This window comes from Phacochoerus africanus, chromosome 7 (genome assembly GCF_016906955.1).
Source record: "Phacochoerus africanus isolate WHEZ1 chromosome 7, ROS_Pafr_v1, whole genome shotgun sequence".
NCBI classification, from domain to species: Eukaryota; Metazoa; Chordata; class Mammalia; order Artiodactyla; family Suidae; genus Phacochoerus; species Phacochoerus africanus.
In genome coordinates, this window is record NC_062550.1 from 77,296,245 (window position 1) to 77,584,602 (window position 288,358).

The 288,358-nt window shown below is 40.4% G+C and overlaps 3 protein-coding genes across 15 annotated transcripts in view; 1 reads left to right on the forward strand and 2 right to left on the reverse strand.

Annotated features, from left to right (window-relative positions):
• Positions 1 to 680: 680 nt before the first annotated feature.
• ZCRB1 (zinc finger CCHC-type and RNA binding motif containing 1) lies at positions 681 to 17,712 on the reverse strand. The gene is made up of 8 exons (XM_047787999.1): positions 17,517 to 17,712; positions 16,190 to 16,275; positions 13,698 to 13,726; positions 6,924 to 7,035; positions 6,461 to 6,568; positions 2,470 to 2,582; positions 2,298 to 2,373; positions 681 to 1,322 (listed from the first exon to the last, which is right to left on the reverse strand). The coding sequence occupies exons 2-8, from the start codon at positions 16,271 to 16,273 to the stop codon at positions 1,191 to 1,193; spliced, it is 654 nt and encodes a 217-aa protein (XP_047643955.1). The 5' UTR covers positions 16,274 to 16,275; positions 17,517 to 17,712; the 3' UTR covers positions 681 to 1,190.
• A 37-nt stretch (positions 17,713 to 17,749) lies between these two features.
• On the forward strand, positions 17,750 to 168,813 carry PPHLN1 (periphilin 1). 10 transcript variants are annotated; one of them, XM_047787989.1, is made up of 11 exons: positions 17,755 to 17,818; positions 18,458 to 18,736; positions 33,800 to 33,891; positions 47,820 to 47,981; positions 51,157 to 51,218; positions 89,676 to 89,887; positions 101,310 to 101,366; positions 104,353 to 104,432; positions 114,371 to 114,490; positions 124,667 to 124,807; positions 166,441 to 168,813. In XM_047787989.1, exons 2-11 carry the CDS (start codon positions 18,697 to 18,699, stop codon positions 166,633 to 166,635), a joined length of 1,161 nt encoding a protein of 386 aa, XP_047643945.1. In that variant the 5' UTR covers positions 17,755 to 17,818; positions 18,458 to 18,696; the 3' UTR covers positions 166,636 to 168,813. The 10 variants fall into 10 exon arrangements, with proteins under 10 accessions (XP_047643954.1, XP_047643945.1, XP_047643948.1 ...); XM_047787988.1 differs by lacking the exon at positions 17,755 to 17,818 and adding an exon at positions 18,220 to 18,295; XM_047787998.1 differs by lacking the exon at positions 18,458 to 18,736 and having other exon boundaries at positions 17,750 to 17,818.
• A 10,963-nt stretch (positions 168,814 to 179,776) lies between these two features.
• PRICKLE1 (prickle planar cell polarity protein 1) overlaps positions 179,777 to 288,358 on the reverse strand; it is a 120,980-nt gene continuing 12,398 nt past the window's right edge. The window contains exons 1-8 of one of the 4 annotated variants that reach the window (XM_047788001.1): positions 202,461 to 202,740; positions 192,181 to 192,362; positions 190,144 to 190,257; positions 189,420 to 189,557; positions 188,658 to 188,861; positions 186,967 to 187,153; positions 184,760 to 185,623; positions 179,777 to 182,100 (exon numbers count right to left, since the gene is read on the reverse strand). In XM_047788001.1, the coding sequence (XP_047643957.1) occupies positions 181,238 to 182,100; positions 184,760 to 185,623; positions 186,967 to 187,153; positions 188,658 to 188,861; positions 189,420 to 189,557; positions 190,144 to 190,257; positions 192,181 to 192,362; positions 202,461 to 202,725 (2,817 nt within the window). In that variant the 5' untranslated portion in view covers positions 202,726 to 202,740 and the 3' untranslated portion in view covers positions 179,777 to 181,237. Of the gene's footprint in view, positions 182,101 to 184,759; positions 185,624 to 186,966; positions 187,154 to 188,657; positions 188,862 to 189,419; positions 189,558 to 190,143; positions 190,258 to 192,180; positions 192,366 to 202,460; positions 202,741 to 288,358 lie in introns of those variants that run through there. The other 3 variants (XM_047788000.1, XM_047788003.1, XM_047788002.1) reach the window with 3 other exon arrangements.

Below are 288,358 nucleotides of genomic sequence, written 5' to 3' on the forward strand. Positions count from 1 at the left end.
AATCGGAGCTATAGCTATAGCCACCGGCCTACCCCAGAGCCACAGCAACGCGGGATCCGAGCCGCGTCTGCAACCTACACTACAGCTCACGGCAACGCCGGATCGTTAACCCACTGAGCAAGGGCAGGGACCGAACCCTCAACCTCATGGTTCCTAGTCGGATTCGTTAACCACTGCGCCACGACGGGAACTCCCAGGTCTTCTTTTAAAAAGCATTCAATAATACAGAAATAGTAGAAAGTCTCCATAATTCCATTCCCATATAAATATAGGAAGATTTAGTCATAAATGTAAAGAAATATAATACATGAAAAAAATGAAGGGAACAGTATTTCAATGGTTATAAAATACAAACAATAAATATAGGTTTCATCAAAAAATTTCACCTGACCTGATTGGAAAGATGGAGGAGGGGGGTAGTATAGGAGACTGAAAGCTCCTCCTTCATCCCTTTATGGGTTAGAGGCAGGAGTCTATTTATTTAGCATTTAGTGTGGACATGTGAAAGAAACAACTAAAGAAGCTAGCTGCTTCTGGGATGTGGAACTTGGTGCCAAGGGAAGAGCAAATAACTGCTGTTTGGTGACAAGCCTTTGAGAGCTCCTTTATGTTTTATGGGTAATTACAATGTATATGAATGAAGATAAAGCTAAAAGAAATAAGATGACAAAACACCTATATTTAAAAATAAAATTCTCTTGAGAAAATTTTATTAACATTTAATGACAAGCCACAACGGGAACTCCACATTTAATAACAAAAAGTCATTCAACTTTTCCCAGCCTTTATGAAGTTTTTGTTTTAAAGATGAAATTTATTTCAAATGTCCTTATGTAAACCAATCAAATCAGATGCAAACTTTTATAATGAACTTCTCAAACAAATCTTTTTAATATCTGTCTTTTTTCTTGGGATGCCAACAGCATTATTATGATAGTTTTATGTTTTCTTTTTTATTCAAATGAACTGTTTTGAAGATTAATGGTTATTAGCAAATCTTGATGCAAGATAGAAACATGATACTTTAAAATTACTTTTCAATTTCCTACAAACTATTTTAAAGTAAAAAAAACTATTTGGTACTAAGTGTTCTGATGTTCAAATTCTAAAAGTAATTCTTTAGTCCCAACCAAACTTGGTATTACAAGCTTTACAATTTTTTAAATGATATTTACATAATAAATATAATTTTAATCACTAAGTTCCTCCTCGTCACTGAAGTATGTGCTTTTCTTTATCCTTGGACGTCTTGAATCATCTGATGTTGAAGGACCCCCTGAACTGGGTTTCCATTTTTTTTGTTCTTCTTCAATTTTGGCTTGCTATAATGCGGTTCAGAAAACAAACAAAAAATAATAAAATCAGGAATCTATTTAATATATTACTTATGGTACATTAATTCAAAACATGGCAAAACACATCACCAGTTCCAGCAACACCCTCTACCCACCTAGCCCAGGCATACAATTCTATACCATCAGGATATTGTTCCCCTGCCCCATTCTTACCAGGTTACTCAAAATTATTCTAGGTATGTTTTCAGTTTTGTTTTAAAATGAAGCTTTTCATTTTTGTCAGATTGTAGCTGTGGCCACCGACCTGTGCACAGCCATAGCAATACGGGATCTGAGCAGTGTCTGCAACCTACATGACAGCTCACAGCAAAGCCAGATCCTTAACCCACTGAGCGAGGCCAGGAATCGAACCTGCAACCTCATGGTTCCTAGTCAGATTCATTTCCGCTGCGCCACGATGGGAACCCCAACGCCGGATCCTTAACCCACTGAGCGAGGCCAGGCATCAAACCTGCATCCTCATGGATACTAGTTAGATTCATTTCAGCTGTGCCACAGTGGGAACTACCTTTTGTCAGGGGGCCATGCTTGTGGCCTGTGGAAGTTCCCAGTCTAAGGATCAAACTGGTACCACAGCAGTGAGAATGCTGAATCTTTAATTACTAGGCCACTAGGGAACGCTAGAATGACGCTTCTTTTAAAATAATTTCTTACATTTAATAAAATCTTTTCCATTGGGCTAATCTTACTTTAATCAAATAGTTCTGTTCAATTCTATAAGGAAAACAGATTAAGCTATTAAATGTGTTGTGGGGCCCTTAAAATCTAGAAAGAACCAATGGGAACTTTTCCACCACAATGTTCTAAAGACCTTAAAGAAAGAGCCTATCTGATAAAGAGATAAGTTGTTTCCATGAGGAGATGATGAATAAAGTAAGCAAGGGACATTATTAACTCAAAGACAGCCATGGCATGGGGTCTTCTAAAAGAACTATTTAGTACCTGGAAAGCTATGGCCTGGCTGAGGCTGTCAAGAGCAGGATCTTCCCCTTCATCATCACTCTCTTCCACTTCTTCACTAAAATGTTAAAGAAAAAAAATCAGAATGTGCTCAAACAACAGTAAAAAGACAGAACAACACAATCATTTATTTGGTAAGAGTGAGTATACATACATTTCTTCCTCTGGTTCAGGAATTTTCTTTTTTTTCTTTTTCTCTTTCTTCTTTGGAGGTTCACGTTCTCCAAGCATGTTTTTAGGACAGGCATAACTTAAGTGTCCACTTTCCTTTTGTTTCCCATTAAAAAGGAAAGGAAGAAATACTATATTTGTTGTGTTATTAAGAGAAACTTGGTGGTTATTACATAAGACTAAAATGTTTTAGAACTTAAGAAGAAGACTGTCAGATTGGGAATATACACAAAGAAATTAAAACATATTATTTTAATATTTAGAAGGAAGAGATTATGATATTATAATTCCCAATAAGGAAGTATTTTAGTAGTTACACTAAGAGTAAAAGAGGTGTTCTTCCTTTAAACACTTTATTTTTAAATTTTTTTATTTTTTGTTTTTAGGGCCATGCCCATGGCATATGGAGGTTCCCAGGCTAGGGGTCAAATGGGAGCAACAGCTGTAAAGCCTATGCCACAGCCACAGCAATGCAGTGTTTAAACTTTAAATGTCAAGATTCAGGATATATGGGAGTTCCCATTGTGGCTCAGCAGAAACGAACCTGACTAGTAACCATGAGGATGCAGGTTCCATCCTTGGCCTCACTCAGTGGGTTAAGGATCCAGCAATGCCGTGAGCTGTGGTGTAGGTCACAGACATGGCTTGGATCTGGTGTTGCTGTGGCTGTGCTGTAGGCCAGCAGCTACAACTCTGACTCGACCCCTAAAAGGGGAAATTCCATATGCCACAGGTGTGGCACAAAAAGACAAAAGGAAAGAAAAAGAAAGATTCAGGATATAAAACAATTCAAAATTTAAATTGGCCTCTGCCTTAAATGTAAACAAAATTTTTTTTTCTTTTTTGGCTGCCCTACAGCACATAAGAGTTCCTGGAACAGGGATCAGAGCCAAGCTGCAGTTGCAACCTATGCCACAGCTGATGCAATGCTGGAAACTTTAACGCACTATGCCAGGTGGAGGATAGAACCTGGCATTGCAGCTATGCTGCTGATCCTGTTGTGCCACAGCGGGAACTCCAAAAGTAAAAATTTTAAGTTATTATGATAAAATGTGGACAAAACTATTCCTAACTTCCAATATGTCACTTAACATTGTTTTAAAAACAAATGGAAAACTTAATGTTTTCCTCTAATTTAATTTCACTTTTGTTCTTTCATATCTAGACTATACCTGCAGTGTCCACTTACGGCAACCACTAGCTATAATCTCCTGGGGTTTATGAGAACCTGTCTGAATTGGTACACACTGGATTGTGAAGATAGTATAAAAAAGAATGTAGGGGGAGTTCCCGTCGTGGTGCAGTGGTTAACGAACCCGACTAGGAACCATGAGGTTGCGGGTTCGATCCCTGGCCTTGCTCAGTGGGTTAAGGACCCGGCGTTGCTGTAAGCTGTGGTGTAGGTTGCAGACGCAGCTCAGATCCCACATTGCTGTGGCTCTGGCGTAGGCCGGTGGCTACAGCTCCGATTAGACCCCTAGCCTGGGAACCTCCATATGTCGCGAGAGCAGCCCTAGAAAAGGCAAAAAGACCAAAAAAAGAATGTAGGGCATTCCCATCGTGGCTCAGCAGAAACGAATCTGACTAAGATCCATGAGGATGCAGGTTCAATCCCTGGCCTCACTCAGTGGGTTAAGGATCTGGCATTGCTGGGAACTGTGGTATAGGGTGCAGACGAGGCTGGGATCTAACACTGCTGTAGGCTGGCAGCTGTAGCTTGATTAGACCCCTAGCCTGGGAATGTCCATATGCCACAGTTGCAGCCCTAAAAAACAAAAAAACAAAAAAACAAAAGAAAGAAAAGAAAAAAAGAAAAAATGTAAAATACTATAATTTAAAAATATTAATTACATAATTTAAATAATAATATTTTGGATTAAATAAAATATATTAATTTTTAACCTTGTTTCTTTCTTTCTTTTTTTTTTTCATCTTTTAGGGCTACACCAGTGGTATATGGAGGTTCCCAGGCTAGGAGTCTAATTGGAGCTGTAGCCACCGGCCTATGCCACAGCCACAGCAACGTGGGATCTGAGTGGCCTCTGTGACCTACACCACAGCTTACAGCAACGCCAGACCCTTAACCCATGGAGCAAGGCCAGGGATCAAACCCGAGTCCTCATGGATGCAAGTCAGGTTAGTTAGCCACTGAGCCACGATGGGAACTCCTGTTTATTTTTTTAATGTGGCTATTAGAAAATTAAAAATTACATTTTTGGCTTACATATATTTGTGATGGACAGTGCTGGACTAACCGTAACATTATAATGAGCCCTAACACTATCTGAGTTGTAAAACAAGACAATGAATCTGTGCATTAACTTACTAAAAATACCTTTAAGAAGTAATATGTGAGAATGAGGGTGTGGGGAGAGACTGAGCCAGAATTAGAACAATAGAAGAGAAAAATAATCATGCCTTTCAAGTATATTTCACAAAGTATCAAGTAGACTGTATACTTTGTATATCTGGGGACCTGACTGAACCCCAGTGTTATTGTTAACACAGTAACAATAACAGGATGTAGAGACCCATTTTCCAAATTGTTTTTGTGATAATGGTATACCAAAAACTGTTAACGTATTCCATACAAAAAAAAGTGGGTGTGGGGGTGGGGTGGGGTGGTGGTTAATAATGAAATAGCTTTAGAAAAACCAGGCTACAATAAATGTAAACAGATCTTTTGGTGAGGGAAAATTTTAAAAAATATAGTGTGCAAAGTATAATGTAAAAAAATCTCTGGCTCCACAGCCTGAAAGACAGATTATCAGCTTCATCCAGAAATTCTTGGATAACTTAATATTTACTGTGAATATGTGGATATATTCTTATCTGACCATAACAACACCTCTCTTTCTTCCTATCTTTTTTTTTTAACAAAACTCAGGACTCTGGAACAGTTTTTAAAACATTAACTTAGATATCAGAATCATCAAATTTGACAAAATGTACCCAAGGCCTTGCTTGTTCTCTTTCTGCCCATCCATCCACCTATATCCATTCACCAAACCCAGTAATCCTCTCTTCAGTAAATACCTCTCCATTAACCTCTGAATTTATATATATATCTTGCTTTTTAGTATCTGTCTATCTGTCTATAGATACAGCTATTTTTGAAATCGACATCAATGAGACCTAGACTAAAATTCTCTTGAGCCCATTATGGGCCTCGTACAAAACTGTTCTATGGCTATACACCTTTCCTAATCACCTAAAGTTTAAATGGATAACAAAATATAATGAGAACTAGATAGAAAACTTGGGTATAGTTCAGTTACTAAATGGTTAGGGGGAAAAAAACTTTTCAAAAAAATAGCCCATTGTGGATAGGTCATAGGATACTGTTTTTACTGATCCATGAACTTTAATCACTGACAAAATATTATAGAAACACAAAAATTTATAGAGCACTAAAATCTTGCAGACAATAATGTAATAATTAGTCTTACTACTTTTTAATCTAATAATTTTCAAAGATTTAGAAACCAGAGAAAATACCACTCTGTATTACCCAATTCAGGTTATCTTTTTTTTTGTCTTTTTTTAAAGGGCCACACCCATGGCATATGGAAGTTCCCAAGCTAGGGGTTGAATTGGACTTAACGGCTGCTGGCCTACACCTACACCACAGCCACAGCAACGTGGGATCCAAGCCGTGTCTATGACCTACACCACAGCTCATGGCAATGGTGGATCCTTAACCCACTGAGCAAGGCCAGGGATTGAACCTGTGTCCTCATGGATCGTAGCAGGGTTTATTACTGCTGAACCACGATGAGAACTCCAGGTTATCTTTATATATTATATTTCAGTTGAGTTTACTTACAAGAGTCTACAGTCCCAAAGTAAAACAACTTTCATCGCCCATTTTTAGCTAGCCAGTCTTTGTGTTCTGGAGAACACAAATAAAACATTTATGTGAAAAATACCTTCAAGTAAACTATGGAAAATTATATTGTTTTAGTTATACTTACCCCACATTCATAACACTTGGATTTATCAAAGTAGTTTCGTCTTCGGATGAACTCAGCTGCTCTTCCATTGTCAATAGCAATGCTTGCTTTTATTACTCTACCAAATAACTAGACCAGAGGAAAATGTAAATGCAGAAGGACACATTTCACTGAAACCTAAAATTACAGTTATTGGATCCCATTTCCTATACCTTCAGTTACCTTTTATTTTTTAGATTATTTTAGCAATTGCCTACTTAGGTATGACAAATTCTATCTTATAAAATAGATTTTTATTCCCTATAATCTACCAATGTTTTGGGAACCCAGTACAGTTTTGACCTATTTTTCTTTTCTGTAAGTTATAATCTTAGAATCTACTGATAGCCATCCAACTCAACCATCCCACTGCATGCCCACATTTTTAGCCTGGATGAGCATAAAGGCTTTTGGTTAAAAACCTTATTGGGAATGAAAGGCTTACCTGTTTGTTGTTTATTGCCCTGGTACAGTTTTGTGCAGAGTCTTTATCCAAAAATAAAATAAATGCAACCCCTTTACTCTTCCTGGTATCTTTATCTTTCATTATAGTAACCCTTAAAGTATAAACAAATAGCCAGTTAAAAATAATGAGGCAGCAATAAATAAAACATATGAATAAATACTTGAAAAACTCAAGTCCAAAAAAGGTTAATATTTACAGAGTAAAAGAAATTAATATATTTAACAAATAGATATTTCTTCAAAGTTATGAGTTATAAAGAAGAGTGGAAATAAGGAAGTGTGATACTGATTTTACACAAATGAACACAGCTACAATTAGGAGTATCTGATAAATCAAACATTAAACAGAGGTTGAAGGATGAAGTAAAGAGATTACAGAGACAATGGAATCTTAAATAAGTATAATTCCTTTTCTCCACTGACTCGCTTACTCCGCAGGAAAAAATTAAACAAAATAAAACTGAGGTATTCTCTTTTGCGCAAAAAGTAAAGGGATTTTTTTCAAATTAATTTTTTCTAGGTTTTTTTTTTTTTTTTTGCCTTTGTCTATTTAGGGCCACACCTGCAGCATATGGAGGTTCCCAGGCTAGGGGTCCAATTGGAGCTGTAGCCGCTGGCCTACACCACAACCACAGTAACACCAAATCCGAGTGGCGTCTGTGACCTACACCATAGCTCACAGCAACACCAGATCCTTAACCCACTGAACAAGGCCAGGGATCGAACCCGCAACCTCATAGTTCCTAATCGGATTCGTTTCTGCTGTGCCACAATGGGAACTCTTCTAACTATATTCTTAATATTCTTTTTTTTTTTAATTGCTATTTCCCCAATACGATTTTTTTTCTACTGTACTGCATGGTGACCCAGTTACACATACATGTATACATTCTTTTTTCTCACATTATCATGCTCCATCATATGTGACTAAACAGAGTTCTCAGTGCGACTCTCTTTTAAAGAATCTCCAGTTCTGTGCTTCTTAGCCAGGGTACTTAAGTAATAGGAATGGTGATTAGAGCACAGAGTCTGCTCCTTCTCTTGACCCCTTACACATCCCTAGTTCTGTGGCCCTTGCTCATCATATGTCATTAAAAACAGTTTAAAAAAACAATACTCAACAGAGCTCTTTGGAGAAATGGCTGATTTCCAAGGCTGGGATAGGGCAGATACAAGATGAACTTTGAACATCTTGTTACGTCAGAAAAGAACTACTTAAAAAAAAGAAAAGAAAAAAAAATTAAAAAAAGAAAAGAAACGATGGGGCATGGCCAAGAACAGAGAAGTTAGAAGAAGTGCCCATTGGTCAAATCTAGGACAATCTGAGCACCAAAATAATAAAATATAGCAATGAATTATAAACCACAGAAAAAAGAATTCATAGGCCATACCAATAATAAATAAATGCATGGGGGAGAGAGGAGAGCTACTGCTTATAGCAGAATGCTAAGGGATGACTATTAACTGTACTAGGACAAGTACGAGAGTTGGGAAATCACCGTTTGCAACAATTCAGGCAAGAATTATTCAACAAATGCTATGTCTAAAGTGAAATTTTTATGTGTAACAGGATACGTGCATTGTCTTAAGAGCGTCTTCCACTGACTGCTTACTAGTTGCAAAGGGGGAAGAAGTGATTATATAGTGGAGAAGTTGGTTAACACCTTGTCTGAGTGATATCCCTATGAGGGGCAAATGGATACTGTATGAATACCCTCACAACATATCACTTACAGAGTATACCAGCCAAGACTACATAACTCCTATAAAATCATGAGGCAACATCGTGTAAAAACAAAAGCTATATTATTTATAAATATTCCAAATTAAAGGAGGCTAAGGGACAGTTAAAACCAACATCTAACTGTAGACTGGATCTTGTTACTAGGGGAAAATATTCCATGTGGGACATTATTAGGTCAGCTGACAATCTGAACATGGACTACCGAGTCAACAATGGTATTGTATCGGTTTAAAATTATGAGTTTTGTACCTATACTGTGGTTATATAATATATAACCTTATTATATTTTTAGGAAGTACGCACTGAAGAATTTAGGTGTAAAGGGGGGATGATTAGTATTTTTATTATTTATCATTTATTTATATTATTTATTTTTATTATTATTAATATTTTTATGTAAAGGGTGATGATTAAGAATTTAGGCGTAAAGGGTAATGAAAATGTGGTTTATAATCATCCTCAAATTACTCACAGAAACAAACTGTATGTGTATACACACATATATAGACACAAGTATATATGTGTGTGTATGTGTGTATATCTGTATACACACACATATATATGCACACCCATACATGTACATATGTATGGGGAGTGAAAATGATAAGAGTAAATGGGGTAAAATGTTAACAATACATGAATCTGGATAAAGGGTATTGTGTGTTCTTTATCCTGTTTTTGTAACATAAAATTGAGATTTTTTCCAAGTAGTAAAAAAGTGACAATATCTAAGACAAAGTTTAATAATTTTCTAAAACCTGAATTAACAGGAAAACAGACAAGAGGACATGAAATAAACAGAACTTTTATTTAACACTGTACTTCACATACTAAAATTTATTTGGATGTGGGTTTAGGCACTTAAAGAGTCATTGCAATGAAACTGGTAAAAAGATACCACTGTATTAGGAAAAGTGATGTTGTGTTTCATTAAAAAAAGAAATATAAGTTAATTCAGAAAAAAATGGGCAAATAAAATGGACAGTTTCTCAAAAGGGTGCATCTGTTTATTCAGAGCTAAGGAGGAAAGAGAAGTACTTGATGAAGCTCAAGTTTAGACTGGCTGTTTTCAAAGCCACACTACTTATTGAGGGTAAACAGGAAAATTTTTAACCAATTTTGAAGGAAGTATGAAATAAGATAGCTGCTTTAACTTTTTTTTATTGTAATTTGTTTTTTTAATGATTTTTATTTTTTCCATTACAGTTGATTTAGTGCTCTGTCAATTTCTACTGTACAGCAAAGTGACCCAGTCATATATTCATATATATATATATATTCTTTTTCTCACATTATCTTCCAGATGCTTTAACTTTTAATGATCTCTCTCATTGGTCCTTTCTTTCTCACTGCTTTTTTTCTTAGTCATTATTTCCACAATCTATTCTTACTGGTTCCTTGATGTTAATTTCTGCTCATATGCTATTGGAAGAGTCTTCTACTTAAGGAATAAATAAAACTGCATCATTCCTTTGCTCAGTGATCTCTGGTTGTTCAAATTGCCTATTCCTTGGTCCAGCAATCAATATCCTTTGTGATTATGGCTCCATTTCCCTCATCTTTCACTGCTCCTTCTCACTCCCAGACTATGAGGTCTAGCCACACCAAGCCACTGAGTGAACGTTCATGGAGCATGGCCTGAACTTCCCCTAAACTGGTGCCTCTGTAAACATGGCTTCTATCTTCTTTCAACTCTCAATCTTTGCCCATTAAAATTTCACTCACTCTTCAGGGTTCAGAATGTATCAGTTCTTTAATTTCTTTAACTGGAAATAATTTCTCTTCCTTTCTGCTAGTCTCTACTAAAATCTATGTGTAAACAATGCCTTTTCTCTCCTATTTAAAATTTTTTTTTTGTAGTAATAACAAATCTTTGTTTTGGACGAATGTGTTGAATTTTCACTCTTACCTGCTAGCTTCCTCTTTAAACTTTACCTATAAAATATATTGCTTTCATTTTACCTGTTTTAACATGAAAATTTCTTTGTGGTTGTCTCTGTAACCCCTATTAATTCTACCTCAATGTGTTAAAAAAAAAAAAAGATGGAAAGCAGTTTCTCAAAAGAGCTCATCCATTTATTTATTCATGAGACCATTCAGACTTTCCATTAGCTTCAATCACAGACACTAAGCACCAGCAGTAGGATAGGGTTTTTACCTTCAGTAAAAGGTTGGAGTATATATAGAGAGATAACTATAAACTAGTTACAATATACTATTTTGATAGAGATACCTTCTATGGTAACAGAAAAAAAATAATTACATCAAGGATTTGAAAGCACAAACCTAGGGTGATTCCCATGTTTCTGGCATGGGAAAAAAGGTAGGTGATGGCACCATTTGCTGATATAAGATATATGATGTACTCATTTAAGCACATAAAGTGAAGCAGACACTATTCTGGAAAACCTGGGTGTCACCCACAAGCCTTCTTGGTCACTGGACTCTTAAATACAAAGTAAGTATATCACTAAGTATTCTCCATTTTCCTGTCTAGTGACCTCTCAAAACTGACCAGTCTCTACCTGTCCACCTGTACCATCTTAAGCCAAACTTCTCCTCTGGGCTGCGATATCTTTTGACTAATCTCCCTGCATCTGCTCTTATTCCCCGCCAATACAATCTCTACACTGAAGCTGGCTGGAATAAGCTTCTAAAAATTCAAATCATGTCATCCCCTCATTTAAAATTATTTAAGGGATTCCTGGTGTTCTTAGGATGAAAATCAAGTATCTTGTAACATGGTCAAGAAGCAAGGTTAGGAAGCTGGTTACATTTCTGGACCTACCTGGTGCTTTCTCCCCCTTACTCACTCAAGTCATATTGGTCTTTCCATTTCTTGATCTCACTTTATTATCTCTTGCCACAAGGCCTTTGCATAAGCAATTCCCTCTAACCTGAAATGTTCCTCCCATTTTTTTAACCTACCTAGCTTTTACTTAGCCTTTAGGTTTTAACTCAAAGGATACTAACTTAGGTAAATCTACCCTGACTCTCTAGACTGTATCAAGACTTCCCTATTTTTTTTTTTTTGTCTTTTAGGGCTGCACTCGCGGCATATGGAGGTTCCCAGGCTGGGGTCCAATCGGAGCTTTAGCTGCCGGTCTATACCAGGGCCACAGCAACGCAGCATCTGAGCCGTGTCTGTGACCTGCACCACAGCTCACAGCAACATGGGATCCTTAACCTGCTGAGTGAGGCCAGGGATCTAACCTGAGTCCTCATGGATGCTAGTCAGGTTCATTAACCAGTGAGCCACAACAGGAACCCCAGTTCTTCCCTACTTTTAGATGTTTATAACTCTAACTTCAAAGCATTCTCATTGCTTACAATTATGTATTTGTTTGGAAATTCATTCAGCAATTCTGAGAGGTAGGAAAAAAAATCAAGAAAAGGTAAAGGTTAAGGGACTATGCTCTGGAATCAAACTGTATCCACCCATAATTAGCAATATGATTTTAGATTTACTGTGCGCCTCAGTTTTGTCTTTTTTTTTGTCTTTTGTCTTTTGTCTTTTGTTGTTGTTGTTGTTGTTGTTGCTATTTCTTGGGCCGTTCCCGCGGCATATGGAGGTTCCCAGGCCAGGGGTTGAATCGGAGCTGTAGCCACCAGCCTACACCAGAGCCACAGCAACGCGGGATCCGAGCCGCGTCTGCAACCTACACCACAGCTCATGGCAATGCCGGATCCTTAACCCACTGAGCAAGGCCAGGGACTGAACCTGCAACCTCATGGTTCCTAGTCGGATTCGTTAACCACTGCGCCACGACGGGAACTCCCAGTTTTGTCATTTTTAATATCAAGAGAGTAACAGGATCTACCTTAAAAGGTGGTTGTGAGAATTTAATGAGATAATTTATATAAAGATACTAGAACAGTACCTAGCATATTTATGTGTTCATTGTTACCTATCATCATTATCAGCATTCTGAGGGATAATGACGACTGAAATTCTGAAGACCCCAAAATTTACCTACTAGCATTTCTGATGATTTTTTAAATAGAGAATTAAGTTTAAAAGAAGTTAATCTCAGAATGTAGATGAACTTCAGCTTTTTTAAACATCCATTTATCAAAAGCTACATAAAAAACAACTAGTCAAGATAAATATGCTCTAAATTCTTGGGATTTTAAATATGATTTTAAATTTATACCAGAACATATATTGCTTATAAGATAGAATGACAATACCTTGCCTTTACTTTATACTCTCATTAACACTGAATTGTTCAAGAGTCAACTGTATTTGTTTTTACATTCTACTTGTTTGACCAGCAATGATCCATTTATAGTATATTTGATAACACACCTTCTAGTATCTAAAATATATATTTAATCAGAGGCTTTAATTTATGTCTCATATTGGAGTTCCTGCTGTGGTGCAATGGGATTGGCAGTGTCTTAGGTGCGCTGGGACCTGGGTTTGATCCCTGGCCACATAGTGGATTAAGGATCCAGTGTTGCTACCTATAGCTGTGGCTTGGGTCCGGACTGTGGCTCGGATCAGATCCCTGGCTCGGGAACCCCATATGCCTCAGGGCATCCAAAAATTAAAAAAAAACACAAACTATGTTTCATATTGGGTAAGAGAATCAATATTAGTTCTTAGTAATATGGTACAAAATCACATTGTTTAATACACATAAAATGTTTACATCAGCATATTTTATCAAAAATAGTAAAATATTCTTCCATTAAGAAAATAATGAAGTAAATTCAGGTGTTCCTGTTGTGGCTCAGTGATTAATGAATCTGACTAGCATCCATGAGGATGCAGGTTCAATCCCTGGCCTTGCTCAGTGGGTTAAGGATCTGGCGTTGCCGTGAGCCGTGGTGTAGGTTGCAGATGTGGCTCAGATCCTGCGTTGCTGTGGCTGTGGCTGTGGTCTAGGCCGGCAGCTATAGCTCTGATTTGACCCCCAGCCTGGGAACCTCCATATGCTGTGAGTGCGGACTTAAAAAGGAAAAAAAAGACAATAATGAAGTTTCAAATCTGATATAAATACTTACTTTACGACTTTGCCATACTTGGAAAATATCTGAAACAAAAGACCACATAATAATTTACAATTTTATTTAAAATCATTAAATAGCCTTAAATTTTCAGGTTGTATATACTGACCACATTCTTTGTTGGAGTCTATGAAAAGTTTTACCTTTGGTTTATAAAGCAGGCCCTAGAAAATATATTTGTATTTTAGAGACTAGAATAATACTCTTTTTTGGTTATTGATGTTACAGATATTTGCCTCAGTTTCTAAATTTCTGACAGAAGAGTACAAAGAAAAAAAAAAAAAAACACTCTTCATGTGTGGTGGATGAAAGGCACACACACTGCACAGCTGCTCTGTTCCTGTGGTATATCCAGGACAACTGTCAACCTCACCACAGCTCAACTGTCAATGCTGAGCCTGCCCTCCACCCCACCAAGCAATCACTATGTCAGAAGACAGATCCTTACTTACACTGCTTGGAAAATAAAAAGCTTTTATCCCCTTAGTCCCCTCCTTCTGTCCACCCTGATACTTAGGTGGCACGTTATAATTGGCTCTTTCTTCCCTTTTACAGCTACACCTTCATTCTAAGTAATCTCATCTATTTCTGCTGTTTCAGCCAGTACCCGTATTACTAATAGTTCCTATCTACTATATAATACTTCGTAGAAGTCTTTCAGAATACATTAGTACATGCGATCAATAATAATACATTATTGAGTTCTATGATTAAGTTATATAACCCTGGAACATAGTATAACTGGACTGCAGCGTTACTAATACTGAATTCTGAAGACCAATAAAGACAGTCTTGTATATAACATTTTCGAATGGCTTCTCATTTCACTTAGAGTCCTCACCATTTTCTATGCAAGCCCTAGAAGGTACCTTTGAATGGGGTTACCTCTGACTGCCCTTCCTCTTCTGATTTACTCTGCCTGAAATGCTTGTCCCCCACCAGACATCTGCATAGCTGCCTTTTACTTCCTTCATGTCTCTATTCAAGTCACTTTCTCAAAGTAAAATTTCACCCCCATTCCCAACCTAACATTTAATAACTCTCCTTTCCTGCTTTATTTTGACTTCCTAGCACCTAATACCTTAGCATTAACTTAGTATTTAACAAATAATATCATTTGAAATTTTTATATTTCAAATTATTTTTCTCTCTTGCTATATTGTATGTGCCAAAAGGGATTTTCATCTTTTTTTTCATTGATGTGTTCCTAGTACCTATAGGAGTGTTCAGCATACAGTAAGTGTTCAATAAAAACAAAATGTCTCTGATACAGGAACGGAAACTAAAGTTCATTTTCTTTGTTCTTTCAGACTTAACCTATCTTTTTTTTTTTTCCTTGTCTTTTTGCCTTTTCTAGGGCCGCTCCTGTGGCATATGGAGGTTCCCAGGCTGGGATTGGAGCTGTAGCCACCGGCCTACGCCACAGCCACAGCAACGCGGGATCCGAGCTGAGTCTGCGACATACACCACAGCTCACGGCTACGCCGGATCCTTAACCCACTGAGCAAGGCCAGGGATCAAACACACAACCTCATGGTTCCTAGTCGGATTTGTTAATTGCTGCGCCACGACGGGAACTCCAAGACTTAACCTATCTTATTTAATAAATCAAGTACTATGTATCATGTATGCAGCATCTCTCTACTATACTTAACATCTACTCAAAATAGCAGGGAGAAGACAGCACATTTGGAAGAAAGGATTCATGTCACTCCTTTCAGTTCCTCTCAATCATTCATCTGCAGGACAGGTACAGCAGGAAATTTTGCTCTCTAAGGTAAAGCAGTAAAAGAAGATGTTGGAAGTGATTTTTTTTTTTCTCTTTCAATGTCTCCAATCCTGAATTGAAAACAAACTTTATACTTGCAGAATTTAAAGGGTTAGTTAAGGGGTCTGTTTTGCTTCCATTTGGAGGTTCTTTCCTCCAAAACCTCTACCCCACTACCAGTTTCTCTCTTTTTATGGTGGCACCTGTGGCATATAGAAGTTCCCAGGCTAAGGGTAGAATTGGAGCTGCCAGCCTGTGCCACAGTCACAGCAATGCCAGATCCAAGCCATGTCTGCGACCTACAGCGAAGCTCATTCACCTCAATGCCTGATCTTTAATCTACTGAGCGGGGCCAGGGATTGAACATGCATCCTCATGGACACTATGTTGAGTTCTTAACCTTCTGAGCCACGATGGGAACCCTACCACTACCAGTTTCGAAAGCCAAGTAAGCAGCTGGAAAAATCAGCTTGATTATGCTAGGGATGTCTTCTGTGTTTATTTAAAAAAAAAACTTGTTATTCTCTATAAATGAATGAGAATTTTCTTTGGAAATCACAAGTATCTAATTTTTTTCACTTACATATTCAACAGAGGTCCTTAGTATTAATGTTTAAGTGACTGTAATGTACTTAAGAATTTTGCTTAAGAGAACTGTTCAACTACATTTCTATCTCAAATAGAGGATTCAGTAGGTAAGAGTACTAATACAAAAACTTACCCGATATAAGTCATTGTTGGTCAGGGAAAAGGGCAAGTTGGATACATACACTGTGCTTTTACTTGGGGCTAATCCACCACTCATTTCTAAAAAAACAAACAAACCCAAAAGCAATCAAAACCAAGTATTCTTCATTCCAAGTAAAATCAATATTATTGGCAAATGTTAAATTTACATACTTTCCTAACTTCTTAGTAATACTCAGGAGCAATGACTCCAGCTGGGTGAATTAAGGAACTCCTTTTCTCCAGACACTACTTAGAGTTTTCTGGTCCTTCTTTTTATTTACTTACTTGTATTTATTTTTTTATGGCCACACCTGTGGCATATGGAAGTTCCCAGGCTGGGGTGGAATTGGAGCTGCAGCTGCTGGCCTACACCACAGCCACAGCATTGCCAGATCCTTAACCCGCTGAGTGAGGCCAGGATCGAACCCACATCCTCATGGACACTAGTTGGGTTTATAACCCCTAAGCCACAAGAAACTCCTGGCCCTTCTTCCTAGTAGATTCATTACACTAATCCTTTCAGTGATGAATATGGTGTGGAGAGGTGAGTTTCTAACAGATGAAGGAAAAACACTGAGGACACTCTTAAACTCCCCTCAGGCTAAAAGCAAGAAAGTGCTTTCAGATATGCTTATTACCTTGCCTAAGCAGTGAGAAAGTGTCTAGGAGCTCAGAAGGAACCTTAGCCATTGATTTTTGCTAATTTGGCTAGGTACCTTTTTGGTTGTCGTAGTATTTTTCTCTGGAGTTGTGTTACCAGGAAATTTTAGCCTCATCTTTCGATGATGTAAAGAAACTTTCAAATCACTAATTTTTCACATTATTGCTAATTTGAAATGATACATTATATGAATAGTTTTCAGTGCCCTGAAGGGTATTGATTTGTATATGTATTTTAAGTGTACAAATATAATCTGTAATACATTTCTATGCTGTATATTACAAAGTCAGTAATAATCTGAGAATTACATCGGACTCAATCAAACTCAAATTTTCGATTTTAAAAACGTGTGTGGTGGGTATTTAAGATCACAAACGACAAAATATTCTAAAATGATGTAATGGGAAAACGCGCTGATGCTCGCTTGGCACGCCGGACTTAGACAACTTCAGGAACTCAGCATCGATAGGTCGCTTTTTAAAAGCTTCCAACTGAAACTCTTCGCACGTTAGCCGTTCTGGTTAGAACGGGGAAGGCAGGCAAAGGTAAAGGTCCTGTAATTAAAAAAAGGTGTAGGGAGAGAGGGACAAGTGATTCTGGCGGCTGGGTCTGGGGAGGAGCCCGCAGGGAGAAAGGCCGCAGCCGGGGAGGAGTTTACCTTCAGGTGGGGCGGGCCCAGGAGACCCGAAAAGCGCGAGCCTCAGCTGGGGCTCAAGCCCGACAGTTCGCTGCCCCTCGCAGCTGCCTTGGCATCACGGGTCCCGGGAGGGGTCAGGTTCCGTAGATGAGAAAGCAGCAGCAGCCGCGCCTCTTCCCGGCTCCCCTTCGACCCACGCTCTGGAGGCGGGCCTAGGGGCGGGTGCTTTTGCTGACGTCTTTATCCGCGCCGGAAGTGCTGCCTGGGAGCGCGGCGACGAGCGGACGATTGTATTTACGGGGTCTCCCGGAGGCTCAGAGTCGGTGAGCGGATTTTATCATTCTGAGAGGTGGGCAGGGACAGGCGCGTGGGCCGGTACAGGGTCGTTGGCCGGTACAACTCTAAGGAGTGAGCGGGCGGGTGGGCGTTTCCGCGGCGGGACCTGGAGTCTCCCGCTGCATTTGAATCGTGCAACAGTTCTGCCCCTGCGGTTGAGGGTGGAGAGACTAGTGGGAGTTTGGAATAAAGAAAGTGTTGAGTCTGTGGTATAGGTTCGCTTCTGTATAGCACCATAATATGTAAAAAGAGGACTGATCTAGGTGAGTTTAATGACTCGAGATCAGTTAGGAAGTCAGTAAATTTACTGAATGTGTTCGATGTACCCAGTTCGGTTGTAGGCACTTAAGGAGCTACAGAAAAGTGTAAAACAGGCCTTTTGCTGCAGGATATCAGTCTTGTTGAGGAGACAAGGTCAACTTGGGGGAGACTCCGATTCACAGAATGACTCATCTTGAGTATTGGTATGGACAAATGTTAAACTTCTTAGCACTTTTTTTCCTCCTGTAAATCTATAATGGGCACACACTGCTTTTTCTCTTAAGTGGCTGTAAACAGGCCCATCTTTCCTACAGAAAAATCAGAAAATAATGCAAGGTAGTTTATACTTAACTTCTACCCACCAGCACACACAGACCAGGCCTCTAACCACTCCCCGGGAGCCTGCGTGCCAGCAGCCTGGAACTCAGAGCCTCTCCTGGAGCCTGCACAGTCAATCCAGACCGAAGCTGATGTCTTCTAGAGAGACGGAAGTGCAATCCAGCCAGGGCGCTGCAGGATTTTGAGAGGCCCGAATGCCTCCGCGTCCACCAGGGGACCGCTGGGACTAATTCTCTTGGCAAACTTGTGGCCCACCAAAACTACTATGCTTCACATCCCTGTTATCCTTGGTTACCGCCCAAGATGTAAGCCCCTTTGGTCTTCTTTGCTACATCCTCATCCCCGTGCTGCTTTGTGCTCCCTCTCCCTTGATTTAGGCTATCACTGCTTCTTTCTCCTTTTCTTCCACATTTCACCCCTCGACAAAACATCTGTGCCCTCTGAAACCTTTCTTCTCTGCTTAACAAACTCTTTTACATGTTACACCTGTTTATGGAATTTTCTTCCTTCTCCTGACACTTATTTTTTCCCTCTAGCCTTTTCAATTGAGCCCATTCTCTGACACCTGCATTTAAGGCTGGGCGAAGGCTCTAGCGGTACTGAACTCATATCACTTTCTCAATACTTTTTTCTTCCCTGAGGGTCTTTGCAAAAGTTCTTTTTTCTCTGTGGCATTTGATTTTTCCGGATCCCTACCCTACCTCTTTCTGGATAATTCGTACACCTGCTAAAGATCTCAGTTTAGTCACTTTCTCTGACTTCTCTTAGAGTTAGGTACTCTTACCAAGTGCTAAGTGCCTTCTGCTTCCCTCATAGTAGCACTTACCAGATATATCTCGATTGCTTATCTCTTTTGCTACTGAGCTAGATTGTTCAGGAGGGACCGTATCTGTCTCGTTTACTTTTGTAATTCCAGGGCCTAACAGGCAGTCCAGTATTTCTTAATTATTACAGTTGCTGCAGGTACAGTCTCAGAAGTTAGGCTGTTGATGTATCATCTCTGGACTTTAAAATGTAAAAATCTTTCAAAAGGCGTCAGCTGCTATTCAGGTACAACTGGTGTGGCTCTGAAATTGATTGTGTGGTCCCATTGTTACTGGAGCATCCAGTTTTTTCAAGGAAAATTGGAAATACAGTTTCTTAAAGTGTTATCTCCCAGTTTTAAAGTATGGTCAATGGAATAAAGTTTTATTAAGAAAAAAACCTTGGGCCAAACACAAGTTGTGACTTCTTATTCACTGGTTTAGAATCTGTTTTAAGTTTCAGAAATGGGCTTTGTGGAGAATAATAGATTTTGAACTGGGCCTAGATGGATGTTCAAAAATTGAGACAATGGAAAGAGGTATTCCAGCTTGGGAAATAAGTCAGACAACTCCAGAGTAGTGTTTGTTACTTTATGGGACAGAGAAGAGACACAGCATGAATGATTCTTTGGGAGAGAACAGGAGGCTAGGTGAGATGATAGAGGGCACATAGGAAGGGCAGAGAAGTTTGGATTTGTTACAGTAATTAATAAGAAACTGTTTGGGTTCTTGATCAGGGAAACCAGATCTGACTGACATATTAGCAAAATTAATTGAGTATCCTTTTTTAAAAAAGGGTGAAACGGAGAGTAAAAGACTAGAAGGTGGCTGACTGGTTGACTGTAACCTCCATCCAGAGGTGAAAAGAGATTTAGATTTGGAAATATTATACATAGTCAACATCCAGTATTTTTGTTTCTTTCAGTAATTTCTGTTACTTGATCACTTATTGAACAATCAAGGGTCTCCTACTCAAGTTCCTGTTGTGGTTCAGTGTGTTAAGAACCCGACATAGTGTCTGTGGGTATGTGGGTTCAATCCCTGGCCTCACTCAGTGGATTGAGGATCTGGTATTGCTGCAAGCTGTGGCGTAGGTTGCAGATGCGGCTCAGGTTCGACCCCTAGCCTGGGAACGCCATATGCCGCAGGTGTGGCTGTAAAAAGGAAATCTACTACTAGGTATTTAATACAGTACAGTGGGGCTTCTAAAAGAAGTTTGCTTAAAGCAGTGAGAAACCAGGTAATGTAGAAAGCCATGTAACTTAGTAGAGAAGGCTGTGCTTTAACAGTACTGAGTTAAGTTAAATTGCTCATTATGAAACAGCCAATGATCTCCTTTCCTCTAGCCTCTTTCGCCTGTAATCCGTTTTGAATACTGCCAGGTGAATCTTCTGAAATGACATTTTCCCCCTCATCTCATATCTAGGTTTAAAAGTCTACAGGGAACTCCTTTAGTTTTTTGCTTTGTTGTGTCCTTGAATTTGTTCTCTCTGTCCTTGCCGTTTGCTTTGTGTAGCAATGTGATAGGGTTGAAAGGGCTGGATTTTAAAGTTATAAAGGCCTGGTCTGATTCCAGGATCCATATGGCCCTGGAATTTGAGCTTTTCAGACCCTCCATGTTTTATGTGAAATGGGAAGGATAATATATACTTCGAGGGAGTTAGGTAATGAAAACTTGTTAAATACCTATGCAGGCTCATTTCCCACTCCTTTGCAATGCGAATCTTCTGCCCTGGTCTTTTCTGTCTTTCTCATGCACATTTTATCTTCCCCAATTCCTTTCTGTTTTCCTGGATTCTGCCATTTACTATTGTTCATCTGCATTTAAACAGTCTCTCAAGATTTGATTCTGTTTACATTTTCTTGGCATTCTTAACTACCATTGCTTGCATTTATCCCTCCCTGAGCACTGAACAATGATTAATTCCTGTGGATTATTTGCTTTATTTTGACTTTTTTTTTTTTTTTTTTTTTGGTCTTTTCAGGGCCACACCTACGGCATATGGAAGTTCCCCGGCTAAGGGTCTAGTTGGAGTGGCAGCTGCTAGTCTGCACCGCAGCCACAGCAAAGCCAGATCTGAGCCATGTCTGCGACCTATACCACAGCTTGCAGCAGATCCTTAGCCCACTGAGCAAGGCCGAGGATTGAACCCCTGTCCTCATGGATACTAGTCAGATTCGTTACTGCTGAACCACAATGAGAACTCCTATTTTGACCATTTTAATTGGCATGTATGTTAGGTTTTTTTTCCCCCACGGACTTTAATTATATTATAACATTCATTTTTTTTTGTTTGTTTTAGATGTCTGGAATTTTAAACATTTTCAAGCAGAAATAATATTATGTAATTTTTAGATCCAAGTTGACCCTTAAAAACTTCCTGTTTTAATTTAAGATGTCAAGAATACATTTACCTTGCTTTAACATCAATGGGTCTGATCCTAAGATGAAATAAGTTTAAAATTAAAAACAAAAAAAATCCCAGGCAGTTATATAGGCATTTCAGAAGACAGGGCCTAGGTATTAATATTTTTTAAAGCTCTTTAGATGATGCTAATGTGCAGTCAGGTCTGAGAATCACTGCTTTAGGTGCTAGAGCTAAAGAATTTTTATTGGCACCTTTTGCTCAAAAATGAAGTGGCATTAGTGTTGAGAAGTGTGAAAGGAGCCATACTCTGGAAGTTTTCTGAATAACCAAAAGGCACAAACTAATATTTAGGTTCCTCAGAATGGCTTGTATGGTGGTCATATGAATAATATGTTTATTTGGCCAACATTTAATAAGTGCATTTACTCCACGAAGCAAGAGGAGTAAGAGAGGAGTACAGTCATTGCCTTTCCAGTGGTGTTCAGTTTGGGAGGAGAAGAGGAAGGAAAACAAATTGAAGATAATGTTATATCATGCTAGTTTTGCAGGGTGCTTTGAGAGGCCCAAAGAAAGAACTTTATTCTTTCTGGAGAATGTAAGAAAAACTTACATTTGAGCTGAATTCTGAAGGAAGAGTAGAGGATGAAGGCAGATAAGTAGCAGAAAGATTCTAGGCGAAGAGAAAAGCGTGCCATGATATGATAGTGAGAAATAGTGGCACAGTTGCAGGACAAGGTGTAGTTTGATATGTCTGGAGGTTCTGGAGGCCATGAGGGATTTGGTAGGTGATGAAGCTGGAAAGGTAGAGCAAGGTTATAAACAAGCCTTTTTCAAGTTTAGACTTCATCCTTTAGGATATGGGTGGGCCACTGAGAGATTTTCGAATCAGGTGTATGATCAGAATAAACACTCTGGCTACAGTTTGCTGGGTGGAGGAGGTGACACCAGAAGCAGGGAGACCAGCATTTTACCGTTGGGGAGTCCGGTGCTAGATTAAGAGCATATGAACAAAGGTGTTGGTTGCAGGGATGGGGAAGCGGAGATACACGTTCTTTATGTATTGAGGCTATAGAAATAACTGGGGTTAGTTATTTAAATATGAAAACTTTCGGGTCTTGTGTGACTCAGGTTTCTGATTTGTACCTTTGAGTATCTGATGGGGGCATTAAGCAAAATGGGGAAGACAGGAGATGTAGCCGGTTTCTGAGAAGTGTGAAGAACTATTTTTTGGCATATTGAGTTGGAGCTGCTGTGAGTTAATCATTTTGAGAGGAGTTGGGATGGAGGTGGAGATGTGAGAATCTTTTATCTAGAGGGGGCATATGACCAGCATTCATGGACTTCCTCTATGAATACTGAGCACATACATTGTACAAAATGTTCTAGGTGCTTAATATTAATGAACAATGTAGAAATCCCTGCTTTCATAGAGTTCATATTCCTAGTAGCAAGGGACTAATAATATGCATCAAAATTATAAAGTATCTTAGATGGTTAGTGCTGTGAAAAAAAAATAGCAAGATTAGGGGAATCCGGTAGAAAAATGACATTAAGAAAACGCTGGAGGTGGGAGTCCCATTGTGGCTCAGCAGAAGTAAATCTGACTAGCATCCATGAGGACGCAGGTTCGATCCCTGTCCTCACTCAGTGGGTTAAGGATCCGGCGTGAGCTGGGGTGTAGATTGCAGATGCAGCTTGACTTGGATCCCGTGTTGCTGTGGCTGTGGTGTAGGCCAGCAGCTACAGCTCTGATTTGATCCCTGGCCTGGGAACCTCCATATGCCATGGGTGTGGCCTCAAAAAGACAAAGAATGAAGGTTACATTGAAGGGTTAACTACACAAATACCTGGAGAAAAGCATGCTTGGTGGAGAATTGATGATGCAAAGGCCTTTTGCTCATCTAAAGTGTGAGGTCAAATGTCATCTAATTGCTAACCATGGTTGGCTGTCAAAAATAGTTATTGAATGAATATAAAGAGAGAAAGGTGGAGCTCCCACTGTGGCACAGCAGAAATGCATCTGACTAGGAACCATGAGGTTGCAGGTTTGATCCTTGGCCTTTCTCAGTGGGTTAAGGATCCAGCGTTGATGTGAGCTGTGGTGTAGGTCGCTGACGCTGCTTGGATCCTGCGTGGTTGTGGTTGTGATGTTGGCCGGCAGCTGTAGCTCCAATTGGTCACCTAGCCTGGGAACCTCCATATGCCGTGGGTGAGGCCCTAAAAAGCAAAAAAAAAAAAAAAAAGAAAAGAAAGGAATGCATGTGGGAAAGAGGGAAAGCTATTTATTCTGACGTATTTAATACTGGAAGCTGACTAGAGCCTTGTGCAGAGTTCCTCTGTAGCCTAAGATGCTACCATAACCTTTGGATAAATGAAAAACTAATCTTTTTCTATTGTCTGGCCTGTTAATTCTGAGTGTGAATGGTTTGACAGAAGGATGTTGCCTGTGAGTTTCTGGTTTCTCAATTTCTAGGCTACTCTCACTAACAGTTCAAGTCCTTCTGTTATCTTAGTCCTCATTTGAAGCTAGTTTGGCAATAGTTGGGTAACTCCATGCAGTGCTCTAAGAAAGTCTCCTTCCTTCCTTCCTTCCTTTCTTGTCTTTTTGAGGCCACACCCTTGGCACATGGAGGTTCCCAGGCTGGGAGCTGAATTGGAACTGTAGCTGCTGGCCTACACCACAGCCACAGCCGCTTGGGATCTGAGTCACATCTGCGACCTATACCATAGCTCACGGCAACTCCAGATTCTTAACCCACTGAGGGAGGCCAGCAATTGAACTCAAGTCCTCATGGATATTAGTTGGATATGTTAACCACCGAACCACAGTGGGAACTCGAAGAAAGGCTTATTTCTTTCTGGACATAAATATACCACGATGGTATATTAAACATACTCTGTTGAATATGGCATAAGAGAATGAGATTTTTATAGTCTAGAACCAGTTATTACCAAACTTCTAAATGAAGCTTACATTCTCCAAACTGAATTCTAATTCTCTTCTTTGCTTAATTGTGATGTAGAGGGGTCCTAGGATTTTTCATTTGTATTCTTCAGTTTTCATATGCTGTTGGATTGGGAAATTTATTGGAGCACTTCTGATACTCCACTAATGGGAGATCAGGGAAGTGATGACAATAAGTAACATGATCACTTGACTGGGAGTCAGAGCATCTCTGTTTAAATTTAGCTGATTGGCTTCAGGTGCAGGATGGGTCGATATCCTAAATCTGCATAATGTCGTAAACATGTGCTGCTAATCAGAAGGATGCAGTACTTATCAGTTATTTTTTTCCCCTGCCCTGTGCACCCCCTTTGTCTAAGCACTGTTGAAGATCATCAGTTATTCTTTTTATTTTATTTTATTTTTTTGTCTTTTTGGTGCCACACTTGTGGCATATGAAAGTTCCCAGGCTAGGGGTTGAATCAGAGCTGTAGCTGCAGGCCTACACCACAGCCACAGCAAGCCAGATCCTTAACCCACTGAGTGGGGCCAGGGATCTAACCCGAATCTTCATGGATACTAGTTGGGTTTGTTACCAATGAGTCGTGCCAGGAACTCCCCAGTTATTCTTAAATCCTTTGAAAATTACAAAAGAGTTATTTTAATTCAAGGTGATTTTAGCATATTTTTCCCTTATTACCCAAAGTACCTTTCTCATATACCTTTTCTGTTGTTTTAATTAAAGATCTATCTTAAAGCCGGTTTTCTGTACAGCCTAATGTTCTTTTCTTTGGTATGTAATCATTGTATTTTGTTTTACTAACAGTACAAGGTTGCCTATGGAATCACCTATATTCCTGCTTTTCTCAATTATATAGATTTCTTAAGGATAAAAGAAGTTAATCATTTGGCAGTGCTGGTCAATTTTTTTTAGGCATTTTCTATTAATGGGTGCTAATTATTTTGCTACACTAATCTCTATTTAATTTCATCATTCTATTGTGTTCTACTACTTTCATATTCTTACTCTGAAAATACATAGTAATTTAAACAACAATAAAGCATTATATTAGGTTATTGCTGTTTTGTAAAAGCAGTATAGGTGTGATAAGAATACATTTAAAAACAGTACCTACAGATTCTGTAAAGACATTAAGATTTTGGTATACTCACTATTAAGGAAGAACTTAAATGAAGTAATTGATTGCATATTACTTTATAACCTAGTGTTTATATTTAATCATTGTAATTAGTCATTTAAGCAATTTATTGTCAATTGTAAAGGAAACTAATTTCCATTTATAAAATTATGCCTATATGCACAGCAATTGGAATTTGAAGTTGAGCTTTAGAAATTGTAAAGTTTTTAAGGTAAAGATAATTTATTTACCTTATTTCCTAAACATTTTAATTGAAACTGTAATTTTTATAGGTCCTAGTAAGGTGAATATTCCATTGGAGTATCTTTAGGTGTGGAGTCAAATATCCAAAACTGTCATAGGATTCACTGCAGGAATTGAGGTTGTGATAACACTAGTGTAATAGACTAGCTCTTTTGTGGATGCTATTTGTTTCTAGTAGGAATTAAGTTCAAAATACAGATTGATGCCCTATAGAAGTGGTTGTCACATACAGCAGATTCAGTGGGGAGTTTAATGTCAGATAAATTCACATTAAAAAAATATATAAATGTGGTAAAATATGCATAAAATTTGCCATTTTAACCATTTAGGTGTACATGCAGTGGTATTAAGTACATTCACATTGCTGTGTAACCATCACCACCATCCAATGCTTTTCATCTTCCCAAACTGAAACATCATACCTATTATACAATAATTTCTCATTGGATAATTTTGCTTTTATTTCACTTTTTCCTGTGTCTCTGGATTTTAAACCTTTGATTCATTTGCTCATGTTTAGCTTTTGCAAAAATGGATTTCAAGTGATCTCTTTTTTGTTTTTGTTTTTTTTTGCATAATGTACACAATTTTATTTTATTTTAATTTATTTTTTTCCCACTCTACAGCAAGGGGATCAAGTTATCCTTACATGTATACATTTTTTCCCCCACCCTTTGTTCTGTTGCAACATGAGTATCTAGACAAAGTTCTCAATGCTACTCAGCAGGATCTCCTTGTAAATCTATTCCAAGTTGTGTCTGATAAGCCCAAGCTCCCGATCCCTCCCACTCCCTCCCCCTCCCATCAGGCAGCCACAAGTCTCTTCTCCAAAGTCCATGATTTTCTTTTCTGAGGAGATGTTCATTTGTGCTGGATATTAGATTCCCATTATAAGTGATATCATATGGTATTTGTCTTTGTCTTTCTGGCTCATTTCACTCAGTATGAGATTCTCTAGTTCCATCCATGTTGCTGCAAATGGCATGATGTCATTCTTTTTTATGGCTGAGTAGTATTCCATTGTGTGTATATATCACATCTTCCGAATCCAATCATCTGTTGATGGACATTTGGGTAGTTTCCATGTCCTGGCTATTATGAATAGTGCTGCAATGAACATGCAGGTGCATGTGTCTCTTTTAAGTCGAGTTTTGTCCAGATACATGCCCAAGAGTGGGATTGCGGGGTCATATGGAAGTTCTATGTATAGATTTCTAAGGTATCTCCAAACTGTTCTCCATAGTGGCTGTACCAGTTGACATTCCCACCAGCAGTGCAGGAGGGTTCCCTTTTCTCCACAACCCCTCCAGCACTCAAGTGATCTCTTGATGATGTATATTCTAGATACATTCAAAATGCTATTTTGAATTTCTCTATGATTTTATTTCTCTTTTTTGCCTTGTTCTAGCTGCTTTGTTTCCAATAGCTAGATTTTCATCAAAGTTAAATGCTTTTATTTTCTTTGTTGCTTTTTTAAAGCTTCTGTAAATTGTGGATTGATTGAAATAGAAATACTGTGAGGTATTGCAATGAAATTTTTATTTACCTTCCAAACTGCCAGGCGTAAAAAGATAAGATCACTGGTCTAGTGAACACTCCCTAGATCAGGAGTGACCTATAAATTTAAGACTAAAAATACAGTCTTATTTCTGCCTTTAGCTAGTGAGGCATTTCTCAAAATATCTGTGCAGCAGTTAGGTGAGCCTGATCTTTCTAGGAGAGCCACCTTTGAATTTTCTTGAAGTGGTGGATAGAGCTACAGTTTCAATAGATATATTCACTTTTTAAATTTTTAAAATTTATTTATTTTTAAATGATTTTTTCCCATTATATTTGGTTTACTTACAGTGTTGTGTCAGTTTCCTACTATACAGCAAAGTGATCCAGGCACACATACATATATACATTCTTTTTCTCACATTATTCTCATGTATACATTTTTTCCCCCACCCTTTGTTCTGTTGCAATATGAGTATCTAGACATAGTTGCAATATGAGTATCTAGACATTATTCTCAGGCACACATACATATATACATTCTTTTTCTCACATTATTCTATTCCTTCATTAATGTACTATGATGAGAGTGTGATGTATGTATGAGAGTGTTGCTTTCCTTACTCTTAGTTTGATTTCTGCAGAGCTTTGGGTGAAAATTAGTATTACATTATAGCTTCAGTTTTCGTCTTTATTTTGAAGGAAGTTGAGCATCTTTTCAAAAGATCCATCATAAGTGACTAGATATATTTCCAGTGCTATACAGCAGGATCTCATTGCTAGATGCACTTTTTTTTGAAAGTAAGAATATTTCAAATATTTGCAATTTCTATCATAAATTGCATATGCCTTTTTCAAAAAAGATTTTACCTAAGCCTGCTCAAGGCACTTTATATTTTTTGAGGGAAAGTCACTAAAAGTTTTCCATCAAACTTATACCTAATAAGTTTAGTGTTCTTTGGTGAGTTAATATTAATATTGGCTTGATATTGGGATAACGTTTGAACATGGGATTTTTTTTTTTTTTTGTCAGTAGAAAACTGTAGGGATTTCCAAACTAAGGATGCTAGATTTTCTTTCAATATAAGATATTTTAAAGCTAGTGTTCTTAATATTCTAGGTAAAAATAACCTTAAACATCTAGTGCAGTCTTTTCAGAGAAAGGATGAGATGCTCAACTGGCAAAATTAGGACTATAAGTGTCTTGACATAATATTGTTCTTGTGAATCTTGGGTGGCCTCTGGTGGTCAAAATAATATCTTCTGTTTTAAAAGGGGTGTTTGAAGGGGGGTTTGCTTACTAAGATACAATTGCACAATATTTTATTTTGAGAGTTTCATTAATGAAGCCTTAACTATTTTTCTCCATTGATATATACAGAAAACTTTAAATTTGATTCCTGAAAGAACTCAAGTAAGTAGTATAGTAATTATTCGTACTTTTTTTTGGTGGGAATCCAGTAGATTTCAATCTTTAGCGTTCTATCTAGTTAGGAAATTATATGATATTTCTTTAGAATTCTTACAGTTTATTCTTTCTCATTAATTACAGAATGTTATTTTTACTTATCTTCTCCTTTAGTTCATTAATTTATATTCATAGTTTTAGCCATCACTTGACAAATTAAACCTATTCCAGGACCTTCAAAAAGTTACTGATTTTTGTAATAGTTAATAGGACATATTAAAACATGTAGTGAAAATATTTACCCTCCTATACTCTAGCCACCCTGTTTTCCCCAGAGGACAGGCACAGTTATATTCTCTTGCTTATACATACATGTTTTTAAATACCCTGCCTTTTTACTTTCCAAAGGGTCAGCATACTTTACATGTTAATTTGCCCTTTGTTCTTCGCAGTTTATCTTGGCAATCTTTCTATATTGGTACATATGGGATTATACTTTTCTTTGAAATGTTTATTTTTAATATTTGAAATAAATATTCCTTTATATGAATGTATAACACTTTAATCTGAACCCTCCTGAGGGATTTTTTTAGGTTGCTTTTAATCTTTCCTGTGCATATGTACAAGTATACATAGAAGTGGAATTGCCAGGTCAAGGTGTATGTGCATTTAAGTTTTTAATAGATACTGTCAAATTGTTTCCAGTCTATTCCTTCATTAATGTACTATGATGAGAGTGTGATGTATGTATGAGAGTGTTGCTTTCCTTACTCTTAGTTTGATTTCTGCAGAGCTTTGGGTGAAAATTAGTATTACATTATAGCTTCAGTTTTCATCTTTATTTTGAAGGAAGTTGAGCATCTTTTCAAAAGATTGAGCCATTGTATTTCCTTTTTTGTGAACTGACTTCATATGTTTATTTTTCTTTTGGGTTGTTGGTTTTTTTCCCTGTGATTTGATTTGTTTGTTGCTGTTACTGTTTCTCTCTACTGTATCTTAAGTAGGATAAAATCTAACTCATTCTTTAGACTGAAACCTTTTTACTGAAACCTGGATTCAGTAAAGACAAGCAGGAGAAGTAATGTTGACAGTTTCTTTTCCTTTTAAGCTTCCATCAGTTCTTGTACCTAAATGCTGGTTACTTTAAAATAGCATTGTTAATGATGTCTGACTGCAGAGTTAGAATTCAGATTGCTTTGGAGTTCCCATCGTGGCGAGGTGGTTAATGAATCTGACCAGGAACCATGAGGTTGCAGGTTCGATCCCTGACCTTGCTCAGTGGGTTGTAGGCTACAGCTCCGATTCAACCCCTAGCCTGGGAACCTCCATGTGCTGCCGGTGCGGCCCCAGAAAAGGCAAAAAAAAAAAAAAAAAAGACAAAGAATTTAGGTTGCTTTATGCATAATGTTAAAAGCTAATTTTAATTTCCTCAGGCATCTTTGGATAGTTAGTTCATTTTATTTGGTCTGTTTGTATTAGAAAATATAGACTTGTTTTTACAGCAAAAATTATAACGTCAAAAATATTACTCTCATCTTCTAGCCTTTATATTTACCTAGCCTAAATTAACCTAAACTATTACAACTCTTTGCTGCCAAAGTAGGATGTCCATTCCTTTTTCTCCCCACTTTTTTTTTTTTTTGGTCTTTTTTTGTCTTTTCTAGGGCTGCACCTGTGGCATATGGAGGTTTCCAGGCTAGGGGTTCAACTGCAGCTGCAGCCGCCGGCCCAGGCCGGAGCCACAGCAGTGCGGGATCTGAGCTGCGTCCGAAGTCCGTACCACAGCCCACAGCAATGCTGGATCCTCAACCTACTTAGCAAGGCCAGGGATCGAACCTGCAACCCCATGTCTCCCAGTCAGATTCGTTAAGCACTGAGCCACGATGGGAACTCCCCCCACTTATTATTAAAGCAGAAAGAACCACCAAAAATCTCTTGACATATGTCTTCTCTAAAGGATTATTCTTTTTCATAGGTCTATGGACTGTGCACCTGCACTAGTTGCCTTATTTTCTGTGTACTAAAAGCCCCTAACTTGGTACCTGTCCCATTTTTACTTTTCACTCACGATCATCTTTCTGCACATCAGAATGATTCACTGTTCTGACCTGTTTCCTGATGACTTCATCCTCTCCTGGTTCTGCCCTGTTAACTGTTTGTCATCTATTCCAAGGCTTGTCAAGCTGCTGCCTGTGGGCCATCTGCTTATTTTTGTAAATACAGTTTTTTTGGAACACAGCCATGCCCATATATTTATGTATATTGCCTATGGCTGCTTTCATGTTATAATAGCAGCGTCAAGTAGTTTGGTGATGGAGACTTGTGACCAGCAGTACCAAAAATATTTGTTTGGTCCTTTATAAAAAAAATGTTTGTGAACCCCTCAACCACTGTATTGCCATCTCATGTAAATGACTTTTGAGCTGTTTTCTACACCCCGTTTTCATCTTCTCTCATTTGCCTTGTTTACCAGTTTACAGATACTTTTTCATCTGGCCTGTGTATCTCACTGCATTAGCTTTCTACCCAGAATGTGTCAGCTCTTTTTGTCAAAGTAGGAAGCCTCTCTGCATACCAAATATGAAAAATGCTGACAGGACTTTTTATTTTTTTTAAGAATTTTGGCAGTTTGTTTATTCATCAGATGATAGACATTTGGGCGTTTGCAGATTTTGGCTATTATGAATAAAAGTGCTGTGGACATTCACACAGAAGTCATTGTGAGAAACCTAAATTATTTTTCATGGGTACTTAGGAATTACTAGGTGGTATGATAAGAGCATGATTAATTTTACTGGGAACCATGAGGCTGTTTTCAAGATTTTAATTACTACCCACAGAACTTTTATTTTAATTTCAAATTTTATAACAGTGCCTTTGCATTTAAAATAAGTTTATAGTTTATAATATTAAAAACAAAATCAAGAGTGGTCTGTTTCAAGGTTGTATTTTTACAGGATTGTTTAGTACTTTTTATTTTTATTTATTTATTTATTTATTTTTAATATATATATATTTTTTTTTATTTTCCCACTGTACAGCAAGGGGATCAAGTTATCCTTACATGTATACATTACAATTACATTTTTTTCCCCCACCCTTTGTTCTGTTGCAACATGAGTATCTAGACAAAGTTCTCAATGCTACTCAGCAGGATCTCCTTGTAAATCTATTCCAAGTTGTGTCTGATAAGCCCAAGCTCCCGATCCCTCCCACTCCCTCCCCCTCCCATCAGGCAGCCACAAGTCTCTTCTCCAAAGTCCATGATTTTCTTTTCTGAGGAGATGTTCATTTGTGCTGGATATTAGATTCCCATTATAAGTGATATCATATGGTATTTGTCTTTGTCTTTCTGGCTCATTTCACTCAGTATGAGATTCTCTAGTTCCATCCATGTTGCTGAGTAGTATTCCATTGTGTATATATACTACATCTTCCGAATCCAATCATTGTTTAGTACTTTTTAAAGTTAAAATCACTTCATTCAACACACAAAGAGACTCTAAGCTTTAAGGGTGTAGAAAAGCAAAACTGCTACTGTACAAACCATCCACCTGGAGAGCTTTGCTGATCAGCCTTTTCTTTTTCCTTTTCTTTCTTTTGTCTTTTGTCTTTTTAGGGCTGTATCCATGGCATATGGAGATTCCCAGGCTGGGGGTCTAATTGGAGCTACAGCTGCCGGCCTACACTACGGCAACATGGGATCTGAGCCGCATCTGCAACCTGCACCACGGCTCACAGATCCTTAACCCAATGAGCGAGGTCAGGGATCAGACCCTAAACCTCATGGTTCTTAGTTGGATTCATTTCTGCTGTGCCACGACGGGAACTCTCTGATCAGCCTTTTAGACTATTCATTAAAATGAATCTTTTCTAATTTTTACTCTGTGAGAATGAAAAATTTGTAGTCTTAGGGATCTTTCCAGAATTGATGATAACGAGGTCTTTGGAGTTTAAATAGCTTTGGAAATAGAGGTAGGGCTTTCTGTTTTATTTTTTATTATTTTCTATTTATTTATTTATTCTTTTCATTTTATGGCCGCCCTATGGCATATGGAAGTGCCCCGGGCTAGGGGTTTAATTGGAGCTGCAGCCTCAGGCCTACGCCACAGCCATGGCAGACCTGATCTGAGCCACACCTGCAACCTACACTGCAGCTTGTGGCAATGCTGGATTCTTAACCCACTGAGTGAGGCCAGGGATTGAGCCCACATCCTCACGGACACACTATATCAAGTTCTTAACCTGCAGAGCCATAACAGGAACTTCTCTTTTTTTTGTTTTTTTTTTTTGTTTTTTTTTGTCTTTTGTCTCTTAGGGCCACACTTGCGGCACACGGAGGCTAGGGGTCAAATCAGAGTTGTAGCTGCTGGTCTACACCACAGCAATGCCAATCTGACGTGGGTCTGTGACCTACACCACAGCTCACGGCAATGCCGAATCCTTAACCCACTGAGTGAGACCAGGGTTCAAACCCGAAACCTCATAGTTCCTATTTGGATTCGTTTCTGCTGCGTCACAATGGGAACTCCTGTATTTTTTTTTTTAAAAAGAAAATTCTAGGGGTTCCCACTGTGACGCAGTGGGTTAAGAATCTGACTGCAGCGAGTTTGATGGCTGTGGAGGTGTGGATTTGATCCTGGCCCAGCGTAATGGATTAAGGGATCCAACACTGCTATAGCTCAGATTCAGTCCCTGACCTGGCAACTTCCATATGCTGCAGGTGTGGCCATAAAATAAAAAGAAAATTTCAAAATTGTCTAGAAGAAGAATTGACCATAACTATCTCTTTATCCTTTTGGTCATTTGCAGTTATTTTTTTTCCTTAAGTATTTCTGGAAAATATTTGTGTTGGAAATTAATCATCTACTTTGTCCTTTTTTTCTTTGTTACTTCCTAATAACATAAACCCCATCGTTCTTTGGTTTCTTTTTTATTCTTTAGTGGCTTACAGAAGAGATGAAATGTGGTCTGAGGGACGATATGACTATGAAAGACTCCCAAGAGAAAGAGTACCTCCTCGAAATCACCCCAGTGTAAGTTGTTACATGTAGAATAATTCAAAATCTACTGTCTTACGTGAATTTGGTATACTAAACCTGTTTGCAATGTAGATAGATCAAACTTATTTTTTAAAAGTTAAAAGTTTGAAAATAAAAGACATTTTATTTATACAAAAAAATCTGTTATATGTTTCTTGTTTAATTTATAAAAGGGAATATTTATATTGAATTTGTGAAGAAAATTTGAGATTTGATAAAGCTCACCCCATCAGTTGACAAAGTATTTGAGCCCCTGGTCATACTATTGGCTGTCACCTGTTTCTTTATTCCTAAAAATAGAGAAATTTGCAGATTAGATATGTGAAATTCTAAAGTAGGGGCAGCTCTGGGACAGGTAGGTAGGCCATTGTTAGTATGCTGTTCTACTGCTTGCGTTTTTGTTGCTCTGGGAATTGAGAATTTTTAGCCAGTCCTTTGTTTTTCTCAAGTAGGTAATTGTTTTGCTTATTATTGTATTCTAGCACTATGTTTAGTACCTGGCACATAGTAGGAACTCATTATTGTTGAGTGGATATATTCTCTCTCTCTCTCCTCAAAATCTTTTGTGGAGACCTAAGGAAGGCTTTGGGGAAGGTCAAGAAGCTGTCACTCTTAAATTTTGCATAAACCCATTTTAAGCACCAGGGGATTGGGCTCATGGTGGTGGTATGTGGATATTATGGCTTCATTTTACACCATCAAAGGACACAAATATTTGTTTATATGTTAGTTGTTTTTACTTTCATAAGTAAATCCCACAACCCACTTAGATAAATATCATCTTCATGGTTGTCATTTGGCCTAGGTCACTGCTTAGGTTAGGATAGATCTAAAATGATTTAAGATGGAAAAAATGAAGACGCCTACCATATTTCAGAATGGGCAGACTTAATTATTTCCAAATAATTTCCAAGTTAATTTATAGACTTGATGTTTCTAATGAAAATCTCAATTACAATTTCTTTTCAGGAGGAAGTGGGATGGACTGGGAGTTTGGGGTTAGTAGGTGCAAACTGTTATATTTAGAATGGGTAGACAGCAAGGTCCTACTGTATAGCACAGGAAGATATATCCAGTCTCCTGAGATAAACCATGGTGGAAAATAATATTTAAAAAGTGTATATATATGTATGACTGAGTCACCTTGCTTTACAGCAGAAATTGGTACAACATTGTAAAGCAACTGTACTTTAAAAAAATAAATAAAACTTTTTTCAACTTGATAAAATTATTTTATAATTTACTTAAATAAGTGATAAGATATAGTTCTAATAAAGAGATGGGAAAATGAATGACTTTTTTTTAAATTAATTTTTTAGGACTCCTTCCCTCCCAAAGATATTTCTCATTAGACATTTGGGATACTTAAAAGAATTTTCTTTTTTTTTTTCTTTTTTTTGCCATTTCTTGGGCCACTCCCGCGGCATATGGAGGTTCCCAGGCTAGGGGTCGAATCGGAGCTGTAGCCACCGGCCTACGCCAGAGCCACAGCAACGCAGGATCCGAGCTGCATCTACGACCTACACCACAGCTCACGGCAACGCCAGATCCTTAACCCACTGAGTGAGGCCAGGGAAGGGACCCGCACCCTCATGGTTCCTAGTCGGATTGGTTAACCACTGCGCCACGACGGGAACTCCTAAAAGAATTTTCTATGTGGTTTTGCTGTTAACTGAATATATAGTTGTGTTTGTTTTACTTTGTTCGTTATTTAGAGGGTTTCCTTTTTTTTTTCTAATTAGTTTATTTATTTATTTACTTATCTATTGTTAATGTAACACATTTACATGGCTCCAAATTATAAAATAAGCTGTTTGGAGGAGGGATAACTTACTTTAAATGGTAATTTATTGTAAATATCCACTTAACTACTGCCTGCTTACTGTAAGTGTAGAGTTTTATATATAAACTTACTAATCTTCAAAATAATTTCCGAGTGTTGAATGGTACAACATTTATAGAACTTAGTAGAATGTTTTAGAAGCCGTACAGTGTAGGCAGAGGTTTGTATATGGATATATAATTTTAGACAACAATGGGAAATAGTCATGATAAAATGATGGGAATAGTTATCACATTAAATCTTTACTACACTATAGTGTCTTATATGTACATGCCAGCTTGTATGATAGAACATACTGCAGAGGGAGTTGGCCTCAAAAACTGTTAAAACTGGAATCAGACCTGCCTAGAGGCTATTGCTGAGCAAGGGAGCTGGTTTTAAGATGGGAATACTTGGTTTATCAGTATCATAAAGTCAAATAAGTAGGGCCCTCTGAGTCTCTAGTGAGGTCATTGTCTCTGGGAGAATGGATTTGAGGAAGTCCATATCTAATAGCCTTTATTTTTCTCTGAAGTAAGAAGTGGCACTGTCATCTCTTGGAAGTTGAGGTGGTAGAGAGAGAGGGGCTAGCATTGAAGTTTTGCAGTAGCCCTTGTAGATGTCTCCTGACCAGAGATCTTTAGGAAGACTCTTGCTGAGGGGTAGTAAGCTTGTATACCTTAAATGTTATAGGGACACCAATCTGTAGGATTATCTGCTTTATTATCTAAGTAACCCGGGTTAGGAGTAGAGAAATCTAGTTGTGTTCATTTAAGATTGCAAGATGAATGGTGGACCCATGAAGATATGGATATTGAAGGTTCTGACGTGAGAATTATTGAGGTGATGTGTGATGTGGAATGGGCCGATTAGGAAAGGGAATCAGGTGATGAAAAGGACAGTGTATTGGAAGAAGTAACGAGTTGAGGAACAAGAGGTTAGTGAGGTTGAAGGCCAGGGAATGGGGGAAAGATAATATAGTGGTATTTTGGAATGTAGAATGTCCAAGATGGAGCAAGAAGTTCTGGGTGGCTGAAGTTCAGTGTTTGGTGGTGGGAATGAGGGTAGGTGAAGGTTATTGGAGGTGAGAGCAACAAAACTTTGAGGCTAGATTTTGGATCAGTAATCTAGATTAGAGGCTCTCCAGTCCTTACTGTATGTTAGATTCACCTAGAGGATTCTTCAATGACCATGAATAAGCCCTGTCCTATCCCAGATAATTAACTATAATCTCAGTGGTTAGGATCTGAATATCAGTATTGTTTTAAAGTTTAGCAGGTGATTCTTATATGTGGAGTTAAGAAGGGAAGATTGTAGCTGAACAGTGAAGTCACTGATGATGACAGGAGCTGAGGTAAAGATGACAGGTGAAGAAAGTCCCCAATGAAGAGGACGTTGTAGTATTAAAATCTAAACAAATACAAACATTTTCATTTTGTACCATTCATGTGTGCTTAAAACCCGAACAGAGGCATTTTTCCTTTGTAAAATAATTTCATCAGCAGTAAGTAGATGAGAAGAAATGTTTTATACCACAAATGCTGTTAAAATCAGATTAGATGTTCTCAACTCTATCTAAGTGCTTAATAAATCTCACTTAAGTTCTCTGGCTTTTAGGTTCCTCCTAGACGGGGAGAAGCCCAGATTGCTTTTCTCCTTTAGAGACCATGGAACATGCCCAAACATTGGCCCAGTTCATTCTCTGCTCTTTCTTCTTTAATTCCATTAGATTGGTTTCTCCATCCCCCAACTGACTTGACTTACTTTATAAATCCTTCAGTATTTCCACATTCCCCCTCCTCAAACTACATTTTTTTTGCTGGTGAGCCTGACCTAATTTTGGTTAGTATTTTAAAGCTTTCCCTTCCTGTCCCCTTTGATGGCTCTTAGAAAATTATCTTTGTGTTCCCATTGTGGCTCAGTGTGTTGAAAATCTGACTAGTATCCATGAGGATGCAGGTTCCAACCCTGGCCTTGCTCAGTGGTTTAAGGATCTGGCATTGCCGCAAGCTGCACTGTGGGTCTAGATGCAGCTCAGTTCTGGCGTTGCTGTGGCTGTGGCATAGGTTGGCAGGCACGGCTCCTACCGTGGGAACCCCTAGCCTGGGAACTTCTGTATACTGCAGGTTAAAAAAAAAAGAAAAAAAAAGGCGAAGAAAGTTATCCCTTTGCCTTTTATGTTATACCTACATTTTAAAGCATAGGTTCTCATCCTTTTTTTGTGCCATGGATTCCAGTAACAATCTGGTGATGCCTATGGATCTCTTCTCAGAATAGCATTTTTAAAAATAAAATGCACAGAATTAAAGGAGACCACTTATTTTGAATCTAATGATCAAACTATTAAAAACCAAGTTTGGGAGTTCCTGTCGTGGCACAGTGGTTAACGAATCCGACTAGGAACCATGAGGTTGCGGGTTCGGTCCCTGCCCTTGCTCAGTGGGTTGACGATCCGGCATTGCCGTGAGCTGTGGTGTAGGTTGCAGACTCGGCTCTGATCCCCCGTTGCTATGGCTCCGGCGTAGGCCAGTGGCTACAGCTCTGATTCGACCCCTAGCCTGGGAACCTCCATATGCCGCGGGAGCAGCCCAAGAAATAGCAAAAAGACAAAAAACAAAACAAAACCAAGTTTGTCGTGTAGTTATACCTACTTTTTTTAAGTAGGTAATTAAATATCAAGAACTAGTGGTGGGGGTTTCAATGCTATATTTTCAAAACAGTGATGAGTGTAAATGATATTTTGAGCTAACTGCAAAGCTGTAACATGATTTCTGTTAGTGCCAAAGCCACAGATACTACTGTTGCTATTGTGTTGTTTGTTGATACATTTAGGTGAAAATAATTTTTTATTCACATTTGATTTCATGGACCTACTGAATCCTCGAGTTAAAGTGTTTGACACTAGAACTAGAAATATAAATCACTAAAGTTGTAATTCTGACTTTGGATCTAATAAAAACATAATTAAAAGTTTAAAAATATTTGCTTACAAAGCAGAGATCATCTAAGATTATTTTAAAAGCTGTGTTAGTGTATCTTATTGCCATGTACAAGAATTTTCATAAGTAGCGTTATTCATAAGTGCTCCAAACTGGCAACAGTCCAAACGTCCACCAGTAGAGTGGATAAATTAATAGCGCAGTTATACACCAATGAAAAAGCATGGCCTACTGCCAGAGGCAACAACATGTGTGAACCTCACAAACAAGCCTGAAACGTACATATACTGTATGTTTCCTTTTATATAAAGTTTCCAAACAGGCAGAACTAGCCAGGAAAGTATTTACTTTTGGGAGACAGTAGTGACTAAAAGAGGTACAAGGTTTTTGCCATGCTGAGAATGTTCATTTTCTTGATCTGGGTGATATTTATGTATGTGATTACCTTGCAAAAATATATCCAGAAATATATTTAGGCTTTGTACTTTTTTAAATATGAACATCATACCACAATAAAACTTTATCTAAAATATTGAAAAGGTAGAATATTCCCCCCCCCCATTATAAAACTTTTAGCTAATCCTTCAAAAAGTGAGAACACACTCTCATTAGTGTCTGGGAAAGAGGAAGTTGGTGTTTTATTTTGAGTTCTGTTATCTAACAGAAAAGATTTTACTGCATTTCTCTTTTTCCCTCTTTGTCCCATTCATTCCCAGTTCTGATACATCAGAAAGGTGTCTGAGGAACTACTGGATATGACAAAAAGTATGACATCAAGTGGGAACTTTAGAACTTTAGAAGTACCTACTGCACTAGTATGACCTCAGTTATAAAGCAACTGTTTTGTGAGCTTCTAGCTGTGATAAACCTGGAAGACAATTAGATACATATATCTTGGTGCTGATGTTAAATTATACAAATAAGCCTATCCTCATGTACAACTTGACAAATGTATCAATTATTATCTTTGTGCTTTAGAACATTCAAAAATTTCTTCTGTATCTATAATAATTTAAAGTGCTTTCACATACCTTTTTTTTTTTTTTTGGTCTTAAACTTGGGTGGATAAATAGGAGACCAAAACCCAGAGAAATACCCTGCACAGAATCTGCATGTAAGCATACATGTTCCTTTATTGGGAGGACATTGATTATCATAGAACATCTACATTTAACTTCTAGATGTCTATAAAGTCTTTATTTTAACTTTTTTCTTTTTTTTGCTGCCCGCATAGAAGTTCCCAGGCCAGGGACTGAACCCCTGCCACAGCAGTCAGCCAAGCCACAGCAGTGACTATACCTGGTCCTTAACCACTGAGTGAGTCACTAGGGAACTCGAAGGCCTTTATTTTTAAAGCACAGTTTTTACTAGTCAATCATTTCTATGAGCTTGTTTATCTGATTTTATAGCCTTTATCAAGTTTTCTGATGGAATGGCTTTTACGTACATAATTTTCAGTTATGGAAGTCCATTTTGTTAGCCTAATGAAGAACAGATAGGTGTTGTGGGACATTTTAATGGAGTTGCAACATAAAATGTCCATTTTCCGTCAGCTTATTTAAAAATGGGAGATAAGTTTTAGTTTTGGAATTTTTAAATGTTGTGAAGATTTGGAAACAAAGATCAAAACACTAGCAGCTTATATTCTGGGCACTCTAATATAACTGGGGCTGAAGCAGTCCTATCTGCTTCTACCTGCCCGCCCTCTATTCCTTTAACAAGTACATATGAAGCAAAAGATGATCTAATCTTGGTAGCAGTGAGAATTGTAAAGGTTGTGGGTAGTGATGTCAGGAGCAGCAACATTTAAAAAAAATGTTTTTTTTTTTTTTTTGGTCTTTTTAGGGCCACACTCAAGGCTCACGGAGGTTCCCAGGGTAGGGGTCTAATCGGAGCTGCAGCTGCTGGCCTATATCACAGCCACAGCAACACCAGATCCAAGCCAGGTCTGCTACCTATACCACAGCTCATGGCCACGCCGGATCCCCAGTCCACTGGGCAAGGCCCAGGGATTGAACCCGCAACCTCATGCTTCCTAGTCAGATTTGTTTCCCATGTGCCACAACGGGAACTCCTAAAAATTTTTAAAATTTTTCTACCACATTCAGTTAATTTTGAGTTACATAATTAGATTTCATAATAGTTAAATATTAATATTTCCTTGGGTTAGTTGAATGTTTGTATAATTCTTGCAATTGATTGTTGCTCTCTCCTGGAGAGTCTAGCCAATCAGAACTGAATTTTTTAGTGAATTTAGAACATGATTTTATTAATTTCTAAGGTCTTGTAGGTAATATACAGAGCATATATCTGTTCTGTATATTCTCAAATTTAAATGTACCCAAAATATAAACCAGAGATCTTTCTTTTATCCAACTTGAAATAATCAAATCTCCTTAATTTAGCAATTCAATTATATACCTATTCCAGATAATAGTGTTTAAGATGTATTAACATGGAAATAATTCCTTTTCTTCCCACTCTTGTTTCATGAAATACTTTTATTATGCACATGCATAATTTCTTTTATGCCCCACTTTTTTTTTTTCTTTTTAGGGCTGCATCTGCAACATGTGGAAGTTCCCAGGCTCAGGGTTAAATCGGAGCTGCAGCTGCTGGCCTACACCACAGCAATGCCAGATCTGAGCCACTTCTGCAACCTACACCACAGCTCATGGCAATGCCAGATCTGAGCCACTTCTGCAACCTACACCACAGCTCACGGCAATGCCAGATCCTTAGTCCACTGAGCAAGGCCAGGGATCGAACTCATGTCCTCATGGATACTAGTCAGATTTGTTTCTGCTGTGCCACAATGGTAACTCCCTATGCCCCACTTTTTTATTTTTGTTTTATATAGTCAGTGTTCATGTGACTTTTTCCATGTAAATATAACTTTTTCCAATATTTTGTTAATGAAAGTTTTCAAACTTACAGCAAAGTTGAATTTTCTAGTAAACATCCACTTACTCATCATTTATATTCAACTATTAACATTTTATTAAACTTGCTTTGTTGTGTTTATCCATTTATATGTCTATCATGTCTTTATGCATCCACTTTATTCCGTCAAATTGTGGGGATGCATTTCAAAGTAAACTGTGGACAACAGCACTCTTCCCATTACCTACCTAAACATGCATATCATTAGCTAAAATGCAGTGGTTTTTTTGTTCGTTTTGTTTTTGTTTTTATTTTTTTGACCACCCCAGCTACATGCAGAAGTACTGGGCCAGGGATTAAACCTGTGCCACGGCAGTAACAACATCTGCTGATCCTTAACCTACTTTAATAGTTTATTTTAAATGTGAAAATTACATACATGAAATACAAAATCTTAAGTGTGCATTTGCTGAGTTTCGATTAGTGATGTTTCTTGTATAAAGCTGTCCCAGGAGGTGTTTAACTTTTTTTGGCTGACAGATGCATGAACTTAACTTTTTTTTGTTGTCATTATTTCCAGAGAGATGATCAATTCTTGGCTACATTCTGTAACAATATGTCCTGATTTACTGGGGCAGTTCCCGTTTTAGATATTTGACCCATTATTCCCAAAACCATTAAAATGACTCAGAAATACCAATTTCATTGGAAATTCAGTGAGTGAATTAAACTAATAAGTGCTACAAAACCTGAGGCATTAGAGTGAGGAAACATCAATCTTTTGAAAGTAGAAGTCTACCGGCCTCATGGGTAATAGAATTTTTTAGTTAAATGTGGTTCTTCCCTTGTAAAAAACTTGTGATGCCAGCAGTAACATAAAATTGAGATAGCAAAGTGGAATATTTACTTATTTATTAAAAAAATTTTTTTTGGTCTTTTTAGGGCCACATCCACGGCATGGGGAGGTACCTAGGCTAGGGGTTCAATCAGAGCTATAGCAGCTGGCCTACGCCACAGCCACACCAGATAAGAGCCACTCTGTGACCTACACCACAGCTCACTGCAATGCCAGATTCTTAACGCACTGAGTGAGGCCAGGGATCGAACCTGCCTCCTGATGGATGCTAGTCAGATCTGTTTCTGCTGATCCCTGTTGGACACTCCTGGAATATTTATTATGTATGCGGTGCTTGCTATGTGCCAAGTACTTTTCCAGGTGCTGGGAACAGAGCAGTTGACTAAGACCAGTAAGTTTCTGTATCTATGAAACTTGCATTCAAAAAGGGTGATTGTGTCAGGAAGTAATGGCATTGAATATCTACATGTGCCGTAATACTTAATCACTTTTTTGGTAGATTTGCATGTTTTAATTGCTTTTGATTATTTACTTATTTATTATTTGTCTTTTTAGGGCCACACTTATGGCATGTGGAGGTTCCCAAGCTAGGGGTTTAATCGGAGCTATAGCTCCCGGCCTCCACGCAGCCACTGCAATGCCAGATCCGAGCCACATCTGCAACCTACCTCACACCTCATGGCAACACCGGATCTTAACCCATTGTGCAAGGGCAGGGATCGAACCTGCGTCCTCATGGATACTAGTAAGATTTGTTTCTTCTGAGCCACAACGGGAACTCTGTTTTTGACTTTTTATAAAGGTGAAAATTAAGTATGTAAAAAAATTAGATAAAAATTATGTAATGAACTCTTCATGGACAAATCATACAATTGCAGTTTTAACGCGTGGTCAGTCTTGTTTTGTGTATGCTTTCACCACTTTTCCTCCCTCACCACTTTAGATTTAGGGTAAGTAAATCTAAGAAACCTTATTTCAAGTGGAAAGATTTCAATATGTGTCTCTAAAAGATAAGGATGCTTAAGAGGGGTGCTTATATATTAAAATTTTTATTTTAGATAAATTTTTTTTTGTGTTAAAATGGGTGCAAAAGTATATTTTAATGACAATGGAAAAGAAATGTAATCCTTATAATTTGTACCCAGTTAGTAATGAGACTAAACATTAGTGTGGAAAATTTGATACACATGTACATACTGAATCAAACAAAATATCAGACGATGCTTTTATTTAGCTAAAAGCTTTTATTTTTTTTTTTAATTTTTCTTTGGGCCGCTTCCGCGGCATGTGGAGGTTCCCAGGCTAGGGGTCTGATCGGAGCTGTAGCTGCTGGCCTATGCCAGCGGCCACAGCAACGCAGGATCCGAGCCGCGTCTGCAACCTACACCACAGCTCATGGCAACGCTGGATCCTTAACCCACTGAGCAAGGGCAGGGACCGAATCCGCAACCTCATGGTTCCTAGTCGGATTCGTTAACCACTGTGCCACGACGGGAACTCCAGCTAAAAGCTTTTAACTGGTAGTTATATTAAATTGGAATTTATAGAAAATTAAGAAATAATAGGTGGTTTTGTATCAAAACACTATCACCATTTCAGATTTCAAAATTGTAAAACTGATTTGTATCTTAATCTTTTTTTTTTGTCTTTTTTTTTGCTATTTCTTTGGGCCGCTCCCATGGCATATGGAGGTTCCTGGGCTAGGGGTCGAATCGGAGCTGTAGCCGCCGGCCTATGCCAGAGCCACAGCAACGCGGGATCCGAGCCATGTCTGCAACCTACACCACAGCTCACGGCAACGCTGGATCGTTAACCCACTGAGCAAGGGCAGGGACCGAACCCGCAAGCTCATGGTTCCTACCTAGTCGGATTTGTTAACCACTGCGCCATGACGGGAACTCCATTTTTTTTTTTTTGTCTTGTATCTTAATCTGATCAGATTTCTATTAGCACAGACTGTGAATAGTCCTTATTTCAGAAATGTAGAGGGCCTTGTGGTAGGTCTCACCTCTAAGATAATGACAGATATGAGAATGTAAAAAATCATGGAACTGTAACTTTTCAAAAAAGTGGTTAAGTTTATATGCATGTTTTTGCTTTCTACACATGCCAGAGTAGATAAATGATTAAGTAAAATAGGCTTTTAAATTTCTTTTTTAATGAGCTATATAATACTTTTTATTTTTGAGCTCACTGATTATACTATTAATAACTTTGGAGGAGGAGCAAATTTGATAGATCCATCTGCATTTTAAATAATAGAAGTGTTTCCATTCCATTAAGTTTATTTTTCAATTAATTGAAAATGATCCTGTTATCCTTAACTTTCTGAGATATTCTTTATGTCATAATTTTTATTTTTGGCTTGTACATAATGGCTCCATAGTTTTCTAAGATGTTTCTAAAAGGCAAGGTCCAAACATAACAGTATCTGAAGACTTGTGTACTTCAGTTAGCATTTAGAAAGGAAAATTACATATTTATAGCTTAATGTAAGATTTGTGTAAGAATTTTTGACAGTGATATTTCCATTCCGATCTGGCATTGTTAAGTAACATAACATAATATTTGAACTTTTTAAATACTAAAAGCTTTTGAAAGAAATTCTGAAATTTTTGCCTCTCATCATGGATTTTATTGGAAAGAAAAAGAAATCTTGAATGGTATATCTGGATAAACTGTGAACTCTGAAAATACAGCCTTGCTTTGTCACAGACTCCTACAGTCATCTTCATTTTCTGAAGTCTTTCATAAGACTAGGGAATTTTCTTTTAAGATTAGATGCCTAGAGAGTAGAGATAGTATAATTACTTATATTTGAATACTTTCTCAAAACATAAAGGAGGAATATTACTCAGCCATAAAAAGAAATAAATGCCATTTGCAGCAAAATGAATGGACCTATTAAGTGAAGTAAGTCAAAGACAGATATCATATGTATCACTTATATGTGGAATCTAATAAAAATGAAAAAAATAACTTATATATAGGTCAGAAACAAACTCAAAGATTTCAAAATTAAATTTAGGATTACCAAAGGGGAATTATGGTGGGGGGGGGAAGATGGGATTAACATCCATACACTACTGTATATAAAAGAGATAACTAACAAGAATCTACTGTATAGTGCAGGGAGGGTTACTCAATACTCTGTAATAACCTATGGTGGGGGAAGAGTGGATATACATACACACACACACACACGTATAAATGATCCACTTTGATATAAACATAACACATAGAACACTTTAAATCAACTATACCCCAATAAAATAAAATTTAAAAAATAAAATGCCAGTTCCATCTTCATTGCTGGGTACAAGAGCTGTCATTAGGCGATTTTTTTCCTTTTGCTGATTAACAACTTTGGCATGATTATTTTCATTTATTGTTATTTGGTTAAACAATTTGTTAAATATATAACTAAACGTGATTCGAGTTTTACTTCTTTGGAAAGTTTTACTGTATACAATTTGAAACCTGAGATAACTTTGTAGTAATTGGTAGTGGGGGAGGTGCATGTTGAGCAAAGGAACAGGTTGCTTGGTAAAGGAATAGCTGTCCCCTGTTCATAAAAGTGTTTAGAGTACCTTTACATAAGGATTTATGCAAACAAAGAAGGACATAGTGGAATGGAATTTTATAGTTTCTTAGAATAAGAGAAATCATTGATTCTAGGTTTTTGTTTTTTTTTTTCTTTTTGTTTTTTAGGGCCGCACCTGTGGCATATGAAGGTTCCAAGGCTAGGGGTCCAATCTGCACTATAGCTGCTAGCATATGCTGCAGCTACAGCAACGCCAGGTCCGAGCCACGTCCTAGATCTACACCACAGCTCACGGCACCACCAGATCTTTAACCCACTGAACAAGGCCAGGGATCGAACCCCTCAACCTCATGGTTCCTACTTGGATCCATTTCTGCTGCGCCACAACGGGAACTCCAGGTGATTCTAATTTTATGTATAACAAATTTTGAATTAGAAAATGCAATAAATTATAATGTTGCCAATTGGCTTACTGCCAGTTTTTTTTTTTTTTTAAAGAAGCTCAGTATTTGCTTATTAGATTTAATCGAAATTTCTGTGAAAGTATTTAGAAGAGTCAGTAAATTCATTTATGCACTGTATTTTATGTAATCATACAGAATATATATTTAATGTAATATCTAACATACCAAAGAAGGAAACCACTTGTATCCTCATTGGGGGGGAAAATTGGGTAGATCGGTTTAACTGTCAAATAGATGTGAACTATTGATCTTAGTGTTTTCCTAGCACGTTGACAGATTTCTTACGCATTGGAAAATTTGAATTGGTTATTTGATAACTGCATAGTTGTAGTTATTAATGCTAAGAAGTAATTTAAGGATAGACACTTTGAGGAATTCACTGGTTCACTTAGAGTTGCAAAAATAGTAATCAAAATAGCAATCATTTTTATAGCACCTGCTGTGCTAAATGTTTTACAGTTTGGTTTTTACTTAGTCCTCACAACCCTATGAGGTAGGTATTAGTATTAATCTTGTTTTACAGATAATGAAACTGAGACTTAGTAAGATAAACAGCCCCGAATGTTGGGCATTATGTTTTGGTTTTTCACTTTGTTGAATTAACTCATAATGATCACATCCTGGACTTGGATAGCTTGCCAGTTTCTTTCACATAACCTCATTTGATACTGACATGAATGCTCAAAACTAGATTATTTATAGACACATGTTCTCTAGCTCTCCAGTTTTTATTGACAATCATTTTTACTTAGTTCTTTCATAGCAGCTTTTAGTCTAAGGCAAGTGTTCTCCTTCTGTCCAGTTTCCCAACTCCCACTAAGTATTCACTCAGCTGTTAAAACTTGAAAACCTTAACATATTGCTTTGAAAATTATTTCAAATTTTCTGTCAAGGGCTCTCCTTTCTCTGGTGCTTCTGGAGAAACAGCAAAATGTTTCCTCTAGATCTTTCTAGCTCAGTATTACCTCCCTGTTTGCTGCTGATTATGTGTAAAAAACTTGTTTTTCTTCTGAACAATGTACTTCAAACACAGTAGAACAAAGATCTGTGCTGTCTTAAATGGTTTGATTTCTAAAATTCCTAGCCAATTAGGGATTAGAGCTACCGTAACACTCTCACTTTCTGTAGTTAATTTTTATTAATAATATTGTATTTTTCTTTTACTTATCGGTTTTTCGCATTGCTGCATGTTATTTAAACACCTGACTTTCTTCATTGAATGGTTTTGTTTCCTTTAATTTATGTCAAGACCTTACTATTAGTTATATTCATGTTATTTCATTAATGCATTTTTGTTTGTTTATACATTTACTCTATTTGATTAAGGATAAGAACTCCTGTGCTTTTTAAAAACCTTTCCAAAACCAAATAGAGGAATTAGTGATTTTTATATATTTCTTTTTGTCTGTTTTAGGATGGCTACCATAGAGTAGTTAATATTGTGCCAAAGAAACCACCACTGCTAGACAGACCTGGTGAAGGAAACTACAATAGATATTACGGTCATGTTAACCGAGAATGTGACGAGGGCCGCAGTTTTTCTCATGATCGAAGAAGTGGTCCATCTCACAGAGGAGTATGTAAATTTCCCCCGTATACTAATTGTTACTTTTTATAAGTTTAAAAATCATGTGATTTTTTTTGAATTTATGTGACTGGCCATGAAGGCAGTTGAATAACACTTCCTGCTTGATGCTCTGTTGAATTGCCTGCTGGAGCTGTCAAATGGGAACTGGTAGTCAAGAATCTTGGGGTGCTGGAAAAAGTGGGTAAGCCCTCTGGGTAGCTCTATCTAAATGACATTAATCCCAACCAGTCTGCTTTTTTAACCCCTAAATTGTTGAGGACTGGCAGAACCAGATAAAGGTAATCTTATCTATTGCTCTTGTATTCTGTAAGTGATAAGTAGGTGGTCATCATCTGTTACTGGGTGTGCTCACTCATAATTACTTTGTTTCATCATGAAATGCTGTGGGTGAGGTTGGGTTGTTGAGACTTGGTCTCGTATTATTGTTGTTGTTGTTGTTATTATTATTTTGTCCTTTGTCTTTTTACGGCTGCACCAGCGGCATATGGAGGTTCCAGGCTAGGGGTCCAATCGGAGCTACAGTTGCTGCCCTACGCCACAGCCATAGCAACGTGGGATCCGAGCCTCGTCTGTGACCTACACCATAGTTCACGGCAACGCTGGATCCTTAACCCACTGAGCAAGGCCAGGGATCGGGGTTCCTTAACCACTGAGCCACGACAGGAACTCCCTTACAGTTATTATTAAAGTCTACTTTCTAACTCAGATTAGAAAGCCCTCAAAACATTGTCTGTCGTACAGTAAGCACTTTTTAAATGTTAGCTATTATTGCTATTACTATTATGTTTTTTTTTTCTTGATCATCTCTAATACTCTAGAAGTATATATTTAATGTTGTGGTAATCTATGACTGAATTTGATGTAACCGTTCCTTGGTGCACTTCATTTGACTTGGCTTGAATGTTTACAACATTCCTCTGCTAGACCATTTCCTACATTTTCTCCTTTCCCCCTACCTACTGTATAATATTATAATTGACAGTACATAGTCAGACATTGTTGTTAATAAAATTTGACCTCACATTGGCTGTTGGAGTTAGTTTCCATGCTTTACACTTGAAGAAATGGAGGTAGGTGATTTCCCCAGGGTGGGTGTGTATGGGAGTCCAGTTCTCTTACTACCACACTATAGCAACCCTTGATGATTCTGAAGTGGAAATGAGAGTATTCAATATTTTCTTGTGTTTAAGCTTAGGGTATTATTAGCTTCCTTACTTCTCCTTACTTCCTTGATTTTTATTTTGTTCAATTTTAAATGTCATACTGTTCTTGAGGAAGAAAGGTTTGGTATTGAAAAGTAAACATTACGCATTATTTCTATTCCAGAAATAATTAGATTTTGCTATCAGAGCCATTCTTCCAAGTAATCTCAAGGAGAAACAATTTGTCTTCTGCATAAAAAGTTATCTTCCTTAAGAAAACCCTGTGGCCACTTAGTATAGACAGGGATTTTGGATTCATTGGACCAATTTGTCTTTTTTTGCTTTTTAGGGCCGCATCCACGGCATATGGAGGTTCCCAGGCTAGGAGACGAATTGGAGCTGTAGCTGCCGGGCTGCACCACAGCACAGCAATACCAGATTCGAGCCACATCGGTGACCTACACCACAACTCAGGCCAACACTGGATCCTTAACCCACTGAGCAAGGCCGGGGTCAAACCTGTGTCCTCATGGATGCTAGTCAGATTTGTTTCCACTGAGCCACGTTGGGAACTACTCATTGAACCAATTTGTATTTGAAGTGGTTTTCTTCTAAAACCTTGCAGCTTAATACCGCCTTGATAATATTTTTATAATGATTACAAATTGTGTATAGACATATACATTTTCTCTTTAAATTTACTTCAAACAAGCAAGCCCACTTGAGATCTTTAGGATTCTCGAGACACTAATTCTTACCTAGAGTTCAGTTACTATAAAGCAAAAGCAAACTACTTACTTGGTGCAATATGTTATTATAGCTGTTGAGTTTTTTTTTCTTTTTTTTTTGTGGCCATGCCCACAGCATGTGGAAGTTCCTAGGCCAGGGATTGAACCTGAGCCACAGTGCAACCTGCACCACAGCTGTGGCAATGCTGGATCCCTAACTTCCACCACGTGCGAATGTCTGAGTTTTTTTTTTTTCATTTTTGTTTGTTCATAATTTACAAATGGGAAGGAAAATGACAAATACATTTTATGGTTATTATGATTATATAATGCTAAAGAGGAAGATGAAGTCAGTATTTATTTTAGCTGAATCAGTGTTTCTGATCGTAGGTAATGCACATGTTTACAGTCATCCCTTGGTATCAGCAGGGCATTGGTTCTAGAACCCCCAAGCATGCTCAAGTTCCTTATAGAAAGTGGCATAGTATTGGCATAAAGCTATGAACATCCTCCCTATGCCTTAAATCATTGCTAGATTATTAGTAATACCTAATACAACATAAGGTTATGTAAATAGTTTATAGCATACAGCAGATTCAAGTTTTGCTTTTTGGAACTTTCTGGAAATCCCCCCCTTCCACAATATTTTTGATCCATGGTTGCTTGAATCTGCTGATGCACAACATCCTTTGGATTTGGAGGGCTGACTCTACATTGTTTTATGTATAATTTTAAAGTAATTGAATGTGGATTACTGTGTGGTTCCTTTTTATGCGCTTTTTCAAATTTGCCTGTTTTAGAGGGCAAAGTGTGCTTTCTTTGATTAATTTTAAACTTAGTGCCACATCTTGCTCTAATGTAGCTTATCAGTAAGTGCTGATTTCTTACTACATTATTTCCAACTGGTTTTTAGTGGGAGGTAGGATGAGAAAAGAAAACTTGACTAAATTTAAATCGAACCTTTGTTCTCGAACAGACTTTCTATGTTGTGTATGTTGGTGTGTGTCTTGGCAATAAGGCTGTTTGCCTAAAGACCTATCAAAGAAATACTTAAAGCGATTGAATTGAGATAAATGGTACCACAGTTCTCAGGCTGCTAGATTAGTTGTTGAAATGGATGACTTGTATCTTTTTTTCTTTTTCCTTTGAAGATCAGAGAAATTTAGAGAATTGTTTTTGACCTCATGTTATTTTGGCTTTTATAGACTAGTTTCCCATTAGTACTGTTAGAAATACACATATTGTATTTGACCAAAATAATGTAAAGGAATATCTAATGTTTTTCTGTTACAGGATGAGTCTGGCTATAGGTGGACAAGAGATGATCATTCTGCAAGCCGGCAGCCTGAATACAGGTAAAAAGATAAAAAGTAGTAATATAACTACTTTGATATTTGACTCACTGAGATGTCTGCTATTGAAATATAACCTCAAGGCACCTAGAAGAAATACTTAGTGGGATTTAAAAATTTGAAAGCTGCTAGAATTATATCCTTTTTGTGACTGTATGATACAATATTAATGGTGTTAATAGCTAGTGTTCTGCATCTCTTTGCATTTTGTACTTGATACAGAAATACATATTTAAAAATGTTTAAGCTATTGTTAAACTAATTATTAAATTATCCTTAATGTGTGGTGTGGAATGTAAGATAAATATTTGCTTAATTAGAAAGTAAGGCATTTTTTTCCAGAAGTATCTTTCCTGAGAATACTTGAGTCATTACAAATTGTCTCCTATTGTAAAGCATCTCTCAGTTGCTTTATATCGATCAACTAAGTTCCATTTGGGAAACACAGTTTGGAAAGGCCTTATAGTCATTGTTAGCTTTGTTACTTATAGAGGCATTTGATAGAAGAGTTAGAAAAAAAAGCTTGAGAGATTTAACCAGGTCGATAGTTATTGTTACTGGTTTTTTTGGTCTTTTTGTCTTTTCTAGGGCCATACCCACAGCACATAGAGGTTCCTAGGCTAGGGGTCTAATCAGAGCTGTAGCTGCTGGCCTACACGGGATCTTTAATCCACAGAGCGAGGCCAGGGATCGAACCTGCAACCTCATGGCTCCTAGTCAGATTTGTTAACCACTGAGCCACAACAGGAACTCCGATAGTTATTGTTGTTGTTTAAAGACTTAAGTCTGGTAGTGTTGGAAATTGTAAATGGAGCATTTTAAAGATGTTTTATGGACTGCCAGAGAAGAACCCCAAACTCATGGAGAATGGCAAGGGGTAGACAAAAGGGTTCAGTGGATAAGCATGGCAGTTGTTACTCACAGTACAGCAGTCAGCAAGGGCATCAGCATGACAGTGTTGGTTCCCTGCCCCCAAGTCCTACACGCTGATGTGATGGGCTGGGAGGGTGGCTGTGCACACAGTGGGATGCAGTATAGTTGAGGAACCCAGAGTTAAAAAACTAGATACCTTTTGTTGCAATCAGGAGGCAGGCCAGTCCTTTCTGTGGGAGTAAGCACTCATAAGAAGTTATGCTGTGGTCACCTTAACCTGTTGAACTGTCTTTTACAAGAACATGGAAAGTTCTTTCAATTTGGTATGAATGGCAGGAATGTACAAGGATGTTCAGAACTCATAGCAGGAGTTCCTGTCGTGGCTCAGTTCAATATAATAAAAACTACCAGCAGCATCAGTTGTAAAAATTGTGAACACTATAGCATAAAACTATAAGGAGTCATAAGAATAAATTTAACAGAAGGGTATGAGACCTATTTGGGTGAAATTATAAGTCATTTCTAAAGAACATTTTAATATCCTGAATAAAAGTAGCAACATATGACATCACTGTCTGGGAAGAAGACAGTCTCACAAATGTATAATTTCAGATTCAGATGTGAATTTGATGTGGTTCATCTAAATTCCTGGATTTTTTTTTTTTAGCATGGGAGTTAGCAAGCTGGTTCTAAAATTAATATGAAGAGTAAAAGCCCAAATAGCAAAAATAGTCTTGAAAAAGATGTGAAGATTCAAGGTAGTATATATCAAAACTATAAAGTCGTAGTAATGTACACAGTGAAACAAAATAGCGAGTCTGAAAGCAAACCTACCTATGTCTAAAAGTCTGGGATATAGCAGTAGGAGCATTGCAAATCAAATGGGGAAAGAATGAACTTTTTAATAAATAGTACTGGGACAAAGTGCTATTTGAGGAGGGGGGGAATGTGAAGCGGGAAGCCTAGTATGTCAACATAAATAATCTGATGTAATAGAGACCCAACTGTGAAAAGCAAAATTTACCACTTCCCACTCCCCCCACCTTAGCCAATGGTTTTATTTACTGCCAAAGTGACAGCTCTTGAATTATTTTTTTTCTACTGATTTTCAACTTTTAAGATAAGAGTGTCATGGAGTTCCCATTGTGGCTCAGTGGCTAATGAATCTAACTAGGAGCCATGAGATAGCGGGTTCGATTCCCTGGCCTTGCTCAGTGGGTTAAGGATGTGGTGTTGCCGTGAGCTATGGTGTAGATTGAAGATGTGGCTCAGATCTGGCATTGCTATGGCTGTGGTGTAGGCCGGCGACTACAGCTCTGATGGATGTGGTGTTGCCGTGAGCTATGGTGTAGATTGAAGATGTGGCTCAGATCTGGCATTGCTATGGCTGTGGTGTAGGCCGGCGACTACAGCTCTGATTCGACCCCTAACCTGAGAACCTCTATATGCCATGGGTGAGGACCTAAAAAGACAGACAAAAAATAAAAATAAGAGTGTTTGTATCTTTATTTTCTTCTTGTCTTTTTTAGTGTTTTTTTTCCTATACATGTTTACAACTTTACATAAATGAAATGAAAACATACATGTGTTGCCTCAGTCTTAATAGCAATGTTTATAATTTGGTATATATTCTGCTTTCTTCTATATTCTTTTGGGCTATTTGGTTTTGTTCATGAGATCACACTTTTCTCCAGAGGCTTGTGAAAATCTGTTAATTGTTTTAACTTTAATTTGAATCTTTTTAATGGCCAAATAATATTCCATTATGTGGATATGCCAGATAATTTACCTGTTCACCTATTGATGATTATTCATGCTGTTTCCAGTAAAAATCAGTGCTGCAGTAAATCTGAGTGCATAGTATCTTTAGAAAACTGTACTTTAGTTGCTGTGGGATCAATTGCCAGTAGTGGAGTTTCTGGGTCAAAAGGCATATATAATTTAAATTTTAATAGATGTTTTCAGTTTGCCTTTTAAAATCCTAAAAGAGACACAATATAAACTGGAATATTACTCAGCTATAAAAAAAGAACAAAAGACTGCCATTTGCAGCAAGGTTGATGAGCCTAGAGAATATTGTACGTAGTGAAATAAGTCAGAGAAAGACAAATACTATATGATTTCACTTAAATGTGGAATCTAAAAGATAATATAAATGAATATATATACAAAACAAACAGATTCACAGATAAGGGGGGAAAAAAAACCTGTGGTTACCAAAGGGGAGAGGGAAGGTGGGAGGAACAAATTAGGGGTATGGGATTAATAGATACACTATATATAAAATTGATAAGCAACAGTCATATACTGTATATGGCACAGGGAATTACACCTATTTTCTTGTAGTAACCTATAATGGAATACAAACTGCAAAAATAATGAATCACTATGCTGTACATCTGAAACTAACATACTGTAAATCAACTATACTTCAATTTTTAAAAAAGCATTAAATGATTTAACACATATAACACTGTACCATGCCTGCCACATAATAATCCTTTAATGTTAATTATGGAAAAAACAAAATATACCCTTTTCAGGATATAGAGATCATCTCTATGGTATGTTTATTCATTTGATAAATATTTTGTGTCTTATATATGTCATGTACTCTTCCAGGCTCTGGGGGTATTAAGTTCTTACTTTCATGAAGCCTACATTTTAGTATGGATTAGAGAGAGTAAATAGATCAAAAACAAGACACATGATTTTTATGAAGAAAAACAGGGCAGGGTAGTAGAGTAGAAAGTGCCTTGACTTCAGCCCCTTCCTGCGCCTTCATGTGATGTCTACATGTCTTCAGTAACATCTCAAGTTTTACGCTATTACAAAAGCTATAGCTTTTACCAGCTAGCATCTTTTTGGCTTTCTATAAGTTGTTCCCTATCCAGTGGGCTCAGTGAAGAGTTCCTACCGAGAAGATTTTATGAATGAAGATTATCTGTTGTACTGGGGGGGAGGAAATCACTGGATCCTAAACCAAAGAGTAATGTAATTTTGTCAAAGAGTAAGGTCTTGAACAATTAGGAGAATGAGACTGGTCAGTATTCCTGTTTTTGTCAGTGGGGTATACATGATGCTTCTTTGTATTATGCAAAGAAAACGTTAGAACATTTAAAACATTTTATTTGAAACTTTTTAAAATTTACAGAAGAGTTGGAAGAATAACTCAAAAGAACTCCTATAACCCTTCACCAGAGACCCCCATTAATGTCTCCAGCAATGCCCCAGTAATGTGCTTTACAGCAAAAAGATCTAATCTGATCTCGCAGCTCATATTTTTGTAGACTTCCCTAAATCTGTAAGGGTTCTTCAGTCTTTCCCTGATTTTTATGGCCATTTCTGGCAAGATAAATACAAAACAGACATTTTGTTTCTCAATTTAGGTTTGTCTGATATTTCTTCATGCTTAGATCCAGGTTATGCATTTTTTGTTGGGACAGTCCCTGAAGTGATGTTGTGTTCTTTTTATTGCATTCTGTTAGATTACACATGTTTTTAAATTGTCCTTTTATTGGCTTCATTGACTTTTATCATCTGATTAAGATGGGGTTTGCAAAATTTCTCTACTGTTAAGTTAGCCTACCCCCTTAAAACTAGTGTTTTGTGGGGAGATACTTTGCATCTATGTGATTATGCTATTCTTTGTCCCACTTTCACTCCCTAGTTTTAACAGCCATTGATGTTTTCTTGCCTGAGTTAATTATTAATAAGACGCTTTTAAATGAGTAATTTAGATGCCTCCTTCTATGTTTATTATGCAGACATTCTGTTGTGAAGAAGAGTTTCTTTTCTCTCCATTACCCCCTTTAGAAAACGAACAAACAAAAACTTTGTTTATATCAGTGTGGACTCATGGATTCCTGTTTTGTTCAATGTGTTATAATCCATTGCTATCATTATTTTGATGCCCAAATCTAGCCAGTGTAGATCCCTTCAGAGTAGCTTCTTGTTTCTTTTTCTTTTTCTTTTTTGTTTTTTGTTTGTTTTTTTAGGGCCGCACTTGCAGCATATGGGAAGTTCTCAGTCTAGAGGTCACGTTTGAGCTACAGCTGCAGGCGTACGCCATAGCCATAGCAACTCAGAATCTGAGTGGTGTCTGTGACCTGCATCACAGCTCACAGCAACACTGGATCCTTAACCCACTGAGCAAGGCCAGGAATCCAGCCTGCATCCTCATGGATATGCTTGGGCTCATTACCAATGAGCCACAACGGGATCTTCTGCTTCTGCGTTTCTTTAAAAAAAAAATTTGTTGTGGTAAAATTAATATGTCATAAAATATGCTATTGTAACCATTTTCAAATGTACAATTTGTTGGTACAATTAATTACATTCCCCCGGCAATATATAAGAATTCCAGTTTTTCTACATCCTCACCAACACTTGTTGTATTCCTAGCACTATCATCATCGTTATTGTTCCTACTGTTATTGCCATCCTGGTAAGTGTGAAGTGGTATCTTGTGGCTTTGATTTGCATTTCCCTAATGGCTAGTAATGGTGAACAACATTTCGTGTGCCTGTTGGCCATTTGTATGTCTTTGGAGAAATGTCTATTCAGTTTTTTCTGCCCATTTAAAAGTTGTTTTTTTTTTTTTAATTTAATTTTATTTTATATTGGCGTATACTTGATTTACAATGTTTTGTTAGGTTCAGTTGTACAGCAGAGTGATTCAGTTATACATATAAATATATCCATTTTTTTCAGATTCTTTCACCGTATAGGTTATTACAGAATATTGAGTAGAGTTCCCTGTGCTGTTCAGTAGGTCCTTGTTAACAAACATCCCAGACTCCTGATTTATCCCTACCCCCCACCTTTCGCCTTTGGTAACCATAAATTTGCTTTCTAAGTCTTGTTTCTGTTTTGTAAATGTGTTCATTTGTATAATTTCTTAAGATTCCACATATAAGTGATGCTATATGATATTTCTCTTCCTGTGACTTACCTCGCTTAGTATGATAATTTTTTTTAATTTTTATTTATTTATTTTTTTTGGTCTTTTTGCCTTTTCTAGGGCTGCTCCTGTGGCATATGGAGGTTCCCAGGCTAGAGGTCTAATTGGAGCTGTAGACACTGGCCTATGCCAGAACCACAGCAATGAGAGATCCAAGCCGAGTCTACAACCTACACCACAGCTCATGGCAACACCAGATCCTTAACCCACTGAGTGAGGCCAGGGATCGAACCCACAACCTCATGGTTCCTAGTTGAATTCATTAACCGCTGCGACACAACGGGAACTCCAGTATGATAACCTCTAGGTCCATCCGTGTTGCTGCAAATAACATTATTTCATTCCCTTTTTTTGTTTTTTGTTTTTTTGGCTGAGTAATATTCCATTGTACATATGTACCACCTTTTCTTTATCCATTTCTCTTTTGATGGACATTTAGGTTGCTTCCATGTCTTGGCTATTGTAAGTAGTGCTGCAGTGAACATTAGGGTGCATGTATCTTTTTTTTTGTTTTGTTTTTTTGTTTTTTTTGCCAATTCTTGGGCCACTCCAATGGCACATGGAGGTTCCCAGGCTAGGGGTCTAATTGGTGCTGTAGCTGCCGGCCTACGCCAGAGCCACAGCAACTCAGGATCCGAGCCACAACCTACACCACAGCTCACGGCAATGCTGGAGTCCCAACCCACTGAGTAAGGCCAGGGATCAAACCTGCAACCTCATAGTTTCTAGTCGGGTTTGCCAACCACTGAGCAACAACGGGAACTCCCATAGGGTGCATGTATCTTTGAATTATGGCTTTCTTTGGATAGATGTCCAGGAATGGGGTTGCTGGATCATATGGTAATTTAATTAGGTTCCATTCGTTGATTTTTGTTTTTATTTTCATTACTCTGGGAGGTGATCCACAAAACTATTGCTGTGATTTATGTCAGAGAGTATTCTGCTTGTGTTTTCCTCTAAGAATTTTATAGTATCCAGCCTTACATTTAGGTCTTTAGTCCATTTTGAGTTTATTTTTCTGCATGGTGTAAGAGAATGTTCTACTTTCATTCTTTTACATGTAGCTGTCTGGTTTTCCCAACACTACTTACTGAAGAGACCATCTTTTCTTCATTGTATATTTTTGCCTCCTTTGTCATAGATTAATTGATCCTATGTGTGTGCATTTATTTCTGGGCTTTCTATCTACTTCCATTGATCTACATTTGTTTTTGTGCCAGTACCATACCATTTTGATGATGGTAGTTTTGTAGTATAATCTGAAGTCAGGGAGCCTGGTTCCTCCATCTTTGTTTTTTCTTTCTAAGGATTGCTTTGGCTATTTGGGGTCTTTCGTGTTTCCATACAAATTAAAAAAAAAAATTTGTTCTATTCTGTGAAAAATTCCATTGGTAATTTGATAGGGATTGCCTTGGGTAGTATAGTCATTTTAGCAATATTCATTCTTCCAATCAAAGAACATGATATATCTTTCCATCTTTTTTGTGTCATTTCTGATTTCTTTCACCAGCATCTTAGAGTTTTCAGAGTATAGATCTTTGCCTCCTTAGGTGGGTTTATTCCTAGGGTTTTTTTTTTTTTTTTTTTTGATTCAGTGGTAAGTGGGATGTGTTTCCTTAATTTCTCTTTCTTATCTTTTATTGTTAGTGTGTGGAAATGCAAGAGATTTCTGTGTATTAATTTTGTATCCTGCAATTCTGTTGAATTCATTGATGAACTCCAGCAGTTTTCTGGTTGTGTCTTTAGGATTTTCTGTGTATAGTATCATGTCATTTGCGCATAGTGACAGTTTTATTTCTTCTTTTCCAGTTTGGATTTTTTTTTTAAATTTCTTTTTCTTATTTGATGCTGCAGCTAGGACTTCCAAAACTATGTTGAAGAAAAATGGTGGGAGTGGGCATCCTTGCCTTGTTCCTAATGTTAGAGGCAATGCTTTCACAGTTGAGTATAATGTTAGCTATGGGTTTGTCATTTATGGCTTTTATTATGTTGAGGCAGGGTCCCTCTATGCCTACTTTCTGGAGAGTTCTTATCATAAGTGGGTGTTGAATTTTTGTCAGAAGCCTTTTCTCCCTCTATTGAGATCATCATATGGTTTTTATTCTTCAGTTTGTTAATGTGGTGTATAATTTTTTTGTGTATATTGAGAAATCCTTGCATTGCTGGGATAAATCCTGCTTGATCATGATGTATGATCCTTTTAATGTATTGTTGGGTTTGGCTTACTACTACTTTTGTTGAGGAGGGTTGTTTGTCTTTTTGTTGTTGAGTTTTAGGAGTTTCTTTATATATTCTGGATGTTAAATCCTAATCAGATATATGATTTAGAAATATTTTCTCCCATTCTTTATGTTGTCTTTTCACTTTTCATATCACTGTATGATACTTTTTAATGAAAGTGTCAATTTCATTTTCATTGATAAAGTCCTTTGTATAAAATTTTAAAATTGATAAAATCTAATATATCTATTTTTCCTTTTGTTGCTAATGCTTTTTGTATCATATAAGAATCCATTGCCAAATTAAGGTCATCTGTGTTGTTTTAACTCGTTGAATTTTATCAAATTTTTATTATTTCTTTACTTTCTGATGAAAGATGTTGTAGATTTTTCTTACACTGTCTCTGCCTTGGCTCTAAAGTCAGCATTTTCTCTAAGGAGCACAGGTTCTCTTTAGTGAAGAGTGTTTTTATTTTTATTTTTTTTATTTTTTTATAAACAAGATCTGGACACTAGGTGTGCACATGCAGGAGAGTGTGCATACATATAACTTTAATATCTGTATTTATTTCTATACAGTATTTACATACATTGAAAACCATGAGTTCATGGCAGTGTCCTTTTATCTTTCCCATATTTTACTCCTCTTCATCATTGAAAAACCCGGCTCCCAGTTATTGGGAGAGACAGTCTTCCATGAGTCTCTTGCACTCCTACACATCTTACCAAGATACATCAGGAATGCAAGGCTCTGATAACATTTTTTTTTTTTTTGTCTTTTTAGGGCTGTACCCATGGCATATGGAGGTTCCGAGCTAGGTATTGAATTGGAACTGTTGCTGCCGGCATACAGTAATGTGGGATCCAAGCCACGTCTGTGACCTACACCACAGCCCCTGGCAACGCCGGATCCTTAACCCACTGAGCAAGGCCAGGGATTGAACCTGCATACTCATGGATACTAGTCAGATTCATTTCCTCTGAGCCACAAGGGGAACTCCCCTGATCACTCTTTTTTTTTTCTTTTTTTTTTTTTTTTAGGGCTGCATCCACGACATATGGAAGTTCCCAGGTTAGGAGTTGGATTGGAGCAGTAGCCACCGGCCTATACCACACCCACAGCAACTCGGGATCCAAGCCGCATCTGCAAACCTACATCACAGCTCACAGCAACGCCAGATCCTTAATCCACTGAGTGAGGCCCGGGATCAAACCCTTATCCTCATGGATCCTAGTCGGGTTTGTTAACTGCCGAGCCACGAAGGAAACTCCTCTGACCGCTTTTTGTCCATGTTATTTCTCAGAGCTGAGTTTGTAGTGAGCAGTCTTGAAGGATAAGGTAATAACTCCCTCTGTGTCAAAGAGCAAGCTGGCTTATTGCTTGGTATAAAAATAGTGAGTTCCCCAAGTTCACTGTTTCTCAGTTATGAATCAGAACTACCACATGCATCCATCTGGGCTTATGTCTCACTGTTGCTGTGGGACTTGGGACCTGGGACCCAGGGTAACTGATGCAAGCATGCCAATGCTTAAATTGTTTGCTGTGCTGATGCTATTTAAAGTCCTTTGTCTCTGACCCAAAGCCTTGTTTCTTTTGGAGGCATCCATGAAATAGTAACAGTCTGACTCATTAGCTTGTAAGTAGCTTGTAAAATCTGATCTCAGACCTGAAACCAGCACGCTCACTGTATTTGCTTACATTCCTGTAGAGTCTTCTGACCCCCTGGGTCTGTCTTGTCACACTCCCCAGCTCCTTCCTTTTGCAGATGGCCGTCACTGGCTGCTACTGGGGTGCCTTGCTTTTATACCGTCTTCCACAGGTCTGTTACCAATAGTGGAACGTTCCGTTTATAACTACTCTTTTCACTTTCTGTTTTATTTATGTGTTTCTATTATAGCATATTATGTACTTTATAAATGCAGCATGCATATGTTAGTAGTTGATAGTCAAATATGTCTTGTTAATGGGAGTGTGGAATCATTGGAAACAATGGGATTGAATAATAGCTAACAGAGTATAAGAAATATATCAAGTTCTATCATCCTCATGCAAGCCCTCCTCCCTTGTCTGTCTCTGCTCTGAAAGTTATCACTTTCTTATTTAATAGAGCCACATACCTGAAAATTTATCTATGTTTCTTGTCTTTTTTTTTTTTAAATCTGCATTTCAAGTTTATCATCACCTACTAATCTTGGTTCTGTATTTACTCAGTGGTTATATTATTTATTTGTTCAAAATACACTTGTAGGTGAAATTCAGAATATGTTAGGATTTATTTATTTCATTTTGTATTCAGGGGTCATTGATGTGGACAGAATGAGATTATTTTTTAAGGGCTCTTTTTTTCCCCTTGTAGTTATGAGGTCTTAGAATAAAACTTAGGATGGAACTGATTTTTTAAATATTAAATATATTTTAAACTATGGAACAAAAGTGTCAAGTGGCCGATATACTTTATTTTTAAATACTTTTTTCCCCCTGTATTCACATGTGGAAAATTTGATTTCATAGTTCAGTATTTCATACATACATACATACATATATATTTTGTTAATTTAATTTAAAATTTTTTTTTTTTTTTGCTTTTTAGGACCACACCTGCAGCGTATGGAAGTTTGCAGGCTAGGGGTCGAATTGGAGCTGCAGCTGCCGGCCTATGCCACAGCAACATAGGATCTGAGCTGCATGTATGACCTACACCACAGCTCATGGCAACACCAGATCCTTAACCAACTGAGTGAGGCCAGGGAAGGAAGCCACACCCTCATGGATACTAGTCAGGTTCATTACCAATGAGCCACAAAGGAACTTCCATACTTACTGATATATATATATATTTTTTTTTTGTCTTTTTTTTTTTTTTGCCATTTCTTGGGCCGCTCCTCCGGCATATGGAGGTTCCCAGGCTAGGGGTCGAATCGGAGCCATAGCCACCGGCCTACGCCAGAGCCACAGCAATGCAGGATCCAAGCTGCGTCTGCAACCTACGCCACAGATCATGGCAACGCCGGATCCTTAACCCACTGAGCAAGGGCAGGGACCGAACCCGCAACCTCATGGTTCCTAGTCGGATTCGTTAACCACTGCGCCATGACGGGAACTCCCCCTTAGTGATATTTTTAAAAAGATTTAATTTTTAGGAGTTCCCGTTGTGCTGTGGCTCTGGCGTAGGCTGGCAGCTACAGCTCCAATTAGACCCCTAGACTGGGAACCTCCATATGCTGCAGGAGAGGCCCAAGAAATGGCAAAAAGACAAAAAAAAGGGGGGGGGGATTTAATTTTTAATTTTATTACAGCTGTTTTATCTCCTTAGGTGATATTCTTTCTGACAGAGAAAGATACCATGACACATCTTTTTTGGTTTAATTCAGTGATGCAAATGTTTGTTGAGTGTAGGGCACTGTGCTTTTATCAGTAGCTTATAGTCTAGTTAGTGAAATAGAAGTTCAATAGAAGTGAAATAGAAGTTTCATGAAGTGTTGGAGAAGACAAGAAAGCATTGTCCTGTACTGGGGTTTTATTAAAGTTATCTGTAAGAGTGGATAATTTGAACAGGACTTGAAGGAAATAGAAGAGTTAATCAGAAAAAGAGTTACCAGGACCATATTCCTACAAAGGAAGAGCATGAGCAAGGCTGTGTAAAGCAGGATGTATAGATGTATTAACAAGTAATTATGTTTGAGCTGGGAAATTGTGAATTAAACTATAAGAAGTCTAGGTTATATTCTATGAACTGTGGGGAGCTACTGAAGTTTTAGCTTGGTAGAAAGAAGGGCTATGGTAACTCATTCAGATTTTAGTATACTTCATCTTCAGTGTAAGGGATGACATACATGGCACTAGAGATAGCATAAGAATCTATGAGTATCTGAATCAGATAAGGGGAGTTGGGATGGAGGTAAAGGGTTACATATGATAAATGCTTAGGAAGTGAAAAATCAGTAAGATATGGCTATTGGATGTGGGAATAAAGAAGAGGGAAATATCTGGATTTTTTGTTTTGTTAGTATGTGTATAGTAGTACCATTATCCGAGATTGGTGGTATAAGAGGAATGATTTCAAGGAAGGAGCCTCATTCAAAATTGAGGTTGTCCAAGGAGAAGAGGTAGTTAGACAAGAGCAGTGAACTAAAGTCAGAACCCTAGGGAAAGCTTTTATGGAAGTGGTGGAAAATAAAGCTTTTTTTTTTTTTTTTTTTTTTAACAATGTTAGGGGTCACCAATGTCTAATGCAACTGAGTATTTCAGTGATATAAAGATTGAAATATCTCTTAGGTTTGGCAATGTCAGAATGAATGACATGTGAAAGGGCAGATTCAATCTGGGTGAATAACTTTTTAAAAATACTTACGTGAAATGGCAAGTAGGGAATGTTAGCTGGAGAAGGACATTGACTAAAGGGGGACCACCCACAACCTTTCTTCCCTCTCCTTATAACTTTGCCTCCTACTTTGTTATTATTTTTTTAATAGTTATTTCCCCAATACAATTTTTTTCTACTGTATAGCATAATGACCCAGTTACACATTCTATTTTCATACATTATCATGCTCCATCATAAGTGACTAGACATAGTTCCCAGTGCTACCAGCAGGATCTCATTGCTAATCCATTCCAAATGCAGTAGTTTGTATCTATTAACTCCAAGCTACTCAACCACCCTACTCCCTCCCTCTCCCCCTTGGCAACCATAAGTCTATTCTCCAAGTCCATGATTTTCTTTTCTGTGGAAATTGTGCCATATATTAGATTCCAGATATAAGTGATATCATATGGTATTTGTCTTTCTCTTTCCGACTTACTTCACTCAGGATGAGTCTCTAGTTCCATCCATGTTGCTGCAAATGGCATTATTTCGTTCTTTTTTATGGCCGAGTAGTATTCCGTGTGGTGTATATTCCACATCTTCCTAATCCAATCATCTATCAGTGGACATTTGGGGTGATTCCATGTCTTGGCTATTGTGAATAGGGCTGCAATGAACATGTGGGTGCATGTGTCATTTTCAAGGAAAGTTTCGTCCAGATATATGCCCAAGAGTGGAATTGCTGGGTCATATGGTAGTTCTATGTATAGATTTCTAAGGTATCTCCATACTGATCTCCATAGTGGTTGTACCAGCTTACATTCCCACCAATAGTGCAGGAGGGTTCCCTTTTCTCCACACCCCCTCCAGCATTTGTTATTTGTGGACGTATTAATGATGGCCATTCTGACTGGTGTGAGGTGGTATCTCGTGGTAGTTTTGATTTGCATTTCTCTAGTAATCAGTGATGTTGAGCATTTTTTCATGTGCTTGTTGGCCATCTGTACATCTTCCTTGGAAAATGTCTATTCAGGTCTTTCGCCCACTTTTTATTGTTGTTGTTGTTGTTGTTGTTGTTGTCTTTTTTGTTTTTGTTTTGCCTTTTCAAGGGCCGCTCTCACGGCATATGGAGGTTCCCAGGCTAGGGGTCTAATCGGAGCTGTAGCTGCTGGCCTACGCCAGAACCACAGCAACTTGGGATCCAAGCCACGTCTGCAACCTCCACCACAGCTCATGGCAACACTGGATCGTTAACCCACTGAGCAAGGCCAGGGATCGAACCTGCAACCTCATGGTTCCTAGTTAGATTTGTTAACCTCTGAGCCATGACGGGAACTCCCTCGCCCACTTTTCAATTGGGTTGTTGGCTTTTTTGCTGTTGAATTGTGTAAGTTGCTTGTATATTCTAGAGATTGAGCCCCTCCTAATTTATTTGAATTTCGCTCTTAACCAGTAAACATACATCTATTGAAACCAAGAGGTGTGTCAAAACTTGTCTGGTTTGGTGTGAGGGACTGGAATTATTGTGGGGCTATTAAAAGGTGAGAATCCCGTCTTCATAAATTTACTTTTGAAACCAGCGTCCAAAGTAATATAGTACAGATGGTCCTAGATTCTTAATTTGAGAACCAGTGCCTTAAAGGTGTTAGTTCTTCCCAACTTCCATTCTCTAGGTAATTATACCTCCTGACATTATGGCCGAAATGTCTGTGACACAGCTGAAAATGCTGTCCTCTCTCAAGTTAGGTACTTTCTTTGATAATAAAAATCATCGGTTCAGAGTTCCCCATGGGGCTCAGTGGCAGTGAATCTGACTAGTATCCATAAGGTTGCAGGTTCAATCCCTGGCCTTGCTCAGTGGGTTAAGGATCCAGTATTGCTGTGAGCTCTGGTATAGGTTGCAGATACGGCTTTGTCTGGCGTTGCTGTGGCTGTGGTATAGGCCAACAGTTGCAGCTCCTATTTGACCCTTAGCTTGAAAACTTTCATGTGCAGCAGGTGTGGCCCTTAAAAGAAAAAAATCATCAGTTCTGTTAAATATATGGGTTTTTTGGGGAGGCTTCATAGTAAGCATTCTAGTTGTACTTGTATTTCTTCAAGGGCTCTTTTTTGACTTCTACTTATAATTCCTGGCATTAAACTCAATATATATGTTGATAGCCTTGTTTTCAACATAGTTGGAAACTTTTTAGTTTGAAGGCTTTTAATGTAAGATTTCTTTGTGTGGTTAATGGAATTTTGTCTTACTTGCAGTGCAGAGTTTTATCCTGTGATTTATGGAATCGCATTTAAAATGTGCTCAAGTTTCCAGTATCCTGTTGCCATGTTCAGCATGCTTCAGGGTCATTGTTAAACAAAATCCTTTCTTAAAATCAGTATGATACTTGCACAAAGAAAATTATAGTGGTTGATAATGATTGAATTTTATAGCTAATCATGAGTGTTGGGACTAACATTTTGAAAGAAAAATAGTATGAATAAAATTGTGTTTTTCTATCAATTTCATTCTTTTTAATTTTTTTTGTCAAACTAATGTTAGTCTATAGAGTTTTTATGTCTTGTATTTTAAGCACTCAATGACAATTGCATCTATGGCTTTGAGTTTTAATTTGTACAGTTCTTTAGGAAACAGTTCTGTATTTAAGAATGTCTAGCTTAAATTTATTTTACTTAGGTGATTTTAGGTACATAGATTTTCTCGTAAAAGTGGGAATTTATATCTGAAATAATTTCAGGGAATCTTAATGATCAGGAAAACAGAAATCTTTTAAGTATTTAAAACAGAGGATTAGTCATTAGCAATTTGGGTTTACCTTAATGAATTTAGGTCCTATGAAGCCAGGCTAGTCTATTTCCAGTTCACCCTGTTCATTGTGTAGCATGTAGGAGTTTCAGCCTTCTTTGGTATGATCTGGACTCTTGTTTTTATATCATAATCCTATGAAGATATCAAAATTATTTCTCAGCTTTTCACGCTTGCAGCCACTGTTTCTGAATTTGGCAGACATATAAAGGGAAAATCAGCCCCAAAGACAGGCACAGCTCTCTGGGCTTCCTACTTCTCTTGTGTATTGGAGCCATGGTTCTTTACTGCATTCTTAGTTCTCTGATCACTCTGAGCAGATTGCTAAAAAATTTTATTTTGCCCAGTTTTTTTAGTTTTTTTAAGCTTCTAAAAAATGGAAAAATACATAACAGGAAAATATAAGTTGGATGATTTCTTGGTCAAGGCATATTGGAAGGTTTGCCTTTGCAGAGTGGAGGAACCTAGTCCTGTTGCACTGATTTCCTTAGTGATCCTCTGGGAAGATGGCCTGAAACCATGGTGGTAGCTGACATTGACTAGACTGCCTTCTCTTGCTCCTCAGGTGTTTGAAAGAAATCCTTAAAAAGTAATATTGATTTTTAGACAATAGTTGATCTTACAATTTGTTTTTCCTTAAAATAAAAATTAAAAATGAAAATTCTTTTCTCAAAGATAAAAGCTCTATCTATAAATATTAAGAGCTATATTCATATATATATATTTTATGTTATGACCACACCCTCAGCACACTGAAGTTCCCGAGCCAGGGCAGCCTACATAGCAGCTACGACAACGCCAGATCCTTTAACCCACTGCACTGGGCTGGGGATTGAAACTGCACCTCCACAGTGACCCGAGTTGCTGCAGTTGGATTTTTAACCCACTGTGCCACAGCAGGAACTCCAGAAGCTATATTTTTATGTATCACATTTTTAGAGGAAAATAGATATCTTTCTTTTTTTTTTGTCTTTTGTCTTTTTTTGTTGTTGTTGTTGCTATTTCTTGGGCCGCTCCCGCGGCATATGGAGGTTCCCAGGCTAGGGGTCAAATCGGAGCTGTAGCCACCAGCCTATGCCAGAGCCACAGCAACGCGGGATCCGAGCCGCGTCTGCAACCTACACCACAGCTCACGGCAATGCTGGATCGTTAACCCACTGAGCAAGGGCAGGGACCGAACCCCCAACCTCATGGTTCCTAGTCAGGGTCGTTAACCACTGCTCCACGACGGGAACTACTATATCTTTCTTTTTAAATGCACACTTATTAGAGCATATAACATAGGTAAAGTACACAAATCAAAACATGTAACCCAATGTTAACTATAAGTGTAATCACAATCCAGGTTAAGAAATAGAATATTACTTGCATCCCAGAAGCTTCTTCAAGTTCCTGCTGAATTACTTTCTTCTTCCTTTCCAAAGGTGATTGTTACTCTGACTTAAAGCAATCTTTTTTTTTTTTGTCTTTTTGTCTTTTTGCCGTTTCTTGGGCCGCTCCTGCGGCATATGGAGATTCCCAGGCTAGGGGTCAAATCGGAGCTGTAGCCGCTGGCCTACACCAGAGCCACAGCAATGCAGGATCTGAGCCGCGTCTGCGACCTACACCACAGCTCACAGCAATGCCAGATCCTTAACCCACTGAGCAAGGGCAGGGATTGAACCCGCAACCTCATGGTTCCTAGTGGGATTCATTAACCACTGAGCCACGAGGGGAACTGCTAAAGCAATCTTAATAGTCAACGGGAAAAATTATGGTTGTTGTGACTTTTAAAATTTTTCTCAAAATAGTAAATTAAACTGTCAGTTAGAAATGTATAGGAAAATGAAATAAATGGTAAAACTAATATTCATTTAGTACACTGTAATTTAAAAACATCAGAAATATTGAGAGTTTAGGAGTTTTTATTTGTTTGTAAAACACTTATGAAGAGTAGTTTAAACAGTGTTTGTCTTGTCTTTTTTTTTTTTCATTTTTCATTTTTTTTTGCTTTTAGGGCCTCATGTGAAGCATATCAAAGTTCCCAGGGTAGTGGTCTGTTGGAGCTGCCGGCCTACACCATAGCCACAGCAATGTGGGATCTGAGCCATGTCTGCGACCTACACTGCAGCTTACGGCAATGTCAGATCCTTAATCCACTGAGCGAGGCCAGTTACTAATTGGGTTTGTTACCACTGAGCCACAATAGGAACTCATTCTTCTTGTCACGTAACTTAAGATATGAAGCAAGCATCTTTTTTTATGCCTTGATGAATTGCCATACTCCATTTTAACTTTCGATCAGTTTCCAACATTTCATCCTTCGCATTTTCATTGTTGTGAAATACTTCTGATGGTTCTTTTGATACACTTTTTTGGTTAGCCTACTTCCTCTAGGACATTTTCATCCTTGTCACAGTCACTGTTGTTGTTTGCCTTAATAAGTTGGCCTTCACCGACTTTCTCAGGTGCGTGCATATCTAGGGTTTCTTGAAGGCAACGTTGTCAACGTTCTCATGCTCAGCCATTCCTCCTGTAACTCCATTCAGGTTCAGTTTGAATTCCACGCCTACCATTATCACTTTTTTGTTTCTTGGCTGCACTTTTTTCTTTGTTGGCTAATTCTCTTTCAGTTCTCTATTTTTTTGTAAAATATCACATGGGCTTATCACTGGGAAGAGGAAGGCAACAAAGCATATTTTGCTGTCTGTGAGCTGAGTCGATGCACAGTGACTAATCCAAAAGCCTTTGAAGAATGTAATGTGTTTGGTCACTGACGATCATGTGTATTTGTTAGTCATGTGATTTATAGACTGAGAGCTAGCAGCTTGGCACCCATTTTTATTCCCATCAGCAAAGTATGTGAATTCCAGTTGTTTCACATCCTGGGTAGCACTTGGTATTATCAGTGGGTTTTTTTATTTTTAATTTGAGTTAATGGGTTAATATGTAAAATACTTAGGAGTTCCTCTCATGGTCCAGTGGGTTAAGAATCTGACTGCAGCATCTTGGGTCTCTGCAGAGGCTTGGGTTTGATTTCTGTCCCCACTCAATGGGTTAAAGAATCCAGTGTTGCCGCAGCTGCGGCTTGGATTCAATCCCTGTGCAGGAACTTTGGGAACTTCTGTATGCCATGCGTGCAGCCATAAAAAAAAATACTTATTGTGTATACTGGTAGGCATTATTCCTCTTAATCCATTATTTGCATTTTATAGATGGGGAGACAGGCACAGAGAGATTAATTAATTTTTAAACCTCTCTCATGGTAACCAAATGATAGAGCCAGGATTTTTGAATGCTGGTAGACTTATTCCAGAGCTTGTGCTGTTAACTACTGGACTATGTATAAATTAAAAGATTGAAACAAGGAGTTCCTGTTGTGGCGCAGAGGAAACAAATCCGACTAGGAACCATGAGGTTGCAGGTTCGATCCCTGGCCTTGCTCAGTGGGTTAAGGATCTGGCGTTGCCATGAGCTGTGGTGTAGGTTGCAGACACGGCTCGGGTCTGGCATTGCTGTGGCTCTGGCGTAGGCCGGTGGCTACAGCTCCGATTAGATCCCTAACCTGGGAACCTCCATATGCTGTGGGTGCGGCCCCTAAAAGGACAAAAGACAAAAAAATAAAAAAAAGATTGAAATAGAGTAGGAAATACCTTGCTTGAAAATGTAACTTATCATTTGAATGTTTTGGAGAATTGAAGAAATTTTAATACTTGATGTTAAGATTGATATAAGGAAATATTTTAGAATTATTAAGTGGTTCTAAGGAAGCTCTAGAATGTTTATTCATATTTCTCAAACTGACAGATTAAATTTATGAGAGTTTGTGTGTGTGTGTGTGTGCACGTGTGTCTGTCTCAGGATTTCTGAACTTTGGCACTCTTGGCAATTTGGGCTGGTCAGTTTTTTATTGCAGGGGGCTGTAGGATGCCTTGTAGGATGTTTGGCAGAATCCCTGACTTCTACCCACTAGATGAGATGCTAGCGGTATCCCCCACTTTTGACAGTCAAAAATTTCATGTCTTCAGATATTGCCACATGCTCCCCTTGGAGCAAAATCACCATCACTTAAGAATCATAAATGTACTAAGAGGTCTCATTAATAGTATCTTTTTATAATTCTTGCGTATATTTTGAGTATTTTTTCATCTTCATAATTTGGATAAGTAGGGTTTTTTTGCATTTAAGGTATGAGGCTCTTGAGCAGTAATAATAGCTATACTAGGCACTTAGGTATGTTAAGTATCAATAAACTCTTTCTATAGGTTGCTTTTCCTCTCTGAAGTATAATTACAGCTACGAAATTACTGTGGGGAATATTAGCCATTCAGATTTCTTTTTGGATTGAAAAGTTGGTGTTGGAGGGAGGTGGCATTGAATAGTGGAAGACCAGTTATCTTTTTAGAATCTAAAATAAAGAGCTTAAGAGAATATTCACATGTTGGAAAATATTTAGTTATATAAGTTGTTTATAATAGTCAAAGTGGTTTACTAAATAATTGTAAAATATTTGGTCTCCCCCTTGATGAATAGAAACTTGAAATGGAAGGAAAAAAAGCTCAACAACTAAATTCTAAGTAAAAAAATAAATATTTAAAATTTAACATTATGAAAGTACTGCAGTCACATTATAGAAATCATCTGAAAAGAAAGAAAAAAAAATCCTTGAGTTCACTAGGATAATTTTACAGATGAAAGCATTGTTGATTTTCTGTTGAATTACATGCTTTAAAAACTCATTGCAGGAGTTCCCGTCGTGGCGCAGTGGTTAACGAATCCAACTAGGAACCATGAGGTTGCAGGTTCGATCCTTGGCCTTGCTCAGTGGGTTAAGGATCCAGCGTTGCTGTGAGCTGTGGTGTCGGTTGCAGATGCAGCTTGGATCTCGTGTTGCTGTGGCTCTGGCGTAGGCCGGCAGCTACAGCTCTGATTCAGCCCCTAGCCTGGGAACCTCCATATGCCGCGGGAGAAATAGCAAAAAGACAAAAAAAAAAAAATTAAAAAAATATAAATAGATAAAAACTCATTTCAGTCTCATGTCACTTTTTGTGCCAGAGAGATAGAAGTAAATCTATGAAAGGGTTTTGTTTTTAAAAAGATGTAGGATTTGTCAGTGATGTAAGCCATTTCCTGGGGGGGAGGAGGAACGTCCTCTCCACCCATCTGCTTGGGCCGGTGCGAATGGCACTTCAGAGGATTCCCTCTGCACTTGGGGTCCATGAGCCAATGGGGTATGCAAAGACGCTTAAACATTTCAGGGCTGGTTTCTCTGTTCATATCCAATTCTGGTGCTTAGGAACAGGGACCTATGCTGATGGCCAAGGGCAAAAAGCCCCACTTCCTTTAAGGAAGGGGGCAGGCCTGACTCTAAAGCCCAGTAAGGGGCACCCCTAGACTTTTTGTTTTTCTTGCTTTTATTCCCCTTTTTTTTTTGGTTTTTTTTTTTTGCCATTTCTTGGGCCGCTCCTGCGGCATATGGAGGTTCCCAGGCTAGGGGATGAATCGGAGCTGTAGCTGCCAGCCTACGCCAGAGCCACAGCAACGCCAGATAAGAGCCGCATCTGTGACCTACACCACAGCTCACCGCAGCACAGGATACTTAACCAACTGAGCAAGGGCAGGGATTGAACCTGCAACCTCATGGTTCCTAGTCGGATTCGTTAACTACTGCGCCACGATGGGAACTCCCTATTCCCGTTTTTTGTTGGCCTTGTGCTGGGTTTGTTTACAAAAGATGTATTTGGTTTAACCAAATATTAAAAATGGAACTCTGTACATAAAAAAAAAAAAAGATGTAAGATTAATCAGTTTGTCCTTGCCATATTGTCTTTTTTTTTTTTTTTTGGTCTTTTTGCCATTTCTAGGGCCACCCCCACGGCATATGGAGGTTCCCAGGCTAGGGGTCCAATCAGAGCTGTAGCCACCGGCCTACGCCAGAGCCACAGCAATGCCAGATCCGAGCCGTGTCTGCAAATTACATCACAGTTCATGGCAATGTTGGATCCTTAACCCACTGAGCAAGGCCAGGGATCAAACCTGCAACCTCATGGTTCCTAGTCAGATTCGTTAACCTCTGAGCCACGACGGGAATTCCGCCATATTGTCTTAATTAAAGAAAACAATAACAAAAACTAAGCCTTTGTTTTTAATCCTTTCGTTTTTTTAAAAAAATTTTTTATATCGTTGATTTACAGTGTTATGTCAATTTCTGCTGTACAGCATAGTGACCCAGTTTTTTATATATATATATACACACACACACACATATATACTTTTTCTCACACTGTCCTCCATCATGTTCCATCACAAGTGATTAGATATAGTTCCCTGTGCTATACAGCAGAAGCTCATTGCTTAGCCACTCCAAGTGCAATAGCCTGCATCTACTAACCCCAAACTCCCAGTCCATCCTCCTCTCTCCCCCTACCCCTTGGCAACCACAAGTCTGTTCTCCATGTCTGTGAATTTGTTTCTTTTCTGTAGGTAGGTTCATTTATGCCATATATTAGATTCCAGGTATAAGTGGTATCATATGGTATCACTTACTATTCATTAGTATGAGAGTCTCTAGGTCCCTCCATGTTAATGCTGGTAGCATTATTTTGTTCTTTTTTATGGCAGAGTAGTATTCCATTGTGTGTATATACACCACCACATCTTCTTAATCCATTCATCTGTCAGTGGACATTAAGGTTGTTTCCATGTCTTGGCTCTTGTGAATATTGCTGCAGTGAACCTAGGGTGCATGTATCTTCTTCAATGTAAGTTTTTTCCAGATATATGCCCAGGAGTGGGATTGCTGTGTCAAATGGTAGTTCTGTATTTAGTTTTCTGAAGTACCTCCATACTGTTTTCCATAGTGGTTGTACCAATTTACATTCCTAGCAGCAGTGAAGGAGAGTACCCTTTCTCCAACCTTCTCCAGCATTTGTTATTGTTGACTTATTAATGATGGCCATTCTGACTAATGTGAGGTGGAACCTCATTGTAGTTATGATTTGCATTTCTCTGATAATTAGAGATGTTGAGCATTTGTTCATGTGCCTGTTGGCCATCTGTATATCTTCTTTGGAGAAATGTCTGTTCAGGTTTCCCGCCCATTTTTCAATTGTGTTGTTGATTTTTTTTTGCCGTTGAGTTGTATAAGTTGTTTGCATGTTTTGGAGATTAAGCCCTGGTCAGTTGCATTGTTTGAAACTGTTTTCTCCCATTCTGTAGGCATTCTTTTTTTTTTTTTTTTTTTTTATGGTTTTCTTTGCTGTGAAAAAGCTTGTAAGTTGATTAGATCCCAGTGGTTTATTTTTGTTTTATTATGTTGCCTTGGGAGACTGACCTAAGAATACATTTGTAAGGTTGATATCTGAGAATGTTTTGCCTATGTTCTCTTGTAGGAGTTTAAAGGTGTCTTGTCTTATGTTTAAGTCTTTAAGCCATTTTGAGTTTATTTTTCTGCATGGCGTGAGGCTGTGTTCTAGTTTCATTGATTTACATGCAGCTGTACAGTTTTCCCCTCACCACTTGCTGAAGAGACTTTTTCCCATTTTATTTTCTTGCTTCCTTTGTTGAAGGTTAATTGACCGTAGGTGTCTGGGTTTATTTCTGGGTTCTCTATTCTGTTCCATTGGTCTGTGTATCTGTTTTGGTATCAGTACCACACTGTCTTGATTACTCTGGCTTTGTAATATTGCCTGAAGTCTGGAAGAGTTATACCTCCTGCTTGGCTTTTGTTCCTCAGGATTGCTTTGGCAATTCTTGGTCTTTTATGGTTCCATATCAACTTTTGGATTGTTTGTTCTAGTTCTGTGAAAAATGTCATGGGTTAATTTGATAGGAATTGAACTGAATCTGTAGATTGCTTTGGCCATTTTAATGATAGTAATTCTTCCAATCCAGGAGCATGGAATATCTTTCCATTTCTTTGAATCCTCTTTAATTTCCTTGATTAATGTTTTATAGTTCTCAGCAGAGAGGTCTTTCATCTCCTTAGTCAGGTTTATTCCTAGGTATTTTTTTTTTTTTTGGGTGTGATTTTAAAAGGTTTTATATTTTTATATTCCTTTTCTGATATTTCATTGTTAATATACAGAAATGCAACTGATTTCTGAATGTTAATCTTGTATCCTGCTGCTTGGCTGAATTCATTGATCAGTTTGAGTAGTTTTTGTGTGGAGTCCTTAGGGTTTTCTATATATAGTATCATGTCTTCTGCATAGAGTGTCAATTTTTCTCTTCTCTTCCAATTTGGATACCTTTCTTTTGATTGTCTGATTGCTGTGGCTCGGTCTTCCAATCCTATGTTGAATAAAGTGGTGAGAGTGGGCATCTTTGTCTTATTCCAGATTTTAGTGGGAAGGCTTTCAGCTTTTCTCCTTTGAGTATATTGGCTGTAGATTTGTTATCAGTGGCTTTTATTATATTAAGGTATGTTCCCTCTATATCCACTTTGGTAAGAAGTTTTATCATAAATGGGTGCTGGATTTTGTCAAATGCTTTTTCTGTTGAGATGATCATGTTGTTTTTGACTTTTCTTTTGTTAAGGTGGTGTATGATGTTGATTGATTTGTGTATGTTGCACTGTCCTTGTGAACTTGGCCTGAATCCTGCTTGGTCGTGGTGTATGACCTTTGTTATATATTGTTGGATTTGGTTGGCTAAGATTTTGTTGAGAATTTTTGCATCTATATTCATCAAAGATATTGGCCTATAATTTTCTTTTTTGGTAGTATAGTTGTCTGGTTTTGGTATTAGGGGGATGGTGGCTTCATAGAATGTCTTTGGGAGTGTTTTCTTCTTCAGCCTTTTGGAAAAATTTAAGAAAGATGGGTATAAGTTCTTCTTTGTATGTTTGGTAGAATTCCCCTGTGAAGCCATCTGGTCCTGGACTTTTGTTTGTAGGGAGTGTTTTTATTGCATATTAAATTTCACTTCTAGTGATCAGTCTGTTTAATTGGTTTCTTCTTGATTCCATTTTGGCAGGCTATATGTCTTTATAAAGCTGTCCATTTCTTCTAGGTTGTCAAATTTGTTGGCATATAATTATTCATAGTATTGTCCTTTTTTTTTTTTTTTTTTTGGTATTTCTGCAGTACTTGTTGAGATTTCTCCTTTTTCATTGCTTATTTTGTTTGAGTTCTTTCTCTCCTCTTCTTGGTGAGTCTGGCCAGAGGTTTGTCAAATTTGTTTATCCTTTCAAAGAACCAGCTCTTGGTTTTATTAATTTTTTTTCTGTTTTTTTTTTGAAGCTCTGTTTTATTGATTTCCTCTCTGATCTTTGCTTTCCTTCTTTCTGCTGACTTTAGGTTTTGTTCTTCTTTTTCTGATTCTTTTAGGTGATAGGTTAAGTTGTTGGTTTGAGATTTTTCTTCTTTTGAGGAAGACCTGTATTACTATGAACCTCCCTCTAAGAACAACTTTTGTGGCATCCCATATGTTTTTCATGGTGGTGTTTTTTATTTTATTTAATTAATTAATTTTTTTGCTTTTTTTTTTTTAGGGCCACACCCATGGCACATTTCCTTCTTGTGTCCTCTTCTTTTTTAGTTTTTGTGGATGTATTGTTTGCTTTTATTTGTGGTTGTCCTGTTTTTCAAGTATGTTAACCCCTTCCTGCTTGCTTTACCCCAATAGTCATTATAGGCTCAAACACATTCTAGAAAACAAGAGTCTAGATTTTCTTTTCTTCCCCACATTTTATTTTATTAATTAATTTTTGCTTTTTAGGGCTGCATGTGTGGCACATGGATGTTCCCAGGGTAGGGATCGAATTGGAGCTACAGCTGCCATCCTACATCACTGCCACAGCAATGCCAGATCCGAGCTGCGTCTGCAGCTACACCACAGCTCATGGCAATGTTGGATTCCCGACACACTGAGCAAGGCCAGGGATTGAACCCACATCCTCATGGATACTAGTCAAATTTGTTTCCACTGTGCCACAATGGGAACTTCACATTTTATAATTTCGATGTCCTCTTTTTTAACGTCTTTGTGTTTATCCTTTTGCTGTTCCTCATGTTTACCGTCACTTTTACAGTAGTTTTTTCTTTTCCTTTTAATTCTTTATACTGGTTTATTTAAGTGATTGCTTTCCAATTGTGATTTCCTCCATCCTCTTTCTTCTTACTTCTTTTTTATTTAGAGGCTCCCTTTCAGTATTTCTTTTAGAATGGGTTCAGTATTGCTGTACTCTTTCAGTTTTTGTTTTTTGGAGAAATTCTGTATTTGCTTCTATTTTAAATGATATCCTTGTGGGATTCAGTATTCTAGGCTGCACATTTTTCCCTTTTAGAAAACTTTGAATGTATCTTGCCACTTTCTTCTGGCCTGTGGTGTTTCTGTAGAGAAATCAGCTTATGGAAGTTCCTTTGTAATTAACCTTTTGTGTTTCTCCTGCTGCCTTTAAAATCCTCTCTTTAACGTTTGCCATTTTTGTTATACTATGCGTTGTTGAGGGCCTCTTTGGGTTCAACTTGTTTGGGGCCCTTTCTGCTTCCTGTTTCTTGATAGCTGTTTCCTTTAGATTTGGAAAGTTTTCAGCCATAATTTTTTCAAATACATTTTCAATCCCCTTTTCTTTTTCTTCTCCTTCTAGAATCCCTATTATGCGTAGATTGACCCATTTTGCATTATCCCATAGATCTCTTATATTGCTTTCGTGTATTTTTCATTTGATTTTCTGTCTGCTGTCCTGATTGGCTGATTTCCATTATTCTTTCTTCCAAGTCACTAATTCTTTCCTCTGCATTATTCATTCTGCTCTTTAGTGCATTTAATTCAGCTTGCATCTCTGCACATGAATTTTCTAATTTTTCTTGGCTTCTCTTGATATTTTCCAGTTCCTTTCTAAAATAATCTGCATTAGTGTTCATATCTGCCCTTAATTCCTTCATATCTTTCATTCCTTCAGTATTTTCACATCTCGTTTTTGAACTTGGTGTCTGTGAGACTGCAGGCGTCTGTTTCATTGTTTGCTTCTTCAGGGAATTCCCCTGTTCTTTTAACTGGGAATGGCTTCTGAGCATCTTCGTTTTGCTTATATTTTTCTTCCTCTGTGAGGGAAAACATCTGCTGTAGTCTTGGAGGACTGTTTGTATGCCAGAGTGCCCCTGTGTATTATGTGAGGGCTTGCTATTTATTTTTAGTGTGAGGGCTGCTTTTTTGGATGCTTGCTGTCTCTTTCTTCAGTGTGTGCAGGCTGTTATCCCCTTGATAGGGTGCTGCTCATGCTTCCAGAGAGATGGAGGCAATCAGCAGGCCTAGTAGCCAGTGCCTGGTTTCTGAGCCATTGACAGTGGCAAGGATCCATGGGAAAGGTGGTACAGGCTCTTCCTAGTCACAGGGCCCTGGGAACTGGTAGTGACCCTCTGGCAGGCATAGGAGTCACCCAGAGTGTGTGGCAGTGGCAGGGCATCTGAGTTCCCAGGTGAGTGAGACCAACAGTTGGTGTTTCTTGGTTGCAGTGCCCTCTTCTGTGCGTGCCAACATCTGAGGTGACTGGGTCTGTAGGTGGTGCCTGTTCATGGACCCATAGTGGTGGCAGGCCATGCCCACCTCTGGAATCTGAGATGACTGAGTTTGCTCCCATCACCTGTAGACCACATAAGAGTCACCCCATTGTGCTTAGCCTGTGCAGGAGGCGCCTCCCCATTCATAGGCCTGCCCTCTGAAAGTCCACGTGTGCACAGAGAAAGATATTCCTATGGCAATCCGCCCCTTCTCCTCTTGCCCTCCCCAACAATGAAGCCTTGCTTCTCCTGCAGGCCCAGACCTCCTCTTGAGTTCCCTTGTCAGTGGCGCTCTGCTCCCCAGCTCTTGGTGCACCACTCCCTAGCCCTTCAGACTGTCCCCATGCAGCCACTCTTAGTCCTCTCCCTGGAGCTGACCTGCAGAGCCTGAGTCTCAGCGCCCAGCCCCACCCCGAGCATCTCAGGCTGTGGTGTCCCAGGAGGTGGTACCAATGGTCTTTGTGGGTCTCCCTCTGGTTTTCCCTCAGTGTAGCTGCTGCGCTTTTCTCTGAGGCTTTGAGGTCCCTCTTCTCGACTCATCTTCCTGTCAGTTAGGTGGCTTCCCAGGGTGTAGGTTCCTTTCCTCTTTCACAGCTTCCTCTCAGGAGTGCTAGTCCTGTCCTGATTGCTTTCTCTCCCTCTTTTTTTTTCCCTTTTGTTTTACCCAGTTATGTGGAAGTTTGCTTGCTCTTTTTGGAGGTTTAAGGTTTTCTGCCAGCATCTAGTAGATGTTCTGTGTGAATTGTCTACATGTAGATTTTTTCTTTTTTGATGTATTTGTGGGAGAAGGTGAATGAAACCTCTTAATCCTCTGCCATGCTGATTCTACCCCTTAAAAGGCCTTCCATTTTTACCTAAATTTATCATAAATTAGGCAAAAATTTAAGAAAATTAGGGCTCAATTGTTTCATAAAACTAAGATCCTAGTACCTTAGATATCTAAACTTAATACCTTCGAGCATTATTCATGGTAGCTGTACACCTCTGTTAGTGATGAAAGGAACATTCAACAGTGATAAACATCAAGATACCGATCTTATTTATGGATTAATGGATTGTTTTGATAATTGTGACTTTTTTTTTCCCCTCAAAGATAGAAACTCTCATGGCTGACATTTGAAAGTAAGTGCAAGCTACATTAACCTAGTGGTATGCCAAGAAAAATAAGGAATTCAAAGTATTCTGCAGCATTTTGTAACATTAAATTGAACCTAGCAAAAGTGAGATGTGTACGGATACATAGAGGAAGAGAGAAAGGAAACTTGTTAATAAAGATAAGAAAGGCATTTTGACAGTCATAAAAGTCTGATATTTGCAGCCCTATGGAATATTCACTCTGTGTGGACCTTGAAGTCTAACTCTGTTTTTAGGAATAATAAATCCCTGGCAATTTCCAGCCCAACTCAGATTGTGTATTATTTATGATTAGTCTTATGTATCCCACCCTAATTTTCACTGCTACATGGTATCATTTACCTATTTGGTTGGGAAAAATTTAAATAACTTGAGTTACCTTAAATATTTATTTAGTGAGATAACATTTTTTTGTCTTTCACTGATTTTTGATGTTGTTGTTGTTTTCACCTTTCAATGGTGTTGTCAGCATTAAATTATTAAAGGCTAGTATTTAAGACTTTGCATTGGATTTTGGAATTTTTCCCCTTCATCGGAAATTTCCTTTAAATCTAATGAAATTTTCAGTTTTAGATCCCTTTTTTATATGTAGTTTAAACTTGGTATTTTGATACACAGTGGTTTCTTAAAAGTGTATGGTTATTTAGTATTTCTTCATAAATATATGTATATATGTGGGTATACATGTATGTGTGTGTGTGTATAGAGGTCTTTTCTCCTATACCTTCCTTCTAAATATTTAGTTTTTTAGTCAACTTGCATTTATCACGGTATGTGTTATAAGAAGGGGATCAATTATGCTCTTCCCCATATTATCTTAAAGTTAGGTAAAATATTTTATAACCATGTCTTTGGGGGGAAGGTTAAAAATGAGATAACTGATAATGAAAAGACTAAAACTTAAAACTGTAGTAATAGATACCATTCATTGCAAAGTTGCTGTACTGGCAGAAGGTAGGGAAATGAAGTTCTCAGAGGTTAAGAAAATCAAGGTCAAAGGTCATACATAAACAAATGAATTAATTTTTGAATCTGTATCTTCCTTCAGATAATGCTTTGAGAAGTGCCACATAAATAAAGGATTTGATTTGATTTTTTTAAATAATTTTTTTTATTTTCCCACTGTACAGCAAGGGGGTCAGGTTATCCTTACATGTATACATTACAATTACATTTTTTCCCCCACCCTTTCTTCTGTTGCAACATGAGTATCTAGACAAAGTTCTCAATGCTATTCAGCAGGATCTCCTTGTAAATCTATTCTGTCTGATAAGCCCAAGCTCCCGATCCCTCCCACTCCCTCCCCCTCCCATCAGGCAGCCACAAGTCTTTTCTCCAAGTCCATGATTTTCTTTTCTGAGGAGATGTTCATTTGTGCTGGATATTAGATTCCCGTTATAAGTGATATCATATGGTATTTGTCTTTATCTTTCTGGCTCATTTCACTCAGTATGAGATTCTCTAGTTCCATCCATGTTGCTGCAAATGGCATTATGTCATTCTTTTTTATGGCTGAGTAGTATTCCATTGTGTATATATACCACATCTTCCGAATCCAATCATCTGTCGATGGACATTTGGGTAGTTTCCATGTCCTGGCTATTGTGAATAGTGCTGCAATGAACATGCGGGTGCGCGTGTCTCTTTTAAGTAGAGTTTTGTCCGGATAGATGCCCAAGAGTGGGATTGTGGGGTCATATGGAAGTTCTATGTATAGATTTCTAAGGTATCTCCAAATTGTTCTCCATAGTGGCTGTACCAGTTGACATTCCCACCAACAGTGTAGGAGGGTTCCCTTTTCTCCACACCCCCTCCAGCACTTGTTATTTGTGGATTTATTAATGATGGCCATTCTGACTGGTGTGAGGTGATATCTCATGGTAGTTTTGATTTGCATTTCTCTTATAATCAGCGATGCTGAGCATTTTTTCATGTGTTTGTTGGCCATCTGTATATCTTCTTTGGAGAACAGTCTATTCAGGTTTTTTGCCCATTTTTCCATTGATTGATTGGTTTTTTTGCTGTTGGATTGTATAAGTTGTTTATATATTCTAGAGATGAAGCCCTTGTCAGTTGCATCATTTGAAACTATTTTCTCCCATTCTGTAATTTGCCTTTTTGTTTTCTTTTGGGTTTCCTTTGCTGTGCAAAAGCTTTTCAGTTTGATGAGGTCCCATGGGTTTATTATTTTTGCTCTAATTTGCTTTGGGAGACTGACCTGAGAAAATATTCATGATGTTGATGTCAGAGAGTGTTTTGCCTATGTTTTCTTCTAGGAGTTGGATGGTGTCCTGTCGTATATTTAAGTCTTTCAGCCGTTTTGAGTTTATTTTTGTGCATGGTGTGAGGGTGTGTTCTAGTTTCTTTGCTTTGCATGCAGCTGTCCAGGTCTCCCAGCAATGCTTGCTGAATAGACTTTCTTTTTCCCATTTGATGTTCTTGCCTCCCTTGTCCAAGATTAATTGACCGTAGGTGTCAGGGTTTATTTCTGGGTCTCTCTTCTGTTCCATTAGTCTGTCTGTCTGTTTTGATACCAGTACCACACTGTTTTGATGACTGTGGCTTTGTAGTATTTCTTGAAGTCTGGGAGAGTGATGCCTCCTGCTTGGTTTTTGTTTCTCAGGATTGCTTTGGCGATTCTGGGTCTTTTGTGGTTCCATATAAATGTTTGGATTGTTTGTTCTAGTTCTGTGAAAAATGTCCTGGGTAATTTGATAGGGATTGCACTGAATCTGTCGATTGCTTTGGGTCGTATGGCCATTTTTACAATATTGGTTTTCCCAATCCAGGAACATGGACTATCTTTCCATTTCTTTACATCTTCTTTGATTTCTTTGATTAAAGTTTTATAGTTCTCGGCATATAGGTCCCTTACCTCCTTGGTCAGGTGTATTCCGAGGTATTTGATTTTGTGAGGTGCAATTTTAAAAGGTATCGTATTTTTGTATTCCTTTTCTAATAGTTCATTGCTGGTATACAGAAATGCAACTGACTTCTGAATGTTAATCTTATATCCTGCTCCTTTGCTGAATTTATGAATCAGTTCAAGTAGTTTTGGGGTTGAGTCCTTCGGGTTTTCTATGTATAGTATCATGTCATCTGCATACAGTGACAGTTTGATCTCTTCTCTTCCTATATGGATGCCTTTTATTTCTTTTGTTTGTCTAATTGCTGTGGCTAGGACTTCCAAAACGATGTTGAAGAGCAGTGGTGAGAGTGGGCATCCCTGTCTTGTTCCAGATTTGAGTGAGAAGGCTTTCAGTTTTTCCTCATTGAGGATTATATTTGCTGTGGGTTTATCATAAATGGCTTTGATTATATTCAGGAATGTTCCCTCTCTTCCCACTTTGGCGAGGGTCTTGATCATGAATGGATGTTGGACTTTGTCAAATGCTTTTTCTGCGTCTATTGAGATGATCATATGATTTTTGACTCTTTTTTTGTTAATGTGGTGTATGATGCGGATTGATTTGCGTATGTTGAACCATCCTTGTGAACCTGGGATGAACCCAACCTGGTCATGGTGTATAATTTTTTTGGTATGTTGTTGGATTCAGTTGGCTAAGATTTTGTTGAGAATTTTTGCATCTATATTCGTCAATGATATTGGGCGATAGTTTTCTTTTTTGGTGGTATCTCTGTCTGGTTTTGGAATGAGGGTGATGGTGGCATCATAGAATGTCTTTGGGAGTATTCCTTCTTCTTGGATTTGATTTTATTAAACTCAGTGTTTCCCAAAGTTATTTAGATGAAAAAAGACTGACATTTGTCAATTAGGAGTCTGTGGAACATATTTTGAGAAAGGCGTTTTTACAGTATAAATAAACATTAAATTTGTATATTTATAATTACATTATAAATGTATAAAGATACGTCTCTGGTAGAAAAGATATGAATTAACCAAAACATTTCTATCATTAGGTACTTAATTTGCTTTCCAAAATACAATCAAACTTCTAAAGCACAAAATCTTGAGATATTGGCATGGAGTAGGGTGAAAAACATCCCCATAATTTTCTTTGTATTTGTAAGAAATATGAAGCTGCAGGTAACCTCTTTATTCTTTAATAAATTATGTTGGGAAACTTTCAAGTAGTACATAATTATTTAGATCAGGGTCAGTAAATTATAACCCATGAACCAAAATCTGACCAGCTATCTATTTTTGTAAATAAAGTTTTAATGGAACACAGCCACACACATTGGTTTACATATTGTCTGAATGCTGTTGTGTTTTAGTGGAGTGTTGAGTTATGATGGAGTCCATATAGCCCACAAAGCCTGAAATATTTATAATTGGCCCTTTAAGCAAATATTTGTTGACCCCTAGTCTAGTGAATGGCCTCTCTGCTTACTCTCCACTTTATATGTGTTCCACCTGTGTACAGAACTCCATAACTGCAGTTCTTTACATGGAATTATCCACAGCTCCTCCTCTGTAAAGCAGATTTCTTGGGAAGTCAAGCCGAAGCCTTATTCTAAAGGCTTTATTATTTTGAGTAGGTTTTAATCTCTTAAAAATATGCAAGATTCCATAGTTTTGCCTTTCTGAATGACAAAGCTATCAAGCATTTGTATTGGCATGCTTAGCTAATTTATTGCATAAGCCTTTTTACCAATTTGATGGAAATCATAGTGGAGTAATACTGTCAATAGAAATAACATCTATTGAGTGCTGTCTATGTACTAGGCCCTGTTTTAAGCGCTTCATCTGTATTATTGCATTTATTTCTTGCCACAACCCTGTAAGCAGATACTGTTGTTATTCCCACCTGATAGATGAAGAAATTAAGACATAAGAATTTACTCAAGGTCATAGAGTCAGTGGTTGCTTTGGAAGGGGATTTTAGTGCTTAGGACTTAGTATTTAGGAGGCTAGTTCACTGAGGGCCTTTCCTTCCTCTGCTGGTTTTGTTTCTGTTAAGCTCTTTACACAGGCTAGTATTATATTTGAAACTTTGGTGCCGTGTAATTCTATAAACTGCTCTGACTCATCTTTACGTCCTTTGCACCAACATCTGATGCCTTCACAGAGCAGGTAGAGTAAATCACATCTCTCCACTGCCTCATTCTTTGTGGGTTCTGTCCCCTCTGTTACATCTGTACTCATATGTTACCTTCTCAGAGATGTTCTTCCTGACCATCCTGTCTAAATTAACCTCCCTAGGAGTTCTCTGGTGGCTCAACAGATTAAGGATCTGGCATTGTCACTGCTGTGGCATGGGTTCTATCCCTGGCCAACCCCAAAACAAAAACCTCCCTCACATGTACCTTCCTCTGCAGTACCTGTCCATTTGAAATGTAGAGTTTATATGTCTTCTTCATTAGAATATAGGCCTCATGAGGGCAGAGATTTGGTATTTGAGTATCAAAATAGAGTGAATATAATTTCTGCTCTTCTTTCCATTCCTTTTCTGTAACAGAAACCTAACTTTCAAGGATTGAAACCACTTGTCTCCTAATTCGTTGGTTTTTGAGCTGAGTTCTGGGCATAGTTCTTGCTCCTTATTACTTCCTCCAAACTCCTGTTCCAGTGTCATTTCTGAACTTCTCCATTTATACCATCATGTCCTCATCTTTGTACTCTGATACATTTCTAAGACCCCATTCCTTATTCCTTGATGATGATTCTTTCTGGCATACAGTCTTCTCGATCCCTTTCTATCCTGATTTAAGGATACTTTTAACACCAGTATTTTCTTGTTTTTCATCTCTTATTGTTAGCTATCCAGTGGCATGGTCAGACCTTAGAATCATCATCACTGGGAAATATTTTGCCTCTATCATGAACTCTGAATTTCTGCTTTTGATTTAGAAGTAACATATTTATAGGCATACACGTCTTACACATTAGTGAAGTTGTTTAATTCAGCTCTTTTCAAAGTTTTGTGTGCATTAGAATCCCCTGGAGAGCCTTGTTAAAACCTGGAATCTTGGAGTTCCCTCATGACTCGGTGGGTTAAGGATCTGGCGTTGTCACTGCTGTGTCTCTGATTACATTTGTGGGATGGGTTTGAACCCTGGTCCAGGAAATTCCACATGCTGTGGGCACAGCCAAAAAACAAAACTCAGAATCCTTCCTTGGTCTCCTTCCCAGAGATTTTGGTTCATTAGGTGTGGTTTTTATGTCCTTAATGTGAAATATGATCTTCCCAAGGTAATGCTGATACAGGCCTGGGAACTTGCGTTTTGAGGAACACTGCTCTAATTAATACTTTTCCCCCAAATGGGAGTTCCTGTTGTGGCTCAGTGGGTTAAGAATGTGGCTAGTATCCATGAGGATGCAGGTTCCATCCCTGGCGTCACTCAGTGGGTTAAGGATCTGGTGTTGCCATGAACTGTGGTGAAGAATGCAGACATTGCTTGGACCTGGCATTGCTATGGCTGTGGTGTAGGCTGGCAGCTGCAGCTGGGAACTTCCATATACCACAGGTGCAGCCCTAAAAAAGGCAAAAATAATAATAATAATAATGTAAAAAAATACTTTCCCCCAAAAGGACAAATACTCTGCCTTAAGCTTCTGTTCTTGTTCTTACTTTCTTTACTTTCTGTTGATGACTTGTAGAATTATGTTACTTAATTAGGTAAAGGCCTTCTGAAGAAAGATTTCTCACATTCTCTTCTTGAAATGAGAATTTTCCTCTTTATCATTTTCATGTTCTTCTCCTCTTTGCTTCAATGCCATTCTCTTCTATTTACTTTCTTTGTCCCTATTTCTTGTTTTGATTTTTGGTTTCTTTATCAGTTAACATTTCTGTGTCTTGGATGATCAGTTTCTCCTTCTTTAGGAAATTAGTTCCCCTCCCCCAACTTCCAAATATGACTGAATAAGCCCTTTTCTTCAGAATACTGTCCCAGTTCTCTTCCTTCTTCCCTCTGCCAAACTTTTTTTGGAAGAAAAGTAATGGCTTAACTCCTTTAGTACATATATTGTAGTTTCTAATAGTCTAATTTGATTTCCAAAGTTTGATTGGACAGCCCACACTGGTCATGTGACTCTTAGGTTTTAGATACAAAGATCTCTTTCAGCCTCTGCAGAATTTAATATTAACTGTCTTTTCCCTTTTAAAAGATTTCTTCCTTTGTTTTTTACTTGCTGCTTTTTAAAGTTTTCACTGTTCTGACTACTTCTGTTCTTGTTTGCACAATATCCTTTAATCCTTCTCTGCTTTTTCTTGAAGCCTGGAATGCTTTTCCCAACATCTAAATCTGTGCTGTTGAGTATGGGAGCCACTAGCTGAATGTGCCTATTGAGCACTTGAAATGTGGCCAGTTCAGACAGAGATATTGTGTAAGTATAACATACACACTGGATTTTCAAGATTTAAGATGAAAAAGAGAATATAAAATATCTCACTAAATTTTAAAGTATTGATTACCTGTTGGTAGTATTTTGGATATATTGGGTTAAGTAGAAAATATTGCTAAAATTAATTTCACCTGTTTTTCCTTTTGAAACATGACTACATCATTTGTGGCTTGATTTTATTTCTCTTAGACAACATTAATCTAAATTTCACTTTTCCTGGAGTTTCCATTGTGGCTCAGTGGTAACGAACCTAACTAGTATTTAAGAGGACACAGGTTTGATCTCTGGCCTCACCCAGTGGGTCAAGGATCTGGAGTTGCTCTGAGCTGTGGTGTAAGTTGCAGGCGTGGCTCAGATCCAGTGTTGCTGTGGTGTAGGCTAGCAGCTGTAGCTCCTATTCAACCCCTAGCCTGGGAACTTCTGTATGCCGTGAGTGCGGACCTAAAAAAAAAAAAAGGCAATAAATAATAAATTTCACCTTTCCTTAAAGACTTCTCGATCAGTTTTTCACCTGCTAATATATATTTCTCTTCTGAACTATATAGTACTAGCCTTCTGAAACATTTACTTACCATCCCCTCAGTTAGATAGATACTAAGCATCTTCAGAGCCAGAGTGATTCTCCACAGTCATTCTCCTTTCATACTTTGGGATAGAGGTTATATAGATATGAAAAAAATATGTATACATACATGAGTGGATGGCTTGGCTAATATTACCACTTTATGAAAGTAGTACCATATACTTATGGTAGATGATTCCTGTTGTGATGTTTTTGCTTAATCTGGATAGGCAGTAGGAGAGGTTGCTGTGAAGGAAAGGAGAGACATTACTCAGATCTGAGATGTTAAAATCTGACACATACTTCCTCCATGTGTAACTAGCTACTCCAAGCCCCTCTGATCCCTCTGAACTGTGCTGTTGTGATTTTACTGCCATCTGGTGTTAGCATTAGGAAACTGTAATTTAGCATTTCATCTTTCCTTTCCCTCCAGAGAAAACAGGCAGTCTTTCCTCTGAATGTGGACCTGTTTTTCTCCATTTCCTGAGTAAGTTATCAGGAAGAGCTCATTTCATTTCACTGTAGGAAACCTTTATCCTCCTCCTTGGAGCAGTCTTTTCTTGCTGTTCCTGGTAACTTAGCACTTCTTTTTCTCCTTCTGTGGCCACTTTCTTTCATTCTTCTCAGGCAGCCCATTTCCTTCTCAGTGTGGTGATTTTCTAGTTCTAGATTCTGGGCCCTCTGCATAGTTTATTCTTTGTTTTCATCTGTCTATACACCCAAGGCTTTAAATACTGCCTATTTACAGAAACATTTCTAACTATAGCCAAAAATCTCTTCTGGTCTTGTCACCGGTATCTGTAGTTACCTGCTTAGAGGTTACATGACCATCTCAAATATAGCATGATCGAGTCTAAATGTGGACCTCCATGCCATCCCTGTTTCTCAGACCTGTTTTTCTCATTTTGGTAATTCATCATGCCAGAATTCTGAGTATCAGCTTGGCATCCACTGTCTCTCTCACTCATTGGTCAAACTTTTGCCATGTCCCATTGAGTCTACAAAAGTACATTCTCGTGCATGTTAAATGTGTGCTTCCGTCTAATCTAAGCCACTAGTTTTTCTTGTCTGGTTTAATAGGCCCCTACTTCGTCTCCCTGCAGGGACTATTGGCTGCATTCACATGTTTCGTTTATATGTTTACTATCAGTGTCTCCCACCAGCCTCAGAGTTCTGTAATGGTGGGGACTGCACGTATTTGGTTCACCATTGGGCCCAGTGTCTGGTACAGTTCCTAAAACCTGTCTAATATAAATTATATACATAGCCACTCCAGCTCCCAGCGATGTTGATGTGATTCCTCTAGTTTTAGTGATTGAACTTGAATATATTGGAATTTCTTTAATACTTTATTTCAGTATTAGTATTTTGTCCGAGTTCATTTATTATAAGTGAGTTTTAGTTTTCTACTTTTGTACTGAGAAAATTATATACATAAAGGCAGTATATTTTGGGTATTAATCAATTAATGATAACAACCTACTTTTATATTGGGAACTACAATCAGTATGTTGAAATTATTTTCTGAGTATTTGAAATTGCATGCCTTTGGTTTGTCTCTTTAGCATTCTTCTGTCTGAAGTTTAATGTTCTTTAATTTTGATTTGGAGATACATTTGTTAAATCTTCTACTAAGCCTGTTTGACTCCAAGTGTTCTTTTAAATAGAACCTCATGTCTTGATAGTTTTATTTAATAATTTTAATTTGCTTTGCTGTTTTAAAGATAGTTTTGCTTTATAAAGTTTTATTGTTTGGCTTTACTTCCTGCTTTGAGTTGATAATAATGCTTAATAGGGACATTTAGGAGTTCCCATTGTGGCGCAGTGGTTAACGAATCCGACTAGGAACCATGAGGTTGCGGGTTCGATCCCTGGCCTTGCTCAGTGGGTTAATGATCTGGCGCTGCCGTGAGCTGTGGTGTAGGTCACAGACGTGGCTCGGATCCTGTGTTGCTGTGGCGTAGGCTGGCGGCTACAGCTCTGATTTGACCCCTAGCCTAGGAACCTCCAAAAGCTGCAGGTGTGGCTATAAAAGGCAAAAAAAAAAAACAAAAAGAAAAAGACATTTAATTTATAAAAATAGAGGTGATACAAAAAGTTGTTATTTAGAGATGGGCAACAATCTGTATACTCAGGACATAAATTCAGAGAGCAAGCGTTTAATAGGTGTTTACTAGGGTTTCTCAACCTTGGCGTTGTTACCACTTTGACTCTCCTTTTTCTGTGTATGTGGCTGAGAGCTGTCCTGGGCATTGTAGGATTTTAGCAGCATCCTACCCCTAACCACCAGTGGCATTCTCTTCTCTCCAGTTGTAACAACACAAATGTTTGTAGGCATTGCCAAATTATTTTTGGGGAGGGGAGAGGGCAAAATCACACCAGATGAAAACTGTACTAGACGTAGAAAGAGGTAATAGGCCATGACATGTCTCATTGGGGAAATTTTTGGCATTCTCTAGTTGTCTTTGAGAGTGTGGTAGTTCTGTGGTATGTTGTTAGTGGCAAACTGAAGTAGAGAGTATATGACTATGTTTTTCACATTTTGAAATTTCTGTGCTTGCTTAAAATGAAGCAACTTTTGCACTTAACCACCTGGTTCTACCCCAAACTGAAAAAAATGCTGCATTCTAAATTGTATCTCACTGATAACGTTTCCCTTTATTGACTGACTTCAGAAGTTAGGTGGTGGTAGAAAAAGGGAACAAAAATTACAACATAAAGAGTAGTTTGTAACCAGAGCTTTTGCCATTCGTACTATGTATCTAGAGTACAGGATATAGTTAACTTATTTTATTTTTTCTTCAAAGGGACATGAGAGATGGCTTTAGAAGAAAAAGTTTCCACTCTTCCCATTACATGAGAGACCGGTCTCCTCATAAAAGAGACACACCGTTTTTCAGAGAATCACCTGTAGGCCGAAAGGATTCTCCACACAGCAGATCTGGCTCCAGTGTCAGCAGTAGAAGTTATTCTCCAGAAAGAAGCAAAACGTACTCTTTCCATCAGCCTCAACAGAGAAGTATGTATTTTTGAGGATGCCTTTTTTTTCTTCACAACTTCCACTGTTAAGAATGTACTGAGTCAGATTGCCTTCTAGTGTTATATTATTTTAAACACTTTATTTGAAAAATTTCAAATTCATTGAAGAGTTGAAAGAACAGTATAGTGAATGTCTCTCTCTCTCTCTCTCTCTCACACACACACACACACACACACTTTGGATCCATTTCAAATTGCAGTGCAAGTTGCATTTCTCTTCTCATTCTTCAGCTTGGAAGAGGTATGTTTGTAATCATGTCAGAAAGTTACACAGTCTATATTTTCTGCTAATTCCTCTGCCGGTCCAACCTCTTTCATGTTCTGTCACTAAGGGAAATCACTAATATCTTTCATGAAAAATAGAGATAGATTTCCCCTAAATATAAGGTGCCTTATAGGACCAAGGCTAAAACCTGCCTTAGGTTCATTCTTTTCCAATGTCCACTTTTTTTTTTTTAAATTTGGAGTGCCTGGACATGCATGGCATTCTCTGGCATCACAGCCTGTCATCCTGACTGAGTTGCTTGGTGTATATTGGAATAAATAAGAGAATCCACTTTTCTAGGTGTAGCTTTCCTGTATTTTCCTTCTAAACTCTTACTACCTGCAGTCGTCCTTATTTACAAAAGACTTCCTTACGCCTTCTGTATCCAGGGCACTGAATTAGGACGGTGTCCCTGTTACCAAAGAACTAGAATATATATGTGTATTTCCCCAACTAATAACAACTTTATCAATATGTAAATATAACATGTAAAATGTAACATTAATACAAGACTTGATATGTCATAAATGAGTTAAGATGACATAAGCAGGTCAAGATAGGAGACTCGCTGTGAGGATGAAAGAACATGTCATGGGGGAGTATCATCTGGGCTCATCTTTTATTTCTTATTTCTGCCAGTGAAGTGTCTTGTAGGTAGAAGGAAGTATTTTTGGTTTTGTTTGTTGTCTCTTTAGGGCCTCACCGGCAACATGTGGAAGGTCTCAGGCTAGGGGTCGAAACAGAGCTGCAGCACAACACAGGATCCAAGCCACATCTGCAGTCTACACCACAGCTTATGGCATCACCAGATCCTTAACCCACTGAGCAAGGCCAGGGGTGGAACGCATGGTCCCCATGGATACTAGTCTGAGCCCTGATGGGAACTCCTAGGTAGAAGGAATTGTAGGCTAAGGCACAGAAGCCAGAAAAGTCTAGGATATTTCCTTTTATACTTTCTGTTTTTAACTTCCTTCCTATTAGCTTTTTTTTTTCAAATAATGAGATTTTTAGTTTAACAGTCTTTGCCTCCTGCATGTTGAAAGTGACGGAAGGTCACTTAAGATCAGTAGATTGTCTCCATTGCAGCTATTGCCGGATTCCTGTTTTTAACAAACCTTTATTTATGTACAGAGTTAGGTGGAGTGGGGCTTCCAAAAAATGTATTTTGGATATATGTGTGTAAATGATTATGCGGAGGTAAGAATACTATTTGAAGGATTTAAAATAAACAGAGTCACTTACACATGCCTGATTGCTTAAAATATTCTTGGAATACTTCCAGGTAACTGAAAGTTTTACTGTGGAGTTCACTGTTAAAAATTTGGTATTTTCTCCTTTGCCTCACTTCCTTCTCCTCTCCCCCTTCAAGTAGATAAATAGCCTCTAACATATGCTCATGTGCACAGACATAAATATCCCAATTAGCCATATACCTTCTAGAACATATTTTTTAGATGTCTATGACTTAAATCCTGATGTATTAATAATTTGGTTAAGAAGAAGAAAAGTGTTTCTGGAAACTGATTTTGAAGCGTTGTTAATAAAACAAGTAAAATGGAAGCTTGAGATCCTTCCTTACAGCTTGTAGTGATACCATTATTTATAATGGTTCCTGGTGAATTAGCCTTATTTTTTTACCTTTTTTTCCTCTACAGCAGATTTCTAGGGAGGTATCTTCTATCTGCTTCCAGCCTGGTAGTTAGTGGCCAAAACTATAAAATCTTGGAATGAAACATGGAGGAGCCACAATGTGATGCTCCTGTCTTAATGAGTCCAATATGCTTTCCTGATACTCTGAGATTCTAAAACCTTTAAATATCTTGGAGTGATGGAAAGATAACAGTAAGTTGGGAGACTAAAATCTGGTGTAAATTGAATGAAACAGAGTGTATGACCTTGTTAATGCCTCCGTGTTTATTTTCTTAAGTCATTCAGCTTTGAAAGTAATGTTCTTTAAGACAAAAAAAAAAAAGTTTGTTCTGGGAAAACTCTCTTTACAGGTTTCTTTGGTTTGATTCCTTAGCTATTTGGGCTGAACTGTTAAAGTGTTTTTCTATCCTCCTTTCATTTAGTTTTCAGATTAGTTACATAAGATCATCTTCCAGAAAGTTAATAGAGAAGTCTTACTTTAAACAATAAATGGAAAAAGTAATTGTTATTTTACATATTTTTGATACTGGTTTCTGCTTTATTATTTATTTATTTATTTATTTGTCTTTTTGCTATTTCTTGGGCCGCTCCCTCGGCATATGGAGATTCCCAGGCTAGGGGTCAGATCGGAGCTGTAGCCTCCGGCCTACGCCAGAGCTACAGGAACTACAGCAACGTGAGATCCAAGCCGCGTCTGCAACCTACACCACAGCTCACGGTAACGCCGGATCCTTAACCCACTGAGCAAGGGCAGGGACCGAACCTGCAACCTCATGGTTCCTAGTCGGATTCGTTAACCACTGCGCCACGACGGGAACTCCTGGTTTCTGCTTTAAATCTAAATCTTGCAAGCATTGATGGCACAGTGCTTTTCTTCAAAAAAGCACGGAGAAATATGGTCCTTTAGTTAGCAGTCACTTAAACTGATTAGCAATAAGCTTAATTAGTAATAATGGGTTAATTTAGTTTTCCAATGTAAATTGAAATTTTTACAAAGATTTTAAATGTTTCTTAAAGTAACAGATAAAGTAGTTTTCTTATTCCTTGTGCCCTCATTTTGCTAATTATTTTTTTAAATTTTTTATTATAGTTGATTTACAATGTTCTGTCAGTTTCTGCTGTATAGCAAAGTGACCCAGTCATACATATATATGCATTCTTTTTCTCATATTTTCTTCTTTCATATTCTATCACAAGTGATTGGATATAGTTCCCTTGTTGTAGAGCAGAACTGCATTGCTTATCCATTCTAATGTAATAGTTTATATCTACTGACTCCCAAATCCCAGTCCATCCCACCCCCCTCCTCACCCTCAGCAACCACAAGTCTGCTCTCTGTTCTGTGAGGCTTTTTCTGTTCTGTAGATAGATTCATCTGTGCCATATTTTAGATTTCACATATAAGTGATATGTGTCTTTCTGATTGACTTCACTTAGTATGAGAGTTGCGTCCATGTTGCTGCAAATGGCATTATTTTGTCCTTTTTATAGGTGAGTAGTATTCCATTTTGTATACATACCACATTTTTAAGGTTATGCTTCATTTTTATTGCTGTGGCAGTTTTGAATACACGTGGTTTTAATATAATTTTTTTAATGTTATCTATTTATTTGTTATTGTAACTGATTTACAATGTTTTGCCAATTTCTGCCATACAGCAAAGTGACCAAGTCTTAACATATATACATTCTTTTTTTCACATTATCCTCCATCCTGATCCATCACAAGTGATTGGATATAGTTCCATGTGCTATACAGCAGGATCCCCTTGCCTGTCCGCTCCAGATGCAACAATCAGCATCTTCTAATTCAAGATGCCCAATCCATCCCATTCCCTTCCCCTCCCTCCTGGCAAACACAAGTCTATCCTCCATGTCCATGATCTATTTCTGTTTTGTAGATAGATCATTTGTGCCATATTTTAGATTCCACATATAAGTGATATCATATGGTATTTATCTTATCTCTTTCTGACTTACTTCACTCACTCTGAGAGTCTCCAGTTCCATCCATGTTGCTGCAAATGACATTGTTTTGTCGCTTTTTGTGGCTGAGTAGTATTCCATCGTGTAGATGTCCCACATCTTCTTAATCCATTCATCTGTTGTTGGATATTTAGGTTGTTTTCATGTCTTGGCTATTGTAATAGTGCTGTCTTGCTAATTCTTTAATTTTTAATTTTTTTTCTTCTTGTTCATAGTTTTCCAAGTAATTTTACTTATTTAAATGATCACTAATAGTCTGTGCATTTAATATATCTCTTATGTGCTTAATTATAAGCCACAGAATGGTTTTTATTACTTTTTTGACTCATCTTTCTCATTTTATGCTTACACACTCACTCACTTGTTTACACTTGTCCACACATGTTGTTTAATTCTTTTCTATTTAGCCTTTTGAGTTAATCATATGGAATTTTGTATTGCTTTAGATTAATTATCTTCCTAAATCAAACTGTTTACAACTTGAGCTTCATATTTAAGAATTTTTTGCCCACAGCTTAAGTGGACTAAAGTGGTCATAGCTGTAACTACTATACTATTTTTCATTCCTTATTGTTGTTCATAATTACATGCTAACGGTGTAGGTTGTCCTGATTAACCTCATTTCTTTTCCCTTTGTTTATTATGATACTGTTATAGACAGAATTGTTTTGTTATATACAGCTTGTATATTTTTACTTGAAGTTTATTTTCATTCTAATTAATCTAATCAAACATCTCCCCATTTATCAACTCGTAGATATTTATTTCCTTCTTCCTTCCCCTCTCTCAAATGAATCCCATTGTTATCCTATTTTATACTTATTAAATTTACCTTCTCTTTAGTATAATAATAGCACTAATAATGACACCAGGGATTACTCTGTTTAGTCTCCCTTGTCAGTGTGGGAGGCTTTTTGTTAAGGTACTTGATGCTTAATATATTGCAGTTGAGTAGTTCCATTTTTGTATAGCTCATTTTTAAAAACAATTAAAATCTTTTCCTGTAAAATATCTACTTAATACTGGTTTTTTAATTTTAGATCCACAAAGATATTTCTTTTTATGTTGTAACCTTCTGTGTATTTGAAAAGTACCATCATAATCTTTTCAGATTTTTTTTTCCAGGTTTAAATATATCTAGTTTCTTTAAGTCTTCCCTTTTTTTTTTTTTTTTTTTGTCTATTTGCGTTTTTCTAGAGCTGCACCCGAGGCATAGGGAGGTTCCCAGGCTAGGGTTCTAATTGGAGCTGTAGCTGCCGGCCTACGCCAGAGCCACAGCAACGGGGGACCCCAGCCGCGTCTGCGACCTACACCACAGCTCACAGCAACGCCGGATCCTTAACCCACAGAGCAAGGCCAGGGATCGAACCCGTTCCTAGTCGGATTCGTTAACCACTGAGCCATGACGGGAGCTCCTAGTTTTCCTTTTATTTGATGGAGTTTTCAGACCTTTTGTTTCCTAATTTTCTTTTTTCTTTCTTTTTTCTTTTTAGGGCCACACCCACGGCATATCGAAGTTCCCAGGCTAGGGGTCAAATCAGAGCTAAAGCTCCCTGCCTACGCCTACGCCACAGCAACATGGGATCCAAGCTGCATATGCCACCCACACCACACAGCTCATGGCAAGGCCAGATTCCCGACCCACTTAGCAAGGCCAGGGATTGAACCCGTATCCTCATGGATACTAGTTGGATTCATTTCCTCTGTGCCACAACAGGAACTCCCCCAATTTTCTTTTTCTTCTTTTCAAGTTATGATGTCAGAAGTGAATTTTTATTTTGTCAGCCACGTTGTATCACTCGCCCTGTTGAAGTATAGTGTAAGCCATTTTTCCATATGTTACTGTAAAACAAAAACCCCTGCAGGCTGTACTTTTTTAGGTGTAATTGTGTGTCGTTAATGCATTAAAACAAATTCTAGGAATGCTAAATTTCATCTAATAACTTTAGCTTACAATTCTCTTCCACAGAGGTCCTAAAATCTCTTCAATGATCCTATATATTTAGCAGCAGGTAAAAACAGCTTTGTTTTATCTAGAAATGAAGTATTCTTTATGTGTTTTATATTAATCATTAATAATTATGTTGGGGAGCATAAAGCCCAATATAGAAATCTCTGGACCTCTCCTTTTGTTGACCTCAATCATTTATCTTCATTGCTGTTATTCAACCAGTTGTGATTTCCCATCTTGTTTTCCTTTCCACTTGAGGATTATAAAGCATTTTCTCTATGAAACAGTGACTTGAAACAATGATTGCCTTGCTTTTGTTTTGTTAATCTAGTGAAACTCCAAGAGATGATTAAATAAATACTTTCAAACGCTTTGTTAATTCATTCTAAATATACGCTACTGATTAATGTCAAATTATCAGTGATGTTCATATATACATTAGACTGTGTGACATTTCAGTTGAATTTGTGAAATATCATTACTATGGTGGATTTGCAAGTTTATTATTTTTGTTGATTTGTATCTGGTTTTCTATAGCTTTGACTTTGGGCCCAGCCTCCCTTTGTTTTCTTGATATCAGCAGCCATTATTAAGAATAGAAGATATATGGGTTTTTTTTAGTTTTTTTTTTTGTCTTTTTGCTATTTCTTTGGGCCGCTCCCGAGGCACATGGAGGTTCCCAGGCTAGGGGTCTAATCGGAGCTGTAGCCACCGGCCCACGCCAGAGCCACAGCAACGCAGGATCCGAGCTGCGTCTGCAACCTACACCACAGCTCACGGCAACGCCGGATCGTTAACCCACTGAGCAAGGGCAGGGACCGAACCCGCAACCTCATGGTTCCTAGTCGGATTCGTTAACCACTGCGCCACGATGGGAACTCCCAGAATAGAAGATATTTTTAAGAAAGACTTACTCATCTTTGTCTTCGAAAGTGCATCTTCGAAGATAACTGAAAGCCGAAGAATAAAGATACTATTTTCAGCAGAGTGTATCTGAAAGATAGACTCTATTGTTGAACTTGAGTGTAATGAGAAAAGACACATGTCTTAAGACCTGTTGGCTGTGAATGAATTTGGAAGTCCACATGAATTTTTAGATTATAGCTGAAATTCCAGTAAAAGTGAAGGCTAAGTGTGCCTTTAGAAAAAAGGCTTTTCAGTGCAGGTGTAGAGTGATAATGGGAATATGGAAATAAGGCTTTACCATCAGATCATGTTTACTACACAGTAAGAACCTATTTTATTAGAATCTAAAATACTAGTGTTTTTTGGTTTTGTATTTATGTTTAATACTCATACAGCCATTCAACAAAAATATATTTCACATAAGTGGTTCAGGTGAGACAGATCCAGTCTTTGCCCTCGTGAGGGAGATGAGTCATTACATGGCACTAGACATTTAGGTGATATCTGAAGAGGGGGCAGAAGTTGGTGGAGGGATGCAAAGTTCATATGGAGTGGATGAAGTATGATTTAATCTTGGACTGTTAATTGTTCTTGACTGTTAATGTGCTACTGAATTAGATTCCACAACATACTCCTTTTGGTTGTGGGAATCTGTTCTTTAATCACATGACAGCTTTGGCTGTGGGTTTTCTGGGTGAACCCTAGGAGTACAGCTGTAACTTTTCTGGCACCTGAATCATGGAGGTTCTGAAACAGTAATCAATGACATTTTCATATGTGTAGGCATTTAAGTCATCCCTGTTTTAGGACTTACCATGTTCTGTCAGCACACACTCATAATATGCAGATGATGTAATGTTTTGTGTATACTTTAAAAAGTGAGCCCATGTGGTTTTAACTGATGTAGTAGAGGAAAGTTTCCTTTAGAAATACACTTTCATGTCTTCATAGTTAATATGCCTTTATTTCAACTTGTTGGATATGTAACCTCCTAAAGATGGTTATTTTGGGGAAGCAGAGATGGTACAAAGCTTTTATAACCCATTGTCTGGTTGTTTTTTCTGTTATTTTTTGGTTTGCTTACCACAAGTCTCATTTTTCTTGTGTCTCCTCCATTTTTCTGTTTCATACCATCTTGAATCAACCAGTAGGTCTCTGAGAGATTATGTTCTTCCTAACCAGGAGCTCTCAATGTGCATGTCTTCATCCATAATCCAGAAAAAGAAATCATTTTCTTAGCATCTTTGTAGCCACCACATCTTCATTTGTTCGTATCTTAATTTCTCTTTTAAAGCTTTAGCTCTTAAAGGAGAGATGAATGTACTACCTGTACTGTTAAGTTTGTTTATCGGTAAAATTTTCAGAAGTATCTGGTTTTGCTCTTATATATCAGGCACTGTACCAAGAATTTAATAGTTTGTGAGACATAGCCCCTAACTTTATCTCCAGTGAGGTGTTTTGTTTTGTTTTGTTTTTCTTCTCTTTTCTCCTGGCAGTGTATTTTGCTTCTACATGGGTTATCAATAATTAGTAACACTTGGTAGGATTGGACAAGTCTGGTTAAGTTCATCATTGCTTTCATTAGCGAACACAGCACCAAAAAAGTATATTTCTGAAAGATCTTATCAGATTTGCAGCTATTATATTCAAAGGGTCTTCAAATATTATATTGACATTCATTTCAACTATCATTTCAAAGAGTTAGCCAGGGTAGAACTTTTAAATGTCTATTGGAACATTAAGCTGCTTCTCTAGCTTTTATTTCACCTACATGGGAAGCACTTTATACCTAGTCTATGGAACCAGTATTTGAATTTCTTGTTCATTTTCTTCCTCCTCATTTATTTTTTCACTCACCAATATATTGACTTGGATTTTGATTTCCATACTGCCAACTTTAGGATTTTTCTTTCCTGGTTTCTTTCCTTCATCCTAATTTAGAACTCATTTTCTTTAGCAAGTCACAGCAAAGGCAGGAATGTGTTGAGCATTTTTGCTCTCCTCTCAAGCAGGGGTCTGTGTCTGCTTACCATGATCACCCGTGAGATGAATTTGAGGTACTGACCAAATAGCTAAGGAGTAGCATTCTGTCAGAAATATAGAAGTGTGAGTGAAAGGAGTGGATTTGAGAGACACTTGTCTTCATAGTTGGTTGGAGCCACATGGGAATAAAACAGGAAAAAGATTTGAAGATAGGAACATTCATTTATAAGGAGCAATAACTAACAAAGAAGGAGAAGGGTGTAGTGAGGAAGATGTAGGAAGACAGAGAAGTACAAAGGCATGAAAAGCAAATGGCAAAATATTAAGAAACACTTATTTTTAAAGCATTAAGCTGCTATAGTAGAGGACAAGAAGAAAGACCTTTAACTGTAATATAAGCAGATCATTGGAAACTCCGAGATGAAGAGTTTAAGCACAGTGGGGTTGTTTCTGTTAATCTCTGTGTTAAGAAAAAATTACTCCCTGGAGTTCCCTGGTGGCTCAGCAGGTTAGATCAGGCATTGTCACTGCTATGGCTCAGGTTTCCTCTCTGATGCAGTTTTGATCCTGGGAACTTCTGTATGCTGCAGACACAGACAAAACAAAAAACGAAACTAAAACTTAGTGGATTAAAACAACCAACCACTTACTTATTTATGATTTTGCAATTTGAGCTGGATTCAGCTGGGGAATAGGACAGGCCTGTTGAGGGCAACATGGATGGGAATCTGTTGTTAAATATAATTCCTACAGAGTCTTTGAAATTTGGAATCAAACTCAATCAATACCGTATCACTGGTGTGTTAGTAAACTGACTTTTTAGGGGAAAAACACCTGCTCATGACATTTGCCAATGTCCATAGAGTGAATACTTTCACCATGGCTGTTTTCAGGCTACCAGTGTAGAGTCACTGAACTTAAGAGTTTTGAAGAGATACAGGCAGTTCATTCTCGCCGGCTAATGTGAGACAGGCCCAGGCCTCCAGACACTTCTGTAGAAAAATATCATTGTCCTAGTCTTCTTCATCTACAAAGAATTTGAGGCAGGTTATCAAAAATAAACAGTTAATAAAACAGGATTAGGTAATTGGGTAAAGAATTTTATATAAAAGTGAAATAATATGGTAATAAAAGAATAAAGTTAGTAGTTAAAGAATAGATGCTTATGATAAGGCTCTCAACAGTTACCATAAGTGAACTAAGGATTTGCCTAAAACAAAGAGGAAATGGGTAATAAATAAGTGTTCACAGTGAAACTTACATAAAAACAAATCAGGTGCTCCGGAGGAACAAATCTTCTTCTGATGACAGATCAGTAGTGAGAGAAGGATACCGCATCTTCAAGTAGAATGGCAATATTTGTGTGATATTTCTTGAAACTTTTTTTGTTTTGTTTTGTTTGCCACACTTGTGGCATCTGAACCTGCGCCACAGAAGCCGACCAAGCCGCTGCAGTGACAATGCCTGATCCTTAACCCACTGCACCGCAGGAGAACTCCCAGACTTTTTTTTTTTTTTTTTGGTCTTTTTGCCATTTCTTGGGCCATTCTCGCAGCATATGGAGGTTCCCAAGCTAGGGGTTGAATTGGAGCTGTGGCCTCCGGCCAATGCCAGAGCCATAGCAACACGGAATCTGAACTGCATCTGCAACCTACACCACAGCCCACGGCAACACCGGATCCTTAACCCACTGAGCAAGGCCAGGGATCGAACCCACAACGTCATGGTTCCTAGTCGGATTCGTTAACCACTGAGCCATGAGAGGAACTCCCTAAACCTTTTTTTTTTTTTACTACATGGTGTTGACAATGCTAAAATAATTCAGAAAACGTTATTTTTTCAGAAAAAAAGAAAATCGGCAATTTGGGATCTATAATAGAATAATTTGAAATAAATGCTAAGAAAGCTTATTGGAAAAATAGCTGAGAGACCCAACTAGTTCATTTAGGCTATTTAGAAAGTTGATTCCATCTGCATAATTAAGATTTTGCAGGTAAGGAAATTAACAAAATATTTACAAGATTCTAAATTTGGAATAATTAGGAGATCAAGCAAGAGAGTAGCTGGGGATTTGTTTATAAAGAAGATCCATATATGAGAGAATTAGCAAGATTTAGTTATAGGCTGCTTGTGAACAAGACAGAAAGACTATTTGCAGGTAGCCATTGTATGCCCAGGGAACTGATATGCTATGCCATGAAAACCCCTTGTTTTCCGGTCATGATTCATCTTGGCATTCTTGATTTTTTTGGTGTCATTCTTTAATCCTTTGGATGTTGACGCTGTGGAGGACATTAGTTTAGATGCTTACAATGATGAGTAAGATGGGTGATCTCTGTCTTTAACTTTCCATGTCTTTTCATAGGATCCTTTTCTCATTACTTTTCTGCCCATGCTGTCCTTGGTTAGCCTCATCTTCATACATTGTTGTTGTATCTAACTAGCTTCTGGTCTTAGAGATTTTTGTCCTATTCTGTTATTTATTTCTCTTCAGGAGTGGTTGTTCAGACAGCCCACCTTGAAGGCAGGGTAGGAAAAAAGTTTGGATCACCAGCAAATGCTCAGAAGTTCCTGTTCTCATTACTCCTACTTCTGGGTTCTCTTGTTCCTCCTGGACACATAGATGCTGGTGTTAATTCCTTCCTGCCCACCTTTCCCTAGAGTCCGTGCGTGCTGGTGCCTCCTACAAACGGCAGAATGAAGGAAAGCCAGAAAGAGGTGAGTTTTGAGCTAGATTTTGATTTGGGGTTGTGAAGGGTGGGGGCTTAAGTTGGTAGAGGTTATGGAAATGGGGAAAGTGTATAACTGCTCCATTAGTCTACTGTCAGAACCAGAGTTGAACAACAGGAGACTCAGGTAGTATTATTAGGGGAGATAGGTAGGTTTGGTGTCTAGGCTAGCCATTCCAGGTCAGAAACAGCCACCTCATAGGAAGTGGAGATCTGTAGTGTAGAATAGACAAGTCATTGCCAGATAGGACCTAACAACAGTAGGATCAGGGCATTTCTATCTTCTATGTGCTCCTTCTGCTGCCGTCTGTATCATCTTTTTTCTTTGTCTTTTGCTTCTTGCCTGTCCCTTCCTTTCATGCAACCTGGTATATGTGAATATATGTTAATGTTTGATAAACCACCTGCCCTGTCCTTCCATGTTCCTTTGCTTTTGCACACTGAGATTTGTTGAAATCTGCTTAAATTAGCCTTACACAGCTGAAATCATGAAAGATCCCAAGACTACACTTGGGCAACACACTTGTCATACCTGTATTGCTGATGCTTTATTTGGAAAGGAAATGCTAAGTAAGAAATTAACAGCTGCTTTGAAAGGTGTTTTGCTGTGTCCAGCTGCTGTGTGCCAGAATCAAGCCTATAATTATGCCTTTAATTAACGTAGTGTGTGCTGTGTGGACTGGTCCAGCTCTTCATCCTTTTCCCAGGAAATACTTATCAGAATAGTCTGGGGGAAGCCTTTGCATCCTAAGGGTAGAAAAATAATTCATCTTTTCACCTAATTTTTGAATACTTACTCTTTTCTTAAAGGACTTGACTAGGTAAGCCTTGGATATTCAAAAATAAACTATGATACATATTCCTCTAGGAGGTTTTGGTGCAGTGGGATAGACTGACACTATCCCAATAGCATGTGGAATTTGCCATGTGTAGTGGAACTACAGTAGGGGGTTACTAAATAAACAATGTTCTTAGTCCTTTGGGGATGTAGTGATGGTTGGTATCATTTTGCTTTTTTTTTTTGTCTTTTTTTTTTAGGGCCGCACCTGCAGCATATGGAAGTTCCCAGGCTAGGGTTTGAATCAGAGCTGCAGCTGCTGGCCTATGCTATAGCCACAGGAAAGCCAGATCTGAGCTGTGTCTTCAACCTATACCACAGCTCATGGCAACACCGGGTTCTTAACCCACTGAGTGGGACCAGGGATTGTTACCACTGAGCCACAATAGGAACTCCTCATTTTACTTTTTTCTTTTCTTTTTCTTTTTTTTTTTTTTTTTTGTCTTTTTAGGGCTGCACCTGCAGCATATGGAAGTTCCCAGGCTAGGGGTCAAATAGGAGCTGCAGCTGCCTCTGCCACAGCCACAGGAACACAGGATTGGAATCGAGTCTGCAACCTGTACCACAGCTCACGGCAACACTGGATTCTTAACCCCCACTGAAAGGGACCAGTAATCAAACTCACATCCTCATGGATACTAGTTAGTTTCTTTACCGCTGAGACACAGTAGGAACTCCCTTCATTTTACTTTTGTTTTTTAAGGTCTGTAAGGACTTTTAAGCTTGCTTACTGTGAAAGTCTCTTAATGGCACCACAAGTTAAAAGAGTCTAGGATTATGTCCTTTTAAAGACTATTGGGGCTTCAGAGTTGGAATGCTATGCCTAGATCAGGAGTTTTCAATCTTAGTGCTGTTGACATGTGAGGCTTTGTTGTAGAGGGCTGTCCTATGCATTTTCAGGATGTTTAGCAAGCATCCCTTGTTTCTACTTACCTGTGCCAGTGGCATTCACCCACTTGGGACAGTCAAAATCTTCACACATTGCCAAATGTTGTTGGGTGCAGAGTGTGGGGTGTCGTGAGAAAGCTTTCCAGGTCTGTAGCACATTGGAAGGAGATGTTATTTATTACTTCCCCAGGTGGTTGGAAGCCCTTGAGCCTGCAGGCCCTTACTTAGCCATCTGGACCAAAGCAGGAAGAGCATTAAGAGGCTTTTTGACTGAAGCTGGCTTTGCCTCAGTTTCAAGGTTGTTTGTCTCTGCTTTTGCTCTTGACTGCTTTCTGACCCTAACCCACTATCCAGTCTTGACCAGTTTCCATGCCACTCTAAACTTGGTGCTACTTTTTCCTCTTTTCCATAATTAAAATTTTCTTAGCACTCAAGAGCAGAGGATTTATGTTACAGTTGGCATACAGATGATTTTATGAAATGCTTTTCTGTTAGTAACAGTTCACCATTACTTTTAAGATTAACTAAATTCTTTTTTGTTATTGTTGAACCAGCTAAAGTAATGTTTAAATGTTTTCTGCCTTAAATTTCTGTAAAAACAATAGTATACATAGAGTACTGTGTGAGTGTCTACAGTGACTGAAGATAAAGGTTAGTGACTTTATTTCATATGGATTTATTTTAGCCATTTAACAAATATTTGGGTACTCATTCATGTCAGGCACTGGATTAGTACTCTGAATTATAGTTTCCTAGTTTTTATTTTTATTTTTTAAACTGACTATTTCATAAATGCCTACTAAATTTCCTATATATACCTTTCTCTTTGAGCTACTGCTTAATTAGCTGATTCTCTTTGGTAGTGTCATATAATAACCTCCATTGGATTTTTAGTGTGATATATTAAAAGTTAGCTTTTAGAAACTTGGAAAAGGAAGCACTTATGATTTTAAAGTGTTTTTTGGCTTTTCTCAGGTTTTCTCTGTGATTCTGTGTTTCCTGATTGGCATTGACGTGACTTAGGTTGCCATATATGCTATCCTTTGGTTCTACGTTATTTGAAATTTTTGATGGTGCCCAAACCTCCAAGAGAGATAGGAGGAATTAGATATTAACATATTTAATTTAATAATGTAATAAAGATTTCAGTACTTTAGTAAATATATGGCCCCATCCCATGTTTATTCAATTATAAAATCACTCTGAAAACAAATGAGCTAGAAAATTGCATTTTATATATTTTGTATAGGCAAAGAGAGACCTGTTCAGTCTTTGAAAACATCAAGAGACACTTCACCCTCAAGTTCTTCAGCAGTTCCTTCATCAAAGGTTTGTTACATTTCTAAAATCAATTTAAAGAGGAATTACAAAGTAAATGAGATATATTGTCTAGTACAGATGCTTTTATTCTTTACTGTCATACCTAATGGGGGTAATATGCTGCATTCAAAAACTTGAGTTTTGGAGTTCCTGTCATGGTGCAGCGGAAACAAACCCGACTAGGAACCATGAGGTTGTGGGTTCAATCCATGGCCTCCCTCAGCAGATTAAGGATCCGGTGTTGCTGTGAGCTGTGGTGTAGGTTGCAGACACGGCTCGGATCTGGCATTGCTGTGGCTCTGGCACAGGCCGGCGGCTACAGCTTCAATTAGACCCCTAGCCTGGGAACCGCCATATTCTGCGAGTGCCGCCCTATAAAAGGACAAAAGACAAAAACTTGAGTTTTAAGTAACCACAACTTGAAAGTAGCCACCAGAGTAAATGAGTTTTCTCATAGGATTATTTCCACAGGTTGTGCTAAAATTAGTACTTACTATGCTCCTCATCTTGACTCTAGCCAGGTTGGAATAAATATTCAGATGGGGCATATTTGAGCAACTATGCTTTTATTTTGGAAGTGGGTATATAGGCAGAGACCAACATTTATTGTATGACAGTTTGATTCTAGATACTATATTATGTGTTTTCTTCTGTTTTTAATTCATATAAAATTTTTGTGATGTAGGTAAGTTTGTATTTCCATTTTATTTATTTATTTTATTTATTTTTTGCTTTATTTTAGAGTCACACCTGCAGCATATGGAAGTTCTCAGGCTAGGGGTTGAATTGGAGCTGTAGCTGCTGGCCTATACCACAGCCACAGCAATGCGGGATCTGAGCCACATCTGAAACCTACACTCCAGCTCACGGTAACACCAGATCCTTAATCCACTGAGCAAGGCCAGGGATCGAACTTGTGTCCTCATGGATACTAGTTGGTTTTATTACCACCAAGCTCCGGGAACTACTCTATTTCCATTTTATATTCAAAGCTCATAAGTTAAATAATTTTCTCAAATTATTTCACTGGTGAGGTCTCCCATAATTAAAAAATATCTATACGTAGAAGTTCCCTTGTGGCACAGCAGGTTAAGGATCTGGTGTTGTCACAGCTGTGGCACAAGGTTGCAGTTGCGATGTCATTAAAAAGTCTGCAAATAACAAATATTGAAGAGCATGTGGAGAAAAGGGAACCCTTGTGTGTTCTGTTGATGGGAATGTAAAGTGGTACAGATGATATGGAAAACAGTATGGGGATTCTTCTAAAAGAATAAATAAAATAGAGCTATCATATTATTCAGCCATCCACTTCTAGGTATATATGCAAAAATGATGTGGAAACAGGGCGAACACATGTTGACTTGAAGAGGAAAAGGAAGCTTTGCACCCCTTTCTATAGCCTTGCCTAAGCATCTTTTATCATAAACTGCTTCTCATTGGCCACAAAACTCAGCCCACATGTCAACACCCTAAAGAGTTTGGTGTTTATCCACCATGATGCCTCAATTTGCATGTCTGACCACTTTCTCATACTAAGAAGAACAGCCAAGATGGTGGAGTAGAATGACCCTGAGCTCACCTCCTATCATGAGCATATTAAAATCACAATTATGTATAGAATAGTCATGGATGAAAAAGACTGAGGCCTATCAGAAAAGATCTTCTATAACTAAAGACATAAATAAAGAACCACAATGAGGCACGTAGGAGGGGCAGACTCATGAGATAATCAAATCCCATACCCCTCAGGTAGGCAACTCACAAACTGGAATACAGTTTTATTACATTGGTTATTCCACAAGAGTGAGAGTTCTGAGCCCAACCTCAGAGTCCCCTAACCCAGTGGTTGGGCACCAGGAGGATGAGCCCCCAGAGCATTTTGCTTTGAAGGCCTTCAGGGTTTAGTTGCAGGAGCTCCACAGGACTGGAGGCAATAGAGACTTCACTCTTAAAGAGAACACACAAAACCTTGTGCACATCAAGACCCAGGACAAAAGCAGTAATTTAATATGAGTCTGGGCCAGGTCTTGGAGAGTCTCCTGGAGAGGCAGCTGGTTGGGGGCAGGAGGCCAGCTGTGGCTCACCCTGGAGATGTGGATACTGGTGGAGACATACTGGGGAACATTCAAACAGGTGAACCCTGTTGCTGGCCCCTATCATCTTGTCTCATTAGCACCAAGACCTGGCCCTACCCAACACCCTGCAGTGCCAATACTGGGACACCTCAGACCAAACAACTAACTGGGTTGGGGGCACAGCCCAACCCATTAGCAGACAAGCCGTCTGAAGACTTGAGCCCACGGCCACCTCTAGACACACTGCTAGATGTGGCCCTGCTCACCAGAAGGCCAAGACCCAACTTTACCCACCAGTGGACATGCACTCGCCCTTCCCACTAAGAAGCCTGCACTAGCTTTTAGACCACCATCACCCACCAAGGGGCAGATCTAGAAGCAGTAAACTAGGATCCCACAACCTGCAGACTGAGCCTGCCAACAATAAATAAGACCTTACCATGGGACCAGCTTGACTCTGACCCTGGCCCTGGCCACTCACAGGCCAGTGCAAGCTTTGGGACAACTTGGACAAATATACAACCGTGTCAGGAACCACCACCCCCCTCCCCACAACCCAACAATCTGAAAGAAGCTCTGGTATCCCTGGATACTGCATCCAGACTCTGGGAACCAGCTGTCTGCCACTAGTCCAGCACTAACCCCAGGATCTGGCTTTACCTGTCAGTGGTTGGGGAAGAGTTCCAGAGTCTTTGGGACCCTGACTCTGCACACTGGTGAGCCAGCATTAGCTCCAGGACCTCTAGGATTTTGCAGCCAGCCACAATCATGACCAAACCCTGCTAAACAGCAGCCAACAACATCCACACAAGGCAGGGCCTGGCAACCAACTTGTACTAGAGGCCAACCAAGCCTACCAGACTACCCATACAGTCAGCCCACCACAACAGAAGTCCCCACACAGCCCTCTTGGGGGACCCCCTGGAGCATATAGCTTGGGTGATGTGAATGGAGTGCCCTACTGGGATGCATAGGATGTATTCTACAGAAGGCCACTTCTTCAAGGTGGAGAAATACAACTAACCTACCACATACCTAAAAAGTACAAATAGTAACTTAGACAAAATGAGGCAGCAGAGAAGTATGTTCCAGGCAATAGAAGAAGATAAAACCCCAGAAGAAGAACTAAGTGAAGTAGAAATAGGCCACCTGTCTGAAAAATTTCAGAGTAGTGATCATAAATATGATCAAAGAATTCGGGAGGAGAATGGATGTGTAGAATGAGAAGTTAGGTTTTTTTTTTTTTGTCTTTTTGCCATTTCTTGGGCCGCTCTCGCGGCATGTGGAGTTTCCCAGGCTAGGGGTCTCATTGGAGCTGTAGCCGCCAGCCTATGCCAGAGGCATAGCAACGCGGGATCCGAGCCGCGTCTGCAACCTACACCACAGCTCACGGCAACGCCGGATCGTCAACCCACTGAGCAAGGGCAGGGATCGAACCCGCAACCTCATGGTTCTTAGTCGGATTCGTTAACCACTGCGCCACGACGGGAACTCCAAATGAGAAGTTAGTTTTTAACAAAGAGAAATATGTGAAGAAACAACCAAACAGACATGAAGAATGCAATAACTGAAATGGAAAATACACTAGAAGGGATCAATAGCAGACTAAATGATACAGAGCTGGAAGACCAAGTAGTGGAAATCACTGTCACTGAACAGAAAAAAGAAAAAGAATGAAAAAAAAATGAGGATAATTTAAGGGTCCTCTGGGACAGGAGTTCCCATTGTGTCTCAGAGGAAACAAATCTGACTAGCACCCATGAGGACTCAGGTTCAATCCCTAGCCTTGCTCAGTAGGTTAAGGATCTGGCGTTGTCCTGAGCTGTGGTGTAGGTCGCAGACACAGCTCAGATCTGGTGTTGCTGTGGCTATGGCGTAGGCTACTGGCTAAAGCTCTGATTCAACCCCTAGCCTGGGAACCTCCATATGCTGTGGTTATGGCCTAAAAAGACCCCCTCCTCCCCCCAAAAAAGAGAGAAAAATCTCTGGGGCAACTTCAGGCACACTAGTATGTGTATTACAAGGGTCCCAGAAGAAGAGAGAGAACAGGGCTGAGAACATATTTGAAGACATAATGGCTGAAAAATTCCTAACCTGGGAAAGCGAACAGTCACTCAAGTCAAAGAAGTAGGGTTTCCTACTTTGTACTTACTCTAGAGAGGAACACACCAAGATACACTGTAATCATCAAATTGACAAAAATTAGAGAGAGACTGTTAAAAGCAGCAAGAGAAAGGCAACAAATGACATATAGAGAAACTCACATGAGACTATCAGCTTGTTTTTCAGCAGAAACTCTGCAGGCCAGAAGAGAGTGGCAGGATATATTTAAAGTAATGAAAGTGAAACACCTAAACCAAGAATACTTACCCAGCAAGGCTCTCATTCAGATTTGATGAAGAAATCAAAAGCTTTACAGACAAGCAAAAGCTAAAGGAATTCAGCAACATCCAAACCATTTTTATGACAAATGTTAAAGGAACATCTCTAGGCAAAAAAATGAAAATGCCACAACTAAAAACAAACATTATGAAATGATAAAGATCACCAATAAATCATCTACACAAAAAGCTAATAAAGAGGTTAAAAGACAAAAGTAGTAAAATCGTCTGTATCCACAATAAGCAGTTAAGGGATACAAAAAACAATTAGATGTAAAATATGATATCAAAATGGTAATCATGGAGGAGAGTACAAATCAGCATTTTTAAAATGCATTTGAAATTAAGAGATCAACAACTGAAAAAGAAAATGATGTAGACATATATATCTAGAGTGCTATAGAAAAACCTCATTGGTAACCACAAACCAAAAATCTGTAGCTGATATATACACCAAAAAAGGAAGAGGAGTCCAAACATAAAATCCAAAATCCAAAGGAATTTGAAGAGGGAAAAGAACTAAAGAAGACCTTCAAAAACAAATCCTAAACAATTAACAAAATGGCAATAAGAACATAAAGATTGATAATTACTGTACATGTAAAGGGACTGGTGAATATTCCAACCAAAGACATAAAGTGGCTGACTGGATACAAAAGAGCTGTTTATGTGTTGCCAATAAGAGACTCACTTCAGATCTTGAAACACAGAAAGAAAGTAGGGGGATGGATAAAGGTATTCTATGCAAATGGAAATCATAGGAAAGCTAGAGCAGCAGTGCTTATATCAGACAAAATCGACTTTAAAATACTTAGAAGAGACAAAGTAGGATACTATATAATGATCAAGGAATCAATTCAATAAGAAGATATAACTGTTGTAAATATATATACACCCAGCATTGGAGCACCTCAATATATAAGGCAAATATTAACACATAAAAGGAGAAATCAGTAGTAACACAGTAATCATAGGGGACTTTAACATTTCACTGACATCAATGGAAATACCATCTAGACAGAAAATCAATAAAGAAGCACGGGCCTTAAATAACACATTAAACTAAATGGACTAATATATATATTAGATATATAGAGAGATCATTCCATCGAAAGTAGCAGACTACAGATTCTTTTCAAGTGCACATGGATCATATTCCAGGGTAGATCACTTGCTAGCCTACAAAACAAGCCTTGGTAAATTTAATAAAACTGAAATCATATCAAGCATCTTTTCTGACCACATCATTGTGAGATTAAAAATCAACTAACTGACAAAAATCTGCAAAAAACACAAACATGTGGAGGCTAAACAATGTGCTGTTAAGCAATGGATCACTTATGAAATCAAAATGAAAACAGGATCTCAAGGAGATATTTGCATTTCTTTGTTAATTGCAACATTATTGACTGTAGCCAAGACATAGAAACCACCTATGTGGCCCTCAATGAATGAATGGATAAAGAAAATGTGTATAAAATAGATAACAAATAAGGACCTACCATATTGCATAGAGAGGTATATTCAATATCTTGTAATAACCCATGACGGAAGAGAATGTAAAAAAAGAATATATATTTATTTGTGTGTGTGTGTGTGAACTGGGAGTTCCCTGGTGACCTAGTAGTTAATGATGCAGCATTATCACTGCTGTGGTGTGGGTGTCTTTATGCTGTAGGTGCAGCCAAAAAAATTTTTTTAATTATGTGTATAATTGAATTTTTTATAGTTATAGTTATTCAGTTATTGTATAGTTACTCAGTTATTATTATTATAACTGAATTTTTTTAGTTAAATGTGTATAACTGAATCACTTTGCTGTATACAATATTGTATATCAACTATATTTCAATAAAAATTTTTAAAATTATACAGAACCACTCAGTGTGGTAAACACCTTGGCTGCAACTATTTATATAACCCATTTAGTTGGATGTAAACATATGAATAAAATAACAAAAAAGAAAATACACAATGGAATATTATATATTTATGCATATCTGTAATATACACACACATATATATATGCACAATGGAATGTTATTCGACTGTGAGAAAGAAGGACATCCTGTCATTTGTGACAACGTGGAAGGCTCTTGAGGGCATTATGTAAGTGAAATAAACCTAACAGAGAGAGGCAAGTATTGTACGATCTCACTTATATGTGGAATCTAAAAAAGTCAAATTCACAGAAACAAAGAAGGGTGGTTACCAGAGTCTGGGAGATGGGAGAAAGGGGGAGATGTTAGTCAAAGAGTGTAAACTTGAAGCTATAGGATGAATAAATTCTGGAGCTCTAATGTATAACACAGTGATTATAGTTAATAGTATTTTGTACAATTGAAGTCTCTGCTAAGAGAGCTATAATGTTCTCACCACAACAAAGTGACATGATGCAGGTGTTAACTAATGTATGATTGTGATTATTTTGCAGTTTAAGAAAAGTACGTATGTATCCATTTTATAGAAAAGGCTTAGATGTTAAATAATTTCTCTAGGACATATCTGCTCTTCCCTGCATCAGTTCTTATCATTCCTTCCTTCCCAGCATCCCAAAATAAGTTGAAAAAATGATTCATGATTCTAATCTTCAAAAATTAAAAATTTGGGATGTCGCTGAGATTTTCTTTACCAACTTCACACTTCTTCTCCCTTTCCATAGCTGTTGTTACTTCTATTCGCTTCTTTTTGTTTTCTGTCATTGGTATGTTTGGCCTTTCTGCAACAACTGGCAGTCTGTGCTGGTGTTTGGGGGAGCTGCTTCTCTGCCTCAAATGAAAAAAAGAAAAAGGTGTTTCTGAGCTTTCCCTGAAGTCTGAGGATGCTGGAATGCTGGATTTTGAACAGGAAAGATGGATTGGATTTTTTGGTTCTTTTTTAACCATATCAAGGGTGCTTTTGAGAGGGTCACAGTTTCCTTGGTCCCCAAGGAAAGCATTATGTAGCAAAGCATTGGAAGGGCAGACGTTTTACAAATTTATTAAAGCGAAAGTACATTTTCAGAGAGAAAACTTACCTGTGCGCAGGTTATAAAGAGGGGCCGACTCATTTTACAGTCTGTTCTTATACCTCACCCCACCCCAGGCAGACCTGAGTGGAGACGCAGTTTTTCCTGCCACAGCCCCCTAGGCTGTGCCTGAGGGCTGAATGTTGCTTTAGCTCTGTGTAGGGCATATTTGATCTGATTGGTCTCAGGCAGGATGCTTTATTTGCATGGGGAACTGGTTATATAGCGGCAGGGTGAGGAATGGGCTACATTCCTTCCCTACCAGGCTGTTCAAGGTGGGGGAAGGGGCGTTACAGTGCGACATGGCCAGAGGCTTTGGGTTTAATCTCCTTGAAGGGAACTTGAAGCCTATAACACTTTGAAAGACTGACTTTTTTTGGTGGGGAGGTGTGGCAGGGTGGGGGTGGGAGTCGGGGGGGGCGGGGGGGCGGGGGGGGGGGAGGTCAGGTAAAAATGAATGAAGAGTAAATAGCACTTACCCATCTGAGTCACATTGAATATTTAAATTATAATATTTGAAATATTTATCTCCTCTGAACTGTAATGCAATGTGAATATAAATTGCAACATAGGACTTTTTGGTACATGTTAAAATATAAACTATGAAATCTAACAATAATGAATTTTAGATTATTTTCATCTGACAGTTTATGTATATGTTTGTATTTTTTGCCTTAAAATGGAATCAGTTTTACAATTTTAAACCTATAATAGTTTTATGTGCTTGGAAAATGTAGCTTGCTGTGTCCTTTTTTGCCAGGGTTACATGGCGACTTTATTACCTAGATTTCCTGATTTGTTAAAGGACTTTTTCTTTTAAACATTATTCCAATATAACAGCAACCATAATTTTTCAGAGTTTTTCTGCTGTTAGAAGTTAGTTTCAGGGAGTTCCCGTCATGGTGCAGCGGATCCAACATGAGGTTGTGGGTTCAATCCTTGGCCTCGCTCAGTGGGGTTGAGCTGCGGTGTAGGTTGCAGACACAACTCGGATCTGGCGTTGCTGTGGCTGAGGTGTAGGCCAGCAGCTGTAGCTCTGATTAGACCCCTAGACTGGAAACTTCCATGTGCCGTCGGTGCAGGCCTAAAAAGGCAAAAAGAAAAAAAAAGTAGTTAGTTTCAGATGCAAGTTTTTCAAGTAATGATGTATGAATAGAAGGATTCAGTTACAGAAATTTTGCTTCCTTTACTAGAGCTAATTTATAATGTTTTGTTTTTGTTCTATAACTTCCTCTTTAAAACGGGTACCAAAAACCAAACCCCCCCCCCAAAAAAAGAGAACAAAGCAGTGAGGTTTACATCTTTAAAAATATATTCATCTGTGTGTTTCTTCTTATTTTTTAAAAAACTTTTAAACATTACCAAGTAATGATAAAGACTTTCTTATACCCGTTAAACTTTGTGTATGGGTAAGTTTTTGGAATAAGATATTAAAGCTTCTCACTGGCCATGGAAACAAATATGCATGTAGACACATTATGATTATTTTCCAGTAAATATCATGGGTGGAAAACCATTTTTTTTTTTTTTTTTTTGGTGAATTGAATAAGCAATATGAAGAGGTCGGGGCCTTACTTATCTACAAGACCTAGTTTTAAGTTTTAGCTCAGCATGTATTGGAAACTGTGTACAAATCACTACTTTTTGACATTCAGTTTTTTGGTTTATAAGTTAGGGGGTAATAAAATCTACCCGAGCCACCTTCATGGAATTGCATTTAATTAAAATATCTCTTTTTTAGTTTGCATGTGCACGGACTTTATAAATGACAGTATACCATAACATGGGGATTTTTACTGACACTGTCATCCAAAGGAGGTGTACTTAGAATCAGTGTTGTGACTTTAGAGAAATAAGAGATGGAAACAAAATTAAAATACCAAATGTCTGTTACCCTCTGGATTCTCACAACTGCTTTGTTCAAGAATGAAGATTATTGATCCCTGTTTTGTAAATGAGGAAACCAAGGTTCACAGTATCATAAGTTATGTCTATAAAATCATTATACTAGTAGTATGAAAAAATTAAAGTGAATAAATTTTGTGTAAGGAGTAGGATTTCTATAAACTATTATAAATTATAAGTAGCATATCTGACTTTGTGTTGCCTTAATTAGGAATTTGATGACATTTGGAATTATTTGTTTCATTGATTATAATTAAAGATAAAGTTGGAATCAGTATAATGTCTTCTGTATGCCAAAAATTATTATCATACTAGTTAATTCTCAGTGTCTTTTGTTCCTTTAGATGAATTTCTGAAGATTTATATAAATTTAGGAGTTAGATCTAGTGTGTATGTCCCCACAAAATTGCTACTTAAGGAACTTTTATGTTGAATATTTTTGAAAAAAAGAAATAATGTACTTATTCTCTATGTAAATTTGAAAGCTAATATGATTTTAAGTGGGATGTACTTCTTGATATATTTGGAATTTAAAAGCCCTTGAGAATTGTAACAGAAGTGCTGTTTTGTTTTTATTAGGTGTTGGACAAACCCAGTAGGCTAACTGAAAAGGAATTTGCTGAGGCTGCAAGCAAGTGGGCTGCTGAAAAGCTAGAGAAGGCAGATGAAAGTAACTTACCTGAAATTTCTGAATATGAGGTAAGGCAAACTTTCTTCTGTATGTTTTTACTTTTGAGAGTTTTGCCTGGATTTTAAATTATGGATGGAAATTTTGGTTTGTTCTAGTGTTTTAAAATATATTTGGGAAAAATGTCCTCATGCATTATGCATTATTATAATTTACCCCCCACAGTAATAGTATGAATATGAATGACTCTGAATTCAGTAATTATATGGTGTCTGAATGTCTCTAGTAGATAAGAAGTATAAGAATAGTATATGTGGAGTATAAGGAAAATGCAATGTTTATATGCTTCTTTGTGAGCTTTGCTGTTAAAAAAAATCATGCTAAGCCACAAGTCATAAACCAGTGAATTTAGAAGAAAAAAAGTCTAATTAAACCTTGGATCTTAGGCTATATTTATATTGCATATTATATTCTATGCAAATTATCATAAATATCCCAAGAAACACGATTATGCATTGTGAGCTGCTACCTTTGACCTTTGATGAGTCTTGAATACCAGAAAATGAAAACAGTTTTTTGGAGTTCCCATTGTGGCTCACTGCGTTAACAGCCCAATGTAGTCTCCATGAGGATGCAGATTCCATCCCTGGCCTCACTCAGTAGGTTAAGGATCCGGCATTGCTGCAAGCTGCAGTGTTGGTCTCAAATGAGGTTCAAATTCAGTATTGGTGTGGCTGTGGCGTAGGCCTGCAGCTGCAGCTCTGATTTGTGCCATGTGCCATATGCCACACACACACACACACACACACACACACACACACACACACACACACACACAAACCTATAAAAGGAGAACATTTTTTAGAATACTCTTTATAAAATGTTTGCATTAAAATATTCAAAAATGAACTGAAAAATTTTGGTATAACCTGTAACATCCCTAAAATGGAAATACCAATGTTTCATGGGCAAAGTTAAGATTCTAGATACAAGATTTGGTAGTAGGAGTTCCCATCGTGGCACAGTGGTTAACGAATCCAACTAGAAACCATGAGGTTGAGGGTTCAGATCCCTGCCCTTGCTCAGTGGGTTAAGGATCCGGTGTTGCCAGAGCTGTGGTGTAGGTTGCAGGTGCAGCTCGGATCCCGTGTTGCTGTGGCTGTGGTTTAGGCCAGAGGCTACAGCTCCGATTAGACCCCTAGCCTGGGAACCTCCATATGCCACGGGAGCGGCCCAAGAAATGGCAAAAAAAAAAAAAAAAGACTTGGTACTAGGGGAATAATTTTGACATGATGGGCAGAGAAGGTAAAAAATCTCTCTACTATGACAAATTATGTATATTTGAAGGAGATTTCTGACTTTTCAATATATTTTTGGATGCTTTTTACCAAAGGTCCTTTGATAAATAGTTCAAGCATTAGAATTTAATGTACAAATTGTATACCTATGTACATTTTTTTACTTTTATGATTTTTATTGAAATTTGATGGGACATAGATTTCATTGTTAAAATCTTTTTTAAAAAATTTTGGAGCATAGTTGACTTACAATGTTTTGTTAGTTTCACATGTACAGCAAAGTGAATCAGTCATAAATATAGCCATTCTTTTTTCCCATATGGGTTTTTACAAACTATTGAGTAGATTTTCCTAGGTTATATAGTAGGTTCTCATTAATTATTATTTCATAGGTAATCTGTATATGTTATTCGTTCCTTCCCAGTTCTTCCCTCTCCCAGTCGTTTCACCCATGTACATCTTCATAACATCCTTTCCAAAGTATCTAATGTACACTGCTCGGAGAAAGAACAAACCAGTACAAACCTTATCAGTACCTACAGAAGTAGAGCCTTTTTTGGAGTTCCTGTTGTGGCGCAGTGGTTAACAAATCCAACTAGGAACCATGAGGTTGCGGGTTCGATCCCTGGCCTTGCTCAGTGGGTTAAGGATCCGACGTTGCCATGAACTGTGGTGTAGGTCGCAGACTCGGCTCGGATCCTGCATTGCTGTGGCAACTACAGCTCCGATTTGACCCCTAGCCTGGGAACCTCCATATGCCGTGGGAGCGGCCCAAGCAATGGCAAAAAGACAAAAAAAAAAAAAAAGAGCCTTTTTTTAAAAATACTGATCTGTCATTTAGATAGCAATTGTTCTTAAATAGCGCAAGGTCTCAATGTTACTGTAGCTATAATGTAGATATTTATGCATATTCTCGAGTAAATATATCAGAAATATCAAGCTGTTGCTCTGGTACTTTCCCAGCACTATTTAAAAGCATGAACAATACAGTTATATATTTAAAAAGGGCCGCTTTGCCTATTTACCGTAATACTTTAGAGTAATGATATTTATGTTCATAATAGAAATAAGTGCTTTAAAATTGCTCGTTTAGGGATCTGATAATTTTTCTGATTACTTAAAACCAGAAACTTTCAGAAATAATTTGTTTGCTAACTACTTTATCTTCAGTTAGCAAGACTTTATTAAGATATGTTTATTCTCCCATCATTTTTTGTATCTCCTAACTAAAAAAAAAAATAACCAACCTACTATCCCCCTCTTCCAGATTTTAAATATTTTATTTATATTCTTTCATTGCTCGATTGAATCTTGAGTCTGAATTGTCAGAGATATCAGTGGTCTGTGAAAGAAGGATGAATCTTTTTTTTTTTTTTTCTTTCTGTCTGTCTTTTTAGGGCTGTACCCATGGCATGTGGAAGTTCCCAGACTAGTGGTCAAATCGGGGCTTCAGCCACTGGCCTACACCACAGCCACAGCCATGGGAGATCCGAGCCACATCTGCGACCTATACCACAGCTCACGGCAACATCAGGTCCTTAACCCACTGAGCAAGGCCAGGGACAAACCTGCGTCCTCATGGATGCTAGTCAGATTTATTTACACTGAGCCATAACGGGAACTCCCTTTATTAAACTGCAGACTTAACATTTTTTTCGTAGTGCATATTTTAGGATTAGTGTTTTAAGGCATATCTTTTCAGAAAATAATACTATTCTGACTTTTTCATAGTTTATTTAAATTCACTAAATATTCATTCTGGGTCTATTTGTATCAAACACTTCATTAGAAATACCATCCTAACTTTTGGAGAGCTTGCAGTCCAGTTTTGTGGAGATGTAATTTGCTGTCCATAAACATATGGCCATGAAAGATTTGCTTTTCTATCAGAATGAAGAGCAAATTATTTGAAGGTTATTTGAATGTCCCAGTAGAACAGGTTGCTTCTTGCTGCAGTAGGAAATTTTAACATGTTTCTTATTTAAATGTGAATCCTATTGTTTCTACATTATCAGATATTATTTTATGCACACCCTGTCCCTAGTGGAGTATACCCCACTTCCATGGCCCTCTTTCAAATTCAGATTCATCCAGTTGAATCAGCAGTGCTTGAGAGAGTAAGACTCAAGATCTTTCTTGATTCCACTTTTCTTTCCTTCCTAATTGTAAAATTTTATGCCACTTTCTGTTTCACTATTACCTTTCTTAATTTTTTTTTTTCGTCTTTTTTGGGGCCACACCCACGGTGTATGGAGGTTCCCAGGCTAAGGCTCGAATCAGACCTGTAGCCTCTGGCCTATGCCAGAGCCACAGCAACGCCAGATCCAAGCCACATCTGCAACCTACACCACAGCTCATGGCAATGCCAGATCCTTAACCCACTGAGCAAGGCCAGGGATCAAACCTGCAACCTCATGGTTCTTAGTTGGATTCATTTTCGCTGTGTCAGGACGGGAACACCCCTTTATTAAAGTTTTTTCTTTTACTTGTCTAGTTATATAGATAGATATAATTAGATAGGTAGATAGACAGACAGATACTGTTTTCCCTCCAGTGCTTTGGATAATATATAGCTAATGAACCGAACAAAATTTAATTAATAATAAGCTTTTTTCCAGTCTTATTGAGATGTAATCGACATACAGTGCTATGTAAGTTTAAGATGTACAGCATAATGACTTGCCTTAACATATGTTGTGAAGTGATTATCACAGTAAGTTTAGTTAATACGCATTGCCTCATATTTACACTACAAAAAAAGAAACAAAAATTTTTCCTTTTGATGAGAAGTCTTAGGATTTACTCTCTTAGCAACTTTCAAATACACCATAGCATTGTTAACTGCGGTCATCATGTTGTACATTACATCCTCAGGACTTTTTTATCTACCACAGGAAATTTGTACCTTTGACCACCTTCATTCAATTCCCACCCCACTCTCCAACCCTGCCTCTGGTAACCACAGATATGATTGCTTTTTCTATGAGGTTTTTTTTTTTTTTCATTTTCTTTCTTTCTTTTTTTTTTTTTTAAGTTCCGTGTATAAGTGTGATCATAAAATATTTGTCTCTCTCTGGCTTCTTTCACTTATCATGATGTCTTTCCTCAAGATTCATCCATGTTATTGCAGATAGCAGAATTTCTTTTTTTTATGGCTGAATAATATTATATATATATATATAACTTTATCCATTTATCAGTTGGTTGATGCTTAGGTAGCTTCTGTGTCTTGCCTATTGTAAATAATGCTGTTGTGAACATTGGGGTGCATATATGCTCGAGTTAGTGTTTTCATTTTCTTCAAATATATACCCAGATGTGGAATTGCTGTATTATATGGTATTTCTATTTTTAATTTTTTAACTTTATAGTGTTTTCCTTAGTAGCTATACCAATTTACAATCCCAACAGTGCATAAAGTTTCCCTTTTCTTCGCATCCTCTCAACATTTGTTAACTCTTGTCATTTTAGGGCTGGTCATCCTAAGAGCTATCTCATTGTGGTGTTGATTGGCATTTCACTAATGATTAAAATGATGTGGAGCACTTTTTCATGTACCTGTTGATTATTCATATATCATCTTTGGAAAAATTTATATTCAGGTCCTTTGTCCATTTTTTAAAATAGGATTATTTGGTGTGTTTTTTGTTGTTGTTTTTTTTTAATTGTTGGTGGTTTTTGTGGTTTCTTTGCTGTTAAGTTGTATGAGTTCTTTATTTTGGATATTACCTCTTTATCCAGATGTGTGACTTCGGGATTTTTTTCCCATTATGTAGGTTGTCTTTTCATTTTTTTAATCATTTCTTTTGCTATGAGAAGCTTTTTAGTTTGATATACTCCCACTTGTTTATTTTTTGTTTCTTGAAGTTTAGATGTCATGTATAATCATGGCCAAGACCCATGTCAAGGAAGTTTTTTTTACCTGTTTTCTTCTAGGAGTTTTATAGTTTCCAGTTTTATATTTAATTCATTAGTACATTTTGAATTAATTTTTGTGAATAGTGTAAAGTAGGTGTCTAGTTTCCTTCTTTTTCACGTGAATAATCCAATTTCTCCAGCACCATTTAATGAGGAGACTTTTTTCTCTATTGAGTATACTTGGCTCCTTTGTCAAATAGTTGACCATATATGCAAGCATTTATTTCAGGGCCTTCGGTTCTGTTCTATTGGCCTTTGTATCTGTTTCTATGCTGGTATCATACTGTTTTGATCACTGTAGCTAATGAGCTCTTTTAATGTCAATTTAAGTTATTTTTCTCTTCTTTACTTGCCTTTTCCAAAAACTTGTATCTGCTCTGATGTATTTATTATACTCATCAGTTTACATTTTTGTGTGTAGGCCCAGATTTATGATGAAGCTTGAAATTCCTATTTTAATAATTTTTTTGTTTTGTTTGTTCTGCATTGACCTAACTAAAATGGAATCTAGTAGCAAGATATTTTGGATCTCGGGGTAGTCAGAACACTATTAATATAAATAATCTTCCTTGACATCATCCAAAACTGTTATCTATATAGTGTTAGACACAGAATACTGATACTGTGATTTATTTTTTAAAGTATTTTTTATTGTCATATAATATACATAGCATGAAATTTATTGTTTTAACGATTTTAAGTATATAGTTCAGTGATATTAAATACATTTACTTTGTTATGCAGCCTATCACCACCATCCACCCCCTTAAGTCTTTTTACCTTGTAAAACTAAAACTACACCAATTAAACAATGTCTTTAAAAAATTTTATCTGTTTATTTTTCTTTTCCTCCAGTCCCTGGCAGTCACCATTTTGCTTTCTCTCTTTGTGATTTTTGACTGTTCTAAGTACTTCATTTAAGTGGAACCATACAGTGTTTATCTTTTGTGACTAGCTTATTTTATTTAGTATAGTGTCCTCAAGGTTCATCCATGTAGTAGCATATTGCAGAATTTCCTTTTTTTTTTTTAAGTCTCAATAATATTGCATTGGGTGTGGGTGTACCACATTTTGCTTATCCATTCATTGGTATGTGGTGTTTTCATTTTCATTCATCTCTAAATATTTTTTCCTTTACCTTGTGATTTCTTCTTTGATCCATTCTTTGTTTAAAAGTGCATGTTTAATTTCAACGATTTTGTGAATTTTCCAGATTTTTTAAAAATCTATCGAGACTTAATTTGTGGCATAATATAGGAAGATGTCCCATGAGCACATGAGAAGATTGTATGCTCTGCTGTAGATGGATAGAGTGTTTTGTATATGTCTGTTAAATGTAGTTGATTTATTTTGTTTAAGCCCTCTCTTCCCTTGTTTATTTTCTTCCTTCCTTAGTTGTTCTATCCATTATTGTGAGTGGGATATTAAAGTCTCCAACTATTGTGTAACTTTATTTCTCCCATCAGTTTTGTCAGTTTTTATTTCATATATTTTGGCATAAATGTTTATAATTGCTATATTTTCTTGCTTTATTGAACCTTTTATTAATACATAATATCCTTACCTCTTGTAACTTTTTTTTAAATTTAAAGTCTGTCTGATATAATTATAGCCACTCTTGCTCTCTTTTGGTTACGAATTGCTTGAAATACTATTTTCCATCATGTTCAACCTGCTTATGTCTTTGGGTCTCAAGTGAATCTCTTGTAGATAGCTTATTGTCGGGTCATATGTTTTTATCCATTCTGCTAGTTTCTGTTTCTGGACTGGAGAATTTAAACCGTTTACATTTAAAGTAATTACTGAGAAGGAGAAAATTCTGTCATTGTGCTGTTGGTTTTATATGCCTTCTTTGTTCCTCATTTTGTTCCTCATTTCCTGTATCTGTTTCTTCTTTTGTTTAGTTGGTATTTTGTAGTGAAATGTTTAAAAGTTTTTTCTTGTTTCCTTTTATGTACATTCTATAGCTGTTTTCTTTGTGGGTACAGTGTGAATTACATTTTACTAAAGTTGTAACAGTAATTTGAAAATATACCAGCTGAACTTGAACAACATACAAAATCTGTACTCCTTTACAGCTCTGTCTACCTCTTCATTTGTTGAGGCTCCCAGATTACGTCTTTATACATTGTGTGCTCCCTGAACACAAACTAATAGTTATTTTAAATGCATTAGCCTATTAAATTATCTGGAATATAAGACTTGGTAGAGTAAGAGGAATTTGCAACAATGGTGGGAGGTACAATACTGACTCTTCACTTCTTTGCACCTTTGATCAGGAGTTTAGCAGTCAGTGGTCAGTTTATAGGGTATTTTTTTTATGATAAAAAGTAGCCCATCCTCCTGTTATTTGGAGGATACAGTATTTTGTGCCCAACTTGACTCCTATAGGAGCTGTGTATAAGCTGCTCCAGGAACATGTACACAGCTCCCTGCCAGAGGTGGGAGATGGGCATCCCATGTGATGAGAGCTGAATTTAACCTCAGTTACCATCCATGTCTTCGGGAAGGGACAAGGCTTCATCAGAGTCCAGAGTTCTGCAATCATTAAATCAGACAAATTCTGCCAATGTAATTTTTGTGTAGGTTGGGAGACAGATTGTTAGTGCTTCCTACTCTGCTGTCTTCCCAGAATCCTCTCCCCTTAAATGATTCATATACTTTTTGATTTCAGTCCCTTAAAATATGTAACTCAGACTTGTATAAACGAGGTTTTTCAAAGAAGTAGATTATGCATGCGCATCTCTGAAATTTAAATGGCACTGAAGTGGGTGCAGTGTCCCCTTTCCAATTTATTCCTTACTTCTAAGTTATCCTTATTTAAACAACCTCTTTTATTACTTTTTCCCATAGATAATATCCTTCTAGAGATAGTGTGTTCATATATATGCATATATGTATATGCACCCATACTTCCCTCTTCCCTTTAGTTTTTGACACAATTGGCAGTCTATTTAATGGGAAATGACCTTTAGGACTCGCCAGGAGAAAAATTAGGGTACATTATGCTATATACATAGACTGATCTTATTTTTTTAATTGATTTCTTAGTATTCCATGGTTCTACATAGTACATAATTTATTTGATGGGCATTTAGATTGTTTTCAATCATTCTCTGTTAATGGCAGCCATATATCAACATTTTTGGCTCATATGTGTATCTGTAGATTAAATTCCCAGAGGTGAACATGCTGGGTGAAAGGGACATGTGGTATATTTTGATAATAGCTGCTAATTTTTTCTCTTAAAGAGGTTTTGGCAGTATACAACACACTAGATGTTGGAATACTACAAACACTCTTACTGGTGAAAAGTACTAGTAGTTAGTAGATAGGTTGTGACTTCTCTAAACATACTCCTTTTTGCTGCTACTGAAGTGTTTTTTTATAAACTTATAATAAGTACAAGTTTTTTATTTCCTCCCTCATCTTCCACCAACTAAAATATACAGTAGTAAAATATATCAGTTCAAACTTCACAGTTTACTCTTTCCAAGTTACTATTTAGTGCAAGCTCCATAAAGGTAAGAATTTTGTCTGTTCTATGCATTGATGTATCCAGTATTCCCTGAGCAGTGTTTGGTATTTGTTGTAAAGTTTTGAATAAATTAATGAATGTGGTTAAATAATAGTTTTCCCTCATTTATTTAGTTTTTGTCTTTTCATTAAAAGTATTTTTAGAAAGTAAAATAATTGGCTGTGACCTTTTTATGGTATTATTTATTCATTAATAAATTATTGCAGTATTGTTGAAGGGATTGTTATTGCTATTTGGAATTGTTTTCTTTTCAGTTATTTCTATGAAGTCTTAGGAGATAAGGAGACTTCTGAAAGTAGAGCTCTTTCCTGTGGTCCTGTTTAATATATTTGTTTATGTGTGCTCACACATCTCACTTTTTTTTTTATTTGCTTATTAGGGCCACCCTTGCGACATGTGGAAGTTACCAGGCTAGGGGTCGAATTGGAGCTGTAGCTGCAGGCTTACACCACAGCCATAGCAATGCAGGATCCAAGCCATGTCTGAGACCTGCACCACTGCTCATGGCAATGCTGGATCCTTAACCCACTGAGGGAGGGCAGGGATCAAACCTGCATCCTCATGGATACTAGTCCGGATTAATTTCCGCTGCACCACAATGGGAACTCCCTCACTTTTTTTTTTTTTTTGTCTTTTTATCATTTCTTGGGCCACTCCTGTGGCATATGGAGGTTCCCAGGCTAGGGGTTGAATCGGAGCTGTAGCTGCTAGCCTACGCCAGAGCCACAGCAGCGCCAGATCCAAGCCACGTCTGCAACCTACACCACAGCTCACAGCAAAGCCGAATCCTTAACCCCCTGAGCAAGGCCAGGGATTGAACCCGCAACCTCATGGTTCCTAGTCAGATTCGTTAACCACTGAGCCACGATGGGAACTCTGGAACTCCCTCACTTTTAATTGGACTTTTTTCTCTTCAGTGTTTCCTCAGTAGATTGCTTAAGGGAATAGTTATAGAACAAAACCTTCTAGCTGTAATTTAATAGAGTATGAAATATAATTTTGGAATGGAATAAGCATAGGGCCTTTGTCTTCCCTAAAATTTAAAAAGGAGCAATCATTTCCACTTTAATCCTCCTCACATATGTTCATTGTGCGTAGCAAAATTAAAAGAGTTTCTTTTATTAAAATGGGTTCAATTTAGCACTTTCTCTCTCTTCTTTTCTTTTAGGGCCACATATCTACGGTGTATGGAAGTTCCTGGGCTAGGGGTCGAATCAGGGCTGCAGCTGTAGTCCACACCACAGCCACTGCAACACAGGATCCAAACCACATCTGCGACCTATACTGCAGCTTTGTGGCAACCATGGATCCTTAACCCACTAAGCAAAGCCAGGGATAGAAACTGTACCCTCCTGGATACTTGTTGGGTTCTTAACCCACTGAGCCCAGCACTTTATCTTGATATAATCTGCCAGTTAGTGCCTGTTTGCAGTCATCTGAAATACTAAATGTCCTTTAGGAAAGTAATGAAAGATTTCTAATTCTTTTTAAAGGCAGGATCCACGGCACCATTATTCATAGACCAACCAGAAGAACCTGAGTCAAATGCAACAGATGGCATAGAATTATTCGAAGGCAATCAGCTAACCAGTCGCTCTAAAGCAATAGCATCAAAAACCAAAGAGATTGAACAGGTAAGAATCCAGTCTACTTAAAGTACATAATCTTTTGTTTCTATCATTTTGCACATAGTAGTTATAGTAAATATTTATTGAAATAAATGCATTTCATTTTGTCTTTTTCCATTTGTGACTCTGAAATTACAACTTAAAAAATTATAGAAGTTGTTTCATTTGATTTCCTAGTAATTTTCATCAGTTTAGTCCCCCACTTCTACTTGCTTTTTTTGTTGTTTTTTAAAGAAAAAGCAAGCTTCTATTTTAGAGAATGTTAATATTCTAGTTAAGGTGTGGAGCAATTAAAAACTATTAAACTTTATAGGAATGGACTGAAAGAAATATTAAGTATACCAAAATGTTAGCAAATGTTGTTTTTGAAAACGGGGATTACAGATGTTTCTTAATGGTTTTCATTATAATTTTAAGCATTTTTCAAATATTATAGAAAAAAATAAAGGATATTTAAGGCTTATTTTAATGTCATTCTGAAATGTGAGGATCTTATTTTTAACAGATTGAATAGACTACTTAAGGAACAGTTGTAGGACAAAACCTTCTATCTGTGTCTTAATACAGTGTGAAATAATAATTTTGGAATGGAATAAATTTAGAGTCTTTATCTTACTAAGACTTAAAAAGTTGAAGTTCCCTTGTGGCACAGCGGGTTAAGTATCCAGTATTGTCACTGCAGTGGCTCAAGTTGCTGCTGTGGCACAAGTTTAATCCCTGGCCAGGACACTTCCACCTGCAGAGGGCCTGGCCAAAAAAAGCAGTCATTTCCTCTTAATCCTCCTCACATATGCTCATTATACATAGAAAAATTTAAAGTGTTTCAATATGGAAATGCCTCAGGATACTAACACTTCATGAGAATTAAATGAAGTAAATAAAATTTGAAAGAGCTTTATAAAATGTAACATGTTGCACAGCTGTTTGTTTTTGATGTTGTTTTGCTCTCCAGTGCCTTGAGTAAATGTCATTATATCGTTATATAATCTTTTAAAAACTAAAGTGCTGTCCATTTCCACATCAGTTAAAATCTATTTCCCTTGGTTAAATAGGAAAAGATCTTAATTAAATCCCAGATATGATTGTGCAGCTTATGTTGACGCTATTACAATAGCAAACGATAAGAACCTGGATAGGTGATTTGTCATGTAAGCCAGCAGAGTTGCAAAATGGAGTTAGCAGTGTCACATGCTGGGAGGAGTATAAGGGAAATGGAGACTGAGAAAATCCTGCGAATTCGGTGACGTGAAAGGCAGATTGGTGCCCTTCAAAAATAGCAGTTAAATGAGAACGTCAGTAAATGGTTTGCTTGCTAGGTGTATCTTCCAACATGAATATGGATATATAAAATCACTGCCCTTCTGTCTTTTTATTCTGACTTATTTTTCTTTGTAGCTTTAAAAAAAATTTTTTTTTGACATGTTTTTGGTTTGCTTGTCTCCCTTCACCATAATGGAAGTTTCATGACAGTGAGCACTTTGTTTTGTTTACTGCTTTATCTTCATTTCCCAGAACAATGATTTGCATGCAGTGGGCTCAGAAGAAATAGTTGTGTGAATAGTCTCTGAGTCACTTGAAATCAGAGACTGCATCTTAACCTGAACACTTAACAGAAATGCATAGGCCGAGCACTTAATAGTAAGTGCTCAAGAAGTGATTGTTAAATGAATAAATTATTTAATTTTTTTTTTTTCTTTTCTACTTAAATTGCAGTTCTTTAAAGGAGAGGTTTTCTTAAGTATATAACTGATAGGAAAACTTCACTGACTCTCCTATTGGGAGAGAGTATTTGGGGTTGTTATTTATTGATATTTGCATTATTCACAGTTGATTTCTTTGATCTTGAAAAGGTGGAGGTAGAGCCTAGCTTAGCAGTACACAAATAAAATTATTTGGTATGAAACAAGTTTTTATATAATACTTTACAGACACTTATAATGTTTGACTTATGAATATATCTCTGTTTTCATCTGCCCGTGTTCAAATACATGAAAAATAGGACTCTAAAGTGTACTGAGCAAAGGCAAATGACCTGAAGGAAGAAAAATAAATCTAAAAGGTCATTACCATATTCTCATGTACTGGAGAAATAAAGCCATTATAAAATAGAAAACTTAATGATGTTAAATACTAGAATGTAGTTTTTCCTAGTGTACTTTGGTTTTCATATATTGGCAAAAAAAAATTGTACTAAAATTCCTCAAAATATCAGAAAGCTAGTAAATAATATATAATTATTTTATAAATCATGTCCAAATGTAGCGATTTTTGAAAGTGAAAAATGTAGTTTTAAGCTAATTTCCCTATTTTTTCCATTTCCAACTTTTGCACATTGTATTTTTTGGGACTAAATACCAGATAGATAGGAATATTATAAAGGTTTGAGAAAGCTAGATGGTAGTTCCACAGCTGTCCAGTGATTATTCTTTTTATTTTTCCATGTGTTTGAAGTATCGCATGATATTTTTTAAAAGGCCTCTATAGATGAGGCCAACAGATCAAGCTTAGAATAATGTAGGGCTGTAAACATTGATGTTGTAGCCAAGTCGCTTTTTCTCCCTGTTAGGTCAAGCACAGTATGTTTAGATATCTTATAAAGACAAATTTCCACATTTAATTTTTTGAAGGTTTATGTAAATTAGGTCCTTCAGCTCTTGAATCCCAAGAAAGTCATTAACTTGAGGCAGTGTTACAATATATAATAAACTAAATCTCCAGGCCAGAATTTGATTAAATTCAAAGTGCCTATGTTTGTAGCTTATTTGATATTTAAGGGCATATATATGTAGATAGATTGTATCAGAAGCACCTTAATAAGAGCAGATTCATGTTCTTTGCCATATTATTACATTCTCATCCTTGGACATATATGAATTCAGTAGGGTTGAGGTGCATGTGTCTTTTGCAAAAGCTGCTGGGTTATAGTCTTAAATGGCAGAGAATCCTTGAGCCAGAAGACATCAGATTGCATCCCTGAATATTGTATTGCTAGGGATCATTTGAATCATCTCACTTCTACATGAATATATTAGTGGATGTGATTCATTTTCTTGGTATAGCACATATATCCTACTTATGCTTTGGATTCTGTGGTGTATCTTTTCCCCCTTATTTCCCCAGATTAACCCCTCTTACCCATTTTGGGCCATCTTTTATATTCAATTACTAGGATATTTTACTAAGCTTCATGGCTTCTGAGCTTAGAGAGGCAAACTTTAGAATTTCTTCCATCATTATATTAATTCCTAGAGAGACATCACCCACAAAATTAGAGGAGATTCATATTCTGGTTCAGGCATTTGGCATTCCTTGACTGTGAAATCCCCCAAGTCCTCACATACCTATCATTACTGAACTATTTGATTTGAATGTGCATCCTACTCCTTGCTATTTTACCAGTGAAGAATCTTGTCTTTCGGCAAATTGTTACTTTGAATAAAACACACAAATTGAGGAGTTCCTGTCGTGGTGCAGTGGTTAACGAATTCGACTAGGAACCATGAGATTGCTGGTTGGATCCCTGGCCTCACTCAGTGGGTTAAGGATCCGGCATTGCCATGAGCTGTGGTGTAGGTTGCAGACGTGGTTCGGATCTGGCGTTGCTGTGGCTCTGGTGTAGGCCGGCAGCTACAGCCCTAGCCTGGGAACCTCCATATGCTATAGATATGGCCCTAGAAAAGGCAAAAAAAAAAAATTGAAATCCTCCATTATTACATACCCTTGTTCCCTCTATTGTATGCCTTGAGGGATAAAGCAATATTTGCTTTAACTCTTTGAAACTCTCTTCTTTAAGATTTGCAAGGTCCCTCATACTTTGATAAAATTGTGTTTAGATATAGCTTATGAGTGAGATCCTCTGTTTTCTTGGGGTCTTGGCTTCTAATGATATTTAAAAGTTATTTCATAATTCCCCACTGTCAAGATATATATATCCTAGATGGACTCATTACCTGAAGAAAGAGGAAGATAGAATATCTATCTATCTACCTATCTATCTATACATACATACACACACACACACACACACACACACACACATATAAAATATGCATATGCATGGTTGGCCTAACAGATCATATGACAAAGAGCATCAGGATGGCTAAAATCTTCCTAAAGACACAAGAAGTTGTAGAGAAGCAGGTGCTAATGAAGCAACTATAAGGATAGTTGGTGAGTAGCTGAGGTTTATTAAGATATTTTGTTATGCAAACTCGTCATGAAAAAAGAGCCTTTCATCTCTTCACTCTCAAGGTACAATGCTTATATTGTGATCCTCTACTTTTATTGTACATCTGTGGGGCTTTTAAAAAGTAGAGCTTCTTGGATTTCTGCTGTAAGTTTTCTGATAAGTAAGATATCAGAGCTTCTCAAACTTTAATGTAGATGTAAATCACTTGAGGCTCTTGTTAAAATACAGATTTTGATTCCATAGATCTGAGTGGGGCTTAAACTGGAATGTCTGACATTCTCCCAAGTTACGCTGATCCTACTAGTCCACGTATCATATTTGGAGTAATAAGGAATTGAAAGGAGATGACTGTTTTTCTTAAGTTCTTCTATAGTTTCTAAAAGGTTTGCTGAAAGATTGAAAATGAAAACTATTACCATCTTACTTTTATGTAAATTAGAGAAGCTTTATGTGATCTGTTTTTAAATTGTGGTGTAATTAATATGCAGTAAAATGCATAGATTTTAACTATTTAATTGGATGATTTGTAACTGCTATAGTAACACTTTGTAAATATCACCCAAAACAAACATTTATGAAACTGCAGATATGTAGTTGATTATGCTGACTGTAATAAAGATTTAGTTAGGAACTAAAGTTATGGTCATATCTCAAAAGCATATGCTCTGATTTGGTTAATGTTACATATCTGCCAACCCATCCATTGAAGGCTGTATTTTAAGTGATAAAATACACAAGGATAAAATTCAAAAAGCACAAGAGATTATGCAGTGAAAAAACAAGTTTCCTTCTCACCCATAACTCTTAGCTGCCCATTTTCTTTCCCCATCATATAGATATACTGATAGATGGTACACATGTATATGTATATACACAGAGTTTATATACAGTATTTATGTGTGCATGTATACATACATACATACCACGTGTGTCTGCATATATACACACACTCATCTGGATCATAACTGACCCAAATGAGTAGAGATAAGAGTTGGTCTGTCTTTATTACTTTTTCTTTAAGTACAATGGAATACTATGTGCCCTGTTCAGTATACCTTAGAGACTATTCTATATCAGTATATTAACTACTCCCCTATTAATAGATATTTCTGTCTCTTGTGAATTATGGTATAAAGCATAGATCCTCTGATTTCACTACATTAAAAAAAGATGTGTATTTTTAAAATAAAAATTACATTTAAAATCAACAGTTTGGAGGAGAAGTTTGTTTCAGACCGTGGGTATCAGCTACCTGTATTTATGTCTTGCAAGGTGCTGTGCAAGTTTTAGTAACTGCATAGGAGATCCACAGAGCTCCTGTTTACCCCTTATGGTTCTAATAGCGTACCAAGTTTGAGAATAACTAGAATATATGGGTTTGCAGAGAACCTGAATTTCTTTTTTTTATTATTAATGATTTTGATTTTTTCCATTATAGTTGGTTTACAGTGTTCTGTTAATTTTCTACTGTATAGCCAAGTGACCCAGTCACTCATATATACATATATTCTTTTTCTCACATTATCCTCCATCATGTTCCATCACAAGTGACTAGATATATAGTTCCCTGTGCTATACAACAGGATCTCATTGCTTATCCACTCCAAATGCAATAGTTTACATCTGTTAAACCCAAGCTCCCAGTCCATCCCACTCCCTCCCCTTTCCTTGGCAACCTCAAGTCTGTTCTCTAAGTCCATGTATGAGAACCTGAATTTCTTGAACCAATCTTTCTCAACCTTTCTTAAAATTATATTAGTAGATAACAGTTAATCAAATCTGAACCAGTGTATTTGTGGGGATATAATTGATAATATTCTTTAAATGCATTATCCACTATATTCCTCAAATCACAGAAAATTAATCATTTTCAGGAGGAAAGTCTGGCTCTTCTTTCTTTTTATTTGGTGGAATATATCTAAAAAAAGGAACAAGTACCATGAAAGCAAATTCTTTTTTTTTTTTTTTTTTGGCCACATCTGCAGCATAGGGAACTTCCTGGGGCCAGGGTGAGAATCCAAGCCGCAGCTATGACCTACACCACAGCTGCATCAACACCAGATCCTTAACCTACTATCCCAGGCTTGGGATTGAACCATCACCACTGCAGGGACAACACCATATCCTTAACCTGCTGGAGGCAAATTCATTTTTAAAACCTCCTTGGCTGTTTCAGGACACTATCCTAATAACATAAAACTTTTATGAAAAAGCTGATATTTCTACCTATAAGTAAGTCTGTTAACAGAATGGTTGATTATACATTTATCTGATAATTGAAATGTAGAGAGGAGTCATTTTAGATTCAGAGAAGGTGCAGATCTAATGTTCTACAACAGAGAGAGTACTCCGAGACTCTTGACAGAGGGGATTGTTTATTTTTCTTTTTTCCATCTAACTTCAAAAGACTTGAACTGAATATACATTTGTTTTCGTAGTTTTTTTTTTTTTTTCAATAGTCAGTCATAGCTTTTCTAGACTTGTTCTATTGAGAAGATTTTATTTCTTAGCCATGTAGGAGCCACTTTCCTTACTCCAATTACTTAATAAATGTCACGTTACTTCAGAAATCATTTTGTTGCCTCAGTCGTTAGTCCTACAGGTTAATAAAGTTTTATTGTAAATTAGATCATTCTACTTGATACATGATTTCATTTTAATTTGAATTCTACACATTAACCATTTTGTGACCATTTTAAGCTATTCACTGGCTTTTCTTCATTTTTTTTCCTCAAAATAAAGTTAGACTGAATAATTGTAGATCTCTTTCTAGTATAAATCACATTAAAAATTAAAAGCTAAATATTGTTTGTTCAGAACACACTATTAGGTATATACATAAAGAAGCTAATTTCAGATTTAACTATAGAATATTTAAGTGTTGATTTTTTAATCCTCTTAATAAGGGGTACTTATTAAAATGCCTTTAAAAAACTCAAATATGTCATTGCTATGCATCAGTCCATAATTAGTGTTTGTTGAGCTAATGAATGGTGGCAGAACTGTTTTCTTCAGTAACAAAATGTTAACATTTGATCACTGTTTTACCTGTGGCCCTCTCTCTTCTCAGAGTTAGTTTCAGTCACCCTCTATATAGCCTGATGCTTCCCTGCACTGTCACTAGCTCTTGCTCTTTCTCTCTCAATATAAAATAGGATATTTTTGTTTTACTTTTAAAGTGAACAGACTAGAAAATTAATCAAATGTACCATCTTCCTGAAATGTTAACTGAGTTGGAGACCTGGAAGAGTCAACTTTTTACACATGATGGATTAAAATAAAATTGTTCCAAAATAGGGATAGCCCTGTTGTTGTACATGCATGATCGAAGCATTTTACACCAGCCCTACATGATAGAGACATTCTTTGTTTTTTCTTTTTATCAGAGCAAGTGGCAAACTTCTTGAAAGTGCAGCTCTCACCATTATCTTGTCTAGACATCAAGTCTACCGTTCTGTATTTAACAGTCCATTATTACCAACCACTTATTCAGACTTTATGTATATAGATTCAGCAAAATATATTTACATAAGACTTACCTCTGAAAAAACCGTTTTATTCCCAAAACACATTGACAATAAATCATTTGTTTTGGCTAAATTTCAAAATTTTGGAAAGTTACAATTTATCAGTCAGATTCAGATCATGCTCTTATAGAAATTTCTAGGTGAAATGTTAAGTGTGAAGTTTTCATTTTAAGGGAGTTTCATCTGAAAGCTGTCTTATAAGGTAAATTTGTATCGTATTTGAAGTGTCAGACCCAGGTGACTCAACTTTTATGCTTAAGTTATTTATACCTGGTGAAAAAACCCATAAGTGTGAAGATTGAGGACTTTGTTAAAATGCTATTTTTATATGAAATATAAAATTTGGACATTACAGATACCAAGCCTTCTAAAAACCATACTTAAAATATTGCAAGTACCAGAAGAGATGAGGCCATCATTTAAACAAAAGTACCCAGTACCAGTGTGCCCATGGCAATAAGCCCACACACAGGTGCCTTCTCTCACCCCTTTTCTTTGTTTCCTGTCAACCAGTGTTAGGTGAGGATTTTCTCTAGTGGCTCCAAATTACTATTGCTTGCTATTCAGTTCCCCTTTTATAAGTTGAGTTTTATTCAGTCTGAATTCTTCACATTTATAAATAGTGTGGCATAGAAAACTCTGGATGCTTCCATTTAGTGCCTTAACTTCTTACAGCCTTTTCCTCATTTGTTAAATGGGGTTAATTGCATGTTTTCCTGCAGAACTAAACAAACTTGTATATGAAAGCCCTTTATATATTGAAAATCACTCTACAAGTAGTTATGGTAACCTTAAGTATTACTTTGCCTGTTTCTTTGCAGCTTTGGAATACTGACTACTTTCAGATTACTTCTTAGGAATATTTTATAGCAAGTTTGCTATGTAAGTTTAACTCTTGAGAGGCCATTTTCTCATCAGTATGAGGATTTGGCCTGTTTACCTCTTGTCCTTTTCCTTCTGTTTCTGTTTCTTGGAGGTTTTTTTCCCCTTTATTCATTCAGAGTGAAATGTAAAAACAATATTACTGAAATATTTTATTTGGGGAGGCTTTGTAATTTTTCTTTCACATTTTCTGTTTGGCTTGCTTTTTTATCTCACCAGTCCCTATCTATTTTTTTAGACGTAAGAAGTACCATAGAAAGATTAATGCTTCCTTCTCCTTAGAATTCCCTGCTTTCCCTCCCCATTCCTAAAACATAAATTGTTCTCATGTTTCCCCCTTCATTTGAGATTTGTTATTTTTAGGATGTGATCAGTCCTATAACATTTGCTGTCTTCTCTTAATGGTTATTTAATACAGGTGTTGTGCAAGGAGAAAACAAACATGTCTGATTTTTATACATTCACTTGCTGTATGAGTTAATTGATATTCTCAGTTCATTTCTAGAAGGTGTTTTAAAAGTTGCACTGAAAAAATCTTACGTTTCTACTTAAAAGTAACTTGAAATTAAACATTAGAAGCGAGTTGGTATTGGGAGTCATATTGTTATCTATTCTTCCTTTTTTAAATTTTTGTTTTTAAAAAAACTATTACAGGAAATTGATGGAATATATATCATTTCTGTTTAGAATATTTGTTTACTTAAATTAGCTAGGAGATTATTTGGAGATTTTTTTTGGTCGGCCTCAGAGCTGAATTTTAAGATTTCTAATCCCTGAGTTATCTGGACTTGGGGGAAAATGAGCAGTTCAGCCACATTTAATCTTGTGGTTAGCTGATGTTCAGTTATGCTAAACTCTGCTCTGATAGATACTGTGCTCTACTTTTTTAAGGAAGTCACTTTAATCATATGTTTCACGTATATAGAACAAAGTGTTCAAGAGATGGTTATTAACCTAAAGGATTTCTCACAAACACTAGTGAAAACTACCATTCAGGGCAAGAAAGAGAATATTACCAGTACCCTAGGAGTATCTTCATACGCCTTTCCTATCGCTCTCTGCACCCGCTTTCCAAAAGTAACCACTACATTGATTTGTAACATTGTAGTGTTTTTGTATTTTATTTTATTTTTATTTTTGTGCTTTTCAGGGCTGCACCTGCAGCATATGGAAATTCCCAGGCTAGGGGCTGAATTGGAGCTGTAGCTGCCAACCTACATGCATCACAGCTACGCCAGATCCAAGCTTCTGTGACCTACACTGCAGCTCACAGCAATGCGGGATCCTTTACCCACTGAGGGAGGCCAGGGATCAAACCCACATCCTCATGGATACTAGTTGGGTTTGTGATTGCTGAGCCACAATGGAAACTCCTACAAATTTTGTATTTTGTAGTTTTGTCTTTTTTTGAGCTTTTCAGAAATAGAATCATGGAGTATATATTATTTTGTGTCTAGCTTTTTTTGTTCAACTTTGTGTTTATGAGAGTTATTGATATTGTTACATGTATCATAGCTCCTTATGGTTTTAATTTGCATTTCCTTGGTTACTAATGATGCTGAGGATTTTTTTCATATGGTTATTGGCACATAGATAATCCTCTTTTGTAAAGTTCCTCTTGAGACTCTTGCCTCTTTTCCTATTGAGATCTTTTGGTTTTGTCTTTTAAATGATTTGTAGGAGTTCTTTCTATAATCTGACTACATGCCTTTTGTTAGTTGCATGTGTTGCAGATACCTTTCCCACTTTGTGGCCTGCTTTTTCCTTCTTTTATGTCTTTGGATGAATGAAAGCTCTTACTTTTAATGTAGTCTAGAGTTTTCAGTCTTTATTAGTTTTATTTGTTTCATATTTAAGATAATCTTTCTCTTTTATTATCTTCTGGAAACTTTTTTTTTTTTTGGTCTTTCTCCTCTGTCCTTTACATTGAGTTACAGTCCGTCTGAAAATGACTTTATATAGAGTGCGTATTAAATATAGCTGGGATCAAGTTTCATTTTTTTCCCATGTAGATATCTATTTGACCCCACACCATTTATTGGAAAGACCGTATTTTCCTCATTGCTCTGCATTGACACCTATGTAATAAATCAGGTGTCCATATAGGTGTGAATCTGTTTCTAGCCTATATTCTATTACTTTGGTCTGTTGGTTCTTCCAAAAGCCCTCATTACTATAGCTTTATAATAAGTTTTGATATCCAGTAGAGCAAATATTCCTACCCTACTAGTCTGCCTCCTACTCCTCCCAAGGGTACCTGTACCTGGAAGAGTGAATTTCTGTAGAAACTTTAGAATCAGTTTCTCAAGTTCTCAGGTATAACAAACCAAGCTTTTTGGGATCTGGGCGCAGATCGCTGAAGAGTTTGCAGTCAAGCTGTTAACAAGGGCTATAGTTCTGAAGATGTGGCTGGAGTTGGAAGATCCACTTCCAAGCTCACTGATGTAGCTATTGGCACTAGACTCAGTTCCTTGCCATGTGGTTGTCTCCACAGGATTGCTAATGATGCGCCCCATACCCCCACCCCACCTTCAGCTAGTGACCAGAGAAAGAGAGAGAAAGATCTGTGCTTTGCTGCCTTTTTTGGTCTGTTCTCTGAGTCACCTACTGTCTATCACCTCATTAGAAGTGAGTCACAAAGCCCGGCCAACAATTAATAGGAAAGGATTATACAAGGATGAAAATACCGGGATCATAGGGATCATGGGGGGCTGTCTTGGGGGGGTTGGCTGTCACATCTCCCATGATCAGTTTAAACCTGTATTTACCAGCTTCATTATTTTTCAAAGAACCAACTTTTGGTACTGTTCGTGTTTTCCGTGTTTTGACTTTATATAAATTCTGCCTTGATTGTTTTCTTTCCTTCTACATTATTTTGGTTTAATTGCTGTTGTGGAAAAAAATTTTTGAGCTAGATACGCTAGATACTTAACTAATTTGTAGCTCTCCTTTTAACGTATAAATTCCCTCAGTATGGCATTAGCTGCATCTTCTAAATTCCTTTTTTTTTGCCTTTTTGTCTTTTTGCTGTTTCTTGGGCCACTCCCGCGGCACATGGAGGCCCCCAGGCTAGGGGTCCAATCGGAGCTGCAGCCACCAGCCTATGCCAGAGCCACAGCCACGCAGGATCCGAGCCGCATCTGCGACCCACACCTCAGCTCACGGCAATGCCGGATCGTCAACCCACTGAGCAAGGGCAGGGATCGAACCCACAACCTCATGGTTCCCAGTCGGATTCGTCAACCACTGCGCCACGACGGGAACTCCTGCGTCTTCTAAATTCTGATTTTTTTTTTGTCTTTTGTCTTTTTGTTGTTGTTGTTGCTATTTCTTGGGCCGCTCCCACGGCATATGGAGGTTCCCAGGCTAGGGGTTGAATCGGAGCTGTAGCCACCGGCCTACGCCAGAGCCACAGCAACTCGAAATCCGAGCCGCGTCTGCAACATACACTACAGCTCACGGCAACGCTGGATCGTCAACCCACTGAGCAAGGGCAGGGACTGAACCCGCAACCTCATGGTTCCTAGTCGGATTCGTTAACCACTGCGCCACAACGGGAACTCCGTTATTTTTATTGTCATTCAGTTTAGAGCATTTTCATAGGATTTCTTATTTAGAGTTATTTAGCGTATTTCGAAATTTCCAAACACATGGGGATTTTGTAGGTTTTTTTTTTTTAAATAAATTTCTAATTCACAAGGACTGCAGTCAGAAAATATACTCTTTAGGATTTTAGTCCTGTGACATTAGTTGTAACTTACATGGTGAATTTTTCTAAGTGTTCTATACAGTTGAAAAAAGGTGTATCTTTTATTTGTTGAGCACATTGTTATATTAGTATGTCCATAAACTTTATTATCGTATCAAATCTCCCATGTCCTTATTGATTTTGTTTGCTTGTCTTTCCAGTTCCTGAAAGAGTTCTGTTAAAATGTTTAAATATGTTTGTGGATTTGCATGTCCCTTTTAAATGGTTCTACCACTTTCATGTATTGAGGCTATGATGTAAAATGCATATGGATTTAAAATTATTTTCTATCTTTATGGAGTAGTCCCCTTAGTCTCTAATGCTGTCTCATATTTATCTAAGTTAGTTGTAGCATGATGTCTTCTTTTGTCACCTTACTTTCATTCCCACATTTAAGGTATTTCTCTCATAAGCCGCATATAGTTGTGTTTTTTTAAAATCCATTTTGATGTGTTGTCTTTTACTTCAATCATTTACATTTAATGTAGTTACTGATATATTTATGTTTAGTTGTTTTTCCTGCTTTGTAGTCCTTTTTCTTTTTTCTTTCTTTGGAATTTAAAAATTTATCATTTATTTCCCATACACCCACATTTTCTTTGTTGTTATACATTGTTTTACACCATGCATGCTTGACTTATTGAAGTCTAATGTAAACTAGTACTTTTCACTTCTCGATGATCAGTGCAGGCATCTTAGAGCATTTTAACTCCATTGAACTTTGTCTTGATTGATTTATTATTATAGCTTGTGTTTTACTCCCATATGTATTTTAAACCCTACAAGATACCAATAATACATTATGCAGTTAATATTCATTTAGTTTATTTAAATTACCCTTTTGTTATTTTCATTGCTTCTTTCATCTCAAGGATCATTTTCTTCTACATGAAAATCAGTGACTAAATAGATTCTAGTGAATCCACACTGTGGAATTCTATATAATCAGTAGAAAGATTTATGGAGAATTATCACAATGCTGCTGCATTATTTTGGTAGTTAGAATAAGCAGTGTGGGAACTTTGGAGGTAGGAGATTTAGCTTAAGTCCCAGTTTAGCTGCTTGCTATGCTTCCTTGGGAAAATCACTTAACTTTTCTGAGCCTTGCTTTTTGCTCACTACTCTAATGGAAGTGGTAATATTACCACTTCACAATAATGTTAGGATTATATGGGGATGTATATTTAAGTTGCCTTTATTGTCGATTTCAGCATGGCTGCTCTTACTGTTTTGTACTATCTTTCATGGTAGATGTTTACAAGGCTTGTGTGTTTACAAGTCTTTTGTAGATTAGTTTGGAATCCCAATTTGGAAAAAATAAGGTCTCCAACTCTGACCAAGTAACATGTAAGTCATACAGAAAAATAATCTATTCCTTTGGTATTTTAAATAATCTTTGTAAACGGGTTGAAATTATACTTAACATTATTGAAACAAAGGAGAGGGAAAAAAAAAAAGCCTCCTCCTGTTACTTTCATCTAGTGAGTTCCTCTTTCTAGAAGTGAAAGGTAAAAGGCAAAGTAGATATTGAATAACGGACGTGTGTAGAATGTGATGATATGATGCTATATTGTCATGTCCATTAAACCTATAATTGTAGTGATTATATTGAGGCTATAGTAGGACTTAATTTTTCTACCTGTATCTTTTAAAGAGGAATAAGCAATTTTATATTTTGAGTAGGGCTTTTGTCTTTTTATTATTTTATTTCAAAGTAACTTTGAAGTCATTTATGGTATGCAAATTCAAGTTATTTGTTTTTATTTCTATCCTTAGGTTACTTCTTTTTTTCTTCTTTTTTTTGCCTTGCCTATGGCATGTGGAAGTTCCTGGGCCAGGGATTGAACCTATGCCACAGCAGTGACCCAAGCTACAGCAATGACAGCACTAGACCCCTTAACCCACTGGGCCACTAAGGGGACTTTGATGGATATTTCTAATTTTGAAGATTATTTATCTATTTGCATTAGCTTCAACAGCTTATTAAAGGGGTGTATGTATACCAAGTCTTTTTAATTGCTAGGCCACCAGGGAACTCCTAACAAAGACTTTTTAACCTAGAGATTTAAAGAGTACTCATTTAGTCTACTTAAATATTTAATCATAAGCTATGTTGGTAAAAATTTTTGGTATCATTGGAACTAAGCTTGAAGAAATAGATGCTGAGAATTTGTCCTTATATAAAAATATTTTTTCATTCCATTTTTTAAAAAAAATGTAGTATGTTCTTGATTGTGATTGTGAAAGGGATCAGGGCCCCAGGTAAAGCAAAAGTGTAAAAATTATTAAATTAATGGATTATTTAATTGAAATCAGGTAAGATGGGAAGGCTGTTTGCTGCATGTTTACTTTTCTAAACTTTGTTTTTATTTATGCTAAAATTTTTTATTCACAGCATTCATCAGTTGCACAGCCAACTGTTGTTTGCCCATGAAAACTGCACAACCAAAAGTTAATAACATCTTTCCTCCTACTCATAGCAAGCATATGTTCAACTACATTGCTATTTACCTTTTTAATAGGCCAAAAGGAAAATTACCAGTTAATCGTCTTTGTATCACTTGGAATTCCTTGCCTCTGATAAGCTCACAATGTTTAACAGTTGAATGAATGGAACTAGAAGCAGTGTCCACAGCACGTTCAGTCCCATGTAGTTTTACCCTGCCATTTTAGCTTCAGGGGATTGAGAAGTAAAAGAAGAATCAAAACTATCTTTATTCATTTTGCTGTAAAAACACAGCCAGATTTTAATGGTTTTCAGAGTCTATAAGGATTTGCAGAGGATTTCTCATCCATTCATTGCATGTGACTAAAACATGTATTAGAAGATTGATATAAAAATTGTTATCCATGTAAAAGATTAGATCTTTACAACCCTCTGAAGGGGCAAGAATGAGATAATTATTTTAAAGTTTATTTATTTTTGAAATGCCGTTTTATTATAATGTGTCTAGGTAAGGATGTTTTAGGAGTTCCCTTGTGGCTCAGTGGGTTAAGGATCTGGCATTGTCACTGCAGTGGCTCAGCTTGCTGTTGTGGCGCAGGTTTGGTCCCAGGCCTGGGCACTTCCACATGCCAAGGGTGTGCCTCCCACCCCCCGAAAAAAGATGTTTTAAAATTTATTCTGTATAAGATAATTCATGCTTTCTCAGAATTTACATTTTTCATTAGAGCTGAAAAATTATAAACTGTTACTAACTCTTTGAATTTTGAGTATTCTCTATTTCTATTTGTATGTACTCTAGTTGCACATAGGTAAATTTTTTTCATCCAATCTTTCATTTCTCTTAAATTCTTTTTGTTTGTCTTTTCTATCATTTCCTGTCTGAAATTATGGGGATTTTGTCCAGGGCTCCCTCTAAATCTTCAGTTCTATCTAATTTGTTGTTTAACCTATCCACTGAGTGTTTTTTTTTGTCTTTTTGCCTTTTCTAGGGCTGCTCCCATGGCATATGGAGGTTCCCAGGCTAGGGGTCTAATTGGAGCTGCAGCCGCCGGCCTACACCAGAGCCACAGCAGCACGGGATCCAAGCCACATCTGCAACCTACACCACAGCTCATGGCAATGCAGGATCCTTAACGCAGTGAGTGAGCAAGGCCAGGGATCGAACCTGCAACCTCATGATTCCTAGTCAGATTCATTAACCACTGTGTCATGACAGGAACTCCTGAGTTGTTAATTTCACTTAATATTTTACATTTTTAGAAGTTCAGTTTGGTTCTTTTTATAAGTCTGCCTGGAAATAGATTGTTTACTGCTCATGTTTTCATTCTTTCATTTCTTTAAACATCGTATTTTCTGTAACTGACAGTATTAATATCTGAAGTCTGAGGGCTTTAATCCAGCTGTTATTTCTACTGACTCTTGTTTATAGTAGCATGTTTCCTCATATAATTTGTAGTTTGGAGTTGTGAGATTATGTTTAGAATTTCAAATGTGTATGAAGTAGGCTATGCTTATAAATCTCAGAGGAAACTGCATCTCCTCACCTCAAGAGCCCAGACCATGGCAGAGAAGTTTCCCTGTCATTTTCTTTCACTGACAGATGATTTTTGTTTTTTTTCCAGTGCATCCTTTCATAAAGATCTTAGTTTTTTTATATAGAGGCGTCAAACCCAACTATTGTGAAAGGGCCAAAAGTCATGTCTCTCATTCCCTGCCAGGCTCTGCTGAGTTTTTTAAGGCAGAAGTGTTTTCTGGGAAATATAGTGTGTTGTTTTGCCTTATCTTCATTTTACATGTTTAAAAAGCTTAAATGACTTTTTCACGTCTATACTGGAAATGATAGAAATGTGACTTATTGCTTCTATTATTCTTGTTTGCCTTGAAACTGGGATATAAAAAATCGGTTTTATTTAGGAGAACCAAAGAGGTTTCATTTTAGAAGTGGCATTTACTTGGACCCTTAAAATTCAGGTAGATGTCTCATAGGTAAAGATACAAGGTAAAAGATTCTAAATAATGGTGAATAACATGAACATAAGATGAAAAATAGGGAACTATAGGGAATAATCAATAATTACAAGTAGTTTAGTTTGGGTAAAACCATATTTTATATGAATATTTTACAGATCTCTCCCCCATACCCTTTATTCTACTCCCCAGCCACAATGGTTATTGCTATGATTTCATAGAATAAATGTTGATAGAACTTTATTGACTGTGCATATTTGAAGGATCTGGAATTGTCTTGAACCAATGGGCTTAGGAAAATTTTGTCTTGATTTGGTGGAAAGGCTTTGGAAGGAAATATTTTGTTTCAACCCCAACTAGTGTAGGGCAGTTCAGCTCTGTCACTAACCATCCAGAGTTAGTGCAGACCCCAAAAGTTAAAGGGCACAACAAGACTGCCCTTACTTCAGATATTAGCTGGCTGTACTTTGAAGGTTCCTAAGCCGTCTACACTTCAAATTTGGAGGTTCCCATGACCCCATTATATCCAAAATACGCTGAAACAACTGACAGAACTTGGGAAAGTGCTAACTAAACTTGCGATTACAGTTTTATTATAAAGGGTACAAATCAGGAAGGAGGTATTCTGTTTCAGCTGCAGCTGGTGTACTACAATTCAGTTCTGGCATTAAGCACTCAGAGTTGGTGTATCTCCCACAAGTTAAAAGGCATGGTTCCCAAGTAGAAGATGAAAAACAAAGATAGTGTGAGAAAGTGTGATTATAGACTGTATTTTACAGAAGTTTTACAGAAAAGATAGTAGATAAGCAAGCCCAAGATCGTTTTCTGAGTATAGGTGAATCGGAGCCAGATTGGTGAAAAATTTAAGTGCCAGAAAAAAAGAGTCTAAATTCTGTTGATGGGCAATATGGTTTATGGATGTATTTCAAGTACATGAGAATTACGATGGATTTTTTGTGATGAGTTTGGCTCTGTAGAACTGTTTGGCTGCTCTTCAGGTGAGGGATGATGAGATCCTGAACTAGATTGGAAGAGTCAGCACTTGAGAACAAGAGAGCACCCAGGAGAGCATGTGGTAAGAGAACTATCAAACTTGGTGCCCTATTTATTTGCTTACTTATGTTTGACCACTTGTGAAAGAATAAGGGTAAAATGAGAGAGTGAAGATAAAAAACAGGTAAAATAATTGATGAAGCAAGAGAGGCTATCAGTAGCACAGATAGACTAACTTTGCAAATTTAGAGAAACTTCTTTTCCGGGACTAGGACAATGGAGAATAAAGTGGCAGCATTTTTGAAGTGGCAAGGAGATCAGTTTAGGAGAGACAGTTTTGCTCAGGGTAAGGGGAAATAGGATAGGGAGGAGAGAGTCCTATCAGCAGTTGGAGTTCCTGAACTGGGCCAGGAAAGGGCTTAGACTATCCCCAAGGTGTGTGTTCATATGGAACTCAACAGAGACATTAAGCAGTTTGCGATGGATCAAATAGTTGCAGTTTTGGATTTTTTCCAACAATTCACAGCATCCTTTGAAAACGAGTAGAAAAGGCAAATTAGATTGTTTATCCATAGTTGGCCAGGTAGGAACACCTTAAATATTACTAAGTAATCAAAAAATGCTCACTGATAAAAGCTGAGGGTGATGGTTTTATTTGGTGGGGAGGAAGACACAAACTTAGTCTCATTCAGTCTTTGATTCAGTTATTTATATAGGATGTTTGACCAGTTCTGTTGCCCAGGCCTTTGAGCAACTACGTATTATGCCACTCAGGACCAAAGAGGCAAGTGGTAAAAAGTAAACTTATGCTCATAACTCACTATAGCTGTTGATCACGATTCATTTATAAGGGGGGAAAAGAAGAAAGTACTCTAGTTTGTAATGTTTTTGAGGTGTGTTTTTTTTAACGAAGGCAGGAAATGGCTAATATATTTTAGAATTTTTCCATCTAAAAGGAACAAGCAATAGTGTTTTAAACAAAAGTGGGTTGGAATGCTCCAGAATGCTTTGAATCTCGATCTTCTTCTAGCCAGATGGAATGTTGCTATGGTTATTTCCTGTCTTCTAAACCTGTCGAATATAACGATTTCCCATTTGAAACCCTCCAGTGGCTTCCTATTACAGTATTTCAAAATAAAAATCCAAGATCTTTACCATGGTTGTAGAGATCTGCTAGTTCTGTGTACTCCCTCTCCCTCCAAATTACTTTCCCATTACCCTCCTGCTTCCCCAGGCTCTAGTCATACTGGCCTAGGACGTGCCTTACCCCCTCTTGGGTGGGCTTTGCTGATGCATTTACTTTTGCTTGGAATGCTTTTGCTAACTTCTCATCTTTCAGGCCCCCTGCTTGAGTGTTACCCTTTCACTAAAACGTTTCTTTACCTCTCTGACCAATCAAAGTAATTCCTCCATCACTGACCCTACTTTATTTCTTTTGTAACAATTACGCATACTCTTATGTATTTTCATAACATGTTATTATGTATCTTTCCCACAAAAAAAAACCTTTCTGAGAATAGGGACTATATACTTTTTTGTTCACCACTTGTACAGGTCTACACATAGTAGGCGGTTCAAATATTTGTTGGCTGGTAGACCCTCAGATGTTTGTTGAGTGAATGATTTCTGAGTATTAAGTACTTTGTACTATCACTCAGTACTCACAAAAGCCCTGTTACCTAATGCCTGCCACAATCTCCATATTACAAATAAGGCAGCTGGGGCTTACAGAATTATGTAATTTGCCCAGGGGCTTACAACAGCACAAACCTAGGGACTCTATGATCTTAAAATCCATTATCTCTATCATTTGGCCATATTCCCCTTCCATCCCATTAGTAATTTGAATTCTTTCCCACATATTTTTAAAAGTAAGACAAAATAAAACTAGACATTTAAAATGCTTTTGGGGAGTTCCCGTCGTGGCGAAGTGGTTAACGAATCCGACTAGGAACCATGAGGTTGCGGGTTCGGTCCCTGCCCTTGCTCAGTGGGTTAACGATCCGGCGTTGCCGTGAGCTGTGGTGTAGGTTGCAGACGCGGCTTGGATCCCGCGTTGCTGTCTCTGGTGTAGGCCGGTGGCTACAGCTCCGATCTGACCCCTAGCCTGGGAACCTCCATATGCCGCGGGAGCGGCCCAAGAAATAGCAACAACAACAACAAAAAAGATAAAAGCCAAAAACAAACAAACAAACAAACAAACAAAAAATGCTTTTGGGCCAACCTTTCTGTATGTAAAATTTCCCTATCTGTGGGAAATTTTAAAAGGATTGGAGACTAAGATTATTCTTTTAGTGTTGAATATTGAATTATATTTAAATTACATTTATGTTCAGTATGAATGGACAATTACTTCTTGTGTAGAAAGAAAATAGTAAGAAATTGTACCTATGGCATTTTTTTTTTTTACATTTTCTTCCTTCTTTTTTGGAATGCCTGTGGCTGTAAATGGCTCATTCCTGAAGGTCATAACAAATTGTAAAGGATTTCAGTTTGAAGCTATAACTGAGTAATTATGTCCTTATATGATGACTTAAAGGCTAAGAAAACATAGCTGATCTGATTTTCATTTGGATAGTTACAATGTGTTCAGGATGGTAGATTGAATGGTTCATGGTAGGAGGATGGTATATTGTTCTCTTTTTTTGAGAGAGATATAGGATGTTATAATCAAAATTTGACTTTCATAGTTGTATTTTGGTTGTTGCAATTTAGTGTGGTTTCTTTTGTCTCTAAAACTGAAATAACTTAAGTGCTATTTAAAAAAAAAATACTGAATGCAGCTGCTACACAATTGAATTATATGAGATAAATACTGGCTTTGAATCACTGGAGATGATTCAGTGTTTGAGGAAAAAATTTAGAGCTTTCCGGTTCTACCTACACAAAAGAGACAGAGACAGAACTGGAAACTTGTCCTTTGTTTTACATGCAATATGTTTGCATATTAATTATTGCTTCATCTTAGTAATATGTAATTCTTTTGACATCTTAGATATTGTCATGCTGAATAGTACCATTTCTGGATGAGTTTTGTTGTGGGTTTTGTGGTTGTTCTTGTTGTTTGGTGTATGAGTGTTTGTGTGTATTTGGTTTTGTGTTTTGCAGAAGACAATATAAATATATAAATACATTTTTAGACATTTTGAAACTATGACATAACAGTCTTGTTTTACATTTTTTACAATTTCTTTCTCCTTTGGTATTCAGGTTTAGTGAAAAAAATGTACAGTAAAGCACAGTCTTTTTAATTGAATTTTATTAGCTTTCTACAGTATAATTGCCTTATAGGGAAAAAAACTTCTAAGTATAGTTGATGTACAATATTATATGTCTCAGATGTACAACATAGTGATTCACAGTTTTCAAAGGTTATTTTCCATTTATATTCATAAAATATTGGCTATATTCCCTGTGTTGTACAATATATCCTTGTATGGGTCATTTATTTTATATAGTAGTTTGTACCCCTTAATTCCCTATTCCTATCATGCCTCTACCCTCTTCCCTCTCCCCACTGGTAACCACTGGTTTATTTTTTGTTATGTATTCACTAGTTTGTTGCATTTTTTAGATTTCCCATCGAAGTGATATCATGCAGTATTTTGAAATTCTCTCTCAGACTTACTTCACTCAGCATTTTAGGATAAACCTCACTCAATCATAGTGTGTGATCCTTTTAAAGTATCACTGAAATCCTTTTGCTAATATTTGATTGATGATTTTTGGATCTATGTTCATCAGGAATATTATTAGCCTTAAATTTCCTCTTTTTTGGTGATATTTTCATCTGGTTTTGAAATCAGGGTAATGCTGGCTTCCTAGAATGAGTTTGGAAGTGTTCCATCCTCTGCAGTTTTTTGGCATGGCTTCAGAAGGAGAGATGTTAATTCTCCTCTAAATGTTTGGTAGAGTTTACTTGTGAGGCCATCTAGTCCTGGACTTTAGTCTGTTGGGAGTTTTTTAAAATCACTGATTCAGTTTCATTACTGGTAATTGATCTGTCCGTGTTTTCAATTCTATTCATATTTCCTCCTGGTTCAGTGTTAGGAGATTGCACATTTCCAGGAATCTGTCCATTTCTTCTAGGTTGTCCATTTTTTTAGCATGTAGTTGTTCATAGTAGTCTTTTATGATCCTTTGTATTGCTGTGGTGTCAGTTGTAACGTCTCCTTTTCCATTTCTGATTTTATTGATTTGGGCCCTCTTCCTTTTTTTCTTTCTTTTTTTTTTTTTCTTGATGATGGCTAAAGGTTTATCAATTATGTTTATCTTTTCAAAGAACCAACTTTGATCTTCATTGATCTCTTCTATTTTTTTAAAGTCCCTTTTTCATTTACTTCTGCTGTGATCCTTATGATTTCTTTCTTTCTACTAACTTAATTTCTGTTTTTTTTTCTCTAGTTGTTTTAGGTGTAAGTTTAGGTTATTTGGGATTTTTCTTGTTTCCTGAGGTAAGCTTGTATCACTTTAAAGTCTTAAAACTGCTTTTGCTTCATCCCATGTGTTTTAGATCATTGTGCTTTTGTTTTCATTTGACTCTAGATATTTTTAAAATTTCCTCTTTGATTTCTTCAGTGATCCATTGGTTGTTTAGTAGCATGTTGTTTGTGTTTTCTGCAACTTTTTTCCTATAGTTGATTTCTAGTCTCACAGCGTTGGGGTCAAAAAAGATGCTTGGTATTGTTTCAGTTTTTAAAAATGTCCTGAGGCTTGTTTTATGGCCAAGCATATGATTTGTCCTGGAGAATGTTCCATGTGACTTGAAAAAAATGTTATTCTGCTGCTTTTGGATGGAATGTTCTATGTATATGTAAGTTCATCTGGTCTGTAGTGTCATTTGAGGCCAGTGTTTTCTTGTTGACTTTTTTTGTCTGGAAGATATATATGTCCATTGATGTAAGTAGGGTGTTAAAATCCCCTACTAATATTGTATTACTTTCCATTTCGCTCTTTATGTCTGTTAATATTTGCTTTATGTATTTAGGTGGTCCTATGTTGGGTGTCGTACACACACACACACACACACACACACACACAATTACTATGTCTTCTTGGATTGATCCCTTAATCATTATGTAATGTCTTTGTCTCTTATAACATGTTTGTTTTAAAGTATTTTGTCTGATTTATATGTTGCTACTCTGATTTTTTTCTTTTGATTTCCATTTGCATGGAATATCTTTGTCCATATCCTCATTTTCAGTCTGTTTGTGTCTTTGGATATGAAGTGAATCTCTTATAGGCAGCATATATACAGGTTATGTTTTTATATCCATTCAGGCATTCTTATCTTTTGATTGGATCCTTTAGTCCATTTACATTTAAAGTAATTATTGATATCTGTGTACTTATTGCCATTTTGTTCATCGTTTAGAGGGTTCTTTTTTGTTTCTTTTTTTCTCTTCTGTTATGATTTGATGACTGTCTTTAGTGTTTTGTTTGGATTCCTTTCTCTTTTTGTGAGTGTGTATCTATTTTAGTTTTTTGGCTTGTGGGTACCATGTGGTTTAACTATTGCAGTCTGTATATATGTGATTATTTTAATTTGCTGATCTCTTAATTTCAAATACGTTATAACGTCCTCATTTTTACTTTCCGCTCTTCAGGATTACTATTTTTGACATGTTTTTCATCTATTTTTTTTTGTTTGTATTCCTTGGTTTACTACCTCTACTGTAAATTTACCTTTACTGATGAGTTTTTTCCTTTCATAATTTTCATGTTTCTAGTTGTGGTATTTTATTTTTTTGGTCAGAGAAGTCCCTTTAACATTACTTATAAAGCTGTTTGGTGCTGCTGAACTCTTTTTTGCTTGTCTATAAAACTTCTGACTTCTCCATTTAATCTGAATGAGAGTATTCTTGGTTGTAGTTTTTTTTCCTTTCATTGTCTAAGGATATGGTGCCACTCCCTTTTGGCCTGCAGAGTTTCTGCTGAAAAATCAACTGATAGCCTTATGGAAGTTCCCTTGTATGTTACCTGTTTCTTTCCCCTTGCTGCTTTCATTTTATCATTATTTTTTTATTTTTAAATTTTTAATTTTTTCATGTAGTTTTTAAAGATTACTTTCTGTTTACAGTTACTATACAATATTAGCTATATTCTCCATGTTGTACAATACATCCTTAAGCTTATCTTCTACCCAAAAGCTTCTGCCTCCTGCTCTACCACCCCAATATTTCCGCCCTTCTTGCTGCTTTTAATGTTTTCTCTTTATTTTAATTTTTGCCTTTTAATGACAGTGTGTCTTTGTGTGATCCTTTTGGGATTCATTCTGTTTAGGATTTCCTGTGCTTCCTGGACTTGGACTTGGATGTGTGTTTCCTTTCCCAGGTTATGAAAGTTTTCGGCTGTTATGTCTACAGATATGTTCACTGCCCCTTTCTGTTTGCCTCTTCTCCTCTGAAATGCCTATAATGTGAATGTTAGTACACTTGGTGTTGTTTCAGTGGTGTCTTAAACTTACCTAATTTCTTTTTGTTCTTTTGTTGTTGTTATTCACCTTTAATGATTTCCATTACTCTCTCTTCCAGCTCACTGATCTGTTTCTGTATCAATTACTCTGCTATTGATTCCTTCTGGTGTTTTGTTTGTTTGTTTGTTTGTTGAACTTTTTCTAGGGCTGCACCCATGGCATATGGAGGTTCCCAGGCCAGGGGTCCAGTCGGAGCTGTAGCCACTGGCCTACACCACAGTCACAGCAACATGGGATCCGAACTGCTTCCATGACCTACACCATAGCTCAGGGCAATGCCGGATCCTTAACCCACTGAGCAAAGCCAGGGATCGAATCTGCAACCTCATGGTTCCTAGTCAGATTCGTTAACCACTGAGCCATGACAGGAACTCCCCTGGTGTATTTTTCATTTCAGTCCTGTTTTTTTTTTGTTTTTTGTTTTTTGTCTTTTTGTGATTTCTTGGTCTGCTCCTGTAGCATATGGAGGTTTCCAGGCTAGGGGTCTAATCGGAGCTGTAGCAACCAGGCTACGCCAGAGCCACAGCAACGTGGGATCTGAGCCATGTCTGCAACCTGCACCACAGCTCACGGCAATGCCGGATCCTCAACCCACTGAGCAAGGCCAGGGATCGAACCCACAACCTCATGGTTTCTAGTTGGATTCGTTAACCACTGAGCCATGACGGGAACTCCTCAGTTGTGATATTCTTCATCTCTGGTTGCTCTTTATATTTTCTAACTCTTCATTAGAAACTTCTAACTTCTCTCTCTGTTCACTCATTCTTCTCCCTAGTTTGTTGATCATATTTACAATTGCTACGTTATATTCTTTCTTCAGTAGATTGCCTGTCTCTGTTCATTTAGTTATTCTTCTGGGGTTTTATCTTGCAACATGTTTCCCTATTGCCTCATTTTCCCTAGTTTTCCATTTTTATTTCTGTGTATCTGGTCAGTTGGTTACATTTCCTGACCTTGAAGAAATTACCTTTTATAGGAAATACTATGTATCCCAGTAGTGGACTTCTTTCTGGTCACCAGATTTATCTGCTCTAGGGATACCCCTATGTGTGCTGTGTGGATCTTTGGTGGGCTGACTATTCTAGGTGGTCTTAGTAGGTGTGGCTGGCCCCCAGTCCAGTTGTTTTCCAGGCCCCGCCTTGTGGGGAGGCTGCCCGCTGCTGGTGGCAGGGCTGCCTCATGAGGCAGCTGGCTGTAGAAACATGGTGTGTGCCTTGGGGCTAGTGCTGGCCCACTGTGGGCAGAGCCAGGTTTTGGGGTCTAGCTGCAAGGCTTAGAGGTCCTAGAGCTGGCGTCAGACCCCTGGTGTGTTTTACATATTCTTGGCACAGCTGACTGTGTGGTCTAGGGTGTCCTAAAGATTGCATTGGTCTTCTGATTGGCAAGGCCATAGCCTATCTTGTCCAAAGGCTGGTACTGGCCTGCTGGCAGGCTGTAGTGCTGCATTGGTCCCGGGCCTGGTGTCTACTTCCTAGTGGGTAAAGCTTTTCTCAAGGGTAGACCAGGCTTTCTGCTATGTCAGGGTTCTTGGGGATTCTGGGCCTGGTGCCTACCCACTGGTGGGTGCAGCTGTGTCCTGAGGCGTGACTGCAGGACCCTGGGGTCCCTGGGTTTAGTGCCTGAACACTGGTATGGGGGGCTGGTTCCTGGACCCTAGGGTGGGCAGGGCCATGTCCAAGGGTGACTGTTTATTCAGGGGGTCAGCCTGTCCGCTGGTGGGTGGGGCTGTGCAGGGGCCCAGTTATGTGCTTGGTGGCCTGAGGTGTCCCAGTACCAATGCCTCCAGGCTGGTGGGCATGGGTGGGACTGGTTACACCTTCCTTGTAATGCTAAATTAATTAAAAATTTAATTATGATATTTACTTTATCAAGGAATAATATTTATTGACAACCCTTTGAACAGATTCATTTACTAATCTTAGGGAATTTGCACATAGGATTGACTAGAAGGTTGCCAAAATGTCTAATTAAATTTTGAGCCAAGGCCAGAAAATATGATGTTAAACCTTTAAATTAATCAGAGAGAATTAAAAATCCATTTCATTCCCAGCCTTATACCTAATGGGAGACAGATATAAAGGAAACAAAATAAATTATATTTGTCCTCAGTATAGTGTATGGACAGAAAGAAACGTATGCTGCTTAAATATTTCAAGTAACTAGAAAAAATTGATCTGGAAAAACTTTGTAAAATATGTCTTCAACAAAAAGTTTGAATAAGTTAAAGTAGAAAAGCAACCCAGATGGGATATGAGAGTAGGTAAAATACTGAAAAATGTATGGTGGATGATGAGAATATTATTTGGTAGGTAATGAGAATATTTTAGAATATTTTAGTAGATGAGATTTTATTAAAGAATTTAATTGGGTCAGATCTTGGAAGTCAGAGCAACAAGTTTCTGAGAAGGGTTTTTCCACCTTTAGGATGATGACTTCTGTGAGCAGGAAAGTTTAGGAAAAAAAACGACTAGGAACACAACACCTAGAAAGAAGCATACTGTGTTATAACAGGCTTGTATTGGTTAGGTCCACAGTAATATTGTGACTCTAAAAGGAGCAAAACCAAGAAATAAGGTATACAACAGAGTCGGATTTCTGCACCACGGTACCCCTGAAGGTGTGTGGACAGTCTCTTTTAACAGTAGAGTCTTTTAACAGCAATTAATTTTTACAGGTGATTACATTTTTTTTCTTCTGCAAATAGTCCTAACCATAAATATTAATTTCTGGCCTAAGTACTTTAACATGGAACACACTGAACCCTCAGCGAGCCAACCCCCATTTTGATACTTAGGCTTTTTATTGACATAGGACACTGAAAAATATGTATAAGGAAAGAAATGGTTTAATGCATTTTTCCAGGATGTGTTTATATGAAAAATTTCTGTGTTGTATCTATGCGAGCACGTGATAATCTTGAGCCAAGGTTAAAGGGGAAATCACAGCCTAATGTTTCTTTTGGCTCTTGTAGTAAGGTGACCACCCTTTGGCCTTTATTTTATCTGAAGCAATTCCATTTTCAGTGCTGCTAATCTAAACAAAGGTTTCATTTCCAGTGTTCTCCATTATTCTTACCTAAAATATACTAGTCACTCCAATCTTAGTGATTTTGCCAGGCAAAAAAGTTATTAATTGAAGGTATAGATTTTTAAACTAATAACTCAAATTTTTTAAAAAAGCATTTTAATAAGAATATAGCATATTGAAAATATATATGGTAAGATTCATTTAGACCTTTAGGATTCCGGTAGAATTCAGTTATTGTACTTTCATTTTTGCCCTCAGAATTTCAAATAAATAGAAATATTTAGTGGTACTCTGTAGTACCAGTTTTCCCCAAATTATCTGTAAACATTAGAAAAAAATTTCATTTGACTAGATTCCTGTCTCAAATCCTTGGCTGTAGCTAAATTCCATCTTCAAAAGGGCTTTTGGAGGACCAGATTTACATCTTATTTGCAAATTTAATAACATCATTCTTAGTGATTTACAGTTGGTCATTATCTTGAGCATAAGATGGAAGTAGCAGTATAATCGGTTGATGTAATGATGTGATTCTACCATGTGTCTGTTCATTTGTGTGCACAATATTGTTAAAAATGTGTCTCTGATTCTTGGAAGGTACTTCAGTATCATTAGTAGTTTTATTTATAATGTCAAGTAAACACATCAAGACTAATTTTAAATCATATACCACATGGACTAGAATATATCTGTAGAGAAGTCTTGAAAATATGTATTTCCATTGATATGTAATGGGATTTATGGATTTTTCTCACTGTGCATAATATACCTTCAGAGGGAAGAGTAAAATAATGAATTGTGTTAAATATTCATTAATTTTAACCTACTTGTAATATACTTGATACTACAGTTCTTATTTTTAAAATGAAGCCGTGCTATTTGTGTTAGTTATGAATAATTCCTTTCTTCTGGAAAGAAAAAAACATACATCTCAGATATATGCAGAGTGATATTTTATGTTATCTAATTGAAAAGCTTCTCTCTGATATAAGTATAATTAAGTAGACTGATACATTCTGTTTCTTAAATTTGCATATGATGAGTTGAAAGCAGATACATAGCTTTATTTTTTTCAGTAACAAAAGCTGTGTTTTCACTGGAAACTGCGAAGATTGGCAGTTGCTTAGCTTTCACCAAGGAAAACTGTAGCGTCTTTAATTTTTTTGGGTAAAGCCTGATGTAGCACCTTTGATGACTTTGCAATCAATCGGACTGAAGAGAAAATCTATCTCTGCCATCACCTTGGTGCTCCTGCCAGTATGAAAGTGCTGCTGCTGAGCAGATACGCTGCAGTGCATGGGTCTGTGCTGTTCCCAGAAGGCCAGGTAACATCTACTACATGTAGCAGGCTATCTGCCAGGTATCTGGAGGAAGTTCCTTTTGATTACAAGTTGTAAAACCTACTCAGACAACCTTTAGCAAGTAAGGGGAAAATATTGAAAGCTCATGCAGATCTCTCATGAAACACAGAACAGAAACCAGGTTCCGAGCCTGAAACTGGAAGTCCATAAGGCAGTTTCTGAAAGTCTTCCTTAATTTCCCTTCTTTCTCCCCTTGCCTCCCTGCCCACCTGCTGTCCACTTTTCCTTTATTCCTTGGCAATGTTAGGTCATAAACCCGACTCATAATTTAGTAAGCCCTGGGGTTTGTCTTTATCACCAGAATCCTTTAAATTCTGTATATATATTTCAATTGGAATATAATATAAATTTAGCTGCTGGAGGCTTCTCTCAGGATGGGAGGTGAGGATGGGGAAGGGATAGCTAAGCAGAAATTGCCAAAGCTGCCTATGTTCTGGAGGTATAATCAGTCCTGACCGCCTGTAGTATTTCTTACCCCTTCACTGGCACCTTTTGGTTCATTGAACAAAACCCTTACTCCCATCGCCGTCACTAAAAAGAGACAATGATACGCATTTTAAGTCTCCCAAAACTGTTTCATTAGCGTGGATTTCTTTATCTTGAGCTTAAAATTCACAATACTGTAAGAAAGTGAAAGTTTTTCTAAACAGCAATGCATACAAAATATTTAAACTATCTAATGTCACAGAAAACTGAGGAAAAGTATTACAGCAGCACATGTGTGCTAAAACCATGACTTGGTTTTTCAGTTTGAGACATGGAGAAATTTCACAGTAGGTAAAGTAATTTCCTGTAAAATCAACTTTACAATACAGAATTTTAATGTTAAAGGAAATAGAATGATCAAGTGAATGTACCTGGTTCATGAATCACCTGGCAAAAAAGCTAAAGAACTTGCTTTCCCTGTAGAATTGGTTGAGAATGACCCACTTCAGCCATAAAATGCTCTTTCAACCAACCATGGTATAAGTAGTTGACAGAACAGTAGTGCTCTTTCCCAGCATGGGGGAGATGGCTGATCTGACTTGTTTATCTTTCATAAATTTATCTTAGTGGCATCCCTGAAACTGTGTGGAGAAATAGCACAAGTTTCAGATTTCATGAGAGCAATGACATAAAGTATTAGACGTGAAGCACACATACAGAAATAAGGTCTCATTGTCTCAAGATAATTAGGAATCATGATCAGATGATCTGCCTTCCAGGCCCCTCCAAGCCACTTTCTTTGCACCATTCTTCAAAACCAAGCAAATTAATTTATTCTTGCCAAGGATTTAGTCTTAGACTGGCTTTATTATTTCTGTTTTGGTTTAAATAATTCTTGTGGCTTATAGCAGCAGTATTTTAAGGGGTAAATTAGAAACCTAGGCTGTGAATGTTAGTCATTCTTCTTGCAACTAAACTCCTTTAATCTCTCTGCTTCAATAATTTTATAAAATGAGGATAGTTGTGTGTATAAAATTATGTAAAAAGCCTATGTGAAAATGTTGTTAGTGACTTAATGTTTGTAATATGCAATAATTTCTAAATGTCATTATCTTTAAACAAAAAAATCCTTTAGATTTGTAACCCACAGCCATTTCTAGTCATTAAAAACTTTTGCCTAAAATTCTTCCCCGTATTCACTTAAAAGTCTTCCTGTGTAGTGAGCCCTTCCTGACGACTTGCTGATTGGTCTCAGTAGCTGTTAGTACTTTTTAAAAGGTTCTGAGCCATTCTTCTGTATCTTCACAGTGAAAGCAACCTTACTTGTGGATGCTCGCCAAGTGGATTCTCACCAAGGTCCTTTGTGAGAGATGAGCCAGTAGGAAGAGGTGGGGTGGATGGGTCACGAAGTAGCTAAGCTGCTCTCTGCTGGTCACTCCTGACAGTTTCTCTTGTCAGAGGGTTGCTGGGTAGATGGCGGTTGCTCCTCTTAGACCTCTCAAACCAGTGTAAGATTTTTCACTCTTGGAACAGGATGTTGCTAATATTTACTTCTAGCCTCATTCAAATCTAAGATGTGACCTTTTGTGAGGCAGGAGTGTGTGCTTTTTTGATTGATAATGTTAAGTCTTTTGAGGACTAGACCAACCTCATGAACAATTTAAAATCTGTTAATTTCTAAAAAAGATTTATTCGGAACTAATCTTAAGACATTTTCTTTGGGTAACTAACTTAAACTGTATGTTAGGTTTTGCTTTTGGTTGTATACTCATTAGCTTTATTAATTTTCAACCAATATGATAATTTATTTTATAATGAATAGCTATATGTAAAAAATCAGTTCAATATATACACGAGAAATTTAACCCTGTAACTTGTATTTTTTATTCAAAAGAAGTTCTAAGTGACAAACTATCTTTTAAAGAGCTAACTTGCCATTTTAATCTGTGATCTGTTTCATTGTGATGAATGAACATTAACTTGAGAAGGTGTCTATATTGAGCATACCCCTTTTTGCCTTTTTTTTTTTTTGTCTTTTTGCTATTTCTTTGGGCCGCTCCCGTGGCATAGGGAGGTTCCCAGGCTAGGGGTCTAATCGGAGCTGTAGCTGCCAGCCTACACCAGAACCACAGCAACACAGGATCCGAGCCACATCTGCGACCTACACCACAGCTCACTGGCAACGCCAGATTGTTAACCCACTGAGCAAGGCCAGGGATCAAACCCGCAACCTCCTCGTTCCTAGTCGGATTCGTTAACCACTGTGCCACGATGGGAACTCCCTTTTCTGCCATTATTAAGTAATTTTTATAGTTTTCAGAATGAAAATATTAAATTTTGGTATTTTTTATACATTAACTTGAGAAAGTGTCTCTAATTGAGCATACCCCTTTCTGCCATTATTAAATAATTTTTATAGTTCTCGGAATGAAAATATTAAAAAATTTTGTCATTTTGCAAAATCCTTAACTATTTTCTCAGAAACTTAGAGTTTTTAAGCCTATTTTATAATGTATTTAATTGCCTTTTATTTTCATTATAACTTTTTGTTTTGATTTGGCCTTTTTATATGTTTTGAATCTTGGAATTTATTTTCTCAAACCAGTAACTGACATTGGGCACCAAATTACTTTTCCTGGCCTACTGAATCATATTTAAAAGGCAGATATTGAGTAATGAATACATTCATTTTCCTCTAAACAGCAGTCTTCAGTAGTTTATTTGTTGTCTGTTGAGTAAGAAAACACATGTCTACAGTATGTTATTTTTAGTTCAAGGAGGAGTTAAGGCCTAAGGCCAACTGTAAGTTATTTAAACTCTAACCTAATTCATATCTAGCTCCATTTTGATTCCAGTCTATCCATTAGCTATCTTTTCCAAATTTCCCCTGGATTCCAGGTTTCATTCTTCTTTAAGCATAGTGTGCTTTTTTTTTGTTTGCAATCTTCCAGGATGCCTGGAATAGCCAACATTCTTAAGTGCTTTTAATCCTACCCTACTCTGCCCATTGTAGTCTTTTCTTTGGAATTATCATAATATTTTGCATTTATCTTATGGTTTTTACTGTATAGGCATACTTTGTTTTATTGTGCTTCACTTTATTGGGCCTCACAGATACTGCATTTTTTACAAATTGAAGGTTTGTGGCAATCTGCATCTAGCAAGTCTGCCAATGCCATTTTTCCAACAGCACTTGCTTGCATTTTGTCTCTGTGTCACATTTTATTAATTGTTATATATTTCAAACATTTTTGTTATTATTACACTTGTTATGGTGATCTTTGATTTCACTGTGGCAAAAAGATTACATCTTAATGAAAGCTCAGATGAGGGTTAGCATTTTTTTCAGAAATAATTTGTGTGTACCTCAAAATAATATGTGTGTGTGTATATATGTACACATATAAATATATATATATTTCTTTTCCTGCCTCAAGTTTATTTGTACAAAAAACACAGGAGGACATCCGTCCCATGCAGGCAGCAGCCCAGGGGTCACACCACTCCTTCTGTCCTCACATTCACAGATAAAGCCCTTTACTATGGAACCTTTGTGGAGGCCTGGGCACCTTTGGGAGCCTGAGCCAGAGCTGGAGTTAGCCTTGGTCTGAGCCTCAGCCTGGGACTTTGGCTGTCACAGTCCGAGACCCTTGGTAATGCAGGCACTGGCACATTTCCTGAGCTTGGGTGAGCAATGTGGGCAAGTTGAGCTTCCGGCTGCCACCCTTTCGGGTCTTGGGCTTGACTTCCTAGGGCTTTATAAGAGCCTTGATAGCCTTAGCATGTGTACTCATGACCTTGGCATTGTTGGCCTACATCTTCTTAAGGCCCCTCTTGTTGTGCTTCTTGGCAAAACACTTGTTCCTCAGGAACTTGGGGTCTATCTAAGAGAGACATAGCATTGTGATAGGGTTTGTTTTTTTTTAATGTCTTTTTTTGTTGTTGTTGTTGTTGCTATTTCTTGGGCCGCTCCCGCGGCATATGGAGGTTCCCAGGCTAGGGGTTGAATCGGAGCTGTAGCCACTGGCCTACGCCAGAGCCACAGCAACGCGGGATCCGAGCCGCGTCTGCAACCTACACTACAGCTCACGGCAACGCCGGATCGTTAACCCACTGAGCAAGGGCAGGGACCGAACCCGCAACCTCATGGTTCCTAGTCGGATTCGTTAACCACTGCGCCACGACGGGAACTCCTGATAGGGTTTTTTGATGCTGTTTCTGTGCCATTTTTGGGGTTGCTTGTGTGTGGCATGGTTCTTGGACTTGGCCATGTCTGCATTGGGGCCTGAAGATCCCAAAGTCCTTGGGGTTGGAAGAGCGGTATATATATATTCTTTCTCAGATTATTTTCTATTATAAGTTATTAAAAGATACTGGGGATCCCTGTGCTCTAAGTAGGTCCTTGTTGTTTACTGTTATATTATAGTAGTGTGTATATGTTAATCCCAAACTCCTGATTCTAACCCCCCCAACTATTCCCTTTCGTAATCATAAGTTTTTCTCTCTGTGAGTCCATTTGGTTTTGTAAATAAGTTCATTTGTATCATGTTTTAGATTCCACATTTATAAGTGATGTTATATGATAGTTATCTTTGTCTGACCCCAGTTAATGTGATAATTTCTAGGTCCATCCATGTTGCTGCAAATGGCATTGTTCCATTCTTCATGGCTGAGTAATATTCCAGCATATGTGTGTGCATCTTTATCCATTTATCTGTTGGATGGACACTTAGGTTGTTTCCATGTCTTGCCTATTATAAATAGTGCTTCTGTGAACACTGGGGTGCATGTATCTTTTCAAATTAGAGATTTCATCTTTTCCAGATACATCCCCACAAGCGGGATTGCTGAATCATATGGTAGCTCTAATTTTAGTTTTTAAAAGAACCTCCATAGTGTTTTCTGGAGTGGCTACACCAGTTTACCTTCCCAGCGAAAGTGTAGGAAGGTTCTCATTTCTCCACACCCTCTCTAGCATTTATTAATTATTATTTATAGACCTTTGATGATGGCCATTCTGACCAGTGTGATACATACTTGTAGTTTTGATTTGCATTTCTCTATTTGGGTCTTCTGTCTGTTTTTTTGATTGGGGTTTTTTTTTTTTGATATTAAGTTGTATGAGCTGTTTGTATATTTTGGAAATTAATCCCTTGTCAGTCTCATCATTTTCTCCTAGTCTGTAGGTTGTCTGACATAACTTTAATATGCCAAAAAAAAATTATGTGATATATGCTTTATTATGGTGGTCTGAAACTGAACCTACAGTATCTCTGAAGTATGCCTGTATTTTGCCTTGCATTTTGGTTATCTTAAATGTATCATTCTTCTTACTAGAATCTCATTTCCTTGGGCAGGGTGTAGTATATTACTAATAAATTCCAGTGCCTGGCACATAGTAAGTGAGTTCTAGTTGTCTGACAGCCATGTTATCTGTCATTCAAATTTATATCTGCATTTATAGTCGTTAATATCTATAACTCTCAGCCCACATTGAGAAGATGCAAAGTTCATTACCCAGGGTCCAAGCAAAACAGGGATCCATCTTCATTTGTAAGCTGAGATGACCAGACCCATGTACTGGTCACTGGGCCTTATTTTGCTTTAGATCTCTCTTTCCCTTTAGTATTTTATTATAAAAATGTTTGAACATTAGGAATTATACAGTGCACACCCATATACTGATCACCTAGATTCTCTAACATTTTGTTGTTATTTGCTTTGACATATCTATCCATTTTTGTATTCATTAATTCATCTTTTTTTGTGTGTCTTTTTAGGGCCACACCCACGGCTTATAGAAGTTCCCAGGCTAGGGGTCAAATCAGAACTGTAGCCGCTGGCCTACACTACAGCCACAGCAACCCCAGATCCGAGCCGCATCTACTACCTACACCACACCTCACGGCAATGCCAGATCCTTGACCCACTGAGCGAGGCCAGGGATCTAACCTGTGTTTGTTTCCGCTGAGCCATGACGGGAACTCCTCATCTTATTTCTTGATTCATGTCAAAGTATATTGCAAATATCAGTACACCTCACTTATAATACTTTAGCGTGTATGACGTTAGAGTTTAATATTTGTTGCCCCCCACCATTTGTAAAGAAGTAAAATATTACAGATATAGATAAAGCCCCTCTCAGCTCCCTGCTGGCTCCCTCCCTTCTCAGAGTTGTCATTGTAGTTTTAGTATATATGTATGTATCCCTGAATTAAATAACTTTTAAACATATATAAATGGTATCTTTAATTTCCTTTGCAACTTTTTTTTACTAAGTATTAATTTGAGATTTGTCTAGTTCCTATATTTAACCTCAGTGGGACCTGGTTTTGGCATCAGTGAAAGATTTTGTAGACTCTTTGGAATTATTTTATTTATTTTTGTCTATTGAGTATATTTAATTGAAAGAACCAATAATCTGAAAAGGGTGAAATGGAAGTCATTTAAGTATTAATCTTTGACTGAATCCTGTGAATTTATAAATTGATCTGTATTTATAGATGAGAATTTTACAAACATTGATTGCTAAGATTTTTTTTTAGCATTTACCATTTTATCATTAATTTTGGACTTTTTTATGTGGCCGTGATAATTATACCCATGTATTTAATGTAGGTGGTTGAGATCTAATCCATGTGCGCATAATGCATTTCTTAGCAACCTTCAGTGTTCTTTTTAGGAGCCGTGTTTTTAAGAGCCTGTGGGGCTGCAGCTTTGAGGAGGACATTTCAAAGCTATTTTTTTTTTCTTTTAATATAGTGCAAGGAGCAATGTAATTACAGTAGTTTTGGCACTTTCTGCATTTTTACAGACCCAAATTAAAGGGTTTAAATTTGTCTCCAGTATTTAACATCAGTATGCTGTCACGGTTTTCCTGACCTCATCAACACGTTTGACATTATGAATGTTCCCTTGTATATTAAGCCTCAATTGGAGTTACTTTTTTTAACCTACATTTTTATATGTATTTATCAAAAGGTTATAGAATATTTCACGGGTATTAATTGTATTTCACAATACTCCTTTAAAGTGGCAAGCTTTCATTTCCACTTTAATGGTAAAATAGTTACAAATATGTATTAATTAATTTACCAGGTCATCACACTTGTGACTTTACCTCTTTTTCACTCCTCAATCTTCAGTGATAACACTGCTTAGTAGAATTTTCTGAGATGATAGAAATGTTTTATATTTGCACTGTCCAGTATGGAAGCCACTAAAGTGCAACTGAGGAACTGAAATTTTGATTTAATTAATAAAAATTTGAATTTAAATAGTCACATGTGGCTACTGGCTACTGTATTGAGTAGCACCAGTCTATAATTACCATCCCTATAAACTACTGTTATAGTTAACCAGTTACTCCCTTATTTCCAAATCTGATCAGTGTGTTGTATTTGTCAGCTTCTTTTATTTCTCAGGCATTTGATTGACTGTGTCCTTATTTTCAAACTTTGCTTCACTCTCTCCTGGTTCTTAGACTTCCTTATTGTCTCTTCTAGGCTGATATTGATGTTTTTAGATATCTGCTTTTGACTGTCTTTTGTTCTTACGTTACACATTGTGTCAGAGCTGACTTCAGCTATTCATTCAACATTTACTTGGAATCTACTTTACCAGATAACTGGAGCTAGAAAGAACTTATCCCCTCCTTCAAGGAACTCTCCCAATGGCCTCAGCTGGCATTAGTGCTAAAGATGTTAAGATCTCTCTCCCTCCCTCTTCCTCTGTTTCTTTCTCCTGAAGTCTGGACTCAGTACTCCTTTTTCACAGGTGCCTCGATTACATATTAGTTACTAAACTTATTTCCCATTACTAATACCCTCCGCCTTGCAGTAAATTAAAAACCTTCCACCCATTATTCTTTACATTATCATATCCATGTTGCTTCTTAATTACTCTAAATTAAGCCTCTAATCTCATTTTAAACACATTACATCACATTTATTATTCCAGCTCTCAGGACCCTATAGCATTGATTCCTAGCCATTCTCTCCTTGATACTTAAAAAGGACCAACTTCCTGCTTGTAGCTTTTTACCCATTTGCTAATTTTTAATTTATGAGTTGAAACAAAGTTCTTCATGATCTACTTTGAGCTATGCCAAGCCAATTGAATTTCTCCCAAATGGCATTTCTTTTCTCAATTTCATTAATTTCTACTCTAACTTTTAATCTTTTCTTCTGCTTTCTTTGCATTTAATTAGCTCTTTTTCTAGGATTCTAGGTATTTATTTATTTTATATCTTATTTTCTAACATACTCATTTAATGCTATAAATTTCTCTCTAAGCACTACTTTTGCTGCATCTCACAAATTTTGATAAGTTGTATTTTCATTTAGTTCAAAATATTTTAAAATTTCTGTTGAGACTTCCTTGATCTTTGTGTTATTTAGAAGTATGTTGTTTAATCTCCAAATATTCTGGGGTTTTTCTAGCTATCTTTCTTTTTGGTTTCTAATTTAATTCCATTGTGGTCTGAGATATTCTTTGTATGATTTCTGTTGTCATACATTTGCTTAGGTATGTTTTGTGGCCTAGAATGTGTTCTATCTTGGTGCATGCTCCATGTGAGCCTGAAGAATGTGTAAAGCCTAAAAGGTTTTCACCAGATCCAATTCAAGCTGTCTGCAAGGGCTGTACTTACTCTGGGGGCTCTAAGGAGCCTTTGCCCATTTCTAGAGGCTGCCTGTATTCCTTGGCTGGTAGCTCCTTACTCCATCTTTAAAGGTCATCAATCAGCCTCTGTTTCTGTGTGTGATATGGATACAGTCTACCAAAACTCTTAACATGTTTTGGTAGATTTATACTAAATTTTTTTTGGTGCTCTGCCGTGTTTTTAATTTCAAATTGCAGTTGTTAGTTTCTAATATATAGGTAAGCAATTGACTTTTGTATTAACCTTTTATTCACCTAATAATCCAGGATAACCTCCCCTTCTCAAAATCCTTAAGATAAACATATCTGCAAAGTCTCTTGTACCATGTAAGGTAACATACTCACAGTTGCTAGGATTTAGGACACGGACCTCTTGGGTGTGGGGGTGAAGGACATTATTCAACCCACCACAGTCAGGATTTGAACGCAACAAGCCTGCTCTTAGAGCCACATCTCTGCTCTTTCTGGCTTCCCTATCACCTTCCACATCTAAATATCTCCTTTATGCTGTGTTTTAATTGTCTGTGTTTACCTTTCTCACTAGGATGTGCCTTTCCTGAGATAGGACTCATAGCATTTGAACCAAATGAGTTCAGATAAAAGAAATTATATGGTATGTTGAGACATCAACAATAGAGAAAATAATTGTTTTTATTTGATTGCTCAGTCCTTTAAGCCTGTGTGCATGTCTCACTTTTGTAGTTATTCATTTGCTTCCAAGTATTAATTATAAATGAAATATTGAGAGAAGTATATGCCTATGTACCTCAATTTACGTAGCCTGCTGTGGCTAGTGGCTACTGTATTAGGTAGCACATCCGGGTAATCGCTATCATTCCACCAGACTGCTCTTACAGAACTGTAATGTCCATGTTAAAGATGGTTTGTCTGAAAATGAAAATCCTAATAACTCATTTTGCCTTAATTTTTGGTTTTTCTTTTTGTGGGAACAGAGGTAAGGACAGAAATGATACATATTTTAGAGGAGTTTTATGTCATTAGAAGCATTTTAGATAGAAAGGACTTGCCAGTGAGGAGGTTGTTTTGCCAAATATTCTTCTTTCAGTCACTAGGCAGCATAATTAATAGTTAAAAAACAAACAAACACACACAGACAGCTTGCTAGTTTATCATATCCCTTTATTCCTAGAAGTACTTGGTGAGAGTGTAACTGTTAACAAAGTCTACTATAATAAAGGACTGTGTGGAAACCACATTTGGATAGGATTTTCATTATGTTAGTAAATTTAACTATGTTTCTATGCAGTGTATGTGACCTCCACCCAAACTTTTTGCTGAGGTTCAGTCAAGGGAAAAAGCAACAAGAAAAAAATCTTCCTGTGTGGCCTGTAGATATCAGGTCTGAAGAATATTAATGCATTTCCAGCTTGGGACCATAAGCAAACAAACTCTTCCACAGATAACTACACCCTTCCTGTTTGGGATTGAGTTTACTGTGAAACACGTTTCGGAAATAATGTTTCTGACCGTTGTGAGTTTTATTTATAAAATGTTGGAGGGTGAGGTTCTTCCTTTAACAAAAAATTAATGATTTCCTGTCTAATGCCCAACCAGTGCACTATGAGCAGTCTTTTTAGAAAATTCGCCCCGTAGTAGATAATTACGTTGCTTTGGGCAGTTCTGGTTGTTTTTGTTGGGTAATGTATAAAAATTTGTTATTTTAATGAATAATTCAAAAATTTCTTACAATGAAAAAATAAAATACAACCTTTAAATGCTTATATTGTCTCCAGAGTGACAGGTAGTTTACAGTTTAAATAAATGTATGAACACATTTTAATATGGTTTTACTTTTGATATGCAAATCTGTAGCACATTTCTCTTCTGTAAATATGCTAAGGGAAGAGAAACAGTTTAGGTAAGACAGCAGATTTACATTAAAGAACGTGCAGGTTAATTCACAGTGTAACCTTATCCTCGTCTAGTACATCTGCTCTCAAGAAGCCTCTAAAATTTAGGCCACCCACCGTGTGGTCTGCTGAGGCCTGTGGTTGGTGTTAGAATGCTGTTATTATGTGGGTTGACTGGTTTGGTGAGGAATTTACCTCCACTAAGACTGTGAAACATCATGGTTGTGACTTTCCCCCACGGGGACTGCGTGGGCTTGACTCAGGTACACTGAGTTTGTTAGACAAGTTCCTGTGCTCTGTTGCCTTGACATCCTATGTAATATCACGTGGATGAGATACTGTTTCCTAAGTTGGTTTATTAGAGTAGTTAGTAATATCAGGTTGGGGTCATGTAAACCTAAAAGACAAATTAGAATAAATGTTTGGCTTAAATAGTTGAATGAAACTTCAGGGGTATTAAGGGTAAATTTCATAACTTTAGAAAACGTGTGTGTATTAGTGCTGAGATGGCAGAAAGCAGCTGAGAGTTTTATACACTTTAATTTCTGGGTCATTTGAAGAACTTGTTTTAATTTCTTTGGGGCTTGTGAATGGTTTTCAAGAGCAAGGAAGTGAATTTAGTATAACAATCTAATACTGAGAGTCAAAAATAAATATTCTTCTTTAAATAGCTGTTTTAAGGGATTAAAAAAAAAATCACAGACATTTAAAAAATACAGCAGCATCTACCACAACTAGCGGTGATCATTTGAGGAATAAAAACTATCATAAGTGAAGCAGAGTCTCGAATCACTTCTTTCTAAAGTTTTTAAACGTAAACAAAATCCTTTTTCAGAGAATAAACATGTTATGTTGATTGTTTTTGTAAATTTAGAAAAATTTAAGTTAATATAACAGTTTTTTAAAATCACATTATTTGTATTTTACTTAATTTTCATGGGGGCCTAACTAGTTTTCTTTAAATACAAGAATTACAGAGTATGAAAAATAGCATAGAAGTCTAAAATGCATTTTGTGAGTACAAACAAAGGAAAATGACAGTGTGGGGAAAATGTAGCAATTTTTGGACAGGAAATACCTGATTGTCACTAATAAAAATTATATGTATATAGAAGTAAAATACTTACATTGAGGTAAAAAATATATAGATACACATGTATATATGTGTGTGTATCTCTATATATACATATATGTATACACACATGCATGCATGAATATATGTGGATATAACATACTGTTTTGATCTTAACCCTGCCTTGGGTGGTTTTAATTATGGGTCAATATTTATAATTCAAAAGCTTTTTTCAAATAAATACTTTCAGCCTTCTTATAGTTGTTTGTTGTATACTAAACAGAATTTTGAATTTGTCATCTAGGTCATGATTCAAAAAAATAATCTCAAGTTAGGGGCTCACAAACTTATTTCTTCCAAAGAAGTAAATGCATAAAGCCATCAGCAGGCCTTACCTGGTTGGCATTTGTTCTCATTTCTTCTCAACTCTAGTCTGAGGTCCTGTTAGTAAACTGCCTTATGCTTGACAAATGCCATGACTAACTTCTTTAGACAGTGATACGGTATTTTCTGCTCATTCAGCTTTCAGCAAATCTCAAAGACAGAGTTCAGTGGCCTTTGGCAGTAGTGTGTACTCAGAGTCGAGAGAGGTTCATTGTATTGTAGTGTTTCCTTTTAAAATGTTTTATTTTATTTATTTTTATTTTTTTGTGTGTGTGCTTTTTAGGGCCACACCCATGGCATATGGAGGTTCCCAGGCTAGGGGTAAAATCAGAGTACAGCTGCTGGCCTACACCACAGCCACAGCAACATCAGATCTGAGCCGTGTCTGTGACTTACACCACAGCTCACAGCAACGCTGGATCCTTAACCCACTGAGTAAGTCCAGGGATCAAACCTGCAACCTCATGGTTCCTAGTTGGATTCTTTTCCGCTGTGCCACAATGGGAACTCCTCCCTTTTAGATTTTAACATCATTAATTCTGCCAACTGAATCAGCTCAAAGTTTGGCTCACTATTCTTAGCTAACCACGATGTATTTCATCTTTCTAGGTTTACCGACAAGACTGTGAAACTTTTGGGATGGTTGTGAAAATGCTGATTGAAAAAGATCCTTCATTAGAAAAGTCTATACAGTTTGCATTGAGACAGAATTTACATGAAATAGGTGAGCGATGTGTTGAAGAACTCAAGCATTTTATTGCAGAATATGACACCTCTAGTCAAGATTTTGGAGAGCCTTTTTAAAAGATTACTTGCTCAGGCAAAAAAAAAATGTTTCTAGATTTTTTCCTGGATTGTATAAATCCTTAATATATGGAATTTTTGTGATGAAGAGAAATACTTTATGATAGTTGACCATATTTCCAGTATCAAATAAACATCTAAAATAGTCTAAGATATTTTAATTAGAATTTTTTTTTTTTATCTACATATAGAGCCTCCTAACCCCTACTTAACTTTTTTTTTTTCCATCCTAAAATGTTGGGTCAATTAATTTTTCAAGCTTTCTTGAAAAAGGAGTCCTGGAGAGCAGTTTTCTTTACTTACTCATATCCTGTAGTCTTCCACGGTATGTGATCATATGTTTGGTTATACTAGTGTAATTTATAGGTTAGAGATCATTCCGCTTAAACACTTATAGTCTTTTTACATTTCATAATCAATGATACCATATGAAAATGTTAGAATTCTGAGTTGTGGTTTTATTGACTTGTTGCTTGCTTATCTTAGGCTTTGTAGCTTCTAAGGTGTTTAAGTATATTATCCAAATAAACGAAATATCTTATAGAATATTTGCTTTGAGAATAATTCTCATTGTAATAAAATAGAGCACTTAAGTCTCTAAAAGACACCTCATAATAAAATCCTGTTTTCCAAGTAAATGAACTCAATGTCTTCTATTAAAATAATCCTGAAACTCCTGACTCCCCTAGTCTCACTGATGTGTGAGTCTAATCATATAGAAGACTAAGAGAAGGGGCAGTTTGAGCTGTTCAATGAGGACTGTTTTAAAGTTGAGATTTCTTTAAAACTTTCTAACCAGAAGAGAAAAATTTAGAATATGAGGCTGTAATGGAGTTTCATTTTTCCATAGGCCCATATTCCCCAACTCAAGAAAGAATGTGATTGATAACAAATCCATCATTAAAGCATTTACAGATGATCCCTTTGTTAACCTCTGTTTGTAGTCTTAACACACACACTCTTTGTTCTGCTGCTCTTTTTAGGGATTCAGAGCCCTCTCAAAGTGTTCTTGAAAGAAACAGCAGAGTAAGCCTAGGACAACCACCCTTCACCAAGGAGCCCATGTAAACGCTCCTTCATGAGCGAGCCATCCAAGTCATGGCTTAGTTAAGAATCTAACTGGGACGTATAGGATATTCCACTCATTTCCTGATCCCTTCCAGCTGCCCAGTGGCATTTAGCCAACATATGTACCTTTGTGCCTGGGTTAGGAACCCTTTAAAGATCATGTTTGTTATTACCACCCAGTTTCATTATCCTCCCATCCTCTTTCCGTTTCCACTCTCTTCTCACTTGAATTCTGGCATTATTTTTAGTGGCCTCTGTTGATTAAAGAGCAGATAAAAAGTATATTAAAAGTGGAAAGAGCAGTATAAATAATTTTAGTGGATCCTATAAAGGGTGCCTCAAAATATATATTATGCCATTCCACAAATTTAAAAACTAATTGAAGGCAACAGTTATTTTCTTAAGTTTCCTATATGAGACCACCTTAAATTTAGATATTGTACATATGCCAAAACTAAACTCTATATATCATCTTTGGTATGCTTCCCTATTATAAACAGTGGTTTTACTTGTTATCCGCTAGAAAGACTAAGAAAGTACTGATCTTATTTCCTCCCTGCACCCAGGTTTTTCTTCTTAAATATTCTAATTCCAGGATTCATTTCCTCAAGTCAGGATGTCACAAGATTAAAAATAAAACTTGAGACTCAACTGCCTTGAGGCAAAGGAGTTGTTCACTTTGTTGAAATTCATTAAATTGAAAAGTTTTATTCACAGACGCATTTAAATATAGGTTCAGCAGATAATTTCTTCTTTCCCTTTTCCCCAAATTATATTCAACATTTAGAACTGTTTATAGCTTGCCATCAACATTATTCTGGTAGGCTTGGCAGTGTTAAATCTGTCCGTTTTATTTTTAAAGCTTAAAATTTTTAAAGTCTAATTTTAGGATAGATGAATTCAAATATGTATGAGTATGTATGTTGCAAAATGGTCTTGATTAAAAAATATTTGTGAATTATCCATTGTTTTTGAGTATGCCCCAATTGATGTGATGAAATTTTCATTGTCTTACCATAAAGCCTTGATGATCAACAGGGGGAAAGCAGATATTGTGAAGCCTTTTTGTGAATTTTAAAAGTGCAAAATAAAGCAACCAGATTTAAATAATTAAATTGTCCTTTTTTTTCTTTCTTTCTTTTTATCTCTCTTTCTTTCTTTCTTTCTTTCTTTCTTTCTTTCTTTCTTTCTTTCTTTCTTTCTTTCTTTCTTTCTCTCTTTCTCTCTTTCTTTCTTTCTCTCTTTCTTTCTCTCTTTCTTTCTCTCTCTCTCTCTCTCTTTCTTTCTTTCTTTCTTTCTTTCTTTCTTTCTTTCTTTCTTTCTTTCTTTCTTTCTTTCTTTCTTTCTTTCTTTCTTTCACAGGCTTAGAGTGTTTTGCTGAAATGTAGGCTTTTATTGCTCTCTACTGCAAGATTGCTCCTCAGTATTCAGTTCACCTACTCAGCAGCAGGCTGGAGGAAGTTTGAGAATTGAGAACTATAAACTTTGGTGCCTTGGGGAGTCTCCATATCTGAGAAAGTACTTAAATGAGATAAGATTGAGTATACAGTAGTGGTCAATAATTGTGTAATTATGAATCTAAGTTTCAGAAAATTATAGGATTAAAATCATAACATCCTCATAGTAATTTCTGGAGGACAGGACAGAAGTTGTCATCATGACCCCAGTTCCTAGAAGAATTTGGAACATTGTAAGTCCTCATATTTTTTGATGCTTCACGTAAGACATGACATTTGATATCTGGATCTTGAGGGAATAGGACTTATTCAAGGAGGGATGGAGCAGTATTACAGCTTCATGCTGGGGAAGACAATAGGAGACGAATGTAGGAAAGGGTAGATTGAGAGCAGGCTATGAAGAACTGTGAATCCTTTCTCTCCTCTCTCCTTCTAAATAATTACGTTTGTATTTATTCTTGCCAAAACTAATGATTTCTCACATCCCTCAGCCACTTCCCAGCCCTGAGCAAGTTCATAGACCTGGAACCTCATGAAGGAAGGAGAGTTCCCTTTCTTAGGACTCTGCTACACTGCCAAGATACAGTATGGTGGTTTCAACTTCATTTCACTTTCCTCCAAGGGATCCTAAACTCCAAGGGAAGCTCTGACAGTTCTTTGGCAACAACTTTGGAGATGGGGATCTGGTCATCCTGAAATACTCACGGTGGACAATATTCGGTGTTCTGGGCAGCCAGCCACACAGTGGCATGACATCTCTAACACTGCTCAGGCTGGCACCTGGAGCTCCAGTGAGTAATGGCCACACACTGCTTGTCAGACCAAGGTTTGTGGATGGGCATGGCACATTTTCCACCTCCTTCCTGTCCGTTCTCTTGAGAGCACTGATGTCACTCAATGCAGTAAAAAAGAGAAAGTGGCAGGGCAGGGTTGGCTAGTAACTCAGGTAGTTAGCAGAATCCATTCTCCCCTTTATTCATGGTAATGAAATTGAAATTGAGTCACATGGACTGCCCAGTAGGACTATATTTGTCCCCCTTGTCACAGGTATGATTAAGTGACTAAGCTTTCTGTGGAAGTACTGTACCTCTGGGCTAAGACCCTTAGGACAGGAGATGTACCTCCTCCTTCATGCTCTTTTATCCCTTCCCCTAAAGAAGTAGAAATAACAACTCAGCCTTGATTAGTTGCAGAGCCACAAGCTGGGAGGTGCCTGGATCCCTGTGTGACCACATGGATGGAGTACTGAACTGCAATATGAAAGAGGAACCAATGTGTGTATTGTTCAAGTTGCATTATTGGATTCTGGTTAGCAGCTCACTTTTTGCTTGAATTAATACAAATGATATTTGAGGATTAGCTTCACTGAAGTTGGTCTTCAGCAGGCTGCACCAGCCCTGCATTTCCATTGTAGCAATTGATCTTGGAGAAATGGGGATCGATTATATAAAAGGCTTTGCCAGTCTACTGAGTTTACTTCAAGTTGCATTTAAAATGTCACTTGAGGAGTTCCCGTCGTGACGCAGTGTTTAATGAATCCGACTAGGAACCATGAGGTTGCTGGTTCGATCCCTGCCCTTGCTCAGTGGGTTAAGGATCTGGCGTTGCCGTGAGCTGTGGTGTAGGTTGCAGATGCGGCTAAGATTCCGCATTGCTGTGGCTCCGGCGCAGCTACAGCTCCGATTCGACCCCTCACCTGGGAACCTCCATATGCCGTGGGAGCGGCCCAAGAAATGGCAAAAAGACCAAAAAAAAAAAGTGTCACTTGAGGGAGTTGTGGCCACAGTGTCACTGTTGTGGCTCAGTGGTAAAGAACCAGACGAGTACCCATGAGGATGCAGGTTTGATCCTGGTCTTACTCAGTAGGTTAGGGATCCAGCATTGCCATGAGCTGTGGTGTAGGTCGCATTTGCAGCTCAGACCTGGCAGTGCCGTGGCTATGGTGTAGGCCAGCAGCTGCAACTCCAATTGGACCCCTAGCCTGGAGACTTCCAAATGTCATGGGTGTGGCCCTAAAAAGAAAAAAAAAAAAAAAAGTCACGATGACAAATATTGATAAAGCTGCATGCACATCTGCATAGCAGTAGAGACAATCTGGTTTTCATAGCATGTTGTTTTTGAGCTCTGTTCCAATAGGTGAATGGTGTTCTAATGTTAGACCATTATCACTGAAATTGTTTAGGGTTTTGGGGGGGGGTTGTTTTTTAATTTATTTTTTATTGAGGTAACATTTGTTCATATATTTCATATGTAAAACCTTATGTTTCTGCTTCTGTATACATTACAATATGCTTACCACCAAAAATTTAGAGTCTATCAGTCACCATACAGTTGATCCCCATTATCCATTTCCATTTCACCCTCTCCCGCTGCCACACATCTGGCAACCACGGCTCTATTCTGTATTCACATGTTTGTTTTTGCTTGGTTTGCTCATTTGTTTTTGGGTTTTTTTTTTTTTTTTTTTGTCTTTTTGCTATTTATTTGAGCCGCTCCTGTGGCATATGGAGGTTCCCAGGCTAGGGGTCGAATCGGAGCTGTAGCCACCTGCCTACACCAGAGCCACAGCAATGCGGGATCCAAGCTGTGTCTGTGACCTACACCACAGCTCACAGCAATGCCGGATCATTAACCCACTGAGCAAGGGCAGGGACCGAACCTGCAACCTCATGGTTCCTAGTCGGATTCATTAACCACTGCGCCACGACGGGAACTCCTGTTTTTTGGTTTTTATATTTCACATATTAGTGAAATCATACAGTATTTGTCTTTCTCCGTCTAACTTATTTCACTTAGCATGATAGCCTCAGAGTCTGTCCATGTTGTTGCAGATGGCAAAGTTTCATTCTTTTTTAATGGCTGGGTAGTATTCTATACTACTCTACTACCATGTATGTGCCACATCTTCTTTATCCATCTATTGGACGATGGGCATTTAGGTTGTTTTCCTATCGTGGCTAAATGATGCCGTGATGAACAATGGGGTTCATATATCTTCAAAGATATTAGAGTTTTCATATTTATTGAATAAATACCCAAAAGTGGGATGACTGGGTCATATCGTAGTTCTTCATTGTTTTTGAGGAGGTCTCTCCATTACTGTTTTCCATAGTGGGTGCAGCAATTTATATTCCCACCAACAGTGTATGAAGGTTCCTTTTTCTCCACATCCTCGCCAATGCTTATTTAAAATTATATAAGGTTTCTAACCTTTTCCCTCTTTGTGTGTCTGTGTGTGTGAAAAGGTTGAGGTTTATTGAGATAGAAATATTCGAAGACATATAAGAGAAAATAACCATGGCATATACAAACACTTGCTGCAACAGGATGTCTGAGGTATTTATCCACTGCCTGGGCTACCTGTGTCCTGTCATGTCTCTCCTGGTTAGAGCACTTGTGAGGCGGTGAAGAGGAGAGGATGGAGCTGCCCTAGCTGCCACAGGGCCATCAGGACTGTACCTTTGGGGGAAGCTCCTCTGGCTCAGTGCCCTGTTCTGGGGGCTCTTGCTAGTGCCCACCCTTCTGGACTTTCAGGCTGAGACCCTCTTGTCTTCTTTGAGGGCAACAAGGGTTCACTGAGAGGTTGAGGCTAGGCCATCTGCTTGAGGAAGGTGAGAGAACCCAGTGACCAGCAAGACACAGGTGCCTTCCCTGCGCCCTTTGTGATGAAGCCCCTGAGCAAGACATATTGGTCAAATGACCATGATGCCTTCAGGTGGGCCCAGCTCTAATCAGCTGGTGTGCCCACACACTGTGAGGCTTGAAGGAGGTCACCCCCAGCACACGGGGCTGTGTCTGTGTGTGTGAGAGAGAGAGAGTGTGTGGAGGGCTGGGGGAGGGAAGAGAGAAGATACAATCCAGCGGAACTGCAGCTTCCCAGGCCAAGGTCTGTTTTGTGCTCAAGCCTTTTGACTGCCCTTTTCCTTCCTAGACAGGATTGAATGTTAGCCATGATGTGGGTGTGGCCCGCGTGGCCTTCCACCACCACAGCTGTCATCACAGTGGGTGGGGTTCTGCTGAACCCTGCTGGGCTTACTCCACTGAGAGGTGAGTCTTGTTCAAAGTCACCTTTCCTTTCCCACACAGGAGCAGTCTGGTCCACCTCAGGGGCCAAGAGAAGAGACACCACTTTCTCAATGCTTCATCCCCTCAGGCAGCTCGACCTCTGTAAAGCCCGTGGCCTGGCCCTGTCTGAGGTGGGAATGTTTAGTAAGGCGAGGGAGGGTGTGGGACCAGTTCCGATTTGTAGGAGTTTCCAATTTTTTTTTTTTTTTTTGTCTTTTGTCATTTTTTTTAGGTCCACACCCACCGCATATGGAGGTTCCAGGCTAGGGGTCTAATCAGAGCTGTAGCCGTGGCCTACGCCAGAGCCACAGCAACGAGGGATCCGAGCCACGTCTGCAAACTACACCCCAGCTCACGGCAATGCCGGATCCTTAACCCACTGAGCAAGGGCAGGGATCGAACCCACAACCTCATGGTTCCTAGTCGGATTCCTTTCCGCTGCACCACGATGAGAACTCCAAATTTCCAATTTTTAAGACCTTTGTATTCTGCTACTTTCGTAGAGTAGAATCTAGTGCACCATATTGGATGTAGCTTAAAATACATTTCAGGTTAAATATATCAAATTCTCTAAAGGATTCTAAGGAGCACTATGTTTTCATTTATTTGATTATGTGAACAAGGTTAGAATGACTATTCTAGTGTTTTTAGAGTCATACACACTTTCACATTATAAACGAATGAGTATAAACTGCCTAAGGTCATATAGCTGGGAAGGGCCAGAACAAGGATTTTGGCCAAATCTGTCAACTCTAAGCTCAGTGTTCTTGAAAGAAGTTGGAAGTTTGGTGGCCCTTCAGAAATAGGTTCATATCTGAACTCCAGGACACACTGGTGTTGGTATGTGCAGTTAATGTGTAATATAATTGTAATGGGTAACATATAAAAATAACTTTACCAAAAACTTTGGCTAGAATTCAAATACTAGCTCAGTAAATTTTTTTCTGTTTTTCACTATCCTCTGTCACTATTCCCTTCCAAACGGGTTCCCCTGACTTCTACTTTGGAGTTATTTTAGAAAACACCTGGGAGTTCTGTCGTGGCTCAGTAGTTAACGAATCTGACCAAGCACCATGAGGTTGTGGGTTCGATCCCTGGCCTTGCTCTGTGGGTTCAGGATCCGGCGTTGCAGTGAGCTGTGGTGTAGGTTGCAGATGCGGCTTGGCTCCCGCATTGCTATGGCAGTGGTGTAGGCCGGCAGCTACAGCTCCAATTAGATCCCTAGCCTGGGAACCTCCATATGTCACGGAAGTGGCGCAAGAAATGGCAAAAAGACGAAAAAAAAAAAAGGAAATACCTTTGCGGTTCATAAGAGGTGGTTGGTAAGGGGTAGGCAGCATAGAGGGTTATAGCCCAGCCCCCACAGCCATGCAGCAGCCCAGAACTGAGCTCTTTGGCTGTGGTACCTGGACCCGCAATGGAGTTTGAGAAGAGCCATTTAAGTGGCGTGAACCTGGTAACTCAACTCTCCTAAGAACCAAGATTAATAAACAGAGTTAACACTTTCTCAGCTTTGTTTACTGTATGTTCAGAGATTCCAGATGAAGATTGCTGCCAGTGGCAATGTAGAAGAAAATCTTTCCATCCTGGTAACTGGGGAGAAATAACATGAGGTAGGAGCACACCTTGTTTGTCACACACTCTAAGCAATCTCCTGTCTACTTCGGAAGGATAAAGCCAGTGAGAAGCATATGCACTGATAGAAATAACCATCCCCAAGCTGCTTCATGATTCCGTTTAGCCTCTTGCCCATTCAGAGTCCCAAACACTTATATAAAAAAGCACCGACCCTCTTTTGAGTTCCCAGCTCCTGTAGGCTGTGGTCTTTGGAACGATCGTCCCTTTTAGCAATCCTTGCCAGATGAATCTGTTGCTAAATGAAAGACTCAGAAAAGAGAAACACTTTATCCTGAGCGGGGAGAGTTTTCTGTTGGCTGACCCAATGAATTCCGTTCCTTCTCCACAGAATACTGAAGCTGGAAGGAAACCTTTGAGATGGCTGAGCACTCTCACTTTACAGAAGTGGAAACTGGGTTAGAGCACTTAACCTGTTTGCGTTAATAAGAGATGCATGTCCTAACTCAGATCGCCTGAATCCTGGAGGCTTTGTACCATGTCAAGGTCAGCTGTGCAGTAGATTTTTATTTCACTAAGTCATCTTGTCCAACATCAAGAACCATTGCTTGGTTCATTTATTTAAAATGCTAAAACAGGGAGTTCCCATCATGGAGCAGCAGAAACGAATCCCACTAGGAACCATGAGGTTGCGGGTTCAATCCCTGGCCTTGCTCAGTGGGTTAAGGATCTGGCATTGCCGTGAGCTGTGGTGTAGGTCGCAGACGTGGCTCGAATCCAGCATTGCTGTGGTTGTGGCGTAGGCCTGCGGCTATAGCTCGGATTAGACCCCTAGCCTGGGAACCTCCATATGCCATGGGTGTGGCCCTAGAAAAGACAAAAAGACAAAAAAAACAAAACAGCTAAAACAAGTATTAGCATTAACAAGAACTGCTTTCATATTCATACCGTTTGTATTGTCTAGAATCAAATGCTTCCAGAGAATGGGCTGCAACTTACTTCTAAAGTTCCCCTAACAGCACCTAGAGCACATCCAGCAGTAGAGATGTGAAATTTCTTTTGCAGAAAGAAAAGCTGTGGCTAAAACTGACCCTTGGGATCACGTGGCTAGCCAGTTGGGTCTCTCCAAAAGAACAGATTGACGCCAACTCTTGACCAAGTCTATACACACATCCAATGTCTTACTTTCCCTCCATACTTCCTGAAAGTCACCCTTCAGGTCTCTTCCCCTGGTAAAGTTACTATGACTTGGGCAAACTGTGAGCTGAGATGCGAAATTCAGTTGCTCCTGCTTTTTTTCTCCAGTTTATCTTCAGCCTTCCTCATGTTCTTGAGAGGGAGTGGAAAACCCATGTGACTGCACAGGAGAAGGCCTTTGTTTTTTTGTTTTTTTGTCTTTTTGCTATTTCTTGGGCCGCTCCCGCAGCATATGGAGGTTCCCAGGCTAGGGGTCAAATTGGAGCTGTAGCCACTGGCCTACGCCAGAGCCACAGCAACGCAGGATCCAAGCCACGTCTGCAACCTACACCACAGCTCACGGCAACGCCGGATCGTTAACCCACTGAGCAAGGGCAGGGACCGAACCCGCAACCTCATGGTTCCTAGTCGGATTCGTTAACCACTGCGCCACGACGGGAACTCCAAGGCCTTTGTTTTATAGACAGTTCCAAAGATGCCTAGAGAATTGAACTAGGTAATTAGCAATTTTCTCATTTTACTAATTAAAAAAGTTCTTTTTTTATAGTTGTGTTACTAACATTAAGTTGATAATAGGGCTCTTACTGGGAATTTTTTTAAAATCCCAGTAATTTTTATTTTGCACATCAAAAGAAGGTCCCATGTACTTCTATAAACAGCAATTAGTTGTGCCTCCTCTAGACAGCTCTAGGGGACAGCTTCAAACTCTTAAATTTATAACCCCATGCCAGGTGACTGGCTGATGGCAAGCTCATTTTGTTCAAAGGGTTTCAGAAATGTTTGAATTAGCTGCTAGCATTGAGAAGCTAGGAGATTTCACATAAGTTCAAATTCCTGGTTCCTTTTGGAAGGCCTTGTAACCCTGCTGCAGCTGTGACAGCAGCAGTCGAGTGCACTTTACAAGAGAGTGGCTGACTAAACCAGAGGCTGCCCATACACATGAATGGTGCCTGTGCCGATATCCTGGGCACTCCTGGAACACCTCCGCACCTAGGATTGCTGGCCCATCACCTGAGCAGTCTGGGAGCCCATTCCAGTTTTGCTACGTTTAAAGATGGCCCATGATTTGTATCTAAAGTCAGGACAGCAAATGAGATCTCCTTTCACTTTGGGTTCTTTTTATTTAACTCAGGAACTAGAAAGCAAAGTGTCAAGAATAGCAAATGCATGGAGTTCCCACGCGGCTCAGTGGGTTAAGGACCTAGTGTTGTCATTGCAGCAGTGTGGGTCACTGCTGTGGCAGGGGCTCGATCCCTGGCTCAGGGATTTCCACACTGCTGCAGGCGCAGCTCCCCCGACCCCACCCCCGCTGCCAAAAAAAAAAAAAAAAATCCAGCAAATGCTTACACAAGTGAATCATTTTTTTTTACTGAGTGCTGGAAGGAGTTCCCATTGATATTTTTTCAGCCTCCCTCCATGGGCCCTAAGCAAAACATTCTCCAATTTGAAGCGAGGAAAATGCAACTGCTTCACCCATGTAGAGATCAGAGGTAGTGGTTTTTTTGTTTGTTTTGGTCTTTTTGCCTTTTCTAGGGCCCAGGCTAGGAGTCTGATGGGAGCTGTAGCCACCGGCCTACGCCACAGCCACAGCAACGCAGGATCTGAGCCTCGTCTGCGACCTACACCACACCTCACGGCAACACTGGATCCTTAACCCACTGAGCAAGGCCAGGGACCGAACCCTCAACCTCATGGTTCCTAGTCGGATTTGTTAACCACTGGTCCACGATGGGAACTCCCAGAGGTAGTGTTTTAACATTTGATATTTAACTTGGGACCAAGTTTGAGAATTTAGTGACTGATCAGATAGTCTGTTAACTAAATTTATGAACACCTTTGAGCCAACTCTCGGCCTGCATTTCTTGCCTAATTCTAAAGAATTGCAAGGCACTTGCTCCCCTTTTTTCCTGTGTAGATTGTGTTGTTATTGCTAATTAACCAAGATTTAAAAGCTTTAAAGGTTACATTATTATTGTGAATAAATGTTTCTGCATTCCCTTAAACCTTTGGCAATGTATATCACCCTTATGTAAGGAAGTGAAAAAATGAATAGGGTGATTGTTGCCAAAAGTTCAAGCAACTATGACTTGAAAATTCTCAAGGTGTTTGACCAAGACTACTTCAGAAGGTGACAAAATTTATACCTGCCTTTCTCCAGACCAAGGAAAGCTGAATATCACCCATTTACTGTTTGTTATCCATCCTTTATACATCACAGTAGTCTTTTCTATAAGGTTGCCCACTGTTTGCAGCAGTTTTTTTTGTCTTTTTTTTTTTTTTTTTTTGCTATTTCTTGGGCCGCTCCCGCAGCATATGGGGGTTCCCGGGCTAGGGGTCGAATCGGAGCTGTAGCCACCGACCTATGCCAGAGCCACAGCAACTCGGGATCCGAGTCGCGTCTGCAACCTACACCACAGCTCATGGCAACGCCGGATCGTTAACCCACTGAGCAAGGGCAGGGACCGAACCCGCAACCTCATGGTTCCTAGTTGGATTCGTTAACCACTGCGCCACGACGGGAACTCCTGCAGCAGAGTTTTTAATTTTTGGTCTTTTTTTTTTTTTTTTTTTAAGGGCCGTTCCTGCAGCATATGGAGGTTCCTGGGCTAATAGTCAAATCAAGAGTTGTAGCTGCCCACCTACGCCAGAGCCACAGCAACGCCAGATCCGAGCTGCATCTGTGGCCTACACCACAACTCATGGCAATTCTGGATCCTTAACTCACTGGGTGAGGCCAGGGATTGAACCTGTGTCCTATGGATACTAGTCAGATTTGTTTCTGCTGAGCCACAACGGGAACTCCAGCATAGTTTTGAAAAGGTCTTTAAAATCGGGAAATCTGCTCCTGTGTCATCTGAGGTTGTGAGGGAACAAGCACTCGCATACCTTGGTGGCGGAAATATGGAGCAATTCTTTCTGGAGTAAGATGGATGCTATCCATCAAAAATTTTAATGCATAACCTTTGACCCAGTAATTACGCTTCTAAGGATTTATGTGCTGATGTGCCCATGCAGGATAAAGCATCCATGAGGAAATTCAAGCCCATCACTAAGGGACTGGTTCAGTAAATCATGGTGTGTCCAAAAGTAGACGATTATGCCGTCGTTCAAAGCACAGAATGAGGTAGACCTACATGCGCTGATGTCAAATGTCCACATATAAAGTGAAAAAAGTAAGTCTTGGCTTCTCCAGTTTGCTGTCATTTTTAAAAGCTATGTTAACATAAGCATGCTTTGAACATCTGAACATCTGAAGGATACAGTAGAAACTTAATTCTAGGGAGGGGAACTGAGGGACTAGGGATGAAGAATATAAAGGAGATGATTCACTGTCTTGTGTTGTTTTTAACCACGTGCATGCACTTTGTTACACTTTCACTGCTGCGTTTTCAAAATGAACCAGACCTGGGCAATGATGATACAGTTATTGAGGAAAGGCACTCTCCCATCACTGGTGTGTTTCTGAAGGGGTTCTGTCTAGTCCCTCTGCCAAGCCTTGCTCCACCCACGGATGGGTACAGGGGGTGCTCGTGACTGCTGGTTTTCTGTTGGATTCAGGTCTGTCCTCCCAAGGCCTAACAGCTTCTCCCCAAGACCAGTAAATATGGACAACATTGCCTCTGTTCTATTTCACACCGACTAGGAGGGACAAGTGGACACGAAGAAGTCAAACGTGGGTCTGTACGGTAGGAGAAGAGCAATATAAATCATGCCTAAGTAAAGGAGCACGATGGAAGGGATTTGAATACTTCTGCAGAGATCTGTGTTCAGAAAGGTAGTTATTTATTAAGCGTTTATTAAATATCTTCCCAAAGGTCTGAGATACCACTAGGACACTGAGTTAGGATTGAAACGTATGTGCAAGAATGGCACATATCAAAGTATTAGCGCATCAGTTCAAAGCCGACGTAATTTCCCCTTGAAACAGAACCCCATATTAACTTGCAGTGACCAGGGGCACAGCACCCTCTAATTTAAAGACTTTCAAAGAAAAACATAACCAGAAAGCCCAGTTTTCAAGATTGCTGTTAAAAGCCAACAAAGTAGCTGGAATGGAGGGATGAAAAGGAATAAATCTACAAAATCCTCTGCCACAGAAAGCAGGTCCTTGTAGTTTTTTGGTCTCTTCCCATGAGATTCATCACCAGCTTGCTGAAAATGGGAATGACACCCTCTGCCATCCCCAAGGGGAAAAAAATACTCACCCGAACAGCTTCTACTTGTTTTTACCATATATTCCCGGGGTTATGTGTGGGGATTTTTTTGTTTATTTTTACATTTATACAGTTTACATTGCTTGACCCATAAATAACACTTGTAAGATTACTAGGGCCATAGTTTTAAAGAGTATTTACATAGCCCCACCATGCATACAGAGCCTTTTTAATATTGAAAAAAAATCAAAAAAGTTGAACTTCCCATCACTAGGCAATATAAATCTGACCATCTAAACTTATAAACCCTGACTAAAATACAAGCAACCATTTCATCCATAAATGCTGTTCCTGGCTCCCTAGCAAACCTAGCACTGCAATGTAACAAACATCTTACATTTCCGGGGTATAAAAATATGAGCTTTAAAATCTGAACTGTACAGTATGTACATTAATATTTGCACCGTTAAATTAGGAATACACTTAAGTCTATGAAATACTACATTATAAATAGCGGTATTTTTTTTTTTCCCCATCTGTAGCTGGAGCTAATACAATATAATGTTTACCTGGCTAATGAGGGTTGAAAGGGGACCCGGTGGCCTCGCAGATGGGACGCTCGCACGGCGTTGGCTGGGTCATGTGACCACGCGCATGCCCGCACAACAGGTCAGGCCTTCTGGACCTGGGCCAACCTGGTGCAGCTGAAAGACGCTATTGCTTTACAAAGGTGGCTCGAGTTCTCCATTGTCTAAAATCAACACACCCATCCAATCCCCTTCTCAACAGCTTCCTGAGGCTCTCTTGCAGGCGGGAGACCAAAGCAGCCGCATAAAAAAACCAAACCGAGATGCCCCGGACCGGCACAAGAGGTCACGTCCACCTGGCACCATCCAAGGAGGGCAAACGGAGACATCACACCTGCCAAATGTTAATCGGACACTGTAAACAGCAGTCGGGGTCTCATGTACATGGGCAAAGCACTTTAATCTATTTTAGCAACTTTCCTATGGAAGAAAAAAAAAAAAGATATGATTGAAGATGGTTAAATGGTGAAGTTTAAATATGAGCTCCACGGCGACCCGGTTAAGAAATGATGCAGTTTTTGCCCTTGTGTCCCTTTTTCTTCTTGGATTTGGTTGTCCTCTGACCCAACTGAGGCGCAGGGAGGGCCGACGTCGGACTGGAAAGGTCGTCTGTGTAGTAGGCGTATCTCTGCGGCCGGGGTTGAGGAATCGGTTGTCCGAGAAAATAGCCCTCCTCTTCCGAGTCGGAGGAGGAGGAGGTGGACGAGGAGCACCAAGAGTCGTCCTCCTCCCCGTAGAGCCCCAGGAAGCGGGGGCCCCCGGGGGGCTGCAGCGCGTAGTCGGAAGTGGCATGGGCGTAGGGGCCGCAGAGCTCTGCGCCCCGGATGTAAGCCTGGATCTCGCGCGCGCTCTTGCTCTGGATGAACTTCTCGTAGTTGTCGGGGGTGTAAAGCCGCAGCCTGGCCCTGGGAGAGTATTTTCTCTCCGCCACCAGGTTCAGGGCATTGTCCGAGCGGGACTTGCGGCTTCTCCGGCGGCGATGATGGTGAGGCCTGGAGCCCCTCTCGTCAAAGTGGTACACCCGCCGCCGGGTCCTCTCGCTCATGGGCGGCTGCCGGACCTCGATGTTCTCGTAGCTTCCGTTGTCGATGACGTCATCCGAAAACTTGACCTGCTGGGGTCTGGATTGAGACTTGGACCTTCTGAGCACCGGCAGGTGGACTGGTTTCTCCTCGGGCAGGATTTTTTCTGGACACAGCTCCGAACTGAGGCTCTTCAAGGACTCTGTGCTCCTGTGCAGCATGGAAGAGTTCAGAGTCCCCATGTTGCTCATTTTCTCACAATCTTCTGCCTCCATTTCCTCAAAGTTTTGCAGAGAATATAATGATGGCCTTGGTTTGCTTTCTCCATCCACTGAGGCCCCTGAAAGAAAAGCCAAGATGTGATTCTCAGTAACTCTAATCCTGACAGTTACTAACCAGCAAGTTACTGAAAGGAAGCATTTCAAAGAGAAGTCTCGCAAATCTCAATATCTGGTTAAGAATTACTAGACATGGAGTTCCTGTCGTGGCTCAGTGGTTAACGAATCCAACTAGGAACCAGGAGGTTGCGGGTTCAATCCCTGGCCTCGCTCAGTGGGTTAAGGATCCGGTGTTGCCCTGAGCTGTGGCGTAGGTTGCAAATGTGGCTTGGATCCCCGAGGTGCTGTGGCTCTGGTGTAGGCAGGCATCTACAGCTCCGATTTGACCCCTAGCCTGGGTACTTCCATGTGCAGTGGGTGTAGCCCTAGAAAAGGCAAAAAGACAAAGCAAAACAAAAAAGAAATTACTAGGCAAAACCAACGTGCATATACATTTGAGAAGCGATAGGAATTTTGCTACTGAAACAAGGCACTACAGCATCTCTTAAGAGCCTAGTTCTTTTGGAGACAAACGCTAGTGACAGCCCATGGAATGAGCAGCCGATCTTTACAAGCTCTTCATAAATGTCCTGCCATCCGTTTAGTAACATGCTGAAGCTACTCACATGCAGCTTCCGCCTCTCCAGTCATTAAAGCCAGCCTGCTTCACGCGAACATCTCTCAAATCCAGTCCTTTCCTTTGTACCCACAGAGCCACCACTATGGCCTCTTCTCATACCCAGGCTCATCTTCCTCACCTTCTACCCGGACTAGTGGTTGCACGGCCCAAGGGCCACAGCCTATTTGTGGATGAAGTTGCACTGGGACACAGCTACACCTACTTGCTGTCTGTGGTTGCTCTGCACAGTGACAAAGCTGAGTAGCTGTAACAGAGACTGTAAGAGTACCACCTAGCATTTTACTGAAGAAGTCTGCCAACCCCTGACCCAGACCCTCCATCCAGGCTTCTGCCCTTTCAACCATAAAATAATATGCTACTTCCAGATGAATCTCATTTTGAAATTCTTCTCAAACTTGATTGGCAGTTCCCATTGTGGCTCAGCAGGTTACGAACCTGACTAGTATCCATAAGGACGTGGGTTCACAGTGGATTGGGTTAAGGATCCAGTGTTGCAGTGAGCTGTGGTATAGGTCAGAGATGAGGCTTGGATCGGGCATTGCTGTGGCTGGGGCATAGGCTGGGAGCTACAGCTCTGACTCGACCCCTAACGTGGGAACTTCCATATGGCGCAAGTGAGGCCCTAAAAAGGCAAACAAAACAAAATAAAACCCAACCTTTTCTCAAACTTGCTATTGCTCTCCCCTGTTGTAACAGGGCTCAGGCAAGTTAGGAGAAATGGACATAACCCAGCTGACTATATAACACACAACAGGAGTTGTATGAATTGTTGTCCAATGGAGGCTGCACAGCTCCTACTTTCCAAAGGAAGCCTGTTTTTCAGCCCATTACCGACAAGAAATGTCCACACTGACACCTGCTGTATACACCAAATGATGTCTGTTTGATAGTAAATGTTAAAACACCTATCCTAAGGCTAAGCAAATAGGAGGTGCTTCATAATTTGGTCTTACCCACCATTCCCCTTTGCTGTCGGCCTTGACTCTGACAAGTCCAACCGAAGCCAGGGGTAGCTGTCCCCTCCCTCCTTACCCCCGCAGCCCTGACACAGGGGCCCTCCCGGTAGCCTTTTCTATCTATGTCACAATGTACCATAACCTTTAAGAAAGGACTGGATGTCATTTGTTTGACTGTGAAACTAGCCACCTAACAGCCATATGTCTGCATCCAAAGACTTACTGCAAATAAAAGATTCAGGAGCGCTAGGTTCCAGGTTCAGTCTTGCCTTTAAACACCTATTTAAAGTTGGGCATTTAGCCTCTTGCTAATTCAAGTCTCCTCATTTGTAAAATGCAATAATATCTACTCTATACAGCTCAGGGTTATTGTAAGGAAAAATGTAGATAACAGATATGAATGTGCTTTGAAAACACTGAAGTGAATTATTTCATAATCTGGGTTAAAAAAAAAAAACTTTTAGGAAAAAAAACCCTTTAAATTAAATGGCCACCCCCGCAGCATATGGAAGTTTCCTGGGCTATGGATTGAATCAGGCTAGCACAGCCGTGGCAATGTCAGATCCTTTAACCCACTGAAATTGCACCAGGCTGGGGACTGAGCCTGAGCCTCCACAGTGACTCAAACCACTGCAGCTGGAATCTTAACCCACTGAGCCAGCAGGAAATCCGAAATCAGCTATTTTTGAGCTGTCTATTGCCACAGAGCAATTCAAGCAAATACCAGAAAATGCTACGTGCTTATGAAGTTACACATGCTGATTTTAATATCTTGAAATTCATATAGTATCATCCAGAGAGTCTAATATTTTTCAGATATAGACGCAGACTTCATGGTCTCAATAACTCCATTGCTCTTCCAACAAGGGATAATAAAACCTATCCCCAAAGACTGTACTGAACATATATTTTACATGTACACACGTGTTTGTTTTGCTATAGCATTTGGCATGTCACCGAAACTCCTTCCTCCCCTCGGTCGACAGTTTTAAATAACACAGCCCCTTCTGGAGTTGAACTGTCATTTTTGGAATACACTTTTTAGTGGCTCCTTTGCAAATACCCCATAATCCCCAAATTACATACCTGTGATATTAGACAAAGCCAAAGAATCCATTGAATCGCGAACACTTTGCTCTGGTTTCAAGTCTGACAGACACTCCAGGGAATCTTCATACCACTGTGTTTGATCGTGATTGTATCCCGAAGCCCCGTGGTCCAGATCCAGCTCCTGGAGCCTCCGACTGCTTGCAGGGCCTGGGTGGCTGCCATAAGCAGAATCACCCAGTCCATCTTGTGACTGTGCCCAATACATATCAGATTGGTATTTTTTACTTGCAAGGCTCTGGTTATTTTGCTTCAACTCGGTCTTATTTTTAACCATGTTATCAGATAACCAGTGCTCACCAGCTCGCATGTCCAGCTCACCGGGCTGCTGCTGAAAGAGGCTTTTATCACCAAACTTGAGGAGGAGCTGGGTCATATAATCTTCATGCTCAGCCCATTCTTCGGGGTCCTCTGGGGTTTCGTGCTCTACTCTGCCTTTCCAGAACTCCTCATTGACAAAACCTGCTCCTTGCCTGGAAAGACTCAGGTCGTCCAGTTTCCGAGAAAGGGTGTCGTCAGCATTGCCGGAAAGGCCAGGAAACTTGTAGTTCAGGGCAGGGGATAAGAGGAGGGACTGTCGACACTGATCTGCTGACCGGCTGCTTTTGCCCATCCGGACGCTCCTTCTGGAGTCTCTCGATCGCGCCGACTGGAAGGCAGAGTCGGAAGAATCCGAGGCATGCACGTCTTCACCGAGGCTGCACGTCTTCGAGCAGTAAATCTGCCCTTGTTTGGGAAGGAAAGGACATCCCAAGAGAGAGGCTTTGCACTGGGCGCAGGAAAAGCAGGCCTCCGTGGCGTGCCAGTGCTGCCCGTCGTAGGTCATCTGCGCGTGGTCCACCCCTGTCCCGAAAAGGGATGAAATAAGGGGTTAGAGTTCCATCTTGAAACAAAGGAAGGAGACAGAGAAAAGACACACGGAGGCCAGGAGGGAACGCTCAGGGGTGATGGAATGTCCTGGATCTCAAGAGGGCCGTGAGGGACACAGTGCAGTTAATTCTCACTACCTGCAGATTCCGTATTTATCAACTTGCCTGTGTGCTAAACTGTATTTGTAGTTCTAAAATCAGTACTGGAGTTCCTGCTGTGGCTCAGTAGAAACAAACCCAGCTGGTATCCATGAGGAAGCGGGTTCAGTCCCTGGCCTCGCTAAGTGGGTTAAGGATCTGGGGTTGCCCTGAGCTGTGGCATAGGTCACAGATGCGGCTCGGATCCCGCATTACTGTGGCTGTGGTGTTAAGTCGGCAGCTGTAGCTCCGATTGGACCCCTAGCCTGGGAAACTCCATGTGCTGTGGGTGCAACCCTAAAAAAAGATTACATAAATAAATAAAACCAGTATTTGCAGAGCTTTCAAGGGCACCCACAAACATGTGCAGAGGGGCGAAAAATTTGAGTCAAAACATGCACATGTCCCAGCCAAGGTCCAAGGGCACTCAACCAGCTTTTGGTTCAGCGCTCACCCTTTTACACAAGTGGCTGATTTAGGAACATGTTTCTGCCCCCCGCATCTTTATGCCTTCTGTTGGGGATTTTGCTGTTGGAAATGGCCCAAGCATAGTGCTGAACTGCTGGCTAGAGTTCTTAAGCGCAGGAAGGCTATGAAGTGCCTTACAGGGGTGATTCATGGGTTTGGTGGGGTTTTGGCCACACCTGCAGCATGTGGAAGGTCCTGGGCCCAGGATCGAACCTGAGCCACAGGAGCAACCCAAGCCGCTGCAGTGATAACACCAGATCTTAAGTCACTGCGCCAGAAGAAAACTTGATCTATGTGTTAGATTAGCTTTGTTCAGATAGGAGTGACGGAGCTGCTGGCTCCAGTTTAATGTTAATGAGTCAACGATGTATATTAAATAAGGTGTCTTTAAACCTAAACACACCTGATATACGATTACATACAGATTGGCTGTTGACCATGTTGTGATCGGAGGCTCGCAGGAACCTAACCCATGTTCCCTGGCGGCGATGGCTCAGTATCGGCTGCTTCAGTCTTCATGGCGACTTTACAGGACAGAAGCACCACAAGGGATGGGAATCAGTGTTTGCCCGCTTATCAAAGCTCATCAAACCGAAATATTTAAAACCTCTGCATTTCACTGTATGTAAACTAAACGAAAAAGAAGCCTGGAAAATGTGAGACAGACTAACAGACAGGTGACAGAGCCAGCAGGCTGGGCCATGGACGCACCAATATGCTCCCCGCAGGTCTCGCAGTACTCTGCATACAGGGACTCGAAGCAGCCACAGCAGAACGGGCGGCCATCCTTCATGATGTACCTCTGTCCCCCTAGGACCGTCTCACACTCCAGGCAGCAGAAGTGTTTCATGTGCCAGTGGCGACCCTCGGCTTCTGTGCACTCATCAGCAAAAATTATCTTTAAAAAGAAACACGAAACCAGAAGAAGAAAGACAATCACTCTGAGCCATTTAAAAAGCCTAGTCGGTGACTGCCTGTTTTCTGGGCAGGTGACAGACACTGGACACTGACTCTTCAAAAAGGCAACTTAGCAAACTTTCTTTTCTTACAGCCTCAAGTTTAAATCTAACTTGATTCAGCTATCAAACAAAAACAGAGACTGAAAATGTTCAAAAAGAGGAGTTTCTGTCGCGGTGCAGCAGAAATGAATCTGACTAGGAACCAGGAGGTTGAGGGTTCGATCTCTGGCCTCGCTCAGTGGGTTAAGGATCTGGCATTGCCGTGAGCTGTGGGGTAGGCTGGCAGCTACAGCTCTGATCAGACCCCTAGCCTGGGAACCTCCATATGCCGCAGGTGCGGCCCTAAAAAGCAAAACACTCACTCACACAAAAGAAAACGTTGAAAAAGAGAAACTAAGTGCATGCTTATACTTTAAACAAGAAAAGAGAATTCTACATTGGAGATAACTCACTTGGTCCTAGTTTTACTCTGGCAAAGAATACATGAATATTGAAATAATTTTGTGTGCATGTCTTAACAGAAAACTCATTAAAATGGCTTGTGGAGTCAACATACGTATGGCATCTGGATGATGGATTGTGTGAAGCACACTTGTGTAGATAACACTCCTTTGACCTGTTGGCCATCTCCAGGTTAAGGACTTTCAAATTTTTTAATATTTTTTGGTTTCAAAAATTTTTCAAGTAGCACAACTCTGAAAACACTTAAAAATCAGCATATAAAAGTAAAAACTGAAAGTTTACTGTTACCAATTGAAGTAGACTAGGGCGATACAGTGACTAAATGCAAAGAGGTATCCCGGAGCGGATTATGGAATAGGAAAGAGACATGAGCAGAAAACCTGAGGCAACCTAAAGTCTGTAGTTTAGTGAATGGTATTATGCCAAAGTGAACTGCTTAGTTTCGATGCATATACCATGTTTACATTAAGATATTAGCAACAGGAAAGCTGGGAGAAGGGTACTCAGGGACTCTGTGTAATATCTTTGCACCCCTTCCATAAATCTAAAATTACTTAAAAAAAAGCTTAAGGACAAAATTTTCCTTTCACACCACCAGCCCTTCCTGCATGCCCCAGGAGTAAGCACTGCTAACTTACTGTTTGCCTTCACAAATATCCTTTCTGAGGGTTTACAAAAATGTATACAATCCTGCCCTCCCGCCCCACACTGTTTAACAAAAAAATAAGATCCATTGCTACCTACTCTTCTTGCAACTTGCTTTTGTCTCACAACCCGTCGGGCACATCCTACTTCTCAAGGCATAAAGACACCTGCTACCTTCCCTTTATTAGCTGCATCTTATTCCTCTACAGGGGTATCTTAACAATGTACCCACAGTGCGCAGGCAGGAGAGAATGATGTTTTGCTTGGGGAAGAGCCGTGGAATATTGGCTTTCTCGAAGCTTATTGTTTCCAGTGTTAAGGGGTGAACGCTTTTACCTCATCACATGCTGAACACCGGGGTTTGAGCAGTTCGGCGTGGTGCCTGCCACAGTGAATTTTTCCATCCTGATAAAAATAGATGAGGTCGACCAGCAGCTCGTTGCACGTGAAGCAGACAAAACAGGATGGGTGCCAGCACACTCCGGGGCCCGCTCGGGAGGCGAACACTGCAATTTCACCTCCATTTATCTTCAACCCACACTAAAAACAAGAGGATGGGACTTTGAAATAACCCTTTTTAAATTTTAAGACTGGATGCTCAGCCTTTCCTATTTTATATGACATCTGAAATGTGTTGGGGAAACTTTAATTTTTGTCCTCTCCTGCTAGGGATTGCACAGCTCTTTGAATAGCTCTTTGATGCCGGATTATCTGTGATGCTCCACTGGAATAAACATGCCTCTGATAGAACTACCACACTGGACTGTTGCTAAGAACAGCCTCCTGGTGGATGTCTCCCTGCCCTGGGAATGTCTTCATTCTGTCCCTGCATTTTTGGAACACTGGGTGTACCCCAGCACCACCCTCCACGCCAGGACCCCCCGAAAGGCAGGATTTCGCCCGCTGTTTACATAAGGGGAGGTTGCCTCCCCCAGACAGGACAGCCCATTGTCAGCATCAATCCCCATTTAATAAAAAAGCTAGATTGTCTTTCTGTCTCTTAGTTTCAGGAGGCTTTTAAGGCCCAGGCCTGTGCTGGCTCTGCCCCCCGACCTCCAGCTGACCCGCTCACGAGCTCCTCCTCCCAGAACAGGCTACCTGCTCGCACACAGCATGCATCACGGCTCTGGACAGAAGTTTAATCGTTCCTCTTCCGAGTGCCTCTTTCTTCCGCTGAGCACTGAATACTTGCAGCTCTTTTTTCTCCTCTTCACTCAAAGTCTGGCAATACCGCACCTTCGCAGAAAGGAAACGAAGAGAGTGTCAGGAAATAAAATGGCAAGGGTGGCTGGCCTGTCCCCATGGACCTCCAGTTTAAAATGACCCCGGGCTTTTAAAAAGACATCAGCTCTTGCAGCCTCTCTAGCAAAATGGAAATGCAAAATGAAGGAAGAGTCTTTTTTTAAAAAAAGAAAACATGCAAGGTTTAAACTCTTACCAGCAAAGACACTAAGAAAAGGTAAGACATCAACCTTTCCCCAAAAGGTTACAATACAACGTGTTAACGGCCACTTTCATTCTCGAGTGGCATTCAAAGCATCTGTGGGCCTGAACTGCCATAAAGCAGGGACTCCGGGTGAAGAGGCAGGGAAATTGCGGGCACTTGCAGGCTCCTGATAATCAGTGGGTGGCTGCAAACACTATAAAAACCAACTTGTGTTAAGTTTATTGCACTGACACCCTCTCTTAAAGAATGGACAGCGGTACTCTTTACCAAAGAACACTAGCCAGGGAGGAGGAGCTGGGGTTTATGGGAGGCACTCCATGCTTAGGGTGGATTTTTTTTTTTTTTTCCTAATTAGCCTTCTTCCTGTTCTTTTACCTCATTATCATGTGGTGGCAACTGGTACAAAAGCTGTTTGATCCGGTGTTTCTCTCCAGGGCTGTTAACATAGGGAACCTTTTCCTCTGGTAAGCAAGCAAAATAGAGCTGGATCTGAGGGAGAGAGAAGAGGACATGTCAGCCCATGGGAAGCAAACACATTAGCTCATTCCACCTTAAAAAGATACCTGGCCTCTCAGGGTCTGGGTTTGGCCTCTGACAGGATTTGGCTTCTCGGAGCTAATGAGAAGACCAGCTGAGCCCACTCAGCAGCCCTGCACACCCTCCGGAGAGCCGGCATCCAGCTGCTCAATTGCTCTTCGGGAATGTGATCCGGAGTGACAATTAGGGGCATCCTTAATTATGCACCATAAAACACGCATGCTTCAGGCTACTCTGCGTAGGTGATCGCCCCAGGGTCAGCCAGGAGAGTTCTGCGTGACTATAGGACATGACCACACAGGCCGTGTGACACTGTGCAAGATCCAGCTGCTACACAAACACACAGAATCTGCTCTCCAAATGTGCCACGATGCAAAGACAAAAGCTGTTCTGTTAAACTTGGTAAACTCTCCCTTATCAGGTTTTTCTCAAGCTTCAGCTTTCTTTGCTTCCATGGGTGCCCTTTTCTAAATACCTGGAGTCAGCTTCCCCAAAGACACTAGAGGGAAGCCATATTAAGCTGTACTTAGTTCATTTTGAAAGGAGAACTCAGTCGGTTTTTTTTCCTATTGTATCTAAAGAAACATCCCTTCCGGAGTACTGCAAAGGATACGGCAGTGCTGAGGAAGAATGAAGAAAATTTCAAGGCAAAAAAACAGGACACTAGGGAAGTGAGGGCCTGCTGGCTTCAATCTTAGTTTATCTCCTAAAACTTCTTCACTCTAAGCCGCAAGAAGGATTCTCTCTCAATAAGGAGTTTGTCAAAACATTGCTCTCCTGCCTGGAGCACAGCTCTCTGCCCTCTCCTACTGTATCAGTCACAGGAGCTTGTACAGTTGTAAACACTGAATACAAGCTACAGGTGTACACAGATGTGCCAAGAATCGTGCTGGCCCCAGATGAAGCAAGAAGCCCTCTTCTCAAAGGAGTTCCTACCAATCCGGCAACGCAACCACAATTCAGAAGCAAACATATGCCCAACCGGATCCTTGGATTTCAAACTATCTTGGCCCTTTTATCTACCATGAGTAATTTTTAACAAGTTCATCTTTGTAAGGATACTGGGAAGCTAGAAACAGGTACACAGACTGTTCTCATCTTCCTAAAAATAATACAACAAGGCACAAAATTAGCTCTTTAATTTTTTTCCTAGTTCATACTGTGAGACAGAATCCTTCATGTGCAAAGTTATCAAAGGTCAAATCCCGAGCAATAACCCTTCAGATGGTCTCTTACAGCTTCTGCATCCCCTCTCCTCCAAAGCAAGGGCGCTGCTGAGAGCCAGCATGGAAATTTTCCTCTTACCTTTTACTACTTTTTTGTTGTTACTAAAGTTCTTAAAAAGGTTAAATTCCTCTCTCACCCTCCAAAGGGTCTCCCCAGAAATCCAGATGACAAATGCACAGGCAGGACTCTGGATTTTACTCATTAGGGCAAAAACAGCATCCCTACAGGGCTTCTGGGTCCAAGCGTACAAAAGGGATTGAAAACCTGCATTGAGAAACTAAGTGTGACCTTAAAAAGCAACCACTTAAAACCATCTAAAAGAGAGTGAGGCCGGGAGTTCCTGTTGTGGTGCAGTCGTTAATGAATCCGACTAGGAACCAAGAGGTTGTGGGTTCGGTCCCTGGCCTTGCTCAGTGGGTTAGGGATCCTGCATTGCCGTGAACTGTGGTGTAGGTTGCAGACACGCTTGGATCCCGTGTTGCTGTGGCTCTGGCATGGGCCAGCAGCTACAGCTCTGATTAGACCCCTAGCCTGGGAACCTCCATATGCCATGGGTCTGGCCCTAGAAATGGCAAAAAGAAAAAACGAAAATTCTTTAAAACATTAGATCACGTGGGAAGCCAGGAAGGCGGGTGGCTAGCCTGGTACCTGTTCCGGCCTAAGGCCCGGAGGCACCCAGGCGTACTCCTCCAGCGCACAGCCCGAGTCGTCGTCCGACGTGGAGCTCCGCTGGCACGCGAAGGCGAGTTTGCTCATCTTGGGCTCCATCTCCAGAGGCAGGACCACTGAGTCCCACGACGCCTTCTCAGTCACGGGACATCCAACAACGGCTGCTGGGGACAACAGCGCAAAAATGAAAGAGAGGCACCTGAAGGCATGACTCTTACCCTCCCAAAGCTTTTTTTTTGGGGGGGGGGCACACCCACAGCATGCGGACGTTCCCATCAAACCCGCACCCCAGCTGTCCCTGGAGCCACAGCAGCAACCACGCTCAGTTCCCCCGTCTGCTCCTGCTGAGCCACCGGGAACCCCGCCGTCCGAGAGTTTTCACTAGTGCTCGGTCCTACACAGTGGGGCCCAGAGAAAGGGACCAAGTTACTAGTGTCGCCAACCCCGGCCCCGGGACCTCAGAACCTAGGGCTGCCCCGTTTGGAAAGAGGCTCCTTACCAGCTCAGCATTTCAGAAAATGCCACCCAAACTAGTTTATTTCCAGATGCCTTTAAAAGGTGCTTCTCTAAACTTTACAAAGGTTCTCAAGAAAACTGCTTTGCTGACTTAACTTCCCACAAATGAAATCCCTGCGAAGCCCCAGGAGGTGTAGACGAAAGTCAGGTTGGGTCTCTCACCCTGCCCACTACTGTGTGCCACGAAGACTGGCTCCAGTCACCCCATTTCCTCATCCAGTTTCCCAACAGAAGCAGGGTGCCTGCACAGAGTGGGTCCACTGGGCCGCTGTGCTAAGGTTTCAGGTTTCCAGTACAGTTTGAGAGGCAGTGAACTTGAGTTGACTCATAGAGAGGAAAAGGCACAGTTAAATCCTTACCCAGCACATTGAATCCATAAGCCTTTACTCTCTACGGGGTAAAGTCAGCCAGACATCGACTGATGAGTTCTTTCAACAGAAAGGAATGGACTCGGAGCACCAGGTTAAATTAAAATCCAGCTTGGTGACTGTTAGTGTTGATCTGTTACCATCAGGCTTTCACTGACAAGCTCTGCGGCACCTACCATGTGGGACATGCTATCAGCCGGCTGACGGCTCTGACACGCTCCTCAGATGATAGGCCTCTAAAGACACCAGCCCCGGACCTAAAACCCAGCAGGCACTTAGAAATCGCCGTGTACGTCCCGTCTAGCTTTCTAATGGTTCTTAAAAATTAGCCCTCATCCCCAGGCACTAAGAAGAAAAAAAGATACAAGCCTTTTAGAATCAAGTGCAGTTTTTTGTTTTGTTTTTTTTTTTGTCTTTTGTCTTTTTAGGGTCACTCCCATGGGATGTGGGGGTTCCCAGGCTAGGGTTCAGATCAGAGCTGTAGGCACCGGCCACAGTCACAGCCCAGCTGCGTCTGTGACCTACACCGCAGCTCACAGCAACGCTGGATCCTTAACCTACTAAGCAAGGCCAGGGATCGAACCCAAAATTCTCGGTTCCTCATCAGATTTGTTTCTACCGCACCATGACGGGAACTCCTAGAATCAGATGCAGCTTTTTAATACCTGCCCCTTTCCCGCCACCAAAAAAGAAAGTTCTTGATAATTAGTCCAATCCAGTTTTATATATGTCTGGTCTATAGTCCTCCACTTTACCAGCGGAGTTATCGAAGGGTACGCAACCCAGCCCAATTTTAAAGAAAACACGGCACAGGGAAGGGACGTGACTTGCCCAGGGTCACGAAGCTAAAAGCCAATCTAGTCACACCGCGTGCCTGACACATCGACTTCCAGACATTCCTCTGCTGGAAAAGTCTCTCATCTGTTTCTACAAGTGGGAAAAACAGTGGAACCTAAACGCTGTCAGCCTGAGACTCAGCCGCTTGTCCGAATCTCTGTCAATGCACTTTGAAATACTTGTGTGAGAGTGTTACCTATTCAAACCCATGAGTGTTAAAACCTGGGATTCTTTTATCAATCAAAGGATGCTAAAAAATTAAAATGTTAACAGCACACAAATGGGAGGCTAAGCATCCACTGGCTACAGTCTCTACTAGATGTAGGAATAAGGCCACACAGCAGCTATTAATCCAACTATTACCTTTACCTTTCATTCACCTGGAACCAAAAGTAAAGATGACCCCATTTCCTGCCTCAGCACTGGGAGGGTCTGACCTTTTAAACAAGATATCATCTCACAGGTGCCGTTCATTCATTCCCCACTTAGGAAAGTGTTCCTGATCATCTGCGCGTTTCTTTTACGCCTCAATAAATAAAGGATGTGTTAGGAGTTCCCTGGTGGCCTAGTAGTTAGGACTTGGCACTTTCACCTGAAACGCTGCAACCTGGGTCCAACCCCTGGCCTAGGAACTGAGATCCCACATAAAGCTGCTGCGTGCTATGCCCCCCCGCAAAAAAAAATTCCTACATGTCCAAAGAAGAGAACGAGAGGTTAAGAATTTAATTAGGAACTCACACACCCCCACCACAATGCCGGCCTTCAATGGAATTTAATCTGAATCATGAAATATGCACATGTGTTCCTTGCCAAATCTGGCTGAGGATGGAGATGCCATCCTTGCAGAGACTAAGAACATAAATATTAAGTAGAACCTAAGAATTGAATGCCACTATTTTAAAACAAGGGTAATGCCACACATTAAGATAAACTGTGCATTTTCCAAGCTAGCACAAAGATGTAGATGGCCAATGAGCCGACTTCAGCTGTATTCCCTGATGAGCATTTTCTGGGAAATGGAGAGTAAAGGACCAGCCTCATCGAGGTAAATCACTTCAGCACTACATGCCATGGCCCCATCCTCCCCATCACTGGGACGGGTTGCCATGTCTCCAGCCTGCAACCCCCACGTCGGTCCGTGCCAGCATCGCCTTAAACTGCGCTGGGAGCTGTTACTCACTGGCAAAGTGACAAATACAACATGAAAGGACGAGGCTCTGAGTGTCCCTTGTGGGCGCTCTGACAGCCAACTCCTCTGTGCCTGGCCTGGTGTGATCAGTGTTAGGACATCTGATCAGCACATCAACCAACCCCACCAGGATGTGTCTTGCTTAAATCAGGAGAGAGCTGAGCCTCAGCGTGATCTGCCGCAGGTTAGCTGGCCAAGGGCAGTGGCCTCAGAACCCGGCTCATCTGTGACCTCTCAACCCCCTCAACTCTGCACTGCCTCCCTGGTGGAACCTTTTCTTTGCTGCTACACCACAGACACTCACAATGACGCAACTGGACAGGGGATAATCCGCTTCATCAAGAGAGGGCATTTTAAGGAGAACATACAGTCAAGATGGATTACAAAAATTCTGTGGCCTCATGAGCTGTGGCTTCAGAGTTTTTAATTTGGAGAAACCCTCTCTTTTTTCCTTTATATCAGAGGCTAAGTCCTTAAAGAGACAACACATTACATGCATCAGTAGGTTCTAAGAACAGGTTCTAAGAGCTGGCCAAAAAATTAACATTAAAAAACATACAAGTTACATAGCACGGCCTCCACTTACCAGGCAGTGAGTGGCACAGACCCTACACGAACGCTGGCTCCTTTTTCTCTACCTGATAACATGAGAACTTGAAGCTGGATTTTTTCTTTGTTCCTTCTTCTTAAAAATCACCTGTGCTCGTCAGCAAACCCACAGAGTATACTGTTCAGTATGTCACTGTCTCAGACCACTTTGTACGAAGGCAGCTGACTGCTGAGCATGCAAGAACATACACTATATGGTATCTGCTTTGCAGCACAAGAGGGCAGCCTGACCATTCCTTATGCTCTGGCTGGTGATGAGGGCTTTTCCTAATGACAGCTACACGTGGTGGTTGTTTGCTTTGCCAAAATACCGCCTTTTAAGGCCAAACACAAAAGCTCGGGTGAATCACATCTAATAGGAAAATTCCACTCATGCCATTTCCAGGTGTTGTCTCTTAGGGTTGATCATGTGAAACAGGGTCACCAATCAGGTCTGCAAATCAGTTGAATAATAATGGAAAGAGCAATATTTGAAGTTGGGGGCTGATACAGAGTGCAACAGTTTTTCAAGAATTTTTTGGCAGAACCACACAGATGGACAAGAGTGGCCCTGTCCTGTGCCTCCTCCTTTACCTATTTTGAATGTTATTTGCTTATTTATATAAATTTTTATTTTGATGTAATTTCAAACTTCAGCAAAGCTGTAAGAAGAGCAAGAAACTCTTCAACAGCCTTTAGCCCAGACTCATCACCTCTTTACAATTTGTTTCATTTACTTTATCTTCCTCCTCCACACACACACACACACACACACACACACACTTTTGTGGGAACCATTTGAAAGTATTTTTTTACGTTCTCTAATCTAACCACATTTAAATTAAACATGGTATCTTTAAAAAGAGTTTATTAAAAAAATAAAACTAGGTGCAAGGTAGTTAGATGCTGGAGAGCAACAGAATAAAAAGCCAAAAGAGCTCAAACCATCAGTATCTGGTGCTTATTCTAAAGGCAGGTCTATTGTCCTGGTCTTGAAATGCTGTCATAAATGGGGTGAACCTAACACATGAATGCCACGCATTCATGAACCCTTCTGTGCCAGGTTTGCCCCTCTCTGTTAAGGAAATGCATCGGCAGGGGTCCCACCTCTTCCATGTCTTTATGATTCTGAATGTAAATAAGTCTCATATGGCAGGGAAATTATATAAAACAGTTTTCAGGGATGGGCTTGTTCAGGTTTGAAACAGTCTGACCTTGAAGGAAACATGCAGGGGAAGCAACATCATTAAGAGCTAGTAACACCGTCAAAGAGGCCAGAGGCTGGGTAATGAGAGATGCGCTATTTTTCCTAGAAAGATGGGGATTCTGGTGGGGGTGCTCCATGCAAACCATGCAACAAAGTGGAAGAGTCCCACTCCCCCTCTTTGTCCTTCCTTTCCCTTCTTCCTTCCAAACAGTTAAAGAGCTCCTTCTCACCATTTAAAAGGACTCAGAGACAAACAGCTCGCAGATGTATGACTTCTCAATCATCATATACTTGTCAAGAAAACAGCTGACCCAAGGGACAGGCACAGGGCACTGGGGACACAATCTGGCGCTCTCAACACTCAGCAGGCTCAGCCCTGAAGTCTTCAGACCTTTGACAAGTCACCAAACATTGTGGGGCCTGGTTCTTTAATTTTTTTTTTCTTTTGTCTTTTTAGGGCTGCACCAGAGGCATATGGAGGTTCCCAGGCTAGGGGTCCAATCAGAGCTGTAGCCACCAGCCTATGCCACAGCCACAGCCATGCCAGATCCGAACCATGTCTGTGACCTACACCACAGCTCATGGCAACACCAGATTCTTAACCCATTAAGCGAGGCCAGGGTTGAAACCTGCATCCTCATGGTTACTAGTTAGGCTCGTTAACCACGGAGCCATGATGGGAACCCAAGGAGCCTGGTTCTTTAAAACAGCAACTATTTTCCCTCCAAAGATAGTCTAAGGAGGCGAAAATTTTAAAGAATAATTATATGAATATAAAGAATTAAAGCTATCATCATGGACATGTGCCATTGGCACTGTTACTTCTGCTCTGATTATGCACATTTTCTTGAAGCTGACCGGTAACATTTGGAATAAGAACAAGACCGAATGCTGACAGAAGAGGTTCAGCTTTTTGAGTTCGAGAGGCTCTAGCCTCTGTTCTGAAGGGCCAATAATTCTGGTAAACTATCGGCCACCCTTCCCAGTTCCCTTGGAGTCAGCTCCTAACCAGTCCCTACATAAAATCTCCGACACCAGCGCACACAGCTTGTGGACACAGAAACACATGCACACCCATTCGTGGTGGTCAGTGGAGCATGGCAGGGTCTTTCCAGGTGTTGTAGGTGGAGCAACAACTGGGAGCACCCAGTATATAACCGGCTGTGAGGGGGCAGCACTCATTGACTAAATGCATTCATTAAAGGAGGGGGGTTCCTTGTGAAACTGACTTTCCAGATTCATCCACTCAGACATGCATCCTTAAAGACCATTACCGAGTGGTTCTTGAAAGTAGCAAAAAAAAAAAAAAAGAAGGCAACTGACAATTTTCCATTAAAAGCTAGAACTTAAAACTTAAAAAAAAAAAGTTTCCATCATGATAAGAATGTTTCCAAATTCCATTTGGAATGTCCCTGCTTTCTTTAATGGTGGGAGGTGTGTAAACTGTATGTGATTTAGCCTTTGGCTGATCACTGCTTTTTCATTTTGAGTAGAAAATGAACAATTAAAGAACACTGCTTCAGGATTCAAGCAACAGGAGCTCTAAATCATCCATGTGGCTGGGAAGGACCTGGGAACACAGCAGTTGAGGGTTATCTCAAGATGCAGAGCTGATGTCCAGCACTGCATGGCTCCAGACATGTGACTTTAATTTGCTGTTTTCAATATTCTATAAATTAGGCGACTACAGCTTGAAACGTTTGCTGAAAAGTACACAGAATAATTATGTAGTGGACAAGGGTTTTAGCATTTTTCCCAGAGGTACAGTGATGGCTGGTTAAGTAAGATAACAGAGAATGTGAAGGTGTTACTCAAACTAAAAAGCTGCGTTATTATTTTGCTGTGTTATTCTGGCCATTTGGAGTTTCTACTGGGCTGTATGCTGCATCTTGGACAGTGAAGGATTATTATTCTGATTGGCCTTGACATATACATAAAGGAGCCTTTACTGCTTTTCCCTAAAAAGCTGAACAATATGAAGGTCTAGAGGCAGTCAAGAGTCAACATTTCACTGGAAGACATACTCTTCCAAAGAAGCAACAATAGCGGACAATGGCAGCAGTAACTAACATTTTCAAGAACTATACATCTTAAGCAGAAGACTTTGGACTTAACCCTGCAGTCAATGGGAAAGAACAAAAGGCGTTGGAGTACAGGGGTGCCGCTCCTGGTCTTAACACTGATATTAGAGCAATGGTCAGAGACGTGAACAGGAAACTGGGAGGCGCCTATTAGCCCACTGTCATCAAGAGAACCTAAACCTGGTGGCTTGGGGAGCGTTAAAGCAACCAAAAAGAAAGGTGAAAATGGGGTCAAAGGTTTGAGTCCTGGGTGATTCAAAGATGATGCACCAACATGGAAACACTACATGGACAAATCAGAAGGGGAGTGAGGGGAGTTCCCGTCGTGGCTCAGTGGTTAATGAATCCGATTAGGAACCATGAGGTTGTGGGTTCCATCCCTGGCCTTGCTCAGTGGGTTAAGGATCCGGTGTTGCTGTGAGCTGTGGTGTGGGTCTCAGACACGGCTCGGATGCCGCGCAGCTGTGGCTCTGGTGTAGGCCGGTGGCTACAGCTCTGATTAGACCCCTAGCCTGGGAACCTCCATATGCCGAGGGTGCAGCCTTGGAAAAGACAAAAAAAAAAAAAAGGGGGGTGGGGGTGGGGAGTGAGGATTTGAGAGCATTGATGAAAGTAAGTTCAGCCAGCTTCAGACTGAGGTTATAGCTGTGTATCAGTTCTGGTATGGTCCCTATTATTCATCATTTTCTTGGACCAACTCACCAGATCCAATCAAAATCATGCAAATAGAAAACAATAATTTTCACATGCCTGCCACTGAATAATGAAGTCCAAGGTCACAGCCCTAATTACGAATACTTTTCCCAATGAAATGCCACTCTAGTTCCTATGAGAAGACTACCGTAGCATTGCAGGATCCCCCATGAAAAAGTATTGTCCTATGTGAACACACCCGGGGAAGTTAGAGGTCCTTTGATCACCAAAACCCAGAACAGATATCAATTTGTGAAGTCAGTAGGGCTCACATTCCCTACATGTCCCCTGCTGCTAAGTGACATCCTGTGGGCCACAAACTGCTTAACAACTTCTTTGTTAAACTGCTTGTTAACAAGTCCTTTGTACATAGAAGATGCAGAGCACACGCACCCATTCAAGAACTACTCTAATTCCGCAGGGCTAAATATGCAGGTGAATTAAATTTAACTACAGACTAATTTGGTAGTAGAGAATGCTGTAACATTTCCACGCTTTTCAAGACACAAAATATACAAATCTTAAGTATATAGTGTGTGTGTGTGTGTGTGTGTGTGTGTAGAATCTTAGTTTTATGGTGTCCTTAGTTTAAACTTAAAGAAGTCAGAGGGGAGTTCCCCTCGTGCCTCAGCGGAAACGAATCTGACTAGGACCCATGAAGACGCAGGTTTGATCCCTGGCCTCGCTCAGTGGGTTAAGGATCTGGCATTGCCATGAGCTATAATGGTGTAGGCTGCAGATACGGCTCAGATCTGGCATTGCTGTGGCTGTGGTGTAGGCCAGGGGATACAGCTCTGATTTGACCCCTTGCCTGGGAACCTCATATGCTGTGGGTGCGGTCCTAAAAAAAAAAAAAAAAAAGTCAGAGGCCTATAAAAGCCAAAGGTCTCAAAGCTAGTACAATCGAGATGTGATTTTTATGACACTAAACAGTAGAAGTTAAAGTTTTCACACTCAAAGAGCCCTCACGCCTATTGTCCACTAAAGACAATAGAAAAGTCATTGCCAACAGAGCCCAATCCAATTTCACTTATACTGAAATGAACTGTTATGATATCTAAAATAAAAACATCACAAAGGTATCCAAAGATACTGCTTCTGAAACATTCCTTTATTGAAAAGGACTTCATACTGGCAATTAGTGGCATTAGGCCATGTGCCCTTTGGCATTTTCTGTATTTTCCAGGTAAACCTCCATCCAGCTTGTAGATTTTCCGACAGCTGAGTGGCCCGTCAGGCACCCTCCCGTTGCCAAGAAGCTATCCATTTTTCCAAGAGGAAATGTGCAACTCTGCAGGGTTTCAAAGCATTCTAATTTCATGCACAAATACATTCCACGACAGTAAGACAGACTGCTTAACAAAAGGAGGAAACATGATGACAAAGCGGGGTCCTGTGCCAGAGCGGCGCTTTGCGGGTCTGGGTATTTGGCGGCAACCCTAGCCGTAAAGACAAAATCCGAAACGCATGCCCATGATGTGAGGCGGGCCACGCGAGGCACTAAGGAACTTACTATTTTCCATAATGCGGGGCGGGGCAGGGCGCAGATATTTTCTCCAAATCGTGTTCAAGCCTCCTATTGATTTTCTGAATTTCTATTTTCAACGGCGGCCCAAGGAAACGGCAGCCAGACTTGACTCCAATGTACACACAGACTCAGGTTTCACCCCGTCACCTGTTGGCTCCCGAACAACACTCCTCTTTGTGAAGCTTACAGCCCTCATTTGAAACAAGTTTCCAGAGAAAACACTTCAAGAAAGTGTTTGAGAAGTCACAAGACTCGAGTTGTAAAAACAAATTCCACACATAGCCTGGCTTATACTGACACGGACTAATGTGAAAACCCGAGCTTTTTAAAAAGGTCGCGGGAGGGGAACCGGAGAAAAGGAAGTCACCGTCCTTGGGGCAAATCCCGCGGGCTACTTGGATATGCGCCGTGGGTGACCGCGGCGGGGTCCGCCGGCTCCTCCTGGGCCGCATCCGCAAGATGCTCCGGGGCCGCGCCCGCGCCCCCGCGCGCCCACCCTCCACGCCGCGCTGGACACTCGGGCCGCAAGGGGGCGCCCGGGCAGCAGGTCGGACTCTGGCCTCGGCTCCTCTGCCCCCGCGGCCTCCCGCACCCAGACGCCGAGCGCCAGACCCAGCATCGGAGACCGAAGCCCTCCTCTGCGCCGGCAGCCCCCCGACCCCCGGAGCCTTCCAGACCCCCCTCACCCACCTCCAGAGGAGCCTGGCGCCGCTCACGGTACAGCGTCACCTCCACGGGACGGCATTTGCCCCCCTGCTGGACGGCGGCACCGCGTGGCCGCGGATCCACGCGTCTACCCCAGCTTCCGACGCCAAGCCCTCCCCGCAACCTCAGCGTTCAGCCCCCGCCGCCCGGCTGCCATCGAACTCCGGTTCCCAGACCGCAGCTCCCCACCTGCGGCCGCGGACAGCGGGGACGAAAGCGGCCTGCAGCCCCTCCTTGGAGCCCTTGGAGCGCACTCGCCGCCCGCCTCTCTGCGATCGGCCGAGGCTGGTGGCCCGGCGCGGGTGGCTCCCGGAGGAAAACAGGGCTGGATGCCCTGCGGGTCACCCGCGCCCACCCATTTCCGGAGGAGACCCTAGCGGGGCGGGACCGAGGGGCGGGGGCAGCCAGCTCGGGGGGTGGGGGGCCCGTCGCGGTGCAGTGCAGGCCCCGCCCGGCGGGCAAGGGGTCGCCACCGCCCCACAGTGACGCGCTCTCCACGGACCGGTCCTCCGCGAGCCCCCTTTCGGTGCAACGCGGCGATTCTCACCCGCAGCTGCAGCTAACCAGCCGAGGCGGGGCGGGCAGAAAGTCCTCCAACTCCCCGGAGACCCTCTGTCCCCGCTGGCGTCGCCGACTCTGCTTCCCCGGGTTGGAGGAGCCTCGCCCAAGCCACCGCATCCCCCACGCCCCAGCACTGGGTCTCTCCAGGATCTTCCACTACGCAGAGGAAAAAAAAAACAAAACACGTCTCCCCTCTGAGTCGGGAGCCTGCCCCGGGGCCGGCGATCTTCAAAAGAAACCAGAGTCCTCATTTAAAGAAAAAGTAACCATTTCGCTTCCTGACGGTCCCACCCACCTCGGAGCGCTGCCGACTGGCGGCTCCGCTTGCGATCCCCGCCCTGCTCGGCTCCGGGCTCCGGTCCGCAGGAGACGCCCGCCCGACCTGATCTCGCTGCCACCCGCTTTCCAGGAACTGTCACTGCTGACCGTGCCCCTGGCAGGTCTCCACGGGGTCCCGCGCGCACGCAGTTCCTCGAAAAGTTGGCCAGCTTTGTGGCTCGAGCACTTACCTCGGTCAGCCGGCTTCATTCCCAGGAGCCCTAGAGAATGGAGCAGCTAGCTGCGAACACCCCAGGAGGCTTATGTAAAGGTCCCCCTCCCGCAGGTGCACGCGCGGGCCACAAAACGCTGGGAGCATATGCAAGGCCACCTCTTAAAGAAATCATCTTCACTCTGCCCATAACAATGATGTCAGCAAATGGCACGTTTAACCAAGTTCTCACTTGGAAGGGCTCATTAACATATGAATTCTCCTCTTAGGACCTGTCTTGCATTTCGGAGAGATTCCTACTGCTTAGCGCAGGAGATTTATTTTTATCAGTAAACAACAGCAAAAGAAAAGGAACCGAGTCACAGGATACACTTAAGTACACGAATAAGAGTTTTTATAAATAGGTTAAGTGAGTATCATTATTCAAACATCAGAGCTATGCTCACACTCAAGGCTAATCTTGTTTCTGAGCTGTATCTAGGTACACTAAGAGTGAAGTTTGGCTTTGGTTGTCTACAGAAAGGATGAAGAGAAGCAAAAGCGAGAAAGCTAGCCCAGAGAGAAAGGACAGACTGATGATCTCCAGCAGAGGTCTGAATCTCTTTGGAACTACAAATTTTAATTTCCACCTTAGCCTCATCACAAGGTGATAAAATGCCAAAATAAACAGTGCAATATTTAATAAAAGCTTTATCAGTGTATAAGGTGCTTAGTAAGTAAAAGAAACTTAAAATGGTCACTGAATTCCTGAGGTATCCCACCTTTTTTAGGTTAGAAAAAAATTCTTATACCATGAGGATTCCTTAAGGAATTCTTATTCCATGAGGATTTGCAACATATATGAACAGTATACAAATGAACAATAGCCCATTGTAACTGATTTAAAAATACACAAACAAGTTGCCATAAATAACTCTGCCCAAGTAACTCTGTGGCCAATTTCTGTTATCTCTGCTGCAAAGCAAAGCAGTTGAGAAGTTACTTTTTAAAGTGGCAGAGACAAAAAAAAAAAAAAAAGAAAAAGAAAAAGAAAAAAAAAAGGGCATGGCTTGGCTGGTAGACTAGCTTGGAACACTGATTTAGACAACAGGATTTGTGATTTAAATAGATTCTGCTGGCAAATCTCCATTCTGTCCTGAAGACGGTTCCTAAACAGTTCTAATGCGGAGCTCTCTAGCCTTCAGGTGGCCTGGGGATTTGGGGAGGGGGGTGGATTTCAAAGGTGACCACTTTCCTCTGTGGAGCTATGAAATTAACCATGAACACCTAAGTCAGATTTCCCTTTTCCTATTTCATTCCGCTTGGCCTTTCTCAGAGAAGTTGTCACCTGATAGTGTGCAGCCCATTACTGATTTAAATCAAACCCTGAACTATCATTTCATTATAATAAAAGGACTACCGGCAGGCCAGTGCTCGATGCCAGGTGCATCCATTTTGAAAAGGCTTTTAATGGAGAGCTACACATTAGCCAAGGCCACAGAACCCTCCCAACTGCCAGCCTTAGCAACACTCACCAGTATTAAATGACAGCCATTGTAAATGTGCTTCCTCTCACACAGTTACTTGTAAATACTGTTTGTTACATTTTCAACAGGTACTGTCAGCTTTATTGCCTATTGTAAGTGTTTTCAGTGATGAAGCAGTTTGGAGGTAAAAGCTTCCCACTAAAGTTCAATCAATCTGAATGCAACAGACTTTAGTCTGGTCTGAAAGGCATTGTTATGGTCAAGGGTGAACTTATGCAGGATGGGGAGCAAGGCCCCCAACCAGCATCCTTTTGTTTCAGCCAGGTGGAATATTCATTGCTTGCAGATCACACTTTCTCTGGGAGGCTGAGAGAGGAAGCCCCGAAATTCACAGGACTCGGTTCTCTCCCTATCTCCGTCTCTGTCCTCTCACTCACAGAGGCCTTTTCTAACTGCCCATCCCAAACATCCCCCCTCCCTCTTAGTTGTGCTGCCATCTCCACATCACTTAGCTTCGCTTGACAGTATGCATATTTGTTCATGGTTGCTTTCTTCTCTCCTAGAAGGTGGGGGCTTTGGGGGTTCCTTACTGTATTCTCAGCACCTCGAATCATGCCTGGCACTTAGCGAGTCAAGTTCCATAAACAAGCGTTCAATGAATGAATGATTTTTGGACTGTCACTACATCACACCCATACAAGTAAATGGTCCTAACCTAAAACTCAACTCAACTCCAGTGTCCTAATGGAGGAGACTATGATAGAAAAATGCCAGGGGCAGAGAAATAAAGAGGAAGCCCTTTGGTTGTCAAATGCCAGCCAACTTTTCTGGGTCTGGAAGAAAGAGATAAGTACAGAATATAAAAGCGCGCCTGGGTTCTATTCCTTGGTTCTCCTGTGATTGGTACGTGGTGACCTTGAGGTCTTTTCTGCTCCTTACCTCTGTTTTTTTTTTCATTTGTACAACAGACCCGCGTTTTGGTTTTGAGTTTCTAGTTTTGCTCTTGGTCTCAGACATTTAGAAGGATTTGGACATCTTTAAGTTTCTGAATAGAAAAGAGAGATCAAGGGCTCTAAAATTCATCAAGTGACATTTCACTCACTAAATGGGGGGGGGGGCAGTTGGCATATGGAATGTTAAGTAAGCAGGGTGACAGTTTTAGTCTTCAGGACCGCAGTTTGGTTTTTCTGACTCTTGAGAATAAAATGGCTTAAAAAAAGAATCACAAACTCAAATAATGTTAGAGCTGACAACCTGTAGGGTCCTATTTCTTATCCAGAAAAGAAAAGCCAGATCCAGAAGAATAACCAGGAAGGACCGTAATTCTTCGTGCTTGTTACCCTGTTGGTTACCCCTACAAGCTTATGTAAACTCTTTTACTTCATTGTTCATTTTAAACATTTGTGTTGCATCTCTGATTGGGCAGCACATCCTGGCAGGTCACTGAACATTTACACATCCTGGACCATTCACTGAGTCTGGAGCACACCCAGGGCAGGGCTCGTAGGCAGATATCAGCCCGGCAAAGATTTAACAGGCTTGATGGTGTTTCATAATAGGTTGCAAGTCTCTCTAGGCCTCCAATTACTCTCTTTCCCCCTTTGATTATATTTAAAGCAATGTGATTAGAGAGCACTGGTTCGTTAACATTTTCTACACCCAGTCCCTCTTCAGAGGTACTGCTCCAGGCCTCCTAGCCATCTGGTCCCTCCCCCAACTCCTAGAGCCTCTGTGAGTGAGGTAAATCCTCCCTGCAAAGTACCCGCATGCACTGGGTTGGGAATTAGGAGGCTTCAAAGTCGATTTTCTGTCAATTACTAGCTCTGCGACACTGGGATAAATCACTTCTCTAAGGTATTCAGGTCTTTTTGCATTTCGGAAAATGCCAGATTTTGGGCTAGGTCCATGGTTAGAACTTTTGAGGAGGGAACACAGGCCACTTTTCAACTAAAAAAGGAATCTTAATATAGAAACAGATGAAAGTAAACCTGCTCTGCTGAAGTCCAGGTGACTTTCTCCCCAAACCCCTCCCATGGCGACTTCCCCAAACCCTCTCTTCCAGCGGGACCTCAGGTTCCTCCATCCCAAACCTGATGCTCCCAGAGGCCCCACCAGGCTCCAATACTCTTGAGTCTCTTAGCATTTGCTAGTTGGGTGTGACCCTAACACCAGGTAGTGTCTGGAGTCTACAGCCCAGGCTGAGTGGGAGAATGGGGGGGGGGGTAAGGGCCTTTCATTTGACTCTGGCTCAGGATTATAACTTCTAGTATAAACAGGGGACCATCTGTGAACACCCCACCCACCACTCTCGGCTTGTTACTTTCCATGGACAGATAATTAAACTAGTATTCAGGCCCTTTACCTTAAGTTCTTCAACTTTCTCAACGCTTGTGTATATCAGTGAGTTCACACAAACGTACTTAAAAATCTCATTGCTGAAAAACTGCCAGAATGTTAGGAAATGAAGACTAAATCTCCCAGTAAATATTGAGAGGTCTGTACACGGAAAGATGTCCAAGATAATATTCAGATGCAATTCCCCTTACATAGTATGATCACACAGTTATAACTAAACATACATGGGCTGGTATATGCACAGCACCACTATTTAGAGGAATATAAATACCAAACCATTCATATGATCTCTAGGGGAGGGCAGATGATAGGAGACTATCACTTTTGAATTAACAGTTGACCCCCTGAGCTCCATAGGGGTAAATCCAAGTCTAACTTGTAGCCAGCCCTCTCTTCCTTCTATTCCTTTAATTCCTCTGTATCTGCGGATTCCATCAACCACAGCACAGAACTGTAGCATTTACAGCTGAGAAACATCCCAGCAGACATGCACCTGCACACTTCAAATCTGTGTTGTTCAAGGGCCAACTGTATATTCCTAAAATTGATGTATTTTTGTACTTTCACATTATTTATAACCTTTCTTTCTTTTCCTGTCTCTTTTTTTTTTTTTTTCCTTTTTAGGGCTGCCTCCGTGGCACAGGGAGGCTCCCAGGCTAGGGGTCCAATCAGAGCTGTAGCTGCCAGCCACAGCCACAGCCACAGCCACGCCAGATCCGAGCGGTGTCTGCGACCTACACCACAGCTCATGGCAACGCTGGATCCTTAACCCACTGAGCAAGGCCAGGGATTGAACCTGCATCCTCATGGATCCTAGTCAGGTTTGTTAACCACCGAGCTATGAAGGGAACTCCCTGTAACCTTTTTCTTTTCATAATGATCATCTACAACTTCTATACATGGTTGAAGAAACGATAAAGACAATATCCTACAATATTAATACAAGGAAGAAAAGCTTGGAAGCAGAAAGCGACTTTCTTGATGTAAGTTGACCTGGGAAGATACATAAATAGATAATTCCTCGCCCCGCTATCTTCGTTTCAGTCACAAACTTCAAGGGTCAAATCTCTGCTGCATTATTTATAACACTTGGGGAACAGGATGGCACCAGTCGCACACGGCCCTGGAGCCAGACACTATGGAACCAGAGCAGCCCTGGCCGATGCCTCCATCCACTGAGCTACTGATGTGTTCTTTAGCTGAATCCAAAGATACGTGGTGAGGGGCAGCACTCTTAGACCTAGACCCTCCCCTTAGGACTTCAGGTTTAAATTTCACATTCTATTCATAAAACAGAAAGCCCCGAAAAACATCCAAGATGAGGGAGGAAAATACACAACTGGTCTAATTCTCCAAAATACATGCTACACTCCGCTAGGCTGTGATTACACTACGGCTGAGGCGTGGTGAAAATTCTAGCAAGGGACTAGGAGGAAGCACTGGTCTATCAGTTCTGGTTAGAAGGGGAGAATCGTGGAAGGTGGGGTGACATGTGAGCTGGGCCTTTAAGGAGTCAAAGGAGTTGATGGGGCAGTTGAGGGAGTGGGACTGTGGAAGGGGTGGGGGGTGGGGGTAGCAACCAGGGCCCGGCTTGAGGCAGTTAAAGCTTGACGGCCCACGGAGTGTGCAGCCCTTACTAAACCCCAGGTGATGCGATGGGAAGACAGGAGCACAGGCGGAAGGCAGGACCAGGCTGGGAATGGCTACGCAGGCAGCGCTGCCAAGATGCTCAGCTATTCCAGGCTCTACGGGGAGCCCTAGAAGAGTGGCAGGACCGTATCTCTGCCCTCATTAGAGGGAACGCAGAGAGCACAGCAAAGGGAAACCAGATGGGATGTGCCCAGAAGTTGCTCCAGGAGTCAGTGGCAGCAAACACGAGACAGTGTGTATGAGGGCAAAGAGCCTGGACTGTGGTGGCGCAGGATGGATGGTGAGGATGGGAGGGTGGCAGATGGGGGCTGACATTTCTGAAGGAGTCCTCCTTCCCACAGTTTACTTGAACGGTTGGCCCTGATGTGAGCTCCAGCTTGAAACTGTGGCTATATATATATATATTTTAACCTTTTTTTCTTTTTACAGCCACACCAGTGGCATGAGGAAGTTCCCAGGCTAGGGGCCGAATCAGAGTCACAGCTGTGTTCTCCACCACAGGCTCTGCAACCCAGGATCGAGCCCCATGTGTAGCCTAGGCCACAGCTCATGGCAATGCCAGATGTTTAACCCACTGAGTAAGGCCAGGGATCCAACCCACATCCTCACCAGCACTAGGTCAGGTTCTTATCCCACTGAGCAACAACGGGAACTCCAAAACTGTGGATAATTCCCAGTGCCTGAGGGAGACAAACTCGAAGTAACTCCAAGTATTTAATTTTTTTTTTTTCAGTCTTTGTCGGGCTGTACCCGCAGCACATGGAGGTTCCCAGGCTAGGGGTCAAATCGGAGCTGTAGCCACCGGCCTACACCACAGCCACAGCAACATGGGATCTGTGCCGCATCTGCGACCTACACCACAACTCACAGCAACGCCAGATCCTTAGCCCACTGAGCGAGGCCAGGGATGGAGCCCACATCCTCATGGATACTACTAGTCGGCTTCATTATGGCTGAGCCACAACAGACACTCCAGTGTTTACACTGAAAAAGCTCAAACTTTATCTTTCTGTGGAAATTCACCCTTAAAATATAGCACTGGCATCCTCCATCCGATGCCATGGCATGGCATCCGCCACAGAACCCTTGCAGCACAGCCCCCATATCCTCCATCCTCCCTTAACACATAGGACCAGCATCCTTCAAGAGCTCAGGGTCCATCATTATGAAGGAAACAGGCTCAAGACCTTCGGGTTGGAAGATCGTCTATACAGAAGAACTGCCCAAGCAAGCCCCGCTGCAGGGATGAAGAGGAAAGGTAGTATGTTAACGTGGGGTCTACAGCCTGCAGTTAGGGTTTTGCGCAAAAATCTCAAAACATAAGTGGGGCGGTGTCTTAAATTTTAAAATTACAAAATATTTGCTGTTTCACTTCATGAACTACATGCTCAAAGCTATTTTGCTCACCTGTGTATTTTCTCAAGGCTCTTTAAACTCTCCACGACCTAAGGTGGTGGATTCTCCACGAGGCAAAATCCAGGCCAGCCGAGGCGGGCCAGCTTTAACCCTGTTACCATGGACAATAACTACCCAGAGCGTTCCTGCGGAGGTGTCAGCAAAAAGTTATTTCAAGCAGCCTCTTGCCAAAAAAAGAAAAAGGTCAGCAAAGCTTTCCATAACCTTTCTTTATCTTATCTAAGATCCCAAGGTCCTTTCTGCAACTGTGGGAATTTAAATAAGGTGATTTTGCAGTAGGGACTGGCTTACAAATTTTAATTGGACTGTGCCAGAATTCTAGCCTTAGCATTCAAATTGTTCTGTTGGCTTGAATTGCGTAATAAAGGTCTTTTGATGCAAGTTACTTTTAATATTTCCTTTCTGCTTTCTGCTTGGAGCTTGAGGCTCTTTAGCATCGCATTTGCATTGAATTGTAGCGGGGCTAAGGGCAGGGCTCTTGCTTGTTTTTGTATGGGTTTAGATACACAGGACTGTTAGGTACGTTGCCAGATAGAAGAGGATTCTCAGTGGTGATTTGTGAATAATTTTATGGGTCACATCTGACTGACCACAGACCGTGACTCAGATGTTGTTAAACACTCTCAATTATCAATGCACTGATTTGGTTTTTTTGGATAAAAAAAAAAAAAAGCGAGTCAATAAATTTAGGCTTTGGTTTTCCAATTGTAATATTTAAAGGAATCTGATCAAAAGTATCACTGAAGTCACTTTTTCTTTGTGGCATATAAAACTGGATATCAGAGTTCCCGTCCTGACTCAGTGGTAACAAACCTGACCAGCATCCATGAGGACATGGGTTCCATCCCTGGCCTCGCTCAGTGGGCTCAGGATCTGGCAGCGTTGCCGTGAGCTGTGGTGTAGGTCGCAGATGTGGCTCGGATCCCATGTTGCTGTGGCTGTGGCTTAGTCTGGCAGCTGCAGCTCCAATTTGATCCCTAGCCTGGGAACCCCCATATGCCTCAGGTTCAGCCCTAAAAAGCAAACATACAGACGAAAAGATTGGATATGAACTGAAACCAACTGGCTGAAATGAAATCTCTTTAGAAAGCTCGAACTGCTAAACCATGCGCTCCACCCACCTCCAGACCAACAGCCTCCTTCCTCCTATATTCCCAGGCTGTGTAGGGAACCACCAGTGCTCCCAGTGAGCCAGACACCAGATCATCATAGGTGCCCTCCTTCTTGCCTGCCCTCCCTCGCTTAACAGATCCTGCATCTTTTCAGTTTTCTCTATTGATCTGTATCCCTCTCCTGCCCCTTCCCCACCCTGGGATCCACAGCAGCCTAGCATCATCCCAGGTCTCCTCTCCCCGGTACCCATTCCCCTTCACTTCACTGACCACAAGTCTATGTCAGGCTCCTGCTTTAAAATTCCTTCTTTGGAGTTCCCGTCGTGGCGCAGTGGTTAACGAATCTGACTAGGAACCATGAGGTCGCGGGTTCGGTCCCTGCCCTTGCTCAGTGGGTTAAGGATACAGCGTTGCCGTGAGCTGTGGTGTAGGTCGCAGACGAGGCTCGGATCCAGCGTTGCTGTGGCTCTGGCGTAGGCCGGTGACTACAGCTCCAAATGGACCCCTAGCCTGGGAACCTCCATATGCCGGGGGAGTGGCCCAAGAAATGGCAGAAAGACAAAAAAAATAAATAAATAAATAAATAAATAAATAAATAAAAACTTAAAAAAAAAAAAATTCCTTCTTTAGCTCCTCTGACACCTCCATGGGATAAATTGAGGCCCTCTACTTCCACCCCTATCGATCCCTCCAGCTCCCTCTCTAACCCTTGTCCCTCACCTTGGGCTCCGGAACTGGTGGCTTCCAAGCACAGCACGTGTTCTCTGACTCTCTGCCTAACCCTGCTGTTTCCTCTACTTGCGACTGTCTAGTCACTCGCTTGTATGTGCCTGGCTAATGCTTGCTGTTGGACCTGACATGGGATGGATCTGGGAAATGTTCCCCAAGGCCCCCTAAGACCAAAGGAGTCTAGGCTGCGCTTCCATTGCTCCAAGGCCCTCCATCGGTCCCAAGACTCCCGTCTTATCTAGGCCAGTCCCTCCGTCCATATCCCTGCGCTTTGTCAATTAGAAACTCTGTGAACTGAAGTGCTGCACTTCTCTTCCTACGTGCGCACAGAGCTTTGGGATAACTCAGAGGCTGCACCGATAAGGTCGGTCCACTCAGCAGCTGAACCAGTAAGGAAGTGCCCTAGTCACTGTTTTGGTTAATATTAATGAGTGGAAGAGATGTATGTTGGCGAAAGAGACCTTCTGGTGTTTCTAGTTCCTGCAAAGAGCTTTCCCAAACAAAATGCCATAACATCGTCTGATGATAAGCATGGGGAGGAAGTTCAAAGCGTGGTCTGGGTGGATCTGGAGGCTACAAACATCCGTGGTGCCCTCTGGGGAAGGGGAGCCCTGCCTCCTAGCAGTCCGTTGGGTACCGGGTACAGGGCCTTCGTTTCAGTGAATATTCCATGACCTCAAGACAGAGACGGGATCAGTACAGAATGAGGGGTCAAGTATGTATTAGAATTGAGCCTCATTCTGGACATAGAGTACGATGTTACTGCATCTTTTTTGGTGATATACTAAGAACATAACGATGCCAAGTGAACCTGTTTTATTATTATTATTATCATCATCATCAAGCAGCTATAACTTATGAAGTACTTGTATGCTGGGCCTTGTGCCAAATCTTGTACACTAAAAAAAAAAAAAAAATCCTTGTAGGAGTTCCCAGTGTGGCACCGTGGGCTAGGGAATCTGACTACAGCAGCCCAGGCCACTGCAGAGGTGAGGGTTCGATCCCTGGCCCAGGAACTTGCATATGCCATGGGTGCGGCTCTAAAAAAACACTTCTAACAACATGGTCAGGTAGATCTTATATTCCTCATTTTACAAATGAGAAAAGTATGTTGCTCAGTCATCTCATCATCAGCTAATTAGTGCAAGAGGCTAGATTCCACACCAAGTCTGAGATCGAAGCCTAGAGTCTGAAACCACTGTTATTTGCTTTCAACGCCCAGCTTCTTACAAATAGCAAAATAAAATGCTTTGCTTTCCCCAACTTGTCCCTCAGCAACGTCACCAGAAAGTTGGAAGAACAACTCTACAAGTTTCATGCTGTACGATTTCAGCTGGAAATGAAGACGTGACTGTCAGTCTCACGGAGAGGTCCCAGTGACAACCCCACTGGCTTGGCGGACCTCTAGGATCAAAATGTGTGCAGCTCAGGAGTTCTCGTCGTGGCGCAGTGGTTAACGAATCCGACTAGGAACCATGAGGTTGCGGGGTCGGTCCCTGCCCTTGCTCAGTGGGTTAACGATCCGGTGTTGCTGTGAGCTGTGGTGTAGGTTGCAGACGTGGCTTGGATCCCACGTTGCTGTGGCTCTGGGGTAGGCCGGTGGCTACAGCTCCGATTCGACCCCTAGCCTGGGAACCTCCATATGCCGAGGGAGCAGCCCAAGAAATAGCAACAACAACAACAACAACAAAAAAAAATGTGTGCAGCTCAAAGGGGGCTCCCCCGCAGCCCTCAATCCCAAGGCTCCTCAGACAAACGAGGCTCTGAGCTTCTTGAAGCAGTTCACTGCACCACATTTTCATTTCTCTCGATACAAAATCATTTTATTGTCCAAATACAACAAAACTGGCTTGCATGTGCAGCTCATGTATATAATAGCTGCTCTGTTGCAACTCTTAGTCATGACAGTATCAGGGCGTACTAAGCGCTCACTCAAATAAGGGTACCACTCTTGGATGGGTTCAGAAGCCCAACCACCAGCTCTTCAACTTAAAGGCAGATCATGATGAACAAAGGGCAAACCATGAGGACACTTCGGTGTATAGCTTGGCATAACCTATTCTACTGAACGCATCTCACATGACATCCTGACAGCGAAAAGGCACTGAAGTAATAACACAGCCATTCATAAACCTGTCAGACAAAACCAGTTACAGCCCAACTCCCAGGACCATAATGTCTTATTATTATTTTACTAAGGTCTTTCAGTTCAGTTGCAAATGGGGAAAAAAAAAAAAAAAGACAATAGAATGAATAATCTCTCCGACAGCCTTTCCTGGCAATTCTAATTGCCAACGTGTCCCCCAACAAAAATTTGTTGCAGATGAGTTCAAATAATAGGGAGCCACTAAGACTCATATAATACCACCCAGGCTTGTAAAAACAATCTGCTTCTTACTGAAGGGCACACATTTTTTACTTAATACAAACTCTCGTTCCATTTTAGGGCTGCTGACTGCATTGCTGTTTGCGTAACAGACCAAACCACATTTCCATTATCAATTGTTTCTGAAGTTTTTAGCTTCTCTTTCAATATAGTCTAACAAGATTCCAGGAATCTCTGAAATGCTTTTCTCCCCACCTTTTGGAAAAGTATGTTTGGGAGGCGGGAGCAATTTAGTGAAGACTGAAAGTATCCTTAGAAAAAGAGATTTATGACATATCATGCTTTTAGGATCTAAAGAGTCAAAAGATTTTTTTTTTTTTTTTTAAAGAATCCAATCCCATGGTTAGATAACCTCTTCAAACAGAGCCACCATTCAAAAGATAACAGCGGAGGGCCCATTCCTGCCCAGGCAACATTTCTGATCATCTTCTTGTCTTTCTGAAAATCCTTACAATGACTTTCCTGAACATGCAACTGAATCCTAAGAACATCTTTCATGACGTGCAACAATTTGTGTGTGTGTGTGTGTGTGTGTGTGTGACACAATTAGGCAAAAATGCTTGTCACTCTACAGAAAAATGTTTCTCATGCCCTGGCTAAGAGAGTTCTTAGGGAGAATAAATATGTTCCCACACACAAATATTTGGGACCACTGAAAGCCTGTAACAGCAACCCCTAGGCATTCTAATGCTGATTTTGTGTAATAACACATTTAATTTGTAGTGGAAATATTAGGAGAAAAAATTCAAAATGACCACTAGTATGCTTACTAGACCACACATTTTAACAGTATAAGGCAAATATTCACTGTCACCATTAACAATGCTGGGATGAACTAGGAAGAAGAGAGCTGGGGGCCTCTGCCATGTTCCTGCCCGAGGCCTGCCATGCTGCATTCATGGCAGCTATGAGCCTCCCTGGGTAGAGTCTTTTTTTTTAGGGCCACACCCGAAGCATATGGAAGTTCCTAGGCTAGGGGCCTACACCATAGTTCACAGCAACGCTGGATCCTTAGCCCACTACTGAGGTCAGGGATTGAACCCGCCTCCTCATGGATCCTAGTAGGGCTTGTTAACCGCTGAGGCCCAAAGGGAGCTCCTCCCTGGTAGATTCTTGCAGCAGTTTTTGTTTTGAGTGGGGGAGGAACTGACCATTACAGAATGGCTTGGGAATGAATTGACATTTATGGTTCTGTTTTTTTCCTAGATGGTTTTGTGTTTAGCTCGTTCTTAAAGGGGGAAATTGGGGGCTACTTAGCCAAGGTACTTCACAGGTATGATTTTTTTCTTTTTTAAATACTCACTTCTCTGCTCCTTTATTCTTCCAACTATCAGAGACCCACATTTTATACTGGAATGTATTTTTAAGGCAGGTGAGGAAAAAGGGCCAAGTTTCAGAGGTCTCTTTTCTCTACTTCTTTCCTTCACTGTAAGGTTTTCTTTATGGAGCTTTCAGTCTTAGATTTCCATAACCTCCTAATGCAAAACAGGCTAAGAAGAGCCGGGAATATACCAAGCCACATGTTGCGTTGCTTTTTTTTTTTTTTTTTTTTTGAGGAGGAGGAAAAAATCCAATTTACAAGAAGAGTATGCGAACTTAGCAGTTCATTGAAATTAAAGAGGTTTGAAAGGTTTCTTAACTTCAGTCTCGACCATCTTGTAATATTTTAAAATATAAATTAAAGCATATGATTATGGTAAGCTCTGCTTATATTTAGAGGCAAACAGAAGATGTTAAGACCATGGATGATACTTTATAAAATTCATTCTGATTTATGGGGCAATCTGAATATTTTCACCTAGGCCAAAGACAAGAGACACACACACACACACACAATTACCTGTAAGGATTTCTCTACCTGGGCTTCCACAGACTTGCATAAATTATTCAAACATGTTATGGTTCAATTCAGCTGTCAAAGCGAAGAGCCTTTTGACACCACTTCACACCTGCTACTTATCTAGGGACGTCCTGGGCTTAGTGACTCCCCCTGGATGAGCATGTCCAGACTTTCCTCACATTCACTGTACACAAGGGGATGGATGCTTTGCAGGGCTAGGTAGTAAAGAAATTAAGACACACACTAAAATCTCTGGAATTCTCCCAAAGAGACTATCACAATACAGATCTTAACTGAAGTAACCCCAGAAAAAGAGCACAGACCTTACAAACCCGTCACGAGAGACAGTCTGTTAAGAGCTCGTCCATGTAACACATTCACATAAAACACAACGATGAAGGCAATAATCAAGGCCTTCAATATCTGTTTTAAGGAAAGCACCATCCAAACCAAACCAAACCAAACCAGTAAGAGAAATTTGGAAAGCTAATTTTGTTTTCTTTTTTCTTGTCTTTTTTGGGGTCACACCTGCAGCATATGGAGGTTCCCAGGCTAGGGGGTGAATTGGAGCTACAGCTGCCAGCCTACACCACAGCTCATGGCAACGCCGGATGCTTAACCCACTGAGCAAGGCCAGGGATCAAACCCGTGTCCTCGCAGATACTAGTCGGGTTCATTAACTGCTGAACCATGATGGGAACTCCTGAAAGCTAATTTTTCTTCTGGGTGTTACAGTCATAGGAGATGTGAATGCCCAGGATAAATTCTCATCAGAATATTCTCAGCTGCTGGGGTAATTTCTAAGCTGTGGGAATCTCTGATTTACACCCCCCCCCCCACCTCCTTCCTTCCCTAACTCATCTTGTATAATAAAGGGATGAAACCCAGGTCAAGTCTGAGGTTCCTACACTGTCCACAAACCCCTCCCTGTGGTCCTCCCATCACCAATCGGCATGTAATTCAAAAGCGGGGATGGGGGTTGGTTCTGGTTATTTAATTAAGTGGCAAAGGGGATGCTTGGGACAAAGAGTTTTGAGACAAACTAATTTACATTTTGCATCTGGGGCAAAAATACACACCAAACCCCACTCCTCATGAAACTCACATATGGATTTTAGAAGTTCTAAATGATGATCGCACTGGAGTATCAATTCTGTTGATGGTTTTGAAAAGGGGGGGAATGAGTTTCAAAGAAAAGCTATATCATAAAACGAGGTACTTAAAAAGCAGGGGATATTAAAAGTTGAGTGCAGTCTTCTGAGAACAGAGCCAGAGGAAGCTCAGAGGCTGCTCTCCTGGACCAGGAGTCCTGGGAGTGGTGCCAGGAAAGGGAACTTCTTGTTCAGGGAAATTTGGTGGGCAGAGGACAGGAAAATTGCTTAGTTATAATTCAAGGGTCTTTTTTTTTTTTTTTTTTGGTGGCTATACCCATGGCATGTGGGGCAGGGATCAGACATGCACCACAGTAGCAACCCAAGCTGCTGCAGTGACAACACTGGATCCTTCACCTGCTGTACCACCAGGGAACTCCCAGTTATAATTCAAGGGTCTTTAAGGCGACTACTCTGATGAACAAAAGCATACCTGCCTCCCAAATGAACACATTTGGGCAGAAAATCTGAATGGAATGTGGGTCACTATGAACTGATTCCACAGAGGGGCCACCTCTCCCTTTTGGTGGCATCGCAGCTTGGAGAGTACATTCGGGAACTAGCACACACAGGGCTGTGTTGAAAATAATGAGGTTTATGTGAGTTACAACTTTTGGTAAGTCAGAGAAACCAGATGAATTTAAGGGAAAAAGGGGTGGGGTGGGGTCATTTACTGGAAGGATAGAGAGGTGTCTCGGGCAACCCAGGGCAGGAATGTCAGTGGACTTTCGAAAATGACTGCGACTCAGAAAGAGAAACCCTGAGAAATCTAGACAGTATTCCTTTTTCCTCCAGGCTTCTGTCTCTTTCTTTCTGGATAACACTTTGTGCTTCTCTCCTTGCAGACAGGACTCTGTAGCTTCTTGATCAGTAAGGTTAAAAACCAGTGCCTCCCAGGTCTGGGCATGGAATCTGGCATCACCATGTATCCATGTGGATAGGAGGATTCAGATTTGGGCATGGATGCTTTATGAGCTGCAAGACAGTAATGCCCAGTGAAGGTGGAAATGTTTTGTCTTGCACAGATACTGCAAAAATGTCTGTGAAGTGGATTTTAATATTCTGTTTGTAGAATGGGGCAAGAGTCCTTGCAATGAGATATTATGGATAGCTATCAAGTTGTCTCTAATAATGGGGAGCCAACAGCAGTTGAGGCTGAGCTGGCTGGCAGTGTAAGAATCACCTGGAAAACCTAAAAATATATATAAAAGGCTGAACCATATCCTTATAGACTGTGATTCAGTAAGTCTGAGTTAGGATCCGGAAATGTGCATGTCCTGGAGTCTCCCCAGGTAACTGCAATGTGTAACTGGGTTTAGGAACCATGCATGTGGTCTGTTCACTTCAGTTACTAGCTCTCCTGAGACAATGGTAAGTTTGTGGAAGGCCAAAGAAGAGCAACATCAAGTTCTCACTGACTAGTTGGTCAAAGCAAAATTCCACCAGACAATGCAAGGTCTTCAGTACTGTTTATGAAGCAGGTATTTTTTTTTTTGCCCCCATTTCTAGGGCTGCTTCCGCGGCATATGGAGGTTCCCAGGCTAGGGGTCTAATCAGAGCTGTAGCTGCCAGCCTACGCCAGAGCCACAGCAACGTGGGATCCAAGCCGCGTCTGCAACCTACACCACAGCTCACGGCAACACCGGATCCTCAACCCACTGAGCAAGGCCAGGGATCAAACCCGCAACCCCATGGTTCCTAGTCGGATTCGCCAACCACTGAGTCACGACGGGAACTCCTGAAGCAGGTATGTTGATGAGTAAACCTCAGATCTCCTTCATGAAAAGTGCTGAAGGGATCAATGTCATTTTAGGGACCCAGCCCACCTTTGTTAAGATGGCTCTCTTAAGTGAAAGGTAACTTCTTTTTACTTTATTGGGCGAAACTATTCTTTTGACGTGGCTTGCAGCACAGGTTTTAATCCACAAAATCTTTGCAAACTATGGTTTCTCATGAACGTTAGAACGGGTTTTTTTTTTTTTTTAAAAGCATGAAATGAGAAATTTAGCAATTAAAGCCCTTTAATAGCTAATATTTAAACCCATTATTTGGGGGACAATGCAATGCTGGATTTTGATTATGCACCGTTTCTGCAATTGCAGCATGTTTGCTATGCAAACGCTCTGCTTCCATGATGCCCTTGAGGCAAGAGCTGCTCCCATGGATGAAAATTAACTGCTGTCCTGCTGGGGAAGACTGCTGAAACTCGAAGGCTGCTGGGCAGCTGCTGTCCCCTGAGTTCGGATGGTCATCAGCTTCCCAGAATGTGGACACACAGCAAGCCGATCACATAGCATTTCTGGGACAGGGGATTATTTACCAAAAATACTAAGAAGATCACGGTGTGTAGCCAAGGCGAAAAACTCATCAAGCACATGACCCTTATAGACATAAGCTGGGATGGTATGTCTGAACCCATTTGAACTAAACAACCTATTTCACTAGGCGAGTACTGTCTTGGCAGAGGATAGAAAAGGCTTCCCCTTTCCCACAACTTGCTGTCTGTCCCAAAGTGACAACAGCGAATGAGTCTATCAGTTCACGACCGTGTCTCCCTCACTCTTCTCTGCTATAGTATATTCCCTTTCTTCCTGCACCAGCTTTTCTCTTGCTCAATCTTCCAGTGTGCTGGATTGCATGGAAGCATTTTTTTTCCTCCAAACACTCTGAGTATTACCGTAAGGAAGGATTCTTCGGGAGGAACTAACCTCCAGTAAAGCCCCATCATACCATCAATGAAGGCGGGCACTGCGCTAAGCAGACAGACGTGTCCAAAACCCATGCATCTGTGCCGATTTAATGCAGCGAAACAAGATGACTCTGGCTAGTCATGTGACAGACAACCTATCAGCTCCTCAAGGGGCTGAATCAAAGTCCTGACAGGATTAATTTTTCCTCATTAGCCAGAGAACAAGATAAATACATATCTGAGGATGGGGATGGGGTAGGATAGGATTACAACGCCTGTTCCTGTGTGATTTTTATCAGGGTATGAAATGCAAGCACGTCACTCTTATCTGAATTAATCCATCGATTTGTCACGTGGGGGTTTTATAAAAGTGCACGGTATCAACAAACATAAGTGAAAATGTATTTCAATGACTGGGGACACTGCTTTTACCTTTTTTGAAAAGATCATGAAAAGATAATAATCCTTCTTTTGTAACGGTTAGAGCAGAAAATGCAAGTCCGGAGAAAGTGGCTCCAAGAAGGAGGGAGGGCGCAGGAAAGGGGGAGGGGTGGAATGTCTGTCCTGGACCGAGTATTTGCACAAAGGATCCTCCACACTCAGGCTGCTTAAGGGCATGAGGAACTTTATCATATGGCAATAATCCTAGCACAACGTACTTTCCTGTTAGAACATCCTGGGCCAGGGACTTTTCTGGCTTGGAACTGCAGTGGGCCTCATCATAACGTGCAATGTAAGTCCCACAAATGAGCTCCTGTTTGGGGGGGGGGGAAGGCAAGTGGTGACACATGTGTAAATTCCTACAGCATGGAGTTCCCGTTGTGGTGCAGTGGTTAACGAATCCGACTAGGAACCATGAGGTTGCGGGTTCGGTCCCTGCCCTTGCTCAGTGGATTAACGATCCGGCGTTGCCGTGAGCTGTGGTGTAGGTTGCAGACGTGGCTCGGATCCCGCGTTGCTGTGGCTCTGGCGTAGGCCGGTGGCTACAGCTCTGATTCAACCCCTAGCCTGGGAACCTCCATATGCTGCGGAAGCGGCCCAAAGAAATAGCAAAAAGACAAAAATAAATAAATAAATAAATAAATAAATAAATAAATTCCTACAGCAGTTTTCTGGATCACCTTTATCGGTCTGGGCTCAATAGTTTCATACCTCAGTATGTAACACAGGCCCAGTGAGAAATGCATCCGTGGACCTCACTGATAAAGAACTGCTGAATAAACAGCTTTATCCTGGAGAGCTTTATTTATTTATGACTTATAGTAGGAGTAGCATTAGTATCGCGTTGTTTGTTTAAAGAAAGAACAATATGGAGAGACGTGTGGGTTACATCAAATGTGGCCAATAGCTCATGACTGCCTGGCTTTAAACACAGATGGGCAGAGAGGGCCCAAAAGCAGTGAAAAGGAAAAATGAGTGATGGGGGGTTCTTGGAGGGTGAGGTGCTCCACTCCAAGTCTGGGATGGAGCAGAGAGCAGGGCTTGTCACCGTACTTCTGCTTCCGTCAGTTACCGGCTGGGAGAGGTTTACCACCTAAGCCTCAGATGCTCATTCACGAAAGGGTAGATGAGGAGTTCGCGCTGTGGCTCAGTGGTAATGAACCTGACTGGTATCCATGAGGATGCGGGTTTGATCCCTGGCCTCCCTCAGTGGGTTAAGGATTTGGGGTTGCTGTGAGTTGTGGTGTAGGTCGCAGACGCAGCTCGGATCCTGTGGTGCTGGGGCTGTGGTGTAGGCAGGCAGCTGCAGCTCTGATTCGACCCCTAGCCTGAGAACTTCCATATGCCACAGGTGTGGCCCCCAAAATACAAAAAACAAACCAACCAATCCTAAAACAAACAAACAAACAAACAAAATGGTAGATGATCTCTGAGGCTGTGAAATCTTATGATTCTCTAATTTCTTCAGTCTAGAAAAACTAGGAGTGGAGGTTAGCTGTATACACAGGGACCCCTTGAACCAAAAGCGGTTTTCAGCATTTGTTGCCACACTGTAGCATGAGGCAGACCCTCTGCCCGCACTTCCCTACAGGGAAGGCCCGGGTGGAGTGATAGGCCTGAGCATCTGAGCAGCCACATGGACCCTTCTTGTCTCTTTGGGGTTTAGAAGGTACAAAACTTCAAATGAAAGTTCCCAGGCATGGATCCTAAATTCCCCATCTCACCTGCAGCTCCTTAGTCTGAAACGGAAAATTCCATTTTGGGAAGCCATCCGGAGATGCATTTAGGCGACCATGAAGGAAAAGCTGGAATGCAAACTCAGACATGAAACGCAGAAACGCTCAAAGAAATGTTGCAAAAGGAAAATGAGATTCTTCCTGTAAGGGGCACCCCAGAATAAAGTTCTAAAGGACTTCAGAAGAATGTCACCCCAGCTCCTGCCACTTCCCTGCCGTGTTCGGTTCATGCTTTAATCGTCTATGTGATGATGCCTGAGGTCTCTGTTGGGTGGGAAGCCTTGTGCAGGTGGAGACTGAGGCCGCCTTGCTCAGCACTGCCTCTGAGCACAAGCCTGATGCCCATCCATCACACTGGCGCAACAGACAAACGTTGGTTGAATGACTGAATGGCTGAAGGATGAATGCCATTCATTTTATGAGACTCTCCCAGATGTGGACCACTGGGGATAGTAAAATGTCAATGAAAACACGATTACCATGTATCTAATTTTTCTATTTCCTGTTCTACCAAGGACCTTTATTAAGAAAGAATTCACACCGTTTGGTCTGAAAAATAATCAAGATCATTTTTTAGTCAGAGAGCATAACATTTTCTTGAAAATGTCTTTAACTGGATTTCATCTGTTTTTTATTCCTGCCACAGTCAATCGTTTCGTTAGGAGTAAACACACCGACCCCCCAGATGCCTGCTGTTTTCCCAAAGATCTTCATGATGACAGGCAATTGGAAGGTGGGTCTCTGTCAAAGAGGAGCCCGGGTCCCAGTCTGTGTCCTCTACTAAAGAGCCTGAGAAACCTTTATTTACCTGCCTAGCAACGACGCTAACCTGCTCCATTCAGAGCTCTAATAAAGTGTGATAAAAATTCCAAGGCTTGCTTATCTTAAAGAGTCTTCCTAGTTCAAAGGGTCAGTTTCACACCAGGGTCCCAAGTCTTATCAGCTGCCTCTTCAGAACCGTGCCATTGTAAACCAGAGGATTCCTCCAACTGGCATGACAATGGTACAATCACCAGACACTTCAAAAGGAGCAGGCGCTGCACGGAGGATGCCCTGAGTTTGCCCCTCAGGGCGATGTTTACACACACGTTCCAACAGCTCATCCGCACAACAACGGGCCAGGGGGACAGTCAAGGGCATTGCGCCTGCAGAGTAGCCAAGGACTCTTGTCTTCACCAATACAGCTGGGGAAACTTCAGGGTCAACACTGCGTACTCTCAAAAGCCAGGGATCTCATTGTGTTACTAGGGTGAGGAAGGTACCAAGGGATGGAAGTCAGTTTCAGGGGGGCAAGTCATTAGGGAGGGAGAGAAAGAGAGAGGGAGGGAGGGAGGGAGAGGATAACGGCGGGGAGGGGGGGGAGCGCAGAGAGAGGGAGGGAGAAATATGTCTGCAGATAAACCAGAATCATCTGCAGGTATCCACATGAAATGTGCAGATGTGGATAAAAATAATAAAAAATGTCTATACTGGCTTTGCAGGATGCAAAGAGAAAAGCCTACAGGTATGAGGTTAACAGAAAAAAAAAATGTACTGAATTCCTTCTGACTACCTGGCCTTGGCCCGTGATGAGGGCTCTGATATGTTGGCCCTGCTTAACATCCCTGAAGATCAAAACCAAATACTCCACAGCTCACAGCAACACCAAATCCTTAACCCACTGAGTGAGGCCAGGGATCACCAACTTCCCCAAATCAAGTTCCACTGGAGAAGGGGTATGGGAATGATTGAAAAACTTAACTTTGGTCAGTGGCCGAAAGAGCTCCGACGGAAGAGAGTTAGACTGAAAAACTAACTTTGAGGGTTCCCAGCCCTTTCTTAGATCTGTATTAGAGACGTGTATAAATAGAATTCTTTCAAAGAAACCCGGGCACTTAGCTACTGGAAGCAGGAGGCCAAATAAGGAACAGCTTGATCGTGTTGACATCAAACATTGTTACAAGGTTTTTTTATTTCTCAAAGCCTGTGCTTTGGACATTCTGGGCTATCAAGGATTAAAAAAAAAAAAAAAAAAAACCACCAAAAAACAAGCAAACAACCTCCCGTTATTATAGGGAACCTTCTGTACTTCACAAAGAGCTTGGTGGCCTTGCCAAAGACCAACAGGATGGTAAGAGCAGGTCTGGGCAGCTGGGATCTGCATCTGAGCCTCCTTTATGCCATCACTCTGCCCCCGCTGGGGTTGTGCTATTCAAGCAACCTCACCCTGGTTCTTTTCAGGCTCCTGTCTTTGCTTCACTCCCAAGGAGGGGGCGTAAATGGCCCAATAGGATAGTCCTACTAATCAACCAAAAAAAAAAAAAAAGAGTTCAGACAAGGTTCTCAGACAGATGGGCAGATTCGGTTTCATCAGGAAATCGTTCCATCAGGCGTTTCAGTGTGCCTGTCATGTACTCACCCTCTTTATTTTTTATTTATTCATTTTTTTTGTCTTTTTGCTATTTCTTGGACCGCTCCCTCGGCATATGGAGGTTCCCAGGCTTGGGGTCTATTCGGAGCTATAGCCACCGGCCTACGCCAGAGCCACAGCAACTCGGGATCCGAGCCGCGTCTGCAACCTACACCACAGCTCACGGCAACGCTGGATCCTTAACCCACTGAGCAAGGGCAGGGACCGAACCCACAACCTCATGGTTCCTAGTCAGATTCGTTAACCACTGGGCCACGACGGGAACTCCCAACCCACCCTCTTTAAAGCTGCACCCTGCCGGCTCTCTGCCCCACGCCTCCTGTCTATTTCTCCTGAGTTGTTTATCTTCATAGCACCTACCTCCATCTGGCAGGCTGCTATGTATGTGACATAATCCTTTCATTTGGCCCCTGTCTCAGTCCCTGCTCCCAACACCTCTAGAATGTAAGCTCCATGGGGCAAGGATTTCTCTCCATTTTGCTCACTGATGTAGCTCCAGGACCTTTTGCATAGTAGGTACTCAATTCATATCCATTACATAAGTGGATACTAGTAACTGCTGGACATGAGCATTTAAAGAGGAACAAGAGTTGCGCTTTGCCCTAAAGTGACTCACTATCTACTCGTGGTATTTATATAAAATGTAGGGTCAAGCCTTCCCTCATTTCTGGTCTCTCTTAAAGCTTTAGTGTGTCTTTTTAAAAAAATTATCACACAACAAAACATGGATCTAATCTCACTGTATATTAGAGGAAGCTATTCCATTTAGTATATTCGGTAGCCCCAAAACTATAACCATTCCAATATACATTTGTGGCTCTTAAAAATCCTGTGAGGCATCTTCATGGCAATAAAATTGTCAAACAGTCATACAGTATTCAAATATATCCCCAAATCATGAAACATTAATGATCTAATAAAAGCAATTCGTTTCAGGGTGCAGCAACTGAAACTATGTCTTCTGTTCTGGGATTTCAGATCCTTTTATTTTCTGTATTTCATATTTTCCTCTCTGTGTGCGCCAGAAAACGCTGAAATCCCCCACCAGATAGATCTCTTATCTCATGGTTCTTCGGTGGAAGACGAATGATGCTTGTCTATTTTTTCCTAAATTTCTTGCCAGTGTTCTTATAAGAAATAGAGATCCAAATACAGCTGAGCTATTATTGCAAACGAATGCATGCAGAGCACCAGAAATGCCTTGGGAAACTCAAGGGCTCAGGAGCTCACATTAAATTTGAACAATTTTTCCATTATGCATTGTCAAAATGAAAGATCCACAGCACCAAAGTAAAATGAAAACCATTTCTCTGCCCATCCTGGGCTACTCCACTTTTCAAGGTTTTTTTGTTTGTTTGTTTTTGCTTTTCAGGGCCACTCCTGCGGCCCTGGAGGTTCCCAGGCTAGGGGTCGAATCAGAGCTGTAGCCGCCAGCCTACACCAGAGCCACAGCAATGCGGGGATCCAAGCCACATCTGCAACCTACACCACAGCTCAAGGCAACGCTGGATCCTTAACCCACTGAGCAAGGCCAGGGTCGAATCGCAACCTCATGGTTCCTAGTCAGATTCATTTCTGCTGTGACACAATGGGAACTCTCTATTTTTGCTTTTTAATTCTTTTTTTTTTTTTTTTTTGGTCATAGAAGTTCCCAGGCCAGGGACTGAACCCAAGCTGTGGCAGTAACCTGAGCCACAGCAGTGACAACACCAAGTCCTTAACTGCTAGACCACCAGGAAACTCCATTTCTTTTTAAAAATTTCATTTCATTGAAATTAAGCACAGAGCTGAATAACCTAACAATTCTAAATGCCCCCCCCACCCCTGCCGCCTTTCTTTGGAAAAAAATAGCAGTCCCCTCTCTTCTGGTACCTGCTTCCCAAGGGCAACCAAGTTCATCTCTTTACTGTTTCTTTCACTACTGATCTCTACTTTTCTAGATAGCACAGAGATTATTACTACTTTGAGTTCTTTTCATTTTTTTAAAAAACATATTACCTATTAACTTCTACTCTCACTCTACATCATGCATCCTTTCATGGGAAGGAAAACTGGCGAAATCTTGCATGCCTGATGTTACCATTACCTACAGTTAACTTCAAAAGATACTTTGATGGACTACTGAATTTTTTTTTTTTTTGGTCTTTTTGCTATTTCTTTGGGCCGCTTCTGCTTCTGCGGCATATGGAGGTTCCCAGGCTTGGGGTCTATTCGGAGCTGCAGCCGCCGGCCTATGCCAGAGCCACAGCAACGCAGGATCCGAGCCGCGTCTGCAACCTACACCACAGCTCATGGCAACGCCGGATCCTTAACCCACTGAGCAAGGGCAGGGACCGAACCCGCAAGCTCATGGTTCCTAGTCGGATTCGTTAACCACTGCACCACGACGGGAACTCCTGGACTACTGAATTTTAAGCCCAAACTGATTTCTCCTTAGAATTTATTTATTTATTTATTTATTTATTTTATTTATTTTTTAGGGCTGCACCCACAGCATATGGAGGTTCCCAGGCTAGGGATCCAAGCGGAGCTATAGCCGCTGGCCTACACCAGAGCCACAACTCCAAATCCGGGCCGCGTCTGCAACCCACACCACAGCTCGAGGCAACGCCAGATCCTTAACCCACTGAGCAAGGCCAGGGATCGAACCCACAACCTCATGGTTCCTAGTCAGATTTGTTTCCACTGCACCAAGACGGGAACTCCAGAATTTTTATTTTATTTTATTTTTTGCTTTCTAGGGCTGTGCCCGTGGCATATGGAAGTTCCTCCCAGGCTAGTGGTCCAATCAGAGCTACAGCTGCCAGCCTACACCACAGCCACAGCAACACACGACCTGAGCCACATCTGTGACCTACACCACAGCTCATGGCAATGCTGGACCCCTGACCCACTGAGCCAGGCCAGGGATCAAACCCTTATCCTCATGGATCCTAGTTGGATTCGTTTCTGCTGTGCCAAACCGCAAGTCCCTTCCCTAGAATTTTGAAGGCACTACTCTGCCGTCTTCTAGCTTCCAGTGTTGTCATTCTGATTTTTTATCCTTGAAACCTGTGTTTTTTTTTTTTCCTCCTTGAAAAGTTTTAGGACCTTTTATATTCCTAGCATTCTAATAATGACTACTTGATAATGTCTCTCATGTTTAATCTATTTTTACACACTGTGTGGAGTATATGGTGGGACTTTCAGGCCATAAATTCATGTCCTTTAGTTCAGGACAATTTATGGAATTATTTCTTTGATGACACTCTTTTCTCGGTTTTTACGTCATATTTAGAGGTTGGCTCCCCCGACCTGGCTTCTAATTTTCCTATCTTTTCCCTTCTACTTTGCATTTCTTAAGTGTTTTTATTTTACTTTCTAGGAGATTTTTCTATTATTGCAGCTTCCAAGATTTCTGGTGAATGGTTTTTTGTTTCTTATGTTCTTCTCCCTGGGTAGTACCTGTTCTATCTCTTCTTTCTCTCTGTTCATTTCACAGTAGGTATTTCTTCCAATGTCTGATGATTCTCGGCGACCCATTCATAGTTGAGAGTGAGACACTAAAAGGCTGATTAGACACCAGCTGTATTTGGGAGAATGGGGACAGGGGAGGGGAGCTTCTTGACTCTGTCTTCACTCTAGACTAAGATAATAAAGGAAAGCCCAAAGTCAGCATCTTTCGTTTTGTTTCCCCCTTCTGGCGAACCAGATTCTCCAGGGAAGACTCCGCAGCTCCTGCCTACAGGATGATACCTGGCTGAGTGATGGAGAAGGGAAGTTGAGGTGCATTACCTGAATCCTCTGGTTTTGGTGAGGGCTCCTCCCTCTCCATGCCTGGTATGTTACAAACTAGAGAGCCTCGGTTCTACTCTCACCCAAGGATAAACCTTCTTGAGCCTTTTGGGAGGTCTGGAGCATAACAGAGGTTGCATCTCAATTTTCTCCACTTTTAGATCAGGATCGGTCTACTTGGGACTTTGAAGTCAGTTACCGATTACTGTCCATCCTAGGTGTCCACGGGGAATTGGTTCCGGGACACCCCCACACCCAAATCCAAAATCCAAGAATACTCAAGTCCCTTATAATCAGCCTTCTGTTTCTGAGGATGCAGAACCCAGGGATATGAGGGTGACTGTAGCTTTTGCCTCCAGCCTCCAAAATGTGTCATTTTCTTCTTTCCCATTCTCATCTTTGTGGGTTATTTCATTTTTTATTTTTATTTTTTTTAATTTAAATTTAAAAAAATTTTTGGCTATGCCCACAACATATGGAAGTTCTGGGGCCAGGGATCAAACCGGCGCCACAGCAGTGTCCTGAGCCCCAGCAGTAACGATGCCAGAGCCTTAACTTGTGAAGCCACCAGGGAACTTCCCAGCTTATCTCCTTTCAAAAAATAATTTATTGACTGTCATTTTAGTGAGATTCTGAAACAATACAGGGATAAAAGTATGTTTCATCTGCCATCTTTTTTTTTTTTTTCTGTCTTTTTGCTATTTCTTTGGGCCACTCCTGTGGCATATGGAAGTTCCCAGGCTAGGGGTTGAATCGGAGCTGTAGCCACCGGCCTACACCAGAGCCACAGCAACGCGGGATCCGAGCCGCGTCTGCAACCTACACCACAGCTCACGGCAACGCCGGATCCTTAACCCACTGAGCAAGGGCAAGGACCGAACCCGCAACCTCATGGTTCCTAGTCGGATTCGTTAACCACTGCGCCACGATGGGAACTCCTCATCTGCCATCTTTAATGAGAGGTTCCTGTTGCATTTTTTCTATAGATTCCTTTTTAAGGTCATCCTTAAATACCAGCCTCACTGTCTCCTCCTCGAGCAAGGTCACCTTGCAGCTCTGGAGGTCTGAGTTGAAAGGAAAAGGAAAGAAACTGCAGTTAATAAGAGGCAAATGTGTCCTTAAATACCTCACTGGACACTTAACAAGGAGAGTGGGGACTTCGGTAGCCTGAAAGATGTTTTTTCTACATAATAGATGGGTTTCTTTCTACACACTGAATAGACGTGACTTTCTGAAGCATGAAAGGGGAATAAAAAGGTCTCACGATGTCTCTTCTCCATTAGAGTTTGTAATTTTAAAAATAAGAGAATTTAAAACCCAGCCTAATAAGGTGCCTTTCTTCTATTAGCCAGAAAACTGGTCTTACTGTAAAAGCTAGTTAAATGAGGAGTTCTCGTCGTGGCTCAGTGGTTAACGAATCTAACTAGGAACCATGAGGTTGCCGGTTCGATCCCTGGCCTTGCTCACTGGGTTAAGGATCTGATGTTGTCATGAGCTGTGGTGTAGATTGCAGATGTGGCTCGGATCTGGAGTTGCTGTGGCTCTGGCGTAGGCCAGTGGCTGCAGCTCCGATTGGATCCCTAGCCTGGCAACCTCCATATGCCATGGGAGCGGCCCAAAAAATCAAAAAAAAAAAGGACCAAAATAAATAAATAAATAAATAAATAAAAGGAAAAAAAAAAGCTAGTTAAATGAAAAGCATCAGACGTTTTTGAGGACAGATTTGATACCGTGATGGCTTGCCCATTAACAAGGACAACTTTTTACACCTTGGAGAATTTCTTTTCTTTTCTTTTTTTTTTTTTTTACTGATGTGCCTTTCCCTAATAAGAGCTAACGATAAATATACAACATGCTGAAATCCATATGTTGTGGATTTATTTTTTAACCAAGCAAAGTTATTTAAGTGCCGACGCAACAGCTGCCAACTTATTTTGAAAGTGTTAAAAATAGTTCAGTGGTCCTTAATTTTTCTAAATTTGCCCTCGCATCTGTCTTCCAGTTTTAAAATGCAAACATGATTGAATTCACCTATATAAAAGCTGTAAGATGAATTTTAATCCCATTTTTATTTAAAACTGAACCACATTCAAGATTAGCATCCAGTTAAATGATCCCGAAATATATTTGGCAATATGCACTGGTGGAGGCAGGAGTAATCTTGTATTTCTCAAAAAACTAGCAATGCTATCCCTACAGTCTTCCAAAAAACTATCAACTGTACTCATTAACAAGATAATCTTGGGGCCTTGGTTCACATGGCAGCCTAGCCCCTCACCAGTAGTGCCACCTCCTTGTGCCCCGACATCTCTGAAAGGGGGGCAGTAATAGCCCCGACAGCATAACGGTACTGGCGTAAACAGCAAAAAAATGATCATTCATATAAAGCAGTAGGCTTGCCACGAGATGCACGGTGGCTTCATAATTGATAACTCTCTGCTTTATTTTGGAAGGTCCTCCCTGAAATGCTGAAAGAAGGATTAACTTCTTTCTCTCTCACGTATATAACCCTCAGTAGTCATCATTACCGTGTTTAAAAATGAAAAATGTCTTAAACATGACCAATTCTTAAATAGCCTTCGGGGAACAAAACTACTACCTCCATTAGGTGGTTGAGAGGCATTTACTGAATTTTTAACACGAGCTTGAGACTTTCACCAAAGAGACAGGGATCCTTCAGACTTTTGTGGCTTAATGCACTTGATCAACTTGAGCCCTTTGATCTTGGTGAGTGACTACTGATCAGGGCTGGGGAGGGTAATAAAACCGCATTCCTAGACTTAGGAAAAGGGCCTATCCTGTTGCTTAATCCACGGCTGGATGAACCCTTACACCAGCCTGCTTTACACAACGCGAGGCCCCTGATGGGGAAGGTGAGGACACACCTCGTGAAGTGGCCACAAGGCGTAATGTGGAGTCGGGCAGTTTGGAAGCAAAGCAGAACTCTCCTGTGGCTTTGAGGGTTTTCGTCCAATGTTTACTTAGCAATTCAAATAACATGAAAGGAACACCTATGTGTTTAGCAACAAAGGCATGTGCTTTTCAAAACAGCTGAGGGGAGTTCCCTAGTGGCTCAGCAGGTTAAGTATCTGGCGTTGTCACTGCTGTGTTATGGGTTGGATCCCTGGCCTGGGAATCTTCGCCTTCTGGGGGTATGTCCCCTTGCTCCCACCCCCACCCCCAAACAGCTGAGAAATACGGATCTAAACCAGAATTTTTCAATCTTCTTACTGATCAGTAGCAATACCCAGGATGGTGCCTTTCCCCTGAATTTCTGATACGGCGCGTGCCCTCCCCGCAACCCCTGCTTCTGTAAGCTAACCGCACGCACCGTCTGAATTTGGAAAATCTTACTTCATGCCTCCTTTCCACATAAAGTTATTGACAACACTCTCGTTCATCCTTTCAAGTGTTTAGGTTTGGACAAAATATAAGGTCAACATACATCCACAGGTAACCAGCTCTGTGGTGGATCTGGAGCTGGTGGCGGTGAGAGAGTCACATGGAATCTCCACAGGGCCATAGACGGGTCAGCCCCCAAGTCACACTGGCAACTGAACCTCTCTCCGTGCCTTTTCCAACATAACCTAATACACGGGAAAGAAAGATGTGGGGCCTTGGTGGACAATGTACAAGAACAGTAACAGAGTGGATGCTGCAGAAGGGCAGCCCTGAGTTAGAGGGCTCCCATTTAGTAACTCCGTGATGGGGGGCAAGCCATCTCATTCTCTCTCGGCCTCATTTGCCTCCACTACACAATGGAAATGTACAATTCCTTTCACCGAGTTGTGCTGGGGATTAAATGAGATGATGCGTGAAAAGTGCTTAGCACAGTTGGGGAGATGCTGTGAACAGGATCCAGGCCAAATAATCCTTTATATTGCTTTAATTGGATTGAGGCTGCACTTTATGTGTTAGTAAGTACGTTAACCTAACAATACACCTGCAATTCAAAAGGTTTGTAACTTAGGAAAAAAAAAAGTTCTTTATTTAGGCAGAGCATCAAACCGTTGGTTGGATTCGGCTGGCAAGTCTGAACATAAGTGTCAGAGAAATTTCCATATGTGTGCAACTGGAGTCACATATAATGCCACGATGTGGTCGTATGGGCTTGTAGCTATTGAGAGAAGGATAAATGAGCTAAAGACATTCCTTATAATCTAAGCAATTTATATGGTATTAATACAGATACTGATGATATAATTGAAAGTCAAAAGAATGACGGCAAAAATCCTTTCAAACCTTATTTTGAGGAACATTGCCTTTCCTTATTAGGTAGACAGTTAACGGATGAAGAAGAAGACTTTTAAAATGACAATATAATTCAAAATGCTTGGGGATGGACTGCAGTTAAGAGTGATTACCAGTAGGAGAACATACATTGGTCCAACCACTATGGAAAACAGTATGGAGGTTCCTCAGAAAACTAAACATAAAACTCCATATGATCTCGCAATCCCGCTCCCACACATCTGTCCAGACAAAGCTTTCATACAAAAGGATACTTGCACCCATATGTTCACTGCAGCACTACTCACAGTAACTAAGGCATGGAAACAACCTAAATGTCCATCGACAGAGGAATGGATTAAGAAGATGTGGTACATATATACAATAGAATACTACTCAGCCATAAAAAAGAACAAAATAATGCCATTTGCAACAACATGGATGCAACTAGAGATTCTCATACTATGTGAAGTAAGTCAGAAAGAGAATGACAAATACCATATGATATCACTTATATCTGGAATCTAAAAATGGCAAAAATGAACCTATCTACAGAATAGAAACAGACTCACAGACATAGAAAACAAATTTGTGGTTGCCAAGGGGGAGGAGGTGGGATGGACTGGAGTTTGGGGTTAGTAGATGCAAACTCGTATATTTAGAATGGATGGGCAAGGAGGCCCTACTGTACAGCATAGGGAACTATACTCAATCCCTTGGGAAAGACCGCGTGGAAGGAAATATGAGAAAAAAAAGAATGTGTATGTATGTGTGTATATATAGACTAGGCCACTATGCTGTACAGCAGAAGTTGACACAATGCTGTATATCAATTATACTCTAATAAAAATAAAATGAAATAAACTTTTTCAAAGAGGGATTACCAGGAGAAGTTAACCAACCAGCTAACATTCAGAAGAAAGAATCTGCAATCTGCCGCATTTCTCCCAGCACTGAGCATGTCTGCTACGAAGCCATTGCCTCTATAAGCCAACAGTAAAGAATGAGACGACTACCCTCAGAACAATCTAATTTGGCTCCAATTACCTAAATATTTCAAGTGAAATCAGGTTTGTTTTGGTTTTGGTTTTGAGGACTTCCACTTTCTACTTTCTCCGTCCCACTAGAAAAACGTGGAATTAAATGACGACCGTCCATCTGCAATAGAACTGGATCAAAGCAGGGCGAATTTTACTGTGTTGTACTTAGATGATTCAGGCTATATTTTGGCCTTGAAATTTCCAAGTCTGGTATTGTAAACCTGGTTTCTAAATGGTATCACAGCAGGGGCCACAGAATTACCACCTAACGTGACAAGAGAAAGTACACTTATCTGATAGGTATCTTGTTTTAATAAATTTAACAGTATAAAAAATGCCCTAAAAATCAGAAAAAGAGAGCAATGTACATGTGGTAGGATTAGGGTCCCGGCCGTATTAATGCTCCTTTCCTCTGTACCCCATAGGGCACTTTGCCATGGGAAACCCACCACTGCACCAAATATTATTTTGGTGGCAGAACAAAGCTTTGTTTTCCCCATTAGCAAATGAATCTTTCTTTAAGGCAAGAAACTGACCAAGTTATTTTTAAGTGGGTATATTACATAAATTTGATCTTAAGCGACCTAGGAATTTTCAGTGAATTCTCATAAAGAAAGCAAGCTTTGTACTACTCCATCCATTTTATCCTTAGCCACTTTAATACAAAGACTGCCCATGACCCAAAGCAATTTGTGTTAGCTGAAAGGTGATTCTAAAAGTAGGCCTTTTTTTTTTTTTCCTTCCTGCATGTGGAAATTCCTAGGCCAGGGATCCAACCTGTACCACAGCAGCGATCCGAGCCGCTGCAGTGCCAATGCCAGATCCTTAACCCATTGTGCCATAAGGGAACTCCAAGAAAGCTTTTTTTTTTTTTAAAGCCCCTTTTAAACTTGGAACAGGCATTCAAAGGTTAAGTGAGATGCCCATTTTCTGACTTTCCCCCAGCCCAATTTATGCAGAGGCAACTCCCTAATTGTGAACAAGACACAGGGAACTAGGTCTTTTCACGGCTACTTTTTTTTTTGTCTTTTTGCCATTTCTTGGGCCACTCCCATGGCATATGGAGGTTCCCAGGCTAGGGGTCGAATCGGAGCTGCAGCTGCCAAGCCTACACAAGAGCCACAGCAACGTGGGATCTGAGCCAGATCTGCGACCTACACCACAGCTCACAGCAACACCGGATCCTCAACCCACTGAGCAAGGGCAGGGATCGAACCCACAACCTCATGGTCCCTAGTCGGATTCGTTAACCACTGCGCCACGATGGGAACTCCTTTTCACGGCTACTTTACAAAGAGGTCACCTGGTAAATATTTCAATAAACTTCTTTTCACACTAGTGCATCTGTTCCCAACCTTGTTTGAAATAATAAGTTGCTACTAACCTCCTTTCTTGAGTCTTCAAACAACCAAGAAAGGAAAGAAAGAAGATGGTTAGAAGCAATGGATTTTCACACGCATGGGGTTTCAGACGGCTCAAGGAATGCCCAATTACAAATACAACTTCTCTTGGTGTATCAAAGGGTAAAAATCTGGGGGTCATATTACGTCGTATAGGCAGAAATGCATCTAGAAACACAGTCGAAACAAGCGGTTTGTATAAACCTGCAACTCCTATCCAACTGAACCTCTAAGACTTTCCTATCCCATACTTAAATGAAATTAAACCTTGTCAGCCGCAAAGTTCAGGATAAAGATCTTTGATGTCAAACACAGCATTCTAAAGCAAGTTTTTATTCACTAGGCATTTGGTAAATAACATTTATCTTCAAAGTGCCAAACACAATACCCAGTCCCAGGTAAACAGGAAGTGCTTAGGAACAACTGTGTGGAATTAGTTTATGACCCTAAACATTCTTTCTTCTGAAATATATTTTAACACTTTAATTGAATTGACCATGGCTTCGATGAGCTAATAAAAGGCACTTCCGATCTTCAAGCTAATTTTATTTCCACTAAAAAAAGGCCTATGCAACACAGGTAATTTGAAATAGCAAGTGCATCTCTAACAGAGCAGCTCTACAACATGTTTTGTAGGGAATATGTGATTATGAAAATCAAGGCTATTCTGAAACACCGCAAATTATAGAAAAACAAAGGACCAGCTAAGTGCAAGCACCTGGATGTTAGCTATGAAACCCTTATTTATTTATTTATTTATTTATTTATTTATTGTCTTTTTACCTTTTCTAGGGCTGCTCCTATGGCATATGGAGGTTCCCAGGCTAGGGGTCTAATTGGAGCTGTAGTTGCCTGCCTACACCACCGCCACAGCAACACGAGATCCAAGCCGTGTCTGCAATCTACACCACAGCTCACGGCAACGCCGGGTCCTTAACCCACTGAGCAAGGGCAGGGATTGAACCGGCAACCACATGGTTCCTAGTCGGATTCGTTAACCACTGAGCCATGACGGGAACTTCTATGTAATCCTTTTTTAAATTAATTTGTCTTACTAATCCAACGGTAGGGTTAAAGTTTTCCTGAACAAAACAACAACTAAAGTTAAATTAGCAGGTAAAAATCATTAGTAACAATTACTGCTTAAAATTTTCTTACATGTATCTGAAAGTTCTTCTACATCCACTCATGATCCTTTTTAGAAGGGATGTTTGTTTGGAAGATAGTGAGGCACAGTGGTTATAGACATGGGCTCTAGAACTATCAAGACCTGGTTCACATGGCAGCTCTGTCAGTTACTAGCTGTGCCACCTCTCCGGGGCTCCATTTCCTATTCTGTAAAACTGGGACAATAATGGCACCTATATCAATACCAATAAAAACTATAATTTATGTAAAACACCATGCCTGCTACACAGTACATGCTCAACAGATGTTAAATGTCACTACTACCAATGGACCAAAGTCTATCACAAAGGACAAGGAGGGGAGTTCCTGTCATGGCGCAGTGGTAACAAATCCGACTAGGAACCATGAGGTTGCGGGTTCGATCCTTGGCCTCGCTCAGTGGGTTAAGGATCTGGCGTTGCTGTGGCTCTGGCGTAGGCCGGTAGCACCCACTCCGATTAGACCCCAGCCTGGGAACCTCCATATGCTGTGGGTGCAGTCCTAAAAAAAAAAAAAAAAAAAGGACAAGGAGAGGATAAATGCCTCTTCCAAGAAATCCAGGCATCTATCTTCCTGCCTAGAGAGTAGCGAGAGGTTATGTGGTTGAGAAGCAAAGAATTCAAGTACAAAATCATGGATAGAAGAATCTGGAGCGTGGGCTGGTTTTTTACAAGACTAAATATTCTCCCATCATGTGATCCAGCAATCACACTCCTTGGTAGTTACCAAAAGGAGTTGAGAACTATATACAAATGGATGTTTACAGCAGTTTTATCCATAACTGCCAAAACTTGAAAACAACTAAAATGTTCTTCCATAGGCAAATGGATAAACTGTGGTACATCTAGAGAGTAGAATATGATTCAGCACAAAAAGAAAGGAGCGACGAAGCCATGCAAAGATGGAAAGGACACTTAAAAGGCATTATTACTAAGTGAACAAAGCCAATCAGAAAAGGCTATATACTGTATGATTCCAACAATACAGCATTCTAGAAAAGACAAACCTACAGAGACGGTAAACAGATCAGCGGCTGCCAGGACCTGGGGGAGAGCAGAGCACAGAGGATCTTGAGGGCAGAGACTATACTCTGTCTCCTGTAATAATAAACACACGTCGTTGCACCCGATACAGTGTACAACACCCAGAGGGACCTGTAATGTAAATGAGGGGCTCTGGGGGCCGGCCAGGATGCTGCTAACAGGAGAGGCTATGCATGCGTGGGAGCAGGGAGTATGTAGGAAATCTCTGTACCTTCCTCTTGATTTTGCAATGAAGCTAAAGCTGCTCTGAAACATTATTTTTTAAAAAAATCCATTGAGTGTGAATAAAATCAAGAAATAATAATCACGTACCTATGATGTACGTGAAATCTATACGGTGAACACATGCGTGAGCTGTGCTTGCTCATTTCTCAAGAGGACTGACAGCTGCTTCTCTATCATCATAGTTAGAAAATAGTCCTTGTAGCATCTCAAATAAACCTTCATGTGAAAACCAACAGGTGGCTCTTTGCCTCTAAAGCACCTCCACTAAAAGAAGCTTCCCCCGAAAACAGCTCCTCTTCCTCTGCGATTTTTGTTTTTAATGAATGAATGTGTCAAATTTAGACCTTCTGCTCTGTGGCATTACACATGGAAACACTTATAAAACTACACCAAAGGGAGTTCCCGTCGTGACGCAGTGGTTAACGAATCCGACTAGGAACCATGAGCTTGCGGGTTCGGTCCCTGCCCTTGCTCAGTGGGTTAACGATCCGGCGTTGCTGTGAGCTGTGGTGTAGGTTGCAGACGCGGCTCGGATGCCCCGCAGCTGTGGCTCTGGCGTAGGCCAGCGGCTGCAGCTCCGAATAGACCCCTAGCCTGGGAACCTCCATATGCCGCGGGAGCGGCCCAAGAAATAGCTAAAAAAAAAAAAAGATAAAATTACACTGAAAAAGAGGTTTTTTTTTTTTAATTAGGAAAACTTTCTAGTCCTTTAAAACTCTATATTTTACTTTGAGTTTCTTTGTAATCAAAATATTTCTCGAAGCATTTTCTGTACTCTTAATTACTCAATTAAATACGTTCCCAAGGGACTTTTATGTCACTACGGCATGATAATCCTGCAGATGGCAAAGATTTAATATGGAATTTAACTAAGCTGTTAATTATATACACAAGTAAAAAGAAATCTAAATGAATGACCTTTAAAAAGTTTTTTCATACTTCTAATTGGCGAAATGGTAGCTGCTTGGCCACTTACCTGGGAGACAGAAAAATCAAGCTAGAGTCAGAGTTAAGGATGAAGTGCTTGTACTTTGCTACTTGTTTATATGAAATAAAATACTAGCGCTTTACTGCAAATGCCACCATAGGATACAAATGTGATTCCTAGAGAAGTCTTGTCATCTCAGATCTCTTGCCACTCTATCTGATCCAAAACTGATAACTATCCCAAGCTTTCGCATACATTTGCTGAGAAGCACACAGGGAAGTCTGTAAAAGATGGTTTCACCGAAGACTCATTTTTGTTTATGTCTGTATGTAGGCATATATGTATGTATTTTTAGGGCTGCACCTGCAGCATATGGACGGACGTTCCTGGGCTAGGGGTCACATCAGAGCTGCAGCTGTGGTCCACCACGGCCACATTGGATCTGAGCCACATCTGCGACTTTCACCCCAGCTTGCAGCAACGCTGGATCCTTAACCCACTGAGCGAGGCCAGGGATGGAACCCACATCCTCGCAGACACTGTGTCAGGTTCTTAACCCATGAGCCACAATGAGAAGCCCAAGACTCATTTTTAAATGAATAAATGGAGAAACTCTCTTTTGCAATAGGATGGCAAAGATGGGAAAGATTTACTGCAAATTAGAAATAGAAGAGCTATGTGAATATTTTTATCTTGGATGATTACCTACTCTGGAGGGAAGATAAAGCAACTAAATAATCATCAAAATGTATAGATGGTAGAGACTTAGAAAACATTATCTTTAGGAAGTAAAAATTATTTTTTGTAGTTCTGAATACTGCTCCATTGAACGCCAGTCTTTTCTTCTCCCCTCACTTATAAGGAGAAACATCTAGTTTGGAGTATCTGCTTCAAGGAGGTAGGGTTGATTCTTCAAATTCTTCAGATTAAAAGTTAGGACATACAGAATGACCATCATTAGTAAGTCTACACATAACAAATGCTAGAGAGGATGTGGAGAAAAGGGAACCCTCCTGCCCTGTTGGTGGGAATGTAAATTAGCATAACCACTATGGAAAACAGTATGGAAGTTCCTCCAAAAAATAAATATAGACCTACCATATGATCCAGCACTCCCACTACGGGGCATATATCCAGACAAAACTGTCATTGAAAAAGATACATGCACCCCTCTGTTCACTGCAGCACTATTCACAGTAGCCAAGACCCAGAGACAACCTAAGTGTCCATCGACAGATGAATGGAGTAAGAAGATAGGTACATATACACAGTGGAATACGACTCAGCCATAAAAAGAACAAAACAATGCCATTCACAGCAACATGGCTGGAACTAGAGACTCTCATACTAAGCGAAGTAAGTCAGAAAGAGAAAGACAAATATCATATGGTATCACTTACATCTGGGATCTAATATACGGCACAAATGAACCTATCTCTAGAATAGCAGCAAACCCACGGACATGGAGAAGAGATGTGTGGCTGCCAAGGGGGAGGGGGAGGGAGTAGGATAGACTGGGAGTTTGGGGTTAGTAGATGCAAGCTATTGCATGTGGAGTGGCTAAGCAATGAGCTTCTGCTGTATAGCACAGGAAACTACATCTAATCACTTGTGATGGAACATGATGGAGGATAATGTGAGAAAAAGAATATATATATATGTGTATAACTTGGTCACTGCTGTACAGAAGAAAATGACAGAACACTGTAAACCAACAATAATAAAAAATTTAAAAAAACTTAGGACATACTGTATAGCACAGGGAACTATATTCAATATGTGATAAACAATAATGGAAAAGAATATGAAAAAGAATATATATGTATAACTGAGTCACTCTGCTGCACAGCAGACATTATCACAACATTGTAAATCAACTACACTTCTATAAAATTAAAAAAAATAAAGTTAGGACAAAGGAAGAATTTGCCAAGTTGGATTAAATGATGGATTTTCGTTTCTGCTTCTTCCATTGGTAGACAATTGAATCCCTTATTGTAAATGAAACACTGACAGAGAACCTGAAACTCTTTATTTTATACATTAGAAATGCCATGAATCACTCCCCCTTAAATTATATGTAAGTCACTGTTTAGTCCAATAAATCCTCAATAATGCTAACTTGCCGAGTCAAACATAAGCTCTTTCTTGAATTGGCATTTTCTTTAATACTCCCCAGGGGAAACGAACAAGCATTCAGCAACTCCTGAAGGTTCCTGACATTTTCCCTAAGAATCCCTGAGACACTAGAGAAAAGTACAAAGTGCAAAAACCTTAAGGAAGGAAGGAAGGTCTTACGGAGGATCTATTGGCCACGTGATGCAAAAAGTTCAGTGTATTTTGTCCAATTTATATTACAAGAAAAGCACAACCTCATCTATTGAATATATGCCTTATTGCTAAATATCCTATGGTTTTGTTGTTGCTGCCTTTTTTTTTTTTTTTTTTTTTTTAGGCTGCACTTGCAGCATATGGAGTTCCCAGGCTAGGGGTTAAACTGGAGCTACAGCTGCAGGCCACAGCAACAGCCACGCCAGATCCAAGCTGCATCTGAGACCTACACCATAATAGCTTGTGGCAACATCAGATCCTTAACACATTAACCAAGGCCAGGAATTGTACGTGCATCTTCATGGACACTATGTGGGGTTCTTAACCTGCTGAACCACAATGGGAACTCCTCTTAAGGCTTTGTGTTGTTTTGTTTTTGTGGGTTTTTTTTTGCTTTTTTGCTTTTTAGGGCTGTACCTGTGGTGTATGGAGGTTTCCAGGCTAGGGGTCCAATCAGAGCTACAGCTGCTGTGGTCTATACCACAGCCACAGCAATGCAGGATCTGAGCCCCGTCTGTGACCTACACCACAGTGCATGGCAACACCAGATCCTTAACCCACTGAGTGAGGCCAGGGATCGAACCCACAACCTTGCGGTTCCTAGTCGGATTCCTTTCTGCTGCACCACCACGTGAACTCTGCTTTGTGGGGTTTTTTGTTTGTTTTGCCTTTATTTTAATACTTTTTTTAAAGGTACAATTAATATACTGTTGAAATATACTGTTACTCTCAAATTCGTAATTTATACCCTCCCCAACTTTCCCCTTTGGTAACCATAAGTTTGTTTTCTATGTCTGTAAGTCTGTTTCTGTTGTGCAATTTGTATCATTTTTTTTTAGATTCCACATATAAGTGATATAGTACAGTATTTGTCTCTGTCTGACTTAGTATGATAATCTCTAGGTTCTATCCATGTTGCTGCAAATGGCATTATTTTACTCTTTTTTATGGCTGAGTAGTATTCCACTGTTCTATATACTGTTAATATTTTCCATTTCGTATTTGCCTACAATCAACAACTGAGAAAGTATATGTGTTGTAATTCAGGAGGAAGAATAATGCTGAGTTCAATCCTTAACCTTTTGCAACTCACATAAAACATAAAAGTTCAGGGCAGATTTTTCAAAGATAACTAGTCACAGCTAATTTTGAATACAGCTGACATGGTGTTTTGATTTAATGTAAAATGAGCAGTTGCTAATGATAAGAGCATATCTTTCTCTAAAAGGAGAATGATAAATGAGAAACAAATATGTGTTGGTTTTTTTTTACTTCATTTACTTATAACATTATTTCTCATTTTAAAATTTCTATTCTCCCAGCATTTCTATTTCTAGCTATAAATCTGGGATGTTCAAAAAGATTTCGGCAGGGGGATCTTCCAAGAGTAGTTTTTAATACTGAAAAATAAGGGCGTTCCCGTCATGGCATAGTTAGGTTAATGAACCTAACTAATATCCATGAGGACGCGGGTTTGATCCCTGGCCTTGCTCAGTGGGTTAAGGATCTGGTGTTGCTGTGAGCTGTGGTGTAGGTCTCAGACACGGCTCTGATTTGGTGTTGCTGTGGATGTGGCGTAGGCTGGTGGCCAGAGCTCAGATTGGACCCCTAGCCTGGGAATCTCCATATGCCATGGGTGCAGCCCTGAAAAGACAAAACAAAACAAAACAAAACCCTGAAAAATAAGAAGTACCCTGAAGCTGCAACATGATGGGACTAAGAATTGGTTAAATAATTATATTCATGTGGTATAAAATTTTGCAGCTCTAAAATGATGCCATAGGACCAGCGCTGTCCAATGCAAACAGAGTATGAACAATATCTGTAACTTTCAATTTTCCAGTAGGCTCATGAAAAAAAGTTTTCAAAAAAGTGAAATTAATTTTTATGAATGTTTTACTTAACTCAATATTTCAACATGTAATCAATATAAAAATGAATAATGAGGCGTCTTCCCTTTTTTTGTCCTGGCTCTGGAATTTGATGTTTTTTGCAGTTACAGCACATATTAATTTCAACTGGCCACAGGTCTCATGATTGACAGCCCATGCTGTTGTGTGACAGTACTGAACAGTGCAGTTTCAGACAATGTTTAGACCCAAAGGTCATTCACAATACATGACAATTTTAAAACTCATTATATGACATAAGTACAGAATGATTCTAATTATAAGCTTTAAAAATTCATGAATAGGAGAAAAAAAGCAGAGGACAGTACATGCCGAAATGTTTTGTTTACAGAGTTATTCTAGGAAGCAGGATTATAGTTGTTTTCTTATTTTCTTTTTTCTCTTCTGTATTTTCTAAACGTTTACAATAAACCTGTATTATTACAAAGTTAATAAATGTTGCTGTTAATATGTTCCAATCCACACTGATCAGATGTACGATGACCTTAGATACTGGACTCTAAGAATTTGATCCCTTAAAAGTAACTGTAGGTGTTCCCACTGTGGCTCAGCAGCAATGAACCTCACTCGTATCCATGACAATGCGGGTTCCATCCCTGCTCTTGCTCAGTGGGTTAGGGATCCGCCGTTGCCGTGAGCTGTGGTGAAGGTCACAGATGTGGCTCAAATCCTGCGTGGCTGTGGCATAGGCTGGCATCTGTAGATCCGATTCAACCCCTAGTCTGGGAACTTCCATATGCTGCAGGGGTGGCCCTAAAAAGAAAAGAAAAACAGAAAAAAAAAAGAAAAACAAAAAGTAACTGTATTTGTCTTTGTTTTGTATTTCATACGAGTGAAATACAAATTTCATTGTCCATAGAGAGTAATTCACCACTATGAACAAGACTTATATTTTGAGCAGGAGCCCTAACATGTGCCCCTTCAATGTGGTGTGTGTAATTACAGTATAAGCACTGTGAGTAAATGATTTCATTGCCTGTTAAATAACCATTTGTTAAGTCTAGACAACAGTTATAAATAGCCATTATTTATAAAGTTTCCATTCAAAGTACTTGGGGAATTGTATAATAAAGAGGCAATGAGATCAACACCTCCTTGTACCCCCAAACCATGTACACAAAAAAGAGAAAATACATAAAATTGCCAAATATGTGAAACACAAAGTCCACTTTGAAAAAGTGAGGCTAAGCTGAAATGAAGGTTGCATGCTTAGCATCCACTTTCCCGGAGCAGAGAGCTTGTTCTCTTGACCCTCTTCCCAGTATTGGATCCCCTGCCCCCCCCCGAAAAGGCTCTTAGGACAAAACTAGCCCGTGTTTCCTCCTCAACCATCTCCCTCAATATACCGCCTCCTGAGCTCTGCACTGTGTGGCCCTCTGGCATCGCTCACTGTATGCCACAAAATACCCATGACCCTTAGGTAGGTTCCGAAAACCCTTGACATTTTTGAGAACTATTTCCTGAGCTCCTGCTTACTTCCCACAGTGGGGCTTGCATCAGTTAAGAGAAAGACCCCAACACATTTTAAAAAAACCAAAAATAATTTTAAATGATGGGAAGGGAAAGAAGAGAGTGCTATGAAAGAAAGAAATGAATAGATGGGGGCTGGAGGGGAGCGGTGGTCAGGAAACCCCTCTCCAATGACAGAGGACAAAGCCATCGATGCTCAGACCTGATGGATGAAGGTGAGAAAGGGGAGAGAAGTGCCTTCTTGCAGAGGTGTGTGTCCTGACCCCAGATGGATGGTGGCAGGGTGGGGTGGGGGGGTCAGGTGCATTCAGCAAGTCCAAGGTTGGCTGGGCTGTGGGAGGGAGGGGAAGAATCCTGGAGCCTCTTTGCCTGTGGGAGTTTCACAGAGAGGCCAGCAACAGTGTGTAAGCATGCTCACTGTTATTACTATTATTATTATTTTTGGCCATGCCCATGGCATGCTGAAGTTCCTAGGTCAGAAATCAAATCCAAGCTACAACTGCAACAACACTGGATCCTTAACCTGCTGAGCCACCCGGAAACTCTCATTGTGATTATTAACAAGAACAGCAATAGATAAAATGCATTCGGCATTTCTAATGAGCCAGGTATGTGCTAAGAGCTTTACACCCAATCATGGATTCCTTCCTAGAGAAGCTCTTTGAGGTGGGGGTGATGGAGCCCCTGGGAGGTCAGTACCTTATCTGAGGGGATATGACTTGTAAATGGCAGAGCAGGGATCTGCTAATAGAGCACCTCTTTGGTGAACTGCCTCTCCTTCCAAGTTTTGCACCCTGATGTCCACGGCTCCCAGCACTGGAGGCAAAGGAACCTTTATTTATTTATTTTTTGTAGGGAGGAAAGAAACCCTTTTACTGAAAAAAAATTTCAGTTATTATTTTGAATTTAGCACATCTGTAGTTGTATAATGATCATAACAATCTGATTTCACAGGATTTCCATCCCACAGGCCCAAGCACATTCCCCCACCGCCCCCCCCCCAAACTGTCTCCTCCAGGGACCATAAGTTTTTCAATGTCTGTGAGTCAGCATCTGTTCTGCAAAGAAGTTCCGTCTGTCCTTTAAAGGAATCGTGTTTTAAAAGAAGATACTGGAAAAAAAAATACAAAGAAACTGAGATTTATGTTCCTAGAAGGATAAACCTATCTTGTGGACACTAAAGGCTACATTTGCTCATGTCTAAAGGAAGAAAGGACAAAGAAAAACATGTGTAGCCGTACTAGAGATCTACAGGTTTCGTCTTCCTGACATGCCTTTTTTTTTTTTTCTGGGAAAAGACTGCTTTCTTTGGGCAACAATCCCTCCCCGACTCTCAGGCCAAAGTGGTTTTGGAGGGGCAGACCTAGCCCTGGCTTTAGGGCTGAGCACAGGACCCTTCAAACTCAGGCAACTGGAACATTCCATCCCCTTGGCCAGTATCTGGCTCAGAGATGGTATCTAGCTGAGGGCATCTGAACTCAATGTAGGACTTTCCTGAATGCCTGAGAAAGATGGTCACAGCGGCCGGTGTGCACCCCGCCTCCATGCTGGGGGATCTGCCTGCGAGTGATGCCAGTCCGGAGAAAAACGTGCCTGGCGATGCAGAGGTAGCATCCTTATGAATCACGGAACATGTGGATTCAAACAAACTAGCAGCCAACACTTCCCAGTGAATGAACTCACGAGGTCTCTTTTGGGGAGAAGCCATTTATTTATTTATTTATTTATTTTGTCTTTTTGCTATTTCTTTGGGCCGCTCCCGTGGCATATGGAGGTTCCCAGGCTAGGGGTCCAATCGGAGCTGTAGCCACTGGCCTACGCCAGAGCCACAGCAACGTGGGATCTGAGCCGCGTCTGCAACCTACACCACAGCTCACGGCAACGCCGGATCGTTAACCCACTGAGCAAGGGCAGGGACCGAACCCGCAACCTCATGGTTCCTAGTCAGATTCGTTAACCACTGCGCCATGACGGGAACTCCAGGAGAAGCCATTTAGAGTTGAATTTTTGAACCAAAAAGAGACCTAGTGTGGATCAGAGTCAGATCAGATGGTATAGAAATGAGGGTCAGGAGTTCCCCATGTAGCTCAGAGGGTTAAGCTGTGGTGTAGGTCACAAATGCAGCTTGGGTCCAGTGTGGCTGTGGCATAGGCCTCAGCTGCAGCTCAGATTCGACCCCTAGCCCTGGAGCTACCATATGCTGCAGGTGCAGCTGCAAAGAAAAAAAAGAAAGAAAGAAAAGAAAAGAAATGGAGGCCAAAGTAAGGCCAGTATTAGTCAAAAGGGCAGCTCAGTGGTCTGAGAGCGCCTCAATTGTGTGACCCCTGAGAAACCTGAGACAGTTGGGTGGCTGGACTAAAACTTGCTCCTCCTCCTGGGTGGCAGGCAGCGAACAAAGTGGGAAGAGCAACTTTGAGATGCAGGTGCAAAGGGCCAGCAGCCAATAAAGAGTTCTTGGCCACTTAAGGTGTGCCAGATTCCAGGTGAAGGTGCAGAAATATGTGAATGTACCAGACATGGTCCCTTTCCCCCTTGGAATTCATGGCTACTCTGGGGGGAAAAGGGAGGAAGCCCGGGTGAGCTTTGCGGCATCATAATTGACCTACACACTGAACTCAGCGCAGTAAGAGCAGCGCCTGATTAAAGAAAGTCTTGGTTCTCCGGTCTAGACATGACCATCTTCCTCTGAACTGCATAAAGTAAGGCTCAGCCATGCGGAGGCTCAAAGACAGGGAGACCCCCCGAGATGAGAGACGGCACTGGGAACACAGCACCGATGGGCAGCAAGGCTTAGAAGCAGAACTGCAGGGATCCGAGTGGACTCTGGTCTGCTTCCAGAAATAAAGTTGCTAAAGAAAGGCACCCATCCAGAACCTGAGGACAGCATGTCACGGGGCGGGGAGGACACCTCAAGGTTAAAAATACCCCCAGCTGCTACAAAGCGAAAGAGCCCTGTGCAATCTTCCTGGCCTTTTACCACTCTTGTTCCCAGCAGCTCCTCTCTCTTCCTGGTGCATTACTGTATTTCCCCGGATCAGTTCGACATCTGGCTCCCTCTTCAGTGAGGGGTGGGCATGAACTGTCTGCCCCAGAACCAACCAAGGGCTCCCTGCTTCTGGGGTGTGCCCAGCCTTCAAACGGGGGGGGCCTCTGCCTCACCTGCTGTGCAGGTGTGTAGGGTTTTTGCCCTATCTGCTGTGAAGACTCATTAAGTTTCATGACTAAATCCTGGATTTCATCCATATTTAGTGGGGGTGGATGTTCTTAACACTGTTTGGTAAAAATACACAGAATCGACCTCCAGAGCTGTTTCTCCATTCTTCTGTTTACAACTTCTCAACAGGAAGATGCTAGCTAGGTGTTGCTACATTAAAACACCTCACTCAACACAAATATGCCTCCTGAATGATCGGTTTTTGCCTTAACTGGGGCCTGAGCTGAGACTCTTCTTGAATAAATGCACCAAGGAACAAAAAAGCAAAACCCAGCAATGTGCACCAAGTCACAGACTGGGATACCAACTCTGACCATGTGAGTATTCATTTAACCACCACATTGAGTCATTCATGTACTAGACAGTGACAGGCTTTGGGGATAAAGCGGGAATAAGACATTTTCTGAATAGTTTGCATGTGCCAAGCACCAAACTATGCTCTCCTCCTTTGTGGAACCACCACTTGATAAAGCCAACTTTCCTTCCTGCTTTGATGACGGCCCAGGACATGCTCTTCGTGTGGCATGTCCACTTCAAGACTCGGGTGTTCAAAGAAGCATTTTGTTCAACAAAAGCAGTCTCTTTCTCTTCTTCTTTTTAGGGCCACACCTGTGGCATATGGAAGGTCCCCAGCTAGGGGTCGAATTGGAGCTGCAGCTGCCAGTCTAGGCCACAGCAACACCGGATCCGAGCCACACCTGTGACCTACACTGCAGCTTGCGGCCACAGGGGATATTTAACCCACTGAGTGAGGCCAGGGATCGAACCCACATCCTCATGGATATTCTGCTGGGTTCTTAACCCGCTGAGTCACAATGGGAACTCTGACAAAAGCAGTCTTATAAGAGTAATGCTAAAAAACCCCCACAAAACCTTTAAGATCATCTAATTGAGCCCATCATCTACAGGTGACCACACTGAGGCAAAAGGAAGGTAAGAGCAGTACTTCACTAAGGCGGTTCATATAGCTAGTGTTGAAACAAGTATTAAAACTTGTGATGGAATATGGTGGAGGATAATGTGAGAAGAAGAATGTGTGTGTGTGTGAGAGAGAGAGACTGGGTCACTTTGCTGTAGTGTAGAAAATTGACAGAACACTGTAACTACAATGAAAAAAATAAAAAGCATTATAAAAAAATGAAAAAATAAAAATGCCACTCATTCCCACCAAAAAACCCTCTTTTTTTGGGTCTTTTTAGGGCCACACCCACAGTATATGGAGGTCCCTAAGCTAGCAGTCGAATCAAAGCTATAGCCACTGGCCTACGTGATAGCCATAACAATGCCAGATCCTTTAACAAACTGAGCGAGGCCAGGGATCGAACCTGTATCCTTATGAATACTAGTCAGATTCGTTTTAACTGAGCCACAACGGGAATTCCAGAATTTTTTTATTTTATTTTATTTTATTTTATTTTGTCTTTTTTAGGGCCGCACCCATGGCACATGGAGATTCCCAGGCTGGGGTCGAATCAGACCTGTAGCCGCCAGCCTATGCCACGGCCACGGCAACGTAGGATCCGAGCTGTGTCTGCGACCTACACCACAGCTCACGGCAAGGCCAGATCCTTAACCCACTGAGCAAGGCCAAGGATCGAACCCATGTCCTCACAGATGCTAGTAAGTTCGTTAACCGCTGAGCCATGATGCAAAGTGCCAGAACTCTTGATTCTTAATCCAGGGCTCTTTCCTTTCCCGCACTGTCCAGTACTATAGCCACAAGCTACAGGCTGAACTTAAATTCAGAATTAAAAAATTCAGCCCCTCGGATGCACTACCTCCATTTCCAGTACCCACAACCACATAAGCTAGTGGATCTCATACTGGACAGCAAAGAAGACAGACTATTTCCATCAGTGCAGAAAGTTCAGTGGACCATGCTGTGGGGTCTAAAACACACTACTTGCATTTACCCGGCTCAGCGTTTCTCAAGCTTTAACAGGCATAGTATCCACCTGGGGATCTTGTAAAAATGCTGATTCTGATACACTGGGTCAGGATGGGGCTTGAGATTCTACAGTTTTCATAAGCTTCCAGCCACAGAACTGTGCTGGGTCTGTGGACCACACCCGGAGTCTGGAGTGTCAAGATTCTCACTCAGTACCAAAGTTAATACCGCCAGGGTTAGTGTCCTAATAGTTTAATGATGCTTTTGTCTTTCTAATGAGATTGTAAGCTCCTCTAGATAGAGCACCACATCTTATTCTTCCCAGCCCTCATCACAACTGCACAGTGTTGGATTTATCAGGAGTAGGTTTTCCTACCTATAAATGCACTACATTTCATGCAAATAACCACAATGCACACAGAAACAGTTTCTGGGAGTTCCTGCTGTGGCTCAGCAGAAATGAACCTGACTAGTATCCATGAGGTTGCAGGCTTGATCCCTGTCCTTGCTCAGTGGGTTAAGGATCCTGCGTTGCCATGAGCTGTGGTGTAGATCAAAGACATGTCTTGGATCTCGCATTGGTGTGGCTCTGGCGTAGCCGGCAGCTGCAGCTCTGATTGGACCCCTAGCCTGGGAATCTTCATGTACTGCAGGTGGGCCCTAAAAAAAAAAAAAAAAAAAAAAAGAAAGAAAAAAGAAACTTTTTTGTCTTTTTAGGTCTGCACCCATGGCATATGGAGGTTCCCAGGCTAGGGGTCGAACCAGAGCTGCAGCCGCCAGCCTATGCCAGAGCCAGAGCAACACCAGATTGAAGCTGCATCTGCCACCTACACCACAGCTCACAGCAACACAGGATCCTTAACCCCCTGAGTGAGGCCAGGGATCGAACCTGTGTCCTCATGGATGCTAGTCAGGTTCGCTAACCACTGAGCCTCGATGGGAACTCCTCTTTTTCTTTTTAAAAGACACTAGTTCTTTGACTTAATCATTCATTGCCTCTGATGTCCCCAAATTGAAATACTGGTAGCTGTACTATGTCAGCTTCAAGAAAATACATGGTAATTAATTCTACCTAATGCCTTTAAAAAGAATTGTAAATTGTTCTAAAATACATATACTTAATATATTTTTTAATTAAGAAAAATATATAAGGTATATTTGATAGCTAAATGGATGCTCAATAGCCTCCTGAAAGTACAAACATCTGAACATCCAAGCTCTGTCCAAAATTGGACAGTGGTTAAAATATTTACAAAAATAACACCAAATCAAATTTTATCTGTCTTTATACTACTGTGACCTTATTTCCTACCCTGGAAACAGACAGCAACCTTTCTTAATGGGACAGCTGACAGCTGTCTTGGTATGAGCTGTCTTGGTATGAGCAGGCAGCTCTATAATTCTTATCATAGCTTTCCATCAGCAATTTCCATTTTCCTAGACATGTCAGTGATTAGTATATGCTAGAGTCAGTTATTAAGTTATTAATTAGGACCTTTGCAGTTAGGTTTAAGGGTTCAGTCATTTTTTTTGTATCTAAAAATGCCTTAAGCCTTTAAAGAAATGAGTCCTTTGTGCCCTTCTAAATGTATTCCTTATAAAGCAACCAGAAAAAGTTTTATTAATGCACAAGACTGAAAGAAATGTCAAGTATGCTCAAGTTCTGGTTTTGATTTTGAACTTCAGAGAAAGTAAAAGAAGCAGTCGAACAGAAAAGCCCTTTAATTACAATCCAATGTCCCAGAGAAGAATATTTGATATCTCTTCCAGCTGGCATTCGAGCTGGCCTAAGAAAACCAACTGCGATGAGTACAGCATAAAATCATGCCACCTTGTCAAGTTAATCAGGAATGACACTGTGTGGACGTCATGAATCTCCCAGGTTTGGTTTAAGACCTTGGACACATTAAGAGGTGGAAATCCTTTGTGAGTTAAATCAAAAATACACTTATTTATGCCATGCAACCTAAGCCAATAAAAGTTTTTGCTAAGATTCCTAAAACTCCCACTTTGCTTTGGGGAGGGCGAGCTAAATGACAGCATGTACCCATCCCCGGCTCCAGAAAGAGAGCAGGCTGCTCTGACAAAGATGATGGCAGCAGTGGGATGGCTGAGAGTTTGTTTGGAGTCACTGCCTGTGTACAAATTCTCCACTCTTCATGTTGGCCTCAGAAACATTTTTAGACATAGCTGCCTTTTTAAGACTCAGTTTCTGCATCTGTAAAATGGGAATGAGAATAGGACTGTTGGGAGCATTTAATGCAATACTGATCATATGGCACTTAACATAGTAAATAAGCATTTAGCACATGGTGAGCTTTAAATGAATGGTAACTATTTTTATTAGATCTGAAAGGGATTTATCATAGCTCAGGGGCCATGAAATATTTTCCTTCACTCTCATCAAGTTCCTTACTTTGTGTCTGTATTTAGAAATCTTCCCTTAAGACATACAAAATATCTACTTATAAGAGAAACAAAAGGGGAAGTTCCCGTCGTGGCTCAGTGGTTAACGAATCCGACTAGGAACGAGGAGGTTGTGGGTTTGATCCCTGGCCTTGCTCAGTAGGTTAAGGGTCTGGTGTTGCCGTGAGCTGTGGTGTAGGTCACAGACGCGGCTCAGATCCTGCGTTGCTGTGGCTGTGATGTAGGTCGGCGGCTATGGCTCGGATTACACCCCTCACCTGGGAACCTCCATATGCCACGGGAACAGCCCTAGAAAAGGCAAAAAGACAAAAAAAAAAAGAGAGAGAGAGAAATAAAAGAGGTATTTGGGGAGTTGTTTTTTAAAAAACAACCATGTTGGAGTTCCCGCTGTGGTGCAGCAGGTTAAGAATCCAACTACGGAGTTCCCGTCGTGGCGCAGTGGTTAACGAATCCGACTAGGAACCATGAGGTTGAGGGTTCGGTCCCTGCCCTTGCTCAGTGGGTTAACGATCCGGCGTTGCCGTGAGCTGGGGTGTAGGTTGCAGACGCGGCTCGGATCCCGCGTTGCTGTGGCTCTGGCGTAGGCCGGTGGCTACAGCTCCGACTGGACCCCTAGCCTGGGAACCTCCATATGCCGCAGGAGCGGCCCAAGAAATAGCAACAACAACAAAAAAAAAGACAAAAGACAAAAAAAAAAAAAAGAATCCAACTGCAATAGCTGCAATCACTGTGGAAGCGCAGGTGTGATCCCTGGCCGGGGGCAGTGTGTTAAAGGATCTGGTGTTGCCACAGCTGCAGCCTAGGTCGAGGCTGCAGCTCCTATTCAATCCCTGGCCTGGGAACTTCTGTGTGCTACAGGTGCCGCCATAAAAAAATAAATACAAATAAAAATAGAGAGTTCCCATCGTGGCTCAGTGGTTAACGAACCTGATTAGCATTCATGAGGATGAGGGTTCGATCCCTGGCCTCGCTCAGTGGGTTAAGGATCTGGCGTTGCCATGAACTGTGGTGTAGGTCGCAGATGCGGCTTGGATTCCGTGTTGCTGTGGCTGTGGTGTAGGTTGGCAGCTACAGTTCCAACTTGACTCCTCGCCTGGGAACCTCCACGTGCTGCGAGTGCACCCCTAAAAAGACCAAAAAAAAAAAAAGAAAGAAAAAAAGAAAACAAGTATGTAATCTGCTCAACTGGAACTGCTCTATAGCCCCGTTAAGAGAGAAAATGATTCAAAGACACTGACATACAGTCTTAAGAAACATATCCAAATTAAGGCAATAACATTGGATCCAGCATTCCAGAAGAAAACTCTCAGTCATGCGGTTACTGAAGTGAGGTCCAGAGAGCCCAGAACAAAGTAGAAGTTGGCCATTAAATATATAATTCATATGGCACAGAGCGAACATCTGATGTATTCAGTGCACAAAGAGGATTGTTTTCGTCCGTCATTATCTAGCTTGGGTGTTGCCTACACAAGAATCATGCCACCTCCTCTCTTTCTGAGCACAACTGACTGAGGCAGAGCAAGAACTGCTTTCCTTATCAGGAACAAGGGCAAGTGACCCCAGCGACAATCACCAAGGCTGGCCAGATGCCCATCATCAGCCAAAGGACTTGAGTATCAGCACCGTCAGGTGAGAGGGGGTCCGATGTGCGCACTCCCTGCGTCAGGCTGACCTTTCTCTCGAGACCGTGGTGCAGGCATTTTCGTCGAAGGGGTGTATGACAGTGCTAATCAGTAACAGACGCCAGCCCCTCCAATCACAGGGTGAGGGGAGCCGAGAGCAAAGAGAAGCAGGCTTGACCCTGGATGTGTGGACAGCACTTCCCGTCTACCAGGTCCTAGCTTGGCCACAGTCCTCACGAGGTTGGTACAGTTACCTTATCTTATCAAGACATGAAGCTCTGCAGTTCCTGCTGTGACGCAATGGGATTGGTGGCGTCTCTGCAGCACCAGGGCACAGGTGTGATCCCCGGCCCGGCACAGTGGGTTAAGGATCTGGTGTCACCGCAGCTGAGGCATAGGTTGCAATTGTGGCTCCCATCTGATCCTTGGCTCGGAACTCCCTACGCTATAGGGAGGCCAAACAAGAAAAAAAGAAAGAAAAGCAAGCAAGCAAGCTCTGAGGGGAAGATGGCACATGCCCAGGAACACCAGCAACGGCCTAAGTGGCAGAGGTGGGAACTCCATCCGTGTCATTCCAGGGGCAGAGGGAGAGGAAAGAGTTACGGAGAGTGAAGCATGGAGAGCTTGGCTGGGACAGCATTAGATTTCACAGAGGGACAGTCCTTGTGGCCTTTGGTTTTATTTCTCTATACTGTCAAAGCAAGTGAGGTCATAAAACTAGAGTTTTTAATATCATTTTTTCACAATACCATCCAATATTTCATCTTGTTTTAAAAATATTTTAATAGCGGATTTTCCCCCTACCTCATCCGGATCCAATCAAGGAGGTAACACTGCATTTGGTTCCTATGTGTCTTTCTTTTATTTTATTTTTGGCCACACCCACAGCATGGGGAAGTTCCTGGGCCAGGGATCAAACCTGTGCCATGGCAGTGACAATGTCAAATCCTTAACCTGCTGAGCCACGAGGGGGTCTCCTCTTTAGTCTTTTCAGCCTAGAATAGTGTCCTCATTTTTTAAATATTTCATTGGCTTTTTGAAAAGTCACAACTGCTATCTTGTAGAGGCCCCATTCTGGGTTTGGGTGTTTCCTTATACTGTCCTCCTTCTTCTTTTTTTTTTGGAAATTTTTTGTCTTTTTAGGGCTGCACCCATGGCATATAGAAGTTCCCTGGCTAGGGGCTGAACTGGAGCTGTGGTGCCGGCCTACACCACAGTCACAGCAACGTGGGATCTGAGCTGAGTCTGCGACCTACACCACAGCTCACAGCCACATTAACTGGATCCTTAACCCACTGAGAGGGGCCAGGGATCGAACCTTCGTCCTCATGGATACTAGTCAGATTCCTTTCCACTGAGCCCCAACCGTAACTCCTCCTTATACTATCTTTTAACAGATTCTTTTTTTTTTTTTTGTCTTTTGTTGTTGCTGTTATTGTTGCTATTTCTTGGGCCGCTCCTGTGGCATATGGAGGTTCCCAGGCTAGGGGTTGAATTGGAGCTGTAGCCACCGGCCTACGCCAGAGCCACAGCAACGCGGGATCCGAGCCGCGTCTGCAACCTACACCACAGCTCACGGCAACGCCGGATCGTTAACCCACTGAGCAAGGGCAGGGACCGAACCCGCAACCTCATGGTTCCTAGTCGGATTCGTTAAGCACTGTGCCACGACGGGAACTCCTCTTTTAACAGATTCTGTTAGCCCCTCTATTTCCTGTAAACTGTGTCAGGTTTGACTGGATTCAAGTTTAAAATTCTTGGAAAGGAGATGTCATGCGTGATGTGTACTTCGTATCGTCTCACATCGAGAAGCACAGCAGACTGCCCACTGTGGCTAAATTTCAGAGCAATTGTTTGGTTAAGTTGGTGAGCACCGTATTTCTCCGTTATAAAGTGGCTTTTGTTTCTGTCAATGCACATGTAATTTTTTGGTACTGTGTGGGTATCCTCAACAACTTCTCAATTTCTGTAGCTCATTTCTATGTTATGTTTGTAAAGCTGTCATGTTTCGCCAATTAAAATCCTCCTGCAACATTCATTATTTGGGCTGGAAATCTGGGGAGGCCAAATGGCTCCTGCTCCCCGTCTCCCAGTGTTATGTTCATGGGCCCAAACACGGGTCCAGGCCTTTTTCTTCCACTTGCCAAGTAAAGACGGTGGGCCTTTCTCTCCGCAGGACAGGAGAGCTGATCAGAACAGGGACAGACTTCATGCTCTACCCCAAACTCTCAATAATGCTAACCAACTGGTAAAATTAGTTACGCTTTTTCAAATTATCTTATGAAAGTTTAACACACACACACACACACACACACACACACTTCCTAAAAGTAAAACAGTGCCGGAGTTCCCCTTGTGGCTCAATGGTAACAAACCTGACTAGTATCCATGAGGATGCGCGTTTGATTCCCGGCCTCGCTCAGTGGGTTAAAGGATCCAGTGTTGCTGTGAGCTGTGGTGTAGGTGGCAGACGCGGCTTGGATCTGGTGTGGCTGTGGCTCTGGCATGGGCCGGTAGCTGCAGCTCCGATTGGACCTCTAGCCTGGGAACTTCCATATGGTGAGGGTGTGGTCCTAAAAATGACCCCCCCCCCAAAAAAAAAACAGTGCTAATAGGCTTACAACAGAAACAGCAGTCATCTGGCCACTAGAGTCAATCATTTTTATCTCTTGCAGTTATTTCTTCTGATACTTGCCTCCATGTTTCTAAATAATATGTAGAAGAATTACATTTAATTTAAAAACTATAGTCATTACCTCTGACGTCCTGTTAAGAGTAGATGAGGATCAGCTGCTTGTCCTAGATCTGGCTTTGGAGAAGTGAACATGACCTTCTAGGTGGACTGAAGTGAATTCTGACAGTAACTAACACATAGTTAGCAGGTCTTAAAAATCCTGCTGAATGTCCTTGGATGAGTGACACGGATACCCAAACACATAGGGCCAGGATGCATTCTGCGGTTTCTCAGAGCAAATACGCGCTGAGCAGAACGTAGGAGACATACATGCTCTCCCAAAGTCACAGGCATTAAATTGGTCACTTGTATCTTGTTTTAGCATGTTCTTAGAAAACAATAACATTCAACACATTAAAATATCTTGAAAAGAAGAAAGTCATGAAACTAATTGAGAAGACTCAGTAAAAAAAAAGTCTCCGCAGTCTAAAGATTTTTTTTTCCCCCAAGTAAAATTTTAATTGGCAGGAGTTCCCGTCGTGGAGCAGTGGTTAACGAATCTGACTAGGAACCATGAGCTTGCGGGTTCGGTCCCTGCCCTTGCTCAGTGGGTTAACGATCTGGCGTTGCCGTGAGCTGTGGTGTAGGTTGCAGACGCGGCTTGGATCCCGAGTTGCTGTGGCTCTGGGGTAGGCCGGTGGCTATAGCTCCGATTCAACCCCTAGCCTGGGAACCTCCATATGCCGCAGGAGCGGCCCAAGAAATAGCAAAAAGACAAAAAAAAAATTTAATTGGCAGTAGAGAAAAGAAGAATTTAGATGCCAGAAAGTAATCTTTTCTAAGCAATGATGAGCAAACATGCTTTTGAAAATATATGGGAGACCTTCCCTGGAGTCACGTGGGCTGAGATTTCAGCCCTTTGCCTCAGAGAATTTCAAAGTTTGATGCTCAGCCAAAAAAAGTATAAATTATGAATACTCGGCAAAGACTCCCACCTCATTAATATGTCTCAAAACACATTGCTTAAGGGTAAAGCTAATTAAATCACAGTACACATAAATTTGAAATGGACTGGTAATCAATCACAGACAAAATTATGTTATACAGAGACAAAATGGGAGTAGTGGACATTAATAAAAGCTAAATGAAAACAGATTCATAGAATGGAAGAAACTTTTCACCTGACTTGCTGCTGCCTCTTTATTCTATCCAGCTTTCAGGGCTCTCTGAAGCAAACTGATGATAGGCAAGAAATAGATTTATTAGAATAGGACGCTGTGAGAGATGCAAGCAGGCAGGCAAGGAGGCTCTGCCCCGAGGATCTGGTGGGCTACAGTTTTATCGTCCAAGGGGAGTCTGATGGAAGACAAATATTCTTCTTCACTTGGAACCCTTTTATTTACTTTTTTGGCCTCACCCATGGCATGTAGAAATCTGGGGGTCAGGGAGTGAACCTGCGCCACAGCAGCAACCTGAGCTATAGCAGTGACAACACCAGATCCTTACCCCTCTTTGCCACAAGGGAACTCATGGGAACCCTTTTAAGGTGGCGAATCTTCCATTTAGTACTCAAGAATTTCCCAAGCTGATATCAATGAGCATCAGATTTTCTAACAAGGCAATGCCACTCTTAAGTGTACTGGCTGGATTATGTAGCTTTGTGAATTTTCTGAGAGCTCTCTCTGTGTTTTGTTGTTGTTGTTGTGTGTCTTTGAGCCTTTTGCTTTCATTGCGTTTCAACTCTGTGGCAAGAAGGGAAAGGAAAGGAATGCAAACCAGTCATTTTGATACTTGTTAATAGTTCTGACAAAATATACCCTTACTTTTGGGGTTTTGCGCGCGCGCACGCGCGCGCATGTGTGTGTGTGTGTGTGTGTGTGTGTGTAATTAGCTGCAGGCTCCAAGTATTCATGTATTATTACTAACAGGAGCAATCTGGAGCATATTTGAAATTACTTTCTGTAGCTGGAATCATTTCTATCCATATATTATTTCCCTTACACGTCTAGCTTTTATAATGCTGAATCTTAGAAGGGGGAGGCTCTTAAGAGTGAACCACCTTCAATCTCCACCTGAGGCATCGGAGGCATCTTCCTAGCGAGTGCAGACGAGAAGAAGTGGTGTGTGGTGGTTCAAAGAGCAAGGGATTGGGAGCCAGAGAGCTTTAACCATGGCTAACCCAGGCTTATAATGACATCCAGGAAGCCCTTGGGCAGTTTACCTAACACACACAATACCGGGCATACAATACAATGGAGCGCAACACAATGGACAAAACCCAGGATGTGGGGTTGGAGCTTTGTGGCTTCACAGGATAGGGAACTGTGTGTCTTGGGATAGGTTACTTCTTTCCTCTAAGGCCCAACTTCCCCATCTGTCAAATGGAGACAATGACACACCTAATTTGGGAGGTTATTTTTAAAAACTAAGTGGTATAAAGGGTGTCAAACTCAAATAGTATGAGATACCATTACTAAAACAATGCAGATTAAAAACTGGGAACTGGATAAACTCCCGTTCAAGGTTCTCAGATTAACATTATTATGTACCTAATAGAAGCAGCTATGTTGATAACTGACATTTTCACTTTAGAAGAAAATCAAGGTTACACATTCACAGTCTAAGTAGTTGGAAAAATCCCACATCCTTAAATCCCCCTAATATATTAACACACAAATAGGTATTTGTGCTTTCTTTCTTTCCTTTTTTATTGGCCGTGCCCACAGCATATAGAAGTTCCCAGGCCAGCGATCAAAGCTTTGCCACAGCAGTAACCAAAGTTAGAGAGGTGACAAAGCCAGGTCCTTAACCCACTGGGCTACCAGGGAACTCCCAGTGCTTTGCAAGCATAGGCATGTATAGGAGAGAAAGAGGACAATCCGGGATGCTCCCACGAGGAGCGTTCCATCTAGGAGCACAAGGCAGCTACACAAGGCTGAGCAGCGAGTCGATGTCCCTAAATAGAAAGTTCCAAGGAGCAGGGCTGGCTTACTTCCAGGAGGTGTGGTCAAGGGGGGAGGAGGCGGAGTCCGAGCTGTATCTTAGAGGTGGGGATTCAGGGAGGAGGTGCGGCCGAAGAAGGTCTTTATTTCAGATGGAAAGAATGTGCTGCCCTGGCCAACCCCCACTCACAATTTAAACTAGGGATAAAGCTGCAAAGGGTCTCAGAAGGTTCTGCAATTTGATGTAAGAAGGAGGGAGAGAACTTGTGGGTCTCAGCTTTCTAGTTAAAGAGGCCCCTCCCCGCAGGAAGCTCGAATGAAAGTATTGGAGTTCCTGTTGTGGCTCAGGAGGTTAAAGACCCTACACAGTCTCTTTGAGGATACGGGTTCCAGCCCTGGCCTTGCTCCGTGGGTAGAGGATCCAGCACTGCCGTGAGCTGTGGTGTAGATCACAGAGGCGGCTCAGATCTAACGTTGCGGTAGCTGTGTCGTAGGCTGGCAGCTGTGGCTCCAATTCGACCCGCTGGTCTGGGAATCTCCATATTCGGCAGTGGTGGCCATTAAAAAAAAAAAAAAAGTATTAAGGAGTAACATTAGTGAACAATTGGTACTTATTCCCCAGTGTCCTCAGCCCCCTGCAGCATCAAGTGGTTCTGCCGAAGCTGCATCCGGGTAAGACAAGCTATGACAGAATCCACACCGAAGGGGCTTCGGGAGAATACAAATAAAGAGTGTAAGAAACTCAAGGGGAGACGGGTGACAATACCTGTCCCTGTTAAGCTTATCTTGACATGGTTTCAGGAGTCACATGCAGCATTGTCAGGCTAGGGCCTACTGTGACGAAGCCACATGTCCTCTTTTCGCCCTCGGACCGTGCAAGGCTCTCAGCCTCCACCCACCCTGCATACGGACCATCTCCACTTGGAGGATCCAAGGCTCCTCTCCTTCCTCCTTGCGTGGGTCCTATCTCACAGGATGTGCATGCCTCCTCCCAACAGCGGGCTGAAGCAGGAACCTGAAGGTCCCCAGGGACTTCTGCCCCCTCCCTAGACTCTGCAAGGGACTGCTCACTTATCTCCCTGGTCTGCTCTCACCTCCTCTAATTCACCTCTTTTCCAGACTGCTATCATCAAGAGTATCACCTGCAGGATAAAATCTTAACTTCTCTTTAGCAGGCAGAAAAGGGCATCATTATCTGGCCCCAGCCAACCAGTCTGGCCTGAGCTTCCAATACTCTTCCCTTGAAATTTGCATCCTGGTAACATCTAATTATCCTGAAAGGTCCCAGAGCGCCCCCCCCCCCGCTTTGGGGCCTCCCTGGGCTGTGCCTGCTCTTCCCTCCCACCACGCTGACAACCTAGAACATTTCTACTCATTCTTCCAGCCTTAGCTCAACTTCTATCTCTGCCCTGATTCTTTCTGGACACCTGCCCATGTGCTGAGGTGCCCCCTTCCATGTATCTCCTAGAAATGTGATAATGCACAGTGTCTGTCTTTATACCTCCTGCATAAGCTCCTTGAAACCAGCAACAAAAGCCTTTTTCCTTCCAGCTCTGGCATCGTGCAGACAGCATCCTTCCAAACGTTTACTGAGCAAATGACTGAATTTTCTTTTCTTTTTTTATGGCCACTCCTGTAGCATATGGAAGTTCCTGGGCTATGGGTCTCATCAGAGCTGCAGCTGCCGCCCCACACTGAAGCCACAGCAACACTGATCTGAGCTGCATCTGTGACCTATGCTGCAGATTGCAGCAACGCTGGATCCTTAACCCAATGAGCGAGACCAGGGATGGAACTTACATCCTCACAGCCACCATGTCAGGTTCTTAACCCAATGAGCCACAACAGAAACTCCTTACAACTGAATTTTAAAATGAAGAAGGGAGGGAGGAATCAATTTATTTAGTTAAAATGGGCAAGTTTGAAGAAATCCACTGCAAACGTTAGTTTACTTAATGGGAGTGGACTTGCATGGGCATATCCTCCATCAGTTTATCTTTTCTTTGAAACTGCCAATGAAACAGACGCACACAGGCTGTACCATAGGGCAAAGAACCAAAAGAGCTTTTGTTGAAAAGAAATGACCTCTATGGTACCACCTGAATTTAGAGCTTGGAACTCTCTTCTGCTGGTACTCAAGTTTATCGAAAATATTTTCAACCCCTAATCCACAACCAAAACAACAAAAATAGATCAAAGACACCACAACAATCTAGAACCATCCAGGCAACCAGGCTTTAGCACCAACTCAGCGCTGAGAACGCTCAAAGTCACTTTCAAAGCCCCCTATAAAATGGGAAACTGGTCTTGCGTCCCTTGAAGAAAAGAGTGACAAAACAGACGCAAGCCAGAAGTCATGGGACAACTCGAACATCTTCAAGTTTTGCGAATTTGGTTAATTGCAATCATTTACTTTCCTTGGGAATTAATAGAGACCATCTGCCTAATGATAAAGCTGAGGTCTGCAATTATTTGAGGAAAAATGTGCTGTAGTCAGTGTAAAAAAGGCTTGTTGAGGAAGCCTGCTAGACATATGTATTTCTTTTATAATTAAAGCCAATCACATTCATTAATTTGAAAATGCTCTTATGATCAGCTGCCTCTACTTTTTATCTATCAGCACCACCCTTGTTAATACGCACCCATGCAACCTTCAATTCTAAACTGACGGTAAGTTAAATAACTATAATTGTACCAATGGTTGTGATCACACCTCAGACTGCTGAGGTGATCCTGAGAATAAATGAAGATGAGGAATACCTGTCCACTCTGAACTAGAGCTGCCTTCTGGGTCTCCTACCCATGTGTAGCGGGGTTCCTTTTCTTTCTGAGCGAACGGGAAAACAGCTAGGAGGTGCTCGAAACAAAATTCTTTTGAACGAGCCATCTCTTGAAGCTTCTGCTAATTCTAACTACAGTTCTGCCAGCAGATGCGAAGGAAAACAGACAGCTTTTGTTCCATGACAGCCTACAGAGGCGGGGGAAAGAGCCAACGTCTCCTCTGAGTGGCTGTAAATATTGAACCACCTGTAAAGAATAAGGGTGCCATCTCTGTATGGTGGCAAAGAAAGAAGAAGCAGGACAGAGGAGAGAGAAACACACACACGTCAGGCCAAGAGGTCCAAGCCAGTTCCTCCTCTGTGTGTGTGGTCCAGGGGAGGACGGGATGCTCATTGGGCATCCTCCCTTCCGAAAAGGAGCCAGCGGACCATCTGCTTTTGAATGGGTCCAATGCCAGAGCCTAGTTAATTTCATAGGCAGAGACCCTCCGGTTTCTAATCAACATAATGAAGGATTTTGAATTTTTAAAACCAGTTGCTAAGAAGCAGCTGATCCTCACCGCCCCGGCCCACCCCAAGAGCCCACTTTGGTGCTGCCATGTTTAACTAGCTTTGATTATGACCCTTAATCTACGGGACAGCAGAGGGGTTAAGAAGATGGGTTTTGCAAAGGATGACAGATACTGACTGAAATCTCCATTAGCCATTCATTCACTACCTGTATCCATTCCAGAAAGTTACTTAACGTCTTTATATCTTGTTTTCTATTTCTGTAGAATGGAGAAAATGACTGTATCTACCATGGAGGGCTGGGAAAAGTCAAGGAAGATAAAGTACGAAGAGCACTGAGGTCAGGGTCTGGAACAGAAAAAGAGCCCCACAAATGCGACTTGAAATTTATTGTTTTTATTCTTATTATCATTTTGGCCAACCTCCTGGTAGAAACTAGCAGGAAAACGTCAAGAATCATCAAGATTCCTGAGGGTCACCCCTGCCAGGGGCATCACTGCCAGGAAGAAGGGATCCTCTCCTTTTGAAAAGGAACCCAGGGAGGAAGTTAAAACAGCTGTGCTTAGGTAGCTATGAGCAGTACAGCTGTTCTACCAGAAATGTATATAAAGACCCTACTTTATTTTATTTTATTATTTATTTATTTATTTATTTTTGTCTTTTTGCTATTTCTTGGGCCGCTCCCGCGGCATATGGAGGTTCCCAGGCTAGGGGTCCAATCGGAGCTGTAGCCACCGGCCTACGCCAGAGCCACAGCAACGCGGGATCCGAGCCGCGTCTGCAACCTACACCACAGCTCACGGCAATGCCGGATCGTTGACCCACTGAGCAAGGGCAGGGACCGAACCCGCAACCTCATGGTTCCTAGTCGGATTCGTTAACCACTGGGCCACGACGGGAACTCCTTTTCTTTTTTTTTCCTATTTTATTTTTTTAATTTTTTCTTTTCTTTTTTGGCTGCCCCTGGGGCATATGGAAGTCCCTGGGCCAGGGACTGCATCTGAGCCACAGCTGTGACCTATGCCACAGCTGCAGCAATGCCAGACCCTTAACCCATTGCACCACAGCTGGAACTCCTATAAAGACCCTATTTTGCTTTTTTATTTTTATTTTTGCCTTTCTAGGGCCACACCCGTGGCATTTGTAAGTTCATTAGGCCAGGGGTTCAACTGGAGCTACAGCTGCGGGCCTTCACCACAGCTACAGCGTTGCGGGATCCAAGCCACATCTGCAACCTATACCACAGCTCACAGCAACACCAGATCCTTAACCCACTGAGCAAGGCCAGGGATTAAACCCGCATCCTCATGGATACTAGTCAGGTTCGTTATCGCTGAGCCACAACGGGAACTCTCACAACCCTATTTTAAAGTTGAATAAACAATAAATCTGACAAGCAGGGTGACGGCATTTTAGAATACAGATATTTGTATGCTACCTTCAGGTTCTTTAAAAACAAACTGCAAACAAATATGTCCATTGTTTCTGAAAGGTATATATATGGGCTCTAGAATAAGAGGGACCAGGGTGCCTCCCCATTTACCACTGTGTGGTCACCTTGGGCAAGCTACTTAACCTCTCTCAGCTCCTATTTTCTCACCTGTAAAATACAGATAATAACAGGCAACCTGACTGTGACAGTGGGACAGGAACCACAGTACAGCCATTAAAGAGTGTGGGCCATACAGCTGGACCATCTGGGTTCAAGCATGGTTCTGCCGCTTATCCTAGGTGACCTGGGGCAGATCACTGGAGGTCTGCTTCCTACTTTGAGTAATAAAAATACTCATCAAGTCTTGGAAGCCTGAAGTAAGTTAATACTGCAATGGATCCTAGAACCCATTCATTCATTTTGCTTACAGTGGAGAAGATTAAAAGAGAATGCATGTACACCTTGCATGTATTAAGTGCTCATTACACGGTCCCTGTCATTCTTACTGTAAAGAAGTCAGGAGACGCAAATGGGCAAAAATGAAAAAAAGTAAAATAACAGTATTTAAATGGAAACTTTTATCTATGTATTTATTTACGTCCTTTTCTATTTATTTATTTATTTAGTCTTTTTTAGGGCTGCATCTGTGGCATATGGAAGTTTCCAGGCCAGGGGTGGAATCGGAGCTGCAGCTGCTGGTCCACGCCACAGCCACAGCAATGCAGGATCCAAGCTGCATCGGCAACCCACACCACAGCTTGTGGCAATGCTGGGTCCTTAACCCACTGAGGGAGGCTAGGGATCAAACCTGCTTCCTCATGGATACGAGTCAGGTTGGTTTCTGCTGAGCCACAATGGGAACGCCTAAATGGAAACTTTAAAACCAAGTAAGATACTCTAAAAAATGACCAGGGTTGTAGGTGGAGAAAGACCACTACAGCCAAGAACACTATGGAAATTTATTCTCCTAATTATCCCTTAAAAAGGAGTCTGGAATGGGATGGTCCAGAGGTGGGAGAGGACTTCTGTATTTCCCTTTGCACTCATTAGCCATTTACAAGGTATGTGATGGAGGAACGAGAAACCCAGGCCACAGCAAAAGCATGACAGGAAGTGAGGCAAAAGCCTACCGAAAAGGGCAAGGTTCAAGTTCAAAAGGACTCAGCCAAACCCAAGAGAAGAAAGGGGAAAGCACTTGCTAATGCCAGCAAATCCAAGTTATATTCCAGGTGGAGGTTTTAAAGCATGGAAGTTTCCCCCTAAAACCCAGGTTCAAGTTCCCTTCATCGACTCATTCCCAAGTGCACCGGGCAATAATGGGTATTCATCGGAAAATTCCTCTAGTCTAATCACATGGAATAGAATGGACCTAGACCTGTTTTGTTTCGTTTTGTTTTTTAACCCAGAGCACCATACCAAGTAGTGCAATATAGACAATGAAATGGGATGGTTCCCTTGAGTATCGCTTCGGGTAGGTAGCTTTAAAAAAATCTTCAGGAGTTCCCTGGCATAGCGGATTAAGGATCCGGCATTGTCTCCGCCATGGCATGGGTTCAATCCCTGGCCTCATGCAGTGGGTTAAGGATCCAGTGTTGCTGCACCTGTGGCTCAGATTCAACTCCTGGCCCAGGAACTTCCATATGCCATGGGTGAGGACAAAACAAACAAACAAACAAAACCCTTCAAATTCTTTTAGAATACACAAATCTGTTAGACTACAAAGGAAAATAGAATAAATTTAGCCCAAGCATTTTCGGGGAGTTTAAATAGTACTATTGTGTTTAAATATGTGGAAAACAATCATCTCCCTGTGCGAGTATAAAATCAGTTCAGTGATGTTTCTTCGCTTTGCTTTGCTTTATCCCCACCCCTACAGTTTAAAATCTTTCACAACATAGAGTTACCTGAGGACTACATGTATATAATTAATTTTTAATATAAGAATGTGTAAGAATAATTACCCCCAATGTAGTTTCAAGTTTTAAATGACACAAGAGCTCCAGGGTTGAAATTTTTCTCATTTTTTTTTATGGTTTAACACATCATTTTGAAATATGACAAATGGATATGTGTATGTTATATACACTCTAAATGTTAACAATAAGAAATAAAGGTTATTTATTAAAGAACAGCTTTCAAAAATCATCCCTCTGGAATCCTTCTAGGAGAACCGTTATTGCTACACAGTATTTTCTTTATGTGTTACCTGGTTACTCAGAATTAGCAACAACTGTACTCTTATTCCCAGTGCATATAAACCTTTCATTATTCCAAGGAACCCAGGGAGGAAAAAGAATTACACCTTTCAGTATTTAATCACCAAATTTGATTTTCTTTACAAATAGCCTGAAGGCAGGTCTGTAATATTATGTATCTCTTAATTCCACTTTGAAGGTAAGCAAACATTTACTACCTCACTTGGTTCCTAAATACAATCCATATTCTCTTCTGTGGTTCAGCCATAAAGCCCTGTTGATTACGTTCAAGTGGCCACTTACAAGGGTGCCTTAAGCAAGGGCTTACTGAATTCACTGAATGAGGTTTTCTGGCCTTGGCAGTGACACAAAGCTACAGGCAGACTTCAGCACTACCCTTCCCCAGCTTTAAAGCTTTCGATGGCTTCCTGGAGCAGAGGATGAGGCCCCAAACTGGGAGGCCTCCTACCTGTCCAGTTTCATCTCACATCATGTTCATCTTTGCTCTTTCTAATAACCTCCAACAGTAATAACTACACCCACACAGGACCTAATAAGCAGTGTATATCAAACCGTCAATTTCATCCTTACTACAACCCTTTAGAGGAGGGACTATTACCACCCCCACTGTACAGAAGAGTCACAATGACCTTTGACAATGACCTTCCTGAGATGGAAGCTAGTAAGCACGGGAGGCTGGTTTACACAAGCGAGGTACGGCTCCAGGTCTGAGCTCTTGCATCTTGATCCTTATTCAGAGATAGGGTCTGTCTCAAGGTAGAGCCTCAATACATCTTTATTAAATGACCGAACAAATGACTTCTACAATTAGGCACGAATTCTATACAGTCAATCCTGATTCCTTCATTTTCTACTATACATACCAGCATTCTGAGTTTCCAAAGGAGGATTTATATAGACGATGCAGAAATTTGTTCAGAAGTATTTCAGAGCCTCTCCAATACGCCAGGCTCCCAGGGTAAAAAGAGATACTGTCCTGCCTCCAAAGAGCATTTGGCCCAGTGTGGGACCAGACTAAGAAGGGGCCATCAATTTCTACCAGAGTGGAGACTCCGGGGTGATATTCAGCCACAGAAAATCTCATCCTTAGCTCCTCAGCTGCACAGAGCTAAGCCCTGGGGTGGGTTCAAGACAATAGTGAATGCTTTATAAATAAAGCCAGTTTATTCAACACACATTCATTCTGCTTTAACTTTTTGTGAGCTGGCCTGGGGCAGTGCCTGGCCTGAGGAGAAACTCAAGTACTGTTTGTCAAATGGATAAAGGAAGGGACAAAAAAAGGAAGCAAGCCCACTGTGAAGCCAACTGTGACTGGTCACACTGCCTCTGAAAAAACACATTTCGAATTTTCCCTCAATTCGCAAGCTCATGTAGTTCGGGGTCTCTCATTACATTAGAGAAGGAGAGAAGCATGCGTAACTTGCAACTCTGCCCCCCACATATGCGTCCCCTAAAACTGGGGGGGGGTGGCAAATCAATAATCAAAATAGCAAATGGAACTCTAGATTTTTTTATCACCTATTCACAAACCACCCTGTCTCCCTTTCTGCAAATGCTTAAAAGTTGCTTTAGGAACTCAAAGAGCGGGCTCCTTTCTTCTGTCACCTGTCACGCACAATTCATGGAATACCTGAACTATTACAATTCTGAGGCTTCTGTGGGAGTCACTTTGTTTGTGCAAAACTGGCAAATCAAAATTCTAGGTTTCATGACTGTTCTATGTAACTATGCAAGGTGTTTCTCTCTCCATTAGAAACTGCTCCTCAGACACTGAAATACTTACCCTAAAAGCATCACAATTTTTTCAATCAAAAAAAGTGAGCAGCGTTGACATTTTAAAATAAGAGACTGTCGCTTTCAGAATTTGATTCACCTCTTCTCATAGCAGGCTGGAGTCCTTAAAATTAGATTTTAGAGAGGGACTTCACATGCTTAGGAAGCGGCATACTGTAGCAAGGACAGTCTCCGCATCAGGCTTCCAAGAAAGACGGTGCTAAAGGCGTGTCACACACAAGCCACCCATTAGAAATGTGCTTTCGTCTTGTTTAATCATACAAATGCTACATCTTCACAAAATAATGATTTTTTTGCATAAAGGGTGATATTGATACTTTTGACTAGTGCATATATAGTCTTATGTAAGAAATGGAAAAGACGTTCTACTAAATACTTATGCCACCTTAATTCAAATGCAGCGTACAAAAGAGCATTTCAAAAGTCCTCCCTTTGTCCATTATTACCATTAAGGGTGAAAAAGGAAGGGAACAACCAATAATTTGTTAATGGTTTAGGAGAGAAATGCCAGGTTAATTAAAACAAAAAAGGCACAATGTTTCCTAAGATTTACTGCCATTTTATTGAAGGGCAAACTTTCTTTAAAATTCCAGATGTGAAAGTGCCTTAGGAAAATTCCGATGCTGTTGTGGAAAATGCAGGGAAGGTCTCCAACAGGACACGGCTTGTCTGGGTCCCCAGCGGCTGTCCCTGGGCCAGCAGATGCCAGCCGGGAGTGGGCGCTGGACCACAGGCTGGCCGGATGAGCATCACCGCTGCCTTTGGGTCCCCAAGCCACAAAGAAATGCTCTGTTTGAAAAGTCTTCTTACGGAAAGCACTAAAGTGCTATTTCTTGGCTTTTATGACCTTATAGTCTTTTAAAGAACTTCATTTTCTCCCAGAGCAGCCAGAGCTGATCTATATAGGTGATACAGTAAGAACCACAGCCAAGGGAGGCTGTGCTGAGATGGAAGAACACACGGTTGGAAGTGAACTATGACGTAACTATATATAAGAACTGAAAATTAATTATATTGATTCGTTCATTTTCTTAGGTAGTCAAATAGCTAGCAAATAGAAAGGAAAAATTAAAAAAAAAAATCTAACTTTTTACACATTTTTTTTTTCATTTGTAGGAAGTTCTAGCTTTTAGGTTGCAGTGTAGAGGACAAATTTCTGTAGAAAATTGAGAAATTGGGAGCAGGAAGGAGTTTGAAAAAAAGAAAACCAAAGGACAAGGAGTTCAGGCTTCTGTGAAGTGTGAGACTTGGACTGAAACTCCTACAAAGAAACCCCTTTTTCTTCTTCGTCACCGTCATCATACCTCACTTCCAACTGTTTCCTGGCAGCTTTGGGAAAATGACGTTAACCTACATAATCCATTTCGCTGAAATAGATCTTTTATTCAGAAGAGTTACCGTGATGTCTGAGATGTTTTAAATGCTCCTTCCTCATTAAAATGTACCAAAATAGGAGCTCCCGTCATGGCTCAGCGGTTAACAAATCTGACTAGCATCCATGAGGACGTAGGTTTGATCCCTGGCCTTGCTCAGTGGGTTAAGGTCCTGGTGTTGCTGTGAGCTGTGGTGTAGGTTGCAGATGTGGCTCGGATCCTGCATTCCTGTGACTTTGGTGTAGGCCAGCAGCTACAGCTCAGACTGGACCCCTAGCCTGGGAACCTCCATATGCCACAGGTGTAGCCCTAAAAAGCAAAAATAAATAAATAAATAATGAAGTGTACCAAAATAAAGCCTACTTAAGGAGGGTGGGGGGAGGGACAAAATTAGGAGATTGGGATTAAGGTATACACAGGATGATATATAAAATAGATAACTATTAAGGACCTACTGTATAGCACAGGGAACTACGCTCAATATTTTATAATAACCTATAAGGCAAAAGATTCTGAAAAAAATATATATAGTCTTTTATATAGAACATATTATAGTTATACATATAAGTGTATGTGTGTGTATATATATATATATAAAATTCAATCACTGTGCTAGACACCTGAAATTAACATGACATTGTAAACCAACTATACTTCAACAGAAAAAGTTTGGTCTTTTTTTTTTTTTTTTTTTTTAGGGCTGCACCGGTGGCATATGGAGGATCCCAGGCTAGGGGTCGAATTGGAGCTATAGCTGCCGGCCTGCATCACAGCTACGGCAACTCGGGATCTGAGCCAGGTCTGCCACCTACACCTGGATCCTTAGCCCACTGATCAAGGCCAGGGATGGAACCTGTGTCCTCATGGATACTATTTGGGTTCGTTAACTGCTGAGCCATGACAGAAACGCCCCCAAAATTGTTTTTAATTAAAAAAGAAAAAATTACCCTACTTAGGACTTTCCCCGTGAAGGGAGACATCCCAGTCTCTCTTCCCTTAGATACATGCCGCCAACCAACCTGTCCTTGACTCCAATATTGATTCTACCTGATTGGATGGACCACAGTGAAACAGGTCTTTCCCACATGCTCGCAGTGGGGGGCAAGTACATTCCAGGTGCAAAGTCTGGAGCCCATGCTGAAAGCCTTTCTACAATACACGAATCGATGGCAAGTGAGACAACGCTCGCCGTGCTCCCTAAACATTACTTCACAAAATTAATGTGCTAACCAGTAGTTCAATACACACTGGAAAAGAAATAAACAGGAACGAGTTCTTCAAACAAAGCAGAGAATTACATTTTTAGACACCAAGGATAACAGGGGGAATCATTCATTATTTAGATGTTCTTTGTCTTTGAACTCCGGATTCAGACTCATTAGACCACTTCTATGGTCTGAGACTATTTGTTAGAGGGTGTGGGAATAATGTCAGAGACAGAGAGTCTGGGGGAGAGAGAAGAAGGGATTCCATTTTCCATGAAAGGCATTTATGACTCCACATTTTATTCTGGACTAGGCAGTTATTTAGTTATACCTGCGCTTCGCCGTGGCTGAAGCCAGGAGCCCAGCCCTGGAGAGTCATCTTACACATGGGCACGACTGTTGGCAGAGAACGGTAGGCAAGCATAGATGGGTATCTGGTTGTGGAAAACAATATCCCTTAATCTTGACCAAAAGCCCTAATCTTCATGCAAAAAACACTGGTGCTCCTGGCCGTTCTGAGAACCAGTAATACCACTGCTAACGGGTGTTAATGGTATCAAAAATATTAATAGACTCCAATCCCCCAAAAGAATGAAAATGTCTTGCAGGATTTGTGATGCCTGAAACGCTATAAATCTCTGAAGACAGGTTATATCCTTCCCACTTCCCTGAGGCATTTGTCACATTGCCAGACAAGATTAGAACCAGATAAGCCTCAGACACTTCTTGAAGACATTAGAAAGATCATGTTAGGGAAGTGGCTTAGGGTTATACTTTATCAAACCAACATCCTTCAAATGCCTCCCACCAATATCACACCGTCATCTGCTATAGCAACATGGTGGACATTGAGGCAACAAGGGAACCATATATTTAGTAATAACCTTTATTCTGTGTTTCTTTTGTGTGTGTTCGTGAGGGAAAGAGCTATTAAAAAAATAATAACACAATAGAAAACTCTCCAGCCGACGAAGGCATTTTTCATTATGAAAGCCCTTTCTAACCACTCCCAGCCACTTCTCCGACCTTGTTTTTTCGACTAAACTTTCCTGTTACTCCACCCAAGTTCTTCTCCTGAATACAATTTTTTTCTATGCGATTCGACTCACAGATTTTGTAACACGCAGTCACAGAATAGCTTACTGATGGCATCTCTCTTCAGTGAAGACATGTTTTCAAAAGCGTTATTTGCGGTAGAAAGTTAACTCTATCCCGTCCGAGAATGAAATGAACTAATTTGGTTTAAACTTAAAGGCCCGTACTTTTAGAAGCCCATAAATGGTTTTCAGCTGCAGGCAAATGCATACGTTACAAATCCTCACTAGAGATTTTATCAGGGTGTACAATGTAATTTATCTTTTTTTCCATTTTAGATGGCCATGTTTAATGAAAAGGACTCATGTTTATGGAACAGTAACCATGGAAAGTCATCTCTAAGAACGGGCAAGATATATTGCTAATTCAAAATCACTGTGGGGAATCTGTCAGCCATTGAAAGGCTGCTGCAAGACAAACAGGTGAAAACGGAATGTCTCACCTTCTACTTTCAAATCAATCCAAAGACAAAGATATCTTATCTCATTTACTGTATTAGAAAATTAAAATATATGTGCTAGCATGGTACGATTACAAAGGGAAAGATTAGGAGGGGAAGGAACCTCACTAGAGATTGTGTAAAAGAGTAAAATGCCATTTGAAGATGTAAAAGCCATCGATAGCAGACTCAAAGCACATTATAAACACAATAGAGCTAAAGACAATTGAGAAAAGTTGCTAATGTACTTGAAATATCCTTGAAATTAGCTTAAGTGAACTCTGAAATAAAGCACCACTGGAAGATACCTTAAATAAATCAAAGTATCACTTATATCTGGAATCTAATATAGGGCACAAATGAACCTTTCCACAGAAAAGAAAATCAAGGATTTGGAGAATAGACTTTTGGTTGCCAAGGGGGAGGGAGAGGGAGTGGGGTGGATGGGGAGCTTGGGGTTAATAGATGCAGACTATTATCTTGGGAATGGATGAGCAATGAGATCCTGCTGTGTAGCGCTGGGAACTATGTCTAGTCACTTATGATGGAGCCTGATAATGTGAGAAAATAGAATGTGTACATTTATGTGTTACTGGGTCACCATGCTGTACAGTAGAAAAAAAAATCATATTGGTAATTAAAAAAAATAAAATTTAAAAAATTAAAAATAAATAAATAAATGAAAGGAGTTCCCGTCGTGGCACAGCAGAAGAGAATCCAACTAGGAATCATAAGGTTGCGGTTCGATCCCTGGCCTCGCTCAGTTCGTTAAGGATCCGGCGTTGCCGTGAGCTGTGTAGGTTGCAGACGCAGCTAAGATCTGACGTTGCTATGGCTGTGGTGTAGGCGAGCAGCTGTAGCTCCCATTAGACCCCTAGCCTGGGAACCTCCATATGCCGTGGGCTTGGCCCTAAAAAGACCAAAAAAAAAAAAAATTAAATAGAAAAAATGAGAACTAGAAAGAAAGAAGTAAGAAATGAATAAAGGAATGAATATATGCAAGAAAAACCAAACGTACAAGGATTCAATAGCAAACAGATGAGAAAGAACCAAAGCAGGCCAATACCTGCAGAAAAAATTGAAATACCAATTCACAATGTGGAGAACAGTCTTCTTAGAGAAAGACTGGCTTCAGCACCCTAAAGCACAATTGGAAAAGAGAAAAAAATCAATGATATAAAGGCGGAAGAAACTTTGCCACTAAGACAGTAGATGGAGGTCACTGGCCAGAAACACTAGACCACCAACAAAGACAGAGCTGGCATTCAAATTTCAACAGGTTTAATTATAATTAGAAAATTATGATCAGGCCCATTTCACAGCTCTGGAAAATAAAGAGCTAAATTACTGCCATAAAGAGAAACTTGTCTGTGGCAAGCCAAGTTCAAGAGGGCTGAGTAAGAATCCTGGCTGCTTTCTTCTCAAACTACATAAATATTGAAGTTTTTAAAAGCCCAATAATTTTTTTTTTGCATTTCTTTGCAAGTCTTAATTATAGACAAGCAAATATCCTGATCAATTGTTTGATAACAGAATAGAATAGTTGGGAGAACATATAATTAATCTACCAGGCAAACCAGGACAATTTTTGAGTTCAATTAATAACAATGTTGGGACAATAAACATCAAGCAGGATGTAGAGTCACCCTAAATATGACGCAATTCTGAAGTGAAATAACATCAAGAAAATTGAACTCATCACCTTACCCTCCTTCCACTACGAAAAATGTTCCTTTCCAAAACACTAGTGAAATCTTTCAAGAGGTCCTATCTGAAAATGTAAGAGTACTAACATTTCCCAAACTTGACTGAAGGAGTCAAAGAAATATTCTGGAAGATTCCTTGTTAAAAGGATTTAATTTGGGGGGTCCGTTTCAGAATCATTTGGATTCCAAAGTCTTAGTGGAATGTAAACAAAAGCAAAAGGATACATTTACCATAGTGTATCCAGATGTAGAGCTCAGTGCCACTGGTAATAAAGAACAATAATTCAATTACTGCAAAAAGGATGAGCTTGCATTTCATTTGAATTTATTTAAATACATTTTATTTGGGGTAAGAACCCTAGCCCGAGCAAGCTGAAAGTAAACAAAGAATCCTAAAAGGAGTTAACATGGATACCACATGTTTGAAACTATCATTCCTAAATGTCTGAGTCAGTTCGGTCAAGGTCAAATACCAACATTAATACCTTAATTGGGGTCCCCAGATTCCTGGACATCTAGGTTGCCAGTGGATATTACCAGCCTCCGGGGAACAGCAGCTCTCTGTGCTGAGCAGCATTCAAGCAGCAGGACTGTGCTGTAGGCGATGCCTGAAGTGAGGGGCCATCAGCTCTGAAAGTTTTAAAACAGGGGGTTCTTCCAAACTCCTATGAGCCTGGCAAGTTGGAGAGAGGGGCCAGAGCAGTAGGGAGAAGGAAACCAGTGAGTGGTGTCACCTTAAGAGCCAAGAGGCTTCAGGAAGTATCCCTATCTAGAAGGGGTGTGTTCTGGGGAGCGGGAGAGTGGGAGCAGGGGCGTGGGAAACAACTGTCTTACTTCAACCCCCTTCACCCCGCCGCCACCCCACAAACCCCATCTCCAAGGTGGTGCTTTTCCAGAGGCTATGAAGATTCTGATGGGAGTTCCTGCTGTGGCAAAGAATCTGCCTGAAGTGGCTTGGGTTGCTGCGGAGGCACAGGTTTGATTCCTCAGTCTGGTACAGTGGGTTTAAGGATTCAGTGTTGCTGCAGCTACACTACAGGTCCCAGTTGCAGCTCAAATTCAATCCCTGGCCCAGGAACTTCCACGTGCCTGGCCATAAAATTAAAAAAACAAACAAACACCCCCCCCCCCAAAAAAAAAACCCCACTGATGAACTGCCATTAAAGAAAGCGCATGGAAAGCATGGAATAGGGGATGGAATATTCGGGGTGGGGTGGGGTGGGGGGGACACAGAGGAAGAGAAGAGGTAAACAAAAAAGAAGTTCTCTGTATGGGTTCACCCTCCCCAATTACCAAAGCAGCACCTCCTCTTTCATGGAGCAGCCTGGCCAATCCTGCAGTTTCATCCATGTGTTCCGTGTATTTGTTTGCATCTGTTTTTTTTAACTAGTTGCTTTTCACCCAGAGCCAGTTTCCTGAGCTTCCTTTTTTCTTTTGAAACCAGGGCTGACCTCATGATCCTGGAGGCTGGTAAGGGGAGGGTCTGGAGAAGAACTGGACTAAAAGTAGCTGATGGAAGATGTATAGCTTTCCTCCAAGTCTCTGGTTTGTTTTCGTTTTCTTTTTATGGCCACACCTGCAGCATATGGAAGTTCTCAGGCTAGGGGTCAAATCAGAGCTGCAGTTGCCAGCCTACGCCACAGCCTTAGCAACACCGCATCTGAGCCACATCTGTGAACTGCACCCCAGCCTGTGGCCAGGTCCTTAACCCACTGAGCGAGGCCAGGGATTGAACCTGCATCCTCGCTATGTCTATGCCCTTAACCTGCTGAACCACAAGGGGAACTCCAAGTCTCTGGCTTTGAGATCTGAGCCTGGGGCTTCTATACTCACATACAATGGGGGTGAGGGGAGGGGGAGGAAAATGAGGTTCTACCCTGGGAAGAGACAACCTAAGCCAGATATGGGGGTTCTCTGTCTACCTGTTCTGCCAGATGGTTAAACACAAAGGAGAGACTTGAGGGAGATGCTTGTCAGGTTGGGCTCAAGCTCCAGACCATGGAGGGTTCGTGGGAAGAGCACAAGCTCATGGAAGAAGTGGCACAAATTTTCATATAGGAAAGATCACTCTGCAGTGTGAAGGGAGCAGGACTGGGGGCCAGAAGCCTGGATAATGGATGAGTGAACAAAGATGAAAGATTGAGCCTTGGAGAGAAGAGGAGGGCTGGTCCCAGAACCATCTAGGAGGTAAACTAGATGGGACAAGTGGTTGAAGGCATGTGAAAATGGGTCAAGGACAACATCCAGGTTTCTAACTTGGGTAAACAGGAGGTTTCCAAAGCTACTAACTTAGAAGGACATCTATAGATGGTGGGGAAGTTTGAGGATGGACAATGGTGAGCAGAGCGGCTGGCCCAGGAGGTAACAGTGGTGTCTTGGTTTGAAAACTCCACGTATCCATCTCAAGCAAATTGGGGCAGAGTGTACTGGAATCGTGTAAGCAGACCTGGTTTCTGGTCTGGTGCTAACATTTCGTAGCTGTGTGACCCAGGGTATGCCCTCAACCATTTGGAACCTGATTTTTCACCTATCAAATGAGATAACAGACTTACAATTTGTTACTAGGATTAAATGAGACTGTGTGTAAAAGCGTTTTCAACTCTAAAGCTTTAATTTAAGAATTCCTCCCCCCCCCCCCCGGCCCCCATGCCCAGATACATTTGGTACTTTTTTCAGCCTGGCACCAGAGATACAGATGAGGACAGAGATCTCAAAGGGGCTGATAGAGTCGTCACGATCTGATGTCTCAAACTTGGCTTTCCACTTGAGAAACATGTATTGACTCATGAAGAAAAAAATTTTGAGCTCCCAGTTATTCACTTATTCTAACAATAGAAACACAAGTAATAGACAACTGTATTCTTAAGGGCCTCAAAGTTCAGGGTGCAGAAGACCAAATATAAACAGACGAATTATAATATGTGTTCAGCACTGGATGAATGGGATGAATTTGCACGCCACCTCTGCCGAAGGGTTATTAGCTGATCCCCTTACTATTCTAGTTTCTGTACATAAGGGGGCAAAAGATTTTTTTCACTTTTTAAAATAATTATTTGCAATGAACTAACTGGCTCTGTGAGGGGATCAACAAGACGAAATGTCCAGCAGATCTGGACCATACCGAAGCCCTTCTCTAAAGCTTGTTACATTGGGTATGTAGAAGTCATCAATCCGAATGGTCTGTTGTGAACTAAGAAGGCTCTTGGAGTTCTCATCCTGGCTCAGCGGTTAACGAACCCGACTAGTATCCATGAGGATGCGGGTACCACCCTGGTCTTGCTCAGTGGGTTAAGGACCCAGCGGGGCTGTGAACTGTGGTGTGGGTTGCTGATGTGGCTCGGATCCCCAGTTGCTGTGGCTGTGGTGTAGGCCGGCAGCTGTAACTTTGATTGGACCCCTAGCCTGGGAACCTCCATATGCAGACTCTTTAATGATCTGTAATGTCTCGCCAACGTCTACACTGAGCCCTTTTGAAAGGAATGGCATTCTGTGAGCTTTCACTATAGAAAGCTATTGGGGGACAGTCTAGTATAGAAATTTTTAGTCTTGTCAGACAATTTCTGAGGTATTTCCCAGATGGAGTTAAACATTTGGTGTGTTTTCGTTAATTAAAAAATACTTTAATTATTCTTTTTTAATCACACTTTTCTCCACCTCATAATAGAACATTAATTCCCCATGAAATCACTGTCCAAGACAGAAAGGAAAGATGTAAAAATGCTGTCATCTTTAGGTGAGCTGTGCATCCTCTTTAAACACACAGTGACGAGGAACAGCACTTAACAACCCCTGCCAAAGCTTCATCTCCAAGCTTACAACCCAGTATCTATAATGACTGATAATAAGTGATGTGTGCATCTCTGGTGTTTAATTAGTGTTCATTATAAATGGAATCTGGTCCAATATAAATATACAAATTGTCCTTGGGCATCTATGTGGAAGTTGCTAATATGTATAGTATCATCTTCACTCTACTTTGGAACATAACACTTTCCATATTATTTTAGATGATGAAGACCCCACAGCATAAATACTAACTCTATGACATGGAAAAGCACACAAGGTAAGGTGGCAAATGTACCTGATGGGAAAAGTGAAATGACAGTAAGCTGTATTTTCAAGAAGCTCATCTTAAATCAGGAAGGCAGTTTTACTCTACTGTGCGCATTTAAAAAAACTACTGTAATGCAGAAGAAATGTAGTTTGGGGAGAAAAATAACGAGCAGAAAGAAAAGAGATCCATAGCCCCATCTCCCAGAGACCCACGCAGGCACACAAACAGACTAACATAGGTGAAAGCATACCGTTCCCCCCCAGAGAATGATCAAATCCTACTTACTATTTTATAATCTGCCTTTTCCATGACTTACCCCTGTATCTCTACTTTTAACAGTTGCATTATTTTCCACTTTATGAACGTACCATTCTTTTCTAGTTTTTCAAATGTAAAAAGCTCTCTAGCAGCATTTTAACATGTAAAGTTAAAAAAGGCCTTAAGGGAGTTCCCGTCGTGGCTCAGCAGAAACGAATCTGACTAGTATCCATGAGGATGCAGATTCGATTCCTGGCCTTGCTCAGTGGGTTAAGGATCTGGCATTGATGTGAGCTGTGGTGTAGGTTGCGGACTCGGCTCGGATCCCACATTGCTGTTGCTGTGGCATAGGCCAGCGGCTACAGCTCCAATTGGACCCCTAGCTTGGAAACCTCCATATACCCCCATTTCGGCCCTAAAAAGACCAAAAAAAAAAAAAAAAGCCTTAAGATAACTCAGTAAATAAATCTGTTCAGCAGGAGATCTTTAAAGTGTACGGACAGTCCCCAGCTACCCCAACTAAAGATGGTTCAACTTAATTACTCAACTTTTCAACAGTGTAAAAGCAATACGCATATAGTAAACACTGTGCTTGGAGTTTGAATTTCGATTTTTTTTCCTGGGCTAGTGATATGCAGGAGGATCCTGCCTCGTGGTGCTGGGGGAGCAGCAGCCTCAGCTCCCAGTCAGCCCTGTGATGGGGTGGGGGGGGCTGTCAATTAGGGAAACACTCACAACCACCAATCTGTACCCACAGGGCCATCCTGTTTTTTCACTTTCAGTACAGGATTCAATAAATTACCTGAGATATTCAAAACGTGATTGATTATTAAACAGGCATAGTGTTAACTGATTTTGCCCAAATGTAGGCTAAGTGTCCTGAGCACATTTAAGGTAGGCCAGGCTAAGTAAGCTACAATGACCAGTAGGGTAAGTGTACTAAATGCATTTTCAATGTGATGGTCTTGTTAATTTAAAATGGGTTTATTGGGACATAACCCTTAGGGTGAGGAAGATCTGTATATGGAATGCTTTTTCATATCAAAAGCAAGATTTTAGAGTGTGATAACAAGCCTCAGAATACCCTTAGATGTGCAATTTTTATAAAGCAGAGTTCAAGTCTGTGTTCACTGGGAACAGAAGTGACTGCTTTTATTTTATTTTATTAAAGGATAGTTGATTTACAATGCTGGGCCAATTTCTGCTGTACAGCAAAGTGACCCAGTCATACATATACCCATTCTTTTTCTCATATTATCTTCCATCATGTTCTATCCCAAGAGACTGGATATAGTTCCCTGTGCTGTACAGTAGGACCCCATTGCTTATCCCCTCTAAATGGAGTAGCTTGCATCTACTAACCCCTAACTCTCTGTCCATCCCACTCCTCTCCCTTCCCCCTCGGCAGCCAGTCTGTTCTCTATGTCTCTGAGTCTGTTTCTGTCTGTCAGAAGCAACTGCTTTTAGGTGATGCATCTGTTTTAAGAGGAAGGTCACTTCAAGTTTAAGACTGCCATCTAGTGCCTCCTTCCTTCCTATTGGATGCAGAGGCTTTCTGTGAGCAAGTCAGTTTACGGAGGAAAAACATTTAACTTACTGGACTGGTTAACTCAGATTTTCGATAGACAGCAGGAAGCGTTTTCAGCTCGTATGGCATTCTTATGGCACCAGCAGTGCCGTAAGATTAAGGAAACTACTGCTCAGCCGTCTTCGAGAAAAAGTAAGGCACAGGACGTGAAGTTAAAAAGCAGTCATTTATTACCCTCTGCTGACCTAGGGAATTAAACGTGACCCTCCAACACAAGACAGGCGAACTCCTTTGTGGTGATGTCATCCCCAGAACAGATGGATCAATAATGGAAACATGTAACCTCAGCAAGTTTCATGTTTAAGATGATGATGGCGCTGGAAATTCTGTTTTGGCTGGTACAGCTGAAAGACTACATCAGGAGCTGAGGAGCACAGATTCCAAAATCAGAGACTCACAGAGACACCTGCTATGGACCCGACAAGTCGCTGGGTAACCCAAGACTTTCCTCTGTGAATCGATGTGAAATCAATGTCCCAGCAGGATGTTCGGTGGCACTATGCTTATGGACAAGTAAACTCAGGCGGGGGGCACATGGCAAAGATCTCAGCATTATGAGCTCATGAGCCAGTGGGAACTGGAAGAGTTCCAAAACACCTGGGCGGTTATGTCCACCTACCTGAATTACCCTGGAGGTTTCGATTGGACACAGTTCCCTTCCATAGTCATAAATTATTTAAGTTTTACCATGCACTGTTAAACAACTCTCACATTCCATGCTTGAGTGGCTGCCTTCCAAATGGGGTATGAAGCGAGTTTGTGACAAAATTCACGGGAGTCCTAAAGTATGAACAAAGTGGACTGGTTTTAGATAAAATTCCATCTAGCAGCTCAAATGATCGGGACATTGAGTTGATGTCAACAGCTCAGAGAATTACGATTAAGCAATTCTGAATGGCACCCATATTTCTCTTTCTAGAAAACACTTAGTTCACTCATAAGTAAAATAAATCGTTAAGAAGTTCTTTCATATTTATTTCAGTGGCTTTCCAAATCCAAATGTGCAATCTTAAGAATTCCATATTCAGTGAGTTCTTGGAAATTATTACATAAACATTAAAAAATATAGTCAAAATAAAGAAGAATTTTTTTTTTGTCTTTTGTCTTTTTTGTTGTTGTTGCTATTTCTTGGGCCGCTCCCGCGGCATATGGAGGTTCCCAGGCTAGGGGTCCTATTGGAGCTGTAGCCGCCAGCCTACGCCAGAGCCACAGCAACGCAGGATCCGAGCCGCGTCTGCAACCTACACCACAGCTCACGGCAACGCCGGATCGTTAACCCACTGAGCAAAGGCAGGGACCGAACCCGCAAGCTCATGGTTCCTAGTCGGATTCATTAACCACTGCGCCACTATGGGAACTCCTTTTTTTTTTTTTTTTTTTTTTCAGAGCCGCACCTGTGGCATATGGAAGTTCCCAGGCTAGGGGTCGAATCGGAGCTGCAGCTGCCAGCGTCTACCACAGCCACAGCAACACCAGATCTGAGCCATGTCCGCAACCTACACCACAGCTCACAGCAATGCCAGATCCTTAGCCCACTGAGCGAGGCCAGGGATCAAACCCGCAACCTCATGGTTCCTAGTCAGATTAGTTTCCTCTGCATCACAACAGGAATTTCAAGAAGAAAATATTTAGCTATTTTAAAAAGCAACTATCCGGGGAGCTCCCGTCGTGGCGCAGTGGTTAACGAATCCGACTAGGAACCATGAGGTTGAGGGTTCGGTCCCTGCCCTTGCTCAGTGGGTTAACGATCTGGCGTTGCCGTGAGCTGTGGTGTAGGTTGCAGACGCGGCTCGGATCCCGCGTTGCTGTGGCTCTGGCGTAGGCCGGTGGCTACAGCTCCGATTCGACCCCTAGCCTGGGAACCTCCATATGCTGCGGGAGCGGCCCAAGAAATAGCAAAAAAAAGACAAAAAAAAAGCAACTATCCTGTATATTTGGGAGAGTGTTTTCACAAGCATTCACATATTAATAACAATAACTAGATTAACTTAATATACAATAGTTTGTGTGAATTTAACCCTGACCCCAAAGTTGTCTTAGCAAATACGAAAGCTTTCATTTCCTAGGTTTCATCATGCAAATCCCCGGTCATATTCTACCTTCCTCAAGCCACTGAAAAATGCATAGTAAAATATAGCCTATTTGAACTGAGAAACAAGGTCACGAAAAGATCCTTTCTGCATGTGTTAATATTAGAAAAGAAAACTAACAAATATTTTGGGTTTCTCCACATAATAGATTTGGTATAGAAGTTTCAGCATCAACAAAAAAGACCAGTGAAAGGGATTTTATGAAGAGGCTATTTCCTCCTCCAAGAAAATTCAAAAAGCAGCTAGAAGAACAAAGAAAATGTCCATGTAGCTTACACCATATAGTTGGTCAAAATCCAAATCCCTAAAACCAGCCGAGGGGAGGGTGAAACCATCCAGCACAAACCCAGCCTGCAGTTAAAGCGAGTGGTGAGAAGCAGATGAACTCTGGGATCCCAGGCCTTGTGTGTGGAACCAAGCAAGGATTCTGGTGGCTTTGCACATCCAGCTTCTGGGATAGGAGCTTGCCCTTGTTTTCATGGTGCAAGATTATGAACCCTTAGCAGGACTCAGATGACTCGGGTCTTTAGGTACGGACATGACAAACAGCCTCGTAAAATTCACTTTTGCTCACTGAGCATCAGAGCCCAAGTATCTTTCCTCTGCATCAGCGCATTGCCCAGCCCAGATCCACCAGAAGGATGGAGTGGGTGGGTCACATCTTTGGATCCCCCTTTCCTTCTGCTTCCATTCATCACCTCCCTTCTTGTGTTATATAAGAATATGTCTATAGTTCTTCAATAAGTGTTTGTTGAATGAATAAAAGAGATGGATGAATGAGAGATAAATTTTAAGTGTGAACAACGTGGGTAGATTTCATATTACAATTAACCTCCAAAGATACATAAACATTAGCAAATAAACATATTCTAGATGATCTTCATCTGTACTTGATAACCATTTTTTAAAATATAAAACTTCATACTTTACAATGTTGTGCCAATTTCTGCTGTACAGGAAGGTGACTCAGTCATACAGGTAGATATATTCCTTTTATTAATATGATTTTCCATCATGATCTATCCCAGGAGACTGGATATAGTCCCCTGTGCTGTAAGTAGGACCTTACCATTCATCCATTCTAAATGTAATCATCTATACTTAGAACATTTAAACACACATTTATGAGCTCCCCCCAAGAAATGTTTAAAATATATCACTAACACTTGTTTTTTTTAATATAAAAGTAACACACTTATAGCACAAACTTTGGAAAAAATGAAAAGAAGACCCAAAACACCCTAAAACGTATGCATTCCTAATCTACCCATCAGGAAATAAACCAATACCAGCATTCTGCTGATACAAAAACTTCAGGTAGAGCTGGCAGGGCACCCACGCAGGACATCCAACTCAAGGCACCTGGCGGCCCATAGGTCTGGGAGAAGGTGCTCTATTTCTTGCATGTTTTTAAAAGATTTTTCATCAGTTAATCCAGAGAGTTTTTAGAGCATTGCAGGCTCTTTCACCCTAAACACGTTTCATGGCTTCTGACTAAATGGCTAATCAGACTGTACTCAGTTTCAGGGAGAAATATAATGGCCAACTAAGTAAGAATATTCCACAAAGGAGTCAGCTTGAGAAATGAGAGTAATAACCTGAGGGCTGCTCTAAAATAATGGAGCAAAGTAATGGAATTACTTTAATGGGTGTTACCCTCAAGCCGGCACCACTAAAAGATGTACATGCCAAGGAGACCAAAAGACAAGGATGGGCCCGTGCCAGACACCTCCCCCTTGGGCTGCCTTAGTATGAGGCACACAAGCTCCCATCCATTTTTCTCTGTATGTTTGGACTCTGCACTTTTTTTTTGTCTTTTTTTTTTTTTGCCTTTTCTAGGGCCACTTCCTGCAGCATATGGAAGTTCCCAGGCTAGGGGTCTAATCAGAGCTGTAGCCACTGGCCTACACCAGAGCCACAGCATCGCGGGATCCGAGCCACATCTTCGACCTACACCACAGCTCACGGCAACGCCGGATCCTTAACCCACTGAGCAAGACCAGGGATCGAACCCACAACTTCAAGGTTCCTAGTCAGATTCGTTAACCACTGCACCACGACAGAACTCCTGGACTCTGCACTTCTGATTGGCTAGTGTGCACTCCTAATTTACCATCAGTTCTCCTTCCTCTTCAATTGCTGACTCTACAAGCAGGTGACTTGAAAAACATTGTTCCCACAGGTGGAGAAACTCAAGTATTTTTTCCTAAGAAGTAAGAAAGGCAAAGCAAGGCACTCATTCTTGACCTTGATCATAGGTAGCAGTGAACACATGACCATGGGGATTCTTTAACACAGACAAGGAGGTGGTGATATTTCTGAAACTGGGACGGAAAAGAAAAATGCTTTGTTACCTCTCTCTCAGCATCTGGACAGATTTCTTCTATCTGTGGCTTTCAAACTGTGTGCAAGAACCAGGACCCTCCCCTGGCTGGGAAGAGACAAGGGCACTGAAAGGGCAGGGCTATGAACACAAACGTTGAGTTGTCAGGTATAATAGAGGATGCAGGGTTACAGGTGATCTTCAGATAAGCCGCAAATCATTTTCTTAGGGGCATGCAATATTTGAGCCACACCTACACTAAAAACTATTCATTGTTTATCTGAAATTCAAATTCACTGGGCATCCTGGGTGTTTTCCTGTTTTTATTTTTTATTTTGCTAAATCTGGAAGCCCTACAATGAAATCCCTTTCTTCCTCTTAACACGAGCCGTCCTACTCGACATGCTGGAGTTCCGCGTGAGCTTGTGTTTGAGAAAGGTGTTCAGCTACCCACAAAATTTTATAAATCACTTTGCTGGGGGAATCTGGGCCACGTTCTGAACTCCACTGTCTGTGGGCTTCTCATCAATAAAGCAGAGTGCATCTGGTTGTTGTGAAAATTAATTAAAGCTTGTAAAGCCCTTTGAAATTGGCATGTTCAGCTGCATATGCTACAAAATATTTATCACACGCCAGACTGCCTGAAAACAGACTGACTGCTCAGTGAACAATTAGACAGCAGAAACTCTGAGAGATATTTAATCATAATCTTGATACTGCCACACTGAAGAATCACGTATTGAAACGCAGCGGGGCCTTCCGACTTAAGAAGTAAGCTTATCTTTGAAAAACAAACACACGGATTTGCTTTTTAAAAGTAGGGAACTTTAGGGGTTCCTACTGTGGTGCAACGGGATTGGTGGCATCTTGGGAGCGCTGGGACACGGGTTCGATCCTCGACCCTGCCCAGCGGGTTAAGGATCCTGTGTTGCCACAGCTGTGGCTTAGGTTGCAACTGAGGCTCAGATCTGATCCCTGGCCTGGGAATTCCATATGCTGTGGGGCAGCCAAAAATGGAAAGAAAAAAAAAGTAGGATACTTTATGTTGTTATGGGTTTTTTTTGTTGTTGTTGTTGTTTTTTCCAGCTGAATCACAGTTTTAACAGGAGATCAAGAAATAACAATCAGGAAATGAAGAAAAGAGTTCATCTCCTCTGAGTCTATTGTCCGCTGTTCCTGCTTGGTAAGGTTTTTTAAACTTAAAAAAAAGTTTTATGAAAACAAAATGGAGATACCAACACAATAAAACACATCTGGAGGCCACTTGGTGACATTCAGGCTTCGTTTCTATCCAACCACGAGCTTTCATGGCAGGCTCTTCCAGTACTGAAGCAGATGTCATAAAAGGGTAATGTATACTTATTGTATAATGTTGTCTAAACACTTGAGGCTGAAATTGAAACCTGGCAGGGAAACTGAAGCGTAAATAAATTTAGATTGTACCAACATAACAATGAAAAGTCACAAGTGTAAATAAATACCTGGTGGGTCGGCCAGGTTAATGCAATATTTGAGGAGACTAGAGAGCCCTTATTCAGATGCTTAAAGTCAACTACAGTCAAAAAGACAGGGTCACAATTACAGTTGTCAAAATTCATCTTTTACTTCTGACTGACACCGAGCTATTGTAAAGGTGGCAATAAGTCCATGACTAAGAGCATAATTAATCTTAGAACCACACATAAAGATCTGAAATTCAGCGAGCATCATGTTTGTCTTACGTTTCCTGCCTCGGCACAGTTTTCCTTCTGCGTAAAACGAGCCACTGTCCAATTCTCATGGCTTAGCCAACTCCTTTTCAATCGTCAAGACCCAAGCTGACCATTGACTCCTCTCTGGGAGGGGCCTTCCTTAACAATTTACAGAACAAATGACTCCCACCATTGGCTCTGTGCCACTACCATGTCCATACATTTCTCTAGGCCTGCCTCTCTCACAGGATTTCATAGCTCAGTGCTTACGGCTTTCCTTCCCAACAAAACGGTGAGCTCTTCAGAGCCAGGAACCACTTGTATTAGACGTCTGTATTCCCAGAGCCTAACACAGTGCCTGGCGAACCTCAGGGTTCAATGAACGTGTGTGGAAGTGAAAATGATGCCCCCAAACTGAAATAAAAATGGGGAGGTTGAACATGAGATGGTTAACACGCTTCTGTACACGCAATTTCTTCTTACTCTTCAGAGGAGAGGAAAGGTGGCAATGGATAGGTACTGTCACTTTGAAGTCAATAAATGGTGGGGAAAAGAGGCAAAAGATAAAAGGTTCTGTATATCCATCTAAGGAGCCAGAACAACAGAAACCGCTGTGACCCGTTCCTAAAACCTCTCTGCAAAAGTGTGCCAACTGTAACCTGGAGGGCTGGCCTCCACACCAAGGAGCAGATGCGACTTTCTTTTTATGCCACCCTCTACCGGGCTGCTGAGAAGGCCCACAAAGGTGTCATTAAGAGATGGACTGCCTTCCCTGGGAACGGTTCACACCCCGCACTACCATCTGATAGCGTTTGATCCTTGAGGCATGCCTGAGGTGACCCAGATTCAAACTGGTGCTTATTAACGTCATATTTATAGAGTCTTCCTAGTGGAACAGCACTTAGGGTCACTGGCGACTGTGCTGGGAGATGGGCCAGGGCTCAGGGCTGTGAAGAGCTCACAAACTCCGGCTTCTGAGATAGAATACAAACGGTACCCTCCTTCCCCATGGGCTGTCTGCAGCTTCAGGCCCAGCCCCATCAGATGTGATTACGATCCAAGGGCCTGGGCATTTGCTTAAAAGTTATTGACTTAATTAATCACAGAGTTACAAAAATGGAACACCCAGGCCAGTAGGTATGGTGACATATGCCAACATGTATTAAGATGAATACACAGAGAGTTTCACCATTTACTGAGTATTTACACCAACTTTTATTGGGAGAGTGGGGAAGACATTATTACGGTTTTCAAAAATATTAGGAAGGCAACTAAAATGGATGGTGGGCTACTGTTGTTTTTCAGCAAACCATTGCTAAACCTCCCCCAGTTAATTCCAATTTGGTCAATGGACACACAAATTTTAAACAAAATTATAATCACATGTGATTACATAAGTGAACATACTAGAGTTTTCTATAAAATTTCCACATTTCCCATGTATAAACATTGTACTCACATTTGTAACTTTTAGAATGAATATAAATATGCCGTGGTTGTAACTAAATCAGATTAATCATTTGCTCTTAAGATTACTGCATTTTTTAACCTTCTCATATTAATTATAATGTAACTTACTAAACCAGACTTTTGGTAAGGGGAAATGTATAATCTTTTCAGGTCTTTAAAAGACAGCTACTGTTGAATTTTGAATTGGCCACACCGAATTATGAATAAAGAGATCATTTTAAAGAGTTGCATCTAGCGAACAGGAATAATTTTGAATAGATTGGGTTTTTTTTTTTTTTAATTTGTTTTTTTGCTTTTTAGGCCACACCGCAGCATATGGAAGTTCCCAGGCTAGGGGTCAAATTGGAGCTACGAGTGCCAGCCTGTGCCACAGCCACAGCAATGCAGGATCCGAGCCATGTCTGCGACCTATACCACAGCTCATGGCAGTGACGGGTCCCCAACCCACTGAACAAAACCAGGGATCAGACCCACATCCTCATGGATCCTAGTGGGGTTCACTAACCGCTGAGCCATGAAGGGATCTCCTTGAATAGATTGTCAAGTAAGTCTAGTCAAAGACGCAGGTGATGCTGATGATGAGAACGTCAACTCCATTTATTATCAATCCCCCTGAAGTTAGAGCCTCCAAATCCAGTGTTTTAGAGTCAAGGAAATTTTGAGCCTAAAAGGTCATCAGGTCTCTCATTTTATCATTTAGGAAACTAAGGCACAGAGTGAGTAAGAAGTCCAGAAATTAAATGACTTAAGATTGCATGCCAGTTGGTAGTTGAGGCTATAATTATCTAAATGCATTTAATATGAGACAAATATAAACAGTGATAGTTACAAAACAATAAAATATCAAAAAATTTTAGATAAATTACAAGTGCTTGCTAATTTTCCTCTTTCTTTTCTCTTTTTCCTTCAAAAAATTGAACCATAAAATGTTAATTTAAAAAATATTTTTTTCTTTTTTAGGGCCACACCTGTGGCATATGGAAGTTCCCAGGCTAGGGGTCGAATCGGAGGTGCAGCTGCTGGCCTACACCATAGCCACAGCAACGCCAGATCCTTAACCCACTGAGTGAGGCCAGGGATCAAACCCGATCCTCATGGATTTATTAAGGAACCACCAAACCAAAGCTCCTTAGGAGGGTGCATCTTGAACTAACAGGCAGCTTCTCCTGTTAAAAACTAAACTGGAGTGACAGGAGACTGGTCAGGGCAGGGGTGGCACCTCTTTCCTCCTCCTCCTTGCCTTAGTTATAAACACCATGGAGAATAGTGTGGAGGTTCTTCAGAAAACTAAATATAGAACTACCCATATGATCCAGCAATGCCGCTCTGGGCATATTATTTGGACAAAACTTTCATTCAAAAAGATACATGCACCCTTATGTTCACTGTAGCACTATTCACAATAGCCAAGACATGGAAACAATCTAAATGTCCATTGATAGATGAATAGATTAAGAAGATATATACAATGGAATACTACTCAGCCTTAAAAAAGAATGAAATAATGCCATTTGTAGCAACATGGATGCAACTAGAGATTCTCAGACTAAGTAAGAAAGAGAAAGACAAATACCATATGATATCACTTATATCTGGAATCTAAAAATGGCAAAAAATGAACCTATCTATAGAAAAGAAACAAACTCACAGACATGGAGAACAGAGTTGTGGATGCCAAGGGGGAGAGGGGAGGAAGTGAGATGG

Coding starts and splice junctions, on each gene's coding strand:
- ZCRB1 (XM_047787999.1), bottom strand. CDS start 16,273: ATGAGTGGTGGATTAGCCCCAAGTAAAAGCACAGTGTATGTATCCAAC. Junction 2,583..6,460: donor CCAAGTGTTATGAATGTGGG/GTAAGTATAACT, acceptor GGGAAACAAAAG/GAAAGTGGACACTTAAGTTA. Junction 1,323..2,297: donor GCCAGGCCATAGCTTTCCAG/GTACTAAATAGT, acceptor ACCGCATTATAG/CAAGCCAAAATTGAAGAAGA.
- PPHLN1 (XM_047787989.1), top strand. CDS start 18,697: ATGCTTCACATCCCTGTTATCCTTGGTTACCGCCCAAGAT. Junction 104,433..114,370: donor CAGCAGTTCCTTCATCAAAG/GTTTGTTACATT, acceptor TGTTTTTATTAG/GTGTTGGACAAACCCAGTAG. Junction 114,491..124,666: donor CTGAAATTTCTGAATATGAG/GTAAGGCAAACT, acceptor TTCTTTTTAAAG/GCAGGATCCACGGCACCATT.